This window comes from Equus quagga, chromosome 1 (genome assembly GCF_021613505.1).
Source record: "Equus quagga isolate Etosha38 chromosome 1, UCLA_HA_Equagga_1.0, whole genome shotgun sequence".
In the NCBI taxonomy this organism is placed as follows: Eukaryota; Metazoa; Chordata; class Mammalia; order Perissodactyla; family Equidae; genus Equus; species Equus quagga.
Genome location: NC_060267.1, coordinates 76,362,673 through 76,612,293, shown reverse-complemented (window position 1 = coordinate 76,612,293; position 249,621 = coordinate 76,362,673). Strand labels below are relative to the sequence as shown.

At 50.8% G+C, this 249,621-nt stretch overlaps 3 protein-coding genes across 21 annotated transcripts; 2 read left to right on the top strand and 1 right to left on the bottom strand.

The window, feature by feature from the left end:
* Positions 1-25,447: 25,447 nt before the first annotated feature.
* On the top strand, positions 25,448-33,087 carry KIF12 (kinesin family member 12). 11 transcript variants are annotated; one of them, XR_006887442.1, is made up of 19 exons: positions 25,821-25,912; positions 25,986-26,051; positions 26,142-26,220; positions 26,506-26,669; positions 26,778-26,853; positions 27,227-27,361; positions 27,537-27,672; positions 28,462-28,646; positions 28,732-28,882; positions 29,424-29,542; positions 29,623-29,727; positions 30,313-30,415; positions 30,500-30,590; positions 30,797-30,883; positions 31,236-31,326; positions 31,398-31,615; positions 32,069-32,169; positions 32,260-32,378; positions 32,682-32,823. XR_006887442.1 is itself a non-coding variant. In XM_046652713.1 (19 exons), the coding sequence occupies exons 1-19, from the start codon at positions 25,887-25,889 to the stop codon at positions 32,819-32,821; spliced, it is 2,079 nt and encodes a 692-aa protein (XP_046508669.1). In that variant the 5' UTR covers positions 25,822-25,886; the 3' UTR covers positions 32,822-33,087. The 11 variants fall into 11 exon arrangements, 10 of the variants coding, with proteins under 10 accessions (XP_046508681.1, XP_046508685.1, XP_046508669.1 ...); XM_046652713.1 differs by having other exon boundaries at positions 25,822-25,912; positions 31,398-31,502; positions 32,682-33,087; XM_046652738.1 differs by having other exon boundaries at positions 25,823-25,912; positions 26,542-26,669; positions 31,398-31,502; positions 32,682-33,087.
* Positions 33,088-44,318: 11,231 nt separating this feature from the next.
* Positions 44,319-64,130, top strand: AMBP (alpha-1-microglobulin/bikunin precursor). Its single transcript, XM_046653683.1, has 10 exons — positions 44,319-44,543; positions 45,780-45,922; positions 47,460-47,536; positions 48,384-48,500; positions 48,983-49,084; positions 49,863-49,909; positions 61,482-61,563; positions 62,587-62,754; positions 63,064-63,237; positions 63,969-64,130. Exons 1-10 carry the CDS (start codon positions 44,427-44,429, stop codon positions 63,998-64,000), a joined length of 1,059 nt encoding a protein of 352 aa, XP_046509639.1. The 5' UTR covers positions 44,319-44,426; the 3' UTR covers positions 64,001-64,130.
* A 2,545-nt stretch (positions 64,131-66,675) lies between these two features.
* ZNF618 (zinc finger protein 618) lies at positions 66,676-190,861 on the bottom strand. 9 transcript variants are annotated; one of them, XM_046667701.1, is made up of 16 exons: positions 190,680-190,861; positions 154,089-154,132; positions 134,553-134,812; positions 121,617-121,694; positions 120,895-120,933; positions 116,552-116,641; positions 115,596-115,631; positions 115,425-115,502; positions 107,830-107,889; positions 107,188-107,277; positions 95,199-95,438; positions 91,437-91,517; positions 89,479-89,523; positions 88,416-88,493; positions 76,112-76,213; positions 66,676-75,571 (listed from the first exon to the last, which is right to left on the bottom strand). In XM_046667701.1, the coding sequence occupies exons 1-16, from the start codon at positions 190,704-190,706 to the stop codon at positions 74,055-74,057; spliced, it is 2,865 nt and encodes a 954-aa protein (XP_046523657.1). In that variant the 5' UTR covers positions 190,707-190,861; the 3' UTR covers positions 66,676-74,054. The 9 variants fall into 9 exon arrangements, with proteins under 9 accessions (XP_046523657.1, XP_046523665.1, XP_046523692.1 ...); XM_046667709.1 differs by lacking the exon at positions 89,479-89,523; XM_046667736.1 differs by lacking the exon at positions 95,199-95,438 and having other exon boundaries at positions 91,437-91,520.
* Between the last annotated feature and the right edge of the window lie 58,760 nt (positions 190,862-249,621).

The following is a 249,621-nucleotide window of genomic DNA, read 5'->3' as shown; positions in this document are numbered from 1 at the left end:
TCACACACACAGTTACACATACAGTCACACACACACAGTCACACACAGTCTCACACACAATTACACACAGTCACACACATGCAGTCACACACACAGTTGCACACACACAGTCACACAGTCACACATACTTGCACACACAGACACATATTAACACACAGTTTGTACACACAGTCACACACATAGCCAAACACACACAAGTCACACACACACAGTCACACAGTCTGACACACACAGTGACCACACAGCCTCACACACACAGCCACACACATACACAGCCACATACATACCCAGTCACACACACACACCAAGGACAGGCCAGGAGAGGAGCTGGAAGGCCCTGGGACTGAACCTCTAACCAGGAGGGCCCTGCACACTCAGCAAGAGCCTGCACGGCCCCCAGGGGCCCTGGAAGCCCCGAGGCTGCTCACCCCATTGGGCCCAGGTTTCCTCACGAGAGCGCTGCTCCCCTTTCCTGCTGCCGCCCAGTTCAGAGTCAGAAACGAGTGTGGTGGCTCGGCCTGTGGACTGCCCTTGGAGGCCAGGGTCTGCCATGAAGGTACAGGAGCCTGCCCGTGCCCTCTGAGCCATCACGCTGCAGAGCCCACCCCCTACTCCTTGCCCTTCCCGCCCCCGTTCCCCTCAGCTGTCCTCACTCCTTTCCAGGTTTAATCAATAAACCACACATTGGAAGCTCACCCTCAGGCCTTGTTTCTAGAGAACCTGGCCGAAGGTGCTCACGGCTCAGCCCAATTCTTTCTGAAAATAGGAATAGTCAGACTTACTCTTCAGGGTTGTTCTGATAAATAAAAGGTGATATTCAAATCACTTGATATAGGGCCTCCCTGCCATTGAGAAAGCCATTGATAAATGCTTGTGGTCATCATCACCATCACCACCATGATCGTTATCTTCATCACCGTCACCATCATTGCCACCACCATCATCATCTTTGCTTCATCACCATCATTATCGTAACCATAATCATCATCACCATCACCATCATCACCACCACCATCATTGCCATCACCATTATCATCATTGCCTCATCACCATCATTATCATAACCGTAATCATCATCACCATCATCACCACTATCATTATCATTAAGGCCATGATCATCATCATCATCACCACCATGATCGTTATCTTCATCACAATCACCATCATCACCACTATCATTATCGTCATGGCCATGATCATCATCATCATCACCATCACCATCATCATCGTCATTGCCGTCATCATCATCATCACCATGATCATCACCACCATCACCAACATCGCCATCATTGCCATCATCACCATCATCACCAGCATTATCATCACCACCACCATCATCATCATCACCACCGGGACTGTCATCATCATCACCAACATCGCCATTGTCACCCCCATCACCACCATCATCACCCCACAGAGGTGTGTGGGGAAATGGGGAGACTGAGGCCAGGCTCGTCCTTCTCCTCTTCCGTGTTCTGTCTATAGCACAAGCCTCTCCCACAAGCTTCATGCTTGTCTACCCAACTTCCTGCAGGTCCTCCGCAGCTGTCCCATGCACACGCAAACTCAACCTGTCCAAAACTAAACTGTCACCTTGTTGTACCCCAATTTGCTCCCCCTCCAGTGCTCCCCTTCCGCCTCCTGCCCTCAAGGAGGATAAACACTTTGTCATTTATTGATATTTCTAGTGACAAGGATAGACCCTGGAGTAGAGGTGATTGACACTCAATACACGTTTGCTGAATGAATGAAGGAAGGAAGGAAGGAGCAAATAGGAAACATCAATAAGGAAGGACATAACTTGCGTAAGAACACACCAAGCATGGTGAGAACGATCTCCATCCAGGCTCCTTCTCCCACACCTCCCAGAGGTGGAGCAGGCAGCAGGAGCTGCTGTGGGCCAGCCTGAGGCAGCGTCTGCCCCCATCCCGGGCCCTCTGAGTCTCTAGGAGCAACACCTTCCTTCCAAAGCCCAGCTTCGCAAATGATGGAAACAGTGAGCGGCACCGGCAGAGGCCCAAGGATGCTCACAGGCTCTCCTAAGAAGCTGGCGACAGGCCACGGGGAGCTTCCAGCCGCTTCTGAACAGTCTGCCCAGGCACTATACACGCAGGTGGGCTCCCCATGGGAGGGGCGGCTCCTTCCATCCTCGGGGTGGACAGCTTCTAAGCCTCACCTCCCTGGCTTCCAGGACTGGAGGACGCAGGGCCACTTCCCACGGCCCAGATGGGGAAGTGGAGGCACAATGGGATCACCCAGGTCACCCTGTGTTTTGGCACTGTACTTTGCCAACCACATCTCCTGACGTCAGGAGTCAGTTAACTGTGGTAGCTGCTGTTTGTCCACCTTCTCTCCACCCCAAGTGCTATGCCGGCTGCTCCGGCCATGAGAGCAATTCTTAGGCATAGGTCTTATTATCCCCATCCCAAATACAGGGGCAATGAGGCCTAGAAAGCCTGAGCAGCTCCCTCAGGCTCTCCCAGATTCAGGGAGGGGCTGGAACGCTGTGGCGTCCCGGCTGCTCACAGAGTCAGCCCCTGATCCCTGGGGATCTGCCCCTGCCCTGGTGGCCTGGGCACAGGTACCCAGCTGGTGCTGGGTGCGCAGGCTGTCCCTTCCTCGGCCCTCACCCACCGGCCCTCAAAGCCCCTTTCATGGGCCTGCTCCACACCCCATGGGGGAGGCCAGACAAAACCGCCAGTGTTAGGATTATTTTTCTATTTCCAGATGGATCTGTTTTCTGGCTCCATCCAGGGCCTCCCATCACTGCGTGGGGGCCGGGGGCCCAGCGCCAGGTTAATATTAGGAGGCAGCAGGGAAAAAAGCAACCCAAGGCAGCGCCTCACAGAGTTCTAGGCTGTTCCACCACAGCAACCTCAGGGATATTCCTGGGGCATTTAAGGGGCCTGGCAGGCAGGTGAGCCACGAGGAAAAAAGAATATTCACTTTTCTTTTTGAATTTTATTTTTACATTTTTCAAGGAAGCTCTTAAGTGTCTCGTTTGGGGCTGGGGGCCAGCACGGAGTCCCCGGGTGATCCACGGAGCTGGGCTGGGCTCTCTATTCATGCTGAGCGGAGGATGGTGCTTGAAAATTCGACCAGGCAGCCATTTCTTTAACCAACATTTGCTGAGGACCCGCTGTTGCCGGAGGATGCACCACACCCAGGGGAAAATGATTTCTACCCCGGGGGAGCCCATGGTCCAGCAGGGAGACCGGACCAGTCACACATTTACACCCACAAACGGAAACTTACCACGGTGACAACGTGCTTCGGGAAAGAAGGCCCAGATACAGACGATGTCAGGCTTTGGCTATTTTTTTAAACCACCCAATCTAAACGCCTCATTTTTCAAAAGAAGAAAAATAGTCTCAGAGATGGACAGAGGCTCTTGGGTGCCCAGCGAGGGTACCAGAGTCAGAGCTGTACCAGCCACTTTGGATGGCCACGGCGGAACCATATGGACAATGACAGCATTCCAGCAGCCTTGCCCTTGCCCTTGGGGGACTATGTGAAGCAGATCGGGGTGCAGAGAACTCATTGATCACCACGGATCAAAGCCAAGTGTATGAAAAGTTGTCTCCAAAGACTGATAATGGAAACATAATTCAGTTACTATTTTTAAAAAACCCGTTCCAGTCCGAGGGGAGAAATGTCTCGTCTGCTCCTGGTCTCCAGTGCCCAGGGACAAGGTCCACAGAGGAGGACCAACTGGTGCACCACAGATGGGGTGTTGGGGCGGGGAGAGGTGGGGGTCCTCTGAGGCCCAGGTGAGGTACCAGGACCGTTTGACGGGCAGCAGAGTCGTCTCAGTGGAGGAGACAGCGTGTGAAGGGCTGTCTCGGGTAAGGCAGTCCATGTGATCTTGGTGGCCTCAGGCGGAAGCTCCAGAGGGGGATTTCAGCCCACACTGAAGAGGGACTTGTGGAGAGTCAAGCAACGAAGGGTGATAATGGAAGATGGTAAACAACCAGCCCTGGGGGGACAGGACACAGCGGCAAGCAGAGATCAGGGGTTTTTCGGCACAGGCTTCAGGGGAAACTTCTGGCCCAGTTAGGGGATTGGATCCGAACCCAGGGCCAAATGAGGTCTACAGACGTTGTCCCACTCAGGATCCTGGCGGGAGGCAGCACACGCAAGCGGGGTCAATGGAGAGAGCGCTGAGTGCTCCAGGCAGAAAGACCGCAGAGCTGACAAACAATGCTGCTGCTGCTACCGATGACGAGCAAAAGAAGATTGGAATGGAGCTTCTTAGTGGAAATATTCCCAGTCAAGCATGTGCAGAGGAGAGGGCAGGGTTCTGGGAACCAGCCAGGGGGATGCATCCTGGGGCTGGCGGCAAGGAGAAGCCCTTGCCAGCCCAGCCTGAAGGGGCAGTGCGAGGGAACAAAGTGGAGCCACGCGGGAGCTGAAGCCTGGGGAAAGCAGCCATTGCCACAGCTGCCACGGGGCAGAGAGGGAGTGAGCACCCCTGACCCCAGCCTCTGTCCACTCCTGCCCTCCCACCAGCCGGTGCCTCCCACAGACCAAATCCATTTGGAAGCTAGGGGACAAGGGAGCCAAGGCAAGGCCGTCCAGTCTGTGGAGGTCAGCCTCCATGGGCACCGAGCGGGGCAAGGAAGGGTAGAGAGCAGATGGGGGGCCCCAGAAGGGGAGGAGAATAACAAGAGGAGAAGCGTTTTGATTGGTTGTCCAAATGTGTCCACCTTTCTTTAGAATGCCTTGGGTGGTAGGGCATGCAATTTCCAGTTGGCCACAGGCCTCAGCACTCCCAAATGCCTTATAGTTCAGCAGGCCCATTTTGTCCATATGTTCCCAGCTGGCTCCTGTAGGCATTTGAGTTTGTGACTCCCCCCGAAAGATGAACTCAGAGGTGCCTTCCAAGCCCCCTCTGACTTCACGAGTCCCGAGAAGAGAGGATTAGATGAAGAGAAGAGGGTCACTTGTTCAACACGTACAGAGACCCTGCTCTGGGTTGGGGCCCGACTGGGGTTCTGGGGACCCAGTGATTGTCAAGACAGACCTCTTTCTAGCCTCAGGGAACTTACAGTCTGATGGCGGAGATGTGAATTTATTTGTTGAACAAACATCTGGTAGGTAGGGCTAGGCGCTGGGGCTACGTATTCCAGCCGGGGGAGATAGAAAATAAACCAGGAAACCCAGAAATGTATAATATAATTTGACAAATACTGGGAAGAAAAACCAAGTAGGCTAAGTGGTTTCTATACGATCAGAAAGATGTTAAAGTTGTCGATTGCCGGGTAAAAAACAGCTGCCCGCTTCATGGCACAACGAAACCGCCGTTTTTGTGCTCGCGGATGCTGTGGGTCAGGAATTCGGACAGAGCACAGCGGGGAGGGCTCATCTCAGCTCTGTGAGGTCTGGGGCCTCGGCCCGGAACCCTGAAATGGCTGCAGGTGACTCGAATGAGAGAATGGGGGGGCCACAATGCTCCCCCCCACCCCACCCTGGCCAAAGACATCCACATCCTAATTCTTTAGAACCTGTGAATATCCTACCTTCCATGATCCAAAGGATTTGCAGACTAAAGATTTGTGACTAAATTAAGGCTTTTGAAGTGGGGAGAGGATTCTGGGTTCTCCCGATGGGGCCGATGTAATCATGAGAGTCTGTATAAGGGAACGAGGGAGGCGGGAAAATTGGAGAAAGATGTGACAACCAGAACCAGGCGTCATGGTTAGAGAGAGAGTGTCGAAGATGCTGCATTGCAAGCTTTGCGGGTGGAGGAAGGCGCCACAAGCCAAGGGATGCAGGCGGCCTCTAGAAGCCAGACAAGGCCAGGACCAGGATTCTCCCCAGGACCCTCTGGAAGGAATGCACCCCAGCCAGCACCTTGATTTTACCCCTGTGAGCCCCACTTTGAACTTGACTTCCAGAAGAATAAGAGAATAAATGTGCGTTGTTTCAAGCCTCTGAGTGTGGTAATTTGTGACAGCAGCAATGAGAAACCAATACCCCACATCCGGGGCTTTGGCTGGGATAAGTAAAAAGCGGGCTCAACCAGGACAGCTGAGCAGAACACCCGCACACGGCCTCTGCACGCGGCTCGGGCTCCTCACAGAGTCGCTGGACTCCCACGGTAGTTCAGGGCTCCGAGGACAAGCGTCCCAGCAAAAACGGCAGAAGCTCCATGGCCATCGACTCCCCAGCCTCAGAAGTCCCATGCTGTCCCTCCCACCGCACACTCTTGGTCAAAGCCGTCGCAAGCCCACCCAGATCCAAATGGAAGGGACGGAGACCCCACCTCTTGCCAGGAGGAGGGTGAGAGAACTTGCAGCTGTGTTTTTAAAATCCCCAACAGGCCAGTTTCCATGAGATGGTCGGGGAAGGCCCTCTGAGGAGCCTGGATGGGGGGGGGGGGGGGGGGGGGGGCAGGGGCAGAGCCAGTCGGGGACAGAGAGTTCCCAGGACAGGGAACAGAAGTGCCGAAGTCCAGAGGGGACAACGAGGCAGGAAAAAACCAGGCAGTTCCAGCCCGTGTGACAAGTGAGTATCAGGGGCTCAAGGGGCTGTGAGAATCCAGCTGAGGGCCCTGAACCGTGCCTGAGAAGGTTCCAGAAGGAAGGGGTGTGTGAGCAGAGGGCTGCTGATGGGGGCTGAGATGGCCACCCCTCTCATATACGCCCCATCCTCCCGCCGTGGAGGACTGAGGACTGGTCCCCATGAGTGCTGGGACCCCACAGGCCCAAGATGACCTTGGTAAAGGCCCCTGCTTCCTGGGCCCCACCCAGGTCAGCTCTCTTCTTGGGTCCCCTGTGGCCGGCCCTTTCTTCCCAGACATCCCTTCTCCAGCTCCACTAGGTGAGCTCTCACCTAATCACCGGAGGACTCGAGGACTCGAGGATGCACTGTCTCATTGAGGTGAGTAGAGCCAGTGGGGAACCGAGGAGGGCAGTGTGTGCTGAGGTGGGGGGGCTGCCTCTGGACTCTGACACCCCCAGGTCTGCAGAGCCACCACCTCTCAGGACCCCATCAAAGCTCCCTTCCCTTTGCAGTTGCAGCTGGGAAAGTGGGAGGAGGCCCTGGGGCCAGCCAGCGAGGAGCAAGCAGGAGAAAACCTCTGTCTGGTTCTGGATCAGCACAGGGATGCCAGCCCCAGCACAGGACTCAGCATAGAAGATGCTCGGTAAATATTCCTTGAATAAAGGAAAGAGAGAGAGAAGGAGGGAGGGAAGGAGAGGGAGGGAGCAGAAGGAAGGAAGGAAGGAAGGAGGGAAGGAAGGAAAGAAGTGAAAGGAAAGAAAGTTTCCTCTCTCACATGCAACAAAGATGATTACAAACACAGGCTCATGTTCTCCAGTCTTGGGTTCAAATCTCGGTTCAGCCTTTTACTCACTTACTGCAAGTCATTCCACTTTTCTGAGCCTCAGTTTCCTCATCTGTAAAATGGGGATCATCATACTAACCTTATAGACTTATGGGATGGTTAAACAGGATCGCCTCCAAAAGGGACGGATGACAATGACGATGATGGTGGTGAAGATGCTGGCGGGTGACATGTGTAAGCCCTCAGCCCGTGCCAGGCACAGTTCTGAGACCACGCTAGGAATCAGTGTATTTCATCCTCACAATTCAAGGAAGCATTTTAGAGATGAGGAAACTGAGGCACAGAGAGGTTAAGTAACCTGCCGAAGGTCACACAGTTGATAAGCTGTATAGCGCAAATTCAAACCCCGGCGCTGTGGTGGCCCGCCTGCGCCCGAGCTCCACTCCACGGAGCCCGGCACAGGGTAGGGGCTCGCTATGGGGCGGGTCCTCTGCCTGTGGGGTAACTGTCTTCTCCCCCTGGGTGGTGAGCACCTCAGGGGTAGTGGCTGCTGGTTCCTGCCTCCCGGCTCCCAGCACTGGCCTGGGCCTGGGTGGGTGTGGCGCCAACAAGGTTGTCACTGTTGTCATGCCCTTTAATAGGATAAGAATGCTCTGAAGTCAGGCTGCCTGGAGTTGGACCCACCATTTGCTGGCCGTGAGCCTCAGTTTCCCTAACTGTCAAGGGGAGAATCAGAGTGCCCGTCTCCCATGGTCGCGTGGTTGAGATCAGGATGTAGGACCCTGAGCAGAGTCGTGGGGGAGCTCAGCAGATGTGAGCCATTGTCACCGTTGTTATTTTTGTGGCTCTCCCATCCTCCCCTCAGCTTTCCCAGTAGGACCCTGGCTCTGCAGGGACCAGCCCAGGCTCCCAGGCACGGAACAGTTAACCAGGCTCTTTCGAGTGACAGGTAACCTAAGTCCCATCTCAGAGGCCGAGGCAGAGAGCAGGCGGGAATGCGAGATGGGCCCTGGGCCGAGCGCTCCCTAGCCAAATGGCCAGCGCTGTCACCCCCGACTCTTTCTTCTCCCGCCTTCCAGAGCGGCGGTCATCGATACGGCGAAACAAGAGTAACCTCCAGTGGGACCGGGTTAGGAGGGTGTTGGCAGCAGGCAGGTTGAGGGGGTGTAACACAAGCCCTCTCAATGTCCCTCCCAGACAACACCGAATCTGCCCTTTGACTTCCCCAGAGGCCCAGAGAGGTTAAGGTCCTGGACCAGTAGCACACAGCTTATCTGGCAGTCAACTGGACTTTCTGAACCTGGAGGTCCCTAATTCTAAAACTCTGTGACACCTCCCATCCCAGCCCGGCACAAGGTCCCTTCTTGGGGGACGAGGGACAAGGATGGGGCTCCTGGAGCTTTTCCCACGGGTCTTGGACAGGGAGCCAGGCCAGAGCTTCCAGCGTGGGGAGGGCGGGGAGCCATTAGGCAGCAGGATCGAGTACCAGGCCCTGCTCCTTTGCTCCCGGGGGAGGATTGGTTGCTAGAAGGCTGGGAGGAGGGGAGAAGGGCCGGAGCTCCAGGGATGGAAGGCACTGGAAGCCATTTCTCTTTGCAGGCTCTCCCTGCCCTGCTTCTCGCTCTGGCCCGTGCTCTCTAGTCTTCTGTCCCCACCTCTGCCCGCCCTTCTCTGCATCCGTCTCTCTCTGTCTGCGTCTCTGTCCACAGTTCCTCTGTCTCTGTCTCCTGTCTCCCTGTCCACCCCTCTCTTATCAGTCTCTCCCCGTGCATCTCCTTCCTCTCTTCTGCTCTGAGCCAGCATCTCTCTCCTGCCCACTGTCTCTCTCCCCCCTCCCCGTTTCTCTCTCGTTTCCGCTCTCCTCCTCTCCTTCTCTTCCTCTTCTTCCTCCTGCTCTATCTCCCATCTGCCCTATCATCCATCTCACCTGGGAGAGAGAATGGATCTGGGGTAGGAGAGTGACACAGCAGGGCCGGAGGAGGGCAGAGCAGGGCAAGCGGACAGGAGTCTACTGCAACCGTCCAAGCACGGGCTGGCAAGGGCTGAGCCCCGTGAAAGCTACGAGGCAGAGCGGAGAGGGTGGCTGTGAGAAAGACTGTAAAGGCAGGGGCACGACGATGCTGTAGGGCTTGGGAGGAGGGCCAGCAGTGGGGAAAACTGCAGGGGAAAAAGGAGGAAGGGGGACCTCAGCCCGTGTGAGGGGACCGTGCAGGCTGAACCACAGGTCTACTGGGGAGAGGTGGAAGGATGGGGGCAAGAAGGGGCAGATGCTGAGACCTGAGTTTAGGTTGGGACCAACTTGGGGAAAGCCTTGAATGCTGACCACGAGTATGGACTTAAGCCCTTAGGGTGATGGCTTTTTATGTGAATCTAATGAAATTGCAGAACTCTCCCCTGACAAATGTATATGCCTAATGTTTGGCACCCATGTCAAGGCTTCTGGGATCCTCTGAAATTCCCCCGTGAGTCACAGACATCTCAGGATATGAAGCTGGTTCCAGGCCCTGGGGAGCCATTGAGGGTCTTTGAGCTGAGGAGATGGCAGACTTGGAGCTGCATTTTAGGAAGGTGAATTGCAGAGATGCTGCCTTAATTTTGGGGCAGAGAAGCCTCTAGCAGTCTGGACCCCCAGGCCCACAGCCTCTCAGATTGTCCCTCCCTCCTGGAGACCCTGCAGGGCTGCATAGACTGAATGCAGAGGAGCGGCTCTGAGCCCCCAGGCAGGGTGGCTGCAGCCCAGGCCACCCAGCCTCAGAGGGAGGGGCTGAGGCTCTCTCCACATCGCTGCAAAGGACCAGCCTAAGGGCCCGAGACAGGAGCCCCGCTCTGCCAGGCCCAGCCTAGCCGGGTCCCTTCCTGCCCGCCCACCCACTCTCCCACCTCCCATTCTGGGTGCCCTGCATCCAGTCTCTCCCTCCTCTGTTGAGACAGGGAGCAGCCCCAGTGTGGGTGCTGTCCTCATCCGGCCAGTGGGCCAGCCTACTGTTTGCAGTAACCTTGGTCCTCTGGTCCAACACCCATCGTACGGATGGGGAAGCTGAGTCCTAGAGAGAGGTAGACGTGCCCAATTATCCTCCAGCAAACTGGTGACCTGGGCAGGCCCCCAGGCTTCCCGCCACGGCTCTTCTGCCTGTGCTTACAAGATGGTCCTCCAGCTCCCGCACATCCTCCTGGTGCCCCCTTACCCAAAAGGCCTGGGTCCTGGCCCAGCCCCCCTCATTACACCCCTCCCCACTAGACATGGGGTTCAGCCAGGGCTCAGTTTTAGCAGCGAGGGAGGCCTCAGCCGCTCCCACCCCTTTAGCAGAAGACCTGCACGGGAGCATGAGATGCCCATGAACCTGGTCTCCATCTAGCTCTGCCATTGACTTGCTGTGTGACTACGGCCTCGTCGACGCCCCTCTCTGGCTGGGCCTCTGTCTCTCCCTCTCAACCTGGAGGAGTTGGGCTCCAGGCTCCCGGGGGCCGTGCCAGCCCGAGTGCCTGCCATTCCTTGGCTGGAAGGCGATGTCTTGGTGCCCTCTGGGCGGAAGCCTTGCCAAGCGAAGGGTTTGGCATGCCCTCTTTGCCTGCTCTGTTCGAGAGTGACTGTCTTATTCCAACAAGGAGCCACCCCCGGGGTGGCCCACTCTAAACCCCAGTGACTCACTTACAGAGTGAGGGGCAGGCGGGCGGCAGCCGTCTCTGTGGCTCTTGGCGTCCAGTGGAGCCCACGGGCCCACGAGCCCACGCCGAGCGGGAACTTGTGTCAACCACTGGCTCCTGTAAATCGCAGGGCTGGGACAAGGTGGGACTGTCAGCGGCCTCGGAGAGAAAGCTCAGCCTGTGTGCTCTGGGGAGGTGACCCGGGGGGACCCTGGGCCGCTGCTCCGGGAGTTAATGAGTGCTCCATCTGGAGCCATCCTCAACCACTAGCTGACGCTGACACAGCAGTTCGGCCGGGAGAGAGAGAGCATGTGTGTTCCAAGGCTAGCAGAGCTCAGTTTTTCCGAGCCGGAAAAATCCGTTCAAAGAAAGGAAAATTGAGGATGAGGAGCTGAAGATAGCCCAACTCACGCTTCCTCGGTCTGCACCTTGAAGGGTTCACAGCAAACTATTTCCCTTGATGGCTAACTGGGGAGACCTCGCGAAGGAGGCTGAGTCCCATCGGGAGGACCATGGCGAGGCCAGAATAGAAATGTGACCTTTCACCTCCCAGCCCAAAGCTCTGACCATTCTGCCACCCTGCCTCCCTCAGCCAGGGGCCAGCTAGGCCTTTGGCTCCTGTGGAATGTGCACCCTGGAGCTCTCTGACTCTGATTTGGATTCAAGGTCTTCCCACGTCTGATTCACAGCATCAACAGACATTTTTACAAAGAGGCACCCCAGGCAGGGCACCCCGAGTCCCGCCTTCAGAGGGTTTATCATCTTCAGGAGATAGGAGGGAGTTTAGAAGCAAAAACTGAAAAACAATAATGACGGATGCTTACATGGTGCTTGTTATACACCAGACATAGTTTTGTTCTAAGGGCTTTTCATGTTTTCGTGTGTTAACTCATTTAATCCTCACGACAACCTGTAAAGTATTGTCAGCCCCATTTTTACAGATAAGGAAACTGAGGAAGCTGAAGTTAAGCAACTTCCCCCGGTCACACAGCAAGGAAGTGGTGTAGAAAGGCAGCCTGGTTCTCGAGTCCACACCGTGAAAGAAGACATTGTGTGGCAAGTGTTAGCACCTCCTCTGTGCCAGGCACCATCCTCAGTATTGGGGACTCGGTAGTGAAGAGAATAGGCAAGGGGTCTGCCCTCAAGGAACTTGTCATTCTTCCTTCATTCACTCATCCATCCATCCATCATCCATCCATCCATCATCCATCCATCTGCCATCCATCCATCATCCATCCATCATCCATCCATCTGCCATCCATCCATCATCCATTCATCATTCATCCATCCATCATCCATCCATCCATCATCCATCCATTGCCATCCATCCGTCATCCATCCATCTGCCATCCATCCATCATCCATCCATCATCCTTCAATCCATCCATCATCCATCCATCCATCCTTCCACCCATCATCATCCATCACCCATCCATCCATCCATCCATCCATCATCCATTATCCATCCATCATCCATCATCCATCATCCATCATCCATTCATCATTCATCCATCCATCATCCATCCATCCATCCCTCCACCCATCATCATCCATCACCCATCCATCCATCCATCCATCCATCATCCATTATCCATCCATCATCCATCATCCATTATCCATCCAATCATCCATCATCCATCCACTTCTGTCTATTTCTACTCACTATTGTATCCCCCATGCTCAGCACATAATAAGCCCTGAACCAATGTTTGCTGAAGGGGTAAAGAAACGAAGACAGATTTGGGTTGCCCAAAAGCTCTGGGTTCAAGTCGCTTCCCCTCTCCCCGTCTCGGTGCAGTTGGGAGTGAACACTGCCCTGCTTGTATTGCAGGATTCTTGGGAGGCTCTGACGCTGAGTAGGCAAGTGCTTTGCAAACTGTAAAGGGCTGTGCAGACATGGTCGGCATCAGGCTGCCGAGCTGCTGTGCAGGCGCCGAGGCCCGCAGAGCTGTGTCTCTGTCAGGTCTGGCTGGTGAGACCTGTCAGACACTTCCCCTGGGCCTGCCAAGAAGCCCAGAAAGGAAAGGAAATTGACATTTAATGAGCATCCATGATGTGCCAGGGCCTTCACACACTTTAACCCTCTCTGTCCTTATACAGATCAAAGAAATGGAAGCCCAGAGAGGTCCATCAATTGCCCAAGGTCACACAGCCAATGAAGAGCAGAGCCCAGGTTCAAACCTGGATCTGTGAGCCCCAAAGCCTTTGCTTGGGACCTTAACCCCCACCACCTTCCCTTAAAGCGATGCCGCTGGCCTCCTGCTTCCCAAATCTCCTTAGTCCCCACCGTTCAAGGTCACACAGCAAGCTCCTGGCAGAGCCTCTTAAAAAGTGTTTCCATTTAGTGTTTGCATTGATTATTTCCTTTTTGCTTTATAGGAATTTTCCCCCTTTTATTTGCAAAGAAAAGCCAATGTAAATGTTCTCCCCACACACAGCTTAACCCTTGCCTGACAGAGGGGGTGGGAGAGCAGCTGCTTGCTGCAGACTTTCACAGACCCTCTCGATAGTTCACACAGAGATGCGGCTGCGCTGCCTAATGTCATCCATGGCAGAAGGCCGTGACCCTCTGTTACCACTTCCTGTGACCCTTAACACAGGGCAGGCTCCTAGGACCCAAGTCAAAACCATCCCCTGAAACCTAGACCCAGGGAACAGTCTTCCTGGAGACTCGACCCGGGTGCCACAGGCGGGGATACAAAAAGAAACGCCCACAGCCACTGTTCCCGGGCCACCCACCGAGGGCCTGGCACAGCGCTGGGCACCTCACCAACAGCCTCTCACTGAGTCTTCTCAACAGGAGGGGTTGGTCTCCATGACCCCATTTTACAATGGAAAGGGAAGCTGGGGCTCAGAGAGGCTGAGTCACCTGTCCAAGACCACACAGCTAGCCAGGGGCAAACTGGGCAGAAGACAGAACTCCTGCTTACACATTGCTTTCCATCCAGGGCTAAAAATAAGACATTGTGCGTGTGAGAGGACAAGGCGCCTCCTCCGTGCCGGGCACCATCCTCAGTACCGGGGCCCCGATCCAATAGGAAGCTGGTGGAAGCAGTCCCAGCCTGCCAGAGGCTTGCTGAGGGGCCTTGGGTTGGTCATTCTCCTTCTCTGAGCCCAGAGTTGGCCGGATGTGAAATGAGCGGGTGGACCGTCTCCATTTTTTTACGCTCTTTCTTACGTGGTGCTTGGGTAACAGTTTGCAAAGCAGGACTTAGCGGGGAGAGAAGGCTGGGGTTCGTGGGGAGGCGCTGCAGTATGGCTGGGACTTATGAAAAAGCCCCCCTCCGGCCTCCTGGAGACCCCGTGACTGACACCCCATGGGGCAAACTTCCCGCAGGACGGAAGGGCCTCTGCAGCGTGCAGCGTCGCTCCACTCCGGCCCCTCAACACCGAGCCGCGGGCTGAGGGAGGGACCGCCAGCACTGGGCCAGACACCAAGGGGAGGAAGGGACGGCCCAGGCCTCCAGGCTGGTGGACAAGATTCTCTCTGAGCTCCCCGCTCGGGCCGCTCCTCCTCCAGCCCTTCTCCCTGGCAGCCCCTCACCCCAGGACCCAGCACCCCGGGGCCCCAGCCCCCTCGGTGGAGGCTCCTCCTGGAGCTGGCTCCAGCTCTAGCAGGCCGGCCATTTAAGGCTCCACCTCACCCCTTAAATTCTATTTTTTCAGACCACATTCTTGAACTTGGCAGATAACGTGGCAGGCCGACAAGAGCCCTATTTACTCGGGGAGCCGTGAATGGGCCCTTTATAACAAGCTTCATTAAGATTTCTACCTATTGGCCAGCTCTCCGTTTCCTCCCCCTAGACAAACAGATTCTCTACACAGAAAGACTTTTCAAATGCTCTTGTTGACTTTCCCCAAACAGGGAGGGCAGCCGGGCTGGCCGGGGTGTGTGAGAGTGTGCGCGTGTGTCCAGGGGAGGGGGCGGCCGTGGGCGTGCGCCCGCCCGGCCTGGTGCAGGAAGGAAAGAGGCCCGCTATTCACAGGCAGGGGCGGGCGGCCTGGGGGAGTCCAGGTATGCTGTGCCTCACAAAGGGACAGTGAGCCCAGCCTGCGCCGTGAATTCCACACGCCTGGCCCGAGGAGTTGGACTGTCCCTTCTCAGCCCCTGCTTCCCGGCCGGGTGACCTTGGGCAAGTCCCTTCCTCACTCTGGGCCTCCCTGTCCTCCTCTGTCAGTTGGTTGACACCCTGTGGTCCATGCAGCGGCAGCATCAGCATCATCTGAGAGCTTTGAGCAATGTGGTCTCAGATTTGCCATCCCTGCTTTTGCATCTTAAGATGCCTGAGTGATGCACAGGCACAATAAGTTTTCAAAGGCGTCTGGTCCACAGCACGCGCCCCCACACCACCCCAGGGCTGCTCTGTGGCTCAAAGGCCATCACGGACCTTCAACATCATCAAGAAGGCAGCCACAAAGCTGTTTGGCTCTCTATTTTGTGACCACAGGCCTGGCCCAGTTGGGGCCAAGGAAATAAATGAACAATCAGAAAAAGTGGATTGTCAATGTCCAAAGCCTTGGGGTAGGGACAGAAATCTTTCCTCTTCAGCTTATGAGAGCTGTGCAGGACAGCCATTCTGTCCTTCGGAAGGTCACACAGCATGGGGAAGCACCTTCTAATAGTGCACTGCATGGGCTGAGTGCCCTGTCCTTTGGAGGAATGCAAGCAGAAGATGGACGACCTGCGAGGGAAGCTAGAGTAGGCTCCGAGCCCCAGGAGTGCAGGACAGACCTCTGGGGCTGAAGAAGAAACCCCACAGAGACTGTGGCGTCAGCACTGAGCATGCTGACAAGGGCGCCTTTGCAGAGAAGCAGAGCCAAGTTCAAAGGCTGGCGATCCCCGCGACAGCGAGGACATGGGCCAGTGCCTTCCCTCCCTTTCCACGTGTTCACGTGATAAATGTTTATTCTCTGTGTCAGGTCCTCTGCGGGACCTCGGGGACACGATGATCAATCAAACAGACTTGCCCTCATAGGGGAGAGAGATGATCGACAAGCAAATAAATAAATACAAATGCTGAGGAAGCTGCAGAGGAGGGTGACAGAGATGAGATTTGTGTGTGTGTGTGTGTGTGTGTGTCGGGGGGAAGCTCTGAGTCAGAGGAGTCAGGGAAGACGTCTCTGAAAGGTGACTTCTTAAATCCAAACCTGCAGACAGAAGAGCCTACCACGTGAGGAGCTGGAGGAAGGGCACTCCCAGCAGGGGGAACAGCATGTGCAAAGGTCCTGAGGCAGGCAATGCTTGGTGCTTTGAAAGGGGGTCTGTGTGGCGATAGCATTCCTCACACAAGGGGGAGGCGGATCCATGGGGGGGTGGTAATGTCCACCTTGCAGACCTGCTGGGAGGGAGGATGGCACAAAGAGGGTGCTCCGAGCACAATGTGTTTGCTCTTACTGACCTGGAGGCCCCTGTGGCTGTTCAGGCCCCTATCAGGACTGCTGTCTGCTCTCTCCGTCTCTCGAGGGCAGCAGGGGCCGGGCCTCAGCCTGGGCCACCGCCCAGGACAGGGTCAGCTGAGCTGGAGGGGGTTGAATGAGCTGCCTGTGTGCATCTTGGCTACCTACATCTCCCCTTTTTGGGGAGGGGGTGGCCTGGCCTCTCCCGGGACACCCGCCCAGCTTTGGCTGGCCTAGGCGGCTTGGACAGAAATCCCTGACCCCCTGCCTAGGTCTCGGCAGCCAAAGGCCAGACCCTCTCGGGAGCACAGAGCCCTCTGGCCAGCCCACACCCAGCTCCCTGGCCAGCCCTTAAGTACCAGGCTGGAAATAACCAGTTCCCTCCGCCCTCAGGGCTGTGGGCTTGCCCACCGCTGGGGCTGAAGCGCTGGGCGGGGCGGCCTCCTGGATTCTTCCAGCCAGGAGGCCCTGCTCTCTGAGGCTGGGGGCGGGGAGGGAGGGAGACGGGTTCAGATCCTGGATGGGCCGGACTCCCCAGGAGCCTTTCCCCAGCTGCTCAGCCATCTGAGCCTCAGTTTCCTTATGTGCAGAGTGGCACTGTGAGAGGCGTGCGAGCTTTGTCAATTGCCCTGCACACGGGAGAGCCCATGGTGGGTCGGGAAAAGGCAGTCCCGGCTACAGCCCCAGCTCCACCTCTGCACCCATCACGGCGATGCTGCGAGTCTCAGTTTCCCCAGCAGTGACTTCTGGATCCTCGTCCTTCCCTCAAAGGCTGTGATTAGAATCCAGCGAATTCTAGCAGTGCACGTACTGCGCACCTGCCGCGGCCGTCACTCACGGCATTCTAGACGTCCTGCCAAGGGGGGCCCCTTCCCTTCTTCACCCACAGGGTGTCCCTTCTGGAGGACTCGAGGCAAGCCAAGGATGTACTCAGGAAACCCAACAGAGGCAGCAGCGGGGAAGGAGTCTGGGTCGAGGACTTGGCCCCACGATCAGGTTGGTGATCGAGGTCCTGCTTCAATCTCCCACTGTCCCTGTGACTTTGGGCAAGTTACTTAGTTTCTGCAAGCCTCAGTTTCCCCATCCATTCAGTAGGGAGAATGTCAGTGTCACAGAAGGCCGCGGCTCTGACGGAATCACATCGACAGATAGCGAGTGCTCAGCTCAGCCCTCGGCCCAGGGCGTGCAACCCCTAACGTTCACTGCCACCAGAGGCAGCCGTGAATAGTACCTCATTGTTGCGGTTGTAGCAGTAGTAAAATAGTAGTAGCATAAATACTAGTAGTAGCAGCAGTGGTGATGGTCGTAGTAGCATAAGTACTAGTAGTAACAGCGATGTAAGTGCTGGTGGTAGCAGTAGTAGCAAGAAGTACTAGCACTAATAGTAGTAGCAGTAGAAGTAATAGGAGCACAATACTGCTACTAGCAGTAAGAAGTGCTAGCACTAATAGCAGTGGTAGAAGTAATAGTAGTACCATAGGGGAAGTAGTGGTAGTAAGTACTAGCACTAACAGTAGTAGTATAAGCAATGGGAGCACAATACTACAAGTATTAGCAGTAGTAAAAAGTATTAGCACAATAGTAGTAGTAGAAGTATAGAGGTACAATACTGGTAGTAGCAGTAAGAAGTACTAGCACCGATAGTAGTAGCAGTAGAAGTAATAGGAGCACAATGCTGTTACTAGCAGTACTAGCACTAATGGCAGTGGTAGAAGTAATAGTAGTACCATATTGGCAGTAGTGGTAGTAAGTACTAGCACTAACAGTAGTAGTATAAGTAATAGGAGCACAATACTAGTAGTAGTAGTAGTGAAAAGTACTAGCACTAATAGTAGTAGTAGAAGTATAGAGGTACAATACTGGTAGTAGCAGTAAGAAGTATTAGCACCGATAGTAGTAGCAGTAGAAGTAATAGGAGCTCAATACCACTACAACTACTAGTAGTAAGTACTAGCACTAATAGCAGTTGTAAAATAATGACAGTACAATACTGGCAGTAGCAGTAAGAAGTACAAGCACTAATAGAAGTGGTAGAAGTAATAGGAGTGCCATATTGGTAGTAGTGGCAATAATAAGTAGTTGCACTACAGTAGAAGTAACAGGAGCACAATACTCCTACTAGTAAGCACTAGCACTAACAGTAGTAGGGGAAGTTGTAGCACGGTGCTGGTAGTAGTAGCAGTGAGAAGCACTAGCAATAACAGTAGTAGGGGAAGTTGTAGCACGGTGCTGGTAGTAGTAGTGAGAAGCACCAGCACTAGCAGTAGTAGGGGAAGTTGTAGCACGGTGCTGGTAGTAGTAGTGAGAAGCACCAGCACTAGCAGTAGTAGGGGAAGTTGTAGCACGGTGCTGGTAGTAGCAGTGAGAAGCACTAGCACTGACAGTAGCAGTGGAAGTAGCAGGAGCACGATACTGGTGGTAGGAGGCAGTGCTGGTACGCAGGAGTACCGGCAGCAGTAACAGTAGGGGAAGTACTCGCGCGCTGGGAACGCGGTGGCCGCAGTCCGGTGCCCGAGGGCGCGGAGCCGGCAGGGAGGGCGGCTAGGAGACCCCAGCCCCTCACCCTGGAGAGGAGCGGTCAGCCTTGGGGTGCGCGAGAGGGGGGGCCGGGGAGGGGCCGGCAGGGGAAACTGAGGCACGGAGCCCCGGACCCGGGGGCTAAGCACAGTCTCCCGGGCCGGCGGGAGAGTGGGGCTCTGCCGTCTGCGGACAGTCTTGGGGTGATGGGGTGCTGGGGACTGCGTCCCCTCTCCGCCTCCCCAGGGGCAGGGACTGGGTTTGCGCCCAGAAGCCCCAGCGCCCTGAGCAGGAGGCCCCGTCCTCTGGGTCACGCGTGGGGACACTGAGGCTGGAGCGCGGGAAGGCGCCCCGGGCAGGGCAGGAGCGTGCACGCGGCCCAGCGCTGGGACCTGGCGGTGGACCCGAGAGCCCCGTCCCGCTCCCGCCCAGGCCTCGGGCCTCGGTCCTCCTGCCAATAAGGCGGGCGGGGCTTCCCGGGAAGAGGCTGAATAATCGCGAGGAGGGGCCCGGGCGTCCCCGGATCTGCTCGCCCCGGAGAGTTGAGTGAGGACAAGCTCTTAGCGAGGACTGTTGCCCAGGCGGATTCCGTGGAAGCTTCTGTCTCTGGCAGTTTGAAATATGATCCCAGCAATCTTCCAGAACTTCAGTCCCACTAAGCCCCAGTTTGCTCTTCAATGTGTCCCACCCCTGGGCCTTTGCTCATGCTGTTCCCTTTCCCTGAAATGTTCTTCTTCTCCCTTCTGCCTGTCCCAATTTCTACGCATCTTCTTAAGCCTCTCCTACTGCCACCTCCTCCAGGAAGCCTTCTGGGATTCCCCAGCCCTTGCTCTCTGCTCAGGATTCACTTGCCCAGCCCATGGTCCCAGGGCATTCAGCTCCCGCTGCTATGCACATTCCATTAACAGACATACCCCGAGCACCTGCTCAGATTCACGCACCAGTCCTGCCCTCAGAGAGTGATCATTCACAGGGCTGGTAGGTGTGGGAGACTGTGTGGCCCTCTGAGGGGGGCTCCCATCCCAATCCAGGAGGACTTCCTGGAAGAGGATGAAGCTTACTGCGCTCACAGCCAAACAACACAGTGAGTGGTCAGCACCAAGTTTCTGACCCGGCGCATAGTATGTTCTTTGGGTGTGCTCAGTTAACATTCAAACTGAATACGCAGCTGCACCTCGCACATTGGATAGCTTCCTGTCACCTCCGTAGAGGAAACCCAGGAGAGAAGAAAAGTCTGGAAAACTCTCTGTGGATCCCATGGCCCCACAGGCGGGGCGTGTGGGCAGTTCCACTCCCCTCAGCCGAGAATTTCTCAGGGGATTCCTAGCTAGGAGTGGACAGGAGGAATCTGCTGAGAGAGCTCCTCGGGAAGTTTGGTCCCGAGAGAACGGTGGGTGTACTAGAAAAAGCCGACACGAGGTCTCAAAATGCCCATCGGGATCGCAGAAAGGACTGTCAGAATGCAGCCCGAGACACACGCGGGAGGGATGACGTCAGCCATCAGGAAAGTTCGAGAGCGGACGTGGTCCCCCCGGCTGCACGTCAGAACCATCCGGGGGCTCTAACAACATGGACGCCCTGGCGGTGCCCCCAAACCAGTTATCCAGAATCTCTTGGGTGGGGCCTGGTGTCCCCAGGTTCTGATGCCAAGGGTGGAGCGCCACGGCCTTACAGCATCACTCAACAGTCCCCAGGGAAGAAGGCGGGGCAGAGCGAAAGGTGAGAAGGGAGCATGTTTCAACAGAGACGGTTCAGCTAAGGCAAACCGTGTGCTTAGGTCAGCTTCAGGTGTCCAGACTCACCTGTACCGAACAGCTCGCAGAGAAAGGCTGCAGAGTGGAGGACAGGACACACGACAGATCCCTACTCCACCTCCTAGTTTCTGTGTGACCTTGGGCAAGTTACCGAATGTCTCTGAGCCTCAGTTTCCTCATCTGTAAAATGGGGACAATTGTAGTGCCAGTCCCAGAGGATTGCTATGAAACTTAATTAAAATGAAGCAGAAAAAGTGCCCAGTGATTGGTAAGTATTAATTCCCATCCCTCTGACCCGGAAGCTTCCGGACACATGAGGCATCCTCGTGCAAGAGAGGGTCCTTCAGGCTCCTTAACGTTCTTACACAGTAACATTAGCGTTTTTAGAGGAAAACCTCCAGCTCATAGGTAAGTCATTCCTGGGTGAAAGGGGGGTAGATGACTCAGGGGAAAGCTGTTGACATTTTTAGGGATAAGAGCTGAGATTCTGGAAACGACCGGAAGTTTCAAGTCTGGATCCTTCGATTTCACAACCAGCCAGAGAGGCCCGTCTTTACCAAAAGACACGGCTTGGCTTCCGGGCATTTCATTGCCTCTTGCTGGGTGCTCGTGCCCCCATCAGGCAGACAGTTCGTGGGGTGCCTCAGCGCCCGGCCCTGTGCTGGGCGTAGGGGTGTGACCCCTACCCTCACATAGCTCCTTGTCCAGGGGAAGCCTGGTGTGGCCGCCAGTCCCTGCCACACACAGCACAGAAGCCATGCGAGGCCTCAGAGGAGAGGGGCCAGTGGTTTAGGGAAAAGAGCCGGGGCCCGGGGGTGCCAGTGGGTCGCTGGGACTCTCTCCTTCCTCCCCAAAGTCGCTGCTCTCCACCATGAAGGCAACGGCTGCTTTAGCCTCCCCTTCCGTTCTCCCATCTGTAAAATGGGGTGAGGGGCCAGCTAGAAGTTACTTCAGTGGTCCCCTAGGTTCCTGCCTTGGGGAACTTTGTGAAATGAGTCCTCTGGCCTATATTCACGGTTTAATGAAAGATGACAGCACGCCCCGTTCGGGAAATTTCACAACAGCCCTGGCTCCATCTGGCTTTTCCTCTGCTGGGGGTCCGAGTGTGTGCAGAGCGAAGATGAGCGCTGTGTGATGAAGGCAGAACTTCCTCCCTCCAGGATCTTCCTTCTCATCCCGTCCCGCCTCAGTCCGATGCAAGGCTGTCCGGCAGGGTGAGCCCCAGCCTGGGTCCACTTCTTCCCACAAGGCCTCAGTCTCTGCAGCTGACAAATGGGGACGAGCCCTCCCGTGGAATGTGCTGGAAGGAGCAGAGGGCATTGACTCCTGGGTTTACCAGGGTCCAGGGGAGCCTGTCCTCCACCCTCTGGGAATTCTAAATTTGTAGCAGATAGTTGGGCCCCAGAGGCCAGCTTGGCTGGGGCTGGGAGAGTGTCGCTCAGCTTCTGGGCACATCGGAGAGCAGCTTTGTGGAAGGAGCTGATGATCTTCGTGATAAATGAGTCCCTGTACGATCCTGACATCATGCAGTTGAGTGTTTGTGGTTAGCCTGGAGAGGAAGGGAGGGAGGAGGGAGAGAGGCGGGCGAGGAGGTCAGGGAGGGGTGCATCCAGCAACCATCTCACCAGCCTCCCTTCCTCTCCCCCGCCACCCCCACTCCTTCCACCATCATTTGCTGAGCTCCTACTGTGCACAGGGCCCTGTACTGGCTCAGAGACCAACACAGCCGCCCCCCCCCAGCAGACAGGAAGAGCAACCCAGTGTGGTCAGGACTGTAACAGAGGGAAGCCCAGGAGGCTGTGGGGACGCAGATGCGGCTCCACACTGATCTGGTGGGTAGGGGGTCCTGGGGAGGGCTTCCTACCAAAGGCTTGCAGGACAAGTCCACTGGGCAGCAGTGAGCGCCCCCCGCAGACAGAACAACGGGGGTGAAGCTTTCGAGGCATTCGACAGAAGCCTAGGAAACTTTGGGCTGGCGCACGGGATGCCGGGGTGGGGGCTGTGGGTAAGAGGAGACGGACAGCCGGGGAGGTCAACAGGAGATGGAGCCCGAACGGCCTTGAGTCCTGCTCAGGGAGCTCAGGGCTTATTCTGAGGCCCCAGGAAGTTAAGTTAAAGAGGCTGGACCCAGGAGCAGGGCTGCGCGTGGGAGGGTCCCCCGATTGCCCAACGTTGCTTTTATTCACTCTCTCAAGGAACGCTTCTTGAGGGCCTGCTCAGCCCTCTCCACAACACCAGGCTGGCCAGCCCCTCCAGAGTGCACGAGCTGGGGAGAAAATGTATGGAAGGAGCGAGGCCACGCTTGACAAAGCCTCCTTTGTCAGGAGCCCTGGGGCCCTGGTGGCGTGGTGCTCTGCTGCCCTCTAGTGAGGCCTGGAGATGCGCCCCTGCGGAGTCCAGCCGGCTTCTGAGATGCTCTGAGTTTCCCAGCATGCCTTCCCTCTGTCCCGTCCTCCACCACGGGGCTCCCACGGCTCCCGAGGAAAAGGTGGGGGCTGGGAATAGAGGACAGGCTCAGAAGAGGGTGACGACGGGAGGGGGACACACAGGGACTCAGTCCCAGCTGTGGGAACAGACAGCACCGTGGCCAATGAGGGGTACCACTGGTTGGGAGCCCAGGTGTTACATGTTTAATTTTTTCAAATGAATAAACACAGGAGGTGTTTACACCTGTTACTATTATGATGAGAATAGTGATGAGGAGGGTGGTGATGGTGGAGACAGTGACAATGGTGGCACTGATGATGGCTGCAGTGACTAAATGATTCTGGGGGCTGCTCTCTATGCAGGTCTTGGTGGGGATGGTAGGAATTTGGTGAGGATGGTGATGGGGTTGTGGTGATGGTGGCAGTAATGATGACGATGACAAAGGCAGAAACAGCGGCAGTGGGGATGGAGGTGGTGGAGGTGTGTTCTCATTTGTATTAGGCACAGACCTAAGAGTGGAAATTCTGGATCATCAAATAAGCTTATGTTTCACGTTAGTAGATATTGGCAAACAGTTTTCAGAAAATGGTTGTATCTCACTCTTAGCCAGAACATATGGGAGTTCCAGACGCTCCACTCCCCACACACACACGGGCTTGTCTGTTCTGTTCCCTGATGCATCTCCCATGCCTAGAAGCCCAGCACGTAGAGAAGGCTTATTAAAAATTTGTGGAATGAATGCTCAATGGAAGGGTAACAGATGTTTGCACTCACTGTTAGAGAACAGAACCAGGACTTCGCTCCTGCTTGTGGGCACCCAGCGATGGACACATGCTGACCCAGGTTGGGAAGCCTGGTCTTACGTCCGCATCAAACAGCTCATCACCCCGCAATGTGCGCATGTCCCTCATCTCTGCACTTTCCTCAAGGTCCCTTTGGGTGGCTCACCTCGGTCCAGTTTGAGGGGCGACAGCAATCTGATCAAGCCAGTGCACGCCCAGATGTGAAGGACCTATAGTCCTGAACGCTTTAAGGCCATTGAAAGGAGCAGCTCGTCCCCTTGTTGGGTTCACCCCTGGAAAAGGCCTCTTGCCATCACGGACGGCACTAGACTCGGGGTTCACCGTTCTGGGTTTCAGCTCTCGCTGCCCATTTACAGCTGCTCACTCCGTGGACAGCCTGCCCTGGGTACCTCTGTTCTCCTCAGTTTTTTCATCTGAAAAACAGGAATAGTAATTCTTGTCCTATCCACCTCAAGGATGCAAAAAACATCACAGGTGAGGGAACTTCAGAGTTGAGACGGACCCTGGAGATCATCTAGAGCTTTCTCATTTTGGGCCTCTAGAGAATTCCTTACAATTTATGAATTGCTTTCAATTACCCTGTCTGACTGAAATCTCAGAACAGCTATGTAAAATCATTAATCTCTTTGTACGGGAAGGAAACAGATTAAGAAAGAGGAAATGACTTGCCCAAGGATCTGTGGTATGTTGGCAGCAGAGCTGGGGGCAGTGGCTCTGCTCTGCCTAACTCTCTCTATAGATCCAGCTAGAAGGCCCTGTACCCAAAAGGTTAACTGGCTCTTGCTTGCACACCTCCGGTGCATGGGGAGCTCACTACCACCCAAGATAGACCATTCCCTAGCTGGGTGGCTCTGATGCTTGGCTGTCGTATGTGGTGGGATAGAGCGTGTTACATTGGGAGGGGTGATTATTACAGCTTTCATTCATCCTAATGTTTGTTTGGGGTAAGAGGGATTTACAGAAATATTCAGAGAACATGCAGAGACAGCCAAAATGGCAATAATAATAATAATGCCTATCAGATGGTGTCACTCCCCTTTGTAACCCTTCAGTGACTTCCTGGTTCTCTGAGGAGTGAGTCCAGACTCTTTGATGTCTCCTCCATGAGCTTGGTCCAGCCTCAAACCACCGCTACATCCCACACACATCCCCCATCCCACCCGAGCCTTCCTGCAGCGTGTCCCCTCTGCCTAAAACACCCTCCCCTCCCCCTCCCTCCCTGCTCTGATGGGCCTCTGAGCTCCCCCCAAAGCCCCTGCACGCTAGATCGCACTTACCCATCTCCCTAGCAAGACTCTGGGATTCACCATGGGGACCGCCACTGAATGGGGGATTGCCCCACCCCAGCGCAGTCACAGCCGTCTCTCGGCTGCTCTCATCAGCCAGCCCAGGAGAGGAGTAAACAACCGCCCTGGCCTTGGCATTGGAAAAGCAGGTGGCCCAGTGTTTAACCAGAGCCTTCCGGGCCTGTTGTCCGCTCAGCTCAGGAACTCCATCCAGCCAGGTCTTCGTGGAACTGAGACCTGGGCCCCTGCCCTCCCGCTAGACCCCTCCCGTCTCTGGGCCCCGGAGCTGCTGGGGAGGTTGGGGGTGGGGGGGCATCACGGAGCTGGAGGAGGAGTATGTGGAGAGAGTAGGGAAAGCCTGCCTGGTCCGTGGTCCATGCTCGGCCCAGGCTTGCTGTGTGGCCTTGACTGAGTCCTTCCCATCCCTGCCTCAGTATCCCCATCTGTGCAAAGAAGAGGCTGGTCTAGGTGGTCGCTCCAGATGGGACTGGGCAAGAACAAGGGGTCCACAGCCTCCGGAACCCCCTCGCTCTGGTCGCCTACCTTGGGAGAGACTTTCTCCACCACAGAGGTGGGAGTGGGTAAATCTTTAACTAGCTAGCCCTGGGCAGGCCTGAGCTTTTCCGGATGAACGGCTGCCTGAGAAGGAGGGAGAGCGTGGGGGCTGTAAGGGGTGGACAGCCAGTCCCAGTGTGGAGGAGAAGGGAGGCGACTGGGGAGGGAAAGGAACGAGACCTGGGCGGAGCTAACTCCGTGTGCAAAGCAGGACATGGAGGAACGCGGGTCCCCCGATGGGTAAGCAGAGATTCTGGGAGGTTCGAGCAGCGGCGGGGGAGCAGGGATGATTTAACTCGCCTTGCCGCCACAGGGACCCCGCGCGGAGCCTGGAGCAGGGCCCAGAGGGGCCGGACACGCCCATCCAGGTGGTGTTGAGGTGGGTATAGGTTCTCTAGGAGGGGTCCGCGCGAGGAAGGGACCGATGGAGACATCGGGATGGACCATCCACCTTCCCGACGGACCCCAGGGTGCGTCCCATGAGCGCGGCCGAGCTGCGGCGAGGGGAACAGAGCGCGTTGCACTGCTCAGGGACCAGGACTCTGCAGGTGAGGAACCCTTCCACGCCCCCCAAAAAACCCACAGGGAGTGCGCCGGGTCAGTTCCCCCGGGTAACTTTGCCCCAGGTCCCACCCTTCGCAGCTAAGCCCCGCCCACCAAGGTCCCGCCCCCCCCCGGGGGCCCCCCCCCCCCGGCCCCCCCCCCCCCCGGGCCCCCCCCCCCCCCCCCTCCAGTTGAGCCCCGCCCACCAAGGCCCCGCCCTCCCCAGGTGAGCTCCGCCCACCCAGACCCCTTCTCAGGTGAGCCCCGCCCTCTCTGACCCCGCCCCCCAGAGTGCCCCGCCCCTTCTCCACCCTCCCCTCCCCCAGGTGAGCCCCCCGGGCGGCGGCCCCGACGTGGCGTTCCGCTTCGGCGCCGTGCTGGACGGGGCGCGCACGCAGGAGGACGTGTTCCGGGCGTGCGGCGTCCGGCGCCTGGGCGAGCTGGCGCTGCGCGGGTGAGTGAGAAGCTGGGGATGCTTGGCGCCTCGCCGCCGCCCGGTTCCCCGCTGCCCCCATCCCCGCAGGCCCCAGCCTGCGTCCAGCCACGCCCCTGCCGCCCGCAGCTTCTCCTGCACTGTCTTCACCTTCGGCCAGACCGGCTCCGGGAAGACCTACACCCTGACCGGGCCTCCTCCCCAGGTGGGCCGCGCGCCAGAAGAGCCCACGCGGGGCGGGGGGCGGGGGTCTGTGGGCTGGAAGCCCTGGGGAGCCCCGACAGCGCGGACTCCCAGAGGGAGGGGGCGTGGACGGTGCAGCCCAGCCCCCTTTATTTGTGGACAAGGAAACTGAGGACCAGAGAGGTGCAGAGGCTTGCCCAATCTGGAGTTCAAATTTTGCGCCCTTTACTTGCTAGCTCTCGGTTTCTTCCTGTGTAAAATGGAGGTGATTGTACTGACGGTGAGAATTAAGGGAGAGGTTCTAAGGGTGAGTGAGTGCTGTACGAATAGTAGTTATTACTGTGGTCGCCTGAGGATGAGGACCCAGCGGCAGGCTCAGCTGTTTCTGCCCCCAGGGAGAGGGGGTGCCTGTCCCCCCCAGCCTGGCTGGCATCATGCAGAGGACCTTCGCCTGGCTGTTAGACCGCGTGCAACACCTGGGTGCCCCTGTCACCCTCCAGGCCTCCTACCTGGAGATCTACAATGAGCAGGTGGGAGACTGAGATGAATAAAAAGGGCCCATAAGGAAAAGGAAGCATTTCTTTCCAGGGAGCCTGGGTCAAGGCAGCATAGGTGGGGGGCCTGTTCTCAGTAAGGTCCGGGGGGAGGGGGATCTGGAACAAGCACTCAGGGCCCCTTCTCTCACCCTCCACCCTCATCTCCCAGGTCCGAGACTTGCTGAGCCTGGGGGCTCCCCGGCCCCTCCCCGTTCGCTGGGACAAGACCCGGGGCTTCTATGTGGAGCAGCTGCGGCTGGTGGAGTTTGGGAGTCTGGGGGCCCTGATGGAGCTTCTGGAGATGGGTGCGTGCTGCTTTCGGGGTGCTTTGGGGTGAGGGGACATCCTCGGCTGGTCACTGAGGGTGCTCTCGGGCCCCCTGGCTGGAGCTGTGGATTCAGGGATGACCCTCGTGGAGAAAAAGGGCCAGCACACCAGCAATTCAGACACAGCCCAAGGATGTGTCCCCCGCCCCACCCCCAGACCTGCTGATTCTGCCTTCCAGGCTCTTTCTGGGCCCACCCCTCCCTCCAACCGAGGACCTCTGTGTAGTCAGGCCTCGTTTTTGCTCCCTAGAGAGGTCCCCCTGCCTGAAGGCCCTCCCCTTCCCATCCCTGCTGCTCCATGCAGCAAACCACATCCTTCTCCCCCTCTAGACTCTCCAGATCCTTCCAGTGCCCCGAGGTAGGTCCTGCCTCTTAGCCAAGCCTATAAGGCCCTTCTGTTCCAGTCTTATTCATTCTTTCATCCATCATTGATTGAGCACCCTTCTGTGGCAGGCACTGGGGACAGGGAGACTCTGGGTTCCGGCCCCAGCCTTGTGTCCTGCCTCCAGCTGATCTCTCTGCCTGTGCGTCTCTCCCTCCCTCCACACAGCGTTGGGAGAGATGTTTATAAAATGTGAATCTGTCTGACGTTCTTCCGCTCAGTTCTCTCCATGCTAGAGCCAGACCCACAGCTCGTCATTCCACATTCCTGCCTCTGGGCCTTTGCACGGGCTGGCCCCTCTACCAGGATGCCTTTGCCCCTTTTTCTTCGCTCCTGATCACCTGCTCTTCCGCCCAGCTCCAGTTCCTGACGTGTTTCTCCTCTAGGTCTTAGCCGTCGGAGGAGCTCAGCTCACACCCTGAACCAGGCCTCCAGCCGAAGCCACGCACTGCTCACAGTCTACATCGGCCGCCAAACCGTGAGTGCCCCAGCCTGGGGAAGCAGCTGGCTCCGGGCCACCCAGCGAGGGTCGGCCTCTGGAGGTATTAACCAGCTTGGGCATGTACAGGAGGTAATTGTGGAAACCCTTGGCCTTGTGACTTTGGTGGGGACAACCCCTCTCGAGTCTCCGTCAAGCCCTGGTCCCCCAATGCCAGCAGGTGCCTCCTGTGGACCCCGGGGAAGCCCCTGTTGGTGGGAAGCTGTGCTTCGTAGACCTGGCGGGCAGTGAGAAGGTGGCGGCCACGGGATCCCGCGGGGAGCTGATGCTTGAGGCCAACAGCATCAACCGCAGCCTGCTGGCCCTGGGTGGGTCCTGGGGGCCAGCTCGACGGACTTCCTGCCTCCCTCCTCTCCGTCTGACCCGTCGCTGTCCACAGCGGGGGAAACCAGCGGAGTTGTAGTACGTGGAGGAGTCAAAGAACTGTGACCCAGGAGCCACTGGCCTCCTGGCCTGGGCTTGCTGTGGACTTGGCTCTTTCCCATCGCCACCCCAGGCCGTGGGCCTCCAGGTCCTTAAGGGCTGGGGCCTGCGCCCTGCTGTGTGCTGTGCATGGGGGATGCTCAGGGAGCTCCCTTCATTCAATCCATTTGTCAGCCCTCCCCTGAGCCCCTGCCCAGTCCCAAGCCCGTAGGTGGGCACTGGGGGTCAGGGGCGGACAGGGCCCTCTCTGCCCACAGGAGCCCCAGTCTGGTGGCAGAGGTCCACCTGCGTGAGTGATGGCATCAGGTGGAAAGAAGCATGTTAGAATCACACAGGCCTGGGTGGAGGTCCCAGCCTTGCAGTGCCCCATCTGGGTGGCCTTGGGCAAGGGGTATAACCTTGCTGTGCCTTGCTGTCCCCACCCAGGTCACTGCATCTCCCTGCTGCTGGACCCACAGCGGAAGCAGAGCCACATCCCCTTCCGGGACAGCAAGCTCACCAAGCTGCTGGCGGACTCGCTGGGGGGGCGCGGGGTCACCCTCATGGTACCGGAGGGGGGCCGGCAGGGAGGGTGGGGCCTGAGGGAGGGGCTTCCAGAGAGGCCCACTCAGAGGCTTCCTCCCAGGTGGCCTGCGTGTCCCCCTCAGCCCAGTGCCTCCCCGAGACTCTCAGCACCCTGAGATACGCAAGCCGAGCCCAGCGGGTCACCACCCGACCACAGGCCCCCAAGGTGACTGGAGGGGACACAGGCAGAAGGGGGGGGCAGGGGCGATGGCTGGGGATCAGGCCGTAGTTGGAGTCTGAGCTGGCGTCCCGGTTGAAGTCTGGGGTTGAGTTGGAGTTGAGATTAGAGTTGGAATCCTGAGGATAGGGTTGTGGTTGGGTAGGTGGGGTGAGGGTCAGGGTCAGGGTCAAGGTCAAGGGCAGGGCAGGTCTGGGGTTGGAGTCTGATTGGGGGTATGATCCAGGGTCTAGCCAGGATACCCGCTGGTATCGTGATTAAGTCAGTTGAGTTGGAGTCTTGTTTGGGGTCAGAATCTGGGTCAAGGATTTTAGAGAACAGAGGTTGGGGTTGAACTCGGAGCAGGGTCCAGCTTAGAGCGGGCCCTCTGGGCATGCAGCTGAGGCCACATGGCACCTTGATGCCATGAGAAGGTGCCCCTCCAGGTGGTGTAGCCTTGTGTCAGGATGCAGGGCTGGCAAGTGAAACCTGAGCTGGATTTTAGGTTCCACTCACTGCCCACCCCTGGAAGCCCTTGTGCAGTGCACAACTTGTACAACCATAAACGGCAGCTCTGGGCCGCTTTCTTTGCAGTCGCCTGTGGCAAAGCAGCCCCAGCGTTTGGAGATGGAGATATTGCAGCTCCGGGAGGAGAACCGTCGCCTGCGGTCTCAACTGGGCCAAAGGGACCCCAAGAGTATGAGCTCCCTAGGGGCGGGGAAAGGGGCTGAAGATAGGGTCTCGGCCTCCGGGGGCTCCAGCCATCTCCCCCTTCCTGCAGCCTCAGGGCTCAGTGGGGGCCGGGTGGCCTGGGCCCAGCAGAACCTCTACGGGATGCTCCAGGAGTTCATGCTGGAGAATGAGAGGCTCAGGTAGGGCCCAGCCCCCGCCAGGGGGACTCTGTGCCTCGCCCCTCACCGCTGGGCCGCTTCTGCCGCGCGGCCTCCCTTCCCCGGTCCCCGGCTCCCCTCTGTCCCCACCTGCCTCCTGGGGCTTGTATTGTGCTGCAGTGGGGAGGGGCTGCCCGACCCCCACCAGCCCTGCCTCCTGTCACCTTCCTGCGGCCCGCTCCTCCCAGGAAAGAAAAGAGCCAGCTGCAGAGTAGCTGGGACCTGGCCCGGGATGAGCAGCGTGTCCTGGCCCAGCAGGTGCACGAGCTGGAGCGGTGAGCACGGCCTTGGTCCAGAGGGCGGGTGGGAAAGGGGGCCTCGGCCAATGGTTAAGAGTCTGACCTCTGGATCCAGACCACCTGGGTGCACATCCCAGCTGTGCCCCTTACTAGCTGTGGGGGCTTGGGTGAGTCATTCAACGTCTCCCTGCCTGACCTTCCTCTTCTGTCACATGGGGGTGGTATTGTGCCTACCGTATGGGGTTCCTTTAAGGGTGGGATGAATGAGTTCAGATATAAAGCATTGAGAACGGCGCCTGGCCCGTAGTACACGCTCCATGAGGGTTTGTTGAAAGGAGGACTTGGGGGCCAGCCTGGTGGCAGGCAAGGACCCCACTGCTCTTTCCAGGTGTCTCCTGTCTGCCTGCTCCCTTTACCAGCCGGGCCCTGGCACAGCCCCACCGTGTCCCTGTGTGATGGTGCCAGCTCCCCCCTGCCATGTGAGTCTCTGCCCAGCCTGGAGGGGTGAGGAGCAGGGACGTCACGGAGCCTCTGACGTGACCTCTTGCAGGCCCTGCCGCCCCTCTGCTCCTGCCCCTGCAGCCACCTCTGCCCCCTGTGCCGAGCACCACTGGGCCAGTGGGCCTGCCCACGGAGGGGGCTCCACCTGCCCCAGGTAGGAGGGACCAAGGTGGGGCTAGGGGAGGCTGGGAGCGCTGGAGACCTTGGCCTACGGGATCGGCTCTCTGGGGGGCTCCGGAGCTCTGGCTGCCAGGCTGGGTCACGGGGGTGAGTGGCCAGCTTTGAGCTCCGTCTGCAGGGGGCTCGAAGGAGCTGTGGATCTCGCCTACCCCCTCCGCATGCTGCTTTCTTGCAGAAGCTCGTCTACTTACACATCACTGGTTTATGCATTTACCTCTTCGTGGATTCACTCACTCATTCAGTAGCTTTCTCGAAGCTCCTTGCTCTGCCTAGCCCCTGTTCTGAGCACTGAGGTTGTAGACAGAGACCCGACATGCTTCCTGCCCTCAGGGAGTTCCTAGTCTCCAGAAAGGACATTCCAAGGGCCACCTGCTCCCCACAGCCAAAGTGACAGGGACCCCACCCCTTTATGCCCACCTGACATTGCCGGTGCCCCGCAGGGCAGGTGTGGCAGGGATCACGGTGTCGTGGTCGGCACCAGGGAAGTGGGGCGCAGAGGCGCGGCTCAGGTCGCCTGGGGGGTTCTGGTCTTTCCTGCAGATGCTTGGCCCTCATGCCCCAGGCAGCGTGCCCCTGTCTGCCCGGCCCCCGCCCTGCGTGCCCCCCTGCAGCCCTGGCTCTGCCAAATGCCAAAGAGAGAGGTGGGCCGGCAGTGGGGCTCTGGGGTGGGGAAGGAGGAGGCGTGGGAAGCTGAAGGCTCACCTCCCACCCCCCGACTCCCCCCGGCCCAGGAGTCACAGCGACTGGATTCAGACCCGGGTCCTGGCGGACTTGCTGATGGAGGAGGAGGTGGTACCCTCTGCACCCCCCCTACCCATGGTGCCCCCAAACACGTCGCCGGTGCAGAGAGGTGAGGAGGGGAGAGAGGGACAAGCCCCTGGTGTTGTCTCTGATCTTGGGCCAGAATCTCAGTCTTCCCATTTGGGAGATAGGCTGGGTGTTAAATGATTTCTAAGATCTTTTAGTGCCCAAACTTTGAATTCTCTTCCTGGGGTCATGTGTGTGTCCAGACGTATGCTGGAGTCCATGGTGTATGTGGGAGGTGGGCCGGGGTACCACCCGAGGCTTCCCCAGAGGATGTGGGGACCCAGAGGGGCCTGGGTGGGCAGGGGCCCGGGGGAGTGCAGACCCCAAGTCTCACCATGCACCTTAGGTGGGGCTGCAGTCCCAAACCTGGCCCGGAGACTGGAGGCCCTCAGAGACCAAATCGGCAGCTCCCTGCGACGGGGCCGGAGCCAGCCGCCCCCCAGTGAGGGCCCACGGAGCCCTAGCCGGGTCCTCCCTCCCTGCTGAGGGCACAGTGGAAACCCAGGAGATGCTGTGTGACCTCGGGCGGGCGTCTGCATCTCCCCATCTGTTAAATGGGGATGGCAGCTGCTGCTCCACTCTGCGGCTGGGCCGGCCGAGGACAGGTCCTGAGCGCCGGAGGTGTGGCCTGATGGGGCGATTTGGGGGAGCAAATGGAGGGTGCCCCCTCAGACCACAAGAAATGAGACTGGATTCAGGAGAAACCAGGCAGCGGGTGATGAAATATACAAATAAAGAGAGCATCAGCTCCACATCTGTCTGGTCCTGTCCTCCGGGTAGTCAGTCACTGCTGCATGGAGGGATCCCAGAGACGAGGGGCTCCTGGAGGAGTCTGAAGAAGAGGAAGCAAGGGCTCTTGGCAGAGGTGCGTGTCCCCTTCAGATCAAGAATGTTCCTTTTCCCATTTCCTTTCCTATATTACACAAGGTTTAACTGAGCAAATACAGCGTGCCACGGGGCAGGCGTGGGAAATCGAACGGTGAGCATCTCCATGAAGGGGACGTGAACTGGGCAGGCGGTGGACCGAGGGCCGGCTCTCTCTGTGCCAGCCACATGTGTCCTGGTGCTGAGGGGTCCCGAGGCCTGAGTTGTGATGCTGCAGACTTGCCCCGAGACTCTGGCAAGCCCTGCCGCCTCCCTGGACCACTGTCTGGTTTTCAGGCAGTGAGATGGGGACACAGTTCCCTGTCCTGGTGAGTTCTAGTGAGGGGCAGGGAGGTGGGGAATATCATGATTCCCAGGTTGGTGCCCGGTGTAGGATGCAGCGAATCTACAATTATGGGGAAGTTCAGACCTGACGTGAGAAATTGGGGGTACGAGTGGGACGACCTCATGACAGAAAGAGCCGCAGGCTGAGCGAACCCCATTTTATAGTTAGGGAAGCAGACCCACCTGATTCATCCCTCCCTTCATACGTTCACTCACTCATTCATTCAACAAACACCATTGGCAGCAACTGCAAGTCAAGTGGTGAACTAGACTGACAAGGGACAAGCTGGTTTTGCCCCAGGAGCTCACAAGTCTGGTGGGAGACAGACAGACAGACACTTAGAACCTTACAGATGTGCTTTGATGGGGGAAACCCAGGGGACTGGAGGCAGGGAGAAGGGTCACCCAGTCAGAACCTGTTGAGGGGATCGGGGAAGGTGTGCCAAAGAGAGCCTTGATGAAGGCTCCGAGGGTGGCTAACGGTGGCCCAGGGCAGGTGGAGGGGCTGCGGAGGCAAAGGCCCGGAGACCTCGGAGCTTCCCAGGGTTGCCGGGGCCAGGAAGTGCATGACCTGTAGGCCACACCCGGAGTTGGGCTGGTCCCGAGGGCAGAGGGGAGCCACCAGCTTGGATTTGCACATAGGTCACACTGGCCACTGTGGCAGGTAGGCTGACTGGGAGGGTGCTCTGGAGGCAGGGGGACCAGTACAAAGCCAGCTCAGGGAGGGGATGGGACGCCCCAACCAGCAGTCCCTGAGCCAGGCCTTGGGCTGCGCATCACCTGAGACCTGGGCCCTGGGCTCAGGCAAGGCCCCGGGCAGGCCATCCTCAGCCTTGGGCTTGGGGAGCACTGGGGGAGGAGCTGGCCGAGGCCAGGGGCCACGCCAGGGAGCAGCTGCCGAGGATCAGGGAGTCTGGGCGGCCCCTGGGGAGGGGGTCACAGCATCTTCTGGAATGGTGCTCAGACTTGCCCAGAGGCCTGGCCTGAGCACGTCAAGTCCTATTGCCCCCACCCACTCCCCAGTGCAAGACCAAGCAAGCAAAGACCCGCTGCTCTCCTACCCACCGTTCTGGAAGGTAGCCTGGGAATGTTCCCTAAGTATGCCCCCTTTTCCCCAGGGCAGTGAGGACCCAAAGAGAAAAGCAAGGCACCTCAAAGCTACACTTCAGTGTGCTGTGTGACTTGAGGCAGCCTACCGGGCCTCTCTGAGCCTGTCGCACGGCAGAGTCAGCCCAGGCGGGAGCCCCCAGCGGCCAGGTATTGAAAGGCAAGACTTGTGACTGAGCATTAGGGGCGTTGCACAGTGGTGACTTCATGGAAGGCCAGTGTCCACGGCGGGAGGACACAGGGATGTGGAGTGACGGCCAGACACGACGGGCAGCCGGGCCAGGCAGAGTGGACGCTGGTTTAGTCCACAGACCGAACCGTGCTGGTTCAAATCTCAGAGCGATCCTGGGCAGGTGAAAAGTGCTCTGAGAGGCCACCGCGTCTGCCGGAGGGCGTGGGGGCGCCTGATGAATGCTGTCAAGTCACTTTTTTCGCCTGTGGGTAATTTTGATGCCACATCAGCTTGGGTGGCTCGGCAGGTTCGAGCCTGAGTCCGTCCTCTCCCCACAGCCCTTCTCTCACTCCCTGTATCAGGGCCCTGCTTGCTGGGAGGTCTCAGCCCCGGGCAGGGGAGGCCCCTGGCGCTGAGCGTGAGAGCTTTCCTTGGCTGCTTTGGGAGGATGGACAGGGACCACCCAGGGGGACCCCGGCTGTTGCCGGTTCACTCGTGTTTGGACAATTCCTTCTCCCGCTGGAGCCAGCCACGATTTTCCAGTTTCCTAGTTCCAGCTCAACAAAACCCCCAGTTGCTTTCCCAGAGATAGACGGATCAAGGGGATGGGTCTCCACTGCCCACGTCTCATAAGCCGTGTGCCCATCTCCCCATCAGCATCCTTACTCTGGAACTGCCGCTTGTCCGGAATCCCTAAACCCTGGAGGGATTCTGACTCCAGTAATGTATCCAGACTCTTCAAACCAGTGGTCCTTACTGAGAATTTGTAGGTTGCAGGGGGCATTTCTGGAACCCTGAGAGCCAGAGTCCTTCCCCGGAATGCCAGAGTTTGGGGCCGGGTCTCTGGCCTCAGGAAATAGAGTAATAGTTTTCTGGAACTTTCTAACTTCGAAGATGGTCTCTGTTCCCCCAGTTAGAATCGGGGGCAGCTCTTGGAAATCCTGACGCACTGTAGGAATCTCCCAGAATTTTAAGTCCCGGGAAGCTCTCTCTGAGATTTTTAAACGTTCTGTGGAAGTTGAGAGGGGTTCTCTGGAATCGTTGGCTGGGGGTGGGGATGTTCGCCAGAGCTCAGAAGGCCATCCGTGCATTTCCAGAATGCGGGCAAATCCAGATCTACCTAGATGTCTGGAACCCTGGAGGAGTTCTCCAGATCCTTGGGGACCCCAGCTCTTGGCCAGTGCCGAATGGAGAGCATGGCCGAAAGCGTTCCTGTTGGACAACACGAGCTTTCGAAAGAGCAGTCTCGTGGGTATTTTTTTGTTTAAAGGCTGTGAGGTCTCCTCTTAGCGACCATCCTCCAAGGGGTGGAGGCAACGTGAGGGTTTGTGAAGACCCCACTGCCAGGACCTCTGGCTCCTGTCTCCCTCCTTGCTTCCGCCCCACCAGCCTTCTCTCGCCCCCCCAGTGTGCCCTGCTTTCTCTCACTCAGTCTTTCCTCCCTTTGCCTCCTGACACATTTGCCCCAAATTCACGTTTATTCGATTTTGTACACAGTAGGTTGATTTCAGCTGCTTTATTGTCCTCTTAGACTTTTTCCATTTGCATCTCCTTGTTGAACTTCCAAAGACTTGCCCGCCTTTGTTTTAAGCGAACAACATATGGGGCAGCATTGGCCAGGTCGGGGTGGTCCTGCTATGAAACAAGGAGCAGCAGCTCCTGGAGCTTGTAAACAGGTTGGTGCTGTGGCTGGAGACCAGGACTGGAGCCAGGAGACCTGGGTTCTAAGCCTTCTCTGCAGCAGACCTACTGTGTGAGCCAGACGAGCCTCCTGGCTGTCACTGCCATCTGGCTGGCCAGCAAGGAAGACCTTTGCGAGTTGGCCAGAGGTGTCTTCCTCAGGAGCCGTCATTCAGCTCATGGCTCCGATCGTGCTCTCACTCACTCATCACATGTTTACTCAGTCCCTACTTGAAGGCCATGCTCTACGGGGCATAGGACACTGGCCTGACCTTGAGCCACTGCCCTGTTCTCAAACAGCTTCCAGCCGAATGGGGAGAAAGGACAATCAAAGTGACCGTTGCTATGCCATGGAATAAATAATAACAATTAGCAAATTTATCCAGTGCCTGGCAGTGTTCCCAGCAGTTGCCATGCATTAACGCCTTCATTTCTCCTAACAAGTCTGTGAAGTAGGCACTGTTCTCATTTGCAGCGAGGAAACCAAGGCAAGAGGTTGTTCAGGAACTTGCCCAAGGTCACAGCGAGTAGGTGGCAGAAGTGGGACTTGTACAGGGTGGCGTGGTTCCTGGATAGTCTCAACCATCATGCTACATGCCACCCCATGGGACCACAGAGGAAGGGCACGTGGAGGGGCGCTCTCTATCTGAGCCTGAACTGCTGAGCGTAGAGGCGCAGCCTCCCCAGAGCAGTTGGTCTCCATCAAAACCCAGCACGACCCAGCAAGACCAGACCATGCAGAGGTCTGTGATGAGGCAGAGGAAGGGGCTTCCCAAGCTCGCTTTCCCCCAGGGAGGCGCCGTCACCACCCCCAAAGATAAGGGAATCCTTTACAATCTGCCCAGGGAAGCAGGATTCTGTGCAGCCTGAACCGGAACCAAGAGAATTAGGAATGGACCCCTGCAGTCCAGCCTTTGTGTGGTGGGCAGGGTCCTCGGTGGGGATCTGGTGGTCTCCAGGCTACGGAACCTTGAGCAAACCCACCCCCTCTCTCAGGCTCAGTCTGCCCAACTTACAGCTCAGGCAGCCTCGGCGAGGGAGTTATAGCTCTCTGACCTTGTTTCCTCCTTGGGAAAGTGGGGATAAGATTGGTTTACCCTAGGAGGAGTGAAGTGCTCACGGGGGATGATGTGGGGATTAAAGGAGTGAATCCATGTAAACTACTTAAGACAGAGCCTGGCACGTGGTCAGTGCTATATAAGTGCTGGTTGTTGTTATTATTATTACTAATGGATGCTCTGAGCAAACCTTCCACCATTGCTGTGCTTGCACAAGAGGAATTGCGTCTGTGTCTGCTCTCTGGTTATTACAGACTCATAAACTTGTTGACATCCAGCTCTGCCAGCTCCTTCCCACAAGGTGACCCTTCTAACGCGGGTGCTTCCAGGGAGCGAGTGGCCGTTCAGGACTCCGTCACCCAACGGAAGAGCCAGGGAAGGGTTCCCGCTGACCTTCCAGGGCAGCTGATGGAGATTTATTTGTCTTCGTTGAAGAAAGGCCAGTGGGACTTTCCAAAGAGTCCAGCTTGCCTCGTGGTTTCAGAAAAGAGCTATTTTAGTCGCTCCGAGGACGCAGGGTGACAACTCGGTCAGCCAGGTCCCTGGAGGTCCTGCTTTAGTGGACAGAGCAGACCACCCTGCAGAGTGCAGGAAGATGTCTGCCTCCTCCTCCTGCACACTGGTCTTTGGAAGTTTACTCCTTGGGGAGCCCTTTCTTCAGGGATGCAAAGCGAGCCAGACCCTGAGCCCCAAGCTCTGTCTCCAGGGCGACAGAATCTCCAGGACAGTCAGCTCCACAGTGTCTCCGTCTCTGAGCTGCTTCTCTGGGCTGAGCCACCCACTGCCACAGTCAGGAGGCTGAACTGACGCATCTAAGGGCACCTTCCCCCCAGGGCTGGCATTCACTATTTGCTAGGCTCTCTCCCAGGAGCAAGAACATGACACGTCCCTCATCACTTAATTCTTCCACACCCCTGTGAGCTCTTATGATCCCCATTTAATAGAAGGAAAGACTCAGATTCAGAAAAGTGAAGTCACTTAGGATCAAACAGGCAGGAAGGGGTCGCAGCCACAAGTGGAGCGTACGTCAGTCTCGGGGCAAAGCTCAGCTGCAGAGCCGTCACTCTGCTGGCCGGAGCCCTGGGACTCCTCCTAGCCATGAGACCCAGACTAGTCCAAAATTGGCGACGCAGGAAAAAGCCACCACAGAGCAAGGGCTCTTTGCTTTTTAAATTGTGCCATTGAGCGGCTGGCCTGGTGGCACAGTGGTTAAGTGCTCACATTGCGCTTTGGCGGCCCGGGGTTCAGCGGTTCGGATCCCGGGTGCAGACATGGCACTGCTTGTTGGACCGTGCTGTGGCAGGCGTCCCACATATAAAGTGGAGAAGGATGGGCACGGATGTTAGCTCAGGGCCACTCTTCCTCAGCAAAAAGAGGAGGATTGGGGGCAGATGTTAGCTCAGGGCTAATCTTCCTCAAAAAAAAAAAAAAAGGTTATGCCATTGAGTGTCCCAGTCACTCCTTCGTTGATCAGTAGTCAGGGCCTTGGGGCACAGGGATTTCCATCTGCCCGTTCCCTCAGCTGTCTTCTCACTGGGTGGTCCTTCTTGGGGTCTGACCTATGTTCCCCTTCCCAGTTCTAAGTGAATCAATGAGCCTGTGTTCACTGAGCACCTAAGTGCCCATGCGATGGTGGGTCCCGAGGAGGAACAGAAGGGTCAGGCCTTGATGTGGCGAACACCAAGCGTGCTCTCGACCCAGGAAGGGAGAACCAGGCTCCCGTGAGCCTGACTCCTATTGGAAGGAGTCCAGTGAAGGGAGCCCACCCACCCCCCAGATCCAGGTGTCAGAAAGAGCAGGGCCTGCTGTTTATCAGGGGACTGGGTCTGGGAGGTCAGCTGAGCGAGTCAGGTGTCAGGGAGACCGATCTGGGTTTGAATCACCACTTCCTGGCTGGGTCACCTTTGACACGGGATCAACTGATCAACCAGCCTCAGTTTCCCTATCTGCAAAATAGGGGTACCATCGTAGTAAAATGATGCAACCTTAATGGGAGGATTCAGTGAGGCGTGCTCATCGAGAGCTCAGCATGGGGCCTGGCACTTTGTAGGACTTCATCACGTGGTCATTCAGGCCGCAGCAGCCTTTATGGTCCATGGAAACGGTACCCAGTTCTGGCTCACTTGCAGAATCTCCCAGGTGAGGTTTTGCAAAGGGCCCCAGCTAGGCATCAAGCTCAGTAGCTGCAGTGGGGTCAGGTGAGGTAGGAGCTGATGTTTTACAGTCATCAGGGGATTTTAAGCAGGGTTGGGGCAGAGAAGCTGGGCTCTAGCCCTGGTGCGGTCGGCACCCGGTTTGTAGAGAGCAATCTGAGCAAAGGCAGGTGGTCCGTCTGGAAGTTCTCTGCTGCCCCCTGGTGGACCTGGGGCGCTCACACCTTTTCGCAGCATAATTCCTGCCTGTGTATGGGGCTCTTAACCATCGCTGGTGGTCCCGTGGTTAAGATTGGGCGCTCTCACCACTGCAGCCCCAGTTCGTTTCCCGGTCAGGGAACCACACCAGCCATCTGTCGCTTGTCATACTGTGGCAGCTGCATGATGCTGCAATGCTGAAAGCTATGCCACCAGTATTTCAAATACCTCCAGACTAGGCAGCCCAAGAAGAAGGACCTGGCCACCCCGTTCTGAAAAAATTGGCCACAAAACCCATGAGAATGGCAGCAGAGTGTCGTCTGATACAGCGCCAGAAGGTGAGAGGGTGGCACAGAAGGACCGGGCTGATTTCACTCTGCTGTACACGGGGCTGCTGGGAGTTGCAACTGACTGTGGCAGGAGCCCTCACCTGGTGCCTCAGTGCCTGTGATGACACTGGTGCCGTTGGTCCCTCCAGTGCATGCACCTGGGGAGCACTTTCACGAACATCCCTCGAGTTCTTATCTCAGCCCCTCCAGTGAGTTGTTATTCCCTCACTCGGAGATCTAGATGAGGCAGCTGAGGCCAGAGAGGGAAGGACTGCCCCACGGTCATCCAGCAAGTCACAAGGCCTGGGACTAAGGCTGTGGGCGGCCCAGCTCTCCGGGGCAGGGTGGGGAAGGAGTAACAACGTCTAGAAAGGGCTGGGCAGTGAGAACATCCCCTTCCGTTGCTGGTCGTGGAGTCCTGGGGGCTGCCCACCTCTGGCTTCACCAGGAACAGACAGGCTGTGGCTCTGAGTCCAAGGGAGCTGGGACAGGTCAGGCATTCGGGGCGAGGCCCCCTCCTCGTGGGGAAGGAAGGTCACCCTGCCACCCTCTTCCACCATTAGCAGAAGAAGAGCCAAACCTTGAGCACACCTCTGGTCTGAGTTCTGCCCAGTGTCCTTCATGTCCCTGCTGGTCCAGTCACCAGGTCCCGGGGCCCCAGCTCCCCCTTCCTGGAGGACCTCCTAGGAAGTGGCTTTCCTGAGCCTCCCGCTTGCACTGCCTCATTGATTTCTCCCCATTACAGATCGGACGGCCATTGGCTTCTGAAAGCCAGCCAGTGCTCTCTGTGTACTCCAGAGAACAAGCAAACCCCTTGGCCTGGTGTCAGCCCTACCTGCTGGGCCCCCGCCACCTCCCCAGCCTTGCTCTGGCCACTCCCCTCTGACCCCAAGCTCCAGACTTACGGGTTTTTGTGTTTTGTTTTGCATGTCTCTCTGACCATCTTCTTCCTCTTAGCCTTGGCAGGTGCTGTTCCCGCTGTCTGGAACACCCACTCCCTCATCCCCCTAAAGCAGCCCCATGTACTCGTGTCTGGCTGACTCCTTCTCCTCGGGTAAACGCCCCCCGGCCTCTGCTGCCCCCACCCCCACAGTGACCCTCCTGTCTCCTCTTCTCCTCGCACCCTGCCCCCTGCCCCAATGGGGTGAGCTCTGAGTTCTGTCATAGTCTCCATCGTATGCCCCACCCCAGGCACAGAGTGTGTGTTTGATGAATGAATGAATGGATGATGAACGAATGATGGGGGGAAAGCCTTGGAGCCAGAGTCAGGCCGATCTTGCCCCCAACACAGTCACCAGCTGGGTGACCCTGAACAAGTCCTGTTCCCTTCCTGAGCCCCAGCATGTTCATCTGGAAGTGAAGGCTCTGTACCCCACGGCATGGGCACCTCTGCGGCCCTGGGTCCTCTGCCTGGGGCAGGCTCCCCTGCAGCCTGGAAATGGTTCAGGAAGCTGGCCAATTCCTGTGGACTCTTGGACCCCGGGGGGTCTCCTAGGAGGGCAGGGGCCCCGGAGCCTCCATCCTCCCACCGTGATGGCCAGAGGATCAGCAGCTCGTGACCGCTGCCGGCCTTGCATCCTTGCGGCCCGGGGTTAATTTTTAAAAAGCAGCTCAAAGTCCAGGTGGGTTAGCAGAGTTTGTGCGCTCTGTTTGCACTCTCTGGTTAATAATCTCGGGAGAGCAAACATCCCTGGGGGCAGGAGAAGACATTGACATCCTGGCCAGTCCTCCGGGCCTCTCCCCTCCCCCGGGAGAGGCTGTGCGGTGAAGGAACAAAGCTCCAGGGGTCTTTGCCCCATGTGCCACCTCGGGCTTCCCGTGGGGCGGATGACCCTGATAATGTGGACTGCTGTGAGGATCACATGAGCCGTCGTGGCTCTCTGAAGCCAACCTTAATAGGATGGCTGTCCTCCTATTGATGAGTCATTGTTATTTTTCCATTCCTGTACCAGGCCTAGTTCCTCCGAGGTCCGACAGCCCGAGCCCATCACACGGGGAAGACAGCGGACAGTCTGCAGAGCCCCTCCTTGCTCTTTGACCTCTTGGCAGACAGCACAGAGACTGTTATTGTCCATTTACAGGTGTGGAACGTGGGCTTCCGAGAGGGAAAGCCATCCCCAAAGATGCAGAACAACAAGTCAGGGCTTCTGGGTCCCAGGTCTCAGTGCTCCTCTTCATTCAGACTGCCTCCTACGACCACCACCAACCAAAACCATAAAAGACTGAGAAACTTGGTGAGCACGAGGGAAGATAATTGTCTCAGAAATCTAAGCCAACACAGGGGCTGTGATTAAACTCGTAACTTGGCTTTGAGCTTCCTGGCAGCCAGTGCAAAAAGGAGATGCCATCAGTAGCCCAGCTGTCAGTGATGGAGCAAAAAAAAACACACTCACTTATTATAAATAGAGACACACTTCTTCCTGATGTTGGTGAAAGACAAATGTCTCTCCTACAGAAGGGACCTGACACCTCATTTGTTGGTGCCTCTGACTGTGAGGGGGAAATTCTGGATTCTCGCATGAGCAGAGGTCTTGCTGTTGGAAGGGCCTTTCTGAAGGCGTCTTTCCCAGCTGTAGCAGAGAGGCTGCTGTGTGTATGGGGTGTTCCCCGCCAAGAGCAGAGAGGAAGTAGGGACAGCAGCTCTGACCACTGCGTTTCATTGACAGGGCCTGTGGTGTCCCTGGCAGGAATCTGAGCTTTGGCGACAGACACACCTGAGCTTTCAAAATTCTCATTTAAATTTTTTAATGTAATGAATGATGTTTAGTTTCCTGGGGCCGCCCTAACGAAGTACCACAAACTAGGTCCTCCTAGTCTCGGAGGTTAGAAGTCCCACACCAGGTTGTCGGCGGGGCCACATTCTTCTGGAATGTTCTAAGGAAGGGTCCTTCCTTGCCTCTACCTGTCATCTGGTGGCTGCCGGCAGTCCTGGGCAATCCTGGGCTTGCGGCCGCCTCACCCCATCTCTGCCTCAGTCTTCGCATGGTGTGAAGACGTCCACGGGGTGAGGACACAGCTTCCGTGGGCATCTGTGACTCTGTGTCTGCATCTCCCTCTCTTTTCTCTTATAAAGACACCGTGGTTGGGTTTAGGGCCCACCCTCGTTCAGTACGACCTCGTCTTATCTAATGACATCTGCAAATAAGGTCACCTTCTGAGGTTCTGGGAGCCCATGAATTTGGGGGCCGTTCTTCAACCCACTGCAAACACGTTCGGCTCTTACTCTGTGTGCCAGGTGCTGTCCTGGTGCTTTACAAGTGCAAACTCCCTGAACCTCCACCACAATGCTGTGGACCAGGAACTATGATTATCCCCATTGACAGATGGGGAAACTGAGGCACAGAGAGGTAGTCACTCACCCCAGGCCACACAGCCGGTGAATCGCACAGAAGACATTCTGGCTCCTGAGTGCAGGTTCTCACCCAGCACCAATGCCTCTCCCAGCAACTCCACTTCCCGGCTGGGGGACCCCGGGCAAGTCACTTTACCTCCTGGAGACTCGAGTGCCCTGTGTGTAAAGGGAAAAATGGCACCCGCTTTGTGGGGTTGTGGTGGCTGAATTCACTTCCAAGGCATGTGTACCGCGTTGGCGCATATCAGGCGCTCAGGAATGGAAGCTGTTATTATAATCATTATAGTTATTATTTATACTATTGTTTGCTAGGGCTGTGGGAAGGAGGGGTCAGAGAAGGGACTCGGGGCACAGACCACCCGAGTTCTGGTTCTGCATGGCCTTCCCTGTGGTCTCTGATAAGTCATTTCCTCTCCCTGGGCCTCAGCTTCTGCATATGAGAAATGGGCCCAGTCAGGCTCATCCTGCTGACTCATGGTAGTGTGGGGTCCAGCCAGGTGGAATGACCCAGTGGGACTGGCCAGGGGCTGCCCATTGCCATCCTCCCCCTGCTGCCTCTGGGCCAGATTGCGCTTGGCCAATGCCTCCTCTGCAGCAGCCACCCTGGCCCCTCCGGACCAGTGACCCCGGCCTGGGCACTACCTGGGATCGATCAGACTTGGCCTTCGGGACCTGATTGGTCCTGGCTGAGCAGGGCAAACACCGACATCCCCTACAAGCCACAGGCCCCTTCCCCCAGCCTCAGTTCTCAGCTGCCTCCAGCAGGAAGCTGGTGGCTCCTCTGTCCCCAGACTGAGCCCGTGAGTGACACGGAGGCAGAGGAACCCAGAGCCATGCGGAGTCTCGGGGCCCTGCTTCTGCTGCTGACCGCCTGCCTGGCGGTGAGGGCCAGCCCTGTGCCGACGCCACCTGCCAACATCCAGGTGCAAGAGAACTTCGACCTCTCCAGGGTAAGGCTGGCCTGTCTGGCGGCGATGGCGGGGTGTCTGAGCTGCTAGGCCTTGCCAGGGGGCGAGTCCCACCTGCCTCTGGGCCTCAGTCTCCCCATCTGAAGGGCCCTTCCTGCCCAGATCGTCTGGGATTCGTTGAAGCTACCAGCCCGTGGATCCGCCATTCTGTGGGGCTCTGGTCTGAGATGCTGAGTTAAATGTCCTCGCCTTGGAGCCTGTCCTCTTGGGCTCCAAGGGGAATCCATGGCCATGCTTCGATTCGATCCCACCCGGGGAAGGCTTTGTGCTGACTGCTGCCCCCCAGCCCTGCCCCCTTCAACCACTCACCTGCACCCTCTCTGTTAGCCCGTCCTGGATCCCCCACCCTCACAGGCCTGGGGTGGCACAGGGTGGGCGTGCAGGGTCACGGGGAGAAGAGATGCAGGACAGAGGTGCTGGGGGGCTTGGGAGGCCTGGGTGGGGCGCTGGGGGCCGGGGGTGGGGTCTCCTAGGACTGCCTTCCAGTCCCAGCTCTGCCCCAAGTCACTGGGTGTCCTTGAACAGGACCTTGCCCCACCCCGAGCTCAGTCTCCAGGTCAGGGTGAGGGGCTGTTGGGCGGTTCTAGCCACAGCCTCTTGTGGGTGTTGTGTGCACTCAGGGACAAGCAAGGGTTGTGGGTGGAGGGGCGTGAGGAGCAGGGACCTTGGGGGTCCGGGAGGGCGGAGGGTCCGAGGTTCATTGGCCCCTGCAGGACGTGAGGGCTCACTCAACTCCCCATCGTGTGGTCAGGGGAGAGGCGGCGGGTTGTCCCACGTCAGACTCAGCTCAAGGAAAGGAGGTACTTTGGATAACATGGAGCTACGGGCTGCTCGCGAGGTGGTGAGCTCCCTGTCCCCAGAGGAGTAGAACACGGACTCCTGCTCTTGGGGAGCAGTGGGTCATGACCACCTTAGGGCATGGGGATTTGGACCCCGTCCAGGTGAGCAGCAGAGATCTCCAATCTCAGCAGAGTCAGACCTTCTGCCAGGCAGGGTGGGACCCCATCTGCGCATCTCCCTCCTAAGCTTGCCGTGATGCCTGAGTCCCACCGTGAGGGCTCCAGCCTCCCTTGAAGCTGTGTGGCCTCCAATGAGCTATCGGACATTCTCTCTTAGAAGGATTAGGCATTGAGAAGAGGGAGGGGCGCGGACTTTCGGCAAGGTTCCACTGAGGTCTGAGGCAAAGCCGGATCCTCAGAGCTCGTGGCTGCCTCCTAGATCTACGGGAAATGGTTCCTCGTGGCCATGGGCTCCACCTGCCCGTGGCTGAAGAAGATCAAGGACAGGATGACCATCAGCACGCTGGTGCTGGGAGAGGGAGCGACGGACGGCGAGATCAGCACGACCAGCACTCGCTGGCGGTGAGTGGGGACGCGGTGGGAGGGCCGGGAGGGACCAGGGCCCATGCAACCCCCCCGGTCCTGGCTTCAGTCACCACCCTGTCCTGGAAGGTTACACATCCCTGCCTCCAGCCAGGACCTCGCCTCTGAGCTGCAGACTTCTCTGCTGTCCTCCACCAGGGCATCTATTTTCCAACATCCCGTCGACAGCTCAAGGGCAACGCTGCCAACACTGTGCCTGTTTTCCAACCTGCTCTTGCTCCTTGGGCGTCCCTTAGCTCAAGAAGGGCACTTCTATGCCCCAGGGACCCAACCTGGAAACCTGGGCAGGAAGGGGGTCTCCTAGACCCCTCTGTCTGCTGCCACTGGCCATTCAACCCCTTGCCAAGCCCTGTCCCTTGTCTTCCTAGGTCCCTCCAATCATTCCGTTCTCCCCTCTTCTCTGCCACCACCTGGTCCAAACCACCTTCCTTTCTTTCCTGGGTGTCTACAGCAGCCTCTCCACATTGCTCCCTACCTCTAATCTCGAACCTTCCATCCAGTCCGTTCTTCACCCGGCAAACCAGAAAGACCTTTGGAAAACTCACATCTGCTTAAAGCTTTCTGTAGCTCCTTCCTGCCCTTGGGAATCAAATTCAACCCCTGTGATGTGGCCTTCCAGGCCCCTGCCAGCACTCGCCATTCCCTGCCCCACTCTCTCCCACGTACTCTGTGACCCACCCACGTGGACCTCCTCTCAGTTCCCGGAGCCCTCCGCCCTCTCGCACCTCTGGACCTTTGCACCTGATGGTCCCTTGTACCAGGAAAACTTCTCCCCACCTCCCGGGACTAATTGCTATGGATCCTTCAGGACTTAGGTTCCATGTTGCTTCCTCCAGGAAGTCCTCCTGGCCCCACAGGTTCAGGTTACATGAACTCCTTTGTGCTGTCGGAGCATCTCCTGCTTCCCCCTACATGGCATTTGTCACACTGACTGCCTCTGCCCACCCACCCCACTCGATTATAAGCTCTGTGAGTGGACACAGTCTCTCTTGCCGTCCTTTGTATCCCCAGCGTGTAGCAGGGGCCTGGCACATAGACACTGCTCTATAAATAGTAATCATTGTAACAATAATAGCTAATTGTGTGGAGGGCGCACTCCGAGCTCCTTTCCTATAATATCTCATTTGACTCTGGCAACCACCAGGTGAGGTAGAAACTGTCACCATCCCCATTTCACAAGAGAAACTCGGAGTAATAAATGAATTCCTGCGTTAACCCACCGCCCCGGCTGGGCATCGGCAGGATGTGCAGACTTGGTTAAGGGCGTGACTTTTAGTGCTGGCTTTGCCAAGAAGATGGCAGGGACCCGTCCCTTTTCCTCTGTCCCTCTGTCCCCTCGTCTGTACAACGGGCATCTCCCGGGGCTGGTGTGAGGATTAAACAAGGTATTTAGAAATGTTACTTTCCAAGCTGCAAAAAAAAAAAAGATAGTTGGAGCGGATGTTGCTAGAGAGTGGGGTGTCAGGACCGTGGTCTCCACCAGAAGTGACCTTCCTTTTGGTTTGTTTGTTTGCAGGAAGGGCGTCTGTGAGGAGATCTCGGGGGCTTATGAGAAAACAGACACCAAGGGGAAGTTCCGGTATCATAAATCCAGTAAGTTGAGTCCCAGGAACACGCAGAGTTCTCTGCTTTGCTAAAAAATGCCTTGACGTCTTGAGCGCTCTTTCCTTCCACCTCAGCTCTCGCTGCCCCTCTAACATTTCCTCTCATTTTTCTGAGCCTTCCTCCAAATTCCTCCTCTTCTTTCTCCTCTTTCTTCTCCTCCTCCTCCTCCCTCCTCTCTTTCTCTCTCTTCTCACACACGCATAAATGCGAGCATCCACAATGGAGGATGGCGCTGATCGCTGAGGATAACATCAAGATGTCGTCAGTCTGCGTGTCTTGTTAGGTATCTGCAATCAGCTGGTAATTTGCTAAGCAGCTACCGTGTACAGTGTGCGTGGCGCTTGGACATGAATTTATTCATGAATCCAGCCAGTGTTCATTGAATATGTGCTGTGTGTCAATGATTGTCTGAAGAGTTGAATGTATGAATGTTTAGGTAGATGGATCGTAGGATAAATAAAGAGAGAATAAACAAATGATCGGTAAAGGAACCCATGTATGGATGGCGGGTATATGCGTTAATCAGTCCGTCATCTAGTAGATAAATTGATGGATTAATGGATGGAGGAAAGAAGGAAGGAAGGAAAATGGATGCATTTATGGACCGATGTATGGAGAGGATGGAATGATGATAAGTGAATAAACAATGAATATACAGAGGAGACGGATGGTTAGAGAGAGAGAGACTGAAGATGGATGGATAGATAAATACACAGAAAGGATGTGTGGACAGAGGATGGAAGAATAGATGATGAGTAGGTGAATAGTGAAGGATCTCAGGCCGGAAGAGCCTTCTGACCACCGATCCCTTTGTCTTCCTGCATCTCCCACGCAGAATGGAACCTCAGCATAGAGTCCTATGTGGTCCAGACCAACTATGATGAGTATGCCATTTTTCTGAGCAAGAAATTCAGCCGCCGCCACGGACCCACCATCACCGCCAAGCTCTACGGTAAAGGCCTGGAATTAGATAAGCTCATGGAGTTGGGGGCGGGAGGAGGTCCGTGACTTAGGGACAGTGGAATGGGGAAGAGCAGGGGGTTTGCTTTTTCTTTCTGACAACACTCTAGTTACGGGACAGCTGGAAACCTTTACCCTCCCTGGGGGAGGTGGAGCTCAGCCTCCCGTTTGAGGTAGAGTCCTCTTCTTTTGATCTCCAAAATTCCAGACCCAGAGACTTCCAGAGCCTCCAGGCCCTTAAAACAATCAGTGGAAAGAGCACCGTGTGGGGAGTTGGGGGACCCAGGTGGGATCCTGGAAGGGACACTGCCTCCTTTCCTGGAGCCCACCTTTCTGTAACTGTGTTGAAGAGGTGGAATTGGGCCCATGGTTTTCAAACTTCCCCTAAATGAAAATCCCTGGGCAAGATTGCCTCAGGCCCTGCCACCGCAGGCACCTGTGGCTCGAGGCATCTTCTCTGCTTTCCACTTGCAGGGCGGGATCGGCAGCTTCGGGAAAGCCTGCTAGACACGTTCAGGGAGGTGGCCCTGGGCGTGGGCATCCCCGGGGACTCCATCGTCACATTGGCTGACAGAGGTAAATGGCTTGCCACCCACCCTACATCTCTGTCCCCTCCTCATCCTTCATGGCCTCAGAGAACATCTTCCCAGCCCCTGGGCCTTTCCTGTAACCCTCGGAGATAAGCAGGGCCACAGCCCCGCCCCGCCATCACAGGGAAGGCAGCGGGGTCCCTGGATTTGCTCCACGTCACACGGCGTGTTCCTGGCGGAGCAGAGACTAGAATCGATTTGGGGTTCACTCTTCCGTCCCGTGTCTAAGTGAGCTTACATCAGAATCCATAGGTACCTCGTAGGAGGCTTAAGAGCGTGCTTTAGAGCACCTAGCTTCAAACTGAGCTGTGTGGCTTCTGGCTGGTCAACCTCCCAGAGCCTCGCTTTCCTCATCTGTGAAGTGGGGCGTAACAATGCCTCCCGTGTAAGTTGCTGTGGGGGGTCAATGAGATAAAGCCCTTAAATACAATAGCACTGTGCCTGGCGTCTAATAAGTGCTCAGTAAGTGTTAGCCATTGCTGTTCCTGCGATGGTGCGGGTGAAAGGATTCTGGTCGTGGGGTGGAGAGGATGCCGATGCTGATGATGGCGCAGCCACCAGTCTGTCGCTTTTCCAGTGAATGCCCCTCGGAAACCATGTCCGAGGAGCCATTCCGGAAGCGGGCTAATGCACCAGACACTTTGGCGCAGTGCCTATCTGGCACACAGGCATTAGAACTATGAGAGAAACAATGCCCCCTCTGGGTCTGGGAGGCCCCCTGGTTTGACCCTCTTCCTTACTCCTCTGTCGTGTCCTCTCCCTAGGTGAGTGTGTGCCTGGGGAGCAGGAGCCAGAGCCCATGCCATTCTCGGTGAGCACCTCTCCCCCACCCCAGCCCCACCCTGCATGCTCATGCGGGCTGCCCCTGCTGAGGTCCTGCTGTGGTGGCAGGCGGGGGCATCAAGAGGGGTCGGGAGAAGGCAGTGATGGGTGTGGGTTTTGAAGTCAGACCAACCTGGGCTCAGTCTTGGTTCCCACTGGGGCTGGTTGCTGCCCACGGGGACCTCACTTTCCTCATCCGTGAAGTGGGGTAATGGCACTTACCTTCCGGGGGCTAGAACTCAATGACGTGCTAGAAAAGGCCTTAGCATGGTGCCCCAAAGCAGGAAAATACTCAATAATAAAATGACAATACTCAATACTCAATAAATGAAAATAAAGTCAATTGATCTTCCTAAAAAGCAGCAAACGCAAGAGCAAGCAGCTTCTCAAACCCGCTCCTCTCCTAAGCTGCTTTTTGATTTTTGGGCTTCCTAACTCTTCTGTTTTATTTTCCTGCCTTTTGTCATGTTCATTAAGCTTTCTTCATTCTTTTTTCTCTGACTATTTGGAAATTACATATTCTAATTTATTTTGCTGACATGTGTGTATATGTCTACATGTGTGTGCATAAATATATATATAATATTTATTTAGAAACATATTCTTGAAAATTGTAAAAACACAAGAAAGCAAAAAATAAAAAGACAACGATGTCCTTATTCCTACATAGAATTAACACTGTTAACACATTATCTGTTTGCTTCTTTATTTTTTAAGAAAAATTACCATTGATTTTATAAAACTAACATATGCTCATTATGAAGAACGAAAACAATGCAGGAAAGTATGAAAAATAGAAGTTTAAAGAAAAATTCCACCACCCACAAACTACCAGCATCCACATCATTCCAAAATCTTGACATGCGTACATGGAGAGAAGGACAGAGAGAAGGAAGGTTGGATAGATGAATGCACAAATTTAGACACACTATTATTAAATGGGATTATATTACAGATGCTATTTCTAATTTTAAAAAGCATTAATTGCAGTTTTCCTTGAATTTAAAAAAAAAAAAACTTGAAGTGGTCTTCTTGAACTTCAAATAAATATTTTTTCACCACTAGAGATTTGTTTCTTCAAGAATGCTCTGAGTCAAGTCAAGCTTGTGAAAAAACATGAGAGGCTGGCATCACTATACGTACTTTTCGAGGATATCTATTGTCTGCGTGATTTGAAAGGCACACATTTGCACTCGCAGACTTCATGTTCCATCTCCTCTTCCCTTTTTCTTTTTTTTTTTTTTTTTTTAATGTTATGATGGATTACAAGCTTGTGAAATTTCAGTTGTACATTTTTGTTAGTCATGTTGTGGGTACACCACTTCCCCCTCCGTACCCTCCCCCCACCCCCCCTTTTCCCTGGTAACCACCGATCAGATCTCCTTCTCAATATGCTAATTTCCACCTATGAGTGGAGTCATATAGAGTTCGTCTTTCTCTGACTGACTTATTTCGCTTAACATAATGCCCTCGAGGTCCATCCACATTGTTGTGAATGGGCCAATTTCGTCTTTTTTTATGGCTGAGTAGTATTCCATTGTGTATATATACCACATCTTCTTTATCCAATCATCAGTTTCTGGGCATGTAGGCTGGTTCCACGTCTTGGCTATTGTAAATAATGCTGCGATGAACATAGGGGTGCAACGGACTCTTGAGATATCTGATATCAGGTTCTTAGGATAGATACCCAGTAATGGGATGGCTGGGTCATAGGGTATTTCTATTTTTAACTTTTTGAGAAATCTCCATACTGTTTTCCATAGTGGCTGTACCAGTTTGCATTCCCACCAACAGTGTATGAGGGTTCCTCTTTCTCCACAACCTCTCCAACATTTGTCGTTCTTGGTTTTGGATGTTTTTGCCAATCTAACGGGGGTAAGGTGATATCTTAGTGTAGTTTTGATTTGCATTTCCCTGATGATTAGCGATGATGAACATCTTTTCATGTGTCTATTGGCCATATTCATATCTTCTTTTGAGAAATGTCTGTTCATGTCCTCTGCCCATTTTTTGATCGGGTTGTTTGTTTTTTTGTTGTTAAGCAGTGTGAGTTCTTTGTATATTATGGAGATTAACCCTTTGTCGGATAAGTGGCTTGTAAATATTTTTTCCCAATTAGTGAGCTGTTTTTTTGTTTCAATTCTGTTTTCCCTTGCCTTGAAGAAGCTCTTTAGTCTGATGAAGTCCCATTTGTTTATTCTTTCTATTGTTTCCCTCAACTGAGGAGTTACAGTGTCCGAAAAGATTCTTTTGAAACTGATGTCAAAGAGTGTACTGCCTATATTCTCTTCCAAAAGACTTATTGTCTCAGGCCTAATCTTTAGGTCTTTGATCCATTTTGAGTTTATTTTGGTGTGTGGTGAAAAAGAATGGTCGATTTTCAGTCTTTTGCATGTGGCTGTCCAGTTTTCCCAGCACCATTTGTTGAAGAGACTTTCTTTTCTCCATTGTAGGCCCTCTGCTCCTTTGTCGAAGATTAGCTGTCCATAGATGTGTGGTTTTATCTCTGGGCTTTCAATTCTGTTCCATTGATCTGTGGACCTGTTTTTGTACCAGTACCATGCTGTTTTGATCACTGTAGCTTTGTAGTATGTTTTGAAATCGGGGATTGTGATTCCGCCGGCTTTGTTTTTCTTGCTCAAGATTGCTTTAGCAATTCGTGGTCTTTTGTTCCCCCATATGAATTTTAGGATTGTTTGTTCAATTTCTGTGAAGAATGTTCTGGGGATTCTGATTGGGATAGCATTGAATCTGTATATTGCTTTAGGTAGTATGGACATTTTAACTATGTTTATTCTTCCAATCCATGTGCAAGGAATGTCTTTCCATCTCTTTATGTCATCGTCAATTTCTTTCAAGAAAGTCTTGTAGTTTTCATTGTATAGATCCTTCACTTCCTTGGTTAAGTTTATCCCAAGGTATTTTATTCTTTTCGTTGCGATTGTGAATGGGATAGAGTTCTTGAGTTCTTTTTCTGTTAGTTTATTGTTAGTGTATAGAAATGCTACTGATTTATGCACATTAATTTTATACCCTGCTACTTTGCTGTAGTTGTTGATTATTTCTAATAGTTTTTCTGTGGATTCTTTGGGGTTTTCTATGTATAAGATCATGTCGTCTGCAAACAACGCGAGTTTTACTTCTTCGTTACCTATTTGGATTCCTTTTATTTTTTTTTCCTGCCGAATTGCTCTGGCCAGCACCTCCAGTACTATGTTGAATAGGAGTGGTGAAAGTGGGCACCCTTGTCTTGTTCCTGTCCTCAGAGGGATGGCTTTCAGCTTTTGTCCATTGAGTATGATGTTGGCTGTGGGTCTATCATATATGGCCTTTATTATGTTGAGGTACTTTCCTTCTATACCCATTTTACTGAGGGTTTTTATCATAAATGGGTGTTGGATCTTGTCGAATGCTTTCTCTGCGTCTATTGAGATGATCATGTGGTTTTTGTTTTTCATTTTGCTGATGTAGTGTATCACGTTGATTGACTTGCGGATGTTGAACCATCCCTGTGTCCCTGGTATAAATCCCACTTGATCATGGTGTATAATCTTTTTGATGTATTGCTGTAATCGGTTTGCCAAAATTTTGTTGAGGATTTTTGCATCTATGTTCATCAGTGATATCGGCCTGTAGTTCTCCTTCTTTGTGTTGTCCTTGTCAGGTTTGGGGATCAGAGTGATGTTGGCTTCATAGAATGTGTTAGGGAGTTCTCCATCTTTCTCAATTTTCTGGAACAGTTTGAGGAGAATAGGTATTAAGTCTTCTTTGAATGTTTGGTAGAATTCTCCAGAGAAGCCGTCTGGTCCTGGACTCTTGTTTTTGGGGAGGTTTTTGATTACCGTTTCTATTTCCTTACTTGTGATTGGTCTATTCAGATTCTCCATTTCTTCCTGATTCAGTTTGGGGAGATTGTAGGAGTCTAGGAATTTGTCCATTTCTTCCAAGTTGTTCAATTTGTTGGCATATAGTTTTTCATAGTATTCTCTTATGATCTCTTGTATTTCATTGGTATCTGTTGTGATTTCTCCTCTGTCATTCCTGATTTTGTTAATTTGTGCTTTCTCTCTTCTTTTCTTGGTGAGTCTGGCTAGGGGTTTGTCAATTTTGTTAATTCTTTCGAAGAACCAACTCTTTGTTTCATTGATCCTTTCTATTGTCTTTTTTGTTTCAATATCGTTTATTTCTGCTCTTATTTTTATTATTTCCCTCCTTCTACTGACTCTGGGCTTTGTTTGTTCTTCTTTTTCTAGTTCTGTTAGGTGTCGTTTGAGGTTGCTTACGTGAGCTTTTTCTTGTTTAGTGAGGTGAGCCTGTATTGCGATGAATTTCCCTCTTAGGACTGCTTTTGCTGCATCCCAAATGATTTGGTATGTCGTGTTCTCATTTTCATTTGTCTCCAGATAATATTTGATTTCTTCTTTAATTTCTTCAATGATCCATTGTTTGTTGAGAAGCGTGTTGTTTAGTCTCCACATTTTTGCACCTTCCTCTGCTTTTTTCTTGTAGTTGATTTCTAGTTTAATAGCGTTATGATCAGAAAAGATGCTTGATATTATTTCAACTCTCTTGTATTTATTGATGTTTGCTTTGGTTCCCAAAATATGGTCAATCCTTGAGAATGTTCCATGTGCACTTGAGAAGAATGTGTAACCTGCTGTTTTTGGATGAAGTGTTCTATATATATCTATTAAGTCCATCTGGTCTAATTTTTCATTTAATTCTATTATTTCCTTGTTGATTTTCTGTCTGGATGTTCTGTCCATTGGTGTTAATGGTGTGTTGAGGTCCCCTACTATTATTGTATTGTTGTTGATGTCTTCTTTTAGTTCTATTAAGAGTTGCTTTACAAATTTTGGTGCTCCTGTGTTGGGTGCGTATATATTTATAAGTGTTATGTCTTCTTGGTGGAGAGTCCCTTTTATCATTATATACTGTCCCTCTTTATCTTTCTTTATCTGTTTTGCTTTGAAATCTACCTTGTCTGATATTAGTATAGCGACACCTGCTTTCTTTTGTTCATTATTAGCTTGGAGTATTGTTCTCCATCCCTTCACTCTGAGTCTGTGTTTGTCTTTGGGGCTGAGGTGTGTTTCCTGGAGGCAGCATATTGTTGGATCTTGTTCTTTGATCCATCCTGCCACTCTGTGTCTTTTGATTGGGGAGTTCAATCCGTTTACATTTAGAGTGATTATTGAGACGTGGGGGCCTACCACTCCCATTTTGTGTCTTGTTTTCCGGTTTTTTTCAGTTTCCTTTGTTTCTCGTCCCATGGTTTAATCTGTTCTGATGTAGAGCTGCTACTCTCTGTTGTTGTCCTTCTACTTATCTCCTCTGCTCTTGGTTTTGTAGCCCCTTTCCTTTTTTTGATTTTTCAGGAATGAGGGTTTTCCTGAGGATTTCCTGAAGAGGAGGTTTTGTGGCAATGAACTCCCTTAATTTTTGTTTATCTGGGAAAGTTTTTATTTCTCCATCGTATTTGAAGGATATTTTCGCTGGGTAGAGAATTCTCGGCTGTAGATTTTTGTCCTTCAGATTTTTGAATATATCATTCCACTCTCTTCTAGCCTGTAAAGTTTCTGCTGAGAAATCTGCTGATAGCCTGATGGGGGTTCCTTTGTAGGTTAGTTTCTTTTGCCTGGCTGTCCTTAATATTTTCTCCTTGTCGTTGACTTTTGCTAGCTTCACTACTATATGCCGTGGAGTTGGTCTTCTTGCATTGATAAAGTTTGGAGATCTATTGGCTTCTGTCACCTGAAGATCCATCTCCCTCACCAGATTTGGGAAGTTCTCAGCCATTATTTCTTTGAATAGGTTTTCTGCCCCTTTCTCCTTCTCTTCTCCCTCTGGTATACCTATAATCCTTACGTTGCATCTCCTAATTGTGTCTGATAATTCTCGGAGAGTTTCTTCATTTCTTTTAAGTCTTGCTTCTCTCTCCTCCTCTGCCTGCAACAATTCTATATTGCCATCTTCCAAATTGCTAATTCTTTCCTCCATATTATCGGCCCTACTGTTCAGAGCATCTAGATTTTTCTTAATCTCCTCTATTGTGTTCTTCATTTCCAATATTTCTGTTTGGTTCTTCTTTATCGTATCAAACTCTTTTGTGACATAGCTCCTGAACTCGTTGAGTTGTCGGTCAGAATTCTCTCTTAACTCATTGAGAATCTTAATGATGGCTGTTTTGAAGTCATCGTCATTTAGGTTATACATCTCATTTTCTTTGGGATTGTTTTCTGTATATTTGTTGCTTTCTTTCTGTTCTGGAGATTTAATGTATTTTTTCATATTGCTTGATGTTGTTGATTTGTGCCTCCGCATGGAAATAGAGTTTGGTTGCTCCTTTCACTTGTTTCAGCTGCTGCGGTGGGAGGAGCAGCTGTTTATATTTCACCAACCAGGAATCCTGTCCATAGTTGCTAACTGGGCCTGGGCCCCTCTTCGTAGCCACAGTGGCCCTTTGGATTCCCTCCTCTGCCGTGGGGGCCGTCACAGGGGGGCTTCAGGCTGCAGGTGCCTACTGTTGCAGCCCACCTAGATGTGCTCTCTCCTTGGGGTCTGCAACGGTGTTATGGGCTTTTCCAGCAGCCAGGGGTGGGATCACTTATATTTGTCGCTCCGTTGCTGTCGGCACCCACCAAATCTCACTTGTCCTCTATAGGTCGCAGGAGAGCTATTGGCATCTTCTACAGTCTGTGGTTAGTACACCTAGCTATGCTGCTTTTGCCCTGGGGTCCTCCAGCCTTGTGGCTGGCGGCTGGGTGCCTTCTACTGGTGCTGTGCAGAGGCTTTCCCTAAGGCTGCTGTGAGCCTGTAGGGTTTCCCCCTAGGCTACTAAGCTGGGTCTCTGGAACTCTCTCCAGCCCCAGTCCTCTCCGAGATCTCCGGCAATCCCTAGCCCCACGGGGCGGGCAACGGCAGCTGGGGGTCGCCCCGCCCTCAGGGCTTCTCTCCTGGCCTCTGCCGGAGCCGTGAATGCTCAGCGTGGCCCCTCTGCTAACGGCAGGCAGAGAGTTTTGTCTGCTGCTCGGGCGGAGCTCCGGCGCTTCCCCTCCGGGTCGCAGGACCGGCCTTTGAAAATTCCCCCCACCCCGGTCCTCTCTGAGATCTCCGGCAATCCCTAGTCCCACGGGGCGGGCAACGGCAGCTGGGAGATCTCCGTGCCCTCCGTGTCTCTCTCTGGGACCCTCCGGGCGCCCCGAGCACCAGGCTGGATCCCCCCGCCAATGGCGGAGAGAGACTCTCCCCGCGGGCTCAGGTGTGCAACTCCAAAGTTTCCCTCTGCGTTTAGGAGTAATTGCAGGGGGTTTAGGTAGGGTTCTGGTCACCTGTTTCCACCGTCGCTCCTCTGTTGTGTTCTCGCTCCTGCCCTAGACGTGCGTGGATCCTCTGGGGGCGTCCGTTGGAAGAAAGCCGCTTGCGGGTACCAGGCTGCCCGTCGGGGTCGGAGAGCCCTCACCTATTTCCACATCCTCCCAGAGGAAAGTCCATCCGCCTTCCGATGTATAGTCGCGTGGGTGTCTCAGACGTCCTGAGATGCTGTCTGGATATCCTTTGTCAAGCGATAAGTGTCCAAATAATTGTAGACTCGAAGGGCGAGAGACAAAGAGGACTACTCACGGCGCCATCTTGGCTCTTCCCTCCTCTTCCCTTTTTCTTTCACGTTGTCGAGATCGCTGCCTTTCCCATTCTGCTCTGTCGACATAATTCCCAGTCGTTTAGGAACAGTTGTATATTTTAATGGATTCTACACTCATCTGTCGTTAATAGAACCACGGCTTCTCCATTTCTGAGTTATTTATTTCCATTAATCTCTTAATTAGTGCCATTTCTTTATCAAGTGGTGTTTTCGAGGAGGGTTCATGGATGTTTTAACCCCTGAATTCTTCCCTCTTTGAGAATGTCTGCCAGTTTCCTCCACGCTTGAATGACATTTTGCTTGGGTGTCGTCTTCTTGGGTCCTGTGTTCTTTCCCTCAGAAAAAGCTTTGTATGCACTGCTCCATTGTTCTCCAGCTCTGATTATCGCTATGGGAAAGCCTGAGGCCAGCCTGAGATTTCCTTTCCTTGTAAGCTATTTGTTTCTTCTGTCCACATGCCTGGACAGACTTTATCCTTGAAGCCAACATCTTAACAAGCACCCGTGTGGTGGGGAGAATTCTATATCAAATTTTCCTGGAACGCTACGTGCCCTGTCCATCCACAAATAACATTCCTTCTGTATTTCAGGGAACTCTGCTGCATGATATGGAATTCATCTTCCATTCCTTTTGTTGGGTTTTGTTACCTGGGGAACACTTGTTCTCTCATCCTGGAGAATCTTTGTCTTCCACATGTACCAGTTTCTCTCAAATTGCTTTCATCTGTATTCACTGGCTTTATCACCAATCTTTCTTCTATGACAATCATTCCATTTAGCAGCATCTATTCTGTTCCTGACTATCTCTGTTTTGTTGACTAGCTCTGAATTTATGTTGTTTTGGTTCTCAATTTGTTTATTTAGGCCTGGACTCTCTCTTTTCATCTCACTCTGTTGTTTACCATTTCATCTTTAATCTTGTTTTAATAAATGCATGTTCTTATTAAGTAATTCTATAGCTTGAGGTCATTGAGGAATTTCCTTTTGCTCCTTGAGTTATGTTTTCTTCTAAGTTGGGGTCACAGGTTGGGTTCCCTGGGTCAACTCCTGTGGAAGGGAAGGGAGGATTGGGCAGAGGGAGAAACAGAGCTGGATGTGGTCACAGTGCCTCAGCCAACCCGACAGGGAGCTCTGGAACTGGAAGAACCCTTGGAGTTGTCCCATGATGAGGCCAAGGGCATGGCTTTAATGCCCCATGATGGTCGCTCTGGGAAGGAAACGTGACCTTGAGTGAGAGGGCTCCCTTTGGCTGAGGCAGTCTGCAACGGGGGCTGACAGCCAAGGGCTGTGGATGCCTGCACTTCCAGCAGCTGGGAATGTGAGTCCATCCTGAGGGGAAGTCTAGGCACTTCATGAGAGTGCCCACCATAGTTGGGCCCTTTCTCTAGTTCAGGCTGTTTATTCTTTCATTTCTGAGGTGGGTGTGGGTAGTTTCTGAACGATTTCTTTTTATCTGGCTCCTGCTTAGTCAGTTTTAGCCAGACTTTCTGTTTGTTCTGATATGGTGGGGTGGAGGTTTCATTTACTCCTCAGCCCTCTTCCCACTAAATTGGAGCCTAGTCCCCTCCCACCCAATTTTAGTGTAAGGTTGTGGTATTTTGTGTTCTGTCACTTTTCTGAAGTCCAAGGTTGGTTGGAATACCCTCCTTTGCTTTCTCTTTTGAAGGACTGAGAGATATCCTGTGTGGGGTTCATTCCACCTGGTCGGGGCTGGCAGTGATTGTCATGTGTCCCGTGGTGCACCCCCTAGCGCATTAGATTGTGCAGCCCCAGAACCTTCCGTTAGAGAGAGCCAGCCTCGTCTATTTTCTTCTTTTATTCCCAGAATTCATTTTCACTACTACTCGGTCAAAAGAGGAAAAAGATAGGGTTCCCTCAATTTTCTTCTCTCAGATTTGGGGGTCTTAGGGCAAGTTATCAGAGATGTGATGACAGGCCAGGACTTGGAGTTGGAGGGCGGGGTTAGGAGCCAAACCTCACTAACCACCCTGTCCAGCTCCAGAATATCTGATTTCTGTCCTTGATCAAAAGTTGCCATTTTTGTTTTAAATTATGCCTCTTTCCTTGTTTGAGTGATGTTGATGAACACTGTGGGGCTGGTGTTTATGAATTCATTTTTGGCTACTGTTAGGTATTGGAGAGGGCAATTTTGAGGGAAATTTCAATCTGCCACCTTAATCCGGATTTCAGCGGAGTCTGTATTTCTTTATCCATGTCAAGAATGAAACAATAACCAATGACTCCCCTTGCCCCAGAGAAAAATGTAGAGCACTTCCATTTCTTCCTTCCAGGCTTCCCACATGCCCATTTTTGTGGCTATAATCTGAGATTGATATTTGTATTTTCCACCTTTTGTTTTGAGAATTACTTTTAACATTTCCATTAAGTTGTATGACCATTTTAACAATAATTTAACCTCAACTCTATGTGTTATTTGGTTTATAGTGTTTCGTCATTTCTTTGCTGTCACATCATCCATTTTCTTGTGTTTAGATTCCCTTCTCAATGGGTGGGAATATTTCTGTAAGTACTTTTTCCAGAAAGATACATGGGTGGGAAACTGTTGGATCCTTGCGTGTCTGAGAATGTCTTTCTGGGTTTATGTTACATGATCAACAGCTCAGATGAGTGGAGAATCCTGAGTTACAACCTTCTTCCTCTTACAACCCTCACATATTGCTCTGTAGCTTTGGTCATTAAATGCTGCCATTTAAGGGCCACTAGCCTTTTTGTCCTTTGTCTCTAGGAAATGTCTAGAAGAGGCTCATCATTAATTTTGCCTCATTCCCTCTGAGCCCTTTATAATTGGACAACTCAAGTCTTCCTTCGACTTGGAAAAGTTTTCTTCTATTATTTCTATATCAATAGCCTCTCCTCCTAGAATTCCTGTTACGTGGACTTATTTCTTATACTATCTAACCTGCAGTTTATTGTCTCTACTGTGCGGCTAAACTCAACAAAGTCTTTTCTATCTCCACTAACTTTCCACTTCTTTCATTCATTTCCATCACTGTTGGCTCCTGTTATATTGATGCAAGGTCATCTTGCCTTTTATTGACGGTTTGAGTCTTCTCCCGTTTCTTACTGTTCTCCTGGTTTCGTAGCGATATTTCTCCTGTTCAGCCTGATCCTTGTGAGAGGCTGCATTATCTAATTTGTCTCATGGTTCTTCTCTTTTCCTTCATCTTCCCCAGGGAAGGTGTACATGTGACCAGCTTGAGACGGATTCTGGCAGACTGTGGCAGGCCCTGACCACAGCTTCCAGTTGCACCTTGAAAGGAGAAGGGAAAAGTTGAAGGCTACTGTAGTTTTAGTTTTTCAGACTCCAGGTCTCCTCTGTGGGCAGGAAGGCTGACTGGTGGCTGGCAGTGTCCCCGCTCATCCCCTCTTTAGTTGTCCTGGGACAATTAAAGCAGTCACTATCTGAGCTAGGAGCATTGGGGTCCAGTCTTGGGGTCCCTACTTCCTACTTTCTAGATGGCTTTTCCTCTGCAAGCAGCTAACAATGGTGTGGTCAGCCCTTCCTGCAAGGCCGTGCCACCCATGCTCCGTTGTGTAGAAACGCCTTCCAGTGCTGAGCATGGGACGCTGCCTTCCCCTAGATTCCACTCCAGGATAGACTTCTTTTCCGTGATTATAGTCCTTTGGGCATTTCAGCTGGAAGTTGAATATGTAGGTATTATTATTATACCTTGAGGTTCTGATCTTTCATTTCAGACCAGAAATTTATCCCATGATGTCCATTCTGGAATTCAGGTTGATGCTTTTGGAAAAAGAGGCCATTAACCAGTCTGGCAGCTGTGCATCTGTCTGTACCCTGATCCTCAAAGCGAATGGCTTGTTTCTATATTCCAGGGGTGCGGGCGAGCTATAATGGCAAGGTCTCTGCAACAGCTTCGTCTCTTTCTTTCCTGCAGAGAGCCCGGCGCGCTGTGCTGCCTCAGGAAGAGGAGGGGTCAGCGGCTGGCCAGCTCACACCTGAATTCAGCAAGAAAGAAGGTAATGGTTGCTCGACTTTTCACCCCCTTCTGCCGTACTCCAGAGAGGGAGGGCCCAGAAAGGCAAATCAAGTCCTCTGCACTGTGCCGGGGGTTGTGGGCAGAGAGGAGGAGCATAAGGCATGTCCCTGAGCTTAGGGACCTCCAGCCCCGTGGGAAGCGAGTTCTTGCCCTGTCTCCATCACTCTGTGGCCTCCTAGCTTCATTTCCTCATCTATGCAATGGGATACCAGCCTGCTGAGCTGACCCTCAGGGCTCTTGTGAGAGCTTGGGGGGAAGAACATGAGGACGCTTTGTGTAGTCAACAGTGTTCACCAACAACTCACTCTCCAACTGACTCAGTAAACACTGACCCCTGCTCCACCGCAGGCCCTGCGCTGGGCAACTGGGATCACGGAGACAGACCACCCGCATCTTCTTGGGACTTCTGGTCAAGTGGGGGAGGCCGTCAAGGAAGAAAGTGATGGGACCAAAAGGGTGGGTCAGCTAAAAGGGCTGGGATAGCTCAGAGGATGGAGGGGTGAGGGGGTCAAAGAGGACTTCCTGGAGGAAGGGGAATTCAGGCTGTGTCCAGGTATCCAGGTAGGGTTTTACAGAGAAAGGCATTCCAGGGGCAGGAACACAAAAGCAGAGGCATGGGGGTGGGACGTCAGTGAACACGTCAGGCTGGCCGGCATGGGTGCTGGTGAATGTATCGTCAACTACTGTTATTACCGAGTCTCTGGGCAGACAAGACCAACACAGGGGCTGGTGCTCTGTGGGTGGCTGGTAACTCCCTGTGTGATGGAGTGGAATGAGCATGGATTTTGGAGTCTGACGTGGTTTTGAATCTTAGCTCTGTAGGACCCTGGGCGAGTCATTTTACCTTTCAGAGAATCAATCCCCTCCTTTATACCATGAGTGGGTGAGCCTTCCTCTTAGCGCAGAGAGGAAAACAAAAAGAAATGAGGCATGTTAAGTGTCTGGCCTGGTGACAGGTCCTCAGTCAGCACTCAGTAAGTGTGGCTGTCCCATCCGTCCCCAGATTCCTGCCAGCTGGACCACGTGGAAGGCCCTTGCCTGGGGATGATCAGCAGGTATTTCTATAATGGCACCTCCATGGCCTGTGAGACCTTCCAATATGGCGGCTGCCTGGGCAACGGCAACAACTTTGCCTCAGAGAAGGAGTGTCTGCAGACCTGCCGGACTGTGGGTGAGCGTGGGCCCCTCACCTCTGTGCACACTGTGCACACTGCATCCCCACGACCCCGTCTTTCCAAGAGACCGCCTGTGACTGAACAGCTAGCTCAGAGAGGACATCTGATGGGTGGGACTCCAGGGCAAGTGTCCTGAAGTCATAGGAATTGCACATTTGGATATGGGTGACCCTAGGCAAGTCATTTCTTCTTGTGGGCCCCAATTTCCCAAACTATAAAGAGGGACTAGCTGAGTAGGGTGCCCTGGTTCAACCGTAAGGGTTACTAATGCTCTGCTCCCCCCACCCAACCCCCCCACTCCACAGCGGCCTGCAACCTCCCCATAGTCCAGGGACCCTGCCGAGCCTTCATCCGGCTGTGGGCATTTGATGCCGCCCAGGGGAAGTGCGTCCTCTTCACCTATGGAGGCTGCCGTGGCAACGGCAACAAATTCTACTCGGAGAAGGAGTGCAAGGAGTACTGTGGCATTCCTGGCGACGGTAGGAGGCCCCCCCGGGGTGCCAGACTGGGCCATGGGGCCCTTAGGGTCCCAGTGGGAGAGCCTGTTAGGAGCAGGGGGTCTGGAGAGCTGAGTTCTGGACTCTGTACCTGATGACCAGCTCATCCACTCTCTGGGCCTCAGTTCCCCATCTGTAAAATGGGGCCAAGCCCTAGGCCTCACCCCGGCTGGGATGGGGCAGCTGGAAGGTGCTGGCCAGGCACAGGCAGAGGGGGTGCAGGTGGGCTGAGGAGCCCCAATTCTGGCTCTAATTCTGGCGCTGCCACACTGGGCTGGCCACACTGGGCAGGTGCCAATTTGAGCCTTGATTTTCTCTTCTGTAAAATGGGACAAAGTACCTACTTGCCAGACTTCAAAGTGACGAGCACAGCTAGTCCTCAGCTAACGGAGCTGTTACTAAGAATGATGGGGATGCTGTAAGGAGAATAGTAAGAGCGTCCCAGGGAACAGCCGCCATGTAGGGCTTCTGTGCCCTGTCTCCCCTCATGGCCCAAGTAAATGAGAAGAGGCAAGAAATCAGATCATTCTGTGGGATGCACTTTGAGGATATCAAGTCGTTCAGGGAGCAGAAGGTTCTGGCCTTGAGCTCAGGCCCCAACTCAGCCCGAGTGGCCTTCCCTCCTCCACGAGGCAGCCCCATCCCCTGACAGTCCCACCCACGGACCCCTGGGCGAGCCCGCACCCACTCCCTGGGCCTCTCTGTGTCCGCAGGGGACGAGGAGCTGCTGCGCTTCTCCAGCTGACCGGTCTGCAGGCCAGAGAGGGGCCACGGGGTGGCAGGGAGGGCAGGGCCAGTGTCTGTCCCCGTGCCCCACGGCAGTCTGGCCCACGTGACCTGGGTTCAAATAAAAACCAAATTGTAGACTCCTGAAATTCCACGTCCTGACTGTTCATTGTCGTCGCCGGTGTGACGAGGTGGGGGAGGGACGAGGAGGCAGAGCTGGGGTCGGGGCACCAGCAGCCCCAGCTCTCCCCAGAAGCAGACAGTGCGTGTGTGGGGAACGTAACAGAACCAGCTTCCGCACGTGAAACCGACTATGCAAATTATGAAGCATCAATCACAGTTCCGTTTACTCCACAATAGTGTAATGGGGGATGGTTCCTTTTAATAAAGCTGGTAAAAAGGGAAAATTGGGTACTTGTTTCTGGGAGGTGTTTGATGGGGTCATCCGTGACTCAGGGTCGGAAGAAGTAACTGGGCCCTCGTGTGCCTGGCGGGGTCAGGGCAAACGGTCCCCAAGTGTGCAAAATGATTCCTCTGTCCTTTGCCCAATGGAACCCCCCTCCACATTTTACCTCAGCTGCATCCTCAGCATCCGCTGCCAGGAGCTGAAGAGCCTTGGCTGTTGCTCCAGGAGGCCCTTGCCCTTGGCCCTTGAGTTCCCATCTCCTGGCATCCTCACTCTGACCTTTGCCCAGAAGCAGAATGTTTGCTGGCCTTTGCACTGTGTCCAGGACAAGCAGAGCCGAAGCCCCCGTCCGGCCTGCTTTTCCTCCCTTGAGAACGAGAACCAACTGGTTCAGGTGGCTCAGGCACCAACTCGGCCCAAGAACACGACTCCAGGAGCCTCCAATTTAGACACGCTCGGTTTACGAACATTTAACTTACAAAGACTTCTCGCTAGCTCTGTCCACCCAGAGCCCTGATCGACGCTGCTGCCGCCGAGGAAGGAAAAAACCCCAGCTTTGTGCATTCTGAGGTGGAGAGCTGACCCCCCAAGCAGAAACCCAGGCAGGGCCAGCGCCACCTCTCCGTGGGGCGACCCGCGTGCCAAGGGCTGGCAGCTAGCTCAGTCCAGGGTCCCTCTCCTGCCATTAGCCTGTTTGCTTAAGAGACCCATCAGGACGGAAGAAGGGAGGGAACCGTGCATCTCTTGTCGAGGGGAGGACCCAGAGGCAGGGACGTGGGTGTGCAAAGCTTGGAGGCCCCCTGGTCAGACTTCATAAAGACCCCGTCCTCGTCTCCCCCAAGGTCCAGAGCTTGGGGCTTCCAGTTCCCAACAGAGAGGACAGTGTCTGTGGTCATGGCCAGGACTCTCTGGGCACAAGTGGGTGGGGACAGCGGCAGGGGGACACAGGCAGTTGTTCTGGGAGAAGCAACAGGCTCTCCAGCCTGGAACTAACAAATGGCATCACGTCCCTATCTTGCTCGCCTCCATGCACACTCACACACCAGGGCCGGCCACATGTGGCAGACTGAAGGTGCCACTCTGAAGAGGTTTATTTTGAAGTGACCTGAGGGACCAATGCTTAAACCGGAGGGTGCAAGCCACAGGCAGGCAGTCCAGCTTCAGCTGGTGGAAGTTTGACTGAAAAGGCATTTTTTACAGTTCTGAATTAGCCATTTAAAAGTGGACCTACCATATACAAATCCAGCTTTCTCAATTCTCTTGAAAAATAAGTTCTGGCAGCCCAGGGCCTGCATCCTGCACCCCACGTGGTGGGAGCCGAGTGGAGATGGCCCCTCTAGACAGGGCCTCCCCTGTGGTTGGCCAGCCCTGCCTGCTGCCCTGCCTGGTCCCAGAGGCATGCGTCTCCATGACACTCACTAAAACTTTCACGACAAAAAATTCCCTTGAATCCTGACTTTCTCCCTGAGGGGTGGGATGGGGTTGAAGCCCATCTGTGACCCCGAGTCAAGAGTTCACGATGCTCATCTCGGAAGGCACCAGAATCACTCTCAGCAAAGTGGCTGCCCTGAAGACTCCTTTTTTTTTTTTTTTTTGGTGAGGAAGATGGGCCCTAAACTAACATCTGTTGCCAATCTTCCTTTTTTTTTATTCTCCCCAAAGCCCCAGTACATAGTTGTATATCCTAGTTGTAGGTCATTCTAGTTCTTCCATTGGGACATCGTCACAGCATGGCTTGATGAGCGGTGTGTAGGTCCACGCCCAGCATCCAAACTGGCGAACTCCAGGTCGCTGAAGTGGAGCACGTGAACTTAACCACTATGCCACTGGGTCGGCCCTCTCCCTTGATTCTTAGTCTCGCCTCAAATTTTCTCTTAAAGATACTGTGATGGAGGCCGGCCTGGTGGCAGAGCCGTTAAGTTCAGACATTCCGCCTCGGCGGCCTGGCGTTCGCTGGTTCCAATCCTGGGTGCAGATGTACATACCACTTGTCAAGGCCATGCTGTGGTAGGCGTCCCACATATAAAGTAGAGGAAGATGGGTGCCGATGTTAGCTCAGGGCCAGTCTTCCTCAGCAAAAAGAGGAGGATTGGTGGTGGATGTTAGCTCAGGGCTAATCTTCCTCAAAAAAAAGATACTGTGAGGCTGGTTTCTGTTACCAAATAGATGTGGCTACTTAATAAAGAAACATATCCTTTTTTATTTTAATTTTAAAATCCAGAGGCAGGCCTTTTGGCTGTAGGAGGGCTCTGGGCCCACGCCCCGGCCTTCTCTGTGATGGTGCCAGGTGCCGGGAAGGAATCTTCCAGCTCCAGAGCTCTCCTGACTTTCTCGAGTGCACAGAAACTCCGAATGAACGCCAGCTGCTTGCTCAGGCCCGTCCGCACGGACACCTCCCCGCAGGAAAGGCCCCCGGAAGGATGGCTCTGAGGGCAGGGCTGCTGCCCCGGGGCTGGTGGCCCAGCGCTCGGCCTCACGTGCTGCGACCCGTGGGATTTGAGAGGATCGGTTCAGCTGATCCAGGCTCCACATCCGTTTCAGGGAGAGCACCCTGTGAGCTGGTTGAAGACACGGATAAAGCACGACTCGGCGTCCCCTTTGCAAGAGCTGTCCTGCCCGCAGCAGGCCTGCTCTCGGAGTCGTCCCCCCTCCCCAGCCACTCAGGCCACCGCTGGCCCTCTGGCGGCATCTTCTCTCCTTCGACTGGCCTTCCGTTTTGACGCTGTTCAAGCAAAAGCACTGCTGCTCTCCAGGCGTCTGTAGTGCGGGGCGCTGGGCGGGGCCCACAGAGGGCAAGTCCGCCCAGGCTGGGCCCCACAGCTCACCGCGATTCTGAATGTGCTCAGAGTCACAGATGCCATCAGGAATCTGGAAAAGCCAGGGACACCCTTCCCCAGATGGAGGACCACACACAGCACATAAGGTCACACACATCGCCTGGGAGGCCAAGGCCGCTGGGTGCCGGGTCACAAGAGGCACATGAATGACCACTGGGCGAGGCGAACTTGGACGCGTCCCTGGCCATTGGGCCTGCAGGACTCAGAGATCGAACCCATCCCTTCTTCCAGGGGACAGTGCTCCGGAAGCAAAGCCCCCAGGGGCCACGTCTTCCCTTGGCCATGTCCGTCCCTCCTTTCTCAAACATCGGCTGAGCCGGCTCTGGTGCCGGAGGTGAGCCATGAGCTCTGATAAGGACTTCACAACCCCAACCTCAGTGTCCCGCGGGGGTGCACTCTGGCTCTGTCACCCCCAGGCATCTGGCCTTTGGTCCATCTCTACTCACCGGTGCCCTGCTCCTAAGTGGATGACACGGCCCAACCACAAACCCAAGAAATAACACCGCACACTGCCATCTTCCTAAAAGTCGTTTTATTGTAAAACCATAAATACAACACTGACATGAAATCATTTAAGCAACTGACCCTCTCTAACCATTAAAAGGATGTCTTCTTGCCTTGGCATCAACCAACTGGGAAATCATGTTGCAAGATTCGAGGGGTAGGGGGAATGCGGAATTCCGGGCTGGGGCTTTGGGTGATTTAAAGGACCAAGCGGGACCTTCCTCTTTTCCCTGGGGAATGTCCCACGGTTGGACAAGAACAGACAGGTAAAAACAGCAACATTGAAACAGCTCAGTTTTAAATTTTATTACTTTGTAAAAATCTTTTTTTTTTTTTTTCTTTTCCTTTTCCTTTCCTCCATTTGACATCAGTAAGAGTTTGAAACATCACGAAACTGATTTGGCTGTAAATGGAGAAACGGTACCAAAACAAAGCGAAACGGAAAACTCAAAGGACAAACAGAAAACCCCTAAATAAACCCTCAAGTTTGGTCTCAGGGGGGTTTTCGTATCACAAGAACCGTCAACTCAACCCCCATGCAACGGGACTCCTCGGAGAGCTGCTGGGCCCACACCGACGACACAGGAGACCGCGAACAATGTCTTTTGTTAATTAACACAGCAAGGGTGACACTAGGTAACTTTTTTTTTTTAAATACAGTACATGGTACACAGGGTCCCAAGATGGCCCTGAATAAACCCCCTGTGGAGACTTGAGCCAAGTGCTGGCTGTTTATAAAAATATTGTGTTGCTACAAAAGTATAAATTAATGCTACCGGTATTAAGAAATATTAAACACATAAAACTTATAAGGATTAAGAAAAATATTCATTAATACCTGTAGAAAACTCTGGCCTAAAAAAGATATTTTTTTTTTGTGTTTGTTTTTTTGTAAATTTTTTTTTGTATTTTTTTTTTAAGATGACTTGAGTTTCTTGCACTTGAAGAGAGAGACACAGTCGGATGTGTCTATGGTATTGCCTAGAATGTCTTAACTACTGAGAGAGGATGGGGATGCACGCACGGGGTGACCGAGTGGGGCACAGGAGGGAGGGGGCACCAAGGCTTTCTTGAGATTTACCTGATGTGAAAGAATCACTGATGTGAAGTTGTAGGGGAAAAAAAAAAAAAAAAACGCAGGACTGGGAAACAACTGAAAATAATTTACGCTTTTTAAAAAATATCTCTACTTCAGGTGGTTGTACAAAATGACTTCCTGATGTATGGGGTCTGAATGGCCCTGGACGCGCTGTCCGCTGGGTCGGAGCTTCCAGCCCCGCAGGTCCCTCTCTCCTGGCTGGTGAGTCCCAGCCCCATGCCAGTCCATGAGCTCGCTCACTGCCTGGAAACCCAGCCCCCCTGAATGGGAGGGAGGGAGGGTCCCAGGCGGGGACCGGCTGGCACCTGGGTTGTGAGAGTAGGCCCTCCCTCGGGCTGGTCTCAGCTCCCGTGGTCTCGGCCAACCTGGACTTCAGGAAGGACCCCAGGCCCCTGAGGCTGCGGACAAGGCTGGGCTGTGCCCCTTTAAGGAACTTTGGTTCGAAGAGTCAAGGTGCCCAGTGGGATGCGTGGGTGGGTCGGAGCCTCGTGGTCTTGATGCTGACACCCATCTGCAAAACCAGCAAGTCCTTCTGTGTACAGGAGTCGAATCGCTAAAGCAACGCCCGTGGTGGCGGTGGCGGTCAGGGGCGGGGGGGGGGGGGGGCGTGAATATGACAAACAGCAACCTAAGCAACCACCGACCGCGATCCTCCAACGCCAACGAGAGAGGAAGAAAAACGAAAACAGCAACAAGAGCTCCAGAAAACCCTGCAAAGGGGAAACCGGGAGGGAAATGTGAGAGGGAAAACACTGGATCATTGGTTCACCATAACTGGCCTAGCAAACTTGAGCCACAGTGAGGAGAGGGTTAGGCCCCTGCCAGGTCCTCCCACAGGCCCGGCTGGATAGGGGGCAGGGCGGGGCCGACAGGAGCCCATCTCCCATCTCCAGGGCACAGCCTGAGCCTGACTCAGCCTCCTGGTTTTGTCTAAACCAGTGGCTTTTCCAGGAGCCCTCCTTTGGGTACCCCCAGAGACACAGGCATCGCCGCTTCCCTAAGGCAGGGGTGAAGCTGTGAGGCCACCCCAGCTCAGTGGGGCAGGAGGGGGCACCCACCGAGCCCCGAGCCCCTCCTCTTCCCGTCTCTGCAAGCACATCCCTCATGATGACAACATCCAGCAGTTGTCCCCTTCTGGGCTGTTTCTCATGGGACCTCCCTTCTCCGTTCGCATCCCAGCTTCATCTCAAACCTTTCTTGTGAACCTGCGGCCCCCAGAGAGTGCGTGCTGTTCCCTGACGTCTCTCGGGGGGGGCCCCCCTTTCCAAGGAGTCCAGTCCAAGTCCAGGCAGAAGCAGGTGGCCTCGCGCAGGCCTGGGGGCCTCCTCGAGGCAACGGGTCAGCTTCACAGTGGAAAACGTGCCTCGTGGGGTTTTTCTCTGGGGGTTTCCTCCAAGTGCGGGAGAGAGAGGAGCGAACTGAAGGGGAGGACCCTGGCCGGGCTGCAGACCTGGGGCCAAAAAAAAGGTCTTGCTGGAATCCTGGAGACCCGTGACTTCTCGACCGTGTCACTGGCCTGTCCTCCCCTCAGTAGGAACATTGGTACCTTTTCCCAGCCGAGAGCCAATCCCGGAACGCCAAGCACGAGTCTGACAGGCGGAACGGGGGCCAAGCATCCTCGCTCGCGGACGCGGCAGATGCTCTGTGCCGTGAACCCGAGACAAGGTGTAGACAGAAAGCTCTACTCAGGCGGCCCCAGGGTTTCGTTTCCTGGTTTCTAACTACCATCCGGAGGGTGGCCTGGCGGGCTGACCTAGGCACAGGGAAGGGAGAACGGCGTTGAGACAAGAGCATCCACTCACGAGGACTAGGATGCCACCAGTGTTCTTGGTGGAGCTGAGACCACCCCCCAACCCTCTGGGCTAAATCGGAGGGAGCACCCACAAGGCTGTGTCCTCCGTTTGAGCTTTGGTGGTGAAGCTAACCGTCTCAGAGGTATGTTTTGCCCACCTCCTGTCTGGGGTGCATATATGTAAAAACCAAGGCCATTTCTGTCCTGGGAACACACGGCTTGAGATGAGTTGCATCCAAGTCAGCCAACAACCGACCACCACGAGCTGCCAATACAACAGAAATGGCCCAACTTCCTGGTCGGCCAGCCCCCAGGGGCCCGCGGTTGAAAGTCCTGCAGCGGTCACACGACTGGGAGGCAGATGACAAAATCCTTCCGAAGGTGGACGCCAGGCTGGGTGGCAGGAGATAAACTGGAGGAGCCTCTCCCCAACCTTTGGCTGAACCAGACCTGGGATAAGGTGGCTATTGCTGGAAAGAAGGGGCCAGCGGCTGGAGGTGTGAGATCTTTGGGTTTTATTAAGCGGTTCCTCGCAGAGGGTTTGCCCCATGGGCACTGTGCGTGGGACAAGCAGACGGAGGTGCCACCGTGGCACAGCCTTTCCTGTTGGTGATGACAGTTTTTGGGGAACCAGAGGTTGCAACAGAGAAATGAGTACCTGCCACCTTGTTACCGTATGTGGATGAGGCAGCCCCAGGACACAGCTTGCACAGTCCCTAGGGGCCTTCACAGCAAACCTGCAGAGCCAGGCAAGCCCTCAGGATCGAACTGAGGTGGGAAGGGAGAAGAGAAAAGGAGGGAACACGTATGACCACTTATCTAGAGTTCAGCAAGACTTCTGGAGTTTTCCTTCTGGAGGGCAGACATCTTCATGTTCCAAAGAGAATACAGATATCTGGGCTTGGTCTCTGATGGCTTCGCAAGAAAGTGAAATGCCTAATTTCTACTCAGCTAGCCCAATCACCGGGGCAGCGCCAGCACGGCTCTGCTCTGAGGCTCTGCTCCCACCGACCACACAAAGTGGGCAGCGCTAGTCCCCCTGCGTGGTTCAAAGTGCCAGGCCGTGAACGTCCCCCGGCGGCAAAGCAAAGCTGGGGGACCTTATGCTGTAGGCATATCTCTCATCAGCAACCTTGCAGCCATCTTCTGGAACGCCCCTGAAGGTCTGAGCCCAAAGTCTGTTGATGCTTCCATACTCCCCAGGAAGTGATGTCAGTGTGGATGTCAGTGTCCAGTGTGGATGGAAGCTCCTCTGATGACGTGATCCCCGACGGAAATGTTATGGAGGACATATCGAGAACGTCTCCAGGAGGGGAGAAGCCATGCTGGTTCCCGCGACCATGGCTTGCTTCTCACTCTGACGCATCTCAGTACATCCAAGGGTTCGTGCTCATAAAGCAAAGTGGGCGGGCCTGGCATCCAGGGCCACGTCTGGTCCACCCTCCTACGCCTTCTGGAGGTTTTACACCCGCTTTCCTGCCACGGGCCTGGGGCAGGGCTGTTGTACAGTGCTTTTTGAAGTCGAGGTATCTCACAGTTGAGTAATGCTTTATTACTAGGAAGGGATGGCGTGGACTGAGCCCCCAGGGTGGCAGAAAGTGCCTTTGCAAAGAGCCCCCCACGATGGCGGTCATTCTTAGCCAGAAGCCCTTGGTGTGAACATCTCTATCCCACCGCCATGGGCACCGGGGGGACGTGGGACCACCAGCACTTTATTCACTGAGAGCTGGGGTGGGGGTGAGCACGGACCCCAATGGAAACACCTCTTGGGATGGGGCCGGGGTCACCCCCTGGGCATTTGCGCTGAGAGTAGAACCTAAACTGCTCGAGGAGAGAGAAGCCTGAAGACATCTTCACAGCGTCAAGTTGAACGTGGCCTAATGCCAGTGCACCCTCAAGACATCCCTCGTTTGGCCCACAAGGCACCGTGCTCAACCACTGTCCTGGAAGGTGGCGGAGGCCGACGGGGGGACCCCCAGGGCTGCGGGCGACGGAACCACCGGAACCCTGGGGTCCTGGGAAGGGAGGGGAGGCCGTGGGTCTGAGGTGTGACGGACGTGAACGTGGATCAACTCGGGAGTCCCTGGGGAGCTGGAAGTGTCAGTGATGTGGCGAGTAGTGTAACGCACTCTGGGTATAGCCATCGGACCTTCGCAGGACCAGACACAGCGGGTCGGGAGGGCGGGTCTTCCGCGTACATTCAGGAGAACTCCTAAGCCACACGCTTCCCTATGGCTTCCAGCAGAACCCCCCTCTGTGAAACCCATGACTCCAGCCCCACTCCTGCTCTCCTAACAGCACAGCCAAGTTCACGGCCTTGGTTGTTCAAACATACAGAAACTGGACCGTACAAGGAAAGGCTAATAAAACCGTAGGATACTGACTATACCACTGAGATGAGCCAGTTTACAGTGTGACTTGAGGAACAAAAAGGGCAATTAAAAAAAAAAAAAAACCCAAAACATAAGTTATAGACATTCAGTGCCTCCTAGCAGAGTCTAAATCAAATTTGAAAAAACAAAACCCAAAAAAAAAAAAAAGTAAAAACTGCTAAAATGTTAGGAAAAAAAATTATTAAGGAGTGGAGACAGGATCTATACTTCTTTGAAAAATGTCTTTCTTCTTTTCTATCTTATATTAAAAAGCAAAAAGTCAGCTTTATATTCTTAAAGTCTCCTTTCCTGATTTGGGAAGATAGATAGGTGTGTTTCTAAGGCGGCCGCCCCGGGACACGCAAGGGTGCCTCGAAGGCAGCAGCTCAATGCCCTGAAGGTGAAGAAAAAAGTCCAGTGCAGAAACTGTCCATCTGATGTAGGCTGGAGCGTCCATGGCAGAGCAGCCGGGGAGGGCGGGGTGTGATGGGGTCACGAGGGCTCGGGCAGGGGGACGGAGGGGAGAGGGAGACCACGGGATGAAGGACGGGGAGTGTCAAGTCACTTCAGAACTCAGCTGCCTGAATATCTTACCACACCAGCTTTCTACCCATCTGCACACCTGAAAATGGAATCTTTAAAGCCCCCTTAGCGAGAAAAGGAGGGGAAAGGTCTTCCCTCCCCCGCTACCACTCAGCTTTCCTGACACACCCAGTTTGATACACACGCGCCCAGGAGCAGACGTGTGCACGTGCACCAGGGCTGCATGTGTGTGCACGCGTGCACGAAGCTTCCGCAGCCACGCGGACGAGCACGGAGCCTCCACGCCTACATGGGTGGCGCACACGTGTGCACACACACACACACACACACACACACACAGTGGAAAAAAAAGCACTTAAGTTTCCAGGGGGCGTTATAATGAGGTCCACAGTGTTTAGAACTTAAATTCCTTCTCTTTGTTTGCGACAGTGTTGTGTGTATTTTTTTTTCCTAACGTCCTCTTCTCTCTTTTTTTTTTTTTCCTTTCTCTTTCTTTCTCGTTCTGTTCCCAGGGAAGGTCTTAAAGCATGTTGGATTTCAGAAACATGAGTTTGTTCATGTCTTCTGGACTGAGCAGTCGTCTCCTTTTGATTAAAAGTGCCTGTTCACACATATTTACACACCCGCTCCTGGCCCCCACGGCCGGAACCGCCAGGAGCCAGAAGGCCAGCTTGGCGAGTTTCGTGTGCTTCTGGGTTACGCACGACCAGTACTGGAAGAGGTCGGGGGTGGCCTGGAAGAGGGGCTCCTGCAGGTAGTCGTACACCTCGTTCTTCCCAAGCCGATCGTCCTCCTGAGCCGCAGGGCTCTCGCTGGCGGCGGAGCGGGGCTTCTTGGCCGCGGGCTCGAAGTCAGCCTCCTCGGTCCAGGATTCCTTCACCTCGTTGATGAGCTCGCACACCTTGCCGATGATCTCCTCGTGCTGGTAGGGTGGGACGGGCCGCAGCTTCTGCTGCGGGTCCAGGATCATGGCCACCTTGTGCGCCGGGTGCACCTTGAAGTTCTCCTTGAGGGCCTCCAGGAAGAGGTGGCACAGCTTGCTGACGGTGCCCGCGTCGTTGGCCTTGGCCGTGAACAGCTTCTCGAGCCGGACGTAGGTGGGCAGCACCAGCTGCAGCGTGGGCTGGCTCTCGTTGCTCAGCTCGATGACCGCCTGCTTCACCGGCGTCAGGATGGCGGCCAGGTTGCTGAGCAGATGCTTGTTGAGGCTCTGGATGAGGTTCATCTTCTTGGCCCGGCTGTAGAACTCGCAGATCTGCTCATAGCGCTCGTGCACCAGCAGCAGCGAGTCCGTGACCGAGTTCCAGCAGGGCGGCGGCGAGGTCTCCTCCAGCGACCCGAAGGTCTCCTTGGCGAGGCCCGTGGAGCCCGCCAGGTCCTCGCACACGTTGAGCAGCTCGATGACCTCGTGCATGCTGCGGGCCTGCAGCGTCCGCTTGCTCAGCACGCTCTGCACCACGGAGTTCAAGGCACAGGCTGAGCAGCGAAGGCACATGCCGGCCTTGGAGAAGGCGGACGCGCTCACCCGGCAGTCCGTCACGTACACGGTCCTGATCTCCGACATCACGAACTCCGACAGCACGTTCTGCACCCAGTGGTGCACCAGGTCACCGCTGTCACGGATGTCCGCGCCCTTCACGCCCAGCACGTAGCTCTTGATGTGGTTGCCCTCGGCCTGGTAGGCCGTGAGGATGTAGCAGGAGTCGGGGCCCACGCTCTGCGAGTGGCAGGTGACGCCGATGCCCAGGCAGGCGTTGCTGCCCAAGGCACAGGTCACTTTCACCTTCACCTGGTTGTACATGCGCGGCAGGTGCTTCAGCGCCAGCGTGTTGAAATTGCCCAGGATCTCGGTGACGGAGAAGGCCCCGTAGCGGGCGCCGCTGTCCACCAGCGTCTGGGCCAGCTTCAGGAAGTCCTTCCCGCTGACCACGCTCAGCGCGCCCAGGTCGGCGCACATGACCCGCAGCAGCCGCTCCGCGATGTTCTGCCGCTCCTTCTCGGGGATCATGCTGTTGGGTGTTAAACCACTGGTCGTGGCTGGCAGGAAACACAAGGAGAGATGTGATTAATCCTGGCATTCGAGGCTCCATGGTCCGGCAGCAGTCTTAGTCTCTTAAGCATCTAGTATTAGGAATTATGAACAGGTTTCATCTTGCACACAGATTGGTGGTACTGACTTTAACATGTGACTGTCTCACAGGAGTAAAGTTCTATGATTGATTAGTGATGCCTGCCATGGGCATGGGACTAGAACACAGTGGTATGTGTGCCACAAACTTGCTGCATGTATCATTTCCCTAGACCTTTGAAGCCAACTAACTCAGCCTCTTCCTCACTACAGGAATGGCCTCTAAGAAAAGATGTCCCACCCTCTCCCTGGGCCTCCTGCCCATCCTAGGAGGTCACATAATTCCCAGAAATGAGCTTTTGGGGTGAAAGTGCTTTGTAGACCGTTCTGCCTGGTCTTGCATTATCGCGGGAGGCACAGGTCGGGGGGATGGCGGGCAGTGCAGGGGCAGGAAGGCGTGTGGGGCAGGCCTCCATGAGCCCCCGGGCTCCGGCCTGGGAGAGACCTACTGTTGTTGGCACTGTTCCTCTGGGCCTGGGGTTTCCACTTCTCTTCCACAACAGCAGGCGGTGACCGGGACTGGTTGGAGGCCATGTTGTTCTCATTGTCGGCTGCGGGCACAAAGGGGACAGTGCGTTACCCTGAAGTGTGAGAGCTACAGCATGGCCAGTGAAGGCAAAACACAGCTTCCGGCACAGGCCTGGGTTCAAATCCTAGCTCTTCCTTAGACAACTGTCTAATGTTTGTGAAGCCTCATCTTCATCACTTGGAGAAATGAAGATAATAACTTGGAGGTGACACAATGGCTGGAAGGAATAACGCAAGGAAACAGGTGAGCACAGCGCCGGTGGAGTAAGCACTCAGGACACAGGAATCGCTGGACCCGAGTCTGGCTGGGTGCCCCCACACCCACACACAACCAGAACGTCCTAGCTCTGAAATAGGGGAGGGGGTGCAAGTACACCCCAAGTGGCCTAAGGCATCTCACACTCTCACTTCTGTAAAGTCTGCCTTTTCGTCTTTTCAGCATATTTACAGTCACATGTTGCTAACAACGGGGACACGTCCTGAGAATGTGTCATTAGGCGATGTCGTGGTTCTGTGAACATCTTAGCGTGCCCTTGCACAAACCGAGACGGTACAGCCCACTACACACCTGGGACTAATCTTATGGGACCACCGTCGTATATGAGGTCTGCCACTGACTGAAATGTCACTACGTGGTGCATGACTGTACTAGAAATTTAATGAGATGAATAAAACAAAGCCAAAGCCCTATATGATATGAAGTACAAAACTTCCAACCCCCTCACTGTAAGACATGGGAACTGAAGTCCAGATATTGGAAAGGATTTGTCCACACAGAAAACCAGCAGCAAGGCTGGTCAGTCATCCCAGGGCCCTGGTTCCCAGATGCCTCCTCCACGCATTTCCCTAACTTCCGGTAACTTGTGCATATGCAACTGCATCCGGATAGAAAAAACTGGCACAGGCCTATTCTCATCTATTCACGGCTACTGCTTGACATTTTTATAGTCCGGAAATGGTCGGAGTGACATGCTTGTCCTAACAAATGGCTGCACGATCGTCTGTTGTACGACATACCACAGGCTGCTTGACCACACTCCACGCCCTGGGTTTCTGGGCTGTGCTGTTCCCAGCGTTACTGTTCTGCTAGGAACCTACCTGCCTAACAGTCTAACGTTGTTCCTCTGTGCCATTTTTGGTTGTTGTTGCTATTGTGGAGTTTTTTCCTCGAGACATCATCTCAAAGGCAGAACTGACAACCCGAGGCTAGGAATGGGTCCATGACACTTGTTCAGTGCTGCCAGGCACCTTCCACTCTGCCCAGTTAAAGGCATCAGGCCTTAGAGGCCAAGGCCGCACTTTTCGTACTTAGAGGAGAGACTTCCCCAACTTCTACACGCTCAGCCTTACAAGACTAGTTAAGAAACTCTGGGACATCCACTCGGGGCGTATTTTGCAAGCGCTAGAAAGGTGGTTACGTAGACTGTAATAATATGGGAAAATACGTAAAAGGACGAGAAGCAAGATCTAATAGTCATTTTGTATGTATTATTTATATATATATTTTAGACTTGCAAGTCAAAAAATAAACAAATCTATGCATCAAAAATAGCTAGGGAGGGGGACTTCTGCCTGTTAAGGATGACCCGCCACGGCAGGTGCCCTCCAGATGCGAACAACTGTGACCCGTGACACGAATGCTCTCAGACAGGCAGCCCAGGTGGGACCCTGGAAAAACAGCAGCAGGTGTAAGCTCTATGACGGCCCCAGCTTCCTGCCTGGAGGCGGTGTCCAAGCTGCAGTGTGGGGACAGGGAACCGGAACAGAGCCCCGGGGTCTCGTGGATTCAAAGAGACAGAGATCAAAGTTTAGGGAGGCCCAAGGCAGCTGGAGTTCACAGGCAAAAGTACCCAAGAGACAGAGTTACACAGAGAGCGCTGGAGAACGTCAGTAGGGTTCCTTGGAGTTCCTGTTGAATATCAACCTGCCTAAGCACAGGGTCAAATCCCATGAGATGGGGAGAGAATCACCAGACAGCAGCAGGCCGATAACCCCTGGGGCTCCCACACGGGAGGGAGCCATCTGTGTTTCCTCAACCAGAATGGATAGACCTCACCATGGGGCTGAATCAGCCAGAGATGAAGGGCTGCAATACACCCGCCCTAATACCTCTTAGGAACAAGCCTCCAAACCATCAAGGCGGTCCCTTGAACTAAACTGTAAGCTGGAACAAATTTCAGCACTCTTTAAAAAACATACAGCAAAATCCAGCACCCGACAGTGTGAAATTCACAATGTTAAGTATCCAATAAAAAAAGTAGCACTTTCAAAGTCTCAGGAAAATATGACCTAAAAACCAGGAGAAAAACCAATCAAAGACAAGACCCAGCAAGAACAGAGACGATGGAATTAGCCAAGAATAAGGAGCTTAAAACAGCTGTCACAAATATCGTAGATATGCTCAAAGGCATGAAGGGAAACATGAGCGTCCTAGGGATAGAAATAGAAGATGTTAAAGAACCAAAACTAAAACTAACCAACCCAAGGGGAACTTCTAGGTATAAAAACAGACTGCATGGGAAAAATACAGTGTACAGGATAAAAGCAGATAACATGCCAGGGAAGAAAAAAGTCAGTAAACCTAGAGACACAGAACTATCAAGTATGAAAAACAGAGAGGGTAAAAGGCTGAAAATAAATCAACAGAGCACGGACAATAACAAGCAGTTTAACAGACATAGAATTGGAGTGCCAGCCAAAAGGGGTGAGGCAGAAAAAATATTTGAAGAAATGGCGAAAATTTTTCCAAATTGGGTGAAAGCTATAAACCCAGATCCAAAAAGCTCAATTGACCCCAAGCAGAACAAACATAAAGAAACCACCACCATGGCCCAGTATCATAATCAAAATGTCGAAAATCATGAAGAGAAACTCTTAAAAGCAGCCAGAGACAGCGAAGTTACATACAGACAGAACCAAAATAAGGAGGAGAACAGACTTCTTATCAGAAATCACGCTACCCGGCAGGCAACAGAGCAAAGTACTAAAAGAAAATGTTAACCCAAAATTCTGAAGCCAGTGATCTCTTTCATAAACAAAGATGAAAGATTTTTGAAACAAACAAAAAATCAGACCTGCACTATAAGAAATGTTAAAGGAAGTTCTTCGTATCAGGAAAAAATGACATCAAACAAGAATTTGGATCTATAGAAAGAAACAACGAATGCTGGAAACTGTTCATGTGTAGATAAATATAAAAAATATTTCCCTCATTTTTAATCTCTTTATAAGATAACTGAATACTCACTGGAAAAGAATAACAACGAATTGTGGTATTATATATAGAAGCAACTATATGAAAACAAGAGCATAAAGAACAGGGAGGAAAAACAGACAATATCGTGGAAAGTTTCTTACATAATATGAAAAGTGGGCCAATATTATTTGAAGGTAGACTGTGATAAGTTAGAAATACATAGTTTAAAACCCAAATAAACTATAAAAAAATAAAACCAAGAGTTATAGCTAATAAGTGCATTGTGGAAATTAAAAGTGGAATCATAAAAATTCTCAATCCAAAATAAAGCAGGAAAATTAGAGAAAAAGGAACAAAGAATAAATGAGACAATTAGCAAACAAATAGCAAGACGGTAGATTCAAACCCAATAATATTGAAATTACATTAAATGTAAATGGTCTCCATACTCCAAATAAAGGTCAGAGATTGTCATACTTATTAAAAAAGCAAGACCCAACAATATGTTGTCTATGGGAAACCTATTTAAATATGAAGACAGAGATGGGTTCAAAGTAAAAGGCTAAATAAAGGCAGACCATACAAACAGTAATGCTAGACTTCAGGACAAGAAACATTGCCAGGGATAACAGGAGACCCTGCATAATGATAAAGGAGTCAAATTACCAAGAATATATAATAATCCTAAATGTGTAAGCATGTGACAACAGAGCATCGAAACACACAAAGCAAAACCTGAGAGAACTAAAACAAGAAATAGACAAATCCACAGCTGGGAATTTCAACTCTCTTTTCTACGTGATTCTTACTGAGAAAAGAGAAAAAAGACTGAACATAATAAATGAACAGAGAGTGGAGAATATCAAGCAGACTCACAGACAGATAACCGGATTCCCAGAAAAAGGAGGTGTGGCAGAAAAATTCTGAAATCATACACAGTAGGGTCTCTGACCATAACTGAATTAAATTAGAAGTCAATAACAAACAGATATTTGGAAAAACTCCAACTATCTGAATATTAAACATCACACATCCTAAGGGAAGCTAGAAAATGTTTTGAACTAAATAAAAATAAAAACCTAACACTTCAAAATTTGTGGGATAACTTTAAAGCAGGGCTTATGTATAGCATTAAATAATTATATTAGAAATGAAGGAAAATACACGCAGTGTTACAAGCTTCCACCCTAAGAGATCTAAAGAGGAAGAATGAGTCTAAAGTAAGAAGAAAGGAAATAACAGAGATGGAAGCAGAAACGAATGTAACAAAATGGATAAACAATAGAGAAAAATCAGTGAAACTAAAAGGCAATCTTTGTAATAAATCAATGAAACTGATAAACTTCCAGCCAGAAAGATTAAGGGAAAAAAAAGTGCACAAAAATTATCAGTATCAAGAATGAAACAGGGGACATGACTATCGATGCTACAGATATTAAAGGGATTAATAATGATTATGAACTTTATGCCAATAAATTTGACCACTTGAAGCAAACAAATATCCTGAAAGACACAAAGCACCAAAGTTCACTCCAGAAAAAAATAAATAACCTGAAATAGTCCTACATCTATTTTAAAAATTGAGTTCCTAGTTAAATAACCTCCCACAGAGAAAATTCCCACATAGGTTCATTGGTGAATTTGCCCAAATATTTAAGGAAGAGATAACATAAATTCTACACAAATTCTTCCAGCAAACAGAAAGAACATCTCTCAATTCCTTTTACGAGGCTGGCATTACCCTAATCTAAAACTAGGGGAAAATATTACACGAAAACAAACTACAGTAAAATATCTTTCATAAATATAAATGCAAAAATCCTTAACAAAATACTAGCAAACTAAATACAGTAATATATAAAAAGAATAATACTTCATGACTAAGTGGAGTTTATCCCACAAATGCAAGTTGGGGTTAACAGAAAAACCAGTCAGTGTAATTCCATATTCTAAGAGAAAAAAAGAAGAAAAATCATCTCCATAGATATAAAAGCACATTAAAATGTGGCAAATTCAACAGCCACTCATGTCACAAATGCTCAGAAAACTAGACAGAAAAAGAAAGTTCCTCAACCCAATAAATGGCATCTTAAAAAAAAACCCATAAGTTTACTGACCTGGAAGAAATAAAAAGGATTGTGAGGAAATACTATGAACAAGAGTATTCCAACAAATTAGACAACCTGGATGAAACAAATTCCTAGAAAAATATAAACTATCAAAACTGATTCAAGAAACAGAAAATCTGGATAGACTTAAAGAAAAATACCAAATTAGTAATCAAAAAACTTCCCCCACAAAAAAAGAAAAGCCCAGGCTTGGATGGCTTCCCTGGTGAATTCTGCCATATGTTAAAGGAACACTTCACAAATTCTTCCAAAAAACAGAAGAGGAGTGGACAAGTCTCAATTCATTTTACAAGGTGAGTATTATTCTGATACCCAAATCAGACAAAGACATTAGAAGAAAAGAAACTAAGCCCACTATCCCTTATGAATATAGATACAAACATCCTCAATAAAATGCAGCAGACCAAACCCAGCAACAGATCCAACAGATTACACACCACGACCAGGTGGGATTTATCCCAGGAATTCAAGGTTGGTTCAACATCCAAAACTCAGCGTAATATACCATATTAATAGAATAAAGGACAAAACCCAATGACCATCTCAACAGATGCAGAAAAAGCACTTGACAAAGTCTAACACCCTTTCGTGATAAAAACACTCAACAAATTAGGAATAGAAAGGAACTTTTTCAGTCTAATAAAAGGCATCATGAAAAACCCACTGCTAACATCACACTTAATAAATAAACACTGAGAGCTTTCTCCCTAAGATCAGAAACAAGAACAGAACGTCCACTCTCGTCTCCTCTATCCAACATGTATGGGAGGTTCTAGCCAGGGCAATTAGGCAAAAAAGAAAGAAAGAGCATCCAGACTGGAATGGAAGAAGTAAAATTATCAATATTTGCAGATGACATGAGTGTGTATATAGAAAATCCTACGGAATACACACCAACACACGACAATTAGAACCATAAATGAATTCAGCAAGGTTGCAGGATACAATCAATATATATTTAAAAAATCAACTGATAGACAATATCGTACTATAATCATCAAACTTGCTAAGAGACTAGAACGTAATTATTCCAACCAGTAAAAACAAAGGTTAATTATGTAATGTGACAGAGCTGCTAAATATCCCTACACTGGCAATCATTTAACAATATCTAAGTGTATCAAATTCACATACTGTGCCCCTTAAATTGACACATTGTTGCATGTCAAATATAGTTATAAAAAATGGAAACAAATCAGTTGAATTTCTCTACACCAGCAAACGAACACTCCAAAATTCAAATTAAGAAATAGTATCAAAAGAATAAAATATTTAGTAATAAATTTACAAAAAAGTGCAAGATCTGCACATTGAGAACTAAAAACATTGTTTTTTTTTTTTTTTTTTGAGGAAGATTAGCCCTGAGCTAACTGCTGCCAATCCTCCTCTTTTTGCTGAGGAAGACTGGCCCTGAGCTAACATCCGTGCCCATCTTCCTCCACTTTATATGTGGGACGCCTACCACAGTATGGTGTGCCATACGGTGCCATGTCCGCACCCGGGATCTGAACCAGCGAACCCCAGGCCACCAAAGCGGAGTGTGTGCACTTAACCACTGTGCCACGGGGCCGGCCCTAAAAACATTGTTGAAAGAACTCAAAGAAGACTTAAAATAAATGGAAAGACATTCCATGTTCATGGATTGTAAGACTAGATATTGTTAAAATGGCAATACTCCCTGAATTCATCTGGATTTTCCCTGCGGGCTTTTTTTACAGAAGTTGGCAAGCTGATCCTAAAATCCACGTGGAAATGCAAAGGATACAGAATAAGCACTCAAAAAATTTCTTGGAAAAGAATAAAGTTGGAGGGTTTACACTCCCTGATTTCAAAATGACTACAAAGCTACAGTAATCAACACAGTGTAGTAGTGGCACAAGGAAAGCCATTTAGATCAATGGAATAGAATTCAGAATCCTGAAATAAACCTGCACACATATGGTTAATTGATTTTCAACAGGGGTGCCAGGACAATGCAATGGGCAGGTGGTGGGCGGGGGTGGGTGGGTAAGAATAGCCTTTTCAAAAAACGGTGCTGGGACACTGGATAGCCACATGCCAAAGATTGCCGTTGGACCCCTACCTCACATCACATACAAAAATTAACTCAAAATTGAATACTGACCTAAAGTTAAAAGCTAAAACTCTCAAACTCTCCTAAGACAACACAGGAGTTAAGTCTTTGTGACCTTAGGTCAGGCAGTGGTTTTTTAGATAGGCCACCAGAAGCATACACAATAAAAGAAAAAATAAATGAACGGACTTTATCACAATTACAAACTTTCGTGCTTTAAAGGACAACATCAAGAAAGTGAAAAGATAACCCACAGAATGAGAGAAAATATTTGCAAATCATCTATCTACAGAGGTCTTGTACCTAGAATATACAAAGAACTCTTACAACTCCATAATAAAAAGACAAAAACCCAATTCAAAAATGGGCCAAGGATCTAAACAGACATTTCTCCAAGGAAGATATTCAAACGGCCAATAAGCCCATGAAAATATTCTCGACATCATGAGTCATGAGGAATATGCAAATCAAAATCACAATGAGATACCACTTCACACACGCCAGGATGGCTGTAATCAAAAAGCCAGATGATGACAAGCCTTGTCAAGGATGTGGAGACACTGGACCCCTCTCCACTGTTGGTGGGGGTGCAAAAATGGCGCAGCCGTTTAGGAAACTGTCTGAGAACTTTTCAAATGGTTAAGCATAGAGTTACCACATGACCCAGCATTTCCACTCCTAGGTATATACCTGATAGAGTTAAAAATGTGTCCACACGAGGACTTGTCCTTGAATGTCCACAGCAGGTTTCTTCATAATAGGCCCAAACTGGAGACAGCCTAAATATCCATCAATTGGTGATGGATAAACAAATTGTGGTATATCCAAACAGTGGAATACTACTTAAAAATAGAAAGAATTACCCATAACATAGAACAACATGGATGAATCTCAAACGAAAGAAGTCAGACACGGAAGATCAAATACCATGTATTTCCATTTATATAAAATTCCAGGAAAGGCAAAGCTATGACAAAAAGCAGATAGTGGTTGGGGCTGGCCTGGTGGCACACTGGTTAAGTTCGCACGTTCTGCTTTGGTGGCCAGGGGTTCGCTGGTTGAGATCCTGGGTGTGGACATGGCACCGCTTGTCAAGCCATGCTGTGGTAGGCGTCCCACATATAAAGCAGAGGAAGATGGGCAGGGATGTTAGCTCAGGGCCAGTCTTCCTCAGCAAAAAGAGGAGGATTGGCAGCTGATGTTAGCTCAGAGCTAATCTTCCTCAAAATAAAAAAACAAGCAGACAGTGGTTGCCAAGCATGGGGTAGGGCAAAGGGACTGCAAAGAAGCACGAGAGAACATTTTGGGGTTCATGCTAACGTCACACATTGTGATTGTGATGTGGTTAAATGACTATACGTTTGTCAAAACGCATGAAACCGTACTTTGAAATTGGTGAATTTTATTCATGTAAATTATATCTCAATAAATTCAATTTTAAAACAGACTGAAAAGAACCCCATTATGAGAATAATGGCGGATAGCTTTTGAGTAATGAGGTTATGGCTGATTCTTCATTTCTCACTGCTCTGCATTTTCCCAGTTCCCTTTAATGAAGAGAACTTATATTTTAAAAAAGGAAGCACGAATTGTAAAATGAAAGCCAGCAGCTGCGCCTGCCGACGTTCTCCACTAGAGTCTAGGGATCTGAAGTCCCTAGATTTGAACCTGGCTCTGCAATGGCTGTGGGGTGTGACATTGAGTTAGTCACTTTACCTCTCTGGACCTCAATTTCCCCTCCTCCCTCCAGAATGCTGGGGCCGGGCAAACCACAGCACAGTGATTCCCGCTCTGCCTTTCCGCAGGACTTGCAATTGATACTACTCAACCCAGCTTTAGAAAACAACGTCCAGTACTGGTTGATTAAAATTATTTTTCCTCCACATCCCACAGACGCTGCTCCTGACGTGGTGAGGTACTCCATCAATGCTCTGTGAAAGGCCTGATTTACAGCTGAAAGTAAGTTTTACTCACTGTGGCTATCCCTACGGACCATAAGTATACACACACATGCATGCACATGCTCCTGTGCTCGCACATGCATGCACACGCATTTGCAAAGGGCTGGATGCAAAGCTGGAATAAAGGCTGTCTCCCAGGGAGGGACCAGTGCACGAAAGAGAAAGTGGTTGTTTCCAGCAGGGGATGGAAAAAGAGGCACTGGCTGCTGTTTGTCTCATCTCAGAACGTGCCTCGGCCTCCATACTTCACGTGTGTCAGCTCCAGAACCCTCACCCGGCTTGTGGAGGGTGCTGACTAGCCCACTTTACAGACGAGAAGACTGAGGCCCGGAGAGGTGAAGAGGCTCAAAGGGATGAGAAATCAGGCGAGGCCCTTCCAAAATCCTAAAACTGCCATTGCCAACCTGTCTGCCGCCGGGGAAAGTCCCCGTGTCTCTCCTGGCTGTGGTCCTCAGGCAAGTTACCTAGCCATTTTGTGCCTCAATGTCCTTATCTATAAAGTGGAGCTAAAATGGGCATTTAACTATTCTGAGTTAAGCAGTTCTGAGGACTAAATAAGCTAATATGTGGAAAACTCTTAGAATAAGGCCTGGCACCAAGGAAGCTCAAATGACATTAAGATACTTTTTATGAGCTGTGCAACTTTCGGCCTGTGATCATGTTCTCTGAGCCTCCATTTCTTCATCTGTCCAACGGGGATGATAATGTCAGCTGGTGAACAGGCTTGTTCAGGAGATCGGAGGAAAGACACACCTGACACCCAGTCATTGCTCACTAAATGTTCGCTATCTTTAGTATGACGCCTGCCAAAACCCGCTCGTGAAGTGTCACCAGGGCAAGACAAGTTTTCTCCAGCACAGAAAGGAAGTTCATTAGCGAGAATTACCCCGTGCCATTCAGCACTCTTAATGAGATTGGTGTTATTCGTGGCTGATCCCCTTATCAGCAGGGCTGTGAACTGCGCAGATCATGACGCTTAATTTCTGTGGAGTCAATCCTCTAATCCCGACTCAGCCTGGCTGGCATTCAGCCTGGCTCCGTATGGCACTGCCAGTGCTGGCGAGGCATTCTCTGCCGGCGACCGACCAGAACAAAGCAGCCCAAAGCTCTTCCCAGAAAACAAGTCGGGATACGTGGGAGAGGCGGGGACCCCCACCAGGGTGCAGTCTCGGTTTGCATTTTTTTTTTTTTTAAAGATTTTATTTTTTTCCTTTTTCTCCCCAAAGCCCCCCAGCACATAGTTGTATGTTCTTCGTTGTGGGTCCTTCTAGTTGTGGCATGTGGGACGCCGCCTCAGCATGGCCCGATAAGCAGTGCCCTGTCTGCGCCCAGGATTCGAACCAACGAAACACTGGGCCGCCTGCAGCGGAGCGCGCGAACCCAACCACTCGGCCACGGGGCCAGCCCCTCACGGTTTGCATTTTAATGGCCTCTGCCCAACTGCCTGAGGGATGGAGAAGGGGCACCCTGGCCCTTCCCTAATTAGGCTCAGCTTCCAGAAGCTGGGGCAAGTGGAGGTGGGGTTCAGAGGAGTGGTGAGCCAGAGCAGGTTGTGGGAGTCTGGGACGCAGGTGGTGTGTTCAGGAAGTGGTCCCCAAGCAGCCTTCCAGAAGCTGTCGCTGGTTCCCATCAGGTCTAGTCTCAACGCCTTGAGCTGGCATTCAAGGCCTTTCCTGGTGCAGGAGGGTTGATGGCAAGGGCGAGCAGGAGGTGTGAGACACGTGAAGATGGAACCTGGGTGTGAGGGGGGCAGCTGGAGAGTGCAGGTTTGTGTGTCCTTGTTTTAGACATGGAGACACTCAGAGAGGGGGAGGTTCCTGCCCGAGGTCACACAGCATGGGGCACACTAGAGCATGGAACTCATGCATCTTGGCTGCCAATCCAACCCTGTCCTGATTTTAATGAGTCCACTAGACATAAATAACACCCAAAAGATCACATGAACTAGGGCCTAGTGTCCAGCAGATACCCAATTAATCCATGCTGAATGAATGACTGAACAAATGAATGCAGAGAGGTGACACGAACAGAAACCACTGGGCCCTGGGGATGCATCTATTACAGCACACAGCGTCTGCCTGAGTGAAACAGAAATGAGACCAGAAGCGGGCGCTACGATGACCAAAACCTAAATCGGAGGGGTTGGTTTGAAGGCTGGGTGGTCTACAGCGAGGGGCTGACGCTGCAAGCTGGAAAGCTGGCAGAACAGCCAGCAGAGGGTTGTCCGGACAGCAGATGACTCGCCTTTGGCTCCATGGCAGTCCCTGGACAAGCGGGCAGGGGCGTGGCCTGAGGATGTGTCAGAAACGTATGTCCCGGCCGCCCCAGGCCTGCGGAGCCTGAAATGCAGGGTGGGGCCCGGAAATCTGTGCTGTAACCCGTCCCCAGGTGACGGGGGCCGCTCCAGTCTGAGGACGGCTGCTCTGTGGGACAGTTACGGTGACGGCCATCTGCTCCCAGACGGGGCTTCGGCCCAGGTTGCCGGGGCTCAGGCCTCTCCACCCCGTCTCCCACCTCTGCTCACCCACCTCTCAAACCCCCTCAATTCCGCCTCCACGTCTCTCTCCGGGTCAGCTCCTGTTTGGCCTTTAGGCTCAGCACAGGAGCCACAACCTTCCAGAAGCGTCCTTCAGCTCTGTCCCCCAATGGTCACCAAGCCCACGGCCCCCCCCAGTGCATGGACCACCCTGTGTTCTGACTGACCATCCGGGGCTCCCTGAGGGCAGGTCCCATGTCCTGCGGTCATTTCCTGGCAGACAGTGGCTTTCACCAGGGCCCTGTGGCCGCCTCTGGCTTTGGCAGGATCTGCGGGGGATGAGGAGGGGGCTGAGCATCCCCCCGGCCAGGCGGCCACTGGCCCCTTACCTGCGTGGGACTGCATGTGCTCCAGCAGGTTGTTGTAGAATTGGAACTGGATCCCGCAGGCGCCGCAGGTGTAGGGTTCTGGGGAGAGAAGCGAAGAAGCCGTGTCAGGGCCAGACCGAGCCCGAAGCCTCTTGGCTGGGCTGCGGCCAGCTCTGGCATGGGGAACCCAACACGCACGGGGGCTCTGCACTTGGGGCCCTGGGCCCAGCCTGTCTGCTCCCCTGCCCACCACTGACTAGTGAGGGAGAGAGGAAGACGTGCAGATGGAGACCATCTAATCCAACCAGGCAGACATTTATTGAGTGCTCACTGTGTGCCAGGCAGTTCTGGGCCCTGGGGGGGTGTGGGGATGGTTGGGGGAGGACGACTAACGGGCCTGGAGCTCTCTCAGGGCAGAGACTGCATCTTATTTGTTCCACAGCCCGGCTCTCTGCTGGTGGAAGCGCACAGACAGGAATGAATGAATGAATGCATGAACAACCCAAACAAGGCGATGGACAGAGAGGGCAGTAAGGGCGGGGAAGGAGAGGCAGGAGGAAAGGGCAGGAAGTGGAGAAAGTCATAGAAAGGCAAGAGGAAGTGAGGATAAGATGAGGGAGGGGAGGGGAGGGGAGGGTGGGTGAGGGGGAAGGGAGAGGACCTTTATCTTTCATCCCTGTGTGCCCAGCACTCAAGTCAGGGCCTGGCACAGGGAAGACCAGAAGGAGGAAGAAGGGGTGCAAAGAGGAGTTAGGAACCCGGAGGAAGAGGACGGCTGAGATGGGGCTCGGAGAGGGGTCCTGAGGCTGCCCCGGGGAATAGGAATGGGAAGGTTGGTGTCCCTGCCAGGGCCGGGGCTGGCAGAGGCAGGCTGCCCCCAGGGAGGGCTCTGCTCCGTGCCCTGTCCAAACTCCTCCGCCCGCCCGGGGCTGGGCCTCCTTCTGCCTCCACAGCTGCCGGGTCTGCCTGGGAGGGCGGCCCCAGGCCAGATGCTCTGGGGAGGTCCTGAGCGAGCGTGCGGCCAGCTGAGTTCATTCCCTGCCCTGCCTCGCCCTCTCCACCCCCCAACGGGACCATCACTTACTCTGCAGGAGAGGGAAAGGATTGGAAATCAGGGGACTTGGAGTTTCTGCAAAAGAGAAACAGTTCAGCTAAGTCTCTTCCAGCTCTGGTGCTCAGAGATGACTGTCACTATTTCCATTCTTTATAAGCAGTGAGCCAGATGTGGCTCTGAGGAGGGGTGGCATCTGGGAGCCAGGCTCACGTCTGGGGTGGGGCTGGGGCACCGGGCAGACCCAGATCAGTGAGGGCCATCCCTCTAGGACACACTCAACTCTCAAAAAGCGAGCCCACAGGACGCTAAGGAGGAACCGTCCACGTGTGGCTGCCCGCCACAGGACAGGGAGCTGGGGGCAGCTTTCAGGCACCAGGATGAGAATGTCTGGCACCAAAAACCAGAGCCTCAGACGTAGGAGGCAGCAGAGTGGGGCCGGACGGACGACCCCAGGAATCCTGGCTCCACCACCCACAAGCTGGGAACCTGGGACAAGCAGCACCCTCACCTGACCTCACTTTCCTCATCTGAAAAGTTGGGTAACAGTAACACCAACCCCCACCCCTGCCCCAGGGCTGTGGGAAGGACGGAAACAGACAAGACACACAGAGCTCTGAACACATGCCAGGCACACAGTAAGCGTTCAATAAATGGTGGCTGCCAGCAGTGGCAGCACTTGACACCAAGATTCCCAGTTCTGAGTGTCGGCCCTGGAGGAAGGAGAGGCAGCGGGTGCAGGCTGGCTGGCTGAGCACGACACTCCCCAGGAGCCAGCGGTTCTGGTCCCGGCTCTGCTCCTTACTCTTGGGTGTGCTCCATCACTTTAGGGCCACCTCACGGAGAGGCTGAGTGGGTGACATTTTTCAAAAGGGCGAAGCCGGTTGGAAAAGTCGGTTTAAAGGATCATGTCAACATTCTCGGGGCTCCTACAGCACCCCTCGCGGTATTCATCAAATCACTTGTTTTCCTTAAAACCACCGCACGTGAGTGCGTAATCCACGCAAGGCCCTGGCTGGCCGTTCCCGGTGCCCAGGATCTGTGTGCTCTGCCCACGGGACAGCAGAGGAGGAATTTAGAGTCTGGTCCAAGTCACCAGCTTGCAGATGGTGCAACTGGGGTTTGAGCCTCGGCTGGAAACCCAAGCTGGAGCTCGGTTTCTATCTTCAAATCTGTGCTCCCAGCTGTTTCACAAAGCCCCTGACTGACCGTCCAGCCACGTCCATCATCCGTCTACACCCAGGCAGTGCCCAGCCCAGCGCCAGCCACAGGCCCACACCTAATTCAGTGAAGTAAACTTCAACTGTGCAAGAAAGTCAGCGGGCGCCTTACTGTATGTAACCAGCGTCAGAATTCTTTTCCCATCCTGCCCCGGCTGTCACTGAGCAGACTGGCTTGCTTGGGATCACCCACGGCCCTGGCAGGTGGCCCCCGTCTGCCGGGGCTATGGTCTTGGCTGTTCTCTCTGGGCGATGGCTCGGCCAGCAGGCTCAGCCGCCACCAGGAGGCGCCAAAATACCACCAGGGATCTCAGACAAACCTGCTCGGGCCGGTAGGGGCTGGAAGGGAGTGTGTGGATGGCCCCAGGTCCCAAGTGGGGCCAGAAGTTGGGGCCTCCGGCTCTTGGGCCACAGCTCTCTCTACTGTACCCCCTTTGCCTCTCCTGGAAAGAAACTGGCTGCCACGTTCACCCTACAAACAGCAATGGCTCACTTAGACCCGACGCTCCGGGGCCATCTGAGTGGGGCCACGGCAGCCTATGGGTAGGGGGAGTTCCTCTCTCCATGGGGAAGAGTCCCAGGCCTTGAGATGCCCCTGAGGCCCAGAGGGACGTCCGTGGAAGAAAGGGCCCCTCCCGCTCTGCCTGGCCCTGGCCTCCTCCCGCCAACACCCATCAGGCAGCAGGCAGACCCCAGCCCACAGAGCGCGTGCAGCCATGGCCGCGGGGAGGGCAGGAGCCGATGGCAGTGGCTGTCACGGGGCACACTCACCGCTGGAGTTTTGGGAACTGCTATTCGTCTCTTCAAAGTGGTTTTGTGCTTTGCCTTCTACTCTCCGACTGAACGCGCTTTCTGCTGGGGGCAGGGGCAGGAGAGAGCAAGGGAAAGCGATGGTGATCGGTCAGCATTAGGGCTGAGGGAGGGGCGTGCCAGCAAGGCTCAGAGGGTGAGGTACCGGCACCGCCCTGACCCCCGGGCTGGGTGAGTGCCCAGGGATTCATGCTGGGGGAACCAGCACAGGGACACCCCCGGCTCCCCCGGGTCACCTGAGCTGCCTGACGCCTTGTCAGGGCCCTAAGTGACCCCCCCCCGCCCCGACAGCGCCCAGGGGTGCAGGTCCAGGCAGGGGGGTGATGCGTGTGTGACTTGTTCAAGAGAGCACAGATGAAATCCAGCTGAGCGAACATATGACAAATGGGCTGGGTCTGCCCATCTTTGGTCCCTGGGGAGCCACATTTGTGACACTGAGTGATGTGGATCTGCCACTCACGACTCCCTCTGCCAGATTCTGCTGCCACAGGCCCCCCAAAGGAACAGGGAGGATGACAGACTGTTTCCTGGTGGTGGCTCTGGCAGAGCAGGAGGGCCAGGCAGCTGGTTCCAGCTCCGCAAGCTGAGCGGTCCCTGAAGTGGCAGAAAAGGGACCAGGGAAGATGGGCAGAGCTGGGGCAGCCCCACACCCTGAGGCCAAAGACCCGGCGAGGTCTGGCTAGGTTCACCCAGGGGAACGGACTGGCTCCCCAAGTGACTTCTGGGGTGTCTCCGCTTACAGGTGGCACCTTCCCGAGCGGCTCGCCCTCTCCCAGGCGCTGTCCAGAACCCGTGGAATGCAAAGATAGGGTCCAACCAGGAGGAAAAACACCCATTTGGTCCCCACCCCCCCTGCAGCAGGTACTGAGACAAAAATCCAAGCTGGAAAGCCACCTGGCTTTTCCAAGATTCTCTTGGGACAAGAGGATGGTGGATGCTCCCGGAGATACAGGCTTCTGGGAACAAGTCCACTGGGGATGAGCAGCTGACCAGTCCCTTTCTTAAGGGGAAACAACTAACATGAGCATGTCAAAGGCTCTGAGAAGTCCAACCGAAAAGAGACCCATTAAGCTTTATTTCACCCAGGCTTCTCAAAGGTATTTGGCCACCAAAGCTCATTTAAAAAAAAATAGCAGATTCCTTAATATCCCTCAAAATTGGTGACCCCGGGAACCCACTTTGGGAAATGCCACTGTCACCCAGTCCACCCTCTGCAGGGAGGGCAAGTGCTCAGACTGTGACAGCTGGGGTTCCAGATGACCATCGGGGTGATGGCATAGGAAGCCGGGGTGGCTCCCACAGCCTCTGCCTAATTCCCTGGGCTCCAACCCAAGGCCTCCTGACGCAGCCTCGTTTTCGCAGAGGCTGTTGCTGACATTAGGAGGTAGACGTCTTCAAAACGTGCCTGTGAAACGCCTGGGCTGAAGCTACAGATCTGCCACCTCAAGTAGCACCTGTAAATTGGCAAAGAAAGCCCCCGATTCTGTGTCGGGGGGAGCAGGCGGGACTCTCATCGACTGAGCACCTCTACGTGGCAGACCCTGGTCCAGATGCTTCACTTCGGTGTTCTCCCTTCATCCTGCCAACAGCTCTAGGAGGCCCACATTGTCATTCCCATTTTATAGGTGAAAAAACAGAGGAAACTGAGGTGGTCAAGTTCCTGGGCTCATTATGCTCCTAACCCTCTAAGACGGCAGAATAAGGAGATTTCATTTTTGGGGCAGATGCTTCCGTTTTGAAAAGGTCTGGGCTAGGGAAGGGATGCACTCTCCATCCAGATCCTTGTGCACGCAGGGGGCTGGCTGCCCACCTGTGGAGGATGTTCGTGCAGCCCGACCAGCATACTGGTAAACGTAGCACAGCAGAGATTACAAATGCTTATAATTAGGCTCCTAATGCTCAGGTGATGATGGAAATCCCTGCCACCAGCAGCTCCAGCTGAAAACCAGCGGGCGGCACCGTGGGTGAAGTCCCACGCACACACACGCACACACACAGGGAAGAGCTGCCTGTTCTAGAATGATCAGGGCGGTGACAACTTCCAGCTCTAACATGCGGGTTCCTGCTGCTCACAACCCGGTGTCCTCTGCCCTGCCCAGCTGGTAAACCCAGGTGTGACCCCCACCGCAAGTCTTGCAGGGCACTGGAGGCAGCCAGAAGCACGCCCCAAACCTTGCTGGATGCTAACTTGGCAACGCTGAGGTCCGAGAGCGGCCACAGACCACGCAGCCCCTGCAAGCGGCTCTCTGCAGAAACGTAAAGACTCCCAGCCACCAGGTCAAGACTAAAAGCAAGATCTGAAAGCCACAGTCCCGTTACTCAGCCAAGCCGAAATCTACCACCGACGAGCCTGTGATGATCATCTGTTTCTTACCAATTTATGACTACTGTTGCAAAAACACAACGGCTGTTGGCTCTTCTCATCGCAGAGCCTGGAAAACCGTTAACTTCAAGGCTGATTAACTACTTACTCTCCTTTTGGGAGACCTGAGCACAACAAGCATATCTTCACACATTTTTAGGAACCACATCCTTCCCCAAAATTAGCCTCCTGAACCAGAGAGAAAAAGGCAATCACATCTCACTTGCTCTGTCATTGGTCCAATCTACTGGTTCATGTAATGGAGCCCTCAGTTTGACCACCGCATATTTAACGGATGGCTTTGGGCCTCTTGAGGGCAAATGAAAGGCCCCTGGTCCCAGAAGGACTACATTACCACTCGACCCTACATCCCACACATCCGGGCAGGCGGCCCAAGGCTCATCCCACCCAGGTATGAACCAGGATTCCTAATAACTGGTACTCAGCACACAGTGTGTCTACCAGTTTTCCTGGGGGAAATGGCTGCTGTGAAGCTGCTGTTCAGCCTTCTGGAGTCTGAGCCCCCTTCTGCACGGACTCAGACAACAATGCAGCTGGCATCCATTGGTTTCGTGCTGGGCTATGGCTTGGGGGGGTTCACAGGTAGTACTAGATAGGGGGAGGCCAAGAGAACAGAACTCCTGGTCAACTCCTCTGCCTCATGGAAAGCAGCTCTCTGTAGACATGAGCTTTTACGTTGGGTTTTCTGAAAGATGGGGCATGCAAACTCATGCCAAGAGGGTCCAGGCAGGTGATGTAAATGGATGAACTGGGCTAGATGAGAGACAGACAACAGTGTGATCACAATGAGAAATGACACCAGCCACGTGGCCACTGTGTTGGGGAGGCAGGAGGGAGTGGTGGGGACTGTGGCAAACGGGAGAGCACATGCTCTGTGAAAGGAGGCAGCGGTGGTCGGCCCTCCAGCCAATTGTTGCCCCTGCAGGAAAGTGGCCCGAGGACTGCCAGAACTGGCTTTTCAATGTCAGCTGCAAATCAGAAGTTTTACATAAAATCTCCTAATGTGCAAACATTGGTAACTAATTTTAAAAAATTTTTAACTCCTTAGGCCAGGATGTGGAAAAAAAATATTCTCCTGCTTAAAAAAAAATAAAAAAATAGATGCCTACCATCGTGTACAACTCTCTCAGTTAGGGCAAGAAAATCGAGATGCAGAGAGGTTTGATGGCTCGCCTCTGTCACAGAGACACCCAGAGGCACAGCCGCATCCGGATTCGTCCCAGAGAACAATGGGACCTCCACTCTCGCTCTTGCAAGGGAACAATGACCCCGGGCACGGCTGTGGCAGATGCGAAGGGCAGGGAGTGGAGGAAGTGTGGGGGGACATAGGCCATTGGTACCTGCGGTCGCCTTGCTTGCCGGAGATCCCGAGTTTGGCGTGCGGAACGTCTGGGTTTGGGTGGCTGGAGGGGTGCGGTGTAAGAGGGTGGCACATCGGACCACGGAGGCCGGAGCCTTTTTCCCCGACTGGTTCGTCTGGGTCTTCGCCGCCACGAAGCGCGGAGATGGGGAGACCTCTGGATGTGAACACTCAGAGCCCGTGTCTGGATCGTCCGGCGGCTCCCACCCGGGGGCGGTACCTGAGAGGGTCACGCTCTCAGTCCCCGAGGGCTTGGAGCCCGTAGAGTGAGGGGCCTCCTGGGCCACAGGCCCCCATGCTCAAGGGTTGAAACCTCTTGTCGGTCCACAGAGACTAAAGGCTCTCACTCCCACCCGGAACTGGAGAAAGCCCGGGAGTCTAGAACCTTCTCCAGCTTCTCCTGGAAGGCAGCCTGATCGCCAGCTCACCCTGAGTGTCTCCTGGAGCCCACCGACCAGCCCCCTGGGTGGGTCACCCATAACCTTGACCAGTCCAGGCTCTGAGGGTCTAAGAACTCAACCTGTGATGCATGCCTGGGGCACCTGATTAGGTGACCCAGGCCCAAGGGCATTTTCTAGAACATTCACTTGCAAGCCTCTTCCTTCAAAGGCAGGCCGGCCTGGACGTAATGATGAAAACAGGCAGAGACGTGCCAGGGTTGACTGGTGGGGTGGGGTAAAAGCAGAGGGCCCAATGCCACCCCAAGGTTTTAGTGGTAGGGGCTCCGGTGCCCCCTGGCCACTGACTGAGAGTGGCTGCTCTCAGGGGACAGTGCTCAATCCAGGGCCCGAGGCTTTGACTGAAATAAGGGCAGCACGTCACTGTGGTGTCTGGGGAACCCTGTGTCACCATTTCTCCTGCCTCCCTCACCCGAGTTCCCTGCAGAGGCTGGGGTCACTGAGAACACGGGGGCTGACACTCGAGTGGTCTCCACCTCTGGCAGTCTTGGGCAGGCAGTGGTCTTCCTCCTTCACACTGCCCAGGGCTGCAATCACCAGTGCTGGCGACCCTTGACCCTGGCCACACTCCCACATTCAAAACGAAAGAGGAGGGGGGCAGCGGTCTTCTCACTCAACGGCAACTCTCTCCCCTAAAGGTAAGAGGGGACCAGGCAGGAGGGACGGGCCCCTCTTTGATGCTGACCAGGCGGCTCAGAGGACCCACAGGAATGGGGACCATCCTGAGGACATCGTCTTGACCCAGAGCCTGGCCGGAGCACTGAGCTGCCTGCGAATGACCCAGCAGCTCCTTTCCTGCCTCTGGGGGCAAAGGAGGAGCCTCGTCACACCGCTGCTCCTGGGACAGCGTCCATCCTGGCACCAGACACTCCACCCACGGCTTTCAGAGCCCAAAACAAAAAGGCGCTCCCTGGTCCTCCACCTCGGCCCACTCCTGGCAGATCGGGAGCCCAGGCCCAGAGAAGCAGGAGGCAGGGCCTTGCCCAAGGTCACACCGGAACCCACTCTTCAAAGTTTTGTTTACCACCTCGAGGCACTAAGGCGAGCTCAGAGGATTCAGGCTTCCCCTCCTCCCTTTGGAAGGTCACCACCTCCCTCCACCCAGAGTGGCAGCCAGATGCCCAGAGCTGGGGAGTCCCTCAGTCACAGCCCCCTTAAGTAGGCCCCCATCTGCACCACTTGAGCCCCACCAAGGCCTCAGTGTGTGGAGAATTCAGGCGTCCCTTGCCGCCTCAACCCCCAGTCTCTGGAATCTTGTGTTCTGAATGAGGCCCGGAGAGTCTGGGGAGAAAGGACACCTCCATATGCTCCCTCCCACTCTCCCTCCTCCCTTTTCAGAGCCAAGGACCTCAGAGGCCCCTGAGTCCAACCAGAAGGGCGGCTCGTCTCATAACGTCCAAATTTTTTTTATGCTGAGGAAGATTTGCCCTGAGCTAACATCCACTGCCAATCTTCTTCTTTTTGTAGGTGAGCTGCCACCACAGCATGGCCACTGACAGACGAGTGGTGTAGGTCCCCACCCAGGAACCGAACCCGGGCTGTCAAAGCGGAGTGCGCTGAACTTAACCACTAGGCAACCCGGTCTGACCCTTCCAAATATTTTTTAGCTACAGAATAAACCTACACATCACACTCTGGGGGAGGCATCCAGAGTCCCATCTCTGACTTCTCCACTGTCACCCTCAAGCACGGTTTGGGGACACAGCTGGTGGTTCACTGGAACAGAACTGGCACTGAGTGTGGAGCGAGGCCAACCAGCCTGAGCCCCAGGTCCATGACCTTCGGCCTCTGCCGTCTCGGACTCTATTTCCCCTCTCTTGGCCTTAGCTCCCCCAGCACACCCCTGATAGCAGGGGGACACCCATCTCTGTGCTACCAACCTCACGGGCATTTTGTGGAGAATCCAAGAAAGTCACAGAAGCACCATGAAGGATAAACAGCTCTTCAAACATGAGCAGCGATTACTAGTATTTTTTTAGGAATAAGGAAACCAAGGCCCAGAATGGTTAACAGTTTACGGCCACACAGAAAGTTAGTGCCAGGATGGGACAGGAGCTCAAACCTGCCGGCTCCTCAAGGAGGCCTCTGCACGAGGCCATGTGGTCCCCCTTCAGCACTAATCCACACACCCCGGGGACCTGGGCACAGGGGACAGAGAATTTCTGAGCGATAAATTCAGCACGCTGCTTTCTCTAGGTCTCTAGGAGACCCTCCAAATCGGGCCTTCTCATGGTCTACAATCTGGCTGTCAAAATCCTGGCATTCCACGTGCGAGTGCCCCTCCTCCCCTGCGGCAGGGAGCTCAGGGACCCCCACAGAGCACGTGATATAAGAAACCCTAGGGCATCTGTTTTCTCAACCACCCAGCAGCCTGGGACCTGCTCCCCTCTCGCCCTCTCCCGTTCGACAATATCCTTTTTCTTCTGAGGTTCATGGCCTTTGCACATGCTATTCCCTCTGCCAGCAATGTTTGTCCCTCCAATTTCTGCCCGGATAACTGCTTCTGGTCCTACACACCTCCACTTAAACATCACTTCCTCTGGCCACCCTCCCTGATATTCCCCTGGTCATTTATTTTTCAGCCCCCTCTCCTCTTCCCTTCCGAGATCTGATCGCCATCGGTAAGGACACGCAGTACGATCTTTAGATCGATGTCTGTTTCCCCGTTAGCCTGCAAGCTCTGTGAGGGCAGGGACTCTGCCAGTTTGGCCCGACCGCGCACTGAGTGCCTGGAACATTCCCTGACACACAGGAAGTGCTCAACAGATATTGTGGAATCAGAGAATCAACGCAGGAATGATTCAGAACCGCTGAGCACGTCAAAGGTGGGATGCCCAAGAGATGACATACGAAGCTGTGTCACGTTATCCTCCCAACGGCCCGCAGAGTATGAGGCAGATGGGTAGGCAGAGGCTCCGAGAGGTACACCACCACTCCAGGGTCAAAGGGCAGGTTGGGGCTGAGCCAGGATGAACTGCCCAGGCTCTGAACCCATTTCACTCAACAGCTTGCTCCATCTGTTGACCTTCCCACATGCGATGTTATCAGGCTGGAATTCCTACCTGGGCTTTCACTGAGAAAGGAAGAAAGAGCTTCGGACAGACTGGCTGATTGCCCTTGTAAGAAGCATACGAGATATTTACCCATAAGAGATATTTTAAAATAAGAGAACACCATGGTCTCTCCTTTCTGTAAAGCTTTGAAAATTTAAATGGAGCGAAAAATCCTGAGAATACAAGGATTCGAGAAAAGTAACTATGCAGCTGAGAGGGTGGAGGGACCAGGGGGTCTCCTTGAAACCCTTACTAGGCAGAAGGGGGTGGAAATGCGTTCAAGGCAAATGGGAAGAGTGTGCTCAAGGGCTGGAGGTGGGAATGAATGGGAGACGTGATGCAAGAGGAGTGTCAATTTGGGAAACCCTACTCCCTACTAAGGATTTTAGCCTTAGAAAGACAACTGGAGACCTTATACCTCTGGCCATGATGGAGCAACTGGTGTGGGACTAACCCTCCTCCCTGGTCAACTGCAAGGCTGGACAAAACACATGAAATGACAGTTTTCATACCTTCAACAGCAGGCGGCGCAGGACTGTGATTCAGGAAAGAAGACCTGCCGTGAGCCCCACCATCACTCCACCTCTCTGCCTGGAGAGATCTGGACCACAGCACAGAGGTGGACCCAAAGCACAGCGATCTCGCAGAACAGAGGAGGCAGTGATTAGGGTTCAGGGCTTCTGAGGTGGCTGGATTTTGCAATGCAGAATAACAAAGAGGAGGGAATTGTGCAAAAAAAAAAAAAAAAAAAAAAAACAACGCTGGAAACATGCACAGGGTCCCCATGAAGTCTTTGGCTGAATGTCAAACTGATTTGTGCAGAGGGAGCCTCTGCAAAGGCTGCGGCAAACAGCCACTGGGGGCTGTGAGCTGAGTGAGGATCCGGAGGTTGCACAGGTTTGGAGATGTTTGAGTTCCCACCTGCCGGAGAGGAGAGACCTTGCTGAACACCTTGGGCATTCAACTGAGACCTGGAAAGCCTGTGCTTCAGAAGGCTTACTCTAACCCTAGAACATGAACTACTCTAGCCCTGCCTTAACACAGCTTAAAAACAAGCCTTTGAAATATCAAGCTGACCTGTAAGTAAATTAACTGCCTGCCAGAACAAAATCCAACCTTTTTTAAAGGAAGATAACAAAATCCAGACACTCAACAACAGAGCACCTGCAATGTGCAGCAAAGAATAAAACATTACTCGTCAGGTGATGCAGGAAAATGTGACTGATAATCAAGAGAAAAAAACAGTCAGTAGAAACATACAGAAATGACAGGGATGACGGCATTTGCAGACAAGGACCTTAAAGCAGCTATTATAAATACGCGCAAAGATTTAATGGATAATATGAACATAATGAAGAAAGGAATGATGTAAAAAGGAACCAAGCAGAAATTACAGAGATGAAAAATATGGTTGCTGAAATGAAAAATTCAACTGAAGGATTTTTCTAATAAAACCGATTAGACACTGTAGAAGAAAAGATCAATGAACTCGAAGACAGGGCACTAGAAACTGTCCAAATGGAAGCACAGAGGGAAAACTACACTGAAAATTTGAACAGTGCTTCTGTTGATCTGTAAAATGGTTTAACATACATGTAATTAAAGTCTCAAAGGGAGAGGAAAGAGAGATTGGGGAAGAAAAATATTTGAAGAAATATTGACTGAAAACTGTCCAAATTTGATTTAAAAAAATCTAAACCCATTCATCCATTCATCCAAGAAGTTCAAGAAATCCCAAACAGGATAAACATAAAGAAAACCATACATCATAATCAAATTGCTGAAAATCAGTAATACAGAGAAATATGTAAAAGCATCCAGAAAAAAAAGGCATATTAAACATAGAATAACAATCAGAATGATCTTTGACTTCTCATCAGAGACAACAAAAGCCAGAAGATGAAGGAAAGACATTTTTAAAGTGCTGAAAAAAAAAAATTTCTCAACTTAGAATTTCATATCCAGAGAAAACATCCTTCAAAAGAGGAGGTGAAATAAAAACATCTTCAGTTAATAAAATCTTTCACCAACAGATCTATAATACAAGAAATGTTAAAGAAAGCTCTTCAGGGAATAACGAAATTCGGGGAATAACGAGTATAGACGGAATTTAGATTTATAAAAAGGAAAGAAAAGCACAGGAAATGGTAAATAGGCAGGTAAATATAACAGCCGTTTTCTCATTTCTTAATTACTTTAACAAGTGATTGACTGTTCAAAGCAAAAAGGATAATTGTTGGGTTTATAACTTATATAGACGTATACAAGTAATAATAGCACACAGGCCTGAGAGATAGTACATGGAAGTAGACTCATAAAGCTCTGACATTAGGTGTGATGTTTTATGTCATGAATTCATAGTTGATTAGAATACAGTAAAGATGTATATTATAAACCACAGAGTAACCACTAAAGAAAAAGAGGTATAGCCAACAAGTTAACAAAGGAAATAAAAAAAAATTCTTAATTAATATTAAAGAAGGCAAGAAAAGAAAAAATGAACGATGAGAAGAGATGGGACGAACAGAAAAAAATTCAAGGTGGTAAACTTAAATCCAAACATATCAGTAAATTATACTAAATATAAATGGACTAAATACTTTGTTTAAAAGGCAGAGACTGCCCGACTGGATAAAGGAGCAAGAACCAACTTTATGGATGCACTTCAAAGATACAGACACAGACAGATTAAAAGAAAAGGATGAGAAGAGATATAGCATGCTGACATTAATCCTAAGCAAGCTGCAGTGGCTATATTAATATCAGATAAAGTAGATTTTGGGACGACAGGTATTACCAGAGATAAAGGGCACTGCACACTTTTAAAAAGGGTCAGTTCATCAAGACATGATCATCCTAAATGTGTGCACCTGAAAACAAAGTTTCAAAGCACATGACTCAATAACTGACAGAATTAAAGGAAGAAGAGCATTTTAGCTGCAGATTTTAATGCTCCTCTCTCAGTACTGGAGGAAAAAAGCAGATTAAATTTTTTTCAAAAAGCTTGAAAAAGTATAGCGATCTGAATAACATTATGAATCAACTTAACCTAATTGACACCACAGTCAGGGAACACTCTTCCCAACTGATTCTCTAAGGCCAGAATTACTCTGATATTCAACTCAGACAAGGACATTATAAGAACAGAAAAGGACACTGCTGGTTGCGATGTAATATGGCATAACCGCTTTGAAAACCGGTTTGGCTGTCTCTTAAAAGTTAAACGTACACCTACCATATGATCCAGCCATTCCATTCCTAGGTATTCACCCAAGAGAAATGAAACTCTACAAAGACGTGTACACAAAAGTTCACAGCACCTTTATCTGTATTAGCTCCAAACCGGAAACACACCATATGTGCATCTATAAGTGAAGAGACAACGGAATACTGCTATATCTATATCTAGATAATGGAATACTGCTACTCAACAATTAAAAGCAATGAACTTCTGACATATGCAAACATGGATGAATCTTTAAACAATTATGGTGAGTGAAAGAAGCCAGGCCCTCTCTCACACAAAAAAAGAGTACATATAAGATCCCATATATGCAGTATTCTAGAAAATGCAAACTAATCTATACTACTAGGAAGCAGAGCAGCGCCTGCCCAGGGATGGGGATGGGGGTGGGGAAGTTGTGAGCAAGAGATTATAAAAGAGCACAAGGAAACTTCTGGAGGTGATGGATATGTTCATGATCTTGATTGCAGTAATGGTTTCATGGGTGCACACATAGGTCAAAACTTTTCAAATGTACACTTTAACTACAGGCACTTTATTGTAGGACAGCATATCTCAATAAAGGTTTAAAACACTTCAACAGAAATACTTACTTTTTTGATTATGTCCATCATTACCAAATCACTGATTGAATATAGGGCCCTCTGCTCATCCTAGGACTGTAGTTACCTGCCCTCGAGGGCTCAGTTTTGGGAGTGATATGAAAAGCCAGGTAAAATTCTGGGGAATTTCAGACTGAAGTGAACAGAAAACATCTTCTTGAAAGCAAAGTAACTCTACAAACTACCCTGGTTCCTAAAGTAACTCAGACACCCATCCAAGAAAAAGGGGCTTCAAAGCAGGAAGTCATTCTTCTGGCAAAGAAGAAACATCCCAACACTGTGACCGTCTTCAGTTCATTTCATAGCCTGACCTTCTGATCATCTCAACGTATTTCAATAAAGTACAGGCATGGTGACTTCTTTTAAAAGATAACAAAAATCAATCCATGAAATTCACCGCATTATCAGAATAAAAGACAAGAATCATATAATCATCTCAACAGATGGAGGAAAAAACACGTGACACCAACTGATGATACAAGCTTTCAGTAAACTAGGAAGGGAAGGTGACTTCCTCAACAGATGAAGGGCATCTATGAAACCCTCCTTCAGCCAACACAATCCTCGATGAGAATGGATCCTTAAGGAAAATCTGAACCCTATGATTGGGAACAAGGCAGAGATATCACTCATTTCTTCTGTTCAACATTGTACTGGAGGGTCGTAATCAGTATAGTGAGAAAGAAAAAGATAATAAAAAGAATACAGATTGGAAAGAAGGAGGCAGAGCAGTCTTTATTAGCAGATGACATCTGCATGTATGAGAAAAATGCTAAGAATCTACCCAAAAAAAACCTATGAGAACTAATAAGTGAATTTAGCAAAGTTTCAGGATACAAACTCAATATACAAAAATCAACTGTGTTTATATGTACTAGCAAAAAACGACTGGAAAATAAAAAATCATGGCATCAAAAACATACAATACTTAGAGATAATTCAATAAAAGATGTGCGAGACCTCTACTCTGAAAAGTACAAACTCCGGCTGAGAGAAATTAAAAGACCAAATGCTTGGAGAGACATATACCATGTTCATGGATTGGAAGACCCACTATTATTATGAGGTCTATTCTCCCCAGATTGGTCTACAGATTTGGTGTAATCCTAAACAAAATACCAGTTGGAAATTCTGTAGAAATTGGCAAGAAGACCAATATTTACATGGAAAAGCAAAGTTCCTAGAATAGACAAATATTCTTTAAAAAGGACAAAATTGAAAAACTGAGAGTACCTGATTTAAGACTCGGTACAAAACTCCAGTAAATAAAACCGTTTTGGCATAAACATAAACAAATAGATCAGTGGAACAGAAATAAACTCACACTTATATATTCAACTGATTTTCAGAAAGGTCCCAAGGCAATGCAATGGGGAAAGGGACAATCCTTTCAACAAATGGTGTGAGAGCAACCGGATATCCATATGGACGAAAATGGATCTCAACGCATACCTCTCATCGCTCACAAAAGCTAACTGGAAATGGATCACAGACCTAAATGCAAAAGCTAAAATTATAAAGCTTCTAAAAGATAATAAAGGAGAATATCTTCACTATCTCGAGGTAGGCAAGAATATGCTGGGTAGGACCCAGAAAGCACTAACCATAAAAAAAGTGATAAATTAGACTTCACCAAAATGAAGAAACAACTGCTCATCAAAAAGTATTGTGTGAAAATCAACAGGGATGCCGAAGACTGAGAGAAAATATTCACTATATATATATGATAATGGACCTGGATCTAGGATATATAAACTCCTACGACTTAATAATAAAAAAAGACAAACAACCCAACCAAAAACAGGGCAAAAGATTTAAACCGTCTCTGAAGAAAAACAGACAAATGGCCAAGAAGCCGATGAAAAAGTGCTCAGCATCATTACGCATCAGGAAAATACAAATCAACAACACAATGAGATCCCACCACCCCCGCATGAGAACAGGAAGAATTAAAGAGCCATTGCTCCCAAATGCTGGCAAGAACGCGGAGCAAGTGGAACCCCGATCCGTGGCTGGTGGGAGCATAAGATGCTCCAGTCATTTTGGAAAATGGTTTGTCAGTTCTTAAAAACATACTCTCCCCCATGACCCAGCAATCCTACTCCTTGGAATCCACCGAAATGAACACATGTCCGTGAAAAGTCTTGTACAAGCATTTTCACAGCAGCTTTCTTCATAATAGCCTAAAACTGGAAACAACTCAGATGAACAAGCAAATGGCTAAACAAACTGTCGTATTTTCACACAACAGAATATCGCTCAGCAGTAAAAAAGAATGAACTGATATAAACGACAAGCATGAATCTTAAAAACATTTTGCTGAGTGAAAGCAGCCAGACACGCAAGAGTAGACATTCTACAAGCGCATTCACACCAACTTCTCCTGCAGCCAGCACAGGTCCTCCAGGATCCTCTCACCGCACCCACAGTCTCTCCCGGCTTAGGCCTGGGTACCACTTGATGAAGCTGTCAAGTCCAGCCCCTAATTCCACACAGAACCCACGGACATACAAGTCTCTAGATCCAAAGGCCAGTGGAGGGGCTATTTCTTGGTCGGCTTTCGAGAATCAGTCGTCTGTTGGTTCCAGCCTAAATCACTCATGCTGTCTTTTCAACACAGACGATCTCAGAGGCTCCAGACTTCCGTGAGTAATAGACAAGACAGATTCACTCAACAAACAGATGCAAAAAGACAAAGAGTCCACGACAGAGAGAAAAAGAAAATGAGGAACCGAGAAACAGTAGACAGCCCTTCCGGAGAGAAGCACCTGGATGTTAAGGAAGAAATCAGGGGGCCAGGGATGGACCCCTTCCTCCTGCACCATTGGACACGTGATGCAGAACAGCTTCGGGGTTAAGAGTATGGACCCAGAGCTCGCCTGCTGGGTTCAAAGCCAGGCTCCTTCTCTTCTTAACTCCGTGACCTTATGCACCCTGTTCCAGGAAGAGCCATTTGGGGCAACAGTATAAGCAGCATGCAAGTTATTCTCCAAAGGCTGACCCCACGGTTGCAGGCTGGTCTTGTAATTAACATCCAACTGGAAGTGCATTCTGGGTAGCATCCCCTCTGAGCAGCAGGGCAGGTGCTGCTTCCCTGGACAGCACAGGTGGGCAGGTGCCCACGCACAGCTGCCCCTGTCCCCTCCCGTGGAAAGCGGGATCCCCAGAGGGGTCCGGGCCATGGAGCTCAAGCTCAGCCGCAGCCCTGATATCTCAACATCGTCACCATTTGTGGGTCAACGGGATGGGTCAGTGCCCGCCCAGCAGAAGCTGTGTCCTCTCTCCTGGACACAGGACCTGGCCACGCAGTGGGGACTGGATGACCCAGACGTCCCCAGCCTGGGTGGTGAGACGGGCTCCTCTAGTTGGGTCACCACTGATGCCTGCCTGAAGGTCTTCTCAGACCAGGAATCCAGACCCCTGGGCTGGAAAGACCTCAAGAGCTTCCAGAGGTGGGAAATCTGAGCCCAGAGAAGGGAAGTGACAGGTACCAGGGCACCCAGCAGTCAGGGGCTGTGCGGGATGGGAGCTCTCGCCCATGGGGAGACCCCTCAGGCTGCTGCTCTGCCCAGAGGGGAGGAATTCCTGGGAAACTCTTACATAGCCCTCCAGGCTCTGGACACTTCTCCCCGCCCACCTGAATGCTCTCATGGGGGGGACCTGCCTGTGCCGCTACTGTCAGGGCTCCAGGAGGGTCATGAGCTCCCCAGACCGTAGGCAGCTTGAACCCCCGTTGATCTTGCGTAACCCTGGCCCACCGCTAGACCTGAGCTTTCCCACCCACAGATGGTACAGGAGGGTCCCCACAGCTCTGCTGTGACAAACACAACCAAGGATGTGCCCAAACACTCTCAGCACCCACCCCACTGCCCCACGACGCTCGCTAAGCCCCGCCTGTCGGAACTCTGGCTGGGGACTGGAGGCCTTCCCAGCTCATCTACTTGGGGATCTAAGGATGGACCTCCTCCCACCTCCAGAAGAGAAGTTGGGAAAGCAGCTGCACCAGGAGAATGGCCGGCCAGGACGAGCCTGTGAGAAGCATCCTTAGAACACTGGGGACCAGAGACAGGATGGGGCCTGCCCAAGGCCACATGCAAAGCTGCAACCACGCTAGGATTAATACCCGCCCTGCCGGGTCCCGGTTTAGTGCTCCCTCTAGCTTCTGACCCCTTCCACCACCACGGGCAAAGAGGGAGCTGTCTTGTCTACATGACCGTCTCCCAGCCGGGGTCAGGCCCTGCACGGGGTCAGACTCAAGCTGCATCACACGGGGCTGGCTTTGTGGGTGCAGACCAGCAACCATCCAACTTGGGGGTGCTTAAAGAGGCAGGGACACAGCCACTGAAGGACCCGATGAGGGATGCCCACGTCCTAACCCCAAATCCACGTGGGCCCCAGGCCTCTGCGTCCCCTGAGGGAAGCTTCAGGGTGGGGTTTTCCCGGCTATTCCGGTTACTGCAGCAAAGTGGTCCCAGGTCACACCTGGACGCCTAGGGACTGGCCCAGATCAAGGCCCCCTTTGCCTTCACCCTCCCCTGGCAAGGCTCCAGAGCCTTGGCTGATAGCCAGCCCGCCCCTCCCCCAGCTTCCCCATCCCCCATCCGGTACTCACTGATGGGGGCGTGTAAGGCCACATGTTCCTGGTAGGGCGTGTAGTACTTGTACTGCTTTCCACAGAATTCACAGGTGTAATTGCCGGTTTCTGTCCAGGAAGGAGAGAAAAGTGTGGGGAAGAGGCGCCGGGCTTCCATCCAGAAGCAGTAGCATGTGTGTGCTCCCTCCCCCCAAACTCCTCCTCCTTCTGGGACCACCAGTGAGAATCAGGAGCCCACTCGACTCAAGACTACCTGGGCTCAAATCCCAGCTCGGCCATTTCGAGCTGTGTGACCTTGGGCAAATCTCTTAACCTCTCTGTGCCTCAGTTTTCCTATCCGTAAAATGGGGGTAAATAATAGGACCACCTTCTAGGATTGCTGTGAGGATTAAATTTATATGTGAAGAGCTTAGAACAGTACCTGGCACACGCTGTTCTCCTTCATTGCTCCACCCCAGGCCCTGGGGCTCAGGAAACATGTGGTGACCCAAGGTGACCTCCACTCCCAACCTGTCTCTCAGCCCCTTTGCAAGCCCTGCCCTGTGCAATGGCCAGACTTGGGTGCCCCCGTCTCCAGGACCTTCCCTGCCCCCAAGCACCCCCACCCCCGGCAGAAGGGGTCACTTCTTCCTCTCGGGTCCCACCGGACTGCGTCTTTACCTCTCCTTTGGCACTGCCTAACTTCTTTCTTCTTAAAAATGTCTGATGTAATATTGTTCACTGGGGGAAAATTATAAAATACGGATAAATACAAAATTTTTAAAAGAAGAAAAATTTCAATCATCTGTAAGCCCCATAGAGCAACAGCTACCCCTGGGGGAGAGAGTGCCCCTTGCCATTGGCCCCGGACCCCACCCCACACTCCCCTCTCCTCTCGGGGCACCCCTCTCACTGACATCATCTGTCTGGCTCCTGCGAGCCCTGAATTAGCCAGCCCTGATCTATACCCTCTCTGAAACCTGGTACATTCAATCGACAATACTTTGCGGACATCTTGCTCAATCAATAAACATTGATCTCTACGACATTTATTGGCTGCACGGTTCCCACTGGACTCGAAAATTCGCTGAGCCAGGCTCCTCTACCAGGGGACAGTCAGATTGGTTCAAAATTTTTTCCCCTATTAAAAAAAATGCTGTGATCCATATCCTTGTAGAAATTTTTGTATAGGTGCTCATTATTTTTACACATCATTGTGAAATAAAGATTACTGGGCATGATCTTCGCACATTATGGCCTCAGAATAAATTAAGGGTATGTGTTTTTAAGCCTTTTGATATAAACCAGAGCACCAACTACCTACCTATCAAAAGGTTGGGCCAATTTTCACCCCAATCAGAAAGATGTGAAAATGTTTCCACACACGGTAGCCAGCATTACGTCTTATCTTCTTACATTGTGCCTGACGGGGGCGCTATAAGGCCCTGCTGGTTTCATTTTCCATTTCTTTGAGTTCTAAGGAAATTGACCCTTTTTCACATTTAATTAACCGTGGTTTTCCATTTGTGACTTTCTCATTTGTGTTTACAGCCAATGTTTCTATAGGTATATTTACCTTTTGTAAATCACTAAGACTGAAGACATCAACATTTTGTTCTATATGTTATAAGTATTTTTTCTCTATTGGTTTCTTATTCTGTTTATGGCTTTTCTCTCTCAATATAGAAGCTTCAAAATTTCTGATAGTTAATTTTTTAACTGATTCATAAGCACTGGAAAAGATACATGATTTGTTCTTTGTAGACTTCAAAGTCGTTAGATAAACTATATTAATTATATTATGCAAACCCTATATAATCTTCTCTCCTTGCTCGGTCAAAGACTCAATGTTGTGATCAATCTTCCCATTTCATTGCATTTCTGAATTCATTTTGTCTATTTAGACACAATGCTGCTTGATGTATATCGGCTCATGAAATCAGAATCTTCGCTGTGAACTGTACCCTCCACTGACATTCCACTAATTTCTAACACACCGCTTCTCAAAGTGCGGTCCCCCGGCCAGCAGCATTGGCATCACCTGGGAACTTGGTAGAAAGGCAAATTCTCAGGACTTACCCAAGATATGCTGAAAGAAAATTCTATGGATGGGATCCAGAAATCTGTGTTTTAACGGCCCCTCAGAAAATTCTGATGCACAGGAACACTTAAGAACCATTGTTCTAACAGTTAATTATACTGTTTTATTAGTTCGTTGGGCATTTATATTATTAATTCTTGATAATGACTTTGTCAGATCCTGCTTTCTACTTGTTTAATGTGCTTAAGACATTTCCCTAAATTTTCTTGTATTTTCATTCACCAAAGAGATGCTGTGTTAAATGCTGGCACAAAATGTTGAGCAGAAACAGTCACGGGGGGCTGGCCTGGTCACGAGGTGGTTAAGTTCCCACAGCCCGGGATTCGCAGGTTCGAATCCTGGGTGCAGACCTAGCGCCGCTCATCAAGCCACACTGTGGCAGCATCCCACACAGAACAGAGGAAGATTGGCACAGATGTCAGCTCAGTGACAGTCTTCCTCACAAACAAAAACCAAAAACCAAAAACCAAAAAAACCACTCATGGTTTCTGCCTTCAAGGAGCTCACAGTATAGAAAATCAAATAATTGAATCACATAAATTTAAAACCGCAACCGCAATAGGTGGAGACATTTACAGCGCTGTGAAAATCCTAATGGGGAATTCAACTAAGTTAAGGAAGTAGGAAAGTTCTCTGAGAAAGAGAAAAGATAAGGAATTAACCAGGTATGTCCCTTATAAACCATCATGATTGGATTATTCTAAATTAACCTGAAAATCTTTGTTTTCTAATAAAGCAGATTGTGCCATTTGCTTTTTATTGTTATGAAAGACTTGGTTTTACCCGTTTTGTGTTATGACTTTTTTTCCATGCTCCACCCTCTCTGATTTGTTCCCTTTAGTTTTCAGTTCTTTGAAACTGAAATTGTTTTTCTTTGCCTTTCCATTATTCCCCAGTGGTTCATGATTTTCTAATATTTTCCATTGTTTTGGGTAGTACGTATTTCTCTAATTGCTATAATCAAGCAGGAAAGGATATTTCCACATCTATTACCATTGAGAAAGGTAACTCAATGCTTCTCAAACTTTGGCATGTGTAAGAATCATATAGAAAGACTGTTACAACAGATTGCTGGGCCCCCCATAAAGATTCTGATTCCATAGGTCTGGCATGGGGCTAAGAATTTCCATTTCTCATAAGCTTCTAAGAGATGCTGACGCTGTTGGTCTGGGGACCACACTATCACTAGGACCAGTTTAACTCACTTTACTGTATCCTACTTTCCTCCGTCTTGTGTTTTTCAAATTCACTTTTAATATTTTCCAATAACCTTAGTCTTTCGCATTCAATTTTATAATCAGATTTGCAACATCTTAAACTTACTTCTGGTTTACCTGGCTCTAGTATTCATAAGTCCTCTTATACTATGCATTAATGCCCCGAAATTGAGCCCATAAACGTCTTCTACCACCTATTTCATTGGAGTATATTTTCAAATAATTTTTTTTTTTTTCTGGGGAAGATTAGCCCTGAGCTAACTGCTGCCAATCCTCTTCTTTTTGCTGAGGAAGACCGGCCCTGAGCTAACATCCGTGCCCATCTTCCTCTACTTTATATGTGGGACGCCTACCACAGCATGGCTTGCCACGTGGTGCCATGTCCGCACCCGGGATCCGAACCAGCAAACCCCCGGCTGCCAAAGGGGAATGTGCACACTTAACCAATGCGCCACTGGGCCGGCCCCCAAAATAGTTTTTGAAGATGGGTACATAGGAGAAATAGTATGTTTTTGAGCCCTTTCTTCTTTACACATAAATCACAATTTGTCTACATATAAAGTTCTCAGATTATGATGTTTTCCCTTCAAAACATGCTCCATCATATTTTGGCATTTGGAATTGCAGAGAAGTCTAAGGCTAGTCCACTTCGGATTCTTCTGTGAGTAACTTGCTTTTCTTCTAAATGCCTGTAATACTTTTTTTTTAATTTATAGTTTAAAAAAGTCACTAAGATCTAGTTAGTTATGGGTCTCTTTATATTGACTCTTCCTGACATACGATGAGCCCTTAAATCTGCATATACAAGTCTTTCTTTAGCTGAGCAAATTTTTCTTCTATTTTATCTTTGGAGTATGGTTTCTGTCCCACTGGTACACCACCATCAGTTATCCGGCACTGGTACCCCATCCTCCATATTTATCACGTTTTCCTCCTGCTATCTTCATCTGTTCAGGTATGTCCCCCACATAATTAATTCCATTTCTGCCGACTGACCCTGTTCTTAGCCATCTACAAAGTAGGTTTCAATTCTGTTCCTATAGTATCTGCTTCTTGGGAATCTTTTCCATTTCACTCCTTTCTTTTTGCCTTTTCACCTTATCCTCTCGCTTTTTCACCACACACCTCAGGCTCCTTCTTCACAGGGGCCATGCTATGGACTGAACTGTGTCTCCCCCAAATTCAGATGCCGATGCCCTACGTCCCAATGTAATGGTATTTGGCCAAGAGGAGAGTTGGCGCCAGAATCCAAACATCCTTGCACCCTGATCTCAGACTTCCAGCTTCCAGAACTGTGAGAAAATAAATTTCTAATGTTTAAGCCCCGCTGTCTGTGGAATTTTGTTAAAACAGCCCGAACAGACTTAAGACAGGTCATAGTTTCTCACACAGGCTTCCCCCGCTATCTGAAAGTTCGCTTTATGTCACTTTGCTTTGACGAAAGACCTACGTTAGTCCCTGTTTTTGCTACCGAAAGAAATTCGAAGAGGATTTGCATTTTGCAGAAAGCGAAAATAGCGTTCAATGTTTCACAGAGAGCCATTATAAGAGCAGAGCGCAGCCCAGCAGCGGGAGAGGGGCCACCAAGCTGCTTCCCCAGACACCGCGCTCAGCATCTCAGCATTGAGCTGCCAGAGCCGTGAACCGTGTCTCTGAGCACTTGTGCTTTATCTCCATTTATTTTGGTAGGTGAATTTTCGGGTCCGAGGATGCTCAAAAAATTCCCCCATATCCGTCAACGGTCATTGCTTCTTCGCTCTACGCCAGCCCGGCTTACGAAAGCTTTCATGGGAATGCTCTATCTTCAGGCAGCGGGGGAAAACATGGACTCGATAGTGGTCATCAAACAGAATTTTCTTCTCGATGTTTCAGCAGGTCACTTTCAGAGGTACGCTCTTCTTCTGAGTCTCCCAAATTCTCTTTTTCTTGTTACGTGCAATTTCACAGTTGCCATGTTTTGTTTTTATTCTTCAAGTTACTCTTCTTTTCCACATATAAAAATCAAGTACCCTATAAAGGAATCCAGACTTACTGTTGCAACAGACATGAACGAAGGGCCCTCCATCTCCCCATTATCATGGTAGGAACTGTCAGACCTGCAGCTGAGGAGAAAGCTGACACACAGGGCCCCATAGACCAACTCTCGCCTCCCGGCAGGATTCCTCTTCTCCGGCGTGGCTCCAGCCCCCTTCCTCCTAGGGACCCAACTCTCTGATTCACTCAGCTGATGCAGATGTAAGGTGCACTTCCCAGCGCTGCTGCCGCCTGGATTCCTCCTCTTCCCGACCCACAGAGCCTACTCACGGCAACTAGTCCCTTCAGAGTGCACCATGCCTCTATGGCTCTCCTTGTTCTACGCCTCGTCATTTTTAGGGTTCTGTGGCACCAGCCTGCTTAGAAGAAGTGGCAGCCCCCCAAGAAGCAGCATTCTTATTTTCCAAGGCAGCCCCTGAGTGTTGACAAGAGACGGCCTCACACGATCCCAGCAATCTCAGTTCCCCAGGGGAGCGTGCGGGGAGCCAACCTCAGTTCGATTTCTCAGTGCGATTCCCTGCTCCTTATAATTTGTGATAATTCCTCCCAGGTCCTGGCACTGGCTGTCTGTCAGACTTAGTTACTGATCGACAGGACAAGTGTCATCTTGTTCTGCACCTTCCTGAGTAACGAACAGGTACCATTTATTCGACGCTTTCCACGCGAATGTGGAGGACCCTGCTAATACCTGCACAAGGATCACCTCATCTAATCTCACGACAATCCTCACAGGCGAGTTTTACTGTCATCGCTCCATCTTAGAATTAAGGAAACTGGATTAGAAAGATGATACAATTTGCAGGATGCCACACAGGATTAAGCGGAGAACCGGCATTCCTATTTGGGATGGCTCCAAAGCTCTCACTCTTGACGGTTTCCCAGCAACATCACTCATTTGTTACGCCCTGAACACGAGGCAGGTACTGGGTTACACACGTTATGCGTGCACCCCCCAACAGTCCTGTAGAAGACGCAGATGTTCTTGTCCCCTACTTCCAGATGAGTCCACAGATGCTCAGAGCGGGTGAGCAGCTAGTAAACCGGTGATGCCAGCATTCGAACCTGGGCCTGATTCTGAAAGCCTGTTTTCATAATTATGATGCCACAGATGGAAGGGCAGTGCCATGCGGGGCTGCTGGCAGACAGTGTACTGAAGCGGGAAGCCACAGATCCCACTGTCCCAGTCCTGTATCCACCCGTGAATGTCCCCGGGAGCATTTCTAATTCACCTCTGGGTTCTCCCACGGTCTAACTTCTCGTAGTTTTAAGGCTGAGGATTTCATCACTTTCTTCATCTCCAAGATTATTTTAATGCTCCTGTTTATTGAATGTCTACTGTGCATATGACGAGCACCGTGCTGCCCACTTTACAATATTATCATGTCTCCAGTTTCCTGAGTGCTTTTTTTTTTTTTCTTAAGATTGGCACCTGACAAACAACTGTGGCCAATCTTTTTTTTTTCCTGCTTTATCTCCCCAAATCCCCCCTGGTACATAGTTGTATATCTTAGTTGCAGGTCCTTCTAGTTGTGGCATATGGGATGCTGCCTCAACGTGGGCTGACGAGCAGTGCCATGTCCGCACCCAGGATCCGAACCCTGGGCCGCCGCAGTGGAGCACAAGAACTTAACCACTTGGCCACAGGGCCGGCCCCCCAAGCGCTTTAAGAGTCCAGGGAAAGCAGAGAAGCATCCTGTGTGAGGAAGGGGGACCCAGGCAATGCCTTCAGAGGGCGGGGAAAGCTCCGCCCCCTGAGGACTGTCCCCAACTTCACTGTTCCCCCTGCCTCATCCACCGGGTCTACGTTTGTGTGTGTATTTTCACAGGCTGCCTTAATCCTTACTGTAATGAGGCAGAGTCAAGAAGGGTTTTCTTCTTGCTGGGCAGTAAGAGAGGCACAGGAAAGAGAGAGATGAACAAGCAAGTATGTAAATTCCTGAAGGATGGACAGGATGAGTCACTCGTGGCGGTCGCCACAAAGGTCTTCCTAAAATGTCAATCTCATCGAGTCCCTTCCCCACCTAGTAAACTCTCTGGCTCCTTCCCCTTGGGATGAAATCTAAATGCCTTCTGCGGGCACGCAAGGCTCCAAGACCTGAACTCAGAACCAAGTGGCCTTGCAATTCCCAGACCAAGCACTGCTCTCCTGCCTTCCAGTGGGATGCAGGGACCCATTCCCCGCCTTCATCCCCACATGGAAGCCTCCTGGATTCCCAAGATAGGACAGGCACAACCCCCTGGCCCCATGGCTCCCTGTGCTTCAGGCTATGTTGTAACTCTCTGCTGACCTACTGACCCACAGCCCCCTCCCTGTGTGAACGCCCAAGGGCGGGGCCACAGCTTCTCGCTCACCCCTGGGTCCCCACCGCACTCAACCCAAGTGTGCAGAAGCCAGGCAGGTTGGCCATGCTCCTGCCTGCCCTCAGGGGCTTACTGGGGCAAGGACAGCTGCACGTGCTGACAAACCCATTCCAGTGACCATAACAGCAATAATTCTCCGAGTACTTCCTATGTACCAGGCACTGTGCTAATCGAGAGGTGATTTACATCCATGAGCTCATTTAATCCCCCAACAAACCTGCGGGGAAATGTCCTCCACATTTCAGAGGTGAGGAGCCGAGGCTCAGGACGGCTAACAGACCGCCAGGGCACCAAGCACGGGCTACCTGCACTGCCCTGACCCTGACCCTGACCCTGTGCTGTCCTGCGGCTTTGCAAAAGCTGAAGTCCTACGACTCATCGGCCCATTTCACAGGTGGGCAAAGTGAAGTACAAGGAGCCCAGGGGCTCACTGGCCAGTGCTGTCACTCCACGATGAGCAATGCCACCCCTCTTCCAGTGGCAGGACTCGTCCTGCTGCCCTCAGCCACCCCTCACCCATCTCCCCGCCCCACAGCCCCAGCCCCAGAGAGTGGCCCGCATACTTGGCCCGATTTTCTGGAATGGTTCCGGGGGTTCCTCCTTCACCTCGTCAGTGGCCACGACACCTTGGTCGAAGGGGTCTGTGGGAGAACACACGGCCCTTAGCGTCCTGCTCAGTGGGTCTCGGGAGCCCAGCAGGGGACAGGGGAGGCGGGCAGCCACGGAGGACTTACCTGCCCGATTCTCGGGGGCCCCTTCCACACTGAACACTGTGCCCGGGCAGGAGGCAGCAGATGCAGAAGGAAAGAAGGAGACAGGAGGTCTGTTAGTCCTTGCCCATGGCGGCCTCGGCCTGGTGCTTCCAGCTCTGTCCCAGCGAGCTTGCCTTTGGGGCCCGAGAGAGCTGCCTTGGCCAGTGTGGATGCTCCAGGGAACGAGGAGCCACAGGAGGGGGCATCCCAACCGGGAGGCAGTCCGGGCCTCCATTCCTCATCCTCCCCAGGGACTGGAGCCCACCCAGGGGCAGGCTCACACTTCCTGCCTGGCCTGTTTCTGGATCATCAGCGCCCCCTCGAGGAGCCAGGAGAAGAAGAGGAAGAGATGGGCAGGAGGGAGGAAGAGGAGGCGAGAGGAAGGACAAGCCACCAGCAATAGGCAGTGGGGCCTGGTTGTCAGAGCTTGAGATGGGCTGGGGGTGTGCGGGGCAGAGAGGGAGCCCCCCAAGATCCTTTCCAGGGCCCTATTTCTAGGATCCTTAAGATTCTAAAAATAAATTACCTAAATTTATTGTTCTCATTTCTAACTCTGTCATCTAAGAGGCTAAAACACTATCGTTCATTTTTAAAAACTGGTTTAATTTCACCGAAGCACGTGAATACTCAATAGGAAATCGTAAAACGAAGTGATATGAAACTGCCGATATCTGACTGATTTTGACCTACAAAAATGGTGTTTTCTCTTAGGTTGCCTGAATCAGAAGGGTATATGGAGCCTGACGGGGCCCTTCTCTCCCCCAGAATCCTCAGGGGTTGGTCACGCCCCTCGTGGTCTGGTTGCTGCCTGACCCTCCTCTGGGTAGGAGGAGCGGGGAGAGGGCCCGGGGCGGGTGGGAGGCTGACAGGAGCCCCGGTGGGGAGGAGGGGGTGTGTCTGGACGGGCCTCCGCTGCTGAGGAGTGAGGCCTGACTCACCGTCCACGGCGTGCAGGTCCCGGTGCTCCTGGAAACAACTATAGTATTTGTACTTCTTCCCACAGATGTCACACGTGTACCTGAAATTGTCTGCGGGGGATGGAAAGACACACGTGCTTACAGGGCTTCAGTCCCCTGGGGCGGCACTCTGGGGCCAGTTCATCTGCCGCGGGAACCAAAGACGGGACGAGCCCCAACTGATAACCCCATGGAGAAATCAGTTCCTGGGGTGTTAGGGGTCCTCCACACAGGGGACAGAGAGCCCTGGAATGACTTTCAAAGCAACCCCTGATCCCACCCTGCACGAGCTGAGCTCCTACGGGCCTGGTCCATAACCAGCCCACCTTTCTTCGTGGAGTTACACGAGAACAGGCGTCACTGCGGCTCCCACAGGGCTCTGCGCTGCACCGCGCCGGCCTGGGCGCTTCCCCTGTTTTCTCCATCAGTCCTCGCAACCGAGGGAGGAAGGAGTAACCCATTCATCACCCGAGGAGGCTGAGGGTCAGAAGGGACCCGCCCCGAGCACCACAGCTGGGAGGGCCTGTGACAGGCAGCTTCGGGGAGGGTTCCCACTGTCCCCAGCTTCCCGGTGTTCTCGGCCTGTGCAAGCCCTTCTCCTCGAGTCTGGGCTGGACCCGGTGACTTGCTTCTAATGAACAGAATGCAGTAAAGTGATGGGATGTCACTGCCGAGATGAGGTTATGAAAGACCGTCCCTTTCATCCTGCTCACCCCATCTCTCTCTTGTTCGCTCTTGCTGGCAGCCCTGTAGAGAGATCCACGTGGCCGCCTCTGGTGAACAGCCAGCCAGTGAAGATCTGAGGCCTTCAGTCCAACAGCTTGGGAAGGACCGACCCTGCTAACCGCCGTGTGAGTGAGCGTGGGAGCCCTCCTTCCCCGGTTGAGCCCTGAGATGAGCCCCCAGCCCTGGCCGATACCTGACGCCAGCCCGTGAGACCCAGAGGACCCAGCGAGGCCACAGCCTGACTCTGACCACAGGAACTGTGCGGTAATCAGTGTCCGCCGCTGTGAGTCATTAAGCTTTGAGGAAATGTGTTACACAGCAACAGATCATGGATACGGGGCCTGAGTTTGGATGATCCCGGGTCTCCCCACAGGCAGAGGCTGGACTCACTCAGGACACTGCCCTCTCCACAGCAGCAACACTAACATTTGTACTGGAATGGACCTCGCGTGTGCATTCCCTGGGCTTCTCTAGGAGGGCCTATCCACCCCACCTTCCCAAGAACGCCCAGCACAGGGAGGCTGGGCAACTTGCTCAAGACTGCACAGTGGGGCAGGGAATAGCCAGGAGTCAAACATTCACTCAACTCCAAGCTACAGCTGAGTCAGGGCCCATGGCCCTTCTCTGTCTGGATAAGCCACCCTCCATTTCTGGGTTGGGGCACTTGCCTCTTTGCCCCTCTCCTGCTCCTCAGCACCCAAATACAGGATCTGATAAGACCCCTCCATTCCAAGGCTGCAATGCCAGGCAATTCTGTGGGAAGGTTTCTGGCCCTCACTTAGCTGAACTTATGGACACAGATGACATTAGACATCTCCCTGTCTCTGTCCCCACCTCTTCCACTGCATCTGCAGTCTCTCAAAGTGCCTTGGCAGACACCAGGGCTACAGACACCAACCTGTCCCTGAGGGAGGCGCACACGGCCTCAGCACACAGAGATGCTCAGGCAGGGTCCCGGCAGGCCGGCACCCTACCAGGCCCCACCATCCCCATGCCCATGCCTGAGCCAGCTGGGGAGTGGTGGGGAAGTGGTGCTGGGGTGTGGATGAGGGGAAGCCCGGGTCTGCCCCGCCATGCCCAGAGTACTAGCACATGCCAAGTCCAGCGCAGGATTCAGCTTCCCCTCTTTCCCTCCTGATTTGAGGGGAGTGGCGAGTGGTAGATGGGCTGACTCCCGGGCCTCTCCCAGGCTGGTGCTTCCAAGATTCCAAGTCTGGCTCAGGCTTCCATCCAGAATTTCCCACGACCACCAATCCAGCTTAGACAACAGCCTACCCCAGCATGTCCCATCTGGACCATAATCCTCTCTCGGGGCTGGAGACCCAGGGAACAGAGGTGGAGAAGTCAAGGCCACCTGGGGTCTGCTGGTTCCAGATGGGGTCCTGTGCTGAAATTCCCCTCCCATGCTGGCCAGCACTGATGGCCCTCCACAGCTGCCGGCCCCACTCGTCTCTGCCCACACAGCCTCTCCTACCAGCCAGGCCACGTCTACCACCTCAAACAAAACAGGAACCGCCAGCTTTCCGCCACCGAGAAGAACCCCTGCTCTGTCGAGTCCCACACCACTGCTCCTGAAGGGGGCGGGTACCACATTCCCGGGCCCACCTGAGGCAGGAGTGGATTAGGACGAGTGAATTATCCCCCAAAGAAGAAAGGCAGGATGACTTTTTGTCAGCATAGCCACATTTCCAGAGCCCCGAGGGAGCTCAGGGTCTCCAGGTAGGCCACTTCGGACCCATCGGGGGATGCGGCTCCGAGGTCAGGCTGCCGGAGCCAAACGCACCTGGACCACATACAAGGGCGACTGACGTCGAACACGCTCCCTAACCTCTGCAGTTCGGCCTTCTCATCTGTGAAATGGGAGTGAGAGCTTGTCTCACAGAGCTGTGGCAAAGAAGAAATGAGCACAACGCCTAACAGACAATAAACCTTTGGTAAACGTTACCTAATATCATTGTTCTGCAAAGGGAATCAATGAGCCGGTAGCAAGAGAACTGGATGCAGAGTTAACCTTTCACTGGCTTCGTCGACAGATAGGTAAGTTGGTATGTGCCTCTACGTATGACTGTACGATTTCTAACAAATAAATGAAAGATCCCTGGACTAGAAGGCGTGAGACCCGGTTTCTGTGCCCACCTTCCCCGCTACCAAGCCGTATGACTTTTCTCTGGGACTCAGCATCCTCATCTGCAAAATGGGTTGGCTGGACCTGATACTCTCAACAAGACCCTTTTGGCTCCAGGTCTCCCGCTCAGGCTCCTGGAACGAGGCTGGGGCGTGAGGACACCGGGCTTTCCGAGCAGGCCCTGCTGCCAGGGTCAGGACAGAGTGTGGGACGGAGAAAGCAAGCAAACCCGCGGGCCACGGGGAAAAAATTCCACAGGGAGGAAGGGAAGCGATGGAAGCACTAAAAATACTCCCGGCTACAGAGTCCTCAACAAGCAGCGGGCCTCCTGGAACAACGGAAGCCAGACGGAACACAACGGATCATTGACGGGCTGCCGGAGAGGCGGGGAGCCCGGAATAGCCGAGGAAGGAAAGATAAATAGGGAAGTTCTGTAAATGTGTGGCTGACCACAGGCAGACCATAGGAGCCGGAAGAGAAGGGAGCTATTGAGGGAGAAGGAGCCGGGGGCCAGGCGGGGGCGGAGCAGGCTTGGGGAGGGGTGCCAGGCCTTCGCCTCCTCCCAGCCGTGGGCCCCAGGGCAGGTGTCTGGACAACCTGAGCCTCAGATTCTCCAGAAAACGGACGAGTAGCCTCAGTTCGCCGGCCTCTCACGTGGTCTAAGAAACCAAAGAGAGAGCGGATGGGAAAGTGGCTCCCGCCGGGCCCTTGGGCGCTTTCCGGGATGGGGCTGTCACAGACAGGCCTCTAAGAACATCCTGGTTCACATCTCTTGGTGAACGCGTGCTCACACTTCTGTCAGGTACACCCCTGGAAGGGGAGCTGCTGGATCTGGAGCTCAGGTTTGTTGGGTGGGGAGACGTCCCATCCCAGCCTACCCTCATCTGGCTGGCTGCTTATGAGGCCCCTGGGTTTAGATCTGGAGGGAGGGCACGCAGGGCCTGTGGGAGGCAAAGCAGGACACTGTCCCCAGATGTCAAAGCCCTGTGCGCCCCAGGGGCTAGGAGGCCACACTCCAGAGATTCGTGCCTGCGGGGCTCACGAGGAAGCTCTCTGAAGTAGCATTTCCCAAACAGCAGCTAGGGAGCCCCAGAGGGATGAGCGGGAGTCAAAACACAGAGGAAATGGCACATGCTGGGCCCCGCAGCGGGTGCACATGTGTGTCCGCCGTTGAAGAGCCCTGAGGGGTCTAATCAGACACCTGCTCATCTCAGGGGACGGTTTCCCCAACTGCTTTGGCCAGAGAACCCTTATCGATGGAACACCTATGAACTTCCCCAGGATGAGTGCGCCACGGAACACACTTTGGGATACGTTGCTCCGAGGGACCAGAGGGCTGGCCTGGACCCCAGTGACATGTCTCCCGGAGGCCACTCGGGGCAGTCCCGGAGGCCGAGGGGGAATCAGAGGCCTCATCTGCTCCTCTTCCCACCCCCCACCCTCTCGGAGCCCATGAGGAGGGAAGAGTACTCACTGCCTTGGGAGGCTCCCTCCCCTGAGGTGGCTTCGGTGTCTGTAAGACAGACAGAGAGAGAGTGAGAAGGGGGCGAGCAGACTGGACCAGCGGTGCGGCCAGTGCCGAGAGAGAAGCCGGGGCAAGCAGTGGCAAGGACTGCCCACGACAACATGGCCAGTGACGCTCTCTTCCCACTCGAGACACAGGGGAACAAACCCTCACAGTCCTCCCCCATGCCCCCCGCTGTCAGCTAGGCCCCAACCCCGTGCCCTTCCTCCCTGCCTGCCAGGCTCAGGCAGGGACAGCGCCATCCATCCTATCCCCTCAGCTTCAGTGTCCTCATCTTCAGAATGGGAGACACTGCCCGACCCCACTCCTAGGGCTGCCATGAGGAGCACATGAGACGACACGGGCCCCTCCCCTGCAGGGGCCGCTGATACAGGGCAGTACTGAGGCATCCTGGGAGAAAGCAGGCCCGTGTGGGGCAGGCAGGGGTCAGTCGAGAGCAGAAGCCTAGTGGCAGGTCCTGCTGGCCACCCCCCCCGGCCCCTGCACTCCCCCAAGTTAAGGAGGCTTCTCCTCTCCTCCCCAGGTGCCCCTCCGACTGGAGAAAGAGGGAGGAGACTAGAAAAGACTGGAGCACTGAGGGCCTCTGGGGCCAGCCATGAGGGGCCCAGTGGAAAAACAGGCAAAGAATGGGGAGATCGGCCCCTCGGCTCTGCCTGCGGACCCCCGCTCACCTCGGTGTGCCCGTACGTGGGTCTGGAAACAGTTGTAATACTTGTATTTCTTGCCGCAGATTCCACACTCATAGGACCCTGGAACAAAGGAGAGGAAGGGACTCGTCAGCCAGCACTGACACCTGCAACCATGAGGCCCAGGACCCGTGGCGAGGCCTCCAGGCACCGCCAACTCTGCGTCAAGGGGGCAGGGCTCGTCCAACGGGCTGCCTTGACCCTGGGAGGCAAAGTGGCCCAAGGACCAGGTGAGATGGCGCAGAGCTGGAAGCCAGGAGGTCTGGGTCTAGTTCCAGGTTTGCCTCAACTCGCTGAGCGACGTTGGGCAAGTCACTTCCCATCTCTGGGCCTGCATTTCCAAATGTGTAAGAAGGAGACGGTAACTTCTTCAGCTAACTCTCATCCTTCTTCCTTGAGAGGAGAAAGGGGATGAACACAAACGTGCTCCGAGAGGAACAAATCGCATCCATATAAGGAACTCATCATCACTTACGTACATCAGGTTAATTTCTAGCTACTTCTCCTCATTGCCAGGATGGGACAGAGGCTGAGAGGACAGGCTTCGCATCAGACACAGCCATATCCCTGGGCCTGTTCTGTCACTTACCAGCAGCACGACCTTGGTGATTTCCTTGGATATGCTAAGCCCCAGTCTGCTCATCTGCAAACTGGGGCTAAAAGTACCTACCTCGTTAGTGTAGCACCCTCTCCTCCCCCTGGGAAGCACCCCACCCTACTACAGATGTGCAGACAAGGAGAGGACCCCCCACGTCTGCTGAGGAGCTGTCTTGTTCCCGCAGACGTGCAGAGACCAACACGCAAAAACGCTGACTCCAGCCTCTGCCAGGGCCCCCTCCCAGGAGCAGGTGGCCTGAAATGGCTACGTTCCCTGTGGCCCCTTCAGACAGGTCAAAGGTGAAGCCCACTCACGCAGAGCAGGGGGCGAAGGTCGACGGCGGGAAGCCACGCAGAGCCCATCAGACCCAGCCTGGCAGGGGCCCCCAGGGCAGAGGCCCTGCCCCTCCTTCCTGGATCCAGGCCACCGGGCCCAGGTCCCACTCTTCCTAACAGAACGGCCAGGGAGCTCGCACAAAGACAGAGGCCCCGGCCCCACTCCAGGCCGAGTGCACAGAACGGCTGGGGCCCAGGAACCTGCCTGTCCCAAAAGGGTCCCTGGGGGATTCTGATGCCCAGCAACCAGGAACAGGGACCACCGGCTTCAAGTAAGACAGACCTGGGATGATGGAGTCTCGGCCCCATCATTTACTGGCTGCGCCTCAGTTTCCTCATTGGAAAAAGGTGGATAATGCAAGAGCACCGATGCGAAGACGGAATGGAGCAGGAACAGTGTTCCTCCGTGAGCCCAGTGACGGCCACAGCCCCGACTCCTCGTCCCCTCAGCCTCACCGGGAGGCAGAGGCCTGAGTACTGAGCGTGACCTTGAGGGACCAGATTAAGTCAGGAGAGCACCAGGCATGCAATGCGAACATCATCTCAGCTCTGCGCCCCCTAGCCCTCTGATCTCGGGGACGTCCCTTTTCCTGCCCGAGCCTCAGTTTCCTCACCTGTACGACAGGACGATAACCCTACAGGCTCACGACTGAGGTCAGGAGGAATGAGCCACGACATGCCAGTAGGCTGGCTCACAGGCAGCATCGCCCCCTCCCCAACGGCGAGTCACCAAAGAGAACGCTGTCACCCTAATGCCAGCTGGGAATCTGGCAGGGTGTTATTTAGTGGCTTTATTTGTGTTACCCTGTCTCCCAGGGAAAAATATAAACACGCGGAGGGCAGAGATCAGACCGTATATCTCTTTGTCTTTAGCCCCGTGACTGGCACCCAGCGGGGGCTCAATAAATTTACGGTGTCCTGCTGTTCTACTCATCTGTCACCGAGTAATAATGACCCCAACTCCCTCCCTGAGCCTCCGCCCACTCTGCCACAGTTTCTACCAATTCCCCTTCAACTGATGGAGAATTTATTGAGCACTGAGCATTGAGCATCCTCACCATGCCTGGCACTGAGACCTCAGCCGTGAGCAAGACGCGATGACTGCCCTCCGTCTCATGGGAAGCAGACAAGCCACCAGGCAAGGGGACGGTGCTCCCAGAGCGACATGCGAAACCCGGCGGGCGCAGTGAGAGACTCTAACAAACTGCCGCGAGGAGCCAAAGTCAGGGGAGCAAGCAGAGAGGAGAAGGGGAAGGGGCAGAGGGGCAGAGGGGGAGAGGGGCCGAGGGGCAGAGGGGCCGAGCCCTGGAGGCGAGAGGACCCTGAGCCCCAGGGAAGGCGGAGCCCCTCCCCAGAGGACTGAGGACACAGCCTGTGATGGGGGAAGACTTGTCCAGACTCAAGCGACTTCCAGAGGAGGTCCCTACGGCCCTCTCTGCTCCTCTTTGCCACGAGGTCCAGGCCTCAGTTTCTCCAACCGCAGGCAGCGACCTCCAGTCTTTTCTCAAACTGTACAATAACTGCAGGCTGAAGGGCAGAGCCCGCGGACTGTCACAGGTCCCCTCACTTGTGCCCCCAGCAGGCCAGGTCCCTCCTGGCTTCACGGAGAGAGCCGTGGGCACAGGCAGCCTTGCTCACATGTCCCAGTCCACACGGAGACTCCTGGGGGCACGGTGCATTGCCAGCCTCAGGCCCTCTCCTGGCCCCCAGGGCAGCGTGGGGCACCTGCCCAGCACACCAAGTCTCAAGACAGAGCACTGTGTGCTGGCAGGAGAGACCCCAGGTTCAAAGCCCTGCCTACCCCCCGCTCACCCTAAGACCTCGGGCTTCAGGTGCCCTGTCTGCAAAAGGGGCTGGATGGGCAGAGGTGGGGAGTGGGAGAGTGCAGAGCGGCTGCACCACAGTGCAATGGTGTCAACCCGGGTCCAATGCCAGCTCACCACATACCAGCCGGGGAGGCCGGCCAAGTCAGGGAGCCACCCACGCCTCAGGCTTCCTCTCTGTAAGAGGGACCGCGTAAAATGATGCCCATTTCACAGGGGGTTGTGAGCAGTAACCCTGTGGGTATCTAGCACAGAGCGGGACACAGCAGGCACTCCATAAAGAATGGTTGCCATTACTCTCAGCATCTCCCCAAGTTTTTCTGCGGACCCAACTTCCTGAATGCATCCTGGGAAAGAGAGGGCCGTGGCCGAGCAAGGCGGAGGCGTAGCCCGTCCTGGGGAGGTGTAAGGCGTGGGAGCGCGCCAGGTTCTGAGCGGGCAGTCCTGCCATAAAGGAGCCCGGCTGACTATTTAACCACGTCTCCCAACCATCTGGCCACCGAACGCCGGCCCACAGGAAGTGCTGCCAAGACAGTCCCAACACGCCAGCCTTCCAGGTTTCCACGTGCTCTGTCATCCCTCCGGCAGCCACGTCTTCCAGGGTCCCAGGCAGGCTCTGATTTGCTGACACACGGCACTGACGAGGCGGAGGAGCGTGGCCCCTCATGTCGCTGCAGATGCTGGCAGGCCTTACTTACTCAGGGGTGAGTAGCTGACAGCTACGTCCAGCCGTGTCCCCACCCTCCTGCTGGCCCAATCAGGTCCTCCGGCCCCTTGGCCATCACATACCAGACGCATATCTCAATGCTTGGTCAAAAAAATCCAGGTCCCTGAACAGCAGCTGTGCACACATCCACCGTGGGGGCTGCCTCCGGGCGCTTTTCCATCTGAATTACGTAAGAGATCAGACAGAGCCCTTAAAGGCGGAGATGCCTGGGAGGCTGGGAAAGGGGCCAGGTGAGAAGGGGCTCTGCATCTAGGGTTGGCCAGTCACCAAGCTTCAGGGTCTCGGTCTCCCCATCTGCACACTGAGAAGCGTTCTGTCGACTTTTTCACTGACGAACTTGTGCTGGCAAAGGGGCATCAACGAGCTCCCCAGGGAGGCTGGGGTGTAGCAGAAAGCAGCAGGCCCAGATTTCCCGAAGTTTTGTGTTTTCACAAATGCATAATATGGATATAACATAAAACTATCCGTAATATGGTTCTAACATTTCTCCCTCCAGGAAGGATGGGCTCCACATGTGCTATGGCCTGTGTCCTGTGATCTCCGGTCACGACGGACCCAGGTTGGTGCAGTGGGGCGCTGGAGGGCCTTCTCGGGGACTCTCAGCTCTGACGGTCCCCATCCTGGAGCCTGACTCGCTGCCCGGCACACTTTCTCACTCTGCGGGGTTCCCTAATGACCCTTTCGTCCTTTGTCACCATCACTCTCTCCTAAGTGCCAGGTGCTGCAACTCACTTCGTGTTCACCTCCCCGACATCTCTCGGTGGGCCTGACCTCTGACTCCAGTGCACAGGGGGCGGGGGGTGGGAGTGGAAGCCGGCCAGATGGGCAGCGACCTGCCCATTTCACACAGCCAACTCGTGGGAGCGGCCCAGACACAGCGCTTCTCACGCATCAGTCCAGCAGGCAAGGGCTATGATGATCCTCACTCTTCAGATGAAGGAAGTAAGGACCTTAAGGGGGACATATCAGGCCAGAGGCTGCCCAGATCCTTCTCGACCTGAGCCCACAGGTGTAACCACCACACGATCAGCGTCTGGGAAAGCGCCGAGAAGAGAGGGTGCTGTTCACATTTACCATGTACCGAGTACATGCAGGTCTCAGTCCCGTCCTCCATCTTTCCAGAAGCCCTCGTGTGGTGGGGACAACTCAACACCCACTTCTATGATGAGCCTGAAAGCTCTAGGGGCCAGGAGGTCCAGGCCGGGGCTACCCAGATAGTGGCTGGCAAGGAACTGGGCTCAAAGCTGGCCTTCAGGGCTCTGGAGCCATTCTACTGCCACCATGCCAGGTCCCCTGCAGGTGGCAAGGGAGCCATGAGTCCCCTTAAGCCGTGGGGCTCCCCCTAATGCTGCAAGGCAGCAGAAGCCCCTGCCATATCTGGGACTGCCACAGGACGCCCAAGAGTCCTTTATCAAGAGCCCCAGGAGGGGCTGCCAGAATCGGCTGGCAGGGCACGCCAGCACACAGGAGCGAGCCCGTTCCTCTCCCCCATCCGGCTGTCACTAGTGACACAAAGAGCATCCACAGGCCCAGCACCTGTCTAGCATCTTCTGTAGCCACCTGGCAGAGAGCCTGGCATAGCTCCCTCCCCAAGAGCTGGACACACCAGGTGAGACCAGGTGGGTCTAGTTCCGAGGCCATGGAAGGGAGAAGTGGGGAAGAGTGAGGCCGAGGAGGCTGTCTCCTGAGGACAAGGAACGTGGATGACAACCCTCAGCTCTGCCACTAGCACCCAGCTCGCTCCCCATAAGCTCAGACCCCTTTCAGGATACACACAATGCAACAAGGCAGACATCCAGAGCAGGGGACGAGGGAAGGACACAGGGAGCATGGGAGGACAGAAAGGTGGCTCCTTACATGGGCAGTCCCGCATTTAGCTCAGAGCGTCTCAGCAGCTGCTGTTCACAGAGCTAACGCTGAGGAGCACCCAGCCCTCTTGCTTTTAGGATGCCGTGAGAGCTGGGCTGGTGGCCTGCTGAGGGACAGGGGACCTGGAGAAGTAAGTCGTAGACAACCGGATTTTCTGGGGATCTTTGGGGCTTGGATTCCGACTGAATGTCCTCGGAACCGGGGTCTTCCAAGTGGAGCCCAATTCTCCGGGGAAATGCGGGCACAGGCAGTTTTAGGAGAATCAATGCCCCAGTCACCAACTTCCCAACATCATCTTTCCCGAGATCGATGCGCCGGAGAACATGGTGGGCCGGGAGCCTGCACTCAGCTGGCTCTCCCTCCACCTCTCCTCTCACCTCCACTCTCCCCCACATCACAAACAAAACATGATTCTTTCACCCACCCTAATCCCACCATGGTGCCTTCCATGGATGGACATCTCGGGGCTCAGCAGGGAGGTGACCCCAAATCCAAAATGTCCCTGTTGGATTTAGAAAGTGAGTGGATCTACTGACTGGGAACAACTCCCTTCCCAAATAGGGGGATTTCCAGTTCTTCGCTTTCAGCAAAACTGAAGAAAGATCTAATGGAGTTGTCAGCGATGAGACCATTAAAAATAATGTCTGATGATAGACCCCTGTGTGATTTTTGGCATACGGCTTGGAAGGAGTTCAAAGAACTGAAAGATACAACCAAGACAAAACTCTAGCCATCCCCCCTCCTTATTTAGGTGATCAAGCTTTCTAAGCACGTACGCTTACGAAAACTCAAGAATGGGAATGAAATGCTGAATCTGGCCTCGTTCAACAATAAAGAAATATTAATTCATGCACACATGAGCCACCCAAGAAAGAAACAAGGCCCCATCCATTTCATGAAGAGGTGCATTTTTAATAATTTTTCACTTCTACCTTGACTATTTATCTAAATTTGTTTTTGGTAAATTGTCTGCTAATAACAAACTCAACCTGGACAAAAAAAAATGTTTTCAAATGTAGAGCTTTACAATCCCGACGAATTTTTTCGAAATTTCTATTTCAATTGAGGTACATCTTGTTGTGGGAGATGAGGTTGAAACAGTGATCAATAAAAGACTCTCAAGCATAAAAAATATATTACATCAAGATAAAATCCTGTGAGGGAAGTGGACTGGAAATATGAGTTCAAGGAGAAAAAGGGAAGATGTAAAATTTCTGACTGTTAAAGATGAGCTTGTTCATATGTTTTTCAAATGGGTGATGGCCAATAGCGCACAGCAGTGGGGTTTGGATTCCCTTGGATACATTTAAAAGAGTGGTTCACAGTTTTATTTCCAAAATTCCACTTGCTTTTCTTTTTACACCCTACTCCAGAAATTATATCCTTTGCAATTATTTAAACTTTGGATGGAAATGTTAGATGTCAACTCACAAATGTGAAAGGGAACACAGTTTCTCAACATTCTTTAGGAGGTATTGAAGGAGAAAAGCCTGAAGCCATTAGCCTTTTAGGTTCTCATCACCCCAGACGTGTCACCGTCAGAGGTTCAGCTAACATCACTGTATCTGTTTGGCATCTTTTGTGCCTCCTTAAAAACACTTTCATATTTATTACTTCACTCCGCCCCCGACAATCCTACTGGAAGGACAGGCAGATTTTATTACACCCATTGATGGATGAAGACGGCATGGCTCAGAGAGGTTAAGAGGCTTGTCTAAGGCCACACAGTGGGGCAGACCCTAGATCTCTGGGCTTACAGCCCCGGGGCCCTTTCCAGTGGGGACCCTCCAACTGGGACCCCCGTCCCACCTTGGAACTCGAGACACACGCGCCTGGGAGGGTGGCCAAACCCCTCCTTTCCGATTGGCTGCAGCAAAGGGCTGAGTGCTGGTTCTGGCAAGCTCCTGCGCTCCCGCCTGCCAACAACCTATTGAAACAGGAAACCAGCTATCAGCTGGCACTAGGAAGCAGGACCTGGCACCTTCGCTGCCCGGGTTTGTCACAGACCGAAACCCACGTGGCCACGTCTGAATGGTTGTCTGCTCCTGGGTTGCTCTTTCCAGAACTCTGGCCACCCCGCCTCCCGGCTGGAGCCCCATCCTCCTCCTTTCCCGGTCCCTCCGCCCCGGGCAGCCTTCACCCTTTGGTGCTCAAGGCTCGCTGCCTAGAAACATCCCCTGCAGAAGCTAGTCTCCCGGCTGGTCCCTGTCTCTCCCTCCTGCACCCCAGCCAGCGCCCCTCTCTGAGCACCCACCTCCAGGACGGGAACTCGCTGCCTCAAAGGTCCATGTCCAGACGTCAAGCAGTTTCCATAATCATGAAGTCCATCCTTTCACCAAGTGGAAATCACCTCCTGGTGACTTCCCCGTACTGGCTGGGGCTAAGTGGGATGTGTCCGCTCCCTCCCATCCGAGAGAACGCTCTAGGTTATGGACATTTAGAGTCCAGCATCTGCCTGGCCAGCCCACCACCCTGCCCCCATGCTCAGTCTCCTTCCCCACAGGAGCTCTTCCCAGAGCTCCTCCCCATACTATGAGTTAACTCTGGAAATAACCTGGTTGGTTCACACCCTTCATCTGAAGAGAAGCCCAGCTGGGTCACTTGCTCCCTCCATGGGCTCCTGTCCCGCCCCTGGGGGAGCCCAGAACCAGCAGGTCTCCAGGCCCCTGTGGCTCTCCCTGGCTCCCTCACGCGTAACCTCCCCTGGATTAAGGACCAATGGTCTCACAGAACAGAGAAGAGCACCCACTCCTTGGCAGTACGTTCGGACCACCATGATGGGATCCGGGCATCCTTATTTCTTGGAACCAGGCAATGCTCCATGGGCTGGACATCCTGACTGCTGGAAACCCAGCCTGCCTTGTCTTCACCATCCAGGACAAGGATGGCAAGGAGGTTTCCACTTTGGATTTTTCAATTCCAGCTGACCAGCAGTGACTTCTTGGTGTGCTGTGTTGAGAAGGATTCTGAGGTGCCCTGCTGGGCAGCATGCAGCGAACAATCAGGGATGCCTGTGCTGGATGTGGAACTGGGGCGCAGCAATGGTGGGGCTTTGTGTTTCGCACCCTTCAGAGAGCAGCTCCCGAAACCTCCAGGGTGGTTCTGCCGCTCCTCGGGGCTGCCGTGCAGATTCTGCCCCCAGCTCGTCAGGTGGGAACAGGCGTCTGTTGACTCACCTCCTCCCACTTCCGGTTTCACCCAACAAGGTTGTCACGCTCAGTATTACCTCCACTCTTCTTGCCCCCGAACCGCACGCTGGCTCCAAGGACAGTGACGTCCTTTCTAAGAGTGAGAGATGCCCTTGCCGGCACAGGGAGCTTCCGGGCAGCAGCAAAGGACCAGGACCTGCTGCAAGCTTGGCAGCTGGCCTCCTGGCACTGATGTCCCCACGCCCCACTTGCCCATTCTGAGAAGCTGCCAAAGGCCACCCACGTGTCCGTGACCCGGGCTCCTCCAAGGGAAGTGCCTCGGGTCATGTTTGTGTCATTGGGAACACTGTTTGTCTGAAGCTGTTAATGGGCCAGTGAGGACTTGGGGGTGGGGACGAGGGGGACGGGGCTCAGAGAAGAGGCAGCCGTGAGGCTCCCCCCTGAGTGTGGTGGGGAGTGGGGCACTTGGTGGGGCTGGGTGCCACAGAACCCCGAGTCCCTCATCAAGGGCCTTGGGAACATGTTCTCTCCCGATGCCTGGCCACCAGGGCACAGATGCACACTGTAGCACCAGCTCATTTTAAAGGGATGGCCGGATCCCTGGCAGGGCTTCCCTTCCTTGTTTCCCTTCCAGAAGCGGATGGCGGGGGGAGGGGGGGCGCCAAGAGGTACAGCAGGCCCTCCAGGAAGGGCAACTCTCCTCCCTTCCACAGGCCTTCGTCTGCCCCTCCAGAAAACAAGGGGTGTCAGATCTACAGCATGTGGAGCCCCACCGCCCACTGCCACACCCAGGGCAGACATCAATAATCAATCACGCCACCCTTTCGAATCGTCAACACAGAGCCCCCAATGGCCGGCTGCCAGGGCTTGGACTTGGCTCACGAGATGAAATCTACTCGCCATCCTGAGATTAGACGAGGTCAAAAGGTACAGATCTTTTTTTTCTTTTTTTGCCTGTCTTTCCCGATGCCGAGGCCAAGTCGGATTGTTCCGAGCCTGCCCCGTGGCAGAAACTCCACACTCAAGGAGAAAGGTCTGCCTTGACCGGTGGGAGACGAGCCACTCAGACTGGCCGGGAGCGCCCTGGCCCTGCTCTGGTCCAGGCTCCCTAGTGGCGGTTCCACTTCTGACTCTTCCCTGTGGCCGAGCACCTCGTTCACAGGGATCTGCCGAGAGCAGGTCACGCAGCACTTTCACAAGATCCTCAAGGTCCCTGGGTTTGAAGGAGGCCGTGCTAGAAGGGTCCCTGAGCAGCTCTCAGACAGGAAAACCAAGCCCCACTCAGAGCCCGTGTGTTCTGACCCCTCACCCAGCACCAAGTTTCTTCCCCATCCCATTTTTTTCTCTACATCACCCTGGCTTATTTCTTAGACTTGGGAAAAAAAGCAGAAAATATTACTACTCTTTCCCCTTGAAGAGGTACTTTCTGCTATTAATACAAGTTCTACTGCCAACAATAGCCAATCGTTCACTAAGTACAACGTGGAGCACTTTGCATACATTATCTTATTGAGTTCTCAGATAACCCTGGGAATTTGCATCTGTGAGAACGGAGGCACAGAGAGGTCAAGCAGCTTGCCCAAGGTACAACAGCTATTAAGTCACAGAGCCTGGAGTCACTCTCAGTCTGAGGAGCCGAGCTCGCTGTCCTGACACATCTCGTTCTCTTCCACTGCCCCGTCCATTCCCACACCCAGGAGGTGACCAGGACAGGGACCAGGCCTCATTTAACACAAGAGGACACTAAGGCGTAACAAGGCCAGGGACCCTGCCGCTGAGCAGGAGCTGCATTGGAAACCGCACAGGCGGCTGGCCTGAGACCCGAGGGCCCTGGGGCCTCTCCCTGCACAGGCAGCTGGCCCAGGGAGGACTCCCAGCGTGTCCCCAGCACGGCCACTCAAGGCCTTCCCTGCCGAACACAGACTGCTGGTTCCACCCCAGGAATCGAATTCAGCTCCCCTTCAGTGGGCATCCTGGGTGAAGGGCATAAGCGGCTACTGGCTCCAACGAGTCCTACACACACACCCCAAAGTGAGCAAGGCCATGTCCTCTCCGCAGTTAATTAACACATCCACCAATGGCCAGCAGTCCTCGGCCCCGGGCAGTGAATCCTGATGGAGGGAGCTCAGACGCGGGCCCCTGAAAAGACTCTCATTCAGCACTGGGCTAAGTCACTCATGCTCGTCATCAACTATTTCTGGCTCATCTCCCTTCTGGCACACGGAGGATGGCATTTCCCGGCCTCCTGGAGGCTGGGCGGGGCATGTGACTAGTTATGGCCAATGCACAGACGCACACTTCTCACTTCGGGGTTGCAGGAGGTAATCACCAGTGTGAGTCCCCCCAGAGCTTTCTTTCCCCTGTCACGCGGCTGGCAGCGTTCCATAGAACGGCTGCTTGGAGCCTGGGTCCAGAGCAGAGTGGAGCCCCTAACGGACCCACAGTGGACACGCAGCGTGACTAAGAAATAAACGTTTGTGGTTCTGAGCTACCGAGATCTCTTTTTACTTTTAGGATCTTTTGTTACTGTGGCATACCCCTGCCCCTCCTGACAGTTTCAGCACCTGCCTCCAGCACCTGTCAACCCTGGCTCCTAGAAACCAGCACCTTGCTAGGTACTGTGGGGTAGGTATCGGGAGCATAGAGACACAGATCTGACAAGTCTTGGAGCTCTACTCTCTAGGAGCTCCCAATCTTGTGGCAGAGACAGGCATAGACAGGGTCCCTCCAATCTAAAGTAGATAAAGGGAAGTGCTCAAGGGAGAGGCAGGGTAGAAACAGACCACTTCTGACCAGAAGAGATCAAGGAAGGCTTCTGGGAGGAGGTGGCACTAGAGTTGGCCTTGCAGTATGGGCTGGAGTTGGGCATGCAGCAACGGGCAAAGGCATTCCAGGGAAAGAGAACAGCATGAGCACAGGGTAGGATGCACTGCAGAAGAGCAGACGGTACCAGAACAAAAGGTCCGGGAAGATCAGAAGTAAGAAATGGGGCTAGAAGGCTCAGGTGGTGGACGATCTGGATGCTATGGCCTTGACCTAGGCACAGCGAGGAGGCCCAAGTTTATAAGCAGAGAGCAACACAGTCAGTGTTTCTGCCAAGGCCCCTGGCAGCCTGAGAGGAGAGCAGGTGGGGGCAGGGAGACCCAAACGCATGGCTGTTACCCGGATGCTGCACTGACCCAGGTAGAGCAGCAGAGGACCAGCTGGGAGAGGGAGCAGGCAGCTGATTCCTAGTAGCTGAGAAGAGAAGGCAGCAGAACTTAAGTCAAAACTTGGGGAAACAGACACATGGGGCCCCACCCACGAGGCTCTGCGTGGCACACACAGGGCGTGACCCTAGGAGTCAGGAGGAGGTGAGCCCAGCTGGACCAGGAAGGAGAGGCGGAGGGGAGAGGTGTGGCAGTGCTTCTAAGAACATATGGAACCCGGGAAACGAGGAGGCGGCGGATGAAACCGGAAATCTGGGACCAGACCACGCAAGGCCTTGATGCCAGGCCGAGGCACGTGGACTTGACTTTAAAGACCAGGGGTTGCAAACTTGTGGCCCATGGAACAACCCTGACCCACAGACGGGTTTTGTTTGGCAGATTTCAAAAGTTGAATTAGTCACCAATATTTAAAGCCAAAAGAAGTCACATCAAAATTCGCATTTCTGGCATGCAGTGTGTCCAGAGATCTGGGCGCGCTGAGCTCGTCTCCCCACCTAGTTCCCGTCGGCGGCAGCTGAGGAGGGACCTCCCCCTCCGTACGGGAGTGTGGGCTCTCCAGCTGGAAGCGGTCCCCACCAGCTGCTGTTTGGCTCATCTCTACTTATGCCAAAGAAACGTGTCTGTTGGGCCTCACGGGCATGTGAGTTTGTGAACCTGGCAGGAGGGCAGGCAGCCCCCGAGGGGGACCCCCTGGCTCAGGCTGGAAAGAGAGGGGTGAGATGATCTCGAAGAAGCTTGTTTCCACAGAGCTCCTCGGAGCCTGGCCCAGACCAGCAGAGGCAGGGGGAGGTGCCATGTGCCACTGAGCCCATTCTGACTGGGCATCTGCTCTGAGCAGGACCTGCACCGAGAGCTGCTCCCGGGAGCTCCCAGTCAAGCAGAGGAGGAAGAAATGCAGACAAGCATTTGAGATACAGAGCGATACAGGTCACGCTAGACCCACCTGGGGCATGGGAGCCCCAAGGCATGAGGGATGCGCTGGGCCTGCGGAAAGTTCCAGACATTGGACTTCAACAAAGTCTTAAAGGATCAGTAGTGCTTTGCCACGTCAGGTGGAAAGAGAAGAGCTCCAGGCTAGAACTGCGCCAGCAGAGGCAAGTCAAGAGCCTCGGTCCTTCCCTGAGGGCAGAGGGGAGCCACCGAAGGCTGGGATCCCAGGCCGCCCGCCCCACACTCCCACCTGCTCCCAGCCCTCGAGGACGGGCACTCACCGAGGGTCTGCTGGTTGCGGACGCCGCCGATCACCACGCAGATCTCAGCGGGCACGTCGCCAGTGCCGTCCTTGCTGACCGCCTTCTTCTCCTCCTTGGCCTCGCCCTGCCAGATCACCTCCTGGATGTAGTCGTCGGGCAGCTCCGTCTTCACCTTCACCTCCGTCATCGTCCCCTGCTCGGCACTCAGCGAGGCCTCGGCCGGCACGGGCTCTGGCCCCTCCACCTTGGTGCTCTTCTGGCTGCGCTTCAAGCGCTCCCTGGGAAAGAAGAGAGTCTGCTCAGGGTGGACCCCATGCCTACCCAGAAACCTACCAGCCTGGGGCGTCGCACGTGAACCTCACCTTGAGGGCCACAACGTCCTGGCCCGGGGGAACCCTGGGGCTCCAAGGCACACAGTTTGAAAACCACTGGGTTAGGATGGCCCCAACCCCACCCATTTTACAGATGGGGAAGCTGGGGTCTAAAGAGGTCTATGTGTGCCAAGTAACTCTTGTAACTGGAGTCACGAGACCCACAAGGGCAGCCCTGGCTGGTGGATATCACTTCTTAAGCTTCAATGTGCACACAGATCAGCTGGGAATCTTGGGAAAACGTGGATTCTGGATCAGCGGGTCTGGGGTTTGGCCTGAGCTGCTGCATTTCTAACAGGCGCCCAGTCGAGCTGGTCCTCAATCTGCATTTGGAGCACGAGGGTTTGAGCAGCCTGCCGTGTGCAAAGTGTCCGGGGCTGTTCCTCTCGCTCCTTGGCAGAAGGGCCAGAGGTCTTGCCCGGCTCTCCCCGCTCCTGTTCTATAGCTGGGGTCACTGCAAGCCCCACGGCTCACCTGGCTGAGATTCATGGAGCCAATACTCGGCTCCCAACACTGGCATCTAAGTGGCTATTCAAACGTCAGAAAACATCCTCACAGTGATGAGCTCAAGACTGAGTGGGCGGGGCACACGTGACTGAACCTCCTCTATGAAGGGGACGCGAGGCCTGGAGCAGAGCTGTGACTTGCCCACGGCCACACACAAGACTGGTGGCCGGCCAAGGCTGTTCTCCTGCCAGCGTCACCCTCTGTGCTATCAAGGGCCCCCTCGTCCTTGTGGCAGGGGGCTCATCATCCTGACTCCTGTTTCTGGGGTGGGGAAGCCGAGGTGGGCGCAAACTGGGAAATCAAGGCATGTTCCAGGCCCTGGGGATTCTGCCCTGCCAGGGCCCGCCCTCTCCACTGCTCCAGAGAAGCATCTGGTCTGCGAACTTCGAGGCCCAGACCGGAGGCATACTCCGACGAGGCCTGCCAGCACACCAACCGGGGCTCAGGGGAGGCACCCGGGCTGGGGGGGGGGGGGGTGGGGGTGTGGGTCAGGGACCTGGGTTCTGATCCTGGACCTGCAGCGGATTGCTGTGTCACTTTGCACAAGACCCCTCTTCCCTCTGGGCTCCAGCAGCTCCATCTATCAGAAGAGCATGGATTTTCTCAAGTCCGCTGTCTGCCCCAGCTGTCAGCTTTCTCCCAGGTCGGGGAATTGAGCAGAGAGAGAGGGAAGGCCCCAGCCAACGAGCAGGGGGCAGAGAAAGGCCACCGGGGAGGTTGTGGACTGAATTTTGTCCTCGTCCAAACTCAGACGGTCAACTCCTGATCCCTAAGGTGACTGTAATTGGAGACAGGGTCCTCAGGACGTAATTAAGGTGACATAAGACCATAAGGGTGGGGCCCTAATCTGACAGGACTGCGGTCTTAGAAGAAGATGAAGAGAGAGATCTCTCTCTCTCTGGGTCTCTCCTCACCACGTGAGGACACAGAGAGAAGGCGGGCAGCCGTCTACAAGGCAGGAAGAGGGTCCTCACCAGAACCCAACCACGCTGGCACTCTGGGCTCAGACCTCCAGCCTCCAGAACTGTGAGAAAGTAAAATTCTGTTGTTTAAGCTCCCAGCCCACAGCATTTTGTTCTGGCAGCTCAAGGTGCCCAAGCTAAGTGAAACTCAGGACTCAGACGGACAGAACAGGAGGAAGCAGCACAGCCAGCCGCAAGGGCCGTCGAGTCAGCTCCTTCCTTGCTGTGTGACTTGCAGCCAGGCTACCGAACCTCTGAGCCTCAGTTTTCCCATCTGCAAAACGGAGTGAACAGGGGGGTCGTGCGGATTTTAATCAACTAACACATGGGAAGTGCCCGGCCTGTATCAGCTCTCAAGATGTTATTAATAGTAACCAACTGTTGGAGCGTCTTCCACACCCAGTGGGCCCAGTGACACCTCCTCCTAGTGTGTCTGCCACGTCAGGGCCACCGTCTGTCACTGTGGGAAATGTAACACTGGATGTTCGATAGCCTCAGCGTTCATTTCTTTTCTTTACTTAAGAAACATTTCTGGGCCGGCCCCGTGGTGAGTGGTTAAGTGCGCACGCTCTGCTTTGTCAGCCCGGGGTTCACCAGTGGGGATCCTGGGCGTGGACCTACACAACGCTCATCAGTCCATGCTGTGGCGACATCCCACAAAGAACTAGAAGGAACTACAACTAGGATATACAACTGTGTACTGGGGCTTTGGGGAGAAAAAACAAGAAAGGAGGAAGATTGGCAACAGATGTTAGCTCAGGGCCAATCTTCCTCACCAAACAAACAAACACTTAAGAGTTCCCTTTGTGCCGGGCACTGTTCTGACCCATTGACTCCTTTCATTTTCAGTAACAACGCTGTGAGGGAAGTCCTGGTATTATCTCCATTTTACGGATGGGTAAACTGAGGCACTGAGAGGTGAAAGAATTTGTCCAAGGTTCACCTGGGTAGTAAGAAGTGGAACCAAGATTTGACGCAGGCATCCCGGCTCTCAGCCATGCTGCACGGAGAGCAGGAGAGAAGCTCTGAGAGCGAAGCTTCCCCATTCGCACTCATCTCCTCTCCCCTTCTACTGACCTTCAGCATCCAGAACTGGGGGGAAACCAGGATGCTAGTGGGTGAGCAGGAAGACGGGAGGCTGCCTGGATTTCTGGCTGCTGCCACCTCCATGGGGGTGCTTTGAGGCAGAGCCCCCTGGTGAGGTCCAGCACCCCCCTGGGAGGGGAGCATGCCTACCCCATTCCTGCAAAAAAGCCTCTAAGCTCGGGGAGGCCCCGGGAGCATCACCAGGGCGAGCAGGTCTGATAAGTTCCGAGGGACGGCTATGGCTTTGGGGAGGGAGGATATTCCTGCCAGGCAGCCAGCAATAGACGGGGACGCACTGGGATGGGGAGCTCCCCGGCACCAAGGGGCAGAGGCTGGCAGTCGGCCCGGCAAGAACGGGATGAGATGAAGGGAGATGGAAAGAGCACCAGGTTTTGAAGTTGGGTCACCCCAGGGCCAGATCTCAGAACTGCCACTCTCAAGTTGTGGGTTCACCCCTCCAGGCCTCAGTCTTCACACCCATATGATGGGGAGAAGCACAGCTCCCGCCCCACAGCGCTGTGATGCAGAGACAATGCACCGTCTGCAAGGGCCCTAGGACAGTGGCCCCAGTGGCGATGTTCCACAGTACCCCCTGTCTTGTGGGGGGTCGGGGGCAGGGGAGGGGCGTGTGCAGAGGTTGCAAGGAAGGGTCTTACATGGTGCAGACTTCAGTGCACCGGCTGCGGAGTTAAAGCAACAGGAGTTCAAATCCCAGCTCTATACAACTTCCCAGCTGGTGATGCTGAGTGAGCCCCTGACCCTCTCTGAGCCTGTTTCTGTATCCATGAAGCAGGGACCCCCCCTCCCATCTACTCAAAAGGCCTCCTGAGGATCAACTGCAAAAATGTAAATCCAGGGGCCGGCCCGGTGACGCAGCAGTTAAGTGTGCACGTTCTGCTTTGGCGGCCCAGGGTTCGCCGGTTCGAATCCCGGGTGCGGACATGGCACTGCTTGGCATGCCATGCTGTGGTAGGCGTTCCACATATAAAGTAGAGGAAGATGGGCACAGATGTTAGCTCAGGGCCAGTCTTCCTCAGCAAAAAGAGGAGGATTGGTGGCAGCAGTTAGCTCAGGGCTAATCTTCCTCAAAAAAAAAAAAGTAAATCCAGAACCTTGTCTAGAGTGACTCACAGAGATGATCACACTGATGGAAATGGGTGACAGAGCTGCTGAAATGCCTATTCCCTAGCTGAGACCACATGGGCGTGGATGGTCAGCCAGCCCTGCCTGTCCTGAGGCTCGCCGGACATAGAGACGCAAGTCAGGGCCCCGGCCAACCCTCAATGCCAGCCCCGCAAGAACACAGCCCGCAGGTCCCGGGCCGGGGCAGGCAGACAGGCAGCTGAGGACTCGCCCGGGCTTGGCCCTGGCTGGTCCCAACCCCGGGTGCCCGAAGGGTTAAACCCAAGCACACAGCAGATGTGCCTCCCAGGGCCAGTGAAGAGGCCCAGGGGAGCAGAGCTGACCAACCTGCCAGCGTTCTCCCCACAGCTGGGGCCACGGGAAGGGAAGGGCACAGAACGAGCCCGTGCCCCGAACACCCGCACCCACTGTCTTCACTTCCGAGGTTCTGAAGCTCAGCCTGACGCTGTGAGCACTTCTCACCCCGTCTGAACAGGCTCAGTGTCCCTTCCTGCTCTCAAGGACCTCACTGGCATCGTGGTGTCCTGGTGGGAGAGAGGAGCTGCTGGAGTCAGACAGGCTGGGCGTCCACACACCCTGCAGCCTCAGGCAAGAGTTCCTTACCCCCCTCTCTGGGCCTCAGTTTCCTTGTCTGTTAAAGGGGGACCATGATCCTTGCCGGTGCAGGGCTGGGAAAGGGGCCAGGGAGATGGCATAGAATGGATTTCAACGGATGGCAGCTGCACTTAGGAGGATGACATCGGTTCACGACAACAGCCCCGCCTCTGGGAAGCCTTCCCTCCCTGCTCGAGATGGAGTCAGACCTCCCTCTAAATGCCTTGTCTGCCTCCCCAGGGGATACTTAAGGGTGTCCTCCCACTGCCTTGTAAGGAACTCATCTTTCCAACCTCCCAGCCTAGCTCCCAGCTCATCATCTTCTTTTACTTCCTTAGCAGCCTTGGTTGCCATCTGAAAATATGTCGTCCATTTACTGACTCACCAAAGGGTATAGGCCTTAAGAGCAGGTGTGCACGGCTGCGCTGCTGGCACCCGGTCGGCACACAGTAGTTGCTCAGTGAATACTGCGTTTGCTGAGCGGTCAGAAGAGGACCCGCCTCCTGGTGAGGGAGCGCTGGGACTCATGCCTCCTGGGCATCCTCAGGGTGAGTTTGCAGGATGGCTGGTCCATCCATTTGCAACAGGCCTGGGCATAACTGCATCAGAGGACAGGCCCCCTCCAAAGGCACAGAGCGTGTTAGCAAAGCCGCAACTCGAACCTACAGCTCCTGACCCCTCTTCCTTTGTCCTTCCCACTCAGGGACCAGCCTCAGGTCACCTGAAGTGCCCCTAACATCTGGGTGGGGAGGAATGGCTTCCTCTCACAAGAAGGCGGGCTCTGCATAGTTCTTTTACCCCCACACCCCAAACAGAGGTCATGATGGCAAATACAACTGCAGCGTGACCAGCCTGACTCCTGGCAGCCCACGGAAGATGCGACCACGTGAGGCCCCCTCTCGCCCACAGGCACCGTGGCCCACAACGGCCCGTCCCCTTAAATGTGACCCCCTTGCTGAGCCGAGGACAGGCGCAACTTCTCTTTCCCCGGCTCCATGCTTTAGATTTACAAGCCCAAATGTTGCTTTTCTCGGATGCTCTGCATTTAATTAGGTGCCCTAATAACAATGGAATCGCACAAGTACTTATATCACTTTGAATTAGGAGCACGGCTCCTTCCAACTTCTTTAAAAATTTTTTTCATATATCATTTTTTAAAATAGAGCTCATTATTTTAATTATATCCATTTAAATGTACAGTGGAGCCGCTGGATATTCTCAGCACGAATCATTAGGTAGATTAGTGAAAAAAGCACTCGGAATCCATCTCCATGCTGACACTCCATAATCTATTCTATTTGTGTCGCTGTAAAATAGATTTATATATAGATAACTACAAAATAGTCGCTCAAGATACGCAATGAATTTTATATTTAACCCGACTCACACTTCCACATAAAATCTGAAGTTGGGCACTAAAAGGATATTTCTCAGTTAAGTACACACTGTCTGTGGTCACCGGTTACTGCCCACGCCAGAAGGCTGGGAGAGAAGCCAGACGGATGGGGCCCTGCCCAAGGAGGGCCCTTCGAGCCCTGGCCTTTCAGTAAGGCAACGATTCTCAAAGTGTGTTCCTCGAAGGCCTAGGGGTTCCACAGCTGTGGCCCAGAAACAGCCACGAGGCCTGAATGAGAAGGGCGGAACTGAGTAGGGCTCCACCACCTGCACTCCCCTGGTCTTCGATATGCACAGCTTTGCTTTTGGTCATATATGTATATGTTGTGTCTATATCTACATGGGCTTTTTCCTCCCTGTAGTGGGGTAAATGGTGCCCCCCCGAAAAAGACGTGCACAGAATCTGTGAACGTGCCCTTTACTGGAAAAAGGCTCTTTGCAGATGTAATTAAATTAAGGATGTTGAAATGAGATCATCCTGGATTATCCGGGTGGGCCTTAAATGCAATGACAAATGTCCTGATAAGAGACACTTGGGAGACTGGACCGACAGAGAAGGAGGCGGTGGCAACGTGACCACAGAGACTGGGGTGCTGTGGCCACAGGTCAGGGAATGCTGCAGTCCCAGAAGCTGGAAGACGCCAAGAAGAGACTCTCCCCGGGGCCTCCAGAAGGAGCAGGGCCCAGCGGACACCTCGATTTCAAACTTCTGGCCTTCAGAACCGTGAGGGAAGACCCTTGTGTTGTTTTCAGCCACGCCCACGCGGCTCGTGCTAATTTGTTACAGCAGCCGCAGGAAACTAATGCAGCACCTAAGACTCAATTTGAAGAAATGGCATTGAAGCAGTTAAGTCTGCAAACCGCTGCCCTCCACGAGGCTCGGTTTTCTGTTGCTTCGTTCTTGTTCGCTGCCCGCCCCCCCCATCCCCGCCGTGATGGCGCGTGGCCAGTCCCACGTGCCCGCAGAGCCCACCCAGGGGAGTTTCAGAAACAAATCTCTTCCTCTGAGTCTTACAGCCCTTCTTCAGGTGCTTGTCCCCACCCCATCACACCTGGTGTTCAGAGGAGCCTGTGGCCAGATGGGGAAACCGAAGCACAGGGCGGGGCGCGTGTCTGTTTTGCTCAAGACCACAGCCTACTCCTTGCGCACGAGGCCTGGTGCACGGCCGGGACTCAGTCAACATGGCGAAGGAGCGGCACGCCCAGCGTCACACGACTTCCAGTGATGAGGTTGGCCTGGAAACCACTCTTCCGGCTCTCACCCACAAAACCCTGCGGCTAAGACAACACAACCAAATGCCTTCGCAGTGGATTTGAGGCCCAAAGACAAACGCCATTTCTGGCCATGTCAGAGGGAGAGTCCCAGGGGACTCCGAGTGCCCGGGAATCAGACAAGTTTCCTTCTGAGCACAATTTCTACATCATTCCACCAAAAGATGCGAATGCTTGAAGTTCTACCAAGTCGCAGTAATTCGGAGAAGTCCTCAGTCCTGCAGCCCGGCCCCTGCCGTGACTTGGCTTTCCCATCTGCACGAGTGAGCTGGAATCTGACATCGAAGGCCCGGCTAGAGGCCAGCCCTTTCCCCGGCAGGGTGCGTGCATCTCCTCGCACAGGGCGGGAGCAGTGCATCCATCTCTGCCCCAACATGCAGCCTGAGGACCACTCCAGCCCCTCCACAGGCTGCTGTTTATATGCTCTGGTACTTTAGCCACCTGAAACAATGTCAAGGGTGGGGAAAATCTCCATCACAGTGTATAAATAATGACTTGGTTAACTCCCTCTAGAATAAAACTTCATTAAGAGGCTCCACTCATTAAGAATGAGGGTTAACTGGTCTCAAGCTGAGCTTAAATACACTCGCCACGAACACAGGGAAGCATGCGGTGTGAAATGAATTAACGCGCATCCAGCCCTGACTTCAGGGGCCGCGTATACCCTGCTGCAGAGGCTGCCCACTCCAACTCTACCGATCTGCCCACCTACCAACGGTCAGAGTGAAAGGATTTTCACCTATCCGTAGATGTCGCCAGGCTCCCTCCTTGGCAACACTTCCTAAGGCCAAGGAGGTGTGGCCTCCACCGTTCCACCAGGGCTGCCTTTCCCAAGGCCTCCCGGGCCCTCTACGCTCCTAGATCCAATGGTCCCATTTGGGTCCTCTTGGTCCACCAGAGCCTTTGACAAGCTCCCCTCTGTCTCCTCCATCTGACTCTCTCCCGACTTTGCTCGGGGCTCGCCCAGTGGGCCGCCCAACTTCTGCCCACTCCTCTGTCTTTCGCTGATTCCTCCTCATCAACCCAACCTTTACCCGTTGACACGCCCCAAGGATCACTTCTAGAACCTCTTCTATTTCTATCCACACTCACTCCTTAAGCGATCTCATCCAGACTCAGGCTTTTAAATATTAACCCTATGATGATGAACCCCAAACTCTCTCTCCAGCTTGGGCCTCCTCCGAACTCCAGACCTGCATAAACAGCTGCCTGCTTGACACCCCTACCTGGATGCTCACAGGCACCATATTTAACAGATCCAATCTGAGCCGCTGCTACGTGCTTCCCCCAAGTCAAGAAAACAATTCTGACTCCTACCCGAGGGCTCTTCCCACTAAACCCCGCAGTCTAAGAGGCCACAGTCCAGGAACTGTAGTCTTCTCCAATTCAGTTAGCAGCAATGCCATCCTTCCAGCAGATCAGGGCCAGACTCTGGAATTATCCCTGATGCTTCCCTCTCTCTCACCCCCTACTAATGAATCTACCAGCAAATCCAGCAACTCCACCTTCAAAATACTTCCAGAACCGACCACTCCTTACCACCCCACGGCCACCACTCTTGTCCAAGAGGCCATCCCCTCGCTCCTGTCTCATCGTAATAACTCACAGCCAGCCTCTCTGCTCCTCCCCTTGCCTAACATCCCGAAATCTGTGTTCAACACAGAAGCCAGAGTGATCCTATTAAAATAAGCCAGCTCATGTCACTCTTTGGCTCAAAACCTATTTATGGTTCCACTCTCACCTGGAGGAACAGCCAGGGTCCTCGCCCCAACCCTCAGGGTTCCCTGTGACACGTCCCACCTCCACTAACCTCGTCCACTAACACTCCCCCTCTCGGTCCCCCCTCCCTGGCCACACCAGTCTCCCTGCTCATCCCTGAGCACCGGGCGAGCTCCCACCTCGGGCCTCTGCATTTGCTCCTTCCTCTGCCTGGAAGAGCCGCCCCTTCCCCAGATGCCCCATGGCTAGTTCTCCACGCCTTCAGGTCTTTACTAAACATCCCAGTGCGAGTGGAGACATGGCGGCTGCTGGGCTTCCACTCTCCATCTCCCCTCCCTGCTTCACGCATCCTGCGTTCTGCGTTTACCCTACGTTTTTCTAACATACTTGCTACCTCCCATCCCCTCCACAGCCTGTCTCCCCACCAGCGACCTGAGCTCCAAGAGGAGAGAGACTTTGTCTCATGGGTTCACGGTCACATGGAAGGATCACAAAGCTTCACAGAAGGATCCGAGGACTGAGTCCTGGAAGGTCAACGCCGGCACAGCCTTCGAGGCATCCACGCCCCGTCCCCAGAGAACGTCGATGGCTTAACTGCTCCAGTCGATACTGAGAACTGGAGACAGCAACATCCCATCCATCTGGCCCTCGGCAGAACAGGGGTGAGAGACGTTTCACAGGAGCCAACTTTCTGAATAAGTGAAGCTTATTCAGAGTGTCAAAGTCTTATCTTTATCCTTTCCAATGGAAATTGTCTCAAATGCTACACACTCTCCTACCTTGTGAAATGCCCAGAGAGAGGAGCCTGGTCATGTTGTGACACGTGTTTTTTCTCCAGCTTTATTGAGATTGTTTTTTTTTTTTTAAAGATTGGCACCTGAGCTAACATCTATTGCCAATAGTCTTCTTCTTTTTTTATTCCTTCTACTCCCCAAAGCCCTCCAGCACACAGCCATATATTTTAGTCGTGGGTCCCTCTAGTTGTGGCATGTGGGACGCCGCCTCAGCATGGCCTGATGAGCAGTGCCATGTCTGCGCCCAGGATCCGAACCTGGGAAACCCTGGGCCGCCGAAGCAGAGTGCGCGGACTTAACAACTCGGCCACGGGGCCGGCCCCTGAGATATTGTTGGCATATATATAACACGTGCGAGTGGAAGGTGTACAGTGTAATGACATGATACTGCAAAATGACACCAGTTCCGGAGGATGCAGGGTCACTATCACCAGCATCAATTAGCAGACTCGGGTGCCCTCTATGACATGGACAAGGGGCCCTCGGTCTCTCATGAGTGGCTCTGGGGATGCCCCCTCTGCTTCTAACGGGCTCCTGTTCCGAATCCGCCCTCCAATTCTGCATGGTTCCGGAGACCTCCAGAGGCAAGGACCCTACCCCACTGCTTTTTGTATCCCTGTGCCTGGTCCCTGGCAGATGTCAGCTAACATCTGCTGAACAATACAGACAGAACATGACCAGACGCAAAGACACCATCATGCAGAGTGGAAGAGATGGTGGTAGTGATGATGGCAATGATGTAAATGACGCAAATAACAGTGGTGAGGACCCCTCTCTCTGTTAAGGGCACTCTGGCCAGGGCAGCTACGGCCGGCGCACGGAGCGGCTATGACGCGCCCAGCGTGGCGCTTCACGCTGTATTCATTCTCCGTCTCGCCGGTCCTCACGATGCCTTAAATGGTAGGGCAGCTTTGCTTTACAGATAAAACTGAGGACTGGAGAAGCAGAGTGACTTTTTCACGATTGCACAGCTTTCTAGGGGACAAAAGCAGGATTCACCCAGATCTGCCTGATGCCAACACCTGCGCTTTTAGTCATTTGGATGATTTGCGTTTTCTCTTTGGGAGAGAAGAGCAAACAATAAAAGCACTTGTTGAATGAATGAATAAATAAACGACTCCATGACTAGCAGCTCAAAGAGACAGGGAGCGTATTCCCTTGTCTCCTACTGTGTCCCTAACATCCTGACAGAATGGGGCACACGCTAGATGCTAAAAACAGTAACATGGAAATGCAATAAAATAAAGGAACGAAGGATTCCATCTCTGCCACAGAGAAAAGCGTCTGGGCTCTGAGTTGGCTGTTGACCTCCAACTCTCCTTGACATGCTCTAAAATGGCCGCTGGGCTCGCCCATGTCCTTTGGATATACAGAGTCTCCTGTTTATAGCCACAAGGACAGAAATCACAGCGGGGATAAAGGCTGAAGCTTCACCACCAGCCTGGAAGGGCCAAAAGAAAGGCGCTATGACAAAACCCCAGTTTCCACAAACCCCAGGAACGAGGCCTGTGTATTTACTATTCCACCCGTGTTTCAAATCTTCACGCCATCACCCAAGCCTTAATAACCCTCAGAATTCTCTGCACTTCCATTTCTGTCATGTATCAATGATATATTTTAATAAATAGTCAAGTAGAAAAGATTAGATTAATAGATTAAAACTATTAACCTGTTAAACAACTCTCAACAGTCTAGAAATTCAAAATAACCCACAACGCATAAATATATCATTAGTTTGAAATAATTCTTAGGCACTTAATTTTCTTCAATGTATGGTGTCAGTCAGCCACAACGCCGGGTAAGATGGCAGTTCAGGAAGGCGGCATGAGGATTTAAATATTAAGAGTTAATTCCCTGGTTAATTTAAACCTAAAATAGAGAAAAGCAGGAGGCTTGAGCAACACTGTCAAGTCGCAAACTCCTACATTTAGCAGGTGGGGCCCTCTGGGTACAGCTGGGAGATTCTTTCAAGGGTGTCACAGCACATGGAAGTTTGGCCCAGGTCATTAGAAAGAATTAGCATCAACGGCATCTTAGACGTGCTGCCTTCGGTTTCCAAGGGTTCAGGCAGGGGCACAATTCAGATCTGCTGGCAACATGCGCTGCTCTCTGAAGACCCCGCTCGCTGTGTCTCCCCTCACACAACTGTCGGGACACAGCAGACTCAGGAATGTCACCCAGATTGAAGCCCCTCGACAGGCAGGCGGAAAAGGGGTGGTGGCAGAGGGACCCATGCCCACTGTCCTGCTCTTCCAGGGCACCCATGGGGTCCCATGCAAACCCCAGAGGGCAGGTAACTCAACCAGTGAAGAGGGAGGCAGTACCTAGGCTCTCGTGCTGGACATATCAACAGAGGATAAATACCCTCCTTCGCCACCAATGTTCTTTCCAGCTGAGGCTGCAACTTAGCAACCATCCCTTTCTCTCACTCTCTGATGGGGAAGTCCTCTGGCTACTTTCTCCTTGGAATGAAAGGTAAAGAAGCTTCCCAACAGGTCTGCTCCCCCTCCATCCTGCCCCCGCTGACAACTGATGCTTACAGAGCTTTGCCATCCCTCCAATGTGCTCCCCGCATCCTGGCAATGCATCCCCCTCCAGGCTCCAGCTGCCAGACCTTGAGACCAGCTGATGACAGACTGAGGTTTATAATGCACAGCCAGCTCTGTCCACCACGCTCCGTGGAGGACCAGGCTTGGTCCCTCACTGCCCGGACACACAAATGAGACGCCTAAGGACACGGTCGGGGCCTCCCAAGGGGTCTGGGGATGAGAAACTGGATGCGTGGACCACTCCCAAGCTTCCTAACGTGCCCACACCTCCATTTCCTGTAGTGTAAGCCGGGGATGGCTGTTCACACTCACCACGAAGGGCTATTTAGAAGGTTCAAGCACAGAGATGTACACAGGGCGCCCAGCAAGGACCACACACACAGTGGGGCTCAATAATTGTTAGTTCTTTTCTCCTGTCCTTGCCAAGCATTCACCAGACAAAATGGGAACAGTTCGGTCAGACTATGAAAAGGAGGTGCTCTTGGGCCATGGATGGAGTACTCATAAACGGAGTAGAGGAGGAATTTTTACCCCCTATGAAAACAGAAGGAGTGGTGGGCGCGGCCACCCTCCATGTAGCAGTGATGGAGAGATGGGGACACGCACTGCAGCCAGGTGCCCTGCAGGATGGGAAGATGGCAGTGATCAAGAAGGCAGGTGTGGATGTAACGATGTTCTTCACCATCCTGGTTTGCGTGGAACCTGGGGGAAGCTGAAGCCGGCGGTGAGGATTTTTTTCTTCCATTGGCAGAGCCAGACAGATAGCGAGGGTGCCGAAATTTCCCGAGTCACTTCCTCAGATCAAAGGCCTTTGTCATTCAGGGCCTCAAGAAGCAACCAGGCCAGATCATCCTGGTCACCATGCTCAAGACTGTGCTTCTCCAGGACGAGGCAAGACTTCCAAATGCTCCAAACTGATAACTCCAGCTTCACAAGAACTTTCTTAATTTGCTCGAGGAGCACAGGTGGGAGACTCAGGCTGGGAGGGTGGACTGAAGAGGGGTTCCCTGGAGACCCCAATCCCTTCCCTTTGCTGGACCATCCCAAGCTCGAGAACCAGAGCGCCATTTGGAAAAAAAGTGATTCACCAATTTTGACGTCCACGGGTTGTAGTTTGCATCTCGTGGCTGTCCCAGAGGACAAACCTGAGGCTGTGTCTGGATTTTCAAGAATCTGCTCTATTCACAGAGTCCAGGTTTAACAGTGACTGATTAAGCAAAGAGTGACCTCTGTCCACCGAAAAAGCAAGTGGCCCCTTCGGAACAAGCACGTGAACCCCAGAGTCAGCATGCAATTTATGATCTTTGTATTCAAGCTTACCCAAAGCTTGGTAGGCTGAGAATACACATTTCTGGAAACCAAGTGAGCTCCAACCACAGGAGCATAAGCCTAGAGTCGAGATGAAGACGCAGCCTGACCGAAATATACCCGGAGTTCTCAAGTCATTCATTCTGCTCATACAGTACTGCTCACTGACTAGCATTGCGCCTACTGTCACTGCGCATTTTTGTGCAGATAAAGTTAACTTGTTTAGGGCTCCTTTTATTTTACTGCTGAAAGCCACAATGCTTAACAAGAAGATACTATTTAAAACAGAATTATGCAGCCACAACAGATGTGGTTATCAGAGGAAATGATCCATCGGTGAAAATCTTGGCTTAGAGGACAGACTCAGCTGGGCCCAAAGCCATTTGGCTATGGGATGCCCTTGGACAAGTCTATTCCTCAGCTCCCTCTGGGGAGGAGAGACGGTGATCGCCACCTTGGAGGGCTGCTGGGAGGCTCACACGTGAAAAACGCACGAGACAGCAACTGGATCGTGGAGAAATATGAGCTCCATCGCCACCCTCGTCCTTACCTTCAGCCCACTTGCCAACACCAGGCTCCACAAGAAATCAGTCACCACGGCTAGCTCCTTCTAGGAACAGAATCCAGCATGGCGGTGATAAAAATAGATGTTCAATGAACACCTACTATGGGCCAGGCACTGTGCTAAGGGTAGACGTTATTATTATTATTATTATTATTATTATTATACTGAATCCTCCCTGACAGCACTGTGAGGGAGGTACTGATATAATCCCAATTCTACAGAGGAGGAAACTGAGGCCAGGTTAACCCGCCCAAGGTCACATAACCAGGCAGTGGGTGGTGCCAGATCTGAACCCAGGCGGTCTGGGCTCTTCAACATCGTGCTAAGCTGCTCGGCCCTTGGCAGGGCTGGAGAGCCGGCGAGGAAGACGCCCGCAGACCAGGCGTGGAGAATTGTGCTTTTTCGGGACTCACAGAATGCTTTGCTGAACTGGCCTCCCGAGGCCTGAAAAGACGGCCTTTCAGAAACTCACCTCCAAGCCTCCCTTCTAAGGTCCTCCTGTCCTGAACCCTCAGCAACGCCTCTTTAACACCTTGCCCTCTGCAGCTTATTGTCCTCCTGGCAGACAGAACAAGCCTTTTAAAACGAAATCATGTCATGCCGCTCCTCTGCTCAGAATCCCCAGCAGCTCCCCATCTAACGCAGGGTTAAGGCCAAAGTCCTGACAACAACCTCCAAGGCCCCATCCAGCCGGATCAGCCTCGCTGCTGTTGCTCCAACACAGTGCACGCCCTCCTGCCCCGGGGCCTTTGCACCTGTTGCTCTCTCTGTCTGGAATGTGCTTCCCCCAACAATGACGGCTCAGCTCAGTCCCCTACTTCCTTCAGATCCTTGTTCCAACATCACCTTCTTGATGACGCAATACTCCTTCTGGCTCTGCCAAGCCCACACTCTGCTTCTCCCCCACAGCACTTTTCATTATATGACACGTCACGTATTTTTACGCATTTATGATGTCTCCTCCACTCCAGCTAGAGCATCAGCTCCACCAGGCCAGGGGTTTCTGTCTGTTTTGCTCAGCGCTGGACTTCCAGCACCGAGGTCAGACCCTGGCACTCAGTAGGCCCTCAAGAAATATTTGTGGAATGAATGAATGAATGAGACTTGGTCTTATCAGGTCCTCCCCCAGCCCACTCTCCCGTCTTGTGAGCCGACTGGTACACAGAGCGAACAAATGAGCCCTTAACCCCTTCCATCCCTGGTCCCCTCATCTCCGAAATGAGAGGGCTGGAGGATTATCGAGAATCCTTCCAGCTCGGAAAACCTCCAACCGACCAAAAGAGGCATAACTCTTCCCGATGGCAAGGCTGTAGCTCCATTGCCTTGATTATAAAAACTGCCTTTCCTTTCGAATTTTCGCTGTGAAGCCCCCACAGCCCCCACGCCTCTTAGCATAAGTGAGGTCTGGCCGTGGTTGTGCGATGTGATTTGTCACCCGCATGGCAGGGCAGCACGAAGCTCAAGCGCTGGGATGGCCGGTCTCGTAAAACCGACCCAGGCCGGGTTACAGGGAAGTAAACCAAACCACACTCGGCTGTGTCTTAGGATCAGAAACACCACCTCACCTCGTCCCTCTCAATTGAACACTAATTCCTTAGCAGCCCAGGCTGTTGGTTTTGGGGTTCAGCCAGAGGCCCTCTGGAGAAGGAACAAAATGAGGTGCTCCGGGCCAAAAGGAAGGCGCTGGCTGGGATGAAGGCAGACCCTGGTGTGATAACCGAGGGTGCCGCGGCACAGCTGGAGCTGCGGGCGGAGGCCACGTCAGAGGGTCAGGGTCCTTCACGGTCACTCCTGTCCAGGGCTGTGTGGCCTGACTGACTTCAGGGGGGTCTCAGGCATTTGTCTCCCCACCGTCCCCACTCAGGGACTGAATGAGTCGAATGCTCCAGACAGTGTCTACACGTCCAAACCCCACCTAACCCAAGGCCAGGGTCAAATCCACCAGTGGGGTTGGCTGAGGCCTGCACTAAAGTTCTCCTGACGTTTAATGTATAATTAATTCACTTCTCCGACGGAATGCTGGGTCACTATACTATAACTATACTATACTATATAGTATACTATATATACTATATACACTATACTATAACATTGGTCTTTCAAACGATGCTCTCTGAGCTTTAACTGCAGAAGCCATATAAATTCACCTGGGGGCTTCTTCACAGTCCTGCCTTCTTGACAGGCCCTCAGCCTCCGGCAGGGTCCCCAGGCCCTCGCAGGCTCCTAACGTCTGGTAACTCATCCCCCACATATCGAGAAGCCAGGAGGGCACGGCGGTTAAACACAGGCATCAGAGAAGTCAGACCTTGGGGGCAGCCTGGCTCTACGACTCCCCTCCAACTGGGCAGCCTGAGCCCATACACCTCTCTGGGCCTCAGCTTCCTCATCTGGAAAGTGGGAACACAAAGACCACGTCCCTCATAGGGTGGTCATAAAGATTACATAAATTAACAGTAAGTTAATATGTGTAAATCACTTAGCTCAGAGCCTGCCACGAATAGTACCATAAATGGTAGTCATTATCATTAGAAATTTCTCCTTTATGCCTCCTTGAGTCACACAGTCCTGAGGTTTGTGCTGGCCCTTCCTGGTATATAATCTGGCATCATGGTAATAACAGGGGGTTCCACCACTGAGTACATGCAAGTCTTGGCTAGTTAGGGAGAGCAAACAGATGCCACACATGCCACTTTCCCCTCCCCTACCCTGGGCAGGCATCTCTAATCGATCTCAGCATTCTTCTCCCTCTGACTGTGGCCGTGGGCTAATAAGACTCAATTCAGAGCTTCAGGCAGCCACGACTACACTGGGGGAAGCTGCCTGCTGTCTTCTGATCTGCTGTGGGAGGGATTCAGGCACTAGACGGCGAGGGCAGGGACCTCATCCGCGTGAGGGTCACGAGGAAAGGATGGAGTTTGGTCCATGTTCACTGCTGTAAGCCCCGCACTTTGGACAGTGCCCGCCAAGTGGCAGACACTCAACTATGTGCTGGATGAATAAATGAGCAGCTAATCCGTCTGAGTCCAGAGCACACGGGACTGGCCTGACCCAGCAGGTGCTGGAGGAATGCGGCAGGACAGTGGGCGAGGCTGGCCAGACCCTCACCTGACACAGCGTCCTTGGCTTCGGCAGGTTCAAGGCCTGACACAGCCAGTCACTCATCACATGACCTGAGCAGGCAGGGCCTCTCTTCCCCATGTGCGCAATGAGACGGAGGGACCAGACAAGGCCCAAGGCCCCTCCAGTCCTGACATTCTGATCCAGGAAGCACTTCCAGGCACCGCCAGTCAAAGGACGCCCACTGCCCCACAGGCCACAGCCTCAAATGCTGTTCTTGCACAAAACCCCATTCCCAGGGGCCCAGGAGGGAAACACAGGTACTGGGCAGCTGCTGGCCATGTGGGTCACCGCCTGCGTTCACAGCCCCAAGCCCGTCCACTCCTCCTTTCCAGCCCACACTCCCAGCCCCCTCATCACCCCACATCCTCTCCCCTCTCAGTGTAGGGTACCCATCCCAAAGACACTCACTGAGCACCTTCTAGAACCCAGCCCACCTCAGCGAACAAGACAGACGTGGTCCCTGCCTACGGAGCCGCCACTCGAGAGATGGGGAAAGTACACAAATCTACGGAGTGTCAACAGGCCATGAGGGACACAGGCCACAGGAGGGGGAGGAGGGTACCCTGAAGAAAGGGTCAGGCAAGGCTTCTTTGAGGGGAGGATGCAATGAAGACCCGAAGGATGAAAGGGCACCAACCACGGGAGGATCAGAGAAAGAATATTCCAGGCAAAGGGAACAGCACTTGCAAAGGTTCTTAGACAGGAATCAGGAGGTTGGCAAAACACAGCCGTTTACGTTTTTACATATTAACCATGACGCTTTCGCATTATACTGGCAGAGGAGAGAATGTGCCACAGAGATGGATGGCCTGTGAAGTGTGAATATTCACTATCTGGCCCTTTACAGGTAAAGTTGGCTGACCCCTGGTTTAGAGTGTTAGATAAACAGAGAGGTGGTCAGGGCAGCGAAAACGGACTGAGCAAGGGGGAGACGGACGCACAAGGGGACTGGGCAGGTGGGCGGGAGCCAGGCCATGCTGGGTTGTGTGGGTCACAATGGCCTCCAGCCTGGGGTCTTGGCCTCCACTCCACCAGCCTCCAACCCACCCTGCAAACGGTTGCCATGGTGATCTCCCCGAAACCCAGAGCTGAACATGTTATTCTTCTCGAAGAATTGCAAGGGTACTCCATGGTTTCCCAAAGCGTGTTCCAAGGAACACTCGCTCCATGGAATGAAATTCAATAAGAAAGTTCCACGGTTAAGTCAGTTTGAGAAACATGGCATTCTCACTTCCTCTCCTGGATGTTCTCAAGCAAGCACATGAGCACACGAAAGGCTCTGAAAAGCCCCACAGCAAAGAAATCTGTTGACTTTAACTCACTGTCCTTTAAACTTACTTGGCCACAGAACCTCTTTTTTCCACAAAAATCTGTCAATATTTTAAAGAACGAGCATTCCATGGGCTAAAAGGCAAACTCCTCTGCTCGGCATTCGCCATCTTGATTTTGTGCATGTGGCCTGGGGAGCCATCTCTCTCGTCTGTCCCTTGCCTTCTTCCTGCCTCCAATTGCCCCAAACAAAGGTCATTTGGCCTCTCCAGCTCTGTTCCACCTAACGGAACAGCAGCAGGAACAGCACTGACATTTACCACCTGTGCCACTGGTGATGGGCGTCTGCTACCTGGGCCTGTCCGGTATCTCTTTCCCCCATCTTTGGTAATGACAGCCTGGCTTTCCTTTGGGGACCACCCCTCCCCCACCTCCTGCCAGCTCCAAGGGTGAGGACATACCCCTGGTCTGGCTCAGCAGAATATTCCATCCTCCTGCTTTGGAGTGACTGTCAGGGTAACGAGCACAGGACTGAAGCCGGGCCAATGAATTCCGGACTAGGAAGGGACTGGCTCCCTCAGAGTTCGCAATGCAGTAGCTGGGATGGTTTTCAAGCCCAGGTCCATTTTGTGCTTCACCCCTAAGTTCTCCCCAGCCCAGGATTGAGCCATCCTTAGATTCCAGTCACAGATGCACACAGAGGGCACCAGGAGTGCTGGAAAGCGCTGCCCACAACCTCACATCTTCCAGGCAAGTATGGATACTTCTCAGCCAAGGCAGGTGGCCTGGATCATCCACTCTCTCACGTGGAAGGTGAGGACCAGAGAGAGGCGGCTCTTAGCAGTTGAGACCAGGGAGAGTGAGTGGGGTACGAGAGGGGACAGGGGAGGGGGCGTGTACCTGCTCGCTGTGCTTTTCCTTCCAGCTGCACTGGCTCCGTCAGCCTGCAAAAGAAACCCAAAACACCTCCATCAGCCAACGGAGAAGACACAGATTCTACTCACTGCCACCCCACCAAGGTCCTGCTCAACACCAGCCTTCAGACAGACAAGGGAGCTGGTCACAAACCCCTGCTCCATTCCTCCAGGCTGGAAAAATCCACCCCAAGTGGTGAGAAGGAGTCAGGATATCCCTCCCACCCCATTCACTTGGCCCTTTAAATCCAGCTGCGCACCCATTGCCAACACAAACCCAGCAACCACAGAGCCCCGGGGACTTCGTGAAACGTAAGTAACCACCAGCTAAATCTGAGATTGAATTGCACCATTTTTATTTTCAGCTGGGATTTCCAATAAAACAGTAGCCACAGATTTATTCCTACCGACCAGAGGGGGAAAATCCTATTATGTTAAAATATTCTGTCCCCCAACCCTTCGAGCAGGGGAGGCAAGAGGAAGCGGGTTCTTAATCTCTTTTATTTGGGGGTGGGGGATGGGGGGATAGGCCTGACCAAATGAAATTTTCAGAAATCATAAAATTCTGGTTCCGATGGAGAGACTGAGGCCATGGATGAGGAGGGAGCCGCCTGAAGTCTCATGAGGCCTGAATGACAAATGTCTGGGTGCCCGGCTTCTCAGACAGTGCTGGGGGACCTCTATGCAGAGGCTGAAGGAGGCCAGACGTGGAAAGAACGCCTGGGTTGTCCAACACCAGCGGCTGAAGATGCCTTCTCTAGCTTTGTCAAAACATTTATATAATAAAACAATCGTGGTTAGAATAATGTAGGTCACAACGCCAGCATACACGTGTTTCCAAACTCAGAATCTTTCCGATTTTAGAAAGGTAACGTAGCGCATGTGTTTTACATTTTCAAACAACCTTGGCAGGGTCTGGGGAGCCCCCAGAACTCAGGCATGTTGATGTTTCTACAGTGAAACTTCGGCAGTCAGCCCTCCGCGGGATAAGCCAAGACCACAACCAGCCTCTTCTCCCTGAGGTCAAGTTCCGCCGCCTCATCAGTTACCAAAAAAAAAATCTTTCTGTTCGTTTTGAAGTTTTTCTGAATTTCAGGATTGAGGACCTAAAATCAGAACTGCTTTAGCTGCCTTTGGATGACCGCTTAGGAGAGGCTGCAAACTGGCAAAAGCAGACGGCAGACTTCAACTCAGACAGTCAATATATAAAAATAAAGGGATTTCACCCAAAAGGGGCCAGATTTCAGCTTCTCTTTAAAAACCAGCAACACACATTCCCACATGGCCACAGTCCGCTGGCACTGACATACCTGGTCTCCACAGTGCCCCCCCCCCCCCCGCCTTATACCCAGCCCTCAGGCCTGGCCCCTGTGGGTATCCAGACTCAGTCCCCCTGGCTAACTTCTCAGCGGGCGCTAGCGTACAGGCATTAAATGCCTCTCACTTAGTCCTCTTGATAGGTCCCCCAACACACACACACAACATCCCCATTTTATAGGTGAGGCACGGCGGGTCAAAGAATTGGAGTGGTTTATCCCAAGTCCCACAGCGACAAGCCCAAGGTCAGGGTCACACCGATGCCCACCTTCCTCGGCTCTGGGATAGCGGATCCCATGCCAACGTTCAGGAGCACCCATCAGGAAACGGGGTGAACCCACACAGCCCCACGGCCCACACGAGGGAAACGGGAGGGTGAAGGACACAGAGAGAGGGAGAAATCTGAGCCCCGGGAGGGAGAAATTAACAGGATGCCCATGTATTATTTCAGTGGAAGAAACAAGAAAGCGGAAAATGGGTTTGCATATCATTTCACTGGGAGCAAATGAGCAGGATCAATGACAGCCTCTTTCCGACATCTTGCCTTGCTCAAAACTCATCTGCACAGCCAACGGGAAGCAGTCGTTTTAACGTCCATGTCATAAGAGGCAGGAGTGGGAGGGGCTGGAAATTCTGCCCCAGAGAGCTTAAAACAATTGTGAAATCCCAGATGACCTCTCATCTTTCACTCTCAACTCGGGGTATGTATTTCTAGCATTTCATACATATTTTTCATGTTGTCTTTTCTTGCCCTTTTTCTTTACAGTTTCACACAAGGGTTGACCAGCTCAAGCGCAGGGAACATGTGACTGGGTAGGGGGAAAGCTTCTGTTTTTGGCACACCTAATCACGGCCACCTGTGTGTCCCTTTTCTTACCTTTATGAGACTTGAGCTTCTCAGCCCTGGAAGCAACACCCATTTTTGTTTTGCACCCATTTCCACAAAATGCGAAAAACGTTCAAATCGTTATCTAAACAAATCCTTTTGCAGAACCATAGGTGGCAGGAGTGAGGAAGCGGAAGTGCTGGAGGGAGGGGTGCCTCAGCAGGGTGTGAAATGTCCGTTGATTGGCAGATACGGGAAAGCGGATACGGATAGGGGTGTTAGTGGACAATGGACTCAAGGGGAAGACGTCCAAGACGGCAGGTGTCAGTATCACAGCACCCGTCAATCACAGCATTCGGGCCTGGCTGAGTCCGGCCCCACCATGACAGGGGACAGCCTCTCCGGCCCTCCCAGCCCCAGCTGAAGGCCACAGTGTGATTCTGTCGTAGAGATCCATAAGACACCAGGCCAGCTGTGCATCCTCACAAATACACCACAGCGATCCCTAAATTCAGGTGAACCTCTAACACTGCCATTTTCCTAGGCCGAAACGGTCTAATACCAGTAATCTCACATGGTTCAACCTAAACCACAAACTCACCGTCACCCAGTATAACCCCACCTGATTCTCCATTTGGCCTGAAGTTTAAGAAGATGGGGTTTAGGGTCAGACTGTGTGAGCTCGAGTCTTGGTTCTGCCATTTGCTAGCTGTATGATCCTAGGCAAGTCACTCATCAAGGCCTCAGTTTCCTCATCTGCAAAATGGCTCCATGCTCATCCTAGGACCTACCTCCCAGGGCTGGCATGAGACTCAAATAAAGTAACGTATGTAAAAGTACGTAGCATGGGCTCAGCTAGCATGACGAGAACAATCATTAACAATACAGATGCAGTTATAAAGGCCACCAGTTACTGGGTCCAGGAAACCAAGGCACAGAAAAGCAGAGTGACTTGTACAGATGACTCAGTGGATGTGAGAGCAGCAGAGCAGGCCTGGACTGTGCCAGGGGTCCTGCCAGCCTGTCTCGGGCCCCATCTGAATCCTGTGCTGCAAGTTGGCATCTCCTAAGCGTCCATCAGCCCCCACAGCCCTGCGGCCTTCTCCAAAGGGCCGGGAGAAGGACACTGGATACAAAGATGGAGGTGAATTACTAAGCACAGGCTTAAGGAATGGAAACTCTACTGCTGCTGCCGCTGGACCATGTGTCCCTAAGGGATGCAGCTTCCTGCCCTGGCTCTGTCTGGGTCTCACTTTGAACCTGGGGCAAGCTCCTTCTTTTCCCTGGACCTGAGGTTCTCATAGGTGAAAATGGGGACAGGAGGCACAAGAGTTAAGTCATATCATCTCCCCACTCCCTGTCATCTCTGTCAGTCTATGTGGAACTGACCCAACCTTAACCAAACCTCTACGGCAAATGAAATATGGTGGGGGACAGGGGGCCCAGGAGAGACCTTCCTTCTCACTCTTCCACAGGTGGAGGTAAATATATCTGGCCCCCCCGCCCCCCAGCTCCCCATAAGGGTGCCTGCCCCCCTTTTCCAGACCCAACCATTCCTCATACACCAGCTTCTCCTTAGGACCCGGGCAAGGCTATTTTTGGTTTCAGTCGACCCTCCTCTTCCCTCCCAAATGAATGTTAAGTTGTTCTTTTCCATTCTCTTATTAAGGATTTTCTTGGAAAGAAAATATTATTCCAAACCCAGAAATTTTATTTCTAAATTTGTGCAAATGTAAGTTGTAAGACATTAGCTGCATTTCACATTTTGTGCAAATGGCAGAAACAGGCAATTCGTGTGCTATGGGATGGGGGGCTGGCCAACGATTTCGATAAAATAAACCCTTTTTTAATTTAAATGCTAATGCACTGAATTAAAATTTAATAACTGAGGAAATTGAAAAGCCGAGCAGGAATATTGGAAATAAATCCAAGCAGAAACAGCTGAAATTAAAAATTCTACAGAGTGGGAGGATAGCAGCTAAGCTGTCTTATATGATTACATTTTTTTTTTTTTTCAGAATGAAGCAAAAAAAAAAAATCCTATCTCTCGCTGGCTCTAGGGCAGTAAATCCACAGTGCTGTGATTTATTGCTCAATTTTCCTGAGGGAAAAAGGCTTTCTTTCATGCTGAAATATTTCATAAATTTCAAGCCAGCATAAATTCTTAATTTAAAAGTTATGGAGGTCACATTTAGTGCACTGGTACGGTTCCAAAATCTTAAAGGAATAGCAGCGACCAGAAAAAAGCAAAAAGGAGGGGTAGGATTCACTCCTTTTTTTTTTTTTTTCTTTTTTTAAATTTTGGTTTTAATTCACGAGTTGAAATTTCGTGATTAAAGATCCCTCCTGCATGGATGGAAGCCAAACACGTGGGGGAACTGGTGTCTGTTTGGAAATCGGCTGCAAAAGATGGAGAGATAAAGACTTAATTCAATTATAAACAGGCATTTTTTTTTTTTTAAAGCCACTTGAGGAATTTCTGGTAAAAATTTCCTCCCTTCATTGCCCGGGAAGGGGTGAGGGTGGGGGAGGGTGGCCAATGTAATTGCTTCTCTTAGATCTCCAATCTTTTGTGCACACTGATATATTCATTTGTTATACAGCTGTTCAGCGGCAGAAAGAATGCTGGGGCGCCCATAATTCTAAGCAAATCAATCAAAAATTAATGATTTGTCATGCTTGCACAATGGAGGAAAACAGCTCCTTGGGTCCTGGCTGCCTGATCTCGAAGAATGAAACGCCTTTCTGCAATAAGAGAGCCGAGCCAGAGGCTCAGGGAGGCTGAAGTGCCACCGCAAATATAGGGACTCACGGTCCCCCGAGCTCTGAGAGGATGGAGGCGGCCACCATCTTGGAGAGGGCATCTCCAAGATGGCGCCTCGGCCATCAAGCCCAGGATGGACCTAGCGCAGCACATTTCCGTGGTGGGATAATTAGGATCTTGCCTTGGCCCTCCCCTACTGCAACTCAAAACCTGCTTCCTCTCTGGAGACATCAATGACTCCCCCTCCCCCCACCACATCTGATTTGTACCCGTTCATTGTTCTTCCAACAGGGCTCACACACCACCACGGGCATCTTTCACCAACTCTATGGGACGAGGACCACAGTTCCTGGAGGGCTGTCTCCCCCTAAGACTGTGCCTTCCTCCTGGACAAGCACCACATCCTACACACGGCCATGCCTCCAGCACCCAGCACGGGGCCCGGCACGGGGCAAATATTCGGTAAATATGGTTGAATCCATTACTGTAGTTACTATTTCTCAGGAAATAACTGATAATGAGGTTGCTTAGATGAATGATGAAATGCACTGGCAACCATACTCGGATGAAATACAACAACTGATCTTAAATAATCAATCTCTCCTTTATTCATTCAACAGATATTTCTTGACAGCCTACTATGTGTCAAGTACTGTGCTGGGCTTTGGGTGGACAACCTCAAACTCACCGGCGGACAATTCCAAATTCCCAGGGTTCCCTGCTTCTTAGCTTCTCTCCACCCTTAGACGGGAAGAGAGGACGTGAGTCCAGGAGAGAAAGGAAGTTGTCTGCACCCTCAAAGGCCCTTGAACACTTGTATTCTTTCTTACTAATTCCCGTGGATGTTATATTATACAAGTATCAAATGTGTATTACTCCAAAATACCTCTACGTACTTCATATCTATGTATGCATGTTAGTTCTAAAATAGAAACTCTGTTTTAAATTACCAACTGGTACAATGGACCCTGTAGGAAAATGCTCAGCCTCAGCAGTGAGTGAAAATGAGTGCCCTGGACCTGGAGGCCTGGAGCAGGCCCTGCACCTGCGGGAAGCACCTGCAGAGAGCCCCAGGACCTGCCCAGAGGGTGATTCTCTGTCCCCTACTATTTACTGAGGACACAGGGTCAAGTGGGGCCGAAACAACTCAAGCCTCGTTTACACATCCCTTTCCTTCCCAACAGCCAGCGGATCCCCAAAATGTAACCTGAACTTCTCTCTCTCCCACTGAGGCACAAGACTCCAATCAGAAAGTCATTCGCTCATCCGACAAGTATTTACTGAGCTCTTATGCACCAGACATCATTCTAGGCAGCTGGGAGATATCTCTACCCTCATGGTGATTACATTCAAGCGGAGGAAGACGGTAATATTGGGGTAATAGATAAGTAAAATATAAGGTATGCTAGAAAGTAACCAGTTAAGTAGGGGGAAAAACAGAGAAGGGTAGGGGGTAATCAGACTGCTGGGGCCAGGGAGGAGCCATGGGTTGTGATTCTAAGGGAGGTGATCAGAGGAGGGATCATTGGGCAAACGATGGAAGGAGGTGAGGGAGCTGGCCAGGTGGTGTCCGGGGAAAGGGAATGGTCAGCAAGGACTCAAGGGCGGGAGCGTGCCTGGTGTACTCTGCAAACAGCGAGGATGCCCGTGCTGCTGGGGCTGAGTGAGTGAGGACGAGACAGGGAGAGGTATGGGAGGTCGGCCGTGCAGGGCCTCTGCGGCCACTGAAAGGCTCTGGCTTTGACCCTGGAGAGTCCCTGGAAGGTTCTGGCAAAGTGACATAATCTGATGTCCACTTAAAAGAAATCATTCTGGCTGCTGTGTTGAGAATAGCCCATCAGGCAAGGGAGGGAGCAGGTAAGAGGCTGGTGAGGAGGTCACTGCAGCACCCCTGGGAACAGACGAAGGTGGCTGGGACCAGGCAAGTGGCAGCGAGCGGTGAGGAAGGGCTGGGTTCTGAATACACCGGGAGGGAGAACCAACAGCATACGCTAATGACCTGGATGTGGGGGAGGAGAGACGGAGTCAGGGAAGATTCCAAAAATCTTGGGCCTCAGCACCCAAAAAAACGAAATTGCATCTCCCTGATACACAAGAATGTTAATCATTGGCATGGCACTTTATAGGGCCTTAGACCCCATTGAGTCCTCCCAATGACCCTGTGAAGCAGACTCTGCAACTGAACTCTCCCCCTGTGAACAAGAAGCAACCAAGCACCCAGAGGGGCCAAGTGACTTGCCCAAGGTCACACAGCTGGTCAATGGCTTGGGCAGGGCTCACAAAAATCTTCTCAACCCAAGTCCATGGCCATTTCCTCTATACACTTGGCCCTTAATCTCTAGAACCAACACACCAAACCTGGCCCCCAAAGATGCAGATGAACTGTTTTCCTATGGAACCATGGGGCCCCAACTCGAGCACAGGCAGCCCCTGCTTTTACTCACCAGGTGTTCCCCAAAAAACACCTACTAAGGGTGACAGTGCCAACACTGCACAGTAGCTTCATAAGTTATAAAGAAGATTCCACTCCCGGAAAACTAAATCTATTATAAAGTCCTGCATTAGACTTTGCTTCTTAGATCAGTGATATGTTTCTAGCATGTGGGACTTGGTTTTTAATTTTGCATTTGCTTTTCCAACTGAACATGGTTACTCAAAGCCACTGACTGGCCTGGGTTCCAAGCCTGAGGTGGGGTGGAGGCTGCCAGAGAAGGCTCCGGATTAAAAGAGCTAGAGCTCAGGTGGGCGATGGCATTTTTCAATAGATATTTGCAGAGCTCACAGTAGATGTGTGATTTTGAGCAAGGCCTTGGGGGGCTGACTCTAAGATGAATCAGACAGGGTTCCTTATTCATTCGCCCCGATACTACGTATTAAGTGCCTACTAAGCACTAGTGGCACATAACAGTACCAAGCGACACGAGAGTACCAAGAACAGTGGGGAGACCAGCATAGATTATTTAACTGCTTCGTGGTACCAGTTTCTAACTACCCACTGAGACATGTGCTGGGAGGAGAAAGCCCTGGGTTCCACAAGCATCTTTGACAACAGGATCCAATGAGACTGTAGGGTCAGGAAGGGCTTCCCTGAGGAAGGGATGCTGGAAAAGGGTGCTCGGGGCTCCTGCTCGATGAGGGGAATGTAAAATCTAGATGCAAATGAAGCGAGCACAAGCTGGCCACCAGGGAGAGAGCAGAAGGGCACCATGCTGCCCAGCTGGGAAGGCTGAGTCACTGAACCCTGCAGGGCTGTAGACTTCCCTCAGGGCCTTCACCTCGGAGGGAAGGGACCAGCCCATCTGATGTGCCCAGCCTCACACAGGGAGCTCCTAACTAGACCCCTGGTCAGGGCCCAGAGGCTGAAGGAGACCCCAGAGATGCCATCATCAATTGGCCAAGTCTCCAACTACAAGATAAACCCAATAGGGATGATCAATGTCTATTCCTCTCAGTTAGGATGCCCTTCTGCCCCTCCCCAAGCCCCTGCTGTCTGACCTAAGTGTCAAGAAACAAACCAAGCTTCCTAGGAATGGAATCAACGCAGGCCTCGTCTGTTTCATATGAGTTTCCACATACAGGGAGGTTCTTCTCCTCTGGTGGGCAGCCACGCAGACTGGAGCAGGACCCTAATACTGACATCATCGTTGTTGTTATCATCATCATGCTCATCACCATCATTGTTGTCGTCGTCATCATCATCATCATCATCACCATCACTGTCGTCATTGCCTTTGTCATCCTGATCAATAGCTAGTGATTACTGAGCACCTGTAAACCAGGCTAAGGAGTTCTGGCTTCACCCCAAGGCTTCTAAGGCCATCTTGGAAGGCCTGTGCACCTCCGAAAGAAACCACTGACTGCAATATGGAGGCTGGGAGCCCAACACGGAGGCCTCTGTCATCTTCCAAGGAAGAGATGATGATGGTCTTGGGATGGTGGTGGAAGAGAGAAAGCTCCAGGACCGAGAGCTATCGGGAGTGACAAGGATCAACTTAGATAACACGTGGAAAGCACCCAGGGCGGGGCTGGCACAGAGTAGTTGCTCAATAAATGGCAGGTTACTAATCAATAAACCGCTGCAGCTGTTGAGGAACCCCTGGCAGTCTTAGCCTGTGTGCAGAGACCCAGGCACCTGGGAGGGACGGAAGGAAAAGATGAACCCACCTCCACATCTGTGGGCTGACTCATGGACCTTAGAAGAAGGGGGAAGTCTCAGCTTCAGAGAGGAGAGGGCAGTAGCCTTCCTGGGCTGCCAGTAGGACTCACCACCCAAACCACAGGCCCGGTTCTCATCCCAGGGTGCCGGATGCCACCACAGTTGGAGCCTGCGGCCCACACGTGCATTTAACGGGTCTGTGACGGCTGCTGGTTGCTTAATGTGTGTAAATTCTTTGCCCAGCCGGGTCAGATCCCAGAGGGGTCAAGGGCTGAGTCAAAAGTGTGAGGGTCGTTCCCGGGCTCGGGCCCAGCAAGGTTACTGGGGTTTTCATTGTTTCTTTTTTAACTTCTTATAATGCAATAATTCTAAATTTAAAGGAGAGTTGCAGAAAACGTATGGGGACTTCCCTTCCACCCTACACCCAGCATGATGGGCTACAGGCGGGGACAAACAGGGTCAGAATTCCGCCTGCAAACGGGCTGTGGGAGGGGACCCTAGGGGAGCCCGAAGCCCAGTTAGGGGGCTGATGCCGGCATCCAGGGAGGGTCAGCCGGCGCCTGAGCTGAAGCAAGGCGAGGCCGGGTCTCTCTCCCCCGGGACCAGCAGTCAAAAGCCCTCAGGCTCCAGGACTAAAGTGTGAGGAAGGGCACTAGCATGGGAGGCAGGCCGGGCAGAAACCCTGCCATTTGCTGGTGGGGCCTCGGGCAAGTGACTTGACCTCTCCGTGCCTCCATTCCTCCCTCTGCAAAATGGGTGCGATGCCAGTGCCCACCTCAGAGGCTGTGGTGAAGAGTGAGATCAACCATCCGGTGCTAACGACAGGGCCTCGACATCCACAGTGTCAGCTCGTATTATGAATCCAGCACACAGGGCCTCAAATGGGGATAATACTAGCCGCCCCAAGCGGCCAGCATATAGGCCAGCCCTGGGCTCGGGCACCGCATGCAACATCTCATGTAACCTCCTCAACCACCCCAAGCGGCAGGGGCAGTCCCCAGGCCGCTGTCCAGGCGAGGACCCACAGGCTCGAGGGCACAAGGACGAGCCGAGAAGAAGCTCAGCCAGGACACCCACTCAAGCTCTGAGTCCAAGGCCACGTTCTCAAACCCGACACCGTGCTGCCCCTAAGGCCCGGCGGGTGACCCGGGCGAGTGACCTTCCCCGTCTCTAAGAGCAGACACTAGACTTGCTCCTCTGGGTGCCGAAATGCTGCTCTGTTTGTTTTCTTTTAGAAAAAGAAACGCCTCTCGGTTCTTTACAGTCAGACGGTTAATCTCCCAATTTACAAAAGAGCGAGTCATGTGACTGCATTCCACAAAAATTCTCTCTCCAGGTTTATGATTTTACAGAAAACTCCAGGGAAAACCGCCTGGAGCGAGTTAAAACCAGATCAGCCATAAACCATGTCCTGATACAGCCTCACCAAGCCAAGACTCAGATTACTCATTAAATACGTGATAAATATTCGCTTCAGATCAGCAGGAAGTTGGGGGTGGGGGCGGGGAAAAAAAGAAAAACTTTTGACTTCTTGGGGAAAAACACCTATTCTAAGTACAGAGGGTTGCAAGCTCCAAATGAAGGGAACCCAGAATTGGGGGACGGGGTTTGTAAAAGTCACCCCCTTAGGCATTTTCAAGTCAGGCAGTAAGGGGAAAAGGCTGGTCCTCAAACTTCTTCAAGGGGACCGAAGTAGGGCCTGAGCCCGCTGAGACACGGCGATGCTGGCACAGCCCCCAGGGAAGACCAGCAGCCGCCCACGCCAGGCGACCCTGCTGGCCCCAGGCCTTCCTCGGACCACTGGCAGAGATCTCTGGCCCTCTATTTGTCCGTCTGTCCAGTGATGCTGCTGGACTGACTGCCTCTCAGACATCTTCCAACTCTGACAGCTGGGGTCAGGCTGAGCCGGGTTCCAATTCTATCTGGGCCACTAAGGAGCGCTGTGACCTGTATCAGGTCACATTGCTTCTCTCTGCCTCAGTTTCCTCCAATGTAAAAGAGAGACAAATCCCCATATCACACAGCTGCCGGGTGGATGAAATGGCATGAAGTCTGCAACGTCCTCAGCTAGCGCTAACAATACCACATGGGCCCCAGATCTGGATGATGTCATTATGATCACACTGATGGTGGTGAGTCAAACTAACACACTAAAAAACCCCAAATATATCCTGATCCCTCCAGCAGGATTTACTTGGCACAGGGGTTCCCTGCATGGAACCTGGAGGCGGATGGCCTAGGTTCAAATCCTGACTCGACCAGTGACAAGCCATGTGACACCGGGCAAGTCATTCAACCCTCTGAGACTCAGTTTCCTCATCTGTCCAATGCGGAGAATAACAGTACTCACTCACCTCACAAGGTTATTTAAATTACTTAATATATGCAGAGCTTTCAAAACAATGCCTGGTGCATAGTAAGTGCTAAGTATTAGCTATATAAAAAAATCGTTTATTAGAATGACTTATCGTTTATTAAACATTACCTATATAATTATGATTTCTTAAAATCTGAGCAAGTCTCTGATTCGCTCTGAGCCTCAGTTTCCCTAGCTATAAGCTGGAGAATTTTGACCCAATGGGCTCTGAGGATGCTCCTAGTTCTGAAACTCACTGATTCTGTTGATTCTGTCTTGGCTCACACTGTCCCCCTACCTAGACTGTGGTCCCCTCTGACCAGCTGGATATCAGGCCTGCTCCTTCCCTGACCACAGGAACAACTTCCTAGAGCAGCAAGGGCGTGCATGTGCACACCTGGGGACATCACCGCTGTGTGCAGCTTTGCTCCCAATCAGCTGCAAGCTCCACAAGGATGGCTACCTTTTCAGAGCTCCTCTCTGGCTCCACAGCACCCAGGGCTGTGTTGCATACAGAAGGGGCCTCATAAAGGTCAGTCAATTGGGTTAAGATGTAAAGGAATTATACTGCCAACACTTAAGAGAACCATAGTGGTGAACGGGGCCTAGGGGCTCACCTAGACCAAGAACGGCAACCAGCTTTTATTTTCAGAGCCAATTCTAATCAATCAGTAGTGGCTGCCTGGGGGGATGTGTTGAGAAGGATTCTGGAGCCACATCAGAGCTCAGCTAGGACCAGTGCTGTGATTGACTACTGATGTCTGCAGTGAGCATGGAAAAGCTGGGGATGGTGGCATGCTCGCCCCCTCTAGTCCAACACCTTCCTTTTATAGATAGAGAAACTGAGGTCTCTTGACCCCCAAAGCACCCTTCTTCCGGTCACCACACTGTCATTTGCAAAAACATTCCTACGTGAAGGAGGAGCCGTGGCCTTTTAAAATTTAGAGAGAAAAAAAGGACACCGAAGAAGAAAGAAGACCAAACACAAAAGAAACACACAGAAAAAAACTACATGTACAACATGGGCTTACTTTGGTTGTCAAAGAAAAATAATTAAAGAAGGGCAAAGTAGAGGCTCTAAGAAAGACTTTTTTCCTTTTTAAAGAAAGAAAAGTCTGGAACACACGCTCAAAGTAGAAGTCTTACAAATTCCTATTGCAAAATAACTCCTGGTCAGCCAACCACAATCTCTATAAATATATCACAAGATCAACAGTCCAGGCAAATAGGGGGAGGGGGAAAATGACTGCATGAATTTTTTAAAAATCAAAATAGCTCCTCTCACAGCTGGAAAGCAAGGAGTCCCCCATTTTCTTACAGAATGAGAGGCCCACAAAGAAAAGCAAGATTGTATTTCTACACAACCCGATGGGCGCCCGCTGAGACATCTAGACAGCCAGGCTATTTTGAAATTATTCTACAATTCTGTTTTCTTTGCAGGGGGAAAAAAAAAAATCTGGGACCCTGAATGATCAGGGCAGCCAGGATCTTACAATGGCTTCCATGGGATTATTCAGGGTGGGAGCAGGGACAGGCTCTGGGGGGCCCGATCTGGGTGGTACTTCTGGGCCTTAAAGAGATGCCACTCTAGGTCTTTGAAATGGAGGCAGCTGAGTAAAGGGGTTTGAGTACACAGGTGATGAAGGGGCTGAAAAGTCAAACAGGGGCCAGAAAGGTAACCACCGATTAGCATGTGAGGGGACTCTGCTAGAAAGGGAAGAGATGGTGTTACCAGAAGTTGCAGCAGCTCAGCAGAGGCCGCCCAACAGGAGTGGGTTGCAGAGCAGGGGCTGGAGCTGCACAGAAACACAGCAAGAGGCAGAGAACCCGTGGGGAGAAACATCCTGGGCTTTTCCCTTCTTCCCACCTTCCAATCTCCCTGCTGTGCATCCTTCTGGCTCAACTATTTGAAGGCCAGAGAGCAAAGGCACCTGGGAAATGTAGTTCCTTGCGATACAGAGCACAGCAGGGGAAAGACAGTGATGGAGCTGAGGGCAAACCAACAGCAGATCAGCTCGGATCAGGAGACCCTGGAGGGCTGCAACCACTAGACAGCAGTGTCCTGCACGGCTCACCAAGGGGTCCCCCTGAGTCCGGCGTCCCTGTTTGGACTTTAGCTTCCTCACTGGCAAGGACCATCTTCCCATGAACTGCATCATCTTCTGCTCTACCCAGTAGGTCACAGCTCAGAGCCAAAGGGACACTCAAAGTCTGAGAAATGGAAGCCTGGCCATCCAGCCTCCGTCCGCCAACCCATGGGGTGCCTGGATGGCCTTCCAGCATCCTTTTGCTTCTGGCCTTTACTGAGAATCTACTATTGACAGAAAACCCGTAACGTGGAAGGCTAGCTGTCCCCAGCCCATCACTCAGAAGACTCATGTATGCAGTGCACAGTCCAGAAGCATCTCCTGACCAGATTCAGAACACGGTTCATGGGGATCAGGACGGGAGACTCTGAGGTACCAGAGGCTGATGCCGGCTGGGCTGGCTGAGCAAGAAACACTCCTAGGGGCCCAGAACTTTCCACCTTCAAGGCCACTCCAGATCCACACTGGAACTATGTGATGGTGTCTTTTGAACCATATCATAAAAGGCAAGAGTGTTCCTGAGCCACAGGACACAGACTCACAGGGTTGAGTATGGCTGAAGGCTTGGTTTCAAACCACATTCTGTGAAGAAAGAAAAGGCCTCTTCTCTTCCTTGAAGGCTCCAGTCCCACCTCCCCCAAGGCACAGGGCCCATCTCCCTGCCCTGTTTTCTTACAGCATTTACTGCCTGGGCTATTCAAATGGTATTGATCAACCAGCTGGTACACTCCATCATCTTTTTATGACCTGTCTTCCCAGCTGGACCATACGTCTTCCCCAGGCAGGGATCGTGCCTCCGGATTCCCCAGTGTCCACCAGACAGCCCAGCACACAGAAAGCGTCTACACAGAATCCTTGAAGCGCAAAACGACCCAGGTTCCCAGAAGCCTGAGTCTCGGGTGAGGTAGGAATAACATTCTATCAATGCCCCAGATTTGTTCAGTGACCGAAGGAGTTTTTAGGTCCACTACTTCATTTCATCCTTTACGAGGCAGGAGTCATGATTTCCAGCTCAGGCAGGAGGGGGTGGAGGCTAAGTGACTTTGCCCAAAGTCACAGAGTTACTGGCAGGACTGAGATTCAAACCCATGTCTTCTTCCAAGACAAACACCGAGTTCCTTCCTTCTCCTGGCTCCCGTCTCCCTTTCCAAGATGCCGTGTCTTGCTTCTCTTTCATGAAAGGAACTGATTTCATGAAATCATTAAGTGATAAAAAGAGTTAATAAACGTCAGGCACTCAGAGCAGCACCTGGCACAGACGAGGTGCCATGTCAGTGACGACGGCTACCATTGTCTTCACTGTTATCATCGTTATTTCTCCATCGTCGCCAAACTCGTTTCAGAAAGTCAACCCGCCACCACATCAACAGTCAGCGAAATTCACAGCCAAAGCCGCGGAGGATGGAAAATGCCTACATTTAATTAAAACTGGGAAATTATAGAACGTCAAATGATTTTAACAGTTAAGAGGAGATATCTGAAGACACTGTATGATTCTCAGATGCCTACCCAAAGCAGTGACCTCCCCTGTGCCAGGCAACCATCAACACTTTATTCAAAACCAGGACTGACTCTCCCTTTCTGATTGACTTCATCGGAGAACACCTTCAGTGCACAAAATACAGTACTTTCTCATCGATGCACAGCTTTCTGAGCCAGCCTTTTCCCTGTTGTACAAAGGGAAAATAAAGGCCCAGAGTGGAAGTAACACGCACAAGGTCACAGGCTTGCAGGCAATGGCCAAGGCCCTTTCACAGGTGTTGGCCTTAGTGCTCCTCTGCCAGGCCCAGCATACAGCTCTGCACCCAGGGGCACTGAGTATGTGTTGTAGGCCAGGCACGTAAAAACTAATATTCCTGCCACCAGCTCATGGTTTGGCCCAAAGTCTTTGGGCCAAGAAAGCAAGTCAGCAGCTACCAATCCCAGCAGAGAGAGGACGAGAAGGCAGCATTCTGCCAAGTCAACTCTTCCAAATGGAGTTCTTCTCCAAGAATGTCCAAAGTGGCTGTACGCTCTCAGCTGTCAACGTCCACTGCCACCTTTCTCCAATTTTAACTTGGCACTGTCACAACAGCCTTAGCAACTCTCACATCCTTTGACCTAGTAATCCACTTTGGGGAACAAATTCTATGACTCTCTCGTACAAAAGAAGGAAAAGGATGCATGCACAAAGATGTCCATTGCATTATTTGTGATAAAAACTGGGAGCAACCGTCAACGCCGTCAGAACGGATGCTCATGAATGTTGCTTACCAGCTGCGTGATTCCGGGCAAGTGACTTCACCTCTCTGAGCCTCAGAGGAGAGGGATGTGAAAAACATTTACATACTAAAGCAAAATGACAAGAACAGAATCAAAACTATATATATACACACACACAAACTTTATGTAAACAAAACACTACACACACATATATAGTACCCCCAAAAGCACTTGCCCTGGATAGCTCAAAAATGGATGATTTTTTTCCCCATCCTTCCTGCTTAGGTTTCTATCATTACTGCTTTTGACGAAAAACTCACTGTACTTTAAAAGATGTATGCTACACATCTATAAAGCCAAGTATGGGGACCAAGAGATTTTCTGGGATGCCCATCTCCAGACAGAGACCTGTGACTCCACCAAGACCTGCATTTACAGTCTGTCCTTGAGCAGACATGGTGGCTGGACCCAGGTACACACCCATCCACAGGGAAGCTGAACAGTCAGGACCTTCAATCTCCAGCTGGGGGCCGAACGAGATGACCTGGAGAGCACCTTCAAGCACTGAGGTTTTCTCTAAGAGGCTCTTGGGGGAGGTAATTTTTAAGCCTATTGCCTTTCTAATACAGTGGACTCTGAGAGTGAGGTTTTTATATCATATGTAGTTGCAATCACAATAACTAGACAGCTGTTAGTGTATATGGAGACATATTATGTGCCAGCGACTCTAAAGGCTCATTAAATGTGTTTGAACTCATCCTACATCCTCATTAACGAGAGATTATTCATCCACTTTACAAACGGGAAAAGTGAGGTCCTGAGTGGTGGTGACCTGCTGTTCGAATGTTCAGAGGTGAGCGTGCCAACCTCGTGGCACAGTCCGGAACGTGAAGTAGGTCGGCCATCTTTAGCAAACCATCTCATTTTATTCTCACCACTTAAGAGTACGGTGAAGGGGACTGTTGCCGCTTTTCTGGGCCTTCCCAGAGTTCCGAATGCTACTGTGTTTTTATAGATAAACTGAGGCTCAGAGAGGTGAACTCACTTGCCCAAAGTCACACAGCTGTGAAGCAACAGGGCCAATATTTGAACTCAAGTTCGTCTGGTTGCAAAACCCATGCACTCAACCATCGTGCATACCCAGCTCCCCCAAAGGGAAGTGAAATGAGAAAGCTATAAGGCATCGGACTGCACCACATTATATGGAAATACGCTCAGGGGCGCATAGTTAGCCCAGAAGTGGTGAGCTTCCCAGGGCGGGGGGGTGGACAGCCAGCCATCTGGTAAAAAGACAGTGGCTATAAGCAAAAGGATGGATCAGCTACGGGGGAAGTGGGAAGAGGGGATGAAAGAGATGGTGTTCCTTGCCAGGATATTCAGATCCTTCTGGAAGATCTCAGCCCTTCCTAACACTTCTTCAGACCAGCCCTAATTATCCAGCTATTTCATCCTCCATATTTAAAGATCTTTTAGTGAAATGTTGCAGACCAAATATTTCATTTCCTTTTTTCCCCTCTTCCTGGCTTCACAAGTGTAGTAAAAAGTTAATGAATCTATAAATTGCTCACTGGCTTAAAAAAATGAAAAAAACAAGTAATGGAAATTTTAATGAAAACACCCCATTCCGCATAACTGATGGCAAATCCAGGGCCAGAATATTTGGCACCGCGTGGCCCAAACCAAGTGCCACGAAACCTGAGAGCATTTACGGAGAGGAAGTGGGGCTCCAAGCCCACGGACTCTCCAAGATGAGCAAGTCTCCACTCCGGGCTTCAAAGTGGCAGCATGTGTCGCATACACCCGCAGGGAAACACCATCAGTAAATTCAATCATCAAACTGGGAAACCCTATTTCTGAGCAAAAGAAAATGGCACGGAACCACACTTGCGCTGAGGCACGAGGCCGAGGTTTAGGACTCGTCTCCAAAGAGGGGAAAAGTCCCGATAACTGAAAAGCCACCGCGTTCTGCTGAGATTCCCCAGAGGCGTCCGCCACCACGCATCGCCACGTGACAGGGACGCATTCTGCGAAATGCGTCAACAGGCGAGTGCGTCGTCTTGCGAACACCATAGCGTGTGCCAAAGGGGAACCAGATTCGCCACCCAAAAATGTGTCTCTTTAATACGAGGATTATTTTAGCTGAGAATTTTTAAGAAACAAAAGTTTCAACGTTTTTCTTGTTAGCTCCCCCTTCAGTGCTAAACTCAATTCAGATAAAAGAATTCAGATAAAAAACCCTGTCTCTGGAAGCAAGCCATCACCTTAGTACAACATGAACTGGGTGGTAGACAGGAGGGAGCCTGGAAAAGCCCATTTGTTGGGCTCCCCTCTGTGTTCTTCTGTTTGTGTGGCCAAATGCTTGTTATCTCACCTACCTATGAACTGCCTTCTTTCCCTTTACACCTGACAGCTCCTGTCTTTAGCTGACGAGGGTATTTAAGGTGAGGGCTTTGCCCATTTTGTTGAGTTACTCGGTTTCCCTGGGTTTCTCCCACATGTACAAGTTATTAAACTTTTGTTTGTTCTTCTCCTGTTATTTTGTCTCATGTCAATTTAATTCTCAGACCAGCCAGAGGAACCTAGAAGGGGAGAAGAAAATTTCTTCCACCCCTACAGCGCTTACATGCACCCAGATGGTACAGCCTACAACATGCCAGGGCTCTATGCTGCTAATCTTACGGGACCACCATTGTATATGCGGTCCAGCGTTGACCAAAACTTCTTTATGTGGCGCATGACTGTAACTGCCTGAGGGGCCCCCCCTCTGGAAATGCTAGTTGACAGGAGAGGGGCATGTATATTTTGGGAAAGTACCCCAGGCCATCCTGGTACATGCTCCCTATATTCAAAAGGACTCCTTTGATGTCAACTCTATGTCAGGCACTGAGCTTGAAGCTTCACAGCCTTTATTCCTGGTACGCCCCCCTACGATGCAGAAAGGTAAACACAACTACCCTCACTTTAATCTGGGTAAGGACAGGGAGGCTCAGAGAAGTTGAGTAACCACCTCAAAGTTGCACAGCTAGTCCATCCCCATCATGGCAGGAAGATACCCAGGCAATCAACACTCACGGAAAACTACTCAGGCTTCCTTCAAAAGCCTCTGACAGGCCTCCAGCCTCCATGCAAGGCCCTCCAACCCAACACCGCCCCCGCCACCCGCCTGTAGCCTGTTTGGTCTAAGATACAAGTCTGACCCTGCTGCTTCCCTGTTTAAACCCTTCCCCGACTCCCTCTTTCCTGCCCAAGGAAAAACCACCCTCCTTCCTGAGTTCCCACCACCACAATCCTCACACCCAATGTTCCAGCCACACCAGGGCTCCTGCACCTGCCCCCCTGCTCACTGGCTGGCTACCTCTCCTCCCATCCTTCAGGTCTCCTCCTAGACGTCACTTCCACCAGGAAGCTTCTCGACACCCCACCCTGCTCTACTCCATCTCCCATCTCCCCCCGGGACCATCCAAAGCAGGGCTGGACCTCCTCTGAGACACGCTCTTCTCAATGGCCCCAGTGCTCAATAACCTGCCTGCCTCCTTCCCCAGGCCGTGGGCAGCCCCAAGGCAGGGACCATGGCTTGTTCACCGAGCACAGGGCCTCGCCCAGAGAAGAGACCCGGGAAAACGCTGAGAATGGGCGTGGTGGCAGGAGACGTTTCTCCACGGCATCCTTGTCACACAACAGGCTCCAGGTCTGGGACCAGGTCCAGCTCAGCCCAAACCCCCCGAGGAGAAGCACACGGACCAGTGGCCCACGGTTACCGGGGACGATGGAGCATCGGCAAGAGCAGGAAGAAGCATCATTTCCTCCAACACCTTCAACCTCCTCGCCTGTGCATTCTTTTCTCAGCGGCTCTAAGAGGATAAAGGTGGTCGAGCCAGAGAGAGAAATGAGAGCCAGAGGCAGCAGACAGGGACAGGCAACCAGCAAAGGACAGGAAGAGGGGTGCCACAAGCACATGCTCAGGAGAGTGAAGACAGGCCCAGGGGTGTCCTAGGGGTGATCTGGGCCAATGGCAAAAGCACGCAGACCCAGACCCCAGCACGGCAACCAGGGCTCTCAGAAAAACACCCAGGGCCAAGAAATACCTGGAAATTCTAACAGCTGCTTTTAGTTTCCAGAGATTTTGAAGCCTCTTTCTCTTTGTTTTTCCCCTAAACCAGTTACAATTAGCAATGAGGGATATAATTACATTGTTAGTCTAATTGCCTGTTTGAAGCGGGATCTACAGGGGTTTAATGGAAGATTTGAGGGGGAGGGCAGATAAAATAAAAAGTCAGGATAATCACAGAAGGGATGTGTAATGTGACTTTCTTCGCAGGTAGAGACAAGGCCTGAACGGCACAGAGGCCAGAGAATTACCTCCCGCGCCAACTCCCTCGGCCGGCTGGGCGGGACCCACGCTTCCAGGCGGCGCGACTTCACTGGAAATTGATTTTGGAGACGCTGACCTAATTAATAAGGAACCGATCCTAGAAAGGCCCTCGGATTCGGAGCCTTTGCACTATTATTGGCGGTGACACACTTACACATGGGCGGGCAGGATTTTCCCAGGTGGAGCGAGCGTGGTGGCGGCTGACAGAGCTGGGCTGTGTGGGGCCCAGACACCTGCCCTTCACTATGGGAGGGTTGTCCTGCGCAGGGGGAGCATGCAGTTCTGTGGCCCTGGGGACCGAAATCAGAGGGAGGCAACTCTGAGCTCAGGATGAAGAGGAACGTTTTCCTCCAGGGAAGGAGGACAATTGATAGGTAGTGAGCCCCTCGACAACAGAGGTATTCAAGTTGGATGATCTTGTAGTGGGGATGCGATGGAATCAGCCAAATGCCTTTGAGGGACTATACAAACAACTCCTGTCTCCAGACCACAGAGAGGAAAGAGGTCTGAGAGACAAGGAAGGAGAGAAAGGTGAAAGGAGCCTTCCCGCCTTCCAGCCACTGACCCCTTGAGTTACGGGACTTCCACGGGAAGACCCAGCTGTTGTATCTGAGCAGCAATGGAAATGCTCCTCTGGTTACTTTTCTCCAAATACAGGCAGCAATTTGCAGTAACCAGAAGCCACTTCCATGTGGGACAGGCAGCTGCAATGCAGAAGTCAAAGCAAGGCAATCTTGTGGCAATTACGGCCAGCACGGCGGCCGAGCTAGGTTCCAGGGCCTTCTTCTCCATCATCCCATTTCGTACAAGCATCGCATCTGGCCTGGGGACTACGGAGCCTGAGTTTAACTCCTAACCTCTGCCATTCTGCGGGTGAAAAAGCAGGTACAGATCAATCGCCCCAGTGTCCTTCAGTTTCCCATCTCCGGGAGAAGGGGGAAAATGGATCATCTCGGAACAGCCCCTCACTTCGATTCCAATCTGACCCTGTGGACACGCCTCGTCTGTAGCAGGGCACTGCCTTCCAAAGTCGCTGCACCGGTCACCGCCATGAGGTCAGGGACTCCCGTCTGCTCACCCCGCACAGCTGGCTGCCAGTACAATGCCTGGCACACACTGGACACTCAGAATTACATGGATGGACGAAAGGCACAGAATGGGCACATCCACGACAACGACCAGGTGAGTCTGATGAAACGACATGAGCCCTTTCTTTTAATCCAGTAAGTCTGGGTCTGAAACATCTCAACTTCAGGGCCAGACAAGAGGGCCTCCAGATTCCTTCTAGAACCTTCCAACTCCCACAGCCACACGCCTCCTCTGATCCCTCCTCGGATCTGACACCTGCAAAGCTGTGAGGCCCCAGGGGGCCTGAGAAATTCTCTCCAGGCCCTGAAACCTTCCAGAGAAAGGCGTGAGGATTTGAGTTTCCAGATGAAGACTGCCACTCAGGTGCCACAAAGTCAGGAAAGGTGCCCTCTGACCAGCTTTGCCTCCACGCGGAACGGTCATCTTCCAAACCTCAGGGCTGCCGGGGAGAAACGAGCTCTGCCGGGTCGTCTGCCTTTTCCCCACTCAGGGTGGACAACGGCGATGGAATAAGCTTGGGGCCCTCAGTACAAAGGGAGCGAAATTCCACAGCAGCGTTTATGAGGCCACACTGCACGAACGACCCAGAGCAGAAATATTCACTGAAATCCAATAAAGATGAGGGCGGGTGAGGCGGCTCTGTTCCTGGAGAGGCAACAGCATCTCTTTCCACGGAATCTGCCTGGCTCTGCCATCCACCAAGGGGAAACCAGCTGCCATCTTGACCCTCTCTGTCAAGAACAATAAGACGGCGACCAAGGGGACGTCCTGGACTCGCCCTACTCCCCTGCACTCCTCCAGGCCTTGAATTTAAAGGCCTTCAAAAGGCTGAGGCAGCTGTGGTTTTCTTAGGGGTGTGTGGGGGGGTGGCAAGCAGAGAGCAATAGTTTTACTTATAATACAGCATAAAACAGAGCCGTGACGATTGTTTTTCTAGTCGAGACGATCACGGGCTGTTTTCATGTTCTAAAAGGCTGGGAGACCTCACACCTGCTCGGCAGCCTGCACGTCAGAGCTGTTCCAACCTCAGAGAGAAGCCAGCACCATGTGGAAGGCCTGGTCCCAAACAGGGTCTCCCGAGGGCCTCACTGAGCTCGTAACATAGGCCAGAACTCAGTTCAGTTCAGCTCAGTTCACAGTCACTCAATAATCAGAGAAGGCACGTGGCCGTGGGAATTGCAAGGTTCTAGAAGGAGTCTGTGTGTCATGCCCTGGGCTGGACTTGACGGACACCTTAAGAAACTTGCTATCTAGGAGGACAAAACGGTGTCACACGGAGATCACGTCAGTGTCGTGAGCATCCCATAATCATTCGCGCCACCTGAGCGTTCGCTATGTGTGCGGTGGCGCACTCGGTACTTTATACCCATTGCCTCTTTCAATCCTTACGATGATGCCGTGGGGTAGCTGTTCTATATCTCAACTGTCCAGATGAGGAAACGGAGGATTACTGAGATTAACAATGTATCTCGTTCAAGGGGAGGAGCCCAGGTTTCAACCCAGCTCTGTGAGATTCCCAAATTCCCCGGATTCACCAAAAGGCCCCAGGACACAGCCCTTGTCAGGAGAGCCAAATGGGCACACGCTTGTTTCCCCGCTTCATCCTACAAACCTTCGCTGAGCCAGGACCTCTACCTCCAAGATCTGAGTGAAGGGTGGTGTGGGAAAACAGCGGGCCACCACGTGGCAAGGGAGAGACAAGACGCCTTCCACGTAATCCTCAAAACAGGACAAGGAGTAGAGAGCACAAAGAGTGAGGAGGCGGCAGGCCCCAGAAAGAACGGGCTGCAGGGAAGAGGTGGGTGAAGCCATCACTGGCAACAAGAAGCACCCGGTCAGGAACCCTGTCGTGGGCACAGGCACCCGGGAAGGTTCCCCTGGGTACCCACCACGGGTCTCCCTTTCAGCTTTGTGAGTACGGAGTCTACGAATGTGAGACCTCAGCTTGCACACTGCTGTTTACACAGCACGTAGGCACACACTCTCCCATCCACCTGGTCCCCAACACGCCCCTACCACGGGTACTTCCACACTCCACTCGAGAGAGGAGGGAACCGAAGCACACACACGCTCCCTCCTTGGCCCATCATAGGTAGAGGAACGTAAGGGGCGGTGATGACAATAAGCACCCCAGCTCGGCCCCCACCCCCTAAGTAATTACACGCCGGCTCAGCTCTGGAGGCGTCCCTCTAGGTACAGCGTCTGCAATCAGGGCAACGAGGCCGGGAGGTCTTCAAGGAGCCAAGGGCTGTCTGTCTCTGTGAACTCACACGGCGTCCCAGGACTCCCCGTTTCCTTGGAAAACAGTTTCTAGACTTGTCACCTATAAATTGCCTGAATCTCTCGTTTTTTTTTTTTGGAAGGTTTCCCCTACTTCACTAATTGCTTTCGCTTGCCTTTATCTCCATAAATTTAATTAACTTGCTATGAGACCTTGGGTTAGGCAAGCCACCACCCGTCTTCAAACTCAGTTTCCCCCTCTGGAAAAGGAGAGTGGGCTCTCTCGGAGCCGGGACAGCTCGGCCATCCCAGGATTCTGTGACCGGGCTCGGGCCAAGAACGTGACCTTGAATGTTCCTGGCTGCTTCGGCCGGGAGCTCCCCAGAGCGCCAAGACCATCCTGCTCTGAACCGCTCCCGGCCCCCAGTCAGTGGCGCCGGCTCTCGAGGCCTTGCATTATCCTAGATGAAAAGGCAGGACGGCCTGACTTGGCGAAGCCCCCTGTGTCCCTGACGGACCCCCAAAGCTCAGTTCTGCCTCTGGCACTTCAGTGGAGCTGCCAGTCCCCGGGTGTAGGCGCGACTCCAGATCAGGGGCTGGATCAAGAGTGTGAGCGTGAGGCTGAAATTGTAATAATAATAACTGACATTTATATCACGCCTTTCATCCCCAAATCCCAAATTAATTAACTTTTTACGAGACATTTTTAAACTAGTGCCATTTAATAAAATTCTATTAGGAGAAGTCTTTTTTTTTTTCCTCCCCAGCCCTATATTTTTATTAACAGCCACCAAAAATATAATTTACAGGCAACCAAAAGCTGGTCAAGAGAGGGACCAGGAGCAGCTAATTCGGCCGAGGAGAAGCAGGAGATGGAGCTGGGGCCACGGGGGCCGACCCCCCAGCCTCATTGTTGGAGGCCAGGGTCCTCTGGGGGTCTCGTGGGCCCCAGTTCCTCTACAATCTCAGCCCCGCATCATCCATCTCATATTTATTGATCATCTATTTTCTGCGGCCACTAGATGAGTTTATGTTGTGCATAAAACAAATAAAACAGGGGCTGGCCTGGTGGCGCAGTGGTTAAGTTCACACGTTCCGCTTCTTGGCGGCCTGGGGTTCGACGGTTCTGATCCCAGGTGCAGACGTGGCACCATTTGGCAAAAGCCATGCTGTGGTAGGCGTCCCATGTACAAAGTAGAGGAAGATGGGCATGGATGTTAGCTCAGGGCCAGTCTTCCTCAGTAAAAAGAGAAGGATTGGCAGTAGTTCACTCAGGGCTAATCTTCCTCAAAAAAAAAAAAAAAACCACTCATAGTCATTGATTCTTGAGGTGCACAACCTAACAGGGTAGGAAAATATTCAATGATTCTCATCAATAACCGGATAATTATCATTGTGCGCGTGCTGAGAAGACAGAGACCCCTCTCCACCCCCACGACAGCATCCAACGGGGAAACAATCTACAGTGGAGGTGGGGGCAGGGCGATCAGGAAAGACTTCCCTCAAAAATTGATATTTAACCCAAAACACGGTCTGGCAGAAGCCTGGCACAGGGAAGGGGTGGAGGAGGGGAGCACCATCCAGGCAATGGGAACAGCATGTGTGAGGGCTCAGAGGCTGGAAGGTGCTTGGCATGGAAGAGGAAGGAAGAAAGAGAAAGCCAGTCTGGTGGGGCAGAGGGAGGGAGGGTGCAAGACATGGCTGGGGAGGGGACACAGCATGCCATCCTGAGGCGAAGGCAGAGCTGACCAAGGCCCAAGAGGGGAGAAATATGATCAACGCGTCCTTTTAAATATGGTTCCCAGGTGGCCTGTATCCTGTGGAAAACCACCTTTTACGTGCACCTGTTATATCCACACTGTCCAATACGGATGCCACCAGCCCCATGTGACACTGAGCCTTCAAAACGTGGCTAAGGCAAAGCGAGATGCGCCAGACGTGGAAAATACACACTAACGCGCAAGACGCCGTACGAAACAAAAAAATGGGTAGCAGCTTAATAAGAATTTTTATACTGGTTACATGTTGCAATGATAACATTTTGGAGATAGCGGGTTAAAGAAAATATATTATTAACATTAACTTCCCCAGTTTCCTTTCCCTTTTTTATTGCGGCTACTAGAAAATATAAAGTTACGTATGTGGCTTGCGTTCTATTTCTGTTGGCCATCTCTGTGTTACGTATTGAAGAACAAAGAATTTTATATAAGATATTTATTCATCCACTTCAGGGGGAAGATGAGCATTCATGGCTCTTTGGCTCATTTAAGCCCAAGAGTGTATTTATCCGGCCCTCACTCTGTTCTCCGACAAACCAGAAGAGCGTGGTGGAAGGGGCACCAAGTCCACACGGGATCAGAACGGGGCAGAGCGGGAGCAGGGGGCGCAGAGGAGGCCAGAAGTTCTAAGAGACAACCCAGCGCCAACAACCACCATCCCATTCCCCATTTGGATTTCGTAAGAACAAAAAAGGAAGTTCAAGGAGGAAACCCAAAGCCCTTTGAACTCCGACTCTGAGCCAGAGTCGAGTAAGGACGGGGAACGGTGAGGTTCTACCCCGTCACCTGGACTCCGTTTCAAAATTCAAGGCCGAGCTCTCCTTCCTGCCGTTGGCAACGGACGGGACACAGTCAAGGCCGGGTCGGGGCGCCCGGGGCCCTCTTCATCCTCACTTCTCTCCATGCCCTACACAGGTTGTACAAACTACTGGCCTGGAACGGGGCTTTTGGAGTTTCACATTGTTTAACTTTTCTCTCAATGAGTCGCCATAAATTGAAATTTAGGAAATTTTACATAAAACGTCAGGTTTAGAGCTTCTCTTTAAAAAAAAAAAAACATCGAAGATCTGGCCACCCTGGGCCTCTGTTCTGACAGCCTACGGCCACCATCAGCTGTCGCTGAGCGGCACCGGCTTCCCCGGGATGGAAGGCAGGGGGCTCCCAGACCTACCGCGCGTGGTCTGCGCCCTGCCCAGACGCCCCGTGCATGCTCGCCGCCCTCCAGCTCAGCCTATAAGCACGTGGCACATGCTCTGGAAGCTCTGGACAGGCGATAACCGTTGCCCAGAACGCCCCCTCCTCTCTCATTCACGGCTGGCTCCTCCTTCTCCAGCACTGTTCTCTAGCCTCAGCCTTCCTGACCCTCCAGCTCTCCCGGGCCGCGTGCGGAGTCTGCACTTACCACACTCTACTGCAATAATTCATTCCCATCCTGCTCCCTCCACTGGATGCCGAGCCGTTCCAGGGCAAGGTTCACATCCTGCTTTTCTCTCTCATGTCATCAGTGCCAGGCAGAAAAGATGCTCACAAATGTCTGATTTGTGAACCAAGCCAAGAGAAGAGAAAACATGCTGGGAATAGCCCTGCCCTGTCTCCTCCTGAACTGAATTTCTCTGGTGCCGTTTCCAGACGCGCCTGGGACAGCCGTCGACTCGGCGAAACCAGCCTGGAACTCCCCCTCTAAATAAATTACACTTTCACTAATTATCTTAGCCGCTAAAAAAATCATTCAAAGTTGAAAATTACATGGAGTGTGCCGTGACTTTGAACCCATGGAACCCTCTAAGCAGCTCCTTCTGTTGAGCAAACAAGAATTTCTTGATTGTCCTTTTTGAAGTTGCTAGAGCCCTGTCTTGTTGCTATTAAAATGAAGTTTCACCATGGGCCTAAACCAGTTTTTCTCGTTTTCCTGAAAGAACTCACTGTCACTCAACCACAAATAAAATTGCTTATAAAACAGCAAATGCAAAGGGACGGGCCCAGGGCAGTGAGAAGCTGTCATCTCTCCATGCAGGAAAAATGGAGCACTGATTCATCGTCTGTCTGCTCCATAAGCACTTCCTGAGCACCCACTGTGTGCAGGACCTGGGGATGCGCAGGTGAGTTTAAACCCAGTAGAGCGGCAACAGGTAGAGAGGAGACCTCAGAGGGTGTGCCAGATACAGATCATGCACACGGTCATTTAGCTTGTCATTTATTCCATCAAAACAGGCCCCGGTAGGCAGGTCTGCAGTCCTTTCTCCTGGCAAAGGAAAGGGTCTTGGAAGCCCTGGATCCTGCCTTCGATGGTCACATTAACCAGAAAGACCAAATACAATGGAAAAGAGAAGAGAAGAGGTAAAAGCGACAGAGCAAAGAGGAAGAGAGAGGAGAGAGAAAGAAGAGAGAGAGAAAGAAAAGAAGAGAGGGGGAGAGAGGGAGAGAAGAGACCAGACTTAAGACTCAGGAGTGAGAAACTGTCTCCCCACAAGCCATTCCTCTGCGTGAATCTTACAAAAATCAAAAAGGAGAATTACACCAATAAACTTATCAAGCTCTATCATTCTGAGTAGGGAGCCTGAGGCTGAGAGAAGGTCCTATCTTGCCCACCCTTTGAAGTCCAGCTCAAAGGCTCATTCCTTCCTCCATCTCTGATACCTCCAAGGAATTATGGGAAGAACAGCAGTATTACTGACTACTTACCCCATGCCAGACACTGTCCTAAACGCTTTGCTAGCTGGGTCCTATTTCATCTCCTAACAACCCTGTGTGGTAGAAGCCTTCCTGAGATGCCAGACGAGAGGCCTGGAGAGGGTCGACCAGCTGTCCAGAGGTACTTGCGTCCTAAGCAACCCGGCTGTGGGGGTTCCCTGTCTCTCTACCCTGGAGACCCGACACTGGTCCCATATCCACCCATCTCTCCAGAGCACAAGAGCCAAAGATCCAAGTGCTCAGGAGGAGGAATGAAACAGAACACCCAGACACATACTGATAAAATCTCCCAGCTCCAAGAAAAAAGAGGAATCCTGAACGTTCCCATAGAGGAAAAAACCTACAGAGAAGGAAGACTCAGCTCAGCATCAGACTTCTCATCTATGGGATCAAGGGCCAGAAGACAGGAGTGCGGTGGTGACGAGGCTCTGTGAAAAAGGACTCGGAACCTAGAACTCAGTTGCAAACCAACCCATCACTCAAGCACGAGGAAGAACAGTGACCTCTTCAGATACACAAAGACTCGGTGCCCCTCCTGCCCTTTCCTGAAAAACATTAAGGGAAATGAATCCAAGACAGAAGACATCAGACTATTTGAAAAGGAAGAGAAAGAAACCCAACAGAACAAAATCTAAACAGGGGCTGGAAATACAGCCACGAAGCTCAAGGCAGCTCTTACCATAATTCCCAAAAACATAATGCAGAATTCTTTTTAAAGCTGAAAATAAAATTCCCTATCATACTAACCAAGAACAGATTATGGAGAGAGGGTAAGGAAACTATAAGTACTTTTAAAGGTCAAATATTTGTGTGTGGGGGAGATTAGAGATACTAATTTATTGTTGCCTGAGTTTAAATATGTTTGTTAAAAATTTAAGAACAAGGAAGAAATGAGAAATAGGATTATGACCTTCAAATCAATAAGGGGGGAAAGCAGCAGGAGTAGGGAGAAAAAAAATGGAAAGAAGGAAAAGGAGAAATTAAAGAAAACTTTTCCAACAATAAGCAGGAAAGAGCATCATGGAAAACCAAATGCAAAATAAGGTGGCAGAAAGAAGCTGAAACTTTCACAAGCGATCACAATAAATATGGATGGCATAAAAATTTTCCCATTAAAAAATAGGGTATCACACAATGGAATACTACTCAGCCAGAAAAAAGGACAAAATCGTGCCATTTGCAACAACATGGATGGACCTTGAGCACAGTATTATGCTAAGAGAAATAAGTCAGACAGTGAAAGATACATATTGTATGATTTCACTCATATGTGGAAGATAAACAAACAAACAAACACACAGATAAGGAGAACAGACCAGTGGCTACCAGAGGGGAAGGGGGTGGGGGGAGGGCGAAAGGGATAAATGGACACATATGCATGGTGATGGATAAAAACTAGGCTATTGGTGGTGAACACAATGCAAGCTATGCAGAAACTGAAATGTAATGTACACTCAAAATGTATACAATGTCATAAACCAATGTAATTTCAACAAAATAATTTTTAAAGAACCCACAAGCCAAAAACAGGGTATCACAAAGGGAGGGATGCAGAGTAGGTCAGGAGCTAAAACAAAAAGACCCAGAAAGGCTAAAATAGAAAAGATTACAATGAGGTGAGATGTCATCAATGACGAAAGCTGGGTGAAGGGTACACGGGAACTCTCTGTATAGTATCTGCAACTCCTTGTGAGTCTTAAATTATTTCAAAACAGAAAGTTTAAAAAAAAAAAAATAAGGGAGGAACAATATGACAACAGGCATATGTCAATAAAAAGCAGAAATGGTAACAGACTCCAAGGCAAAAAACATTACAAAAGACAGAACGTTTTTTAAATTGATATAAAATTCAACTGCCAAAAGGATATGCAGTAATGAACTTTTACATATGCATAAAATGAATAGAACCAAAACAGTTGAAAATACAAGGAGAAATGGGAAAAACAACCAGTTATAATAGGAGAGTGCAGCATACTTCCCAGAAATGGACAGATCATAAGGATTAAAAACACAGAGGCAATAAAGGGCTTGAAAAACACAATTAGTCAGTTCAGTATGTTTTTATATGTACTTATAAAACAATGCACATATTTTCAAAAGTCCATGGAACAATTACAAACTGATCATGTGACAGGCCACAAAGAAAACCTCAATAATTTTCTTTAAATGAGAAATTACACAGCCCATATTCTCTGACCGCGAAGCAATAAAACCAAAACTTAAAAAGAGAGCCACGAAAAGTTTAACCACTTAGAAATGTAGCCCAAAGGTTATTTAGAGGAGTCCTGTTTTTAAAAAAGAAATTAAAACAAAACGCAGACTGTTTAAAAATGAACAATGAAAGCACTATATAGCAAAGGCCACGGGGCTACTTCCAAAGCAGTCGCTCAAAAAAAAGAAGTGGAGGAAAAAAATCAAAATAGACCAAAAGAAAGCAGAAAATGGAGAAAAATCATCAGAAGCAAAGAACTAGGAAACAAAAGACTTGATAATAAAACCAAGGGCAAGTCCTTTGAAATTACCAATAAAATCGCTAGCCCCACCTCCCTGCCGTGTGTCTGGCCAAGAAAATAAAAAACAAATTTAAAATTTTAAGAAATGAGCAGGCGGCTATAACTACAGAATCAGAAGGAAGGACAGAGGGAAGGAAGAAGGAAGACTTTATTTAAATATATCTTAAAATGCACACAAAACAGATCAGTTCCTAAATAATAAAAATTACCCAGAACTGACTCAAGAAGAAACAGAAAACCTGAACAGACCAATAATCAGAGGAAGAAATTTGATTTATAAAACTATTGGGAATGTTCAAATAATTTTAGTGACAAATTCTACCAAATCCTCAATAAATAGATCATATCTATGTTTTCTAAATTGTTGTGCGGAGCATAGCATCCTAATTCTTCCCACAAAGCCAACATACTTCACCTATTAAAACTGGGCAAGGAGAATTTAACCGAGAAAAAATTATAGACAATCTTACATAAATACAGGTCCAAAATTCCTACATAAATGTCAGCAAATGAGACACGGCACTAAATTACAAAAGTAATACAACCCCGAAGAAAAGGCAACCTAGGTTTTCCAGGATAGTTTGAAATTTTTTCAAAAACTGATCAATATAATTCACAAAGAATTTTTTAAAACCTTCATAAAGAGTTCTCTCTCAAAAATCTCCCTCAAACACTTACTATAATGCCAGAGCTATTCCAAGTCAAGTCAGGAATAACCAAAATGCTCAATATCGCTATCGTATTATTCACAATTATTCTGGAGAGCCTAGCCAATGTAAAAAGACTGGAAAAAAGAAACAGGAAGGAGAAGTATTGGAAAGGAAGAGACAAAACTGCCATCATTTACAAATACGACTGTCTACATAAAAATGCAAGAGAATCAACCGGAAAACTTTTAGAACAAAACAGAATTCAGCAAAGTAACTAGATACAGGATAAATACTCATAAGTCAATGGCCTGTCCATATACCAACAATAATCAATTAGACAACATAATGGGAGAATCCCATTGCCATGAGTAACACAAATTATAAGACTCCAAGAAGCACACATATCAAGAACTGTGCACGACCCATGAGAAGAGGACTCCGGAACTTTCCTAATAAACATCAAAGACGATGCAAATGACGAAGAGACATATTCCTGGATGGGAAGACACTATCATAAATGTGTCAGTTCCTTCAAAATTAATCTATCAATTCAATGTGATTCCAGTGAAAATCTCAACAGGATTTCTGAGAGACCTTGTGGAGCTGATATAAAGCTCATGTCGAAGGGTAATTTTTTCAAGTCTCTACTATAGACTCCATATTTTTAAAAGAATAATATATGATATGACGGTAAGAAGGAATAATAATCAAAACAGCTGAAAAAAATGGCGCAGATTGAGATAAACCGATGAACTTAAGACTAGGCTCAAAGGGAGACCCATGTATATAGGAGAATTGAGAAAACTCGGAATGTGTCATTTCCAACCAGAAGGGAAAGCATAAACCCTTCAATAAGCAATAATGCCTGCTATGCCTCACTGAGGAGGCCCCAGCATCACTTTTGGGTATTCCTGCAAAAAAAAGATGCTTAACCTGAATCTGATTACAAGGAAACATCAGACTCAAATTGAGGGACGTTCTACAAGTAACCAGCCCATACTCAAAGAAATGTCAAAGTTATAAAAGACAAGGAAAGACTGCGGAATTGACCGGGATGCAAAGAGCTTAAAGAGACAGGACAACTGAACATACCTTGTGATCCGGGGTTTCTTATCCTATGAAGGACGTTACTGGAACAGACGGTGAAACAGGAATTAAGGTCTGTACATTTGCTGATGGTACCCCATCGGTGTTAATTTCCTGATTTTTGATCACTGAACTGTGGTTACAGAAGTGAGTATCTTTGTTTTTAGGAAATACATCCTCAAGTATTTAGGGGTAAAGGGCTATGACACCCACAATTTTCTCTCAAACGGTTTAGAACAAGAATTTTATAGGAAGAGAGTGGTGGGGAGAGGAGTGGGGGGGAAGGAGAGCGAGGGAGGGGGAAAGCAGATGTGGGAATGCTAATGTTTGGGGAATTGGGATAAAGGGGATGCAGGAATTCTTTGTGCTAGTTTTACAACTTTTCTGTAAGCCTGAAATGATGACAAAATAAGTTTTTAAAAGAGAAATGTAAGTTGCAAGATCCCTTGGGATAGCTGTGGTTTCCTCCATATATAGCATTATTATAAAACATGTCAGGGAATTATAAACACCAAATTCTAGATTGTTGTTACCTCTGGAGAAGGAGGGGATCGAGCCCGGGAAAGAGAGTTTCGACTCTCTCTGTAAAGTTCTATTAAATCAAATCTTGCTGTGATTTATTCGGCAAAAATAAATAAAATTTATCCATAGATAAGAGTGAGACACCTAGAAAAATACACAAAATAAATGCCAGATGGATTACATAGCTAAACAGGAAAGAAAAACACTAAAAAAAAAACACCAAACATACGAAAAATTTTAAAAAATAATATTGGAATGAAGAGATATTTCTAAGCATCCTCAGAAAAGAGAAAGGAAAACAATGACAAAAAATACTACTACTACTTACCAATACGCCACGTTCTGCTCTAAGCAGTTTATAGACAATTGATGCTTAAAACAACCCAATGATCTAGGTCCTATTATTCCCAGTACATAGATGAGGTCGAGCGAGAACCTTTGGTCACAGGCCCAAGATACCTCCCAGACTCCAAATTCTGCACCAATTCCCATCCTGCTATGCTGCTCATGGCAGAAGGTCCCCAGCTCTCGTCAATTTCCGTACAGCAAACTGAAGAAACTAATCCAGGAGCAACCAGATTCTAGAAGGTTCTAGAAGATTCCCAGTCACTCTTTCAACAAATAGTACTCATTAAAAAAAATTACCTCTTTTTATTGGCACCATAGTAGACACTTCATTTATTTTATTTAACCCTTACACCACCATCATGAGGTAACTGCTTCTACTTTTTTTTTTTTTTGAGGAAGATTAGCCCTGAGCTAACATCTGCTGCCAATCCTCCTCTTTTTGCTGAGGAAGACTGGCCCTGAGCTAACATCCGTGCCCATCTTCCTCTACTTTCTATGTGGGACGCCTACCACAGCATGGTGTGCCAAGCGGTGCCATGTCTACACCCGGGATCCAAACCAGCAAGCCCTGGGTCGCCGAGGTGGAAAGTGCACACTTAACCGCTGCACCACCGGGCCGGCCCCTCTCCTACTCCTATTTTTGAGCTGAGATAACTGAGGTTCAGACGCTGGGAGTGAGTTGCCCAAGGTAACAGCTGGTCAGGCAGAGCTGGGATTTGAACCCAGGTCTGTCTGCCTCCGGAGCCTGGACCCTGACCTCCAGGCTGCATCGCCTTTTCTATCGAGTGCTCAGTGTGTCTGCTTCTGCACGAGAGGCTTGCCCTGGAGAAGGAGAAGGGGTCCCAGCCTGTGGTTTCCAGCCAACCACCCCCTCCCCTGGGATGTTAGGAAGGACAGACTCCATCCGCTTCTGCTCCGGCAGCTGAGCATCAAATGATGGAGCGCTCGGAGCTGCAAGTGAGCAGGGATGTGGTCCACTCAGCAAATATCTGCTGAGCAGCTTAAGTGCCAGCTCCCAGGGACACAGCAGGAGTAAGAGAGACTTCCCCCATCCTCAGAGAGCTTGCAGTCCAGAGAACAGAATATGAAGCCACCACAATTAAGACTGACTGGACGTAGCACGTGAAGGGAGGAGGTAGGGGGCTTCACAGAGGCTCCCATGCCCCCTGTTTCTTCAGAAGCCATACAAAGGCCCAGAGAGAGCTGTTCATGCAAAGGCCATGCGGCCAGGCAGTGGGACACTCACATTCAAGGTTTCCAACCCCAGCCCTGGGCAATGCTCCTTCTCCAGGGTGAAGCAACACAAAGGGCCACTCAGGGCACCGCGCTGGGTGGTTCCAGGGTCAGGCAGAGAGCAGGCGGTGCTTGTGTCCCTGCAAATAAGTCACATCCTGATGCAGCCGGCCAGAGGGCATCGACCAAGCCTTTTCCCGGACCTGCCTGGTCAGGCGGCTGCCACTTCCCCCTAAAACAACCCATTTCACCTTGGCGAGGTGCCTAGTGAACCTGCTGCAGTGGGAAGGTCCATCTGCTTCCACAGGGCACTGGCCACAACGGTCAGAGTGGCCATGGTGAGTCTCTGCACCCGGTGCCTGGGCTACAAGGCTTCCCGCCAGGCAGGGGACCCTGGCTGCGGCCTCACACCAGTCACAGGGGCTCTAGCCAGGCCACCTGCACTTGCCCTCATCCCTGACCAGCCAACTGGCCTTGTGACCATTCACAAAATCAGGCCCTGGGTCTGAGGCCAATCAGGCCCGCCCTGGGGGAGGACCGGGCTTCGATGGCTCCTGAGCATGACTGGACCGTGTGGAGCCCCATTCTCCTCTCCATCCTGTCACAGCTCCTTCATGGGGCTGGCGTAGCCAATGAGCTTAGAAAGCATAAAGGGCTGTACAAACAGGATACCCTGGCGGCCCCCAGCCTCGCCATGCTCAGGTCAAGGCCAAGCGCATCCTCACACCCAAGGTCTTCCCGACTCCTCACGTCCGCCCCGATTGCCACGTGGCTCAGGAATTCACTTAATCCAGCTCATGTCATTATCGGTCTCTTCACAATGCACCCAAGGACTGATGATGCTTCACCGACAGGCCAGAAGGCGTACTCCCCTCATTGCGCCTGGGAGGCCGTGTTCTCATTCCAACGAGCCCATTTCAGGGAACACATCTGCAAATCGCTCTTCCGTGTTTAAGGACGGGTCTGCTGGGGTGTCAGAGCCGCCAGTCTCTGGGCTCTGCTCAGAAACCAAGCTCCGTGCATTCGGTCCATTTAAACTGGCGATCGATGGGTGAGGCTGGTGCCACTATCAGCCCCACTTTTCAGGTGAGGAAGAGTCACCTGGCCCACAGCAAACACTGGAGCCAAGGTGGGGCCTGGGGGGCCGGCTGTATCCGTGGGCGTCCTCCCCACTGCTCTTTGCCACCCCCAGAGCATCTCTCCTCTAACTTCCTTTGAAAATGGTAGCAGTGTTGATGCGCAGCCCACGCGACCCCTCCTGCCATGTAGACACCGCATGCTGAAGAGCTGAGCCCCAGGTTCACGGTCCTTCCCTCCGCCATTACCGTGTCTTCAGTTTCAGCATCCCGGACAGCTCGTCTCCGGCCCCTCAGATCTTTAACCTCCCTTCTTCTCGTGGGCTCCTTTCACCTCCCCACCACCAGCTCAACCACTGCTCCCACATTCACCCACCTTGTCCTCACCAATGACATCACCACACCAACCATCTCAATCTCGAGCATCCTGCCCCCAGACTCCCAGCCCAGGCCCTTCCACCAGTCCTTGCCCCAACGGGACCTCCAAGCCACCGCCCTCTCTCCCCTTCCCCTCCCACTTCCCCCACTGCGACCCTTCCCCAGCTAAGACCAGACCCATGGTGATAATCCCCCCTTGGCAAAACCTTCCAGCTCTGCAGCTCGCTCCATTCTTTCACTCCCTGGTAAGACCCCAAGTCAACCCCTTGCCTCCCCCGGTGCTGGAGCAAGACACACAACCGCGCGGATCGTCTCACGTTAAATTTACGACCACAAACCTCAAGCGGGCCCTTAGCACAGCCCAACCATTTCCCTCCTCAATTCGCTCTCCTAGATGACTATTTGAGACTTTCCCCTTTTTTCTTCAAACCTCAAAAAACCTGCTCTCCGCTGACAGCTACTTTCCCCGAGAAAATAAAAGCAATTAAAAGAAAACTCATCTTTCCACCACCGAATCTCACAGGCTCCTCCATCGGTACTGAAGACGCCCTCTTCCTCCTGTGACGCTGGCCTGAATGTACCCCTCCTCCCACCCAAACCCACCCCTCACTCTGGCCCTGGCTCCCGTCCCCTCTTCCCAACCCACCGTCACTGCTCTGGTGATTTCCCCTCCTATCTCCTGCTACGTTGGTTTTCCCTTCTCCACCAGACCCTTCCCACAGCACAGAACAGGCTGTAACATCAGCACCAGGGCCCAGGCCCCCTCCACCTGACTCTGTCCTCCTTGACACCTGGCTACGCTCTCTGACTCCACCTCCCCGCTCCCACCCTTGATCCCACTGCGCTGTGATGAGCCAACCCTGCCCCCAGCACGCCATGGAAATCACTCTCCCCAAGGCCACCAGTGACTGACCCGCTTGTTGCCAAACCCAGTGGACATTCCTCAGTCCTCATCTTGGTTGATCTCTGCTTCCTTCCTGAAACTCTCTTCTTGGCTTTGAGGACACCCCACCTCCTGGTTTTCCTCCCACCTCATCGGCCGTCCTCTTGGCTGGTTCCTCCATCTCTTCCCGAGGCAGAGGCTCAGCTCTGGGACTCCTCTCTGCCTACACTCTCTTCAGAGGGGACCTTGGCAAGTCCCACCGAGTTAAACGCCATCTCTATGCCGATGAGTCACCGTTTAATAACCAGCTGTGAACACGGCTCACCTGAGATCCCGACGCCCTGTCCCACTGCTTACTCACCTCAGAGGCATCTTAAACGTGGTGTGTCCGCAGGTTCCCATTTCCCATCCCACGGGTACCTGCTCCACCCCATCTGGCAATAGCACGACCGATCACCCAGCGCTCCAGCCAACGTCTAGGCTGCGGTCAGCCTTGATGCACTGCATGCCCCTCACACTCCACACCCAACTGGGCAGCAAGTCCCAGTGGTTCTGACATCAAGGTCATCCCACACCTGATCCCTCCTCACCGTCTCTCCATCACCTCTCACCGGGGCTGCCTCAAAGTTTCCCAGCCAGTCTTCACTCTTCCATTCTTTCCTCTCTTGGCAGCCAGAAGGATCCTTGCAAAATGTAAATCAGAGTCTGTCAACACCCCTGCTCAAAACCTTATGAAATCCTCCACCCCCTTCGAGGTAGCCTGCAAGACCCTCCAGGAACCGGTGGCCCCTGCCTACCCAGCTGCCTCATTTCACTTTGCCCCTTATTTCCTCTATCCAGCCACAGTGGCCTTTCACTGGCCCTCTGACACATCAAATTCATTCCTATCTCAGGGCCTTCGCATTCACTGTTCCCTCCACCTAGAATGCTTTTCCCCATCCATCACAAGGTTTGTTTCCTCATTTCACTCAAGCCTCTGTTTATCAGTGGCCTTTCCTGACTCCCAACCTCAAACAGCCCTCCACCTCCTTCCCTGTATACTGCCACCACATCCCAGCGGTGGTTCATTTATCTTCATGCCACTTAACATTATCTGAATTCCATTACTTAATTAGTTGTAAGTCTCTGTAAGGGCAGGGGTGCTGTCTTACTCGCTGCCATATTCCCAATGCCCACAATAGTCCCTGGCCCTTTGTAGGCGATCTATAAATATGTGCTGAATAAATAAACTCACAAATGAACGAATCAATCACTACCCTACACGGCCTCCCATCAGCCCGGAGAGAACAGCGTCATCCGGTAGAAATATAACGCCAATCTCATCTGTGGTTTTAAATCTTCCAGCAGCCACATTTTAAAACCAGCAAAGTTAATTTTAGGAATATATTTATTATTTAACCCATGTTATTCAACGTGATATCAATAGTGAAAGATTTACTAATAAGATATTTTGCTCTCTTTCATATGAAGTCTTTGAAACCGGGTGTGCATTTTACAGTCACGGAGCATCTCAATTTGGGCTAGCCGCGTTTCAAGGGCTCGGCAGCCACACGTGGCGAGTGGCTGTTGTCCCAGACAGCACACATCTAAAAGATGAAGCTGATCAGGTTGCTCTTGAACCCCAGCCCCTCCCTGACACCTCAGCCATCTAAGGATAAAGTCCCAGCTCCTCGTAAGGTGTCTTACGACCTGCCTCCTGGGGTCTGAACATCCCCCTGTACCAACCAGACCTTCAGATCTTCAACTGTGCCATCTGCTCACTTGCCTCTGAGCCTTAGCGGGTGCTGTCATTTCTACCTTGAAGCCTGCTTTCCTGTTCATCCGAAACCTCCTATTCAACCTTCAACATCCCTTTACCCAGGCAGTCTTCACTGACACCCTAAGCTTGGGAGAGGACCCCTCCTCTGTGCTCCTAAATTGCGCATCTCCCTGACTTGCGTGTGTTCCCCAGGGGCATGCACCACCTTGCTCATCCGGGGCTGAGCACATGGCAGATGCTCCGTGATTATTGAGTGAATTAACGACTGCACAGGGCTCCCCTCCCAGCCGGGGTATAAGCCATCCCCACTTTGCTCAGTCAGTCTCTCAGCATCCCCCGGCCCTTACCGCATAAAAACAGAGCCACAGTCATGTTCCCAACTCCACAACCTTCCCTATTCCTTCCAAATCCAATCATTTTCCTTGAATTTTATCCTAAGGAAGCAAAATTCCACATTTCCCCCAAGATTCTGATCTGGTGGGAAGGATGAACACGCATTTTAACGTAAAAGATGTGCACGTCTTTACCTGGCCTTTGCTCCCCTTCCCTAACCAGACAAGACTAAAACCCAGGCGGGAAAAATAATTTTATGGGAAAACTGGTCCTGTCTTGGTCATCACCAGTCTTCAGCCCGGGAAAGCAGCAGTTCAATACCAACACCAGAGGCTCCGGCAGCCACCAATGTCACCGACAGGGGCACTGCCATTGTCACTAGAGAAAGATGTGACATCTGAGCCAGGAAGGCAAGGAATCAGAGCCTTCTCTGCTTGTGGGCATCTTCTTGTCAAGCGTTGATGGACAGAAACGCAGGCACATTACTGTACTCACTAATTCACTCAACAAACACTAATGAGCACATCTTTGCAGGCACCAGGTCAAGGGCTGGGTTACAGGATGGAAATTACACCTCTGAGTTTGTTTCCTCAAATGGCAATAACTTTTTGTCCATTCAAGGATCAACCTGCTTCTTTTGAACAAGTTTAAAAAAAAAAACAGGAGACCTCTGCGTCTAGGAAGTTCACCATCACAGGGTTCAGTGCACGTCCAAAATTTTAAACATTTTAAAAGGAATTCACAAGTAGGATTGGGATAATGATTGAAACTAACTGTGTTTAAACATATAAACCTCTTTATGCACAAACAAAACGTGTGCAACGCTTTTCCTGCCCCCAAATGACTTAAATGACATCATACCTAAGAAAATGAACAGAAGTTCACCCCAACATATATTTCAGTTTCCCCTAAAATTTGGGCTTCAGAACCTACAGAGAATGGATAACACTAAGTACCCTCTGCAGACAAGGATGAACGAATGGTTTATCATTCATTCATAAAGCCACTGGTCTATCACACCCTAGGAACACTCCACTCCCCTCCTAATGTGTGCAAGTCCTGTGTGCCAGGCCTGCCATCAGAAGAAATGCTTTTTTAAAAACACAGTCATCACGGGAAGAGAAGTCCAAGATAAACAGGCTCTGAGTGACTGGCTATTCATTCGCCCTCATGTGACTGCCATTCCCGCTGTGCCCCTCAGGCAGCCGTTTTATTATTCAACAGCAACAGAGACAGTGCTGGCAGCTGGAAACACTTCCATCAAACACACACTCATAACAAACCACTCCCTGATCTCCGGCAAAGCATCCACCAAGGGTGGCGTCATTCTCACGAGAGCACAGACTGCCAGATGGGCTTCCACCTCCTCCCCATTGTACAGCTGGAAAAACTGAGGCCCCGAGAGCGCAGCTTGGACCTGAACACAGGACTCCCAGCCCAGCTTGGTTTACCCATTATTTGTTCCCCAAACGAGAGGCAGGAGTACTAACAAAACCACAGACCGTGATACGTCTGGTCAGGCAGGGCCAAGAGAGAAGGAGGAAGGCAGCAGGCATTACTACACGCCCGGGTCCTGCCCACGTCTCTGTCTCCAGAATTTAAGGGCATCAAGCCCTGCAGCACGAGCATGAAATAAGACAATGTCAAAACCCACCAGGTGGGGACTTTCCGTCTGAGCTCTCAAGTGTAAAGAGCATGGAAGTCATCACTCCCGTCCTCATAACAAGAAAAAAGCAAAACAAACTGAAAATCAACAACTTTTCTTTGATGGGACAAATGAGGTCACAGGGCAAACCACCACCCTGAAAACTGGAGAGAGAGGCAAACGCAGAGAAACATGGCTTACTGGGCACCAGGGCTGAAGAAGCCGGTAACTGGTAGGAACAGTTCAACCATAATGGCCTAATGGCTAGAAGCTGAGTGTGGACTAGCTTGAGAGTTAAACACTCCCGGGGACTCAGTCTTAGGGGAGCCACCACAGTCTGTAGGAACCTCAACAAGTTTGTGTTTCAGTGCAGGTGGGTAGAGAGGGAGAGCGAAAAGTAACCATTTTGAAATAGCACGGTTTTCTGTTCTCCAAAACAAAAGTCTGTGCTCAAGGGAAAATACTTAATCATACACTCACCTGACCTGGGGGAGGGGAGGGCAACGGGACCACAGCAGCCCCTCACACCATCCTGTGTCACATTAAGGGGAGAAAAAGAAAAGGCTCAGAAATGCTTCTAGAGGTCACAATCCAGGGACTTGGCCCCACTAACAAAGGCGGAGATTTAATCACGAGAATCTGGACCACCTCCTCTCCCTAATGTCTCACCACCACAGCGAAAGACCACAGCATCACACCAGTGGGTGACAACTGAGAGAAAAGACACATATGCTATTTAAGAAGGAGTTCTTAGGGAAACCCAAAAACAACAGGAAAGAGGGGGAAAAATAAACAAGGAGGAAACTGAAGCCTCTGGTATCTACAGCTACAGCAAACATTAAACATGGTCTAGTAACAAAACATCAGTCACAGAAACATACAGCTTCACACGATAAACTCCTCACGACCTCGGTTTCTATTAATAAATATATAATGTCCGCTTTCAACAAAAAATTACAAGGTATGCTAAAAGGCAAGAAAAAAACAATCTGGAGAGACACAGCAAGCACCAGAACCAGACTGAGATATCACACAGATTTTGAAACACAATTTCCAATAACTATGATTAATATGTTAAAGGCTCTAATAGAAAAATGAGAAAACAAGCAAAAACAGATGGGTAATTTAAACAGAGAGATGAAAACTCTAAGAAAAGAAATAACAGGAAATGCTAGAAATCAAATGCACAGCAACAGAAATGAAGAATGCCTTCGACGGGCTCCTCAGCAGAATGGACACAGCTGCAGAAAGAATCACCAAGTTGGAAGGCAGGTCAACAGAAACCACCCAAAGTGAAATACAAAAAGATAAAAGAATGACATGATACGAACTTCTGGTTTCCACTTCCACACATAAAGGGCTTGGAAGTCACTGCCTTTCCTCGCAGAGAGAAAAAAGCTGAACAAATCAAAAATCAACAACTTGTCTGAGATCCATCAGAGAATTGAAGTCACAGGGCAAACCACTGCCCCCAAAGCTGCAGGGACAGGCAACGAAAGAGAATCACCGCTTACCATGAGCCTCGGCTGCCACTGCACCCAAGACCTGGGAGGAACACTCGGGGTGACTGCTGGAGAATGAGCGTGGACTAGCTGGAGAGAGGACAGCTCCTGGGGGCCCAAACCTTTCCTGAGTTCTACTTCCGGGAGCCTCACCAGATTCTCGGGGTTTTAAGATGGAAGAAAAATCTCCTCATGGTTCTAGCAGGGGGAGGGGTAAGGTAATTTTGAAATACACCCAGAACATCTGTTCTATTTAACAAAGGCCTACCCTCAAGGGAAACTATACCAGAGTCTAGCCAAAGTAAGTTTTACCAGGGCCTAACTGACATGGGGGGCGGGGGGGGTGGAAATACCCATAGCCCGTCCCCACTGGCCTTTCTACCTCACCTAAGAGGGAAAATAAAAATCTGAGAAGCACTTGTTAAGGTCACAGCCCAGGGGCACAGGCCCTGAAAGACTGAGAACTAACCATAAGATTCTACAATGCTTCCCCTCCCCACACACCTTACTACCACGTCAGTGGGACTCCTGACTAAGAACAGGGGAGTGCAGCTGATAGACCAGACCTGCAAGGCTCAGACTCTATTTAAGGAGTCTTGAGGGAAACTCAAAGACAACAGGGAAGACAAAAACAAGGACACCAGAGGAAATTTTAGCCTCTAACAGCTACAGCTACAGCAAACTGTTAACACGGCCAGATAGAAGTAAAACCTCAAACTAAAATGCTGATTAGCTTGGTTCCTATTACTAGCTACATCATGTGTGTCTTTCAACAAAAAAATTACAAGGCGTGCTAAAAGGCAAAAAACACAGTCTAAAGAGATTCACAAGGCATCACAGCCAGATTCAGAGATGACACAGATTTTGGTAATACCAAGCCAGGAATTTAAAATAACTACGATTAGGGCCGGCCCCACGGCCAAGTGGTTAAGTTCGCGCGCTCCACTTTGGCAGCCCAGGGTTTTGCAGGTTCAGATCCCAGGCACGGACCTGGCACCGCTCATCAAGCCATGCTGAGGCAGCGTCCCACATGCCACAACTAGAAGAACCCACAGCTAAAATATACAACTATGTACTGTGGGGGGGGGGGGGGGGGGGGGGGGGGGGGTGCTTTGGGGAGAAGAAGGAAAAATAAAATCTTTTAAAAAAATTAAAATAACTATGATTAACATGCTAAGGGCTCTGATGGAAAAGGTGGACAACATGCAAGAACAGATGGCAATGTAAGCAAAGAGATGGAAACTCTAACAAAGAATCAAAGGGAAATGCTTGAAATAGAAACTTCCCAAACTGACAAAGCAAAGAGAAAAAAAGAAGGTACAAATGGAATCGAACATCCAAGAACTGCAGGACAATCACAAAAGGTGCAACATATATGCAATGAGAAGACCAGAAGGAGAAGACAGAGAAAAGGAACAGAAAAGATACTTGAAGGAATGATAGCTGAGAATTTCCCAAAATTAATGACAGACACCAAACCACAGATTCAGGAAGCTCAAAGACCTTCAAGAAGAATAAATAACAAAAAAGTAATACTTAGGCATATCATATTGAAACTGTAGAAAATCAAAGAAAAAGAGGAAATCTTGAAAGAAGCCAAAGGAGAAAAAAAAGAAAAAAAAAAAAAACAGTTTACCTATAGAGAAACAAGGACAAGAATTACATTGGATTTCTCTCCAAAAACCACACAAGCAAGAAGAGAGTGGAGGGGCCGGCCCGGTGGCGTAGTGATTAAGTCTGTGTGCTCTGCTCCGGTGGCCCAGGGTTCACAGGTTCAGATGCTGGGCGCAGACCTACACCCTGTGCATCAAGCCATGCTGTGGCAGCATCCCACATACAAAATAGAATAAGGCTGGCAAAGATGATAGCTCAGAGACAATCTTCCACACCAAAAAAAAAAAAAAAAAAAGAGGGCTGGCCCCATGGCCAAGTGGTTAAAGTTCACGTGCTCCACTTTGGCAGCCCAGGGTTTCACTGGTTCGGATCCTGGGCATAGATATAGCACCACTCATCGGGCCATGCTGAGGCAGCGTCCCACAAAGCACAACCAGAAGGACCTACAACTAGAATATACAACTACGTACTGGGGGGGCTTTGGGGAGAAGACAAAAAAAAAAAAGATTGGCAACAGATGTTAGCTCAGGGCCAAACTTTAATAAAAAAGAGAATGGTCTTGTAATAAACAAATAAAGTAAAAGATAGTGAAGTGAAATATCTAAAGTGTTGAAAGAAAAAAACCCACTAAGCTAGAAATCTGTATCCAGTCAAATTACCCTTCAAAAGTGAAGGAGAAATAAAGACAAAATTGGAAGGAATTTGTCACCAGCAGACCTCCCTGCAAGAAATGTTTAAAGTTCCTCAGAGAGAAGAAAAATAACGTAAGTCAGAAACTCGCTATACAGAAAGAAAGGAATAGTGCTGGAGAGGGAATAAATGAAAGTAAAATGAAATCTTTCATTTGTCTTATTCTTAATTCACCCATCAGATAACAGTTTGTTCAAAATAACATCAGCAACAACATACTGGATGACGATACTTAGAGATAAGTGAAATGAATGACAGCAATGTTATGAGGTGAGAGGGAGCAACTGGGAATACTCTGTTACAAGGTGCTTGCCTTACCTGTGAAGTGGCATAGTGTCATTCGAAAATGGACTTAGAGTAATTGTAAGCGTACACTGCAAAGTCTAGGGCAATCGCTAAAAAAAACTTTTAAAGAACTGAGATGCTATGAAAGGAGAGAAAATGGAATCTCATAAAATGCTCAATTAAAACCAGAGGAAGCAGAAAATAAGCAGAACACCAAAAAAAAAAAAAAGTTAAGAAAGAACAAGGACAATAAATACAAAAGTTTCACATTTGTTCTTTATTAATACAACTATGTCAATAATCACTTTAAATGTGAATGGTCTAAATACACCAATTAAAAGAGAGACAATCAGAGGGGATAAAAACAAAACAAGATTCAACTATATACTGTGTAAAAAAAATCCACCTTAAATATAAAGACACATGTATTTAGACTAAAAGTAAACATATAGAGAAAGATACATCATGCTAATACTAATTAAAAGAAATCTGGAGTGCGACATTAACTTCAGACAAACCAGAAAACAGAGCAAGAAAAATTGTCAGGGATAAGAGGGGCATTACACAATGACTAAGGGGTCAATTCCCCAAGAACATGTGACAAATCTTTAATGTGTATGCACCTAACAATACAGCATCAAAATATGTGAGGCAAAAACCAATAGAACTACAAGGAAAAAGACAAACCCACCATCAACATCCTCTCTCAATAACTGACAGATCCAGCAAGGAGAAAATCAGTAAGGATATAGTTAAACTGAACAGCACCATCAATCCACTGGATCTAATTGACATCTATAGACTACTTCACTCAACGACAGAAGAATACACATTCTTCTCAAGCTCAGATGCAACATTCACCAAGACAGATGACACACTCAGCCATAAAACACACCTTAACAGTTTAAAAAAACAGAAACCATACAAAATATGCTCTCAGACCACAATGAGCTTAACCAGAAATAAATAACAGAAAATTGTGGTTAAATTTCAAAATATTTGCTGGAAATATGCTAGAAAACTCCAAAATATTTGGAGATTAAACAACACCCTTCTAAATAACACATGAGTCAAAGCAGAAGTCTCATGAGAAACTAAAAAATATTTGGAACTAAGTGAAAATAACAACTATCAAAATTTGTGGGAAGCAGCGAAGACCGTGCTTAGAGGGAATTTTGCAGCACTGAATACATTTCTCAGAAAAAAAGAAAGATCTAAAATCAGTAATCTACGCATCCATCTTAGAAAACTAGAGAGAGAAGAGTGATATAAACTTACATCAATGAGAAGAAAAGAAATAATAAAAATTAGAGCACAAATTGATGAAATTGCAAACTGGAATCAGTAGAGAAAATTAATGAAACCAAAGATTGGTTGTTTGAAAACATCAACAAAATTGATAAAACTCCAGCCAGGCTAACCAAGAAAAAAAGACAGAAGACACAAATTACTAATATCAGAAATGGAAAGAGGCCATCACTACTGATCCCACGGACATTAAAAAGATAATAAAGAATATTATGAACTCTGCCAACAAATGCGATAACTTTGATGAAACGGACCAACTCCTTGAAAGATGCAGTCTACCAAAACTCACACAGGGAGAAACAGATAACCTAAATAAGCCTAAATTTATAAAAGAAATTGAATCAATAATTAATAACCTTTCAAAAGAGAAAACACCAGGCCCAGATGGTTTTGGTGGTGAATCCTAACAAACGCTAAAGGATGAAATGACATCAATCCTCTACAATCTCTTTCAGGAAACAGAAGCAGATGGGACGCTTGTCACTTGTTACATGAGACCAGCATTAATCTCACACCAAAACCAGATAAAGATGCTATGAGAAAGGAAAACCACAAACCATTCTCTCTCCTGAACATGGAGGCATAAATCATCAACAAAATATTAGCAAACAGAATCCAATAACGTATAAAAAGAAGTGTACACCATGACCAAATGGGATTTATTCCAGGCATGAAAGGCTGGCTCAACGTTCGAAAATCAATTCATATAATACATCAAACCAATAGGATAAAGAAGAAAAATCACAGTATCATATCAACAGATACGCATTTGACAAGACCCAACACCCATTCATGATAAGAACTCTCAAAAACTAGGAATAGATGGGAACTTCCTCAAGTTGATAAAGAACATGTACAGAAAAACTTACAGCTAACATCATACTTAAGGTGACAAGCTGGATGCCTTCCGCCTAAGATCGGGAACAAGGCAGGACATGCTCTTCTCATCACTCCTATTCGACACTGCCTTGGAAGTTCTGGCTAACGCAATACGACAAGACAAGGAAATAAAAGCTATATAGATTGGGAAGGAAGAAATGAAACTGCCTTTATTCACAGATAACATGACTGTCTATGTAGAGAATCTCAAAGAATCGATTTTTTAAAAACTGGAACTAATAAGTGACTATCGGAAGGTTGCACGATACAAGGTTAATATAAAAAAGTCAATTGCTTTCATATATACTAACAAAGAATAATTGGAATTTGAAATTAAAAACACAATACCACTTCTATCAGCACCAAAAAAAAAGAAGAAGAATTACTTAGGTATAAATCTAACCAAATATGTACAGGCTAAATGAAGAAAACTACAAAACTCTAATGAAAGGAATTAAAGAAGATCTAAATAAATGAAAAGATATTCCATATTCACGGAAGGAAGACAATATCGTTAAGATGTCAATTCTTGCCAATTTGATTTACAGAATGAACACAATCCCAGTCAAAATCTCGGCAAGTTATTCCGTGGGTATCAACAAATTGATGCTAAAGTATATATGGAAAGTCAAAAGACCCAGAATGGCCAGCATAATATTGAAGAAGAACAAAGTCAGAAAGGTTATACTAACTGACCTTGAGATTTACCATAAAGCTACAGTAATCAAGACCGTGGTGTTGGCGGCAGAGTAAACAAATAGGTCAATGGAACGAATTAAGAGCTCAGAAAAAGACCAACGTGAATACAGTTAACTGATCCTTGATGAAGGCAATTCAACGGAGAAAGGATAGTCTTTTCAGCAAATGATGCTAGAAAAATTGGACATCCACGTGCAAGAAAACCCCACTCAGGCCTGTCCTTGTTCCCCAGCAGAGACACCAGCCATGACCACTTTCTCTGGGCAGCATGTGTCAGCACTCCTCGCAGCTGTCAGCTACTCTTCCCTCTGCCTCATCCAGCCCATTTCATGCCCAAACACCCCTGAGTCAGGTCAAAACTCTCCCAGCCCGTGGGAACCTTCGCTGTCAAGTTCAGGCCTTTCCTCGCTCCCATTTCCACTGCAATTTCTTCCTTTCCTTTTGTCTACACAAATTCCCTCCTGGAGGAACGATATCTATTTTTCGGTCCCTGATTTCTCCCTAGCACTGTGCACACAGTAGACACTCAGTAAACACTTCGTAAACAAACAAGCTTTCGAGTGATGTACAAGCCGTATGTCTACTGAATACGTACATCAAAATATCCACACACCAAACAGCAACACCCAGACTGACTATCTCTGAGTGGGAAGGTCACGAATGAATTTGATTTTTTATTCCTTTTTTGCTCGTCTGGACTTCCTAACTATTCAATAGTGAACATGTATTACGTCGGATAATAAAAATAATAGAAGCAAAAAAAAAAGGCAAGAAAACACAACATAAGAAAGGGCAGGTTTATACAAAGGGACATCAGGAGTGATGAATCACTTCAGAGAAGGTACTTTTGGCTTTGTAAAAAGCTTCGGCCTAAATTTTATGCAAGGAGTAGGTCAAAAAAGGATGGGACGGGCAGGACACTTTTCAGGCTGGTGAGAAGTTCAGAAAGTTCTGTGTCCGCTAAGAGAAGGCAGAAGCTGCTCCTCCTTCCCGCCTTCCAGCCACGCGCTGTTTCCTTCTCTTCTCCTCAGGGGAGCCCACAGCGGTTCCCAGCTCACCAGTTCTGAGCTTGGAGACTCCTGACTCCTTTGGCCTCTGGGGGTTTCTCCTTCAGATGTGGGTATTTTGCGACTCCAGAAAATTCTGGAGTAATTCTCTGGATCTCAGGCCTCAGAGCAGACTCCAGGTGCATGACACTGATCGATTTGACAGATGAGGAAACAGACCAGAGAGGGGAAGGAACCGACCTACCGTCACCCAGCTATTAAGGGGAAGAAACAGGACTCAGGATTCCAACCTTAGTATGACAGATGCTAAAGCTTCATGATCAATGAAGCTTTATGTTCAAATCACTTTTAAAAATGGCAAAGGAACTGAGGGACTGATCTGGGCCAGGTTCTGAGCCAGGACCGCCCACTGGAGAGCCACTGTCCCTGCCCTCACGGAGTTTGCACGCTAGCAAGAGAAACCCCTCACACAACTCCTAATCACCACACAACTGACTTCCGCCCGTGAAACGGGCCACCCAGGTAGGGCCTGCGCCCTCAGCCAGGTGGAATCCAAAAGTATGGCTAAGCAAAACTAGTCACGTGGCAACCAGAGACGTCCACGGCTCAGTGCCATCAGTGTGAGTACAAGCGGTCATCACTGCGGCTCTTCCCGTGGGCCAGGCACTGGGCTCGGCCCTTCATATCCAGTATTTCTCGTAATCCTCATGACCACCCTGTGACGGAAGCTCATTTATCCCTATTTTACAGGCAAGTAAACGGAGACCCTGACAACAAGTGAAAAGATCAAGGTCTCCTTCTCTCTCACAGAAGCTTCCAAGAGCACCTTCTCCTGGCACGGCTCCTAGCATGGGCTGCACCCGGAAGGATCCCCCAACATCCACACACTCACAAGTCACAGCTAAGGGGCCTCCCAGCCTCCAAGGAACTCCACACCAAGAGCTTCTCCAGGCAGAGTTCTCAGGGACCACGGAGGTGACCTCTGCATCGCCATGGCAACTGGTGGAGCGAGGCCCGTCAGGAGCATGCGGGGACAACAAAGGCCTGAGGGAGGAGAACCCGGGAGTGGGAACCCAGGAGGAGCCAGGCTGGGAGCTCTTCCGGTGGAGATTCTCCACTCTGGAGCCAGGAGCCGCAGGGGAACCCCAGGCCCAGCCCAGGGCTCTACGTGCTCCCCAGCTCCTATTCAGGTGCTCCCCAGCTCCTACCAGGCATCAGGCCCCTGCCTGGTCCAGACAGGATGGGACCCTGGCTGCAGGCCCTTAGCATCCTTGCTCTCTCAGATCGCAAGAGGACAGGGAGGCTGGGGTCATGGGGAGGATTCGCCCAGCTCTGCCGTGGACTGACGGCTAAAAGCTGGCAGTGCCCTCCCTTGCTACAGAGTCAGGCACATGGGCTCCCACCTGGCTCTGCTGCCCGTCAGCAGACTAACTTTCTGAGCCTCACTTTCCTCATCAGTAAAACGGGGAAGACGACGGCACCTACTTCAGAGTCGTCCCGAGGATGAAATACATATGATGTACATCATAGGAAATACATACGATGTTCTACATGTTGTTGAACTGGCTGCTCATCTGGGCAGCCCACAGGGCGGGGGTCCTGCTGCCTGGTCCAACCCAGTGCCTAGAACAGAGCCTGGCACACTGAAGGCCCTCAACAAACAATTCTCAGATGGATGGATAAGGATGAAAAGAGAATGGGACCCTTCTCGACTCTGCACCACCTGTACCCTGGAGGCGGTGGATACGCTGAATGCTGAACCGGGGGCATCCCAGGCTGGGTGAACGCTTCACTTGGCTGATGGCTAAATCCGCAGGTGACCAAACAGGCGTCCAGCATCCCTAACCAGGGACCACAGAAGGCTCGTCATCCTTGAGAGGTGGTCTTCCGACACCTGTTGGACTCTCTCCACGCCCTCGCCCCAGAAAGTTTCACACGGGAAGGGCTCAACAAACAGGCTCAAGGCAAGCTCACAGCGCCCTCTCCCTCCCAAGTAAATGGAATTCTTCCTCCCGCTCCCCCGACTTCTTCCTCAGACACATAAACCTTTGCTGCTGCCCCCAACCCCGGAGAGCCCTGAGGGCTCGGCAGCCGGGGTTCAGGTATCCTCTGCAGCTCCATCAGGTGCTGTGACAGTTTTTTAAATTTTCATGATTTCCAGACCCCTCAGCACTACGCAGAGGCAGTGACTTCCCTTTTTCTGGGCCTCAGTTTCTCCATCTGCAAACTGGGACAAACCATCCTCGCCTGGCCCGCTTCCCAGGACCACCATGCAGAATCAGCGAGAATGCAGATGCTCTGCAAGTCTGAACTGCTGAATCAAGGCGGTCCTGGCATCCTGAACTCCTCGCGGAGGAGGTTCCACCTTGCGACGGGGCCAGCGCCACGCTCAGAGGACACAAGCAACGGCAACCTAGGAGCCAGCCAGGCCTCTCTTGACTATGAAAAGGCTCCCACTCGCCAAGTCTGCTCCTGGCAGAAAAGTGTGCCAGCATGGATGGCAAGAAAGCCTGGCAGCCAGTTTTCCTCTTCAGGGGCACGCCCACACACACAATTCAACTCATAAATAAAAATCTGATTATCACAGGCTTTTCCAAAGCCAATGTGACTGAGTTCTAATCTTTCATAAAGAAAAAAAAAATCATAAAATATTCAAGTGAGGCCTGTGCGTCTCAGGAGACCAGAAGTGGCTCTCGGCAGCCATCAGCCACAGACATGCCAACGCGGGCCCCAGGACCTCCGCCATCAGCCGCCGGAGCATCTTGCCCTCCACGGCTGGTGTTCAAGTCAGTAACAGCGAGCAGGTCTGGGCTCTGCCAGCGCCGGCTAACTCTGCAGCCAGCCAGCTCCCCTTGGCTGCTCTCCACGCTCTTGGCTCTTCCTGAGCTACAGGATCGGGGATGCCCTAGGCTCCTTTTCAGACTGTGCGGCGCTGAGAAGAGGCTGAAAGGGCCCAAACGGGGCCTGTCGAGCCCCTAATGCACACGAGGAGAGGAAACAAGAAAAAAAAAACCAGGGAGATCACTAATTCAGGCTCACCAGGAGGAGGCTAGCCAATGTAGAAACTGCAGCTTCTGCAACCTGGCCTACGGAATCTCCCTTTCTCGGATTCAGTCCCTCATTCATTCATGCAAAAGTTATTTGCTGTGAGCCTTCTCTGTGCCAGACACTGGGAACAGCAGGAGAACAATAAAATGAGGGATACAAAACCCTGGCCCTCCTTCGCGGACTCCGGGCTGGTTCCAGGGCTGGGGCAGGGCCAGCACAAGACAACCCTGGGACGCCCTGCAGAGTGGAAGTCAGTTCTCAGAGAATAATGGGGACTCGTCCAAAGGACAGAGGAAGCTGCCTGAAGGGGCTGCCACCAGCCAAATCTGGAATAATTCAAGCAACAGAATAACGATAGCAATGGATTATAGCTCATGAAAAAAAAAAAAAAAACAGCCAACAGTCTAAACTGATGTAAAGACGTAAGTGAATAAATAAATAAATGGGGGAGAAAGGAGAGCTCGTTCTCCAGTAGAATTCCAATTAATAAATGCAGAAGGGATGATGGAAGCGGAAATCACTATTTGGCAAACACCACGGTAATAACTGTTGTAGGCAAGAAGCAGCAGTGGATGCTAAAATTAGTGCACAGAGAGTACGATGAGAAATAAGTTATCTGCAGAGTCGCGAAGTACCTCCCCACAAAATACTTCTCAATGCAAAGGGTAAGAGTGGAAACCCGACAGACGCCACCTTAAGTGTCCAAAGTCCCTATCACCAGCAATAAGGGGCATCAACAGCCCGTACCCCCTGCTCTGGCGCACGGAGAAGGGGACAGCATCACTTCCGGGGACCTACTGCCAGAAATGCATAACTTGAACCAGGGATGCAGCACGTCCCACAAACCCCGAGGTGCCGTCTACGAAATAACCAGTCAGGACTCTTCAAAGAGATCCAGGGCACGGAATCCAGACAAGGGCCAAGATCTGTCCCAGACCGGGGGAGACTAAGGAGACATGACGACTGAATGCAGTGGGGGACCCCGGATTGGATCCTGGGCCAGAAAAAGGCCATTAGTGGAACCACTGGTGAAATCTGAATAAAGTCTGTAGATTAGTTCATAGTACCGCATTTCTATTAATTTCCTGTAGTAATACTAATTTCCTAGTACAATTGGCGTGTTATATAACGGTTATATAAGGTGTTAACATCTGAGGATGTCAGGTGAAGGGTATATGGAAACTCTTTGTATCATTTTTGCAAATTTTTATGTCTGAAATTCTTTCAAAATGGAAACTTTAAAAACAATTTTTGTAAGCCCTGTCCTCACAAAGTTTACCTTCCTGTGAAAGGAGAAGGGGCAGTTGATAGAAAGGAAGTATAGTTTTTTTTAAGGAAAAAAGTAAAATATATACTATTAGATGGTAATAGTACTATGGAGAAAAATGGAGCAAAAAAAGGAGGATGGGATGGTGGGAGGGCATAATTTTAAATAGCATGGTCAGAGAAGGCCTGCTGAGAAGAACAGATCAAAGTGAGGGAATGAGCCAAAAAAATAACAAGGGAATAGATTCTGGGTAGAGGAACAGCAAGTGCAAAGGCCCTGAGGTTGCAGTGCCTGGTGAGACAGAATAAAAACAAGGCCATAGTGAGCCAGGGCAATCTCTCAGCTCCATCCCTGCTTCCAGGGGAGTTGGCCACCCCAAAACCCCCTCCCTATGCCCCAGTTCCTCTTGAACAAGTTGCCAGATCAGCTACCTGGTCTGCACAGCAGAGTCACCTCTTCGGTGAGATTAAGTCCTAAAGCCAGTACATAAACCTGGAATCTTACGCTTTAAACTTCCAATGAGCTACTCCTTAGGAAAGCACCATGCTGGAGACCGTCTTCCCATTTTTCTAGAAATCCAACAGCCAGTCTGTCCTCTAGACAGAGCAATGCTTCCAGGTGAGCACCAGATGAAGATGCTGGCCTGCAGTAAGGGGCCACGTTGCAGGAAAGACACACACCTTGCAACACAACAAGCAGAGTCAGCCGGGCAAGATGCTCTGGCTCTGAGGGACCAAGAAAACATCCGTTCTCACCTCCTAGCCATGTTTGCCCCAGGGCACCTCCCCCCTGCACGATTCACAGTCTCCAGTTAGGTGCACGTCTGGTGAGATGCTGCGACACCTGCTCGTCAGATCTTGTCCCTGTTTCAAAACCCTCCCATGGGACGGCGTCCAGGCTAGACCGGTACACCTTCCATCTACAACTAAAGGACAGTGCGCATCTCCTAACTACAAGAGAATCACACACTGAATTTGGTGTTAAGCTTTTCTTGTATAAATTTTCTGCTGGGACCTGTTAACCTATCTGCCAGCGAGCTCAACACGGGGACCACGATGAAACAAACGGCCAACTGACACCAGCAGAAAGATGCGGAATCGCCAGTCCTGCTACGACGTCAGCTCGCTTCGCTTTCTGGGCCTGCCCTCGTGGCTGTGATTTTTTTATTGCAGCCATATAACATGGTCATATTTTCTGCTAGTAAAATTGTCCTAGGGTCATACAATGGAATCAAATTGATCAATATTTCATGGTGCTGCTACAAAAAAAGCTTTCTGGTGTCCCAGTGCTTCCCTCTAACGCCACAATACACACACACACACCGCCCCCCCAAGAATGGCCCATCTTCATCAGTACAAGGCGATGATGCTATCTCCTCTCAGGGCTGCTGTAAAGATACATGTGATAAACGCCAACTAAGTACTTTCATTCATTCATTCAACAAATATTTAATAAGCATCTACTACGTCAGGCCCTTGGTGGGAACTGAGGACACAGTGAAGAGTAAGATAGACGCGGACCGTGCCCTCATGGGGCTTGGCCTGGTCCTATTCGTTTCCTTGGTTAGCAAAATTCTCCACCCAGTTTTCAGGGTCCTCCACAAAGACACTTAGTATCCGTCTGTCCCAGTGGCTGCCCATGCATCTCTCTTTCTCTTCTTCCTCCTCCTCCCCCCCACACCCCTTTGGTCCCACCGCTCCCCAAATACTCTCTCTTAAGTTGACCACCTGCTGTCTGCAGCCTCCCTCAGATGATATTTTTAAGCATTTTGAAATACCACTTGCACATAAAGCCCCCACTAACGACAATCTTGCTCCCTCTTCATCAGAGCCTGGAATGGCCTCCCCTTTCCCTTCAGCTCATCTCAGTATTAACCATACCACCAAGTCACGCAGCTCCTACAGCAGGTGTCCCTGACCCCCATGAGCCGCCCCCACCCATACCTCAGCATCCTCAAGGTCAAAGAGAGCCAACAGCCGGACTCCTCGGGAGTTCGCCTCGCCCTTTGTCTCATCTCCCTGACAATGGCAGGGCAAGGACCACATCCAGCCTGTCAGAACGCCCTGCCCCCATTCAGCCCAGGGCAGGCAGGGCAGCAGCTCTGGGTGAGCCGGGGCCTCCATGGCACTCCACGGTGGCCAGTGTGGCAGCAGGCGGCAAGCTCAGGGGAGGCAGGGAGGCGGGTTTCTCAACACAAAATCTCCGGACCTCGCACAGAGCCCGATGTATAATAGATGCTCAACAAATAACGGCTGGTTGACGCCGACTGTTTCTCTTTGAAAGTTTTGCTGAGCAAAGCAGAGGACTTCCTCTGTGGTTCACGGAGAGGAAATGAGCAATTACATGCTAACTGTGCACTGCAAACATGGAGGGAAACTGTTCTCAGAAACGCAGGGTGCACATTTCAGTGGGGCAGGGGCCGTGCAGGGAACGCCCACAAGAAAACCAGGCTGGGGTCCAGAGCTGGCAAGACAAGCCCCGTCCACCGGTTCCTGCCCACTGTTGTCGGTGGGAGCATATGTGCACCGCTGCCCGGGTATCCAGGTTGTGCAAACAAGTGGGAAATCTGAATTTTTAAAGATGAGCAACTAAATCAATTATTGTGGCCACACAATGCTTCATCTCTGTTCAAACCCTCCTCCCCTTCTCCGCCCAGCCCCCCGTCTTGTTTACCCCAGTTTGAACAGAAAAGGTGTTTTTATAATTAGCATAGTGTTTACATTCTAACGGGAGCTTTCAAAAGGCTTAAAAATAGACGGATTCCTTACACCCCTTAGAGTTCTTCCCCCTAAGATCTTGTTTACACTAGCCTTTTCCTTAGCAAAGCTTCTTTTGAAAAGGTCAGGCGCAGTTCACAAATTCGGAAACGGGCAGCTCCAAATGACCGGGATCTGGGGGGACACGTTTTAGGCAACTTCCAAGTCCCACCCCGGGTGCCTCTGGCTTGTGGGGTGAGGGGGGGCAGGCGGGCTCCCCCACACAAGCTGGTTCTACAGAGGAGGCTCGCAAAGGGAAGCCCAAGGGGAGTGGGATTCTCTGCCAGGTCTGGAGAGCCCGGCTCCTGGACCTCGGCAGGCCTCTGGGATCCTAGCACCCACAGGGACTCTGGTTTAAGAAAACCCAACTTGGGATGCAGACACCGCCTTGGTAAGGGCTAGTCACCCCATTTACAGAAAAGGTGTTCTCCTGACAAAAAGAACCAGAGAGGAAAGCTCCTTAAAAGCAGCTCTGTGCCAGGGTAATATTTAAGTGTTTCTGTCTATTCACCTTAGCCAGCAGGGCATTAACAAAAGACGCGCTTGGAGAGCGAAAGAGTGGCCGGGCAAACAAAGTTCATCTTTCTTTACTGCAGGACTTTTCAGAGCCTTTAAAGGTCCCATGGCTGCTGTGAATCTCTAAGACAAGAGTACACACCTTTCACAGGTTTACCTCGCCCTAAACTCGTCCTCCCCCTTCGGACTACCCAGGGGGCACACTCCGCAGCAGCCACCTTTCACGGATGAGGGAGCAAGCCTAAATCTCTAGGATTCAGAGAGGAAGGGCCTTGCCTAAGAGCCACAGCTATTAATTAGTGACCGAGGCTGCCCTCAAGCCCAGGACCACAGGCACCCTCCCTTGAGACCAGCACCACCTGAGATCTGATCTGACAGAGAAGACAAGACAGTCACCCCAATATCCAAGCACCAGGGAGCGATTCCTGCCAACTCCCAGCCTGCTCTTAGCACAAACCGCTGCAAAGGTATAAACCATGAGCCAGGCCCAGAGCTGCAGGATCTTGGTTCTAGGAGGCCTGAGGGGTCAGTCAACTCTTGCTCACGTACCTCCAGGGACAGGGCTGTCACCCTCTCTTTCAGGTTTCGTGTCTGGATACTGGCTAGAGAGGAAGAACGTTTCTGGTGTTTGCTTTCCCGTGACTGCAGTGTTGCACACGGTAGGGTTTGGCTGGGGGATGTGGGTTTATTTAAATACATGTGCAGAAGAAAGCAGGCAGCCACTGAGTCTTGGAGACACGGCCACTCTGAATTCAAATCTCAACTCGACCACTTACTCCTGGACAGGTCGCTTGGGACCCGGCAGCCTCACCTGTCACAGTGGGGGACACCACGCCCAGCTTCGGGGGGTCCTGAATGCGACCCTGCAGCAGCCCCCTTCACCCGGCACAGGTGCTGGGTAAACGGCAGAGGTGTCAGGTGAAACCCACTCTGCTCACACCGCTCTCTTCAGAGCTGCCACCTCAGCCTTTGGGTCGCCCTGTCACCCTGGAAACTGCCCAGATGAACGTGACATGAAGGAAGGACAGAGACCCGATGGCATCTGCAGTAACAGCTGCCTCTGAAAGAAGGGACTAGAAAAGGCTAACGAACTCTGGTGCTGAAGGGGTGTTCAAAAGCCAGTCCATCATTTAACTGTACAGATGGGGAAACCGAGGCCCAAGGGGTGTGGGATACGGCTCAGCACACACAGCAGGTTGGCGGGGGCTGCAGAGAGGGCCTCCGACCCCGTGCGTCCCTCCTTCAGGGTACCCCACCCCGGCGGGGGAGGAGGACGAGAGAAGAACTCCAGGAAGGTGGTGCGACGTCTCCAAACCCTCATCACGTTCCACTGATTTTTTAATAGACTTTAACAATTTAGTGACACCAGCGGAGCTTATAAAGTAGTTTAATTGAATTAATTAGGCAGTCACGACTTACTCCTGAGTTCCCCCTTTGGCTCCGGGGAGGCTGTGCCAGCCGCCTGTTTAACCCCTTGCATCCTAGAGAGGCTGTCGCTCGCTGCCACTTAAGACAATTCACCAGAGTGTCCGCCAGTGTCTTCCCTAAGCCAGCTCTTAGCCCAGTCCTACGTGTACCCCAACACCAGCACGTGTCCACACCTGGCACCTGCCTGTCCTGGGTGGCTAGAATCCCATCCTAATAACACGAACAGGGAAGAGATGCCCTTGTGTGGCTGAATGCTGTCTTCTCCTGCAGGTTCCCCAGGTGACAGGGCAGCAAGGGTTGGGGTCGGTGTCCTAGCACGGGACTGCCCATTGGGCTGGACCAGGCAATGACCACCTACTCTCCCGTCTCCTTAGCCTGAACTCGCCTTACCATAAAGGAGAGGCTGGTGCATGCCACTCAAAGTTGGTCCACGCACCGGCAGCATCAGGACCGCCTGGGAGCTTGTCAGAATGCAGCCTCTCGGGCACCAACCTCACCCACTGACTCAGAACCTCTGGGGTGAGGCCCCGAGAACCGGGTGATGCTTACACACGCTGGAGTCAGAGAGGAAGTGGTCTGGGTGATCACTGAGATTCCTTCTAGATGAAAAAGTCTGGGAAACAATCCAAGACATGAAAACCAACTCACTTACAAGATACACTTCACAGCATCATTTATAACAGGGAAAATCCAGAAATAGACGAATATCCCCCAAACAGGGCACTGCTGGGTAAACTAGGCTACAGCCACTTCAGGGAACACCATACAGCCAAAACCGCAGGGTTTCCAACAAAATTGGGCATCACTAATTTTAGAATGTGGAGGGTATTTTCCCCAAGCAGAGGAGAAACTGCATCTATTGCACCCATTGGTTAAAAAAAGAAAAAAACAATAATTACAAGGGAAAAAGATCCAAATGTCAACGGTGCGAGCTTCTGATAGAGATCGAGGGGTGATTCTCTCTCTTCCTCATACTTTTGTGTTTTCCAACTTTTTCTATAAAGAGCATTTGCTACTTTTCATAATGAAGTAAAACAAACTTTGTTTTACACAAAACAGATTCTGTGAGAAGACACTGTCTGGAAAGCAGAAAGTTCCACGATAACTGGAACGCACCCAGCATTTGGGCTGCTTAGCTCTCAGGCTAGCCTGGGAGCTCCCCGCGGGCTGGGACAGGACGGGCCCTGCGCACAGTAGGTCTGCAGGGAGGAAGGGTTGGGTGGATGGACAAAAGTGGTTTCAGATGAACCACTCTATGAAACCAAGTTTTTCCCTGGCATGTATGTGGACAAATTATTTAAGTAAAAACGTAATGGTGAGGAGAGAAATCAACCCTGAGGAGCCAGTCCCAAGAGAAAGGAAATTCACCCGGTGCCCACGAAGACGTCCTGTGTGGCACCTCACACACTCACGCTTTCTCCTGCACACACCTGGCTGGCAGGGACACACTCATCAGGCCAGTAATATGTCACTGTTTCCAGGAACTCCTAAACCCCTGAACTGGCGCTCGGGCGGCCAGTCCACCCCAGCTGGCTCGTAGTGAGCGGACGTGGCAGGAATCAATAGTTACAAAGGGGAGGGCAGACAGCAGGTGTGGATTAGAGCTGGCCGGGCAGGACGGGGACTCAACCCACACTCTGCTCTCTTTCTGTGGTCTGGGAAGCCACTGCACCAACTGCCTGGCAGGAGGGACAGTACAGAACAAGTGAGGCTGCGGGAAATCATGGGAGAGCCATCTAGGATGGCAGGGACGGGGTGGGGCAGGGTACAGGATGGGATGGGAGCATCCCCTCGCCCAAGCACCAGGGGCTAGGACGGCAGGGGGAAAGGGCAGGGACATTGCCACTGTGCCGAGCTCCTGCTCATCGCTAAGCAAGCCCAGGCTTTCCCCAGAGAGGAAAGCATGTCACCATACTCATCCCCCCTCTCCCCAAACCAGAGTGAGCAAGCACACGGCCCCACAAGCGCACTGGACGGCTGTCCACTGGGCCTGGGATGGCCGAGTTTTCCCAAATCTCAGGAGAAGTCCATCAGAAGCTGAGTGGGGGACAACAAACGGAGCGATGACCCTGAGCCACCTGACCCTTCCCCTGCCTCATCCTGCATTTTCTCCATACCTGTTGTCAAGGCCTGTAACAGTGCCCCACCCGGACGCAGGGGGACAGAGACACACAGGGCCTCTGGTCCCTGACCTCCAAGCTAGAGCCAACAGGCTCTCCACATCCCAGAATAACCCAGGCTGTGGGTACCACCTGCTCAGGACAAGCCTTGATCTCCCTTTAGCATCACACAACTGTGCTACGTACAAGGACCATCACATCCAACCTACTCTTTTCCCAAATAGAGCACCTCAAACTCAGAGAGGGAGAGTGCCCTTGCTCAGGTCACACAGCAGCAGAGGGGCAGAAACGCGCCTCAAACCCCAGACTCCTGACTCGTATCCCAGCTCAGCAGTGGCTTGGGCGCTACAGGAGTCACCAGCTTAGGAGATAAATGGTGATTGCCCAGGGGCTGGCTGGGTACCATTAAGTCCTACAGAACGGGACCAGAAAAGAGAACCCAAACATAGTAATGAGCTCCCTGTCCCTAGAGGGATTCAAGCAGAGGCTGGACAGACGATCTCCTGGCAGAAATGACATTTACAAAATTAAAGAACAAGACCCGGGTTTTCAGGGTGGAGGAGGAGAATGACTTTGACATTCCATCCTTATTGTGTTATCTTATGATTCTTCCCCAGGGAGGCAGACCAGTGTCTGATAGTGACGAGAGATAAGGCTGATGAGGTCTTCAAATCGGGTTCCACTCCTCCAGCCTGCTTCAGGGGCCACCCGGGGAGAGGCCCGGCAGGTGAGGACCTGTCTCCTCAGGGTGGACCGACCTGTCGGGCATCAGAGCCACAGGGTCCAGGGCCCACCTACTTTTTGGGGCCCACAGAAATGCTTAGTTTCTTTTAAAATCAGAAGAAAGAAACTGAACTTTTAGGTCAGAAAAAATGTTTAACATATAATATTAATATACTCATCTTTATACCAATGCAGTCATAAAGTATAATTTTTAATATTTTTTAATGAAGGAAAGAGCTCACAAAGGCAAAAGTGCCTAAGGTCAGTGAAAGTCATAGTGTGGCCCTTCCTCCCCATGTAAAAAAATCACTTTTATCTATTTAATATACTGAGCTCCCATGTAAGACTTCATTTGTGAAAGCGATCTTTGGCTAAAAAGATTTTTAAAATCTTGTAGTGGGTAAAAACAGTTTTTCTCTACAAAAGTTTAGGGTCTTAACTTAGGAACAGACGACATGTGATGTCCTATTAGTCACCGAGCTTTTCCAAGCCAAAAGCTCCATTCGTTTGACCCATCAGCACCTCCCAGTTCTCACCACCAATCCTGATGCGTCACTGGCTTTTCAGGCGTCAGCGTTTCTCAGTAAGAAATGTAGACACACTGTGCGTTATCCTTTTCACGTTATTTCTAAGGAATGTCTTGAGACACAGAAAGTGCTAGATGGAAAATAACACTGCCAACCTCTTCAGAAGGGGATCCCACACTTCGGACTTGCTCCCAAGCTCAGTGACATCTCCTTTATTCCAAAAGGAGCAGTTCAAGTCTGAAGGAGGGAAACCCTGGGAACTGGATAAACGAGTCAGACAGTTCCGTCAGGAGAAGGGAGAATCCTTTAAAGAAAGATCTAGCTAAGGAAAACTCAGCAAATCCCAGGACAGTTCCCTGAGCGAGGTTGTTGCCGGCCAGGGTGTGGAAGCATTGCTGGGGGAGTTTGTTAAAATCGCAGATTCTTGCCCTCCCCCCGCCCCTGAGATCCAGAAACAGCAGGTCTGAGGATGAGGTGTGCACGTGCCAGCTGCTCTGCTGCAGGAGGCCCTTTCAGAAAAGTGCTCGTCTACTAAGGATGAAATAGGTTTGGCGGTGTCCCCAAATTGCTGGGCCCTTGTTTCCTGGTGCTAGTTAGGGGTGAGGCTCGGCCTTGTGGGGCCTCCTGTTCAGTAGCCTCAGAAATGGAATGGGCACAGCCCAGTAGGCTTCTCTCGACATGCAACACCCCCAACACACACACACACACACGCACGCGTGCCCAATGCCTCTGCTCTTCCAGCTTTATCCTCTCCGGAACGGCTCACCCCACCCCGGGGCTGAAGAACGGGGGCTCCAGCACGGACATCTCCTCCAACCTGCTCACTGTCAACGTGGTTCAGTTCTGGGCCAGAAGGAGCGATAGCCAGGAAGCCTCACCTGAGATGGTGAGAGCGAACAGCCCATGGCCGGAACCTGGGAGGGTGGGATGAGGAGCAGGTGCCAAACAGACCCAAGAGCCCCAGGAAGGATGGAGCTCCGGGGGCCAGAGTGTCCCAGCCTGCTTCCAAACACCAGAGGGGTGTGGTGGACACTGTTTTGTTCCGGCCTCTTCAGCATCCATTCTTCCAGTACAGAACTCTCCTGTCCTTTCACGAACCCACAATCTAAGTGGTTTCACGGGCCATCCCCAGCCCCCCACTCCAGGAGAAGAATCAAATGACCCAGGGACGTCCAGTCAGAACAACACACCCTCCTGGCACTGTGGCTGGCTCAGGGACGAGCCTGTGACCCAAGCTGGGCCAACGGGAGCCTTCCTTGGGACTTTGGTTGAAACCCTTGGAAAACAGATGCTCTCTTTTCACGGGGACTACTCCACTGAGGGAAGAACTAAGTCTGGCGATGCTACAGCCATTCCTGCCAACACCTGGGGAGGGCCTACCTGAAGGCTACGTCAACACCAGGAGACAAGAGTGGAGAGATGGAGAGCAACACATTTCGGATAACCTCATCTACGTATCTGGGCCAGTGCTGGGTTTCTCAGTAGCTATGCCCATCAGTGGCCCTTTTGGCGTAAGGAAGGTTGAGATGAGTTTCTGTCACTTGCAACCGAAGGGGTCTTGACTCAAATGGATGGTCTGTTGTATGAACTGGCAGATCTGGTTTAAAGTGAGAGGGAGTCCTTGCTTTGCTGGGAATCAGCGTGACCTTGGGCAAGCCACACGACCTCTCTCAGTGTCCCTTTCACCCCAAGCTCCCAAGGTTGTGGTGGAGAACTAAGTTATATCACAAAGAGTACATGAAGCCCTTCGGACGTGATTTAGCACTTGTAGGTACTCAAGAGATGTCAGGAAAGAAAGCAGCAGCCTAAGAGAAGAAAGTCACAGGCACCCCCACTTGCTAAGGAAACGCCCAGCCTGAGGATAGCCTGGCAGAGCAAAACGCCCACCAGAGACCCAAATCAAAGAGGAACAGGTAGGAGAAGTTCTTTCTTAAGAAGCCTAACCCACAACCCTTGCTACCAGAATGAGTCTCAAAAGCAGACAGTGGCACAGCCTTTACAAGGGCCCAGGGGTAACAGCATTAAAATGCAGTCTCTGATCCCACAGCGCCTCTCCCAGGATGCCATCTTCCCAAAGTACCCTCACAAACGCAAAATAATAGTGATAAAAGAAGCACTCGTGCCTCCAGTCATGACGGAGGAAGAGAGGCCAGGTTACCAGCTGCCTTCAACAACCAAGAAACTGGAAAAAATATACGAAGCAATGATTTCTCATCATTGGGCCACAGGCAGCACACGACAGGAATCCCTGAGAGAGGAAACGCAGACAAGGTGGGGTCTAGGATCGTGCCTGCTAACTGCTGGGAGAATTTCCCAGTGGCAGGGCAGGGAGGGGGAAGGCCAGCAGAGTTCGGGGGTCCCCCTGAGTTGAGGAGACAGTTTAGCACTGGGGAGGGGAAGGAAGCTAGAATGTGCAGGGTAGAGAATCGGAGGAGAGAGAGGAGCCCAGGGACTGAACAGCCAAAGCAGAGAAATCTCATAATATACAAGGGCATCGGGTTGAGTACTCAGAAAAGTATGGCCTCAAGAGTGGGGAAAAATTAGTTCCAGACCAGGGACCTTCTCTGGAAAGAGCCAGACGGTCAATACTTTATGCTTTGTGGGTCATCGTGGAATGAAAGAAGCCACAGACGTAATGAACAAGCATATAGCTGTGTTCCAAAAAAACTTTATTTACAAAAGCAGGTGGGGCCGGCCCCGTGGCGCAGCGGTTAAGTTCACATGTTCTGCTTCTCTGCGGCCCGGGGTTCGCTGGTTTGGATCCCGGGTGTGGACATGGCACTGCTTGGCAAACACCATGCTGTGGTAGGCGTCCCACGTATAAAGTAGAGGAAGATGGGCGTGGATGTTAACTCAGGGCCAGTCTTCCTCAGCAAAAAGAGGAGGATTGGCAGTAGTTAGCTCAGGGCTAATCTCCCTCAAAGTGGCAGGCCAGATCTGCCCCACGGACTGTAGTTGGCCAAACGTTGGTGTTTTCTAAAGACAGCTCTGGTCCCACAAACAATTTAACTGCTGTGGTAGGCAGAACAATGGTCCCCCAAAGATGGCCGCATCCTAATCCCCACCTGTGAATATATTAGGACACATGCAAATGAAATCAAGGTTGTTAATCAGACGACCTTGAGATGGGGAGATCGTCCTGGATTATCTGGGTGGACCCAATGCAAGGGTCTCCCTAAACAAATGAAGGAGCCAGAATAGGAAAAACAGACCCACAGCAGCATGAGGACTCGGCCCAACATCGCCGGCTTTGAAGACGGAGAAATGGAGCCACAGGCTGCGGAATGCAGGTGACCTCTAGAAGGTGGAAAAGGAAGCAGATTCCCACCTACAGCTTCCAGAAGGAATACAGCCCTATCCACACCTTGATCTTCGTCCAGCGAGAACCATTTTGGACTTCTAATCTCCAGAACTATAGGCTAAATCTGTGTTCTTTTCAGTCCCTAAGTTTATGGTAGTTTGTTACAGCAGCAACAGAAAACCGAAACAATGAATACAACAGCAATAACAGAACAAAGCACAAAAAATATTTAAAGATTCCTAAAACAGCCAGCACCAAACAATGTGAAAGTCACAATGTCTGTCAATCAAAAGTTACTAGGCATGAAAGAAGCAAAAGATCAATTAATAGGAAGAGACCTAAAAATGACACAGATGAAGACTCTAAGAACAGTAAGACAAGTATCATAAATGTACGCCATAAATTCAAGAAGGGAGGGGAAAACATGAGCTTGTTAGAGAGAGACACAGGACATATAAAAAAGACCCAAATCAGGGGCTGGCCTGGTGGCATAGCGGCTAAGTTGTGCACTCTGCTTTGGAGGCCCGGGGTTCACAGGTTCAGATCTTGGGCGCGGACCTAGCACCGCTCATCAAGCCATGCTGTGGTGGCATCCCACGTAAAACAGAGGAAGATGGGCACCGATGTTAGCTCAGCGACAATCCTACTCACACACACAAACACACACCAAAAAAAACCAAATCAAACTTGTGGAGATGAAAAACACAATACCTGGGATGAAAAATACACTGGATAGGATTAAGACAGACTGGACACTAAAGAAAAGACTGACGAACTTGAAGACACAGCAATAGAAACTATCAATGAAACACAGAGAGGAAAAAGACGGACAAAAATAAACAGGGCATCAATAAGCTGCGGGACAGCTTCAAAAGGTCTAATATACATGCAATTGGAGCCCCTGAAAAAAAGGAGAGGGGACAAGGGAGAAAAGATACTTGAAGAAATAATGTCAAAATTCCCCAAATTGGTGCAAACTCACAAAACCCAGAAGCTCAATGAATCCCAAGCAAAATAAACAAACAAACAAAAAAAAACCCAACTCTCAGGCACATCACAATCAAACTACTTAAAACCAGAGATAAAGAGAACATCTTAAAAGTAGCCAGAAATTTTAAAAACACATTACGTACGGAAGAACAAAGATAAGAATTACAGCCAACGTCTCATCATAAACTATTAAACCGGAAGACAGTGGATCAGCATCCTTAAAGCACCGAAAGAAAAAAAACCATCAACCTAGAATTTGATAGCCAGCAAAAATATCTTTCCAAAATAAAGAAGTACAAAAACTAAAGAGATTCGTGACCAGCAGACCAACACGACAAGAAGTGCTGGTTCTCAGGTTATAATAGCCAGGAAACTGGCAACACCCAAAATACCCATCAGAAGGGGACCGGCTGCATAAAATATGGTAGATCCTTAAGATGGAATGAAAACCTAAGCAGATCTATTGGGGTTAACCTGGACCAACCGCGCAATATCCTATTGAGTGAGAAAAGCTAAGCTGTAAAACCATACGACTGGTTCACATTTGCACCTGTAAATGCATAAGCAAAGACCTGGCATGATGTACTCCACTGTCCTACTGTGCTTACCTGCTGGAAATGGGGCTTAAGAAGATGGGAGCAACGTGAAGGGCCCTTTCCATTTTCATTCTTTATTCTACTTACTTCTGTGTCATCTGAATTGTTTTCAAAGAACATATATTCATGTGATTTCAAACTAAAAATTTAAAAAAAAATAGGTTCCTCAGCTGGGGTTCAAGGCAAGCCCAACAGACAGTAAGTTCTTGAGAGCTGGCTAGAAAGGTCGAGCAGGCGAACACAGCCACTCACACACCCTTGACCGAAGGAACGGTCCTCCTGTATCAGGGAAGGTCGTCCTCTTCGACGGAGCGTGCAGCTTCAGGACGAACGCACATGGAGCGGTGAAGGCGGAAGGGGACACTCGCCTAGCCAGCCAGATCAGCCGAATCAACGCTGCCGATCAGTGAGGTGACAGATGTGACAGCCACAAGTGAGGGTCAAAACTGAGAAACAGGATGAGATCCAGACACTACAGCATTTCTGTAAATTCTTAAAACAGGCACACAGAACAAGAGCCCACATTTTGCAAGATGTATAAACAAAAGATGCACGTTAAATAAACAGAACGAATGGCTTGGAGACAGGGGTAAAGCAGAGCAGGAGGGGGGAATGGGGTAACAAGAACCAACTAAAGAAAGAAGGGGCTGTTCACAAGCCAAAAATGATCACGCACCCTACACTGAGTATAACTGACCTGCCACCCATGAGCTTGACAAAGGAGAGGGGAAAAAGGTAACATTCGAACGCTCATTCTGTGCCGGGTGCCTCAGTATTAACTCACTTAATCTTCATACTGAACTCTCTCACGGGGTTCTCTGATGGCTAGTGTATAAAAAAGGAAACTGAGCAACAGAGAGGTTCAGCAACTTGCACAAGGTCACACAGGAAGGAAGCAGCAAAGGCAAGACTTGAATGCAGGCTGGCTGGCCCCGGAGCCTGTGCTCCTCACCCCACCTAGGCAGTCTCTGACTCTACCTACCCCACTTACAACGAGAAAACGGACGCTCTGCCTTTCCTACTCAGAATCACAAGAAGTTAGAGTCAGAGCCTGTACGGCACTTCATTGGGCCCTCTATGTGGATGCAAAAACAGGCCCCAAAAGGCACACGGGAGGCACTGTGAGGCCAAGAAGACCCAGGCCAACGCTCCCCCTGTGTGGCACACTCGGTCCCACGGCTCCAAGGCTTTTTAGAAGCAGAGAAGGAATGAAACAAACCAAAAACAGCCTGAAACACAGTAACTTGGAACAAAAGACACACCGCGTTAGGGGCCAAGGGAGGACAGGAGAGACACAAAAACGGCCTCTAGGCTTGTGCCCCAGCCCCAAAGACAACAAGCAAGCATGGGGTCAGCCACTCTAAGGTGGCGTCTAGGAGTGACGAGACCCCGTGGGAACCCGGAGCCTGGCCCCACCTGCCACTCGGCAGGGATGGGGACTCCGGCCAGGGAACAGGGGCTTTGCCGGGCCTGGGTTCGTCACGTCCCGGAACAGCCCGTGAGGCCCTGGCACGGGTGCTGATGTATCAGCTAATGTCTCATTCAAGTTGTCAGCGTTTTGTTAGAGCCAATTCAGTGGGTAATTAAGGAAAAAGTTGGGACCAGATGGGGAAGCAGATGCTAACTCAGCCGCCAGTACCGCTCCCCGCAAGTGTCTGGGGAAGCGCGGGGCGGGCCGAATCCCAGCAAGGAGGGCGGAGCGACAGCAGCCCAGACAGGAGCGGGAGAGAGAGGACACCCAGCTCAAAGATGAAGAAACTGAGGCCCGGAGAGGCGAGGGGCCTGGGGGCTGCCGGGAGGATGACAAAGAATGAGAATGAAAAGAAAATGAGAAGCTTAAAAAAAGCAGCGATTCCACCCTGAGGCAGGACTGGAGACGAGGCAGGACCCCCAAGCAGACCAAAGGACCTCTGGAAACAGGGAGAGGATGGCGCTAGGAGGCAGGAGTCGGGGTTCCAGCCTCAGCCCTGCTACTCCCGAGCTGCCTCGCCTCAGACAAGTCACTTTTGCTCTCTGCGCCTCAGTTTACTCATCTGTAAAATGGAGGAAAGGATTCCTGTACAGCCCACTCAAAGGAAGGATGAAGTTAACCGCTGTGCACAAGGGCTGGGGATGGGAGCCAGAATGCTGGGGTTTGGCTCCTGGTTTCACTACTCGCATTTCGCCATCTGTGAAATGGGAGCAACAGTACATCCCTCACAGGTTTGCTGTGAGGATCCACTGAGTTAATGAGACTCAGAAGAGTGCAAGGCACAGCGTAAGCACTCAAATGACAACCCCTCCTACGGCCACAGAGCCAATAAAAAGTGACCACTGTGACATTCACGGAGCTGGCCAGAAAAATACTGATGTTTCGATGTTAAGGGAAAAAATCAGGATATAAAACTTCATGCGCTATGACGACAGCTATATTACACAAAGGAAAAAAGACAAAGTTAACATAGAAAAATGCTAATTGTGATCATGAAGCTATAACAATGATGGATTTGTTTTCCTTGAAATCTCTATATCTCAAATTTTTAACATATGAATAACTGCTTTTATAACCAAAAAGGGGAGGGTTAAACACAATGAGTTTTAAATGGTGGGGCTTTTTCATTAGGTTCCTAATTTATAACATTAGAAAGACGGAGTAAAAACAAAAACCGAAGGCAGTAGTAATCTAACCTGACACTGAACCCCAGACCTGCAAAAGGGGGAAAGAGGAGACTCCTCGCAGGCGGGTGGCCCAGGGACCACCACCATCCCCTCTCTTCTCCACCCCCGGAGACAGACCACAGGAATATAAAAATAGGAGGCTCTATTTCTACAAAGTTCTAGACCAGATAAAGTAATCTAACATAAAGATAATCAGAACAGCAGTTCCCTCTTGGGGAGGAGGTGGCAACTGACACAGAACACAAGGAAACATTCTGGGAGATGGAAATGCTCTAGATCGCAAGAGAATGTGAGTTCCATGAATATATCCATTTATCAAAACCTTTAGCAACCACTATCCGTTTTACTGGTGTACGTTTTTCCGGAAAGAGCTGTAATAATACATCATCACTGCGTGGGGAGGGCAGGTGGAGGCACAGACGATAAAGAAAGGCGACACGCTGATGACTGCTGAAGCTGGACAGTGGCACATGGTGCGTCCTTATACAACTTTGCTCTGCATACTGTCGAAATTTTCCCTAAGTTATTTTTAAACAGGAGGAAAACAGTAAGGGGGGTTCTCAAAACATTCAATATGGAATTACTATATGATCCAGCAATTTCACTTCCGGGTATAGACCCAAAAGAATTGAAAGCGGGATCTCAAAGAGATATTAGCGTCCTCATGTGCACAGCAGCATTACTCACAATAGCCAGAATGATCGGGGCCGGCCCCACGACCGAGTGGTTGGGTTTGCAGGCTCCGCTGCAGCGGCCCAGGGTTTCACCAGTTTGGATCCTGGATGCGGACATGGCACCGCTCATCAGGCCATGCTGAGGTGGCATCCCACATGCCAGAGCTAGAAGGACTCACAACTGAAATATACAACTATGTACTAGGGGGATTTGGGGAGAAGAAGAAGAAGGAAAAAAAGAAGATTGGAAACAGATGTTAGCTCAGGTGCCAACCTTTAAAAAAAAAAAAAAAGATCGCAGTGTCCTTCGACAGATGAACGGATAAACAAAATGTGGTGAATATATATACACACACACACAGTGGAATATTATTCAGCCTTAAGAAGGAAATCCTGACACACGCTACAACACAAATGAACTTTGAGGATATTATGCTAAGTGCACTAAGCCAGTCACAAAAAGACAAACCCTGTATGATTCCACTTACAGGAGGTACTCAGTTTGATCGAACTCACTGACAGAAAGTGGAGTGGCGGTTGCCAGAAGCTGGGGGAAGAGGAAATGGGGAGTTAGCGTTTAACGAGTGTAGCAACTCAGTTCTGCAAGACGAGAAAGATGTGGGGATCGGGGGCACAGAAATGTGAACCGACTTAACACCGCTGAGCTGTACTCGCAAAAATGGCTAAGAGGATAAATTCTATGCTACGTGTATTTTACCAAAATTAAAATCTAAAAAAAAAAGAGGTCCTGAAATCCAGAATCGGATTTAACAGACGAGCCACCCACTGAGGAATTTCTGCTAGGTGTCAGGGAGGTGGGGACCAATCAAAGGGCACCATGATGCACCATCTCATAGCCGCCCTCCTTAAGGTTCTGACACAGAATTGATAAGATGATCACCAAAGGCAGTGGGATGGGGTGAGGGGGGTGACAGGACCCACAGGACCCCCTCTACGAAATTTCCACAGAGAAATCCCAATGGCAGCTATGCTCCTTCCAGTTAACGCTGTCCAACTCAACCGTGACCCCATCACGGAAAAATCTCGTGCAGAGACCACTGGGCACTTCCCAGTGTAGCTTCACTAGACAAATGAGGGGACCCAGCCTGAGAGCATCTCCAGACCCCACCCGGCCCTGTCAACCCCCAGCTGTTGCATCCCTCAGCTGTCACATAAACTCGCAACATCCGGCCCTCCCCTATCAACTCAAGACACGAAGAAGCAGCCACTGCTATCGTGTCAGGGTATAGACCAGACCCAAACAAACTTTTCCCTATTTAGAATGAATAAATGAAGCAAGTGGGGGGAGGGCAAAGGAAACAAAACTGTGTAACAAAAAAAGGAAACAGGCATTCCACTCAAGATTCAGAGAAGGAGCATAGAAAACAGTGTTCCTCTAGGAAGCTGAAATAAACTTTAGACACTCTCTCCTTTGCGCTCTCAACAAAACTGAAGAAAACGAGAACCGAGGGGAATGAAAGGAGAGCTCAAGGAGTTAAGGAGAGTGTGCGAGGAACCGAAGGATGACACCGCAGAATGAAAACCAGCATCAGAAGCAGTAAAGAGCAGAACTGTCGGAACAGGAGACTGAGCAAGTGATGCAAAGAAAGGAGAAACTTGAGAAGCACTTAGAAAACTCAGAGGAAATAAAGACTAAAATAATCAAAAGAAGAGATAATTATGGAAAACAAACAATAGGGGATATATGGCTATAGATGGATAACTGCCAATCCAAAGAGATCAGACCAGTGGCACATGTACATGGAACAAAAATTTCCTTGAGCCAGCCCCGATGGCCTAGACATTAAAGTTTGGTGCTCTCACTGCTTGGCGGCCGGGGTTTGTTTCCTGGTCGTGGAACCACACCACCCATCTGTCAGCAGCCATGTTGTGGTGGTGGCTCACATAGAAGAACTTATAACTAGAATATACAACTATTTACTGGGGCTTTGGGGAGAAAAGAAAAAAAGAGGAAAACTGACAACAGATGTTTGCTCAGCGTGAATGATTCCATGGAAAAAAAAAATTTCCTATTATTAAGAGCTAAATCTGTGGACTGAAAGTACATGCTATGCACCTGGCAAATGATTAAAAGACACCAGAACACAGATATCGCCTGGAACAATCCTGGAATTTCAAGGGTAAAAAAAATGACCCAGGCATTCGGGAAGGTTGGGGGTGGGGTGAGGGGAATCAACCACAAAAGTAAAATATCGCGTGGCCTCTGAATTGTCTTCTGCGATATTAACAACATGGGACTACGGAACTACTGAGAGATAAAAATACGTAACTCCAAAACGCTCCACCCATCCAAGGCGCCATCCACATGGGAAGGAATCAAAAATATCTGCTTAGTTATACAAGTACTTAGAAAAAAGAAAACTATAATTAGATGAAAGAAGTAAAAAAAAAAACCACATTGGGTATCATAATAAATATAAATAGGTGTAAGGTCCATATTAAAAGACACAGACACTCAGACTCTGAGTATTTTAAATATAAAAAACTACATGCTATGTAAAACAAATAGAGCTATTTTTTTAAGGGAATAGAAAGGCTAAAAGTAAAATAAACATGTAAAATTATACCAGGTAAATCCCAACAACAGAGAGCAGGGAGCGCTTGGTAAAAATCACTAGAATTAAAGGTAAAAGCAGGAAATGCATTATAAAAATTATAAAAACTAGAACTCCAAGTAGAAAGCATAAACAGGTCAAGGAGGGCCTATTTTTACAGATTAAAGGCACGATCCATAATAAAATGTAGCAGGCAGGTATATTTCTGCTAAATAACCTACAATAAAATGTAGAAAGTAAAATATAAAGAGCAAAGGATAAAATCAAAAGAAACATTGTAGTATTGGAAGACATGGAGAGATCTCAAATTCCTGAAATAGTAAACGGAAAAACAATACAATTAGGGCCCCACTGAATCTGAATCTGAAAACGTAATTAATACTGTCAATGATATATGAAATTGACAAATGTATGTATACAGCAAACAATAAACCCAGAAGTGGAAATCACTGGTTTTGCAAGCAAATGAAACATTTACACAAACTAATATTTTAAAAAGAACCTAGGGAGCTGGCCTGGTTGCACAGTGGTTGGGTTCGTGTGCTCTGCTTTGGTGGCCCAGGGTTTGCAGGTTTGGATCCCAGGCACAGACCTACACACCGCTCATCAGCCATGCTCTGGTGGCATCCCACAGACAAAATAGAGGAAGATTGGCACAGACGTTAACTCAGCCACAATCTTCCTCAAGCAAAACAAAAAAAACAAAAGAAGAATGGCAACAGATGTTTGCTCAGGGCCAATCTTCCTTACCGGAAAAAAAAAAAAAAAAAGGAATCCAAAAATTTCTAAAAATTACCAAAAGCAAAACCATCACTGGCCACATTCCCTCACAATAAACTATAACTGAATAAAAATAAACACTAATATAAAAAAAATCACACAAAAATTTAAATTATACTTTTAAATAATCTTTAAGCTAAAAAGAACATTAAAACTAAAATTATAGAATAGTCAGGGGAGAAAATAGTAACAGTACTTCACAGTAGGGCGTACAGGATGTGACCAAAACTGTACTCAGAGGAAAATTCGTTGATTAAGTACTTTTATTACTAAACAGAAAAAAATAAAGAGCTAAGGATTCAATTTTTAAAAATCTAAAGAACACAGAATGGTGAGTTTATGTAACATAAACAGAATAATTTGGAAATGTTTTAAGTAGTGAGAATTGACAAATGGACAAATTTTAAGAGGTGAGGTCCGAAAACAATAAACAGGTCTGAATACCAGTATTCAACCAAAAAATAAAGAAGGAAAAACACGACGACACGGAAGTCAGATTAGGAAATATAACCAAACAGAGGACGGCTTTAAGAAAATTAGATTCTGTTCGATGCAAATACAGTTCAAATTCTTGATGGGATAAAAAAATTTCTAAGAAAATATAAATGACTAAAACTATTTCAACAAGAGCAAAAGCCAAGAAGTTACTGAAGAAAGGATGACAGTGGAAAATAATTATCTCCAAAAGCCTAACAAAATAGAGAGCTTTAAAGGCAAGTCCTTTTAAACTTTCAAAAGATAGATAATTCCCGTGCAGTATAAATCATTCCTGGCTGGGACTACAAATAAACATCTGGCACGCATGCTTAAACTCTCATTTCCTACACTCTTACAAAACACTAAATTGTTTACACATGACAGGGCCTCAGAATCCTTCTCAACACAGCAGTCTCAGCAGCCACCACCAATAGGTACACAGTTTGAAATGTATTTATCTTCCTGCTTCCAGATCATGGAAAATGATGCAAAGCTTTCCAATTTATAACCCACTGTCCTAGCACAACCCTCATAAAAGAATGAGAAAAAAAGCACACTAAAAATAAAACTGCACGACCATCTCGCTAATGAATATAGACACAAAACACTGCAAAATGGACCGAGGATGCATTAAAATAATGAAACACCACGAACAAAATGGGTTCCTTCCAGGATGGTTTAATATTAGGCAATCTATTAATATAATTCATCACATCAGCAGATCAAAGTAAGAAAACCATATGGCCATCTGGGTACATAATGAAAAGGCATTTGTTAAAAATTCATCATCCTTTTTCCCCCTCTTCTTATTAAATAGCTGTATATGGGGGAGGGCACGATTCACATCTCATTGCCAAAGAAAAATCCAAATACAGAAAAGTGGAAATCACTCCTAAATCATACCATTTACCTCCATCTTAATAAAATTTAAAAAAAAAAATCTCTTAGCTTAGCAACTCAGAAGGATGCTTACTTAGTGATAAGGAATACATAGCAGAAACCAAAATAAGACTTCATACTTGATTACAAAATGCTAGAATCCTAAAAAGAAAAAAATGCTAGAATCCTTCTCATTAAAATAAGAAATAATACAAGAACATTTGTTGTCCCCCTATTACTCAAATTACTCTAGAAGGTTTTGTCAATGCATAATACAAGAAAAAAAGAACACTATGTAAAGAAAAAGGGAAATGAGTATTGTTTGCCTATATGTTACTGCCTACCCGGAAACCACGAGAAAGCATTAGAACTAAGAAGATAATATAGTAAGTTATCCACTAACAAAGAAACCACATAAAAACCAGTAGCTTTTCTATGTATTTGCATTAATTAGGTAAAATCTACAATGAAGGAAATTATCCCATTACAACTGCAGTCAAAAATATCAAAAACGTACCTAGGAATATACTTAAAAATAAATGCCCAAATCTTAAACATGCAAAACTAGCAAACTTTACGGTGGGTCATACAAGGGAGCAGGAATGAGGAGAGACGGGCCACGTTACTGGACGGAAAAACTTACCACTGAGAATATCCTTCCCACTCAATTCAATGCATAGATTTAATACAATTACAATCACAAGGCAATTTCATCTTAAAAAGATGATTCCGAGGTTTATCTGGTAGGATATAAGACGGAGACCAATGAAAATTTTGAAAAGAGAATAATCAGGAGAGACGTTTACCAAACACTAAGACATCTTAACAGCAACATTCTTCAAAACATGGGTGGTACCAGAAATAAAGTTAATACATGGCTGGTCTGGTGGGTCTGCTTCGGGACTGTCGTCTACTCCATTCAGCTGCCTGGCCATGTCTATGTCAGCTCCACCCTCTTTTAGCTATTGGAACATTAAGGTATTTCAATAGGATCATGGGCCGAGTAACGATGCTTCAGTCAACAAGGGACCGCATATACGGCACGGCCCCCATGAGATCATCCCATGTAGCCTAGGTGTGTAGTGGGCTGTACCATCTAGGTTTGTGTAAGTGCACTATGATGTTCACACAACCACCAAATCACCTAACGACACAATTCTCAGAATATATCCCCGTCATTAAGCGACGAATGACTTACACACGTTTGGAAAATACGGCCTCAAATCCACCCATCTCTTGGTCGCAGTACTACACAGCCAATTCATCAATCATTTGCTATCCCTTAGAACCACCCAGCCACGGATTAGGTGGGGCCCACGAAGCCATTCCGCCCAGGAGTAGCAAACGTGAGCTGGGCCACCATCACCCTGCCCTCCCAGTGGCAGACATCACTAATCAACCTCAGCATCTCTTTCCCACTGTGATACACCCACGGAATTGATAATCAATCGCAGCTGGAATTCACCACGAGACCCCCTCAGACCCCCCTAAAGTCCAATCCCTCCATATTATGGATGAATTTGTTTTTATTGTCACAGTTTTGCAAGGCAGAGCAGAAAAAGTTCATTATCTCATATTCTAGACAACAATGTTTCCAAGAGGGAAAATTAACACCCCAAACTCAGCTCAGGCCTGATAAGGGACAGCACCCTCAACACCAGGTCTCTCGCACCCAGTCCTCCGGTCCTTCCACTCTCTATGTCCTATATCCCAAATAGACCCAGATACACGACTAATGGGCCTCCACGAAGTTTCCACCTTCTCTGCAATAAAAAAAAACATTCCAAAGGAACTAGCCAGCAAATCCCCCTGTAGAACTTACTACGTGTCAAGCACCGTTCCAGCGCATTTAATACTAACCCATCTAATTCGCATCCTACCCATTTCAGAGATGAGGAAACTGATGCAAAGAGAAGTTAAGGAATTTGCCCAAAGTCACGTGGTCTGCAAGGGGGAGATCTGGGTTTTGCATCCCAAGAGTCTGGCTACAAAATGAACATTCTCGGCCACTTTACTGGACCGTCTCTCGGAGCAGGAACCTAATGACTGTCTCTCCTGGGGCCAGAGCAGCATCGCGTGCCACAGCACTCAGCCCCGCGCTGCAGACTTCAGCCAGATCTCATGTGGGGCTTTTGTAAAATTACTCTGTAACGAACATCTTCATATGTAAACTATTTTGATATTTTAAAATCCTCTCCTTTGGCGACATTTCCAAAGAGGGATTACTGGGTCAAGGGGAGATATTAGTTTCACACATTTCCACCATAAACACACAGAGTTTTGGCCATTCTCTACAGGCGCCTTTATTGGTTCTGAGTTTGGGAACCTCTGTTGATTTAGAGAAGAAATATCATAAATTCCTCAAAAAGGGTTTTGCTGATTTACTTTCTTATTATGAAAGAGGTTCGTGTTCAATGAAGAAAACTTGGAATATGGATGCAAAAGAGAGGAAAAAAGACCGCCAATCCTATCCCTCTCTGAGATAATTTCCATTAATGATGCTATCAGCTGAGGCTCGCTGGAACCGCTCCCCCCTGAGCTTTCTAGTCACTTGTGGAAAACTGGCCCAAGCCCTCCCCAGATGCAGTTCACCTGGAGCTCCTGGGCTACCTGCTTCCTGAAGTCCCACCTTAAACCGGAAGATACAAAGATCAATATTCATCACGAGGATGGATGAGCCAGGCAGACAGGACACACCTGAGCTATTCCTTACCTGTTGGATAGGAGGGGGAAAGGGGTTCCGGGTCACCTGCTCAGGACACCTGGGAGGTCCTGGCAGGGGAACCTGGAGGCCAGGGGGGCTGCAGGCTAGCAGTTTTCAAGCAGCAGGTCCTGACCCAAGGTTGGGTCTTGAAATCAATTTAATGAGTCCCAGCTAGCATTTTTTAAAAAAAGAAAACACAAGAGAATAGAAAATATGAGAATGCATCACAAGCGGTTCAGTGTCATTACTGTTCCCTGCTTCTGCCTTACTTATATGAGCACCTGTGTGTGTATAAGATCGTGATATAAAATGGACTTCTTCCTGGGGGTCGGTCACGAGGTCTGATGGCCACTGCCCGCACAGCTCCTCCCTTGCTCTGAGACTCTGAATAAGTCGAAGGCCTCCCAGAGGTCAATTCTCTTAGGATAACAGGCAGGAGGAAGGAGGGTGTATTTGCAAAAACCACTTTGCAAAGTTAAAACATGTTCCGACTGAGGTCTGATTACCGAAGACTCGCCTTCGTCCTCTGACTGTCCGCACCCCCCATCTTCCTCCCACTGACGGCCCCATTTACCCCCGGCCCCCTTCAGAGAGAAGAGTTCTGATTAAGTGACCATTCTGGAGGGCCCACAGAAAGGAAACCACATTGGGGCAGAATTTTGTGACTCATAACTTTCCAAGAATTAGATTTACGATAAAATATACTCAACACTAAAAATTCGCTGAAGTTCATCTTTCTTTGATGATTCACGTTGTTTCATCAGCCCAGAAGGCTCTGCTCCATCCCTTTCCTCCCACAGACCCATCTCTAGACCCTCAAATCTTCTCTGTCCTTGAAAGCCAAGCTCAAATGCCACTTCCTCCAGGCAGTCACCCCAGATTCTCTTTGCCAGGATTCATCTTTCCCTCCAAAGAAACACCCTCAGCAACCAGTCTTAGAGCTCTGAACACTTTCTACAGCACATGACAGACAGCTGTGAACAGAATTCACATGGATTCAGCACCCTGGCACCTGTCAAGGGTCATCGCCTAGAGCTGGAACAAATATTCACTAGTTGGTGGTGGATGGATAAATTCCAGAAGTGTTTGGGATCTTGAAAGACAAAGGATTATCATTCAAAAATGGATTATCAGCATAAAGGCAGAAAAACGAGTTATCAGAAAATTCTGGCTAATAAGATGAGATTAAAAATAATTGACTGAAAAATAAATATTTGTATAAACAAACAATGCAAGGACAGACAAGAACTTAATAGAGGTCATCTCAGAGAGGTGTGGTATTACGGAGTCTTTTTTGCATATATAGTCTAGAACATGAACCCCTTTCACGATAATAAAGTCAACAAAACATTGTTTGAAAGAATTTACCATATTTACTTTCCAAATCAACAGAGGTTCCCAAAGTCTACCACCAAAAAATGCCCCAAAAGGGGCAGGATATATAGAAATGTGTTAAACTAATATCTACCCTTGACCTAGGAATCTCTCTTTGGGAAGACATCCAAAGGAGCTGGCTTTAAAACATCTGAATATCTTACATGTGAAAATGTTCATTAGAGTGTAATTTTACAAAGGAGAAAAATTAGAAACAATCTCCACGTTCAACAACAGAGCATGGGTTAAACAAACTACGTTCATTCTTTTCTGTGAATATTCTATAGTCTTGAAAAATGACCACAGGAAGACAAAGAAAAGCTGGGGGAAGGAAAAGGCAGGAGGCAAACCTCTAATACATTATGATTCTAATAATAAAAATATGCTGATTGGGGCCGGCCCAGTGGCGCAGCAGTCAAGTCAGCATGTTCCGCTTCGGCGGCCCGGGGTTCGCCGGTTCGTATCCCAGGTGAGGACATGGCACCACTTATCAAGCCATGCTGTGGCAGGCATCCCACACAGAAAGAAGAGGAAGATGGGCACAGATGTTAGCGCAGGGCCAGTCTTCCTCAGCAAAAAGAGGAGGACTGGCAGCAGATGTTAGCTCAGGGCTAATCTTCCTCAAAAAAAAAAAAAATAAGCTGATAACATAATGAGAAGGAAATGCACCAAAATTTTAATAGTGACTATAACGGGGCTGAAATTTACTTAGCACAATCTTTTTATTTCCTTATTTTCTAATTTCTCTGTAATATCATTAGGTTACTTTAATCATTTAAAAATTAACTTATTAAAACAAATGTCAGCATCTAACGGCAGCCAGGGAATAACCCGTTTAATAATATCCTTTTTGGATAAACCATGACTTTCGCTTCCCATCCAATTCAAAAAGCACAAACTAGCAGGACTGTGTGCCAGGCACGATGGGGGCAGAGGTATGGATGGTCCCTAAAGAAAGAGATTGGTGCCTCCATGTGACACAGTGCATTATTAAAGGGACTCCACAGGCTTTGAGGCTGGACAGATCCAGGTTCCAATCTGCGCTCCGTCACTTTCCAGATGTAGTGGACAAGGGCACCGATTAGCTACCTAGAGCAAGTTACCCAACCTCACGGACCCTCAGCTTCCTTATCTATCACGGCACTGCGGCCCGTCTGGGGAACCAGGAGCCCAGCAGAAAGCTGCCCCAACGTGGCGAGCACCACATGTGGCAATGTACATGCTATTTGCTAAGTCTGTTCCTTCTAAGGCGCAATTCTAGTGTTAAAGTTTATTTTAATGGGATCAAATTTAAAGTGTTATGTACACCAGAGAACATTACAGAGAGCCCAGAAATAGACCTAAGTAGATGGAAATTTAACGTTAAGATAGAGATGGCATTTCAAATCGGGGAGGAAAAGATGGATCATTCAATTATTGGTGTTACAGCAGGTAGCTCGCCATTTGGAAAAAAACAGACCAGATCCTGGCCCATGTCCCTCCTCCAAAGCAAAGACATTTCAGATAGATAAACGATCTCAGTATAACAAAACAAAACCTATATAAAAGAATCGCAGAAGTAGGGATGAATATTTTTATAAATTCTTGTTTTTGTTTCCGGGTATTTAGCACGATAAACAATCCTATTCTGAGTACTTATGCACATCTTGCATGGTATGCCGGCACAAGTATTTCTTGTAACTTCCTAAAAAACAAATTGTGGATCTGTCAGGTTAGACAAACGTTTAACTTTCTTTTTTTACCATCTTAATCATTTTAAGTGTACAGTTCAGCAGGGCTAAGTATACTCACATAGCCGCGCAACAGATTACCAGAACTCTTCCATCTTGCAAAACCGAAACTCTACCCCCCCCACTGAACAACAGCTCCCCACTTCCCTCTTCCCCTGGCAACCACCATTCTACTTTCTGTCTCTGCAATTTTGACTACTCTGGGTACCTCAAATAAGTGGAATCACACAGTATTTGTCTTCTGTGACTGGCTTATTTCACTTAGCATAATGTCCTCAAGGTTCTCCATGTTGTAGCACATGACAGGATCTCCTTCTTTTTTTAAGGCTGAGTAATATTCCACTTTATGTATACACCATACTTTATCCGTTCATCCATCAATGGACGTATGAGTTCTCTGCACCTCTTGGCTCTTGTGAATAACGTTGCACTGAATATGGGTGTAGAAATATCTGTTTGAGTCTGCTTTGAATATACCCAGAAGCAGGATTGCCAGATCATATGGTAATCCTATTTTTAATTTTTGGGGAACTTCCACACTGTTTTCCACAGCAGCTTCACCAACAGTGTACAAAGGTTCCAATTTCTCCACATCCTCACCAACACTTATTGTCTGTTTTTTGATAGTGGTCACTCTAATGGGTATAAGGTGATATCTCATCGTAGTTTTGAATTGCCCTTCTAATGATTAGTGATGTTGAGCATATTTTCCTATGCTTGTCGGCCATTTGTCTATCGTCTCTGGAAAAATATGTATTCAAGTCCTTTGCCCATTTTTTTAAAAATCGACTTATTTGTTTTTTGGTTGTGGAATTGCAGGAGTTCTTTATATATCCTGGAAATTAACCCCTTATCAGATACATGATTTGCAGATATTTTTGCCCATTCTATAGGCTGCCTTTTCACTATAAATTCTTAACGTGGGGGAGTCTTTAAGTGTGACACCAAAAAAATACAGTCAGAATCCAAAATACAAAAATGTAAACATTAAAAAAGCAAACATCTCATTCAACCACAACTAAATAGCATTTTTTTAAAAAGTCTAGAAAAAGAAATACTTGGAATCTCAAAGCAGAGTCAATCTCTCTAAAATTCAAAGAGCTTAAAAAAAAAATAAAGGGAAAGATAAACACCCCAAGAGAAAAATGGGCAAAAGGCTTGAACAGATGAATCAGAAAAGAAGATATGCAAGTGGCTAATAAAAATATACCAACAGATGTTCGACCTCATTAGTTTCCCCATCAAGACATCAACAATTAAAAATACTGGCCATACAAGGTGATGGCCACGACGTGCAAAACGCGTGCTCACAATCTCCTAGCAGAAACGTAAACAGAGAATGTGAATACGCTGTGGTGCACGATTTGGCCTTTTAGAGAATGATGCTAAAGAGATCACCATACAAGCAAGATACATCACGTGTACAAAGATCAAAAATAACCAAAATCCAATAGGGCACTGAGTTTCCAGACATATATACAGTGGGAACACAACGCAATCAGTAAAATAATAATGAAGAACTGTATTTACTGATCAAGATAGATATCCACACCTTTAAAAAAAATAAATAAAGTAGGCTACCGAACAGCATGTAGAATATGATCCCATCTGTATAAAGCTGTAATCATATATATTGAAATATGCAGAGAGAGGACATGAATAACGTTCATCAAAATGTGAGCAATGGTTATCTCTGGGTGGCAGGATTTTGAGTGATTTTTTTTTAAGGAAATAATCACATTTTTGTGTACTGCTTGAGTGTTTTTGTAACGAACGTATTATTTTTATAATCACGGAAAAAAGAACCTATTTTCACTTGGGAAAAAAAACAGACGTGGAGAACCAACTGTTGGACGGCCATTTCACACTTAGAAACCAGAAGGGAGACAGCCCAGGACAGCGCGGTCAGGAGGTCCCAAGTTCAAGTTCTAGCTCTGACACTAACGACCTGAATGACCCTGGGCAAGTTATTTAGCTCTTTTGTGCCCTGGTTCCCTCACCTGTAAAACAGACATGAGAATAACTCTATGTCATGGGATTATCTTGAGGATAAAGAGACTAAGTTCTCAAAAAATATTATTTTATTCTTCCCTTTGAGCTCATCATTGAAAGCTCCTCTGTACCTGATACATATCAGGTGCTCATAATGTGACAGGTGATTGAATGCGATGGATGGTGAACAGAATGGTGAACATAAGGAAGGACAGACATCTGAAGGACGGACAGATGAAATGGTGGGTGGGCGGGTGGGTAGAGAAGGATGGATACGTGAACAGCTGGACAGATGGACTGGCGAGTAGACACAGGGTATGGCAGCCAAAGATGAACACATCAATATATATCCGATCCTACATGTTCCATGTGATGTCAACACAATCCATAGAGAGGCAGCATTATGTCTCTCCCCGTGAACTGGGGCACGTCTTTGTAACTGCTTCAACCAATAGATTGAGATGGAAGTTACGCTGCTTGACTTCTGAGGCTGAGTCATACAAGGGGACACTGTGTCTGCTTGCCTCTCTCTCTCTCAGGACAGGGGCCTCTGGGGCTTCAAGGCACCATATAGAAGTCAGGCCATGTATGAAGCCTCCATGTGGGGGAGACCACCCAGAACTAGACAGATAGGTAGACAGATAGGTAGGTAGATGGATGACGGATGGATTCTGGCCTTATTAGCTCCAGCTGTTCGAATCCTCCAAGCCCTGGCACCAAACAAGAGAGTGGAGAAGCCTTCAGGATGACCCTAGCCCCAGCAACCATAGGACCACGACCACAGAGAGACCCTAAACCAGACCAATCAATGGGCTACTCCTAAATTCCTGACCCAACAAAACCGCAAGGTACAGTAAGTAACAACTGGCTTGAAGTCACTAAGTTTGGGGGCGATTTGTTACACAGCAACAAATATCTAATACAGATGGCGAGATGAATACAGAGGTGGGGGCAGGGGACTGATGCTGAACGGACGACTTCTCTCTGTGGAGCCCTGGAAATCAGCAACATCCTGTGCTAGATACCAGGCGGTGGCACCCTTCCTGTCTGCTCCAACAGCCACCTGCTAACCTTCCATCCCAAGCCTTTCTCGTCTCAGCTGCCTATACTTCCAAAACCCAGCCCTCTGAGCTCTGACCCTCCTGTCCCTGAACTCAGAGCACATGCTTCCTGAGACCACCTAGTCCAACCCCTCATTGTGTAATAGGGGAAACTGAGGCCCAAAGAGGGAAAAGAAATTACCCCCAGACCATGGTGGAGTTAGGAGCAGGGCTCAGATAAGAGAGACCGCGGTTCCCGCCCCAAAGCCCAGGGGTATTTCTCCTCCAACAGCCTGTGGGCTCCAGGTATCCCCGAGTTTGATTCCTGCCTCCACCACTCACTGCCCGTGACGTCGCATCAGGGCGGCAAGCGATGCCACAGGCCCTGGCTGGGACGTGCCAGAGCTCTTGGCTCCAAGCATACCTTACATCTGTCTGGGCATAAATTTGCATTCTGAATCCAGGAGGCCCCGATTCCAAGTATGTCAAATGAAATTAATTACAGCAAACCTTCTGCAACTGTTTTCAAACGTGGTATTAAAGGCTCCGGGCGCATGAAACACACAACCCGTTGGTCTGCGGAGGAGAGCCGGAAGCTGGGGACCGGCAGCCTTGGAGGCCCAGGCCCAGGCCCAGGCCCCACAGAGTGGGGAGGGCAACATCCTGAGACCCCAGGGTTCAGTACCACCTCCAGAGCAAAAGTGAGGGCATGGACAGGGCATCTGAAGGACCCGGGTTCGAGTCCCAGCCCACCACCTATTCCACATCTTGGGCACGTGACATCACCTTCCCCAACTGTAAAGAGGAATGACTCCACACCTCAAAGGGCTGTGGCGAGCCTGCACTTTGGTGACCATTTGAATTTGAATTCAACTGTCCCCAACCAGCTGTGGACCCTTGGGCACTTCCTTTCACGTCTAAATCTCAGGTTCCCACATATTAAAAAAAAAAAAAAAAAATCCCTACTCTCCAGGGCGATCGTATTAACTGAGATAATAGCTGTTAATTGCCCGAGTGCCTGGCATAGAAGAAGCACTCAGCAAATGTGCAATGATTAGACTTCAAGGCAGAAAAACTGTATTTTGCAAAAATCAAGTGAGATGAAGAAATCTAAACTTCAACCTTTTGACAGAAAGAGTTCTTGACTGAAAAACAAAAATTAGTAAGGGTGAATTTGCCATACATGGCTCAAACTCCCTTCCAAACGTGGTGAGCAGGAGAACTGGGCTGGAAAGTTGGAGAGCTGGGTTCAAGTCTAGCTTTGCTGCTCCCCCGTGGCTCGTGGCCCCCTCCAGGTCTCTGTCCCACTGCAGATCAGGGGGGTTAGATGATCCCCACCCTGCCAGCTCTGTCCACTATGGCACTATGCCCTGGGGGTCTTCTAGAAGCCTTGCTTCCCAAATCACTACAGGGAGCAGACACGACTTAGCAAGAGAATGGCTTCCAGGCCCCCAGGACCCCAGATCCATAGTCCCTAAAGTGACCTGGCTTTCTATGCCCAAACCAGCCCTGAACTGTAGTCTGACTCAAAGACCCTGGTTAAAACCCAGAAACTAAACAGACTGGAATTTTTTGGCAAGCGGAGAGATTATCAGGGGTAATCTCTGAGATTTGTTTTTGCTCGTCTTGTTAGATTTACTTTCTTCCAAAGTGTTTAATTAATGTTTAGGGGAATGGAAAAGCAAAGTGGGAAACAGTTTAATTTTTTCCCCCTGAATTACTAATCTCTCTCTCTCTCCTTGTCTCTTTCTCTCTCCCTCTCATGAATTCCCATTACCCCTCCATTTCAGCCACCTCATTATACCAATGCCTCCATCACTACATCATGCTTCCTTCTCAGTCCCAAACTCTGAGTCTTGCATCCTGTCCAGTTACTTGACGAAGCTGCTGTGTGACCCTGGGCAAGCCACTGCCCCTCTCTGGGAGGAGCAGGTTAGCTTTGATCAGCACTGCCCAACAGAAATGTAATATGAGCCACACGGGTAATTTCAAATTTTCTAGTAGCCACACTGTAAAAAAATTAATAATAAATTAAAAACAAGTGGAATTCATTTTAATAATACATCTTATTTAACCCAATATATAAAATGCCGTCATTTCAACCTGTAATCAATATTAAAAAACATAATTACTGAGCTCTTTGACAGTCTTTTTTTCCTCCTAAGTCTTTAAAATCCGGTGTGGATTTCACACTTAGAATGCATCTCAATTGAGGCTAGCCACATTTCTGCTGCTCAACAGCCACACACGGCTAGCGATTACCAACACATATTAGATGGCACAAGCTTAGCCAATCTCTATAAACCTTTTTAGCTCTAGACTCCCCTGATCCAAAAAGAAGACCCATTTCACGACAAATTCCACCTCACGCTAGCAGCACTCCACGGAAGTTCCCCTTCCCTGAGGCCTCGTTTCAGGCCAGTTTCCGTTTTATTTCAGATCAGTTTCACTTTCTGCTTTTCCAGCACACATTACAAGAACACCCACATAAACACACTTAAATTTTTATAGTTATTTTTCCCAGTTGATGAAATTAGGAGAAAAAAAAATCTCCAGCATCCAAAAACATCTTCATCTATTCTCTCTGAGCATGCCAAGCGCCCCGGCTAGGTGCGCTTGGCTCGCAAAACTCTGAGCCCAAAATAAAGCCAAAGGGAAATTCTCTGCAAAATTTCACTCGATAAAAATTCCCGTCCTCAATTCTCTACAAAAATGTCGGGGCTGGTGGGAATTCGTTTGGCAGGAGGCTCAAAGAGGAGAGGTAAGAATGGCTAGCCCCTCGGGCGTGCTGTCTTGGACAATAAAACATCCAGTAAGCCAGCCAAAACAGCTTCTGACTTTGAATGTTCCCAGCAAACCGCAAGCCGGGGGCTTGCCGAAGGACACCCAGGCTCCACTTAGCAGGACTCATTTCCACCCATGGGGGACATCTCACGTTTTCCTACTCCCTGGGGTATCCCCCGCCCTCCACCCAGGACCAGGGCTGGCCCCTGGAAAGCAAAGATTCCACTCCTCACACAGAGGTCGCTTCACTAGAAAGCGGGTTTCCCTGTGCTTTCCCTACCAGACCCAGGAGCCGAGCATCACCTGACTCCTTTATGCTCTTTAGCTTATACACGAAGCCTCCTGCTGCTCTGTCAGCCAAAATATTTATATCATTTTTCTGTCGACTCAATGCAGTCCTCACCTCGGCCTCCTTCCTTTCCTTTTTAACACGTTTCTCCAGGTCTTCGCTGTTCATGAAGCACTTTGCTGTCCATTAACGCTCGCAGGAAGCCTGTCATGGCTGGACAAGCGGGCTGTTCTCCCACTTAACAGATAAGCAAATGGAGGCTGTCTTGGGGGGGCCCAGGCCCCAGTGACCCAGGCAGGTCACACACATGACTGAAATGGGAGGAGGGTGGGAACTGACTCAAACAGGAGAGCACACACCCTGGCAAAGGCCTAAAAGTTCCAAACTTTTTAAACCTTCGACCGGCAAATAAAACAAAACAAGATAAGGGACCAATTTACCTTGTGGGCACCCATCGGTGACTCTGGGTTTACAGAATTTCCCCAACAGGGCACTAATAATTAGTGAGTACTGTTAGTTACAAAAATGAACACGTATAAAAAAATAACACAAATGGAGGGCTTCAGAGTTTAAAAACTATTTTCAAATATGTTATTTCATTCGTGTAAAGGGTTATGTCACAAGATGTAGAAATTAAGATTCCAGGGGTCTTAAGAGTGTAAACAGCAAACTTGTCGAAAACCCAGGTCATCATCTAGGAACCCCAAGGCCTGCCTTGCCCTCTGCCATGTCATCGATACTATAGGAGCGAGAGAGCGAGTGAGTGAGGGACACCACCCAACCCAGTGGCCCGGCCACTAGCATCTCCCCTCTGAAACTGGATCACTCGGGGATCAGGCAGAGAAGCAGGTCATTCAGCCCCGCTTTGATGACAACCCCAAGGGTATCTAATTATAACAGGGAGGGAGGAGTCAGGATCCTCTTGCTCGCTCTCAAGACCAAATTCACTTTAATTCCTTCTGACACAGTGTATGTGCAAACAGTAGGTAAAGCATTTGCGCAGGGGTTAAGAAATCTGAGGCTTGAAGTTCCACCCCTGCCCACTTACTAAGGTTCTGGGCAAGTCACTCCACCTCCCTTCCTGTGTGTGTGTGTGTGCGCGTGTGTGTACTAGATCAGGAACAGCAAACTGGCTTCACGTCCCATGCTGAACCCAACTGACTGGCAGCATCCTATTAAGAAGGACTCTGAGGCCAGTGGCCAGACTCAATGGAAAACGCTGCCAGGATCGATTAGCAATGTCTGCTACAGGCTTAGAAATGAGGAGTGGCAGCATGTATATTGCTTATGTACCATCCCTGGACTAGACGATGCACAAAAAAAGTGCTGCAAGTAAAAAAAAGCACTTTCCCCTTCACAAAGCTTTTTTCTCATATTCCTCGTAACTTTTGACAAGAAGCCTGTGTCACACGTATCATCGTTATCATCATCCCCACTTTACCGATAAGGAAAACAAAGTGCAGAGAAATGAAGTACTTTGGCAAAGATGATGAAGGCGGGGAGCGGTGCAGGGAGCAAGCCTTGTCCCTCCAACTTTGACCTGTTTGTTCTACCCCTGGCAATGTGAAACTGGTGTTCTGCCACGGGTAGGACAGCTGGTTCAGGCGGCAGTACAGGAGGGACCACCCGTTTACAAGGCTTCACTTCCCTCACACTGGTTACTCACACCTTTTAGAGAAGGGCCCACAGCAAAGTTATGAAACCCACCCAAAGACACGGAAGGAAAGGGGTGCCAATTCAGAGTTCCAGAAGCTTCTTCGCAAGGCCAAATCCTGCCCACACCGTACAGGTGGAGAAGCCAAGCCCAGAGAGAAGCGAGGTAAAAAGAGCAGAATTGGAAGTCCCTAACGTCACAATCCACCCCACTAGGAACATGACACTCATTTCCTCAATTCCAAGATGCCTCAGACTATTAGCTACACCATCGATTTTATAACAGCTTTTTAAGAAGAAAAAAATAAGAGCGAGAAACAATAGGCTAACACAACACATCTACTGTAAGACACATCCCAATTTCAGAAATACGAAAATGTGGGAACATGACCATTGAGGATATATGGTCTATCTCAAACTGGGATCCTGTGCTCAGTTGATGAGCTGGGCCACAAAGTGTTAAAAATGGCAGCGTTCCATAAAACTTACAGAAAAAAAATTAAGCAAATAAACAGAATGTTCTCAGCTCTCTCTCATAAATTTTCCTTGAATCTTTGGCATCTACAAACCAGAATCCAACCACAGACAGGGTCTGGTTGAACATCAAATCAAAAGTTTAGCTACTTCACGTTTAACAGGCCCATGTGTGTGCGTGTTCTGCAAACAGCCCCTGATGTCCAGTTCCTGGGCTCACGGCCAAGACGACCAGCTCCTGGAGCAAACACGGGATCCTGGGGCTGGCCCAGTGGTGTAGTGGTTAAGTTCACGCACTCTGCTTCGGCGGCCCAGGGTTTGCAGGTTCAGATCCTAGGCACGGACTTACACACCACTCATCAAGCCATGCTGTGGTGGCATCCCACAAAGAAAATACAGGAAGGTTGGCATGGATGTTAGCTCAGGGACAATCTTCCTCAAGCAAAAAGAGGAAGATTGGCAACAGATACTAGCTCAGGGCCAGTCTTCCTCACACACACACAAAAAAAATGGGGTATTGTCAGACCCCTGCCACCTCAAGACTTCCCCATTTCCCCCTCCTAAGAAACACAGAGTCCCACTCTTCATACCTGCAGATCAGTGATTTGGATGATGACGGGAGATGGCCCCCCATAGATTTTAAAGAAACAGTTTATGCAACAGGAGTAAAGGAAGATGAAGAACTTTTAAAAATTCCCCAAGACATGTAAAGTCAAAGCAGCATTATCCTCATCCAAGGAGCCCCCTCTGATTTATTACTCCAAGGGGGCCATGGGCTTCAGAGTCGGCTCCAAGAAAACGTGCTTATGGCTCCCTATTAAATACTGGTTTTGACCACATGGCCAAACCCACACGGGTCACCTACTCTTCGCCAGGCTCAAATTCGACTCATCTATTTCCAAAAATCAAATTAACTCATCAAATATTTATTAAGCTGCTGTTCTGTGCCAGACCCTAAAATGAATAACCCATGATCTCTGCCCTCAAGACGCTCACAAGCTGGCTGGAGAAAGAGAAATGCAAGCAACCGGCTCTCATCGGTGGGCCCAGAGTATTTGGGAAGTACTATGGCGGAGGGGGACAGGAGGGGGAGAGGAAGTCTACCTGGGGAGCTTCAGGGGGGCTCCACAGAAGAGGATATGCAGGTGGGTCTCGAGGGGGGTCTGGTTTCTCATGGAGCGGAGGTGAATGGTGGAAGGCGCCCCAGACACAGGAGGCCCAGCCTGAGAAGCTCAAAGGAACATGGTTCACCGGGATTAAGATTTATCCCTTTTAAAGACTGTGCCACAGGATTCGAAACAAATCCAGAAATACTCGGAGGAGCCAGAACATCCCTGGAAGGGAAGCTTTGAGAACACTTAAAGACAGGTACTGTCCAGGACACGTCTCATCCCGGCCTGTTTTAAAGCAACAACCAAAAAAGTGGGACATTTTCTGTTGTTACCTAACTCTGCCCAGTAAAGATAAGCCACTAAGTTTCCAGAACTACCCAAACTGTTGTCCATGGGACTCCATCTCCCCAGATGGAGACCCCCGGGCCGCTGGGTCAAGAGAGAACTAACATGTGTGGACCACCTCCTACGGACCACCTTGTAAGGACTAGCTGGGTGTTTACACACGTGCGACATCCTTTAATGGTAAAATAACCCATCAAGGTCAAGAGTGTTACCCTCCCTTCTTCCAGATGCACAAACTGTGGTTCCAAAATCGGAAGGGACTTTCCCGAAGTAACACAAAGCTAACCGTGCCACGAGGCTGGATTTCAATCTCTGGTCTGGTTGACCTCAAATCCAGCTTTCCATTTCACCAATTCGGTGGATGTCAGAAAATGTCTATGCCTCTGACCTACGGGCTGTCGTGGGGGCGTTTCCTGGTGATTCTATGTTCAGTTCCAAAATGGATTTCACGGGCAGACCAGCTTTGGCTCCTGATCTCCTCCCTCCTCTCGGACCCCAGCCCTGGTCCTCCCCGCCACCCGCTGCCTTCTTACACCTTCGTGCTTCTTTCAGGCAATCCTTTAGTTAACACCCACCTCCCATGACTGCCTCCTGCCCTTGCGCTTCTCTACTGTAAGAGCTCACGCGCTGAGACACATCATGCTTGAGTTTCTAGCCATCATTTGTTTTTTTTTTTTTTTTTTTGAGGAAGATTAGCCCTGAGCTAACATCTGCCAGTCCTCCTCTTTTTGCTGAGGAAGCCTGGCCCTGAGCTAACATCCGTGCCCATCTTCCTCTACTTTATATGTGGGACGCCTACCACAGCATGGCGTGCCAAGCAGTGCCATATTTGCACCCGGGATCCGAACCGGCGAACCCTGGGCCACCGAGAAGCAGAATGCACGCACTTAACCGCTGCGCCACTGGGCCGGCCCCTCATTTGTCATTTTTAACTAAAGCGGTCTGGCCTAACCCTGGCAGAAGACTGCTTTGGGACAAATAAAAGGGAGGTGTGGACCACTTCAGCCAGAAGAGGACACATGGATGTAACTCATTACCACCACAGGCTGAAATGCCTCAGGGCACAGAGGGCTCAGGAAGGAAGCCCCACCAACAAAACCAAAAGCTTAGGAAGACACGTCACTAACTTTCTGAGGCCACCGGGTAACAACTAGAAGGAACGGTGGTGTGGCACTGTGCCGTCCAATACCAAAGCCACTAGCCACGTGTGGCTACTGAACTCATGAAATGTGGCTAGTCAGAAAAGACAACACCCCTCACGGAAAAAATATAAAATATCACATTAATAATTTTATAATGAAATATTGAAATGAGCATATTACGGATATACTGGGTTAAATGAACTATATTATTAAAATTAATTTCACCTGCTTCTTTTTATGTTTTTATTTTGTTAAAAGAGGAAATTGGGGGGGGTTTTTTTTTTTTTTTTTGTAAGTCCTTCTAGCTCTTCCATGTTAGCCACCGCCACAGCATGGCTACTGACAGACACGTGATGTGGTTCCATGGCCAGGAATCAAACCCAGGCCGCCAAAGTGGAGTGCGCCGAACTTTAACCACTAGGCCACCAGGGCTGGCTCTCTTTCCTTTTCTTAAAGCATTACTAGAAAATTTAAAATTACATATGTGGCTCGCATTCCCAGCTCGAATTATGTTTCCATCGGACAGTGCTGGTCTGACACATTCAAAGATGAGGAGACTAAGACAGCAATTCTGGAATTTTTAGGAAGCACAGACACACAGAAATACAGACACTCGCAGAGTCGGATGAAAATTTAAATATAGCACAAACATGAACTCTCTAACTCCAGAAAAATTCCTCTGGCAATTTGAAGTAAAAGTGAGGGATAAAAGTGTGTCTGCTCTCCCTCCCACCAAGTCAGGAATCCACACTACTTAAAATCTCCTTTCCACAGGTGGATGGTGATGGATGGAAACTAGACTTTTGGTGGCAAACACGATGCAGTCTATACAGAAGCCAAAATATAATGATGGGCGTCTGAAATTTCCACAATGTTATAAACCAAGGTGACCTCAATAAAATAAAAAATAAATCTCCTCTCCAGCAAGAGAACCTGGCAGAGACGCTGGCCTCACGCGAGCATCGCGCTTCCGGTCAATCTCGTCCAAGGCCGACGAGCTGGGCTGCGCACCTGACCACCAGGCAGCTGAGGCTTCTTCAGGTGTGGCCCTTAAGGCAGGCTCAACCAGGGGACAAACCATGTGGCAGGGTTCACGTAAAAATCAACTGGGATAATAAGTGAGAAAATAAAAGATACACAAAGTGTGGTGTACTCACAATACACCACGGTGGATCGTGCAGTCAATACCTTTCAAACTCTTTTTAACCACAACTCACAGTAGGAATTACAATTCTTATCACACACGTGCATTGGCAAATATCAAATAAGACCAAAGTTTCATGAGACAACGCTTACCTTCAATACCGTGCTCTCCCTCTGCTATCTTGTTCCTCTCTACTCTTTTCTTTTTATGTTGACTGTGATCCATTATTGACTTTATAACCCATTAACAGGTCAGGATTCACAGCTTAGTTCGGGTATGGCGAACGAGATACACACTGCCCACTCTGTGATCGACACTGCTCCTTGACCACTCCACCCCTCTCTCCAGAAACTGAGAGTCCAGATGTGACCTCAGAATCCTTCTCAACACAAGGATCCCAGCAGCTATGGCCAACCACTCGGAGGCCGAATAAGAGATGAAACCTGTTTGTCACTATGCTTGTTCTGATCCAAAGGTCTCGTTTCACAAATGTAAAAAACCGCGGCTCAGAAGGAAAAAGTGATTTGTCCAAGGTCACACGAGACCTTGGGAGAGCCAGGGCTCCTGGGTGCCCACAAAGCCACCTCGCTCTCCATCACCGGGAAGGAGACGCAACTGACATGAAACATTACAAGAACCTGGAAAAAATTCAAAATTTCGCCACGACCGTGAAAAGTCAGCTTATACATCCAGTGAAACACGCCTGGAAGTTCTTATCAGCCGACCAAGGAGAAGACAGGGGCATTCTGAGGTCAGAGGAAACAGCAGCCAAGAGCTCAGTCAAAGTTGGAGGGGGAACTGTATCTGACAATGGAGGAGTTTTTTAAATTCTGCCTCTCAAATGAAACAAACCACTGGCTGTTTACTTTCTAGGACCAGGGAGGGAGAGGTCAGCCTTACGCTGACCAGCCATCTTTGTTGCTTTCCTTCTGGAAAAGCAAGAGTCCTTGTTCCAGTTCACCTCTGTGCGGGGCAGAAAGTATAAGCAAACCCTTTTTCCTCGCTTGGGCCGAAGGCAAGCTATAAAGCAGGCCCTTGAAATTTCAAACCTTATTAGAAAAAAAACAAAACAAAACTCCTTAGGCAGAAAAGCCAAACAGTAAGTAATAAGGGTCTCCACTGTGAAACTGAGTATAAATGATCTTTCCCCAAAATAACTCAGACCATCATCACATTCCCACCCGTCAAGTCCAATTTGCCCAACTTTTTGCCCAATATTGTAAGAGAGTATGGTGAACGGACACGGGCTAACAAAACTTAGCTCCCATATCCATTTCTGGTCACACTGCCATCTAAAACAGGAGGTGAGGGGGGCAAGGTCAAGGTCAGATCTCAATCCAGAGAGACACCAATGGAAACAAAAGACAGGGACCCCACCCCCCACAGGACCATCATGCATCTCTATTTCCTCTACAACAAACATGATCAGAATAACCAATTTTAAAAGAAAAAACAGGTCTACTGAACAGAAACGATTTTCAATTTCTAGCCAGGGGTTCTCTTGAAACCGTAGACAACACGACAAAATTTCAGCAGAATGAATGAAGGAATGTGAGTTGTGTGTCCGGAGATCCCGGACACACAAAGAGACGCGCAGCAATATTTTTATTCCTTGCACCAGAAATAACCTGTTATCTACAACCCTGACTTTTTTCTCAGATGCCTGGAGGGGGTCCCCACTCACCCCTCCCCAGCCCAGGGCACAGCTCTCCTCCATCACTCGCTAAACTCAGGCCTACGGTCTCAGGAGGCCTCCAGAGCCCTTGGAAATTATAAATTCTTTGACCGTCCTAGGCATCGGCCTAAATAATTCAACAGAAAAAAAAATTTTAATTATGCTACTTAAAAAAAAAAAAAACTCATTCCAAATATGTCAGAATGTGGCCAGTCGGCCCTGAAGGATTTCGTTACTAAAAAAATAAAACCTCCCAAATGCAATGGCGACGATGGGAAATGTCAAGCCTCTGCCACTGTCAGATATATTTCACAGAATTCGTATCCCCTTAGAAATCTGAATTTCCACAAAATGGGGTTGGGAATCCACGGACTGGGGCCACCATGTCTTCCAAGACCAGCTGGTGGCTGGCGAAAGGGGCACAAGGTTTCCTGTCTCGGTCCTTGTGTGACCCACAGAGAGCTCCCCACCCAAGGTCCCCCACCAAGATGCCCCCTGCATATGCTAACAACATTCACTCCTCCTTTTGGACAGAAAAATTAGAACTTTTTTTTTTTTTTTTTTGGTTCAAAATCTCCAGCAAGTTCAATCAGGTCCTAATTTATCACAAATAACCCTTCAACTTTGCTTGGGTACCTTATTTTCATCTGTTAAGTTTCAATTCAGTCAATATTTGTCTTCTAAAAAAAAAATTTTTTTATTTTTGGTTTCACCTTGATTTGATTCATTTTAAGGCCAAAAAACCTATATCCAATACTGTTTGCATACGTGCTTTCATGTTCCAAAGGCAAGTACCTTCGGGTTTGGCTTTTGTTTGTATTTTGATTTTTTTCCTCTAAAATAAAAATTCAATTTTGATGCTGGAATCAGCTGAATTGGTGTTTTACCCCATTTTTTCAGCAAAGTAAGTAAATCTCTAGAAAATCCACTAGAGAAGATGGATAAGAATCATTATTTTCATCTCCTCTCTGTCACTCCCTCTTTTCTCCTTCCTTCTTGTTAAGTCAGTAAAATTTGTGCTATTTTTTAAAATCACAGCCTGCCCCCACCCCCAGAACGATCGAGGCTAATGGATTTTTTTTTCCCCTTTGAAAGTAATCAAATTTGCGAAAAATACCAAATGTTAATAAACTACCAACCCCTCATCACAATCTAAGAGGCCTGAAACCAATCTGGATTTTTTTTAAATAATAAATTTTTCAAATTGGAAGAGTGAGCAAGCACAGAGAAGGGAAAATTTCTTTCTACCAAGGATTCCTCAACCCTTGTCTTTATCAACTGATTCAGTTGCATGTCATAAAAAATGAGCTTCTGTGAATCCACTGTTAGTTTTTTCATAATAATGTTAATTATGCATATCTTATTTTAATGGCGGTCTCTCCTACAAATCTGTGGGCTACTCAATTTGTATAATGTAATGAATTTACATTTTTTTCCCCACTGAATACTGCTCAAAAAAGGTTCCTGACATTTTCTGGATAAAACAACAACAAAAAAAGAAATGCCTAGACCTTTCAGGCAACAAAATCAGAAAACAGTCTTAATTATTCCATCAAAACAAAAAAAATAACACCAAACCCAACAAATGCAGGGGGAAAAAAGACAAGATTTCACTCTAACTTTTCCAGTTTTTATTTCTCTTTAGAACCTTGGAATTTAAATGCAGTAAAATGTAAATGCAAAATTAAAAAAAAAAAACTAGAATTTTTGGGTGTGTCCAAAGGCAACATTTTAGGGTCTATTTTCTCTTTTAAATCCTTCCTTCTTGGAAACAGAAAAACTTTAAATATTGTCAAATGGTGAAATTAGTCTTTTTTGCCCGCTGAGCTAAACAAGTTCCAAATTAGAATTAAGTACAATTTCTAATTGCTTCATAAAGCCAATTCCCCCAGTTTTCTCTAAACTCAACAATTTCCCTCCTTTCCTCATTCCAATTAGTTTTTTTCTCAAACTAAAATGAGTTGGGCAGCCAAACTGACTTTAGTTTTAGGAGGCTTTTTGCTTTCTCCCCTTCAAAAACTGAATTCATTCAAATTCCAGCTTAATTTTCATTTACATATTATCTGGATTTAGCTTCCGAAATAAAAATTGTCTCCACGCTCCTGGAAAGATCAAAGTGAAAATTTTCACCGCAAAAAAGAAAAAAAAAGAATGCCTCTCCCCTCCCATGCCTTACAGTGCAAACTTTTCAAAAAATAAGAAATAAAAAATATTTCTTTGCAATTTTCATTTCTTTTTTTTATTTACAAAATAGTATCCTCTAGGTGGCGTCGTTTTAATGGGAAAAAACTACCGTTTGAAGAAAAATTAGAAAAAAAAATTGAGAAAGGGAAATATGGCCTAAAAAAAAAAGATTGTTGCAAAGATGGGGGGCCCGGGGGGAAAGACCTCCCGGGGGGGTCATCGGGGACCCCGAGCGCAGAGAGGGTCAGGGGGAAATTGCAAATTTAAAGGGGAGGGGGGAGAGCTGGAAGGGG

What these genes read in the sequence shown, in the direction of transcription:
- ZNF618 (XM_046667701.1), bottom strand. Translation starts at nt 190,706, where the DNA reads ATGTCCACTGGGTTTGGCAACAAGCGG. An exon ending in AGGAAAAGCACAGCGAGCAG is followed by an intron (nt 134,813 to 154,088) that starts GTACACGCCCCC and finishes CTTCTTTCCCAG; the next exon opens with GGAGCGCTTGAAGCGCAGCC. An exon ending in GAGGAACAGTGCCAACAACA is followed by an intron (nt 75,572 to 76,111) that starts GTAGGTCTCTCC and finishes GTTTCCTGCCAG; the next exon opens with CCACGACCAGTGGTTTAACA.
- AMBP (XM_046653683.1), top strand. Translation starts at nt 44,427, where the DNA reads ATGCGGAGTCTCGGGGCCCTGCTTCTGCTGCTGACCGCCTGCCTGGCG. An exon ending in CGTCACATTGGCTGACAGAG is followed by an intron (nt 49,085 to 49,862) that starts GTAAATGGCTTG and finishes TCCTCTCCCTAG; the next exon opens with GTGAGTGTGTGCCTGGGGAG. An exon ending in TGAATTCAGCAAGAAAGAAG is followed by an intron (nt 61,564 to 62,586) that starts GTAATGGTTGCT and finishes ATCCGTCCCCAG; the next exon opens with ATTCCTGCCAGCTGGACCAC.
- KIF12 (XM_046652709.1), top strand. Translation starts at nt 25,887, where the DNA reads ATGGAGGAACGCGGGTCCCCCGATGG. An exon ending in TGGAGATCTACAATGAGCAG is followed by an intron (nt 27,362 to 27,536) that starts GTGGGAGACTGA and finishes CTCATCTCCCAG; the next exon opens with GTCCGAGACTTGCTGAGCCT. An exon ending in CCGCAGCCTGCTGGCCCTGG is followed by an intron (nt 28,883 to 29,423) that starts GTGGGTCCTGGG and finishes GTCCCCACCCAG; the next exon opens with GTCACTGCATCTCCCTGCTG.